Source organism: Amphibalanus amphitrite, unplaced genomic scaffold, assembly GCF_019059575.1.
Source record: "Amphibalanus amphitrite isolate SeventyFive unplaced genomic scaffold, NRLGWU_Aamphi_draft 000704F_arrow, whole genome shotgun sequence".
NCBI lineage: Eukaryota > Metazoa > Arthropoda > Thecostraca > Balanomorpha > Balanidae > Amphibalanus > Amphibalanus amphitrite.
This window is the reverse complement of record NW_024882198.1, coordinates 60001-339829: the sequence shown is the minus strand read 5'-3', so window position 1 is coordinate 339829 and position 279829 is coordinate 60001. Positions and strand designations below refer to the sequence as shown.

Sequence of the window (279829 nt, the reverse complement as noted above, 5' to 3'; positions counted from 1 at the left end):
AAGTTTAGTTTACCATATACAGCATACAGGCATCGGTAGGATTGTGATTGCAGGATTGCAAAATCCTGATTGCATTCCTTTTTGGTGGATTGCACCTGGATTTGAAATCCATTCCAAAAAACAGGATTTGATTGCGGATTGGATTGCATCATACTTCCAATTTTTGCAATCCAATCCGGATTATGTTTGATTACGATTAGTGCTTTGAAATGGTTTGTTGCGATTGAAAATTATGAGATCGGCTTCATCGGCTTAATGTACTTTGCTATCAAGGGCTTTACATCGAAACTTGAAATAATTTAAGCGCTTTTAATTTAAACGCTCAAAATAATATACGCTGATAAACTACATAGGAAGGGCAAAATTAAATATTTGAGGGCGAGTTTTAAAAATATAAAACACTGGTTGGGTAGAGGTTTAAATGTGGGGGTGTTTGAGGCAAAAAATATTTCCCATAAAATACCTGTGCCTTAGATAGGAATTACTCGCAAGACTATGTACTAGAAATGGGTGAATGATTTGGGGATGGAGGCACGGCCCTATGCCCCCTCCCTCCCCCAGATCCACTAGTGCACATAATAATACAACAGGATTGCAAAAAAGGATTGCGGATTTGATCACAATCCAAGTGAAAAAAGGGGATTGCGGGTAGGAATGCAATCCACTTTGGCACTAGGAATGTAGATTGGGAATGCAATCCTTTCAAAAAGGATTTTACCGATGCCTGACAGCATACGAGCTTGTTGACTTTATAACTCCCTGGCGCTGTTTTAGCCGTGAACTGGTGCCGGACTTAGCTCATAGCTGTGTTGCTCCTCGATTACCCAAACGTTATCCCTTCGAAGCCTCTTGTTACCCGCCCCGAACCCACCGATGCTATCACTGTATCGTGAGTTCGAGCACTGCCGAACATTGGAGGTCAGTTAAAGGCAGGAAGGAGCCGGTGGCTACTGGAGCTGGTACGGTCCTAGGTTATTTCCGGCTCTCCTGTCGATATTCCGGATACAGTTTTATCCAGTTCCATCGAAGCAATCTCAGTACATTGAAGGACGGACGCTGAACGATAGCCTCTACTGTTCAGGACAGAGACGGGACTGGCCGTCTGGAGAGAAGTTGTTTGTGTCGCTGCGGGGGCGTTGACCGGCGAGCGGCCCGGGGCCAGACGGTGAAGGGTGTTTGGGTGTAGGGTGCCGCCGGACCGACGCAGTCTCGGCTGTTTTTGTTGTCTTTGACCTCCTGTGATAGAGAGCAGAACCGGCGGCCGGCGAAAAATATTTATGGTTTGATAAAATATTTATGTTTCGGCAATCCTGTGTAATATTTATCCGCTCATGTTCGGTGTTCCAGTTAATCAGTTTGTGTCCTCGTATTGTAATCACATCTGCGCATGCATCTAGGTGTTCAACTCCATTATTCAAACTCTAAATTTGGAGGTCAAAGCTGCTAAACATGACCCAGAGTCCCTCAAAAACAGAACAAGACTTATGGCTGAGATGGCCTCGCTAACCAGCAATTTCAATTGGTTTATGAACTTCACTGTCTCGGCACGAACCCCATGAATATCCATTAGCCTGGACAAGGCTGATGGGGTCCATGATGCAACTCTTCCCTTGTGGAGCGAGCGCCCGCGGTGGCAGCTCTGGAGACTTATTTGGTGCGCCTCAGTCGTGGACGGGTGCTGTAACCGCCCTGTGAACTGGAGCCACTCCCATCCGTGCTACACCCGTTCGCTCCCACAGCTACGAAGGGATGATAAGCGCCGTCGCCCCGTCCTGCTGGCTGCTATCCGCTCTCACCTGCTGGGGCGGGGCGCGCCCGAGAGTCCGGCTGTATGGGTAGGGTCACCGTCCCTCGCCCGTTCTGTGACCCGTTCTCACCCATGCGACAGAACCGGGTGAGTGGGCCGTGTCTCTCGATGTCGACCATATCTGACCCTGTCCTCGGCGTATGTGTGCACTCTAACAAAGGCGTACATACAAAGAGACTAAGAAAATGCCATTGTTTGCGTTGGCACCAGGCTGGTTTGCAGCGCTCCAAACAGAGCGAAGCAGGATGGTGGACATTTTTGGCAGTCCATGCACCGGCAGCTGCTGCTGATCTTTCTGCAGCTAGGCCCAGGACAAAGCCAGACAGCGCGAACTCTGATGGCTGCTTCATTTATACAGCGCTTGATTCTCCTTCCTATCTCCCCTTGTTTCCGACGGAGCGGAGCATTGCCGGCAGTGCTGGCATCGTAACAATCCACGGCAATTCTCCCATGCTATGTTTCTCGTTCACAGCAGCGCCAACAGACCTACACACCTAGCAGCTCTGTCTAAGCTCGCCGGCTCTGCCCGTTTGAAAATATCGATCGCCCGTCCCTTGTCTCCCACGTGGCCGGCTGGCACAGGGCTGGCACATGTGTCCGTCTTTTGCTGCCGTGCCCTGTTATTCCTGCTGCACTAACCCACGTGTTTCTCAGAGTCCCCAAATGACATACTGTTTGGAAGGACTTCACGGAACGGCCCAGCAGAGCGTTCGTGTCGTGCCACTGTGTTTCGGTAGTCGTGTCGTTTACTGTTGGCCGGTCAAACACGATAAGTTGTCGCGGTCGGTGGCTGCCCCGCTCGACACGGAACTGCTCCTGTTTGTAGTGGTTTGTCAGAGTCCCCCACGGTTGTAGCGTGTTGCGGAACACGTGCACGGTGTCCCCGTCGGCCAGCTGTCTGGTGTATCTTGTGTGGCGCCTGGGACCGCTCGACGCTCGCCTGTGCCACGGCGGGCGGCGGTGGCCATGATTTCATCAGGCACCCCGGCCCGGTGAATGGGATAGAAAGCTGGTCGGCTCGGCGGCGCGGCGCTGTGCAGTATGGGGCTGGGGACGGTGTTCTGTCACTCAGCAGCGTCACATGGCCCGTGAGGTCATTGGGGACGGCTTCAGACGTCCTGAGAGGATCTCAGATCGGCGCCGGGCTACAGGTGGGGGTGGTGGGATTGGGGACGCACGAGGCGATTCATGGTCGGAGTTCGACCGCCCGGTTACGTAAACACGGACTTCTTCAGTGATTGCGTGCTGGCAGGGTGGTCAGGAGCCTAAAGCGTCGCTGACCTATTTGCGGTCTGTGTAACTGATGTAATGATGCATTTTTTATTCTGCCTGTGTCTGGGTTATAAACAATGTGACGAAATGGTATGGCGATCATGCAACCATCTTGATATCCTGTCGGACAACTATCTTATCTTAGATTATACGTGAACAAGTTTGTTGATTATAATGCTTCACTATCAATTTTAAATGTTCTCTCTTCAAATATGTAAAAGACTTGATCTCTTTATGACATTATCTTTCTGTAAACGGTTTTTGTCTGGTGGGCCTCAGCCTTTTCCAGTCGGTCGTTGGCGGCTAGTCCGGATCAAGCTGTCCCAAAAAGTGTCCAAAAAGCTGACGGTGTCACGACCGGTGACCGCTCCTGGTGAATATCCGTCGTCTGGCTGGTCGGTGATCAGCGCAGCGGTCGGGTGTCTGCCCCGCCGGCAGGGGCGGCGTCAGGCCGGTCAGAACGGGAGGACACTGAGGACGGACCCACCCCCAATCGTCGGCCGTCTCCTCCCGATCAGGATAGATACACCCCAGCCGTCGGAGCCGTCTCCGCCCGACGGGGGTGGTGACTGGACGGTGATGTGGTCCTATGGTGACCTCGGGTGCAGGGGCGCCCCGCTGTGAGAGCAGGGTCGCCGATCATCTCAGACCCTCTCGGCGGATGGAGGTCCGATCCCGGAACACGTGCCGCCTCTGGAGCAGGGAGAGGAAGCGCGTCCGGTGGACACTTTTTGTGGGTGGCTGTCTGGCGGAGAATGAGGTCCCTGACGTGCCAGGGCGACTGGGGTTTTAGTGGAGGCTTGTCGTGGGAGCGGCCATTTTGGGGCGTTGGTATTGTATGGCCCGCCCTTAGACCGATAGCACAAACAGAAAAAAAGATGGGGGGGGCAGGATGCTCAACGCCCTCACAAAATTATAAAAATCGTCCAAACCACAGACGTGTCCAGGATCTCAGAATCACAGCTAGTTTGATCCCTCCCCCACGCGAACAGATGGATGTCGATAGGTAATGTCCCCTTCAGACAAAGGAAATATGAGCCGCACTCAATCCCTTCAAAATTACGGTATACATAATATCACGTTTATCGGCTCTGACCTCCGGCAGTTTGTTGTTGTTGAGTCTGCCGTTAGCATTGACCTACTAAAACGTTGTTCGATCGCTCGTCACACAGCTTGTTCGGGAGTGATCCGGGTAGTTGTCATGTGGTCCAGGCGCGTCGGGGCAAAGTTGCCAGCTCTCTCGGTACTCCGGTACCATGTTGCCATTGTTTGTCTAAACATTTTTTTATAATCGTGGCTATGTGGCCATTGTGTGAAACACAAACAAGCTCAATGCTCCTCAAAACTACCGTTTACATTGGAGCATCAAAAATTCAATCCTTACTTTTCAAGCGAGCAATCTTAGTTTATACAACTGATAGTGCTTTGAGAAAGTGTGCCAGTTTAGTAAAGCCGGCTTAAACAAACCCATGCTTTTGTTTACTTGAACCTAGAACATGTTCTTCTAAAACTAAGTGGCGACTGGCGCGAGTAACATATCTCCATAATTTGCAGCGGGCATCACAAACCATGCAGGGTTGGCGGCTGCGAGCCGTCAGCGTCTCCCTAAAAACGTGCCGTGGTATCTGTGATCGAAGCAGCGTTCCCAGTGTACCGGCATGGCCGCATGGCTGCCTGGCATTTGCCGGCAGCATTGACGTCAACTGATTTGTAAACGAAGATGATTGATGATACGCTAGACCACGTCAGGGACCCACTGATCCGCCAGAACATGCGGTCACGAGAAATAAACGAGCCTTTCCACAGGCACTGCAAGCCGTACGCGGATGTTTTGCAGGATTATGTTGTCCAACTCGTTATACCGTTCTTATCTTGTTAATCTGACTGAATGCGCTGGTGGAAGGTTCTCCTCGTCGCGCCTCCTTCGCATTTAGCTAACGCGAGTCTCGGTGCGTCACAGAAGATTGAGTATCAGAAGTGGGAGTGGTTTTTCCTGTCGGCAATCGGTCGCAGCACGAAGCGTCTCGACTCAACTCGACTCATTTCTACTACGACGCGACTCTCCTCTCGAGACTCTGGAGGTCATTTCCATGTCCCTGAGAGCCCACCCACCCGGCAACGCCCGCCGCTGCACTCTGCACGTGCGACGTGCACGGAAGGGCGTACAGTGTGCACACTGCACGCAGTTGGTGCTCACAGTGACTGGCACGATTCAGTGGACACGTTTTGTTCACCTGTGACCACATGATTCCTTGACTGGATCATACTCGCACATAACTGCGAAGATCGCTGTCAGTAGACAGCTCAATTCTAATATCGATTGCATTTTCTGACAGTTTGATGGCCTCGCTGTCACGCTGCGCTGGCATGGTTGCGGTCACCTGTCAGCTGACAGGTTACAGCTCTATGCCCGTACTGCGCGGTAGGGACGGTGTCGTTCACAGGGGGTCACGGAGCAGCGCTGGCATGCATAACACTGCTACCGAAGCGGTGCGGTCTGCGGTAGCGTAGCGGCTGGTCAGTCAGTCATTACTACGTTCGGGAGGAACATTAGGGAAACTCCGGGACTGGTGTGAAATCATGAACACTGATCATGACTCCCGTTGAAGCAATGTCCTTAACTATCCTCATTATGAGAACAGGGCTGCATAGCTATTGACTTTGTCTGAATCTTACCGATGTGGGAACTTTTCCGAGTCCGACTGTAGTTTTGTAACTCGCGGTTGCAATGCCTCACCCCAGGCCCACCAAGCTGCGCAGTTGGGGTGGCTGGCTGTCACGGAGGGTGGGTGCCGTGATAGAAGTGTTTCACTGGGGAGATTGCTGCGTAGTTTTCAATCTGCGCTGTATGTGTGCGGGAGGGAGTGGTTGGTCGAGTGTCGCCCCCGGTCACTGCCTCCAGTGCTCGTACCGGTTGTGTGGCTGGCCGGTGGAACGGAACCTTCCAGTGCACCTGCTGTATCTCTCCAGCACCGTATCTCTGCCGCACCAGCAGTCTGGCTGTACTACAAGCAACATACGCCTGACCTATCAGTTCCCATCGTTTACTGGGCAATGGGCGAACCGCATACGCCGAGCCTGGGTGCCAGCACAGCACCAAAGCCGTGCAACTGCACCATGAGTCGCTGCACGGCACTCAGTGCACGACCGATACCATCAGACTGACGGTCACGACACACCCTATACTCCGTGTTCCAGCAGAGCGGGCGATGTGGGGTGTTCTGTGCTGCTTCAGTCCCAAACTCCAGCGCCAGTCTGCCTCCTGAAAGACATCGGCGCCCCACTCACGTCCGTCTCTTGAAATGCTCATGACTTTTGATGCGGCCTTTATTGAATAGAACGTCCATAAACATGAGATGGGTTAAATTAACAAACTCTTAACATGGTTGTAAATTGTTGGCAAACATCTGATTTGATAGTTACAACGTCCTTTGCAAACCGCTTGTTGAATATTAAACATATTACAATCGTCTTGTTGCTGGTAAAAGGCTGCGATATGTGCAGATGTTTTGATGCAGAACGATAGTCTGGCTCCATCTCTGTGGTCTAGCCGGGTCTGAACTGTGTCTGCGGTGGGGAAGACTCGGCCCCCGATCGTTGTGAGCTAACCATTGTTAACAGTAAGTCTTGTAACGGTTTCAAATCGCCTATCGTGAATAATGTTTTGCCGTGGAAAGAACTTTTTGTGGTCAACCTGGCTGGCGGCTACTAAGCAACGACTAATGAACTGTGTCCGCAGCTGTCATGTCTGATGGAAATCATGCGTGGCTGGGCTGTCATGAAAAAAGTTTCATAACACTGCAGGCAAAAACTCGAATCTCTGCAGTGATCAAGACCTGCCGCTGACGTGTCTGGCGAGCGGTGCGCTGTACCCAAACCACTGCACAGGCGCGGCTGATCGACATGGTCCGAACTGAACCGTCTGCAGTCGAACATCGACCGCGTTTGGTGACGGCGCCTACCAAATGGAGTGCAGAACATGCCAAATGGAGCTCCTTATCAGCTAGTTATGTAACTTGCTGCGGTCGCGGTGGGAGTTATTCGGCTCCGTCCGATGTTCAAGATATACAAGTCTGGCGAGTGTCGGTTCCTGGCGCCGCCTCTGTCGTCTATCCGACTCCCGATCAGATGTCATGCAATTTGGGAGGCGTGGCGCGCATACCAGCGCTCTGTGGGCTGCCCCGGCACGGTGCTACCCGGCCAGAGGCGTGGTCACTGAGCTCAGCTGTGAGCGGTGAGCACGGCTCGAGACGGCGGTGGTGGGAGCGACAGGCGGATCTTCCAGAGACCCCTCTACCGGCTCCTGGTGCCGGCACCGAGCCGCCGCTGTCTGCGGCAGCCGGGCTGGAAGCCGGTAACTGATGGCCGTCAGTCCCTGCAGAATGGTCGACCAACGGCGGGAGAACGGGATACCTGACTCAGGAGGGATGGTATCCGGGTGTTGCCTCCGAGTCACCAGTCTCCGTAGCGCGATGTTAACCTCGAATCGCTGAACTCCCTTGTCTGGCCTCTCCTGTTTTCGCTTCACCTGGCTTTGTTTTACCCTGGGGCGAGCTCCCGAGATGGGATCGTCATTTGAACCTCGTCCGCATGACTGAGCTCATCGAGAGCGCCGATAAAAACGTGGTGCTCGGGCGGACCTGATCAGGACGCTTCGTCGAGCTGTCCGAAGGATGACTGAGGATTGGATGACCTCGAACGGTCGACCGCACGACCGCTCCCGTCTCTCCGCTGGTGTGGGGTGCCCCATCAGCTCTCACCGTTTCACCTGCAACCTTCGAAGTGTTGTTGTTCATGACTCAGGTCACGGCGAGTTGTCCTGCGCGATGGTGTAAACGGCCGCGGCCTGCCAGTTGGCTTGGCTACAGCCTGCAGAAGCCGGTGCGGTGCAGCCGTGTCAGTCGGTCCAACCCCTGCCGTCCCCGCCCCCGCCCCCGTCGTCTGTGACCTTACTGGGCGGCAGGCTCAGCGGCTGAGCGATCGCCCGGCCCGGCGCGGCGGTGCGCCGCCCGCCGAGAGGCCATCTGCCGACCGCCGTCGCTGCTCTCTCAGAGGCGAGTTGCAGGTCACTGGCGGTACTCGACCCGAGGTCACTGGGAGTTCTCTACTCTGCCTACAGGAGAAATGACTGATCGGTACGGGCTCAGCCCCGGCGCACACTGGGCCGGGGGCCCGGAAAAGTGCTAGAAATTATCTGTGATTGAGTTGTTGATCTCAGTGACAAGCAAACATGCTAAAAACGACGTGGGGCTGCTTAACCCTCGCCGGACCTATTGTCGGACCCCCCTCCTCCCTCGGCCAGCCGAGGGGGGAGGGTTGGTACGACCCCTTTTCGGCGTTTCCCCCCTAATGGAGCTAGAGCCTCGCGGAAAAAAACAAGCGTGTGCGCCGTTTCAAGACGAAACGATTGATACCCGATTTTAAGGTCCCAGGTCAACCGGTAACCTCTGAGGTGAAGTCAAAAAGCCCAAGGTAGGGTTTAGTTTTTGGTAAATAATTTCGCAAAAAATGGCCGCAGAGCAGCGATTTTGGCACCATCGTGTTCGCCTGGCTCAGGCGCGTCGAATGGTATACTTTTTGTCCGGGTGAGGTCAACTTAAGGTGTTGACCTCGAGTCAAGGTCAGTTCAGAGCCCATCAGGCCACGAACTTAATCGAAGGAAGTCGTATTGCATATCATTCGATTCGGGAGGTCTTCCCGAGTCCATTGGTGGCTTTCCCGAGTCGCTGGCTCAATTTGATCATGAGTTATTGACGAGAAACTCCTATGACCGTAGTGACGTCATAAATGACGTCACGGAAGGTCAAAAATGCAAAAGTAAAGCATCGGATCTTGCAAGGAGTGCATGAAATCACGATTCCGAGTGCTTGAGATAGTTTGAGATCATTTCATGCGCAAAAACAACGGTTTCCTTATTTCCCCATTGACTTTTATTGGTGAGGTCACGTGACCTCGAAGAGTAGCAGGCATTAGCAAAAATTGCGAGTAGGGCATGACAGAAAGATGATTAGTGGTTTGTATGGCATGGTCATTTTTAGCGGCTCGAAATAACATTTCTCAAAAAGTCTGACTAAAGAGCAAGTTGTTGTTGATTATCACTGACTTGTGTTTGGGGGGTTAATAACGACTGAATTTTTTAGTTTGGGCCAAAATTTTTAACAGCATTGTGTGCGTTGATCAATTCTGAGCTCAGGGACATATATTCTATTCTGATTATACGCGTTTGTTTTTCAAAACTTCCAGCGCTTTAAAGAGCTCCGGGCCTTCAGTAGAGCGGCGAGGTGACAATTGCCCCTACATCATGTGGTTTACTTGCGCATATCTCGAAAAGTAGCAGGGAAAAGCAGCAAAGCACCTATATGGAACGAAAGATGAGTAATCAGAGGCTAGTATAAAATGTTCATTTTTAGCTGCTCGAAATCACATTTTTATAAAAGTCTAATTAAAAAATTAGATATGATTTTTAATTACGTCTTGCAGCTGCTTGCAAAAAGCTAGCTTATCTTGCAGAAAAGCTATGCAATATGTAAGAATGATGTTGGCACAGTGAACAACAGTGCCCTAAACTAGTCTGTGAGGAAATTTCGTTCAAAACGACGATTGGTCAGCTAATAAATTACCACTGAAGATCATCATGAAAATCGGTAAATGTGGTGGCCACTAGAGAGTCTAAATTGTCTTGTGTTTGGTGACAACTGACGACCTCAATTTTGACCTTAGGGAAAAACTGGCATCGGAATCGTATTCTTCGATCAATTTGGGATTAAATGATACCTATTTTGTTCATATTGCGGAGAGTCAGTTTGGGGGAATTTCTAGCGCTTTTTCGGGCTGCCGGCCTACAGTGCGGCGACTCACTAGGGTGCCTGCCCAGACCAATGTCTCCCCCTATATCCTATTATCCTCCCGGCTCTGAAATGGTCTGATTGGACCGAAAGGGCTTAACCCAACAAAACAAAACAAAGACTGATCGGTATGACTGCTGGACTGAGCGTCTGTTCTTAAGGTGTGGGATGATGGTGGATATGTTTGAGCCCGACTAATATGCAGTATTCTATTGACCGTCCTGTTGCGCTCTTGTAGCCTCTGACTGCTGTAGCGGTGGTCATGGTAGCTGACAACTCTACAGGGCCTCTGCGGGGTAGTAATGGCCGAAACGGCGTCTGGCATGGCATTTGTTTGGATAAACTCGTACTATATAAACAGCAATTAGTGCTTATGTAACTAAACATAAACCATCATTGCAGTAGGATTTACTCATGCCTCGCTGTTGCAAGATCTGATCTATGTAAGGCCTTGGTTGCCGAGCATGACAAGTTTTGTAGGAGAAACGTTCGAGCCAATCATGGCAGTCCAGAACATTGATGTATTTTTATCTATTGCCGGGTCAAGTAAAAGTACATATAATCAGTAAATCTACCTACCGAATTCTTGGATGTGTCCGATTCGAATGAAAACACCATTAATTTAAGATAATATATTCAGCAGACGGTACCCGAACCTGCATCGTATGCAGGTGGCGTGTTCCGCCTTTGGGTCTGTGACGTCAACGTAAGCGGCGCCGATGGCCGTCGGCCCACTGCCTCGGTAGGGCGGGCCAGGCGCCTGGCCGGCAGGCCGATACCGATCTGGCACGACCTTTCATGTCTGTCGCCCGTTGACAAACGCCCGGACGACGGCGGACGCTTCGCTCGCATCCGTAGGGTCGCGACGGCCCGACCTGCCTGGTTGATATCGGGTGAGTTCGACTGCCACTGGTGACTAGATTCCATTGGGGCTCAGCGCTGGGGACAGAAAACAGTGGCCTTGGGTGCGTCCGCAGCCGGCGGCTGGCGGGCACAGGCTTCTCACTTCCTGTAAGCGCAGTCATTGGTGTGTTGCTTCATAAAGCAGACAGTAATTACTAATTAGTAATTACATCTGCTCCAATACTAGTGTGACTTCAGTCATCGAGCAGCTATAATGCAGCGAACTTGATAAAACATATCCTTCATAGCACGGGAAAGCTGCTTGAGCAGTGTAATGAAAGTTACATTTGAAACACACTCAGTGTTGACTGTTAACGGGCCTTCATACCCTCACAGGTTAGCCTGTTCGGCGAGGAACGCCTTTATCTTCTGGAGCAGCTCCTTTTTGACCGAGTCGGGGACCAGCGCCCGTCCCCGGGGTGTGATCTCTGTCACCAGGTCGTCCACGGTGATGTTCTCGGCTCCCTTCTCCCTGATCACCTGGCGGCACTGGTCCTTGAGTCGGTCGTGCCAGTCGCTGTCTGCCAGCCGCTCCTTGAGCAGCGTCTTCAGCCGCTCCTTCTCCCCAGCCTCGATCAGCTTCTGGTTGATGGAATTCTTCATCTGGGTCTCGGTCTCCTCTGCCGGCATGGCTGCGGCTTTAGATAGAGTTCAAGAGGGACCTTTTTTATCGCTTATGGTGTGGGGAAGTGGGGAAGTCCTTGCAGCCCCAGAGTGTAGGATTGACTGCCTTCTTTTTCTGCGTTTGGTGCGACGTGATCTCAGACGAGGGTCGATTAGAGCGGACTCGACTGGGACTTGGCTGTAACCCTTCAGATATCACCACACGAAGCACAGAGCACAGTAGCACAGTCAATTCGGGACTCAACTGGGCACATCCGCTGTGCAGTAACAAATCCTGCCACCACCCTGTACCGCTCACTGTGCGTTGGACGCGTGCGTCGGGCCCACTGCGTTCGGCGGCGAGCCTGCTGCGTCGGCCCTGCACTGCGTTCGGCGCTGAGCCCAGCCCGGCCGGGGTCGCCACGGTCACCATACGCCAACACAGCCGTAGCCGGGCGACGCGGCCTGCCCGGCCGTGACCCGCACCGGTCGCGGGCATTGGGCGCGGCCGCGCTGACCGTGAGGGGGGGGGGGGGGCGCCGCGCTGCAGGCTGGCTGCGAAGGGGGACCGGGCCGTGTTTACGGCTGACAGTCGCACTGTGCGGACCTGTGTGGATCTGGCTGGCCTGTCCATATTGTGTCCATCCAGGCTCAGGCCCAGCGCCGCACTGGGGTAACCGCCGGGACCGATGTCCCACTCTGCACCCTACTGTCCCTAATCCGTATCATCCTTCCGGCTCTGAAATGGTCTGATTACACTGAATGGGACCGGGAGCAGAACACCGCGCCGGGTGGGGCTGAGGGAGCCCACATCAGAGCCCCGGAAGGGTTCTATGTATAGTGTCCCCCACCACCAGTCGAGTTGTGACGCACACCGCTACCTTGGTGTCAGTCAATTTACATAGAGTGGGCGCTGTTTGCATTTTAATAGCGGAGCTGTCAGAGGTAACTCATGCGAACGCTGCAGCCTGCCTCCGGCGTGGAACCGTCTGGGACGCAGCTCCGCGCGGCGCTGGTAGTAACGTGACCTCGTCTCTGAACGGGGTCACTGCGCCACGGCAGGTGTATCGTGACCTGACACCTGACCGCCTGCTGCTGGCGTCACGGCCATCCCGGGCTGCCGAGTTGTGGCGTCGTAGATCGACTGAGTTTCGGCAGCCGGCGGCTCCTCTTATTGCGCCAGTGACTGCTGATGTGAAGGTTTACGGATAACCTGTGTCATTTGGTCAGCGCGCGACCACAAGGTGCGATCGCTGCGACCACATGCCAACCTTCTATGGCGCATTGTTTTTGAACAACTGATCGGACAAACCCGGCGAGGCAATTTCTAGCTGAGGTGTCAGATGGGAAAATTAACCCTTAAAAAGAGGGGAGAGTACATATAAAAGGGCTGGTTATTTAGATGCACAGAGTGCAAACGGACCAATAGCATGTTTTTATTATAACGTATGGAATGTAGATTCCAAACCGAGCACACACACAACTGCTTTTTCTCGAAAAAAAAAACAAACCTTTCTTGGTTGGGAGTGGAAAATTGCTCCTCAAAATTGATGGTGAGAGTGGAAGATGAATTTTATTTGGATGTCATTTTCCATCCAAATTGACAATTTTTGGGACACTGCGGCGAGGTGAGAGTATCTGCCTGTCGACCTGCCGTCATTCGTGCTCTTCATCCCTGTCGCCGGCTCCATTAGCCGGGTCGCCGTCCTCTGCAATGAAATATGGATTTCACTGCATGGTTCTACGACGGACTGTGTCGTTTTAGCACCGCTAGGGCCGAAACTGTACCTGGGTTTCTGGTGTTGTAACTGTTTCGCTGTGCTGTTACCAAACAAACCCAACAATAGACATCGCTCTGGGAATATAACTTTTTGGACCACGGTGGAAAAGTAGATGGGAATAGCTCGCTGCACCGCCGGATCGTTGTCGGTACCGGACCTAAGCAAGGCCTCTGTTCGTCCGTCCTGCACGTCTCACACTATGTGCGGTCCTATAGATACATACAATAAAGGCGGCAGCGGCGCGCTCGCTGCAGATTAGATAGTTCGTAAACGGCGCCGGCCCAAGAACGGTTCATTGTGCAAAATGGATACTCTGGGAGCCTGCCGAGCAGCTGACACGTGCGGCCGGCAATGGGACGGCTCCGCAGAAGGAGAACTGCACCGTGTGACATTGACCCAGTTCGGCGGCACTCCAGATAGCCGAGGAGCCGTCAATATTAGCGGATGAATAATCTCAAAGCCACCGACAAGTGGCCAGTTGTACGTATGCATCACCGGCGGCTTTTATAAATCGTTTAAGTATTGCATCATTTTGTTTATCCAGTTTTTATCCCCTTGAGATGATGATCGGTTTTTACAAAGCACCACAAACATCGTGTTTCATAATTGGTGATACCGGTGGAGAGGCTATAATGTTTCGCTTATCTCTATCGACTATCATGCTCCATTACATATTCCTGATTGAATGAAACGTCATATAGAGTGTGTCCAATAATTGCGCTTCGCGCGCTGCTATAGGCAATAGCGTCCTTTTTCAGATTATTTCGGACAGGACATGAGCAGGGCTGCGGAGTCGGAGTCGGAGTCGGAGTTGGTCGGAGTCGACAGTTGTGACCGGAGTCGGAGTCGATTTTAGAAACCCGAGCCGGAGTCGGAGTCGGAGTCACCGAAAATCTGTCGACTCCGCAGCCCTGCTAGGTCTGCGGAGTCGGAGTCGGAGCTGGTTTTTGAAGGCCGGAGTCGGAGTCGGAGTCGGAGTCGCCGAAAATCCATCGACTCCGCAGCCCTGGACATGAGTCTCCACGTTTATTAGGTACCCTAAACCCTTCCCGTTATCGGAAGGCGTGTCTGTTATCTCTGTGTTAAACTGCTACCGCGCTGCAGCCAGCGAAGGCCGATGAGATAAGGATCCGCCTAGCTGAGAATTAACACCGCCGTAAAATTAACAGCCAACTCACTGACGTGCAGGTTTATGATTAAATCACAGCTGGATTATTTGAAGATGTCCATTTCTCAAACGCCGCTACTGAACTGAATGGGTGAGGTGAGGTGATGATTAATTATCACCCTTTATTTCATTCATTCACTCATTCATTATATTGACATGTTTTTATGGGCACCTACTGAGGAGGGACATTTTCCCCGATTGTCTTCCTTTTCAGGCGGCCGCTTCCTTCACAATAGTTTTTTCTTTAGCTATGTTGAATGGAGCTGGGACTGCGTTTACCGGAAAGTCTAGCAGTGACATGTTTGTTTTGATGTGTTTTTCTGTTTGGCACTGGTTCTCAATGCGCCAACTGGCAACGGCCTGTTTGGCCCATTTCAAAACACAATGACAAACTCGACTAATGCTCGCTAACACCGGGTACATGCTGTTGACATGCAGTGCCTTCGCGACACATTTTAATGGTCCATCACTGCGCCGCATACATTACGAACCGTGCTCCATCACCACCTTGCGTTAGGACTGCCACCTAGCAACTCGCTTGCTCTGACGCTCGAAGATTGACACACAGCTGTACGGAGGAGTTATCGACCCCCGCAGCGCACTCGACAGACATTGTTGTGTTTGGCAGCGACCACCAATCCACGCGCTGCAGCTGGGTGTTGTTTGGGTCGGGTCGGTACGGGCCAGTTCCCTATAACCCCGCGCGGCCGCCCTGGTATGCTGCATCTGGTCTCTGTTCTCTGTGGCGGGCGGCTCAGTTCGCTCGTCGGCCCGGTTGCTACGGTCGGCACGGACCGTCAGAGCTCTGACACCAGCCACAGGTGTGTCGAAGGCACAGCTGAAGACAGGACAGGACTATCAGTGCCGAGCCGGTGGGGTAGGAAAGAGGGGAGTGATTTTTATTGAGCTCCCGACGACCAACCCCAGTGCTGAATTGAAAGGTGACACAAATATTTGAGCCAGGAATCATTCATTGGCTCGGGCTCGAAAATCGTTTTGGATCACTTCAGATAAGCTCGACGTGGTGGATAGCCTTCGAGGGCCCACTCACTTTTTTTTCTTCGGTGCCCGACATTTGATTATCGCGCAGTCGCTGTGCCTAAAGCACGGTTACATCATTTCACAACGGCACAGGTCACGGCGCCGTACGTAGTGCTTCGTTCACTGGTCTGAGTCACGGGTGTTTGACATTTCCGTTTGAAACTCAGCGGTGACGAGGGCAAAGGGTTCGCGCTGGCTGTCGTGGATTAGTAACGACAACGAGGTTACAGCTCCCTTTCGTAACCAGATGACAGATTCATATGTTACGTCTGTCATATATCAACTGTCAGCCAGAGTGTGGTTTCAACACGGTCCGATACACGTGGCTTGACAATGGACTGACGGCGGTCTTGCGACTCAATAGTCTGACACGAGATTTAGCGAGTGTGAATATTGAATAAGCGCCGTAACACAGCGCCGCTTTTCTGCTATCCGTTCCTAAGATTTCTCGGATAAACACCACTGTGGTAAGCTTAACCTTTCCCAATTTCATACCCGTTATCGCCCACCTTCATATTCTACCTCGCCCAGTCGGGACGGATTGGACGGATTCCATCCGTCCGTTCCCCTCGCTGCTCGCCACACCGGATCTCGCGAGCTCGCAACAATAGCCGGCATTACGGGCTGCTGCTGCGGTGGGCCATCCTGCACCTGTGATTGTATCACTTGTCGCTCGACTGTGTTGTCGTCCCACCTGGTGTAGCACCGAATTGTTGCTATCCGCTCTGTGGGGAATGGTGCTGCTGTGGAGGCATGTCAGATGTTGAGGCCGTTCCTGTTGTTGATGTTTAGGTCGGATGTTGAGGTTAAGCCATTCAGCTTGAGCTGCCGTTCATAGTTATTTCGTATATTGTAAATCATCCATTACCCCGGGCTAAAAAAGTGTATAGGTATAGTAGGACCGTTTTGGGCTGGGTTGTAATCCGGCAGACACCAGCAATCAATGTAACAAGGAGTTCCTGCTCTGACCGTCTGAAGCCTGTCCGTCCCACGTGGCGCTTTAATTATCCTCACGGCCATTGCCGCGGACTGAAGCTATTCATTGCACGCGTGCGTTGATCCCTGAATGATAAACCGCTGCCGGTCCTGGCGTTTGGCAGCTCCAGGCATTGTTAGCGATCACATCACGATTGAGATGTCAAATCATTTCTGGATTTGTGGCATGTCGCCTGTCTGTCAAACATAGCCTTGGCTACCGGTCGTGCGCACTTTGCACCCCATAACTCCGGGTATGGACGCAGTCCCTCGCTACCGTCGCAGGCGCATACTGCAGCCTGCTGTAGCTGCCGGGCGGCGGTTTAACGAGGCCAGGGTCGGCATAATGGGACACTGTCGCTCCGGGCGGGCACGGACGTGTGCTCGGCTGCAGCCTGTCACACCGTTTACGCCTGTGTGACGGATGACCGCCTGTTACCGGCGGAGTCCTCTGCTCTTCGCGTCTGGCTTTGGTGACTGGTTCTCTCGCTGTGCGTGTCGGTTGCATCAGCCCGTAGTGCGTCGGTGTGTCCCCCCCCCCCCCCCCCCGGTGTAGATCGCTTGCCGATGTTGTCGGGATCGGTATGTGCAGGACCGTCGCCGCCGCCGCGGACGGCGAGGTGTTTTTCCATAGTGGGTGCTGTTTGGTAGGTAGACTGCGCGGCCTACACCGACTGAATGATGCAAGGAGCGGACGGGCGACACGGCTTGGCGCAGCTGTGTTTTGTGGGACCGTGGCGAGCGGGGTGGGTGGTACGACGATTTGGTGGCGTGGTGAAATGTCACGCTGCCCGGTCGTTGCACACAATGGTCTGTTTGAAGGCTGGGATGGTATTTGATCGAATCGTTTTTCCGTCAATGGCCCAGTTTGCAGGAAAATTGTCGCGGCAGCCGGCAGCGCTGCACGCTTGTTTGTTTGGGTTTTGTCGTGACTAATTCCCGGGATTAAACGGCCGTTTCACAAAGAAAATGCTGCCTCTCGGGGACCATGACTCGTCCAAAGTGGCCTGCCATCGCTCAATTCCCTCCGTTTCTGCATGTACATAATTTGGACGATTATCCGCGTTATAGCTAGAAAAAAAACGCTGGAGGTGATCGACTGATGGATACGACGGGGATTATCAGTCCGAACGGATACTAGGCAGGGTTCGGATCGGACCGAGTCGATCGGGCGGGTCAACTCCTGGACGGTCCACATCACATGGAGGTCATGTTGCATCAGCTGTGGTATGTATCTGCACGCACCGTCGGAACTTATCTGCCTGCAATGGCATAAATCAGTTCCGGTGATTTAGACGGCCACATTTCCTTCGGAGACTTGTTGCAAGTCATGGGAGGAAAAGGGACCGCCTAGGCGGCGGCGTATCGACCAGGCGGATTGTTGTTTTTGTTTGGCTGCTATTCCAAAGAACTGTTTTTAGTACCGAACATAGGATTAGGGATTTTATGATGAAACATGGCCTAGATGTGACTTTTAGTAGATTTCACTTTCCGGTGCTGTAAAAGGCCGTGCTGAGTGGAAACAAACGTCATTGCATACATTCGCTTATCTCCCTCATTAATTTTCTTGATGCTGCCTGGTGTTGAAAATGTCTGCTCAGCACTCGGATCTGCGCAGAGATCCGTTCACCCTCCGTATACGAACGGCACGCACCAACGCGTGGGTATATGACACGGCCGCTGCTGGATAATGGTCTGATTATTTTACCAGGATACCAGGCGTAGCGAAGCACATCATTATGGCGGTGTGCAAGTGTCCGTTATTGTGGCTTGGGCCAGGTCACATGCTTAGGACGCTTATCGCGCACTCTGCGCGTTCCCACCGGACTGGTTGTTACGCTGAACACCTGTTCCGATGCCCTGCAAGCTCCTGCCATCCCGAAAAAGCACACCCAGGTTCTGCCCGTGCATCTGCCGTTTCAGGTTACCTCTGCTCTGTCGTGCAGGCTTTTGACGGTCATGTTGCCCATCCGCTGTTTACCTCGGTGATAGTTTATATAAGACGTCAGTACAGCTGCTGCTCTCCGTCATCATTGGCGTCAGTGGCGCCGACAGATATTTTAATGGTTGGCCAATTACGTCAAACGGTCATTAGAGCGGTCGTCTGTTGGCGACTGGCGAGTTGCGCTTTGCCGTGCCACTCGAAGTTCGAATGGGATTGTTGTGCTTACGAGGGACAGTAAATATGTAGTATGCAGCGAACTTGTTTCAGTAGTAGGTCCCATGACTTCCTGAACGTTAGAGGACGAGTCCATCGTGCTAAAATGCGCGACCCGACCCGTCACAGGTCAGCTCAGAACAGCAGTGGTTGACCCAAACGCAAGCAGGACCCGGGGATTATGACCCGAGTCATATGACCCGATCACTATGTTTTATGAGCGAATGTGCCGGTCATTGGCCTCATCTACAAGTCCGAGTTATGCTAAGCCTCGCTTTCACATCGATGCTGGGCTGGACCATCGTACTGGTGCCGGACCACCTTTTTCGTGTGTCTGTGAAAGGTGAACGGATCCCATGGGTTGGTGTTTTTGTGTGTAAGAAGGCGAGGCTCTTTGTGTCTAGGCAGAATTTTATACGGCAGGGATGGAGAGGTTTAGTGCTTCTCTGATGCATTGTTTAGGTTTTACACTTCACAGCACCTCCCATCACTCGATCAGTACGGATCACATGACTCGATCACTCGACCCAGGCAATGTCCAGGTCCTGTGCACTTGGAAATCGGTCCCCTTCTGCCGGTTGCGGCGGACGCAAGAGAAGGATATTTCAGTTTCCCGCCTCCCCTATTGCGATTACGGTTGCCCCTGCTGTGTCGTAACTCGCAGGGCCCGATTCATATGCTTTATGTTATGGTGATTGCATGTTTTCAACGCTGGGGAAGACGTTTCTCCACCGGTTCGGTGGTTTCTCAATTCTGAGTTTCCCCACGACACGAGTCGATATGGTGACCTTTTAACCACTTCCTCGATAATTGGTGTTAGAAGCTGATTTCTTAACACAAATCTGCCGATTGTGAGCATGCCTTCCTTGGCTGGTGTTGTTCATCAGCTTTCCTCGCGAAACTAACCCGGGAACACACTGCTGCTTCCCCGGTCAGTTTGTTTCATAATCGGTTTTTATTGGGCTGCCCGAGCGTGCGTTGCGTCAGCCGACCTCTTATGGCCCGGACAGTCTGAGGCGGAAGCTTTGAGCCGTTTTGACCAATTGTGTCTCAAGGACAGCGATTAGCGGAAATGACAACCTACGCTCCTATCAAAGCTTTTACATACATAACGAAACATAATCGAGAGATCACAATGCCATTCAGTTGCCATTATGCATTGCTTGCTTATGTAGCGCTTAATCGAAAAAGTGCCGGCTCGCTGTGTATTAGAAATCGCGATAGATTTTAACGCTGAATTATTGTGTTGCATTGTCTGTGCCTGCCCAACTTCCCCATTGATAAATTAAGCGCCGATCTCCAGGATTAACGGCTCGTCTCTGCTTGTTTCAGATTTTCGAGATGATTGACACCAACGGAAACCGCATCATCTCGCCCCGCGAGTACAAGACCTTCTTCAGGGCCTACGGACTCTCAGACGAGGTACGCTTACGGGATATTTACGATTTGGATTTTCGATTTACTGTGCCTTGGCACCAGAAAGACTAAGACGCTAGCCTAGATCGGCCACATAGGACTATATTCTGCGGCCCTTTTCATTACAATGAATGATTGTTCTACGGTTTTGACATAACTTTAGTGACCGTATCGTCTGTGTGCTTTACCAAAATTTTCCAGTTTCGATCACACATGCACAAGTATTAATTCAGTCCTGTATGTAGTGATGCCAGCTCAGGTTTACGGTACCACAGAGCACCGTATGCCTCGTTTGTCCCGTGTCTCAGACTGGTGTGTGTTAATCGGTGTTTCTCCTGCCCGCCGACAGATGGCAGAGCGGTCGTTCCAAGCCATCGACCAGAACAACGACGGCTTCCTGAGCATCGACGAGTTCGTCAACGTCGCCATCGACTTCCTGTACTCTGAGGACGAGAACTCGATCGGGAAGGACTTTTTCGGCGTGCTCGTGGACGAGCTGCCGGAGACCGTGCGGACCATTGACCCGCAACAGGTGGTCTCTGGTTGAACGGTAGGGGTCTGTCTGGGTCTGGTCGTAACTGGCTGACCCGCCCGTCTGTTAGTGAGATGGTCCTGCGGCGGAGGTAGCTCCAGGCTCTGGAAGGAGTTTCTACTTGAGTCCTGGAGGGCCAACGCGCCACCAGCGAGATGATGGAAGGACCAATGGAAGGACGGACAGGCGAGCAGGTCTGACATGGCTCTGAGAGCTGTATTTGTGGCGCCAGTCTGCTGCGTGTCGGTGTCTGAAACTCTGGACTGCTCGGCGACTGTGGGGAGAATCCCCAGCTCCTCGACTGGCAAGCTGTGGTGAAGACTGAGGATTGAGGACCACACAGTCTCACGACAGGACGCCGCACGTCGACATGCAATACAGAGTCAGGGACAGAACTGGCGGCCAAGGGCTGGAGAGAGGCGACCCGCGGGAGGTGACGGCAGGACTCGGCTGTGCCGCCGTGTCAGAATCTGGAGACCGCACACAGCTGTGAGGGCGGTGCCGCGACAGACCAGTGAGCCGTCTGTCCTGCGGAGAGAGAGAGAGAGAGAGAGAGAGAGAGAGAGAGAGAGAGAGAGAGAGAGAGAGAGAGAGAGAGAGTCGCGGCTGCCGCAGCTCTGCTGTGTAGAACTGTGGTCAGCCGAGCCGCCAGGCTGTGTATCTGTTTCTGTACACCGATCTGTGGACTGACTGGGAGGGGCCGCGGGCCGCCGTCACCATCAGACGGGACGGAATGGCGAGCGGAGCCGCGACCCCGCGCTGTGATCTGTAGCCTCTGGGCGGGTGCTGTAGCCTCCTACTGTGACACAACTCTGTTTGATAAGTAAATCATGGACCACTGAACTGACATCCCAGGCGCGGGGCTGCTGTTTTTTTCTTGCTCTCCTCCGGACGTCTGTCAAGTGGACAGATTCCTGCAGGCATGGGCCCGTTTTTCTGTTCTAACCACCTGGACTGAAGCATCGTATTTATTTGATATTCTATGGATGTTGAAGTTTCTGGGTCGGTCTCGGGCTGCTTGAGACGGCTCAGCTCAAAGTTTGTGGGGCTCCCACGCAACCAGGTAACCACGCAACAATTTATTTACTTCTGCATATTATCATGGAATGGTCAATAATTATGGTAAAGGTAAATTCAACGGAACGATCTGTTATGTCTTCCACACGGTCATGGCGTTGACTTGTCGGCCCCTTGTATAAGACAGTACTAACGGAATTGGTTTTTAGCCCCGCAATTGGTGGTGTGGTCGTTGTGTTAATTACATTTTGTACATAGTGTAATGAATACTGGACTCTGCTGTGAATACTACTGTGCGTAATGGGATGATAATACAAATGTGATGAATTTATTGGCGTTTTTGCAACTGAGAAACACGTTGAATCATTCATCGAGTGGGGACTGAGGAATACCAGTGCGGTCCGGTCGAGCAGTGTGACCGGGAACCGGGCGCTGTGTGACCAGGACTGAGCCGATCGGAATGCGAACTGACACTGAGGGAAGAAGGGGTGTGATGGAGGGTAGAGTGGAACTGAACTGTGCACTGATGCGGAGAGGACTTCAACTTGTCAACTCGGGGAAACTGAAACTGGACGGAGGAGACGACGGGCTGGGGCTGGAGGACTGGACGGAGGGCCTGTACGAACTGAGACTGGTAACAGTGAATGGAGGTGAATGGCTGGGGTTGGACGGTGACAAACCACACCGCCTGCAGTGGACAGACGAGTTGCCTGCTCCGAAGGGTGGTTGTAGATGGCGTTGCTGTGGTGACTAGTCCACTATCCGCTCCGTACACAGGATACCTGGAGTCGTGTCTGATCTCCACTCCAGCTCAGGAGGGGAGGACGGGTGTTGTCTGCGGAACGTGGTCCAACCAACTCAGTGGCGGTACTGGGCAGACAGCTCAGTGCTCAGAGAACTGAGTGATGTTTGGTGTCAGGCTGCAGGACATTATTACACTGAATCTCTTTATTGCAAGATACTTGGCAGGCATAAGAAGACTACTCGTTTCACCGGCAGTTTAGTTCGCAAATCGTTCACCACCAGCATTTCTTTGAACACATCCATTTGAATGAGTAGTACTCAGGACTCACAACTAAGACGGTCCTCTTAAATTCACTACTTAAAAATAAAATACTAGCCCTTGCTGTCAATCGGTGATCACATGGACAAAAAACAAAACACGAACGCAATGAGCCTCAATGTTAATACTGAAAAACAATTACAGCAAAGCCTGGAATTTATCGACAACAATAGGAAAAACATTAGAAACGCAATGTCAATACAGTCGATCAAAGATTTTTCATTCTAAGACATGCATTGGTATAGGAAGATGTTCACTGTTCAGTCTCATCGAGTGAAAAATCTAACTAAATCATGATCATCACATCGAATTAGACTCATAGCACAGGCTTGAGTCTCTATTAGGTGCTCTCACAACTGTAAGCGTTACACAACTCGGGTGAATATGAGGGCGTAGTCCTTTAGCGTCGGCCTCTAAACGACCTTTGTGACGATATTATACATAACCACATAAATAGCAAGGCCACATTATATCACGAAGTTGAAACGTTCACAATGATACTAACCAAGTACAGCTAATCCAACACACACATCGATCTAACAAAACGCTTCATCCTACTCTTCCTCCCTCTCAACGATCCAGTCCACCTTACACTGTCTGGGCCTGGCCGGCGCCCCCGGAGAACTTCTTGCCTCCTCCCTCAGGGACCCAGGGTTCCCCTCCGCATGTGCATCCATAGTTAAAGCGCCCGTCAGGTGTCTCCCGGAATCCTCTCCGACGCTCCACCGCCACCCTATGGGAACTATAAACTCCCTCTCGCGGCCTAGGACGCTCCTGGCGACTCCAGACGCTCTCCAACGACTCCAGACGCTCTCCAACGACTCCAGGCCCTCTCCAACGACTCCGCACGCCCTCTGACGACTCCAAACGCTCTCTGATGACGACTCCGCACGCCCTCTTACGACTCTAGCTGCCCTCCGACGCCCCTAAGCGCAGGTGACTCTCATGGAGCGCGAGCTGCTGTCTCGGTAGGTGAAGTAGACCAGGGTGGCGAGGCGGCCGGCCAGCGATACACAGGCGGTGACCAGCGCCATCATCAGCATGGTGGGTGTGCTGCCCGTGGCGATATCGTAGTTCTTCTGGTAGACGGCGGACAGAGCCCACACCAGCACTGAGGGAGCAGGACGACAGACGGTTATATTTCACTCAGACGGTGTGATGTAGAGACTAGGGACAAACTGGGGTCAGAGATAAAGGACGAGGGAAATTTTTGGGAACAAACTGACACCCTCAGTCCTTCAGGTAAAGTTGAAATGATACCAAAGACGATATCGTGTTAAAGTGATCGTATATCGTGCACGTATTATCGTATATCGCATATGGATGGGCGAAAAGTGCGGGTATAGTATGTCGTAAACGAATTTTCCGTGCAGGGGGCTTAGTCCCATGATGCCGATATCCGAGGGCAAATCGACATACGAATGCCGGAAGCTGATAACGTCTTTCTTAGAGGGACACTCGACTCACCGAATCCGGGTGTGATGGTCCAGCGCGTGTACTTGTCCAATACGGTGATCTCGAGGAGAAGCCAGATGACGATGGAAGCGGCCAACACACCGGCGATGGCCGAGCTGGCTACCTCGTTAGAGCCCTGGGAAAGGCGGAGGGAAGAGATTTCAGAACACTATCTAAGGGTGAACTGGCTACCTCGTTAGAGCCCTGGAAAAGGCGGAGGGAGAGAATGTCAGAGGGGAAAGAGGCTGAACGATCATCTCCTTCCACGTGCCCACTGGGAGCGTGCTAACCAGGGGAGCGACACGACCTAATCAATAGACATGTATGATGGACTCAAGGGATCATTTGACGGCGCAGCAACGGACGGAGGGGGCCACGGGGCGGCGACAACCAGTATATTGTAGAATGGAGCCCGACACTCCCGGAAATTATTTTAACTTACGTCGTAGCACGAATGACGTAACACAACTTCACTTTTACGCATACCGTCTACTTTTCAGCTCTCGTCCCGAGCCCAGCGCTGTATGTAAATGACAGCATGACGGAAGTCGCCCGCCCCCCCCCCCCCCCAAAAAAATGACCGCCATGAGGGCTCACACTGTTCCGGTATCCCCGCCATCACCCAAGGTCGGCCTACATATATCGGTAACTATCAGCCACCGCTGGCAAACATGCGCTCCTATTTCCTCGGCCAGCGTGCGTTATCGGCCGGGTGGCGCTATCGTCCGGCCGGGCGGAGCCAACACAGAACGAAACGGAGCGCATCCGACGAGCAGAGAGCGTCAAATACCAGCAGGAGGCACGTCGAATAGTTGTATACTTTGAATACCGACGTAATGCAATGTTGTATTTGTAAATGTCATCCCAGGTGAAGGCATGGGAGTGATCTCGAGCGGGAGTACAGCTAAAATGCGAAAACATATTTCGATTTGGAGATGTTCAGAAACGTGAGAAGCTGCCAGCGAAATGAATGACGTTACGCATGTTTTAGGTATTGCCGGTGAATCATATACTGCCGGACGGAACTGCCGCCAGTGTGTGCTGAGTCAACAGCAGAGGCGGCGAAGTCGTGTAACACACAGTCTCTGAATGCGTGAGTCAACAAACCTCGACTCTAATATATCGAATCATATATCGACGGGGAACGAGTGTGCGCGACAGAATACCAATCAGTTAGTCAATAGCAGACACTCTGTCAATACGCATAATGGGCGTTGCATGAAACGTCAAAGGTCCACAGAACCCTAGACAGCGCTTGCTATCGGCAGTAGCAATTGCATGACAGAACGATTTTATACCGTACAATGAAAAGGCATCGTTCACAAAGTGCAAGCTATGCTTTGGATGGGTATGGTTTTTTAGTCTAACAATTAAAATACACAGTTAGAGTTATTACTGCCCACGCTTTCTCGCAACAAAGTCGATAGTACGGCGCCACCCGCAGTCACCCAAACCTCATTTTCCTCTGAACTCGGCGCCCGCACTCACTCACCTCCCCCACATAGACGATGACCACGTCGAGGTTGATGAGCGCCGCTATGATGGTCCAGGTGGTGTACAGGGCCAGACCGTTGTGGACGCACGTCTTGACGTACCAGTTCTCCCGCGGGGTGGGAGGCGGCTGGGCGAACTGGGCTCGGTAGTAGCTGAGGGGGACATACAAAAAGCAGTCAATAAAAGGACTTATGGGTCCAGTAGTAGTACTTGAATGGTACACAGCGGTCGGAGATGTTTGCTGACGGCAAAGCAGAATGCATGCTTAGCTACTGTTTTCGGTACTTGATCAGTGTAAAGGAATACTTAAACTAAACGTCAACATAACAGTAGAGTCTACAAGCAGCAGCTCCTGTTGCTACTACAGAGCAGGGAGAGCACCTTCTGCTACCATTACCCTGCGCTGTTTAATATCGTCAAACACCCGGGACTGCTGCAGCGGCCTGATTACCGAATGTGAAGGACGACCAGCGCGAGGACGTTGCAGAGCGCCAGCAGCAGCAGCAGCACGCAGGCCGCCGTCAACTCCTCGTAGCCCCAGGCGAACAGCCAGCCAACGTTAACGCAGAAGCTGGCGATGATGAGCAGCCAGAAGGACAGAGGGAGGGTGACCGGGGTCAGGTAGACGGGGCCGGCGTCCGTCCGCCGCCACAGCTGGCTCAGACCTGTGGGACGGGGGACGGGGGACACTGACAGTCAGTGACCGGGGTCAGGTAGACGGGGCCGGCGTCTGTCCGCCGCCACAGCTGGCTCAGACCTGTGGGACGGGGGACAGTCAGTGACCGGGGTCAGGTAGACGGGGCCGGCGTCCGTCCGCCGCCACAGCTGGCTCAGACCTGTGGGACGGGGGACAGGGGACGGGGGACAGTCAGTGACCGGGGTCAGGTAGACGGGGCCGGCGTCCGTCCGCCGCCACAGCTGGCTCAGACCTGTGGGGACAGGCCGGAGGGGTCTGTCAGTAACCTGCGGAGCGAGGAACCTGAGTCTCCACACCTGGGTAAGACGCATTGACAGGGCGGGGGCGTCAGCCAGACCTGTCAATGGTAACTGAAGCAGGGTTTCGGAGTCGGAGTCGGAGTCGGAGTCGGAGTCGCCTGGAGTCGTGGCAAGCAGCCAGGAGTCGGAGTCGGAGTCGGAGTCGGTCAAGCTGCCTCGATTCCGACTCCGGAAAATAACTAGAATCTGTGATATCACTTTTCAGTTTTTTTTTTTACCAGTTGCCCGCGGTAGAATTCGCTTCCGGGCGATAAAAATTGCACACATCTTGTTTTTGTTCTGAATGACAAACATTGGATCTTACAAGTTTCAAATTATATCATAATTTAGTAGCCACTAAACTTCCACTATCTGAAGTATTTGACGAGTCAAAGACTAAATGACAACTGTATTTTTACTTTCTTCGCCTATGCTCCGAAAAGCCTATCAACACATAGGAATGACCGACATGATGGCGATGCTCGACTCGTGTTCGTGATACGGCCGCCTCTCGCGCTTCTCGGCGGGTTTCCACGCTGGCCGCTGACCTCAATTGTGGATTCAGCTGCGTCCACGTGGGAGAAATGGTGACTGCATGAAGGAGACCGGAGAGTAGGAGCGGTCTCCCCGCGCACATAGACCTAGCACGTGGCGTCATATCACGCAAAATTTTGGCGGCCGTCATTGCCATTCGTATCAGACCCGGAGTCGGAGTCGGAGTCGGAGTCGGAGTCGGAGTCGGTCAGGAGCCCGGAGTCGGAGTCGGAGTCGGAGTCGGAACAGCGCTACCACGACTCCGAAACCCTGAACTGAAGTATACGGCACAGACGTGATCGCAGCTGTGCCAGATTTATCGAAGGGATGACACCCGTGGTGAGGTCAAGATATATACATTTTCTTTTTAGCTTGTCGACAGTCGACAGAACGCTGTAGCCATGGCCAGATAAGGTGGAACGTTTAATCGTGCCGCTATTTCATCTCTCCACAAATACCGATCTTTTATCGCGTATCTGACCGCGATAGCCGCGCTTACCGCAAAACCACTTACCACTAAAACGCACTGATGTTGCATAACGCCTAGACCATGTCCTATGAGAGGACGATTCTAATGTAATTTCGACCGGCAAAAAACTGCGTATCCCGTAATGTGCGCTTCACCGATATGAACACACAAGGCTCGGCTTTAATCGTCTGGCAGCCAGTCACAAATCACAATGCCTTCATACCAACACAGCACGGGCGGTCGAGGGGCGTACCACAGGGCAAACAGTCTTCCGTCGACAGCCCAGGAAGAGCCATCGACACATAAATGCATGAGTAAATACACTATCTTTCAGAAATAGACACAAACTAAGCCCTCACCGATCCAGGACATGCCCGCCGGCGCCAGTGCTCAGTGTGGCGGCGTGACTCGTGAGCCGTGAGGGATGTGACCAGCGGGCTCAGCGACTAACCATAGACGAGTCTACTCACCCGCCCTGGACAGCGACTCAGTGACTCGGCGACTCGGTACGACTCACCGTAGACGAGTCCGATGCCGAGCCAGGTGTAGATGATGCCCCAGATGGCGAAGGCCCAGCCGATGGGCGTGATGAATACCTCGTGTGTGTCCGACACGTCGGCGGCAGACTTGGGCACGATCCCTGAGGGGGAGAGGGGGGGGGGACGGTCAGAGGCCGGTCAAACAGGTCAGAGACAGGCTAGGTCAGTCAGCCGGCGCAGGGCATACACGGACTTGGAAACACCGACGGTGGACGGAGGCGGAGTTTCACAGAAAGGACAGCATCGGCGGCCACTTGACAGCACAACCTGCCTAAAGCGGCACTGGTGTATTGAAGCGATGTTGTGACACATACTCGAATACGCATAAGAATATCGACAAAAATAAAACTATTTGACAGCAGCCATGACAAAGTGGATGCGACGTCTGATCACCGCTCGCCCCACCCCTCGCGCCGTGCCCGTCTCTCCCGGAGTCCCCAGACCACTCACCAAGACTGGCGTTACTGGAGGCGTAGTTGAAGAACAGCGTCAGCGCGTACAACGGCAGCGCGATCACCGTGCACGCAAACTGCACCTTCTCCTTCGGCGGCAGCCCCATGGCGACGTTAGACGCTCCCCCGCTGCTGTCTACGGTCAGCCCTCAGTCTTCGCCCTCCCGTCCAGTCGCCGCTCTATCTCCGACTACGCTGGCTCGACCTCAGACTACCGCTCGCCGACACACGCGCCGCCTTGGCGCCGCCCACCCGCCGCCGACTGTTCCGCGCCCGGCCGCTGTGACCTTCAGTCTCCACCTGCGTCCGCTCCGCCGTCCACCGCTCCTCACCTCGGTCTGACGGTATATAGGGCCTTGGGTCTGACCCGGAAGAGGGCCGCACAGTGAGTCCTCTCTCCTCTCTCCCGATATGTATGGCGGGTAGGATGGGAGAGGATTATGTAACACAACCGCGTGATATCACGATTCGCCGCTAAACTGACGCTCACTTGACTACTGACGCCGCAGAGCTCACACCACAGCTCTTATATAACGCCCGTGACGTCACTCGTGCCTCGTGTGTGTGACGTCACGTGTTTGCGGTGTGGGCGGGGTCCGAGTGAGTCGATGGATAATTCAGCGATAACAAAGCGCGTGCGATGTACGACTGCGATCGATGGTAGCCAGTGAAATTGTCGAGCCAGCGCAGCTGGTGCGTTCCGTCTCCATAGCAACCAGGCCCGAGTCAATGGGAAACGTTAACAGTGGCAGTATGACGTCATATTCCAGAAATACGCCTCGCGTGCCCTCAAAACACCGTAGCGTACGACTGAAATAACTAAACAGCCCGCGATCCACACGACTGAAAAGCCTTGCATCTACGCGTCGGGCCAAATGCCTGCAAATTGTACATACAACGCACAAACTATCGACATCCGTGGAGGTTGAAGGCAAACAGCTCCTTTTATTTCGTTCAGAAGGGGTTCGTAGACTGCAGACGTGCTGGCACACTGCCCCCAACTTGTTTTAGAGCAATAGGACGTCTCAACTTCGTACAGGCAAACTCTCTAAACGCGTCAGACGCAAATGCAAATGTTCATAGGACAGCTCATAGGTGCCAGTCACCCTCCAGGCGTACGGTGACGTAATCTAAACAGCTGAGTGACGTCAGCAATCTCAATTGTTCCGTGAAACGGTCCCGAGAGTCGGCGGATGACAGCTCTGTGTGCACCGCAAATAGTGTGGGCGGGGATACGAGTATATGGGTTAATGATGGCTGGTCACACGGAAAGGTTTATCCTTCGATAGTACGCTTTACTCTTTCGAGACAGAAATGTCATGCGTTCGCTGTAAAATCACAGACTCAAGAAAGACGGAACAAACGAAGAAAATGTTACTGGCATCTAAATGTCACTACTGAACTCAATTTTTAATGGTCTGTGCCCTAAAGGACGAAATATTTTAGCTGTGAGCCGTCTGACAATGCAAAAAAAAAGAATTATGTAGCTATACTTGTATTTCTCGCCCCGCAGCGATACCAATGTCACAGCGACGCGGATATATATCTCACCATTTTCAGCGTATCTGGACCGCGACTGGAAGACTGACAGCTTAGCCAGGTACGAGTATAACCGTCACGACAATACACATCCGAAACACGCTATAGCAAAGATATCATGGGCATACGTAACGGTACCATGCCATATATCTAACTTCAGCACAAAAAGAGCCAAAACACAGAGTAGTGCTTTGCCTTAAATGCTAGTACCATTATCATTATGCGAACTTAACAAAATATTATGGATTACACCCAACACTAACAAATACCAAGGTGACGATACAATCCGTACTTACATCATGTAAAGTGGAAGCCCAGATCGGTAAAGTTCACCACCAAAAGGGCCACGTTCCGAGCTTACCAAGCGCACGCTGCCACTGCCGAGTCGAAATATCCAGCTCACAAGGCAAAGCACACACCAAAAGTCCTACCTGAGTTAACGGCACAAGCCAACATTATCATCCCGGGCGGACTGTCAAAAGAGCACAGGATAAACTTCTGAACATTTTAGTAATAGTTGTATCCCCGCAATGTTCTAGTCTATCAGATCTCACTCAGACCCAGGTTTAGTTATAGTAAATCCTTGTGTAAGGCCCACTGCAGTGCCGGAGGGCTGAGTCCCGACATTCCCCTCCCCCTTCCTTCTTCCCAGACTCGGCTCTTGTATCACAATCAAACGGAATTTATGCTGTTTTCACCAGTTCCCGCTCATGCTAATTCCTCTTAATGCTACTATTACCAGTTGGAGCAAGAAGCACAACTCTAATGCCCTAATTTTACCAATTCCCATTTCTCCCGGAGTGGGGCGTTGTGCCCACTTCCCTTACTGAGCCCTGTCCCAGCCCAGCACCCCTCCCCTGCCGCCCCACCCAGCCCCTTTATAACCCCCCGGGACACCCCGTCCTCCAGCGGCACTCGGTTGGTCCCACGAGTTACTCCGTCGGCAGTGTCCAGTCCTCAGACCGGGTCCGAGTCGGATCCGGGCGCCGCCGGCCGCTCGGACTCCGCCCGGCGCCCGGACTCCGGGACCGGCCGGGCCGCTGAGGCCCCCGGACCGGCCGCCGCCGCGCCGGTCTCTGTAACACGGGGGACGGGGCTCGTCAGGGCGGGTGACTGACCGCTGGCGTCCGAAACTTAACGAATTTATACACTACACAGGACGGTGATACGTTGACAGGCACAGCTCAAACAACCCGCTAAAGCAGACATCAAAGTGGTAGAAATTGTGTAAATAACTAGGCAAAGTAAGATTATGAAAAACCTCTGGAAAAAACGAGCGTGGTGTATGTGTATGGGACGTGGTCCTTACCAGTGGGCTCAGCCTGCGGCCGGACCAGCTGGCCGGGACGGTGTTTCGGCACGGCTCCGGTACGCGGCGCCACCGTCGCCCCAGCTGTGCCTCCCTCTCCGGAGGTCGCCATCGGAGCCTACAGACGAACAGACACGGAGAGTGGTCAGAAAAATAGGTGAACGCGAGTGTCCCGCTTCGATAACAGAGAAAACGGGATTTTGAAGTGTTCGAAAAGAAACAGAACGACAAACTACTTGGAAGATCCGGTAACAAGAAAAGCTAGAAATGCTACGATGAGGTAAGTTCATACATTAAAAGCAAACACTTCTCAAATATATTATCAGAGCAATATTTTAACGTAGTTTTATTGTTTAACAACCTCCATTGAAGCAGTTACTAATCAGCGGCACATTTCCAGTGCGCAGTGACGCGAAAACAACCAGTCATCGTCTATCGATTGACTCACCGCCTCCTCCACCAGTCTGACGTCATCGGCCGTGCGAATGACGTCACCGGGGGCCTCGAGGTCAGGAGCGGGAGTGCCGCAGGTGCCGGCGGCCGAGGCAGCGCGCTCCGGCTCCCGGCGCCACCGCGTCTGAGGCAGGGCACCCACAGAGGAGCGTTACATTATCGGACAGGTCAGCCTATCGTCTACCAAGACATAGCAAGGGCTAGCCCGTTGTTCTAGGCCGAGGCTAGTCTTTGATAGGTACAGAACATAAACTGATATACCTGTGGAGTGAATTATATATAAAAAAATGTCCTGCAGAACCATTCACCCTAAAGGATATCACTCACCTAAGCAAGAAACCGCTTGTAATACGAAACACAGCCGGCTTGGTCTTACCAATGATGGCACCCCATCCACGGCTAATGCTAACCACCCTCTCAGATCAGTTTAGCACTCGTACCCTCTTCTCCGGTTACTGCTCACCCGTCTCGGTCGTCGGCCGGACCGGGCTCGGCCGCTGGGACGGGCGCCGGCTGCGGCCGCCGCTGCAGGGAGGTTTTGAGCCTGGACACACACAGAAACACACACCGTCAGCCGATGTCGGGGGCGACAGCAGGCAGCCAGGCCGTACAGAAAGGCAGAGCATGACGGTGGCGACAGAACAACCGGAGATAGGATATCAATGATAAACGGTGGTGTTAGAACTACACTGACTGGTGCGTCTACTGTTTTTTGTGGCAATTTATCCGCTCAGAAACTGCCAGTTAAATCCCTCCTATGCAGCCTTCCTATCCATTCCTATCTCACGACGATGACCAATGCCACCTGGCGATACATAGTTTATGCGACGAAACCTTTGAAAAGCACAGGTTGAGCTACCGCGCACAAAAGATCCCCATACACTGGCGTCCTTTCCTGTACCAGGTGCATAATAGCCTCATTACCAACGCGCCACTTAGCCCCATCAAACACTTCCGTAAATTCCGTACGCACTGACCGTCAGGGTCGCTCCGTACGATCTCCGGGCGGGCGGCCTCTGGGAACGGTACACGGGCAGCAGCTGGTCGTCCTCAGACTCAGAGACGAGCACGGCCAGCGTGGCAGAGACCAGGCGCCGCTTACACACCGGGCAGACTCGCCGCGAGCGCAGCAGCCACGGGTCCACGCAGTGACAGTGGAACGCTGGGGAGGGGGGAGTCAGACAACAGTCACGGGTCCACGCAGTGACAGTGGAACGCTGGGGAGGGGGGAGTCAGACAACAGTCACGGGTCCACGCAGTGACAGTGGAACGCTGGGGAGGGGGAGGGTCAGACAGCACACAGAGATAGTGGAGCCCGGCTGGAGAGGGGAGAAGCCTGAGCCAGAAAGTACTAATGGAAGAGACTCCTCCACTTCAATGGCAAAAATCACCATTATTTCCCCCGGCCAAAATGCCACGTCTTTCCTGAGGCTAGGAAAACTACCTATCACGATAAACGACAACCCTGTGCTCAAAACCTCCCTCTATTCTCTCCTCTATATACAGGGTGATTCATAGCCGTGTGACCTAGGGTAGTGTGGGGTAATTTGAACATATTTTTACGTCTTCTCCGTTGTACCAAGTTCCAGCTCAACCCTGGATGTAGAAAAACTGCTTCAGTAGCACAAGTGTCACTTGCTTTCACCATGCAAGCCTCATTTTTGGACGAGCCGAGCATACCTTGAAAAGCATAGCCTCACTTCTCCATCAAGTCACGGTGTGTTCAAATTGCCCCACTGTGGGGTAATTTGAACATACTGCCTTTACCTGTCATAAAAACGATAGTCTCGCCAGCACCGATGTTGTTTGACCCATAAACAAATAGGCAGAACAATTCTAAACACACCTTCACTTGAAAAATCAACACAACAACAAAAATAACAGTTGCAGAGTATCAATATCTGCACGCTGCACACCGGTCAGTTGACAAAATTCGCCTCTCTTCAATTAACAGAACGTCTATCATTTTTGTTCGATAAAAACTCTCCCAACCTTGCTGCACCTGTTATAGTGGTGCCAATCGAAACCTGGACATTTTGAGTTCTGATTTTGTCCAATGTCCAATTTGGAACTGGTTGGACAAAGGTAGCAGACTGGACAACATTGGACGATGGCTTGCTACACTTCAGCGCTTTTTATAAAGTAACGTGCATAGCATTGATTGGCGAATGGAAAGCTTGTTAAGCTCTCAATATAATGAACACTTTTCGGCTGGTAAAATTACATTATAAGCAATTTAAATGACAGTTTTGAGTGTTGATTAATGCGTAATTTTCAGACATATTTGGACAAATGGCTGCCTTTAACATTTTTGAACGGAAATCAACGGAAATGCCGGACATTAGACGGATATTAGACGTAAATTTTATAAAACTGGCATCACGTATCTGCTACTGCTTTGGGTCGAAAATATTGGCAAAAAAAAAAAAGAACTGGGAGCGTTGTTTTTTCGGAGCTATCCCTGTCTTCACTGAAATTCTCAGACTATGTTCAAATTATCCCACGCTAAAAGTTATTTTGCCATATCTAAAAACAAGTTTGAAAAGCAAATTTCTTGGATTGAAGGCATTGATTAGGTCATTGTACAACAAAAGCCGTTGCGTATTAGACGCTAGCAATGCAAGATTTTGCGCTGCAATGAAGTTGCAATGACGTGATTTTAAGCGTTTTTACTTGCGAAATTGATTTTTTACAGTGTGCGTCAACATCTTCATTCCCTGAAACTTTAAACCCCGTTCATATGATAGCCCTTTTAGTTATGATAATTTCCCTCATTGGTCTTATTGTCATGCCACTTATGGATTTTCCGTAATTTTGTGTTTTTTTTTTACACTATGTTCAAATTGCCCCACATGTTCAAATTACCCCACCCTACCCTATTTAGTTGATCTCTCTTGAGAAGAGGATTGCATATTTTCGCGTGAAATTTCACGTGCTAGTGGCAAATTTTATGAAGTTTTGTTCGGTCTTGGTCTGGTCTCTGTATATCGCTCAAGATGTACACCGTGCAGCAAAATGTAGAAATGTGTAATTTGTATAATTTAACGGCTAACGTAGTCCGTTAAGCGGACACCAAGATAGTTCTGCACGTCTGAGGGCCTGCACCCTTGGGAAGCTCCAAAGAAGATAACAATTAATAGAATTGTTAATAAATTCAAAACAGAGGACACGGTTTAATGATAAATACGGCAGAAAAAAAATTGGTAAGCGAACCCCGGAAAGTTGATTTCAAATAGCGCTGAGGTTTCGTGGGCGCCACACTCGCCGGATCTCAACGTCGCATGCAATTCTTCCTCGGGGCTATGCAAAGTCCGAGATCTGTTAGGAGAGTCCCCAGGATATTATGCGACTGAAGGACGCCATTGCAAGCTTCTTTGGCTCCATTTCCTTAGACATGTGGTGCGCCCGCGCCATCGCCAACTTGAGGGCTCTGGTGCTGGAGTCATCCGTCGCCGAGGTGGCCATTTTGAGCATCTTGTCTAAAATGAGTGTGAGCTTCAAAGGAAAAGTGTATATGACTGATACAATACATGGATCAAAACTTCAGATTTGGCTCTTTCATATGGCGCTTCGCAATCGCATGTAACACGAAAGCATTTCCTGTAGTTTTCATTTATTTTCGGTCACATGGCTATGAATCACCCTGTAAATATTCCCCGGCCGAGAGGCCCAGGCTGGAGGGAGCCGGTCCGCATTCCACGTACCGTGTTTGCAGGGCAGCACCCGTAGCTGATCGCCCTCCAGGTAGTCCTCCAGACAGATGGCACACGTCTCCTGGCCGCTCGGGCCGCCACCAGAGGCCGTCGCCGCCGCGAACCGGCGTGTGGGGATCTGCGCCAGCATCCGCTTGGGCAGCAGCCGGCGGGCCGTGCGGCGGTACTCGGAGATACACCGGTACAGCTGTGTGTGGGTGTGTGGGGGGGGGATGGAGTACTGATACCACACGTGACGTACTCGAATATAACTACATTATACCTCGGTATAGCTGAGGAAGGGGAGGTGCAAGCGGTACGTTCGGTGATCTTGGCAGAGAAGATTAGGCACTGCTTTCCACCACTGTGTATATCTTTTGTTGAATGATTACATTGTTTTTTTAACACATCTGTTCTGTAAAATGTCCATTAACAAAACTTGCTACTTATACCAAAATCCGCTATCAGCTCTTCTAAGGAGCCATCCAGGCGTAGCCCATCTGAGTCAAACACTCACCATGATTGAGCTGAGAACCATCAGACAGAGGACGATGAGCAGCATCGCCGGGATGATGAACGCCAGAAACGTGTACGGAAAGTAGCCCGAGATGTAGATCGCGTAGCTGAAACATAGACAGGGGATTCAAATAGGTCAGAGGAGGCAGCTGTTCAAGGTAGTCATAAATGAAAGACAATGCCAGCCAGATTGTTCCAACCGGAAAGCGGAGATAAATCAATTCATTTCGTAAATATCCAATAAAAGCGGCCAGTTATCAATCGAGCACATTGCAGGAGCAGCAGTTTCAAAGCTCGTGTTTCAGTCTGTCGTGAGACAGAGTGTCACAAATTAAAATGTTCGCCGTGGAATCTTCTTGACAAAAAGAGTTCAGTTCGGCACCTCACTGTATTTCTTGACTCGAGACAGACGAGAGATAGAGAGATAGAGACAGTCTAGGAGAGTGACCGAGAGCAAGAGAGACTGGGTCACATAGCGAGTGACCGAGCGTGAATCGTCGGTGGGCTGCCGAGACTCGGCAGAGACTGACCAAGACTAAGACCGACCAAGACTGAGACCGAGACTGACCACCCGGCGGCGGCCGGCGCAGTCGACGACTCCGAGTAGGGGTCGCCTCGGTCGTACGTACAAGCTCTGACATATGGCCTACAGCGGCTGACAATGTTACACAGAGTCCGTTCGTCGTGTCCTACCCGGTGCCGTAGAGAAAGTTGGTCCTCAGCATGATGCCGTTGCTGAGTCCGATGTAGAAGGACGGAATTTTCACGTCCTCGTCGCTCTCCATCGGCGCTGCAATCGACAGGACGCTGCTAAGACAGAACAATTACGGAGAGCCGTACACCAGCGAAGGGGCGAGATAGAAGCACATTTGAATTCACGGTTTTACAATATCTCATAAATAAACGGAGCCTCATTTCTTGCAATATCGCCTCAGACGATTAACGAACAATCTGTATTGCACCTATCCTTCATTCATTCATTCTAAACAATCATTATTGCACCTATCCTGACGCATTCAGCCAACATAATATCTCATCCAGCAGGAGAACTCGTAAAAATACGTCCCAGTATGTAGGTCAACTCCAAGACACAGCGAAACTTCGAATACCCTCGGGGAACGGGACCCTCTCCTACCCCAGCCGATAATCAGCGATCCCCGTTCCACGTACAGAATCCGTCTCCGGTGGTGTTGAAGACCAGGGCGGCCACGTAGCCGGCCCGCTGGGCTCCCAGCACCTTCTGGCCGCTGGGACAGTTGCCGTCAGTCATCAGCAGGATCCAGTGGTGGCGGGCAGCGGTGGAGGGCGGCGGGGCCACCGGGCCGCAGCCGTCCGGTGGCTCGGACAGCACCAGGCAGCCCTGGGGATGGACGGAGGGCACAGAGGTCAGAGAGAACCAGGTACCCTGGTGAGTGGTGATACCGGTCAGAGGTCAGAGTGATACGGAACCAAATAGGTAATACTGGTGGGTTAAGTCACAGGTCACATGTTATAAGGGTCTGACATAGCAGGTTCCCCTTAGGGTACAGGTAACAGTTCACCAAGATAATACAGCATTATGTACTACTATAGACAACAATATAGTCGCACAGCAGGCCACATGTCATAGGAAGTCACACAGCGCCATCAAACAGGTGACACGCCAAGGCCAGACGCCACAGCTGTTTCAGGTCATATTTTCACTATCAGATCAGCTCAGGAAGTCGCACATATCCGCGCGGACTAGAATGTGAATAAACTTTCGTGGTGACCGCTGACGTGAGTCGGTAAGAGTCGAGTAGGATAAGAGGAAAGGAACCTGAGAGCACTTACTGTGAAAGGATAACTGGCGGGAGGAGTCCAAACTGAGAATAGCTGGGCGTACAGATCGCACCGCACCTACCCCGATCCCGTCATGGCGGCGCACGGGGACTGTCAGCGGAGTGTGGTGGGGTGCCCGCACTTACCCTGATGCCCGTCATGGCGGCGCACGGGGACTGTCAGCGGAGTGTGGTGGGGTGCCCGCACTTACCCCGATCCCGTCATGGCGACGCACGGGGGCTGTCAGCGGAGTGTGGTGGGGTGCCCGCACTTACCCTGATGCCCGTCATGGCGACGCGCGGCCCGAACTCAGACGGGCTGTCCTCGATCTGGTACTCGGCCGCGTCGGCGCGCTGCTCTATCACCAGTATGGTGGCGGCGGCCGCAGGGCAGAGCGCTGCTGCCACAGCCAGCAGCAGCAGCAGCGGCGGCGGCGGCCGCATCACGGCCCAACTGGCAGCCCCGCCGACACGGGACGGCAGCCGGCCGCGGCTGGCGCACCTGAGAAAACGGGCCGTCAGGGCGCCATCGGTTACCGGATACCGACCGCCCAGCGACATCTGGTGCACCACGCACCATTGATATAATCTGACCCTCGCCGGATCTATCGGATTTCTACATGCGCTCCGGTCGAGGGGCTCCCTCGCCGTCCCCCCCCCCCCCCTACAACTGAGCTTAGGCCTCACGGAAAAGGAGGGTGCGCGCCATTACAAGGCGCAGCCACCGCCACGGGTGCCCAATTTCAAGATCTTATTTGGACCAGTAACATCCCAGGTCAGGTCAAATCCTTTAAGTGGTCAGACCACCTTCTTCTCTGTCCTTATAAAGTGGCCAAAGAGGGTAGGCAACTGAGTAGTTGACTAAGTTAGATAGGTACTTAAATGATTCCACTGAACAAAAACAAGGAAGCTCAATGTAGAAGTGTAAAAAGCCAAAGTTTATTTTCCATTATTCCTGCATAAAAAAATAAACAGCGGTCCAGAGGATCTTGGATATGCTGTGAATTCGGACAGTCATAATCTACAAGACGTTGTCGTTGAAAATGGCTGAAATTGGCCACCCCTGAGTTTAAAGTTTAAAGGATGCTAGAGAAAGACAGCAATATTTTTTTAAGCCATCAATTCAGATAATCTCAGAAGAGGTTGACCAGCTGCATCCACTGGGGTGACAAACTTGCACCAGCCCAGTGCCCACGGCCCCACACCAAGCAGACAAAAAATTTGCACAAACCCAACCAAGATGTAACTTTTTTCTTTACACAAAATCAAAATGTCTGCAATCTGCATAATTGATGTAAATATATTGAATATCAACTATTCACTGGCTGGTTCCATTTTGTCTCAACCTGCTCATCATTTTCTCTGATGATGCACAGATGTTCTAACTGGTACGTACCTACCAAGTTAGGTACCAGTATAGCGCCTTTTGGGGCGACTAACGGAGCGAGCGAGGGGGTGAGTCTTGCACGTGCGAAATTTCGAGGGGGTACCTCCAACTGACTTGTGCACGGCACCCTACTGACCGGTTTCTAGCGATGTGCCAAATTTGAGCACAATCGGCCCAGCCGTTCTCGAGATCTGGGAGCGGCACCCTGCACGTGCGCACGTGCTAAATGGGTCCCAACTGACTTGTGCACGGCACCCTACTAACTGGTCCCTAACCGTGTACCAAATTTGAGCGCAATCGGTCCAGCCGTTCTCGAGATCTGGAAACGACCCCTGCACGTGCGCACGTGCAGCAGCACCCCAACTCTGGCACATGGATATGCAGTGCCTAGTGGGTGCCTACCTACATGCCAAGTTTCAGCGCAATCGGCCAAGTAGTTACCGAAATATTGCAACAATTACAAAACGGACACCTCTTCGTTTTGCACGTGGCACGTGCATAAGGGGTCACCCACATGCATCGGGAATAGTCCAATACTTGGTAGAAGGAATGAAGCTACCCTACAAAAATTACCGCGTGTAAATCGGTCAAGTGGTTGCTGAGATATAAGCCTCGCAAAAGCGTCCGCACGGCCGGCCGCTCATACTCAGAAATTTCAGGAAAGACTCCGCTCGCTTCGCTCGCTCCGTAACAACATTCTCCACAGAATTGACATCACCCCACACTGATCTTGGATGTGAGGTAATACAGCAATCAGTAGGACTGCAGCTGAGGTCCACACAGTTTCTGAAGGGTAAATTTTGCTCCTTTCCATGCTTTCAATGTCCTGAATAAAGATTGACAAAGCTCATGATAACCCATTGAGGGTAGGACGTAGGTTGCCCAGCCCAACCTTATCTGGCCCAATCCAGCCTGGACTTCTGCCAGAGGTAGGTGTGAGGTAGGTAGGTGTTAGGTTAGGTTAGGTAGGCTTAAGGTTCATCTTCATCTTCGTGTTATGGGGGCAAGAGACACAATGTCCTGTAGGGCCAGTTCTCGCCGATTTCCATAACTTCACTTAGTACTCAGTCTCAGTCTGTCTGTTAGGTTAATGTTAGATCAGGTCAGGTTAGGCTAAGATCATAAGAAGGGTTAGGTAAGGTTAGGTTGGGTTAGATTAGGCTGAGTGAAGTCAGATTAGGTAAGCCTGCTAAGGTGACCTCACTTCAATGAATTACCATTATGTTTGCTGCACTAATAAATATAATTTTTAGATTTGAATAGACATTGTAAACAAAAAAGTAGGCAGGTAGGTATGCATGGTGTGAACACTGGCTGAAACTAAAACATTATCATGAAATTATATTGGATATTGAAAATGTATTTGGCTGCTTGAAGCCAGGGCCTCCTCTAACATGTTAACTGGGGGGGCGCCCCCCCAGTGATGCCGCTGGCCCCCCCAGTGGAGCTGAAATCGCGTCACTGGGGGCCAAGCCATAGGCGTCGCCAGACATTTTCGGTTGGGGGGGGCAAAATCAAGTTTTGTGTTAAATCTTGCCTTTCCCCAGCCGTTACTCACTCGTTTTACATATCATTCGACGCGCAATGGTGCGAGGAATCCGATGGTGACAAAGTTTTCCTTCTAGCTATAGCATGTATTTTTTTTACAAAAAATCAAAATTTTGACATTTCTGGACAAAAACGACCGTTAGAATTACAGTGGCTGCGATTGCCGACGCACTGCAGAGGGCCCCTGTGCAGACTCTCGTCGCTCATGATCATTACCCAGTAGAAGGTGAAAAACGCTCCATTTGAATCGGATCACCTCGCTAAAACCTCCATTCACGCATGCATGCCGAGGTTTTACGTGAAATGCATAGGGCTTATCCCAGCCGCCGATTGTAGCTAAGAATTGGGCATTCGGCGGAGACTGAGAGAGAATGTCGGAAGTGTGAATCGAAAGTACATCATTCATCCTTGCTGCAGTGAGAAGAAGTGTTTTGTTCACTCGAGTGTGAACAAAAAGTTTCTGGTTTTTCGAGTGAAGGGAAGCGCTGCAAACGCGACCAAAAATATTTAACGGAACCAAAAGTTACGCACGGCATGGCGGCAAGAGAGATAGGATTGCGACTTCCAGGCCATTTCAGGCCACTCAGGGTCAGTGTGGACTCTCAGAAGCCTGCTTAGGATCCCGGAGATCGGCGTTGGTCACCCCAAATATTTACGTGTATGTGGTGCTTTAGGGCTTTCCGAGCCTAAGGTGGGCCCGGAAAGCCCTTTAGGGCACACGAGCTTTCAGAAGCCAGTGTGGGCGGCGGGCGCTAAGAGACTAGGCCCAGGCTGAGCCTGGAGCCCTCGAATAACAGTGTGAACCGTCGGGGTCTGTGTCGAATCCTTAAGGACCTTACGTTGGTAGGGACATAAGAAACATGTGTTGCGGCCCTCAGAGGGACACGTGAGTTGTGACCCCTCAGATGCCGGGTTGGGGTTAGTAAAGCCTGTCGCCTCAAAAGTTCGGCTGAACTATCATAGGCCAGTTGAGGTTTTCAGAAATTTTCGAAGGCATCCTCAAAGATTCGTGTGGCCCTTCAGAGGTCTACGTATGTATAATGTCCTCAAAGATCCCTGTATGGGCCCTCTAGAGAACATGGACACCAGTGGGACTCTCAGAGGCCGGTTTGGGCCCTCCGAAAGCTTCTTAGAGCTCAGTGGAGCTCCTTAGGAGCCTGTGTGAAAAGCAGGCTCATGAGCCCTGCGGCACTTGAACGGTACTTGTGCCTGTCGCAGACATTTGACGAGAGTTGAGAAAGGCCCCGAAGATTTCGTGTCACGCTTTGAACGTAAATTATGTGTCAGTCAGCACTCCAAAATTTATGAAAACCAGCTACAAAATGTAATAAAGAACCAACTAGGAACATGGCATGAATCATGGCATTGACATTTCCGAGTCGAGAGTCGGAGTCTTGAAGATTTTGGCGACTGCGACTCTGACTTTGGTTTGAACTGCACGCTCCAACAGAGTCTGACCTCACAGGCATTCTCAGAAAGGTACCCCCATTTTTCCCCGACTCCAAAATCTCATCGGATCTGTATCGATCTCAGGGGGTGCCCGGTCCGAGGTTGGGGGGGCAAGCTGCCCCGCTTGCCCCCCCCCCGTGGCGACGCTAATGGGCCAAGCGGTGAAGCAAATCAAGTCGAGGCTCCAAGTCAAGCATAATCACAATGGCAGGTACATATCAACCTAAATAGCTATAAGAGTCTTACTCTTACTATAGCTAGATTCGGCTACTGAATGTATCCGATTTCATAGAAATATGGGCGGTGTTTCACGGGCTGCTGCTACCAAGCTGCTATCAAATTGCGCAAGCTGACGTCACACTTGTGGTAGTGTTGGAGCAATGGGCCTGTTGATGTCTCCATGGAAACCCAATTTGACAAGTCGTAAAATCGGCGTGCTGCTATCACCGGTGAAACAGGGCCATGGCTTAAAAACGCCCAATTTTGACAATAGCCTCACAGAGAAGATTATTGCTTTTCCAGAGGGCTGTTCACGGGCCCTGTGTGCGGTCGGACCGCACACAGCCTCCAAGCTCCGCCCACTGCGTCCCTACGTCAGCCTTCCGTCACCGCACACAGCGACCGCTGTGGCCGGTCGGGACTGGCCACAGCGGACCGTCCACCGCACGCAGCCGTGACGTCAGAGCAGCCTACCCATCCCCTACCCCCACGCCTGCTGGACGCACCGCACACACCGCACGCAGCAGTGTGCGGTGCCCGTGAACACCCCTCTGCACTGGCGGATCCAGGGGGGGGGCATTAGGGGCATATGCCCCCCCCCGACAGGAGCCTGGGGAGGGCATTCAGTACAAGTATGCCCCCCCCCGTTCAGACTTACACTTCTTACGCCTATAACGAGGAACTAAATAAAAATGGTTTAGAAAGCCTTCCTAGTAACTACTTTTGTGATCAGAGTCGTTTTAGTCAGCGGCGCGAGAACTTCTTCCAGACTGGGGGGGCTGAACCATAATAGAGATCAACCTAGGGTACCCCCAAATCTAGTTTTCTCACCGGTTTTAGGCCACTTATTTTTCAGACTTTGGTCTTTTCAACAACAACAACAACAAAAAAACGAAAAATGCAAAAAGTGAGGCATTCCGTCTCAGCTGAGTGAAGAAACTACCGTTTTGGCAGCCTGGAGTAAAGGTTTTAATCTGTCAATTGAGTTGCCGAGCCAGTGAAAGAGGTGGATTTTTCACTTACATGCTTTCTTCCTATGTGACCCACAACCCCTAATTTGGGAAGGACAAGCTGCCCAACGGTTCCTGGCCTCATGAAAAGTTGTGTGGACCGCCCCCACGGCCGCAGAATTGTGGGGGCAAGCTTCCCCCACTGCCCCCTCCCCCGGTTCCCGCGCCTATGTATGAATCTATGAAATTGTGTTGGTAGATTTCCGATTTCGATTCCTCCAGCTGGAGGGGGGGGGGGCTCAAATACATTACGAGCCCCCCCAGCTTTTCGGCTGGGGGGCTCAGCCCCCGCTAGCCCCCCCCCTCCCGGTTCCCGCGCCACTGGTTTTAGTAACGTCAATTTAGTTGTCATTGCTTTATTTTGTCTAAAAATATGCTGCTTCTTAGTTCTAACCACAGGGGAGTCATGCCGCTTCAACCCTTCTGACCGTATTGTCTAACGATGGCACTCATATTGCGCAAATCATGCAGGAATCGGCCGCCGCCTATGCTTGGGAATGGGGATGGTTAGAATATGATTTACCTGTATGGCCGCAGCCAGTGCAGCGTAACCGGGGGGGGGGGGAGGGGCACAAGGGGCGCGTGCCGCCTCATTAGATGCATGGTGCCCTATGGGCCCGAGAGGCCCTGCAGTGCCAATTGGCCGCTCAGGGTCCAAGCGTGCCTTATTTCGACTGAGATAAGACCCGCAGGCCTCGTGAGGGCACCTCACAGAGTCACGGGCTCCTGAGTCACATCACACATCACATCACACATCACACATCTCCATAAGGGTCCCACTCCGGCTTCTAAGGGCCCTGTGCTGGCCTCTGAGTGACCTTGCTGACCTATTAAGCGTCAGCTCTAATTAGGGTCCTGGCCCATACCCGCATGGAACGCCTCCACAGTTCCACATCAGTGTCTCTGAGGGCCCATAACGGCGCCTGTGGGGGTCTTACACCGGCGCCTTTGAGGGCCCAACACCGCCAATCTGAGGGACTAACACCAATATTTCTTAAGGCCCTACATCGGCGGCGGCTCTGAGGGCCCCACACTGGCGCCTCTGAAGGTCTTTCACAGGCGCATCTGACGGCTACCTACCTGCACTCTGTGGGCCCCACACTGGTGAGTCTGAGGGCTCCCAGTGACGCCTGAGAGTACCACGCCGGTCTCCAGAATCCCGCAAGGCTCCTGAAACCCTCTGCTGGCCCTTGCTGGTCTCTTGAAGACCCCTTGCCCCCATGCATGTGTCTCTGAGTACTGAGGACTCCCACAACGATGCCTTTGAAAGTCTTCACCGGTGACTGTGAGGGCACCACACAGACGCGTCTGAGGGCCCTACACCGCCACCTCTGAGACACCAGTGTCTCCTGAGGCCCACATCGGCGACTCTCAGGGTCCCACACCGGCGCCTCTGGGGCCCCACACCAGTGCCTCTGGCAGCCAGCCACCGGTAACTCTGTAGGTCCTACACCGGTGACTCTGAGGGCCCCACCGGCGTCTGAGAGTACCATGCCGATCTCTAAGGATTCCACAGGGCTCCTGAAGACACTTGCCGGCCTGTGAAGGCCCATTGTTGGCATCATACGGCCTGTTACCGGCCTCTGAGGGCCCTTTGTCGGTCTCTGAGAGGTCCTACTGCGTTATTAAGCATTCGCATTTCGCACCAACAACTCCAAGGGCCCCACACACAGCCATCTGTGAATGGTGTGGGCTTAGCGCCACACCAGTGTCTGAGGCACCACAACGACGTCCATGTGAGGGCCTCACACCAGCACCTTAGAGGGCCCACACCGGCTCCTTTGTGGTTCCTGCACCAGTGCCTCTGAGGGCCCCACACCACTGCCTCTGGGGAACCCACACCGATACCTCTGATGGTCCCACGCTAGTACCTCTTAAGGTTCCACACCGGCGGCCCTGGGTCGGCTCTATACACCAGTCATTCTGAGGGGCTGAGGGCCCCAACGGCCCCACCAATTTTCGTCGATTTCTGGCGCTGCCCGTGTATTTGTCCCAAAAGCCTCCTCCTCCTCCTGGATCTGCCAGTGGGGGTCAGGTGTCCTACCATTTCTGTTTTTTTTTTTAAGAAAAAAAAAACTCGTGTCAGGGCTATGACGAAAAATAAGTGGCCTAAATCCGATGAGAAAACAGGATTTGGGGGTACCCTAGGTTTGGCTCCGTGATCTGGTATGCCCCCCCCGCGCTGAACCCCTGGATCCGCCAGTGCCCCTCTGTACCAGCAAGTCATGGAAGCTGAATAATATCAAACTAAACCTAGTCATTAACCTCAATGTTATGTTGAATTTTAGGTACATATTCAATTTAAAAGTTAAATATGTTTAACTTTTAAATTGATACCAATACCTCTCCTCCTCACCTCACGTATAGCGCGCCACAAATGCGCAACAAACACTCGCGCTTCCAAGGTTGGTGATATTCTATGGCGCTAGATAATTTCACTGTTATTTTATGGTTGACGTCATATAATTTATTTATCCAGCAGACCTCGGGGCTTGCCCCGTGGTCTCTCGTGCGACATGCCAGCACAGATTCTGTATTGATGTTTTTCCCCGAATAGAAGAACAAGGGAATTTGTCCCCCCCCCCCCACAGATATAAAGACGTCTCCCCTACATCCCTTCTTCCTTCCTGTTATGGGATGGTCTCAGACCTGAGAAGTGAGACCGAGGGTCTAAGTCTAACCTAAGGAGAGAACACAAGACTGCCTCGAGATCCCGAGCGTCAACGCATCAAGCGGCATACCGCACTCGCCTGCTATGAAAATCCTAGCATTATGACAAAAACATCTTGATCCAAAATGACATATATTCCAGTTAATGCTTCACACCCACATCATAAGCAAACCGGTCGCTTCACAGCTGTTCACGCTGATTCTATGTGCCTGAAGGCTGACGCCGAGGTGGTCAGAACCGTTAATAATTCAGCACGACCCGGTGGTCTGCCTCCATGCCCAGCTGGGTGTGCACCGTCAGCAGTCCTGTGGCCGGCTCGTACACCACGCCGTCGGCCGGCATCGGAACTCCGTCGGCGCTGACCGATGACGGCTCCGATGGCACTCCGTAGAAGGAGATCTCGGACAGCGTCGGGTCCGGCATCCACTGCGTGTCGTTGTAGGTCACCTGCGGATAAAACAGTACGGTAAGACACTGATCAGACAAGCAGCCACGTTCCGGACAACGTAAAAGTAGGTACAGGGCACTCTTACCGACTGTCGATAACTTGGGTGTTAAAAGTTGACCAATTTTATCAATGGGCTATGAACACTATAATTTCTACATTTATCTTGAAATGATTTACCAAACACTCGATGAAAATTATTTCACCTGGATGTCGAGCGTGTTGTCGCTGAAGTGGAAGAGGCAGTGGTAGAAGCTGCCGTCCTTGAACGTGTCCGTGGTCTCTCCGTCGTCCCAGAAGAGCATGCCGGTCGCCTGGGCGCCGAACACCGCCAGCGAAAACGGGTTGGCGCGGCTGGCGGCCGTCGTGGTGGCGTTGCGCTGCGTGGGCACGGCGGCGCCGCCTCGGCCGAACACGGGGATCATCTCGTCCAGCGCCACCTGGTAGAGCACGCCACCCGAGTGGTCGGCGTCGTAGGCCAGCGCGCCCGAGCGCAGGTCCCACCACTGGCCGGCCGGGAACGTGACGTTGACGGACGTCATGCTGGCCTCGTCCAGGATGGGCGCCACCATGACGGCGTCGCCCCACAGGAACTGGGTGTCGACGCCGCGCAGCGCAGGGTCCGAGGGGAACTGGAAGGCCAGCGGCCGCGTCACCGTCTCGCCCATCTCTGAGGCGCGCCAGAAGAGCGTGTACAGGTAGGGCAGCAGCCGGTAGCGGAGGCCGAGCGCGTCGCGCGCCGCCGCAGCCACCGACGGCCACATGGCCGGGTCCTGGGCGGCCGCTCCAATCGTGTTATGGTTACGACTGAAGGGATAGAACGCTCCAAGCTGCGTCCAGCGAAGACAGAGGTTCTCGTTGGTTTCGCCTCCGAAGCCACAGATATCTGCGCCGACGTGCGGGAAGCCGAACATGCTGAACTCCAGGATACCGACGACGGAGCGTTTCATGTCGCTCCATCTGGCGGTGTTGTCGCCCGTCCAGTGGGTGGCCCAGCGGCCCGCGCCGACGAACGTGCTCCGACTGACGATCAGACTGCGCCGGCCGGCCATGGTGGCGCGCACGGCGGCGCGCGTGGCGCGGCTCTCGCTCCAGCCGTACAGGCTATGCACGTCGTAGTGGTAGTACGAGGTGGCGGTGCCGTCCAGGTCGGCCGCGTGCACGCTCGCCATGCATATGGTGTGGTCGGCCACGGTGCCGCTCGGGTTGAAACCGGACCGGACGAAGCGGGTGGTGTACGGCGGGTAGTCGAGCGCCGTGTGCGAACACTGGAGAGCGCCCCGCAGAGAGTTGTGGCTCACCCGGCCGATGTTGGTGTCGAACGACGAGGGCTCGTTCATGTCGATCCAGAAACCATCCGGCTCGCCGGCCGCGGCGCGGAACCGCCGTATCTCGTCCGTCCACCACTGCACCGTTCGGTTGGCGAAGAAGTTGGGGTAGAGCGTCGGTCCATCTGGCCACACTTTGCCAGCGACATACTGTCCGCAGCCAGTACACTGGTTCTCAGGTATGAACGACGCATTGGGCCACTTGACGAAGACGTCCTGCTCGACGCCACGATCCGAGGTGGGGTAGGTGCCGAAGTCGGCGGCGATCGCCGGGTCGTAGATCAGCACGAAGCGAACGCCCTCCTCGCGGAGCTCTTGGATGAACGTCGGCAGGTCGGCGAAGTTGTTGGGGTCGATGGTGAAGTCTCGTTTGCCGTCCATGTAATCGATGTCGGAGTACTGGACGTCCTGAGGAATCTCTGCGGCCTTCATCCGCTCACGAACGTCCCTGATGTCCTGGACGCTCTTGTAGCCCCAGCGGCAGAGCTGGAAGCCGAGGCCCCAGTAGGGCGGCATCACGGGGAGCCCAATAGTGCGGTGGTACTGCTGCAGCACTTCCAGCGGCGAGTCACCAAAGAACAAGTACAGATCCAGGATGCCACCCGTGGTGCGGTACGTCAGGGCGGGAACGCCGTCCAGCAGGAACAGACGGTACTCCATCGCGTTGCTGTTGAGGATCAGTACGCCGAAACTGCTTCCGGAGTCGTCCTCAATTCCCAGGAAGAAGGGGTGAACCCCGTACAGATTCTCGACATCAAATCCAGGTCCATGGTCGTGGGCGAAGATGGGCCATGTGACGCCCGCCTCGAGGTCGTGTCGGAAGCTGTCGTGGTTGTTCTCGCCGAAGCCGTACAGGTCGCTGGCGCCCAGCAGGAAGGTGGCCTCGATGAACTGATCTCCGTAGATGAGCTCGGGCCGCGAGGTGATCACCGGCCGCTGGCGGTGCGTCACCTGGACGCCGAACGTCTGGCCGGCCTCGGTGGCCGTCAGCGTGATGGCGTAATGCGGATCGGACGGCGGCAGAGTGGGCAGCGGCGGCACGTCCAGCTCGACGGGCACCTCGTACCGGGCCGCGGCCGTGTCCCGGTACTGCCGACAGCGGGAACGGGCGGTGGTCAGCGGCCAGAGACGGACACCGACGCCTCAAGGGCTCGGGTCTTCGAGGGTAAGCAGTTTTTAGGGTTGACATGTTACCTGGGGTATCGTTTACAGAGCATAAGTGATCAGTAGTCCTTTACAAACAAAGCAATAGCAATGCCCACTTTTTATCTCGCCAGATAGCAAAAAGACCGCGTAAGTTTCGTGGGATAAGTTCAAGTACATTACCAGCATATGATCGGGATTAAGAGTTGAATGAACTGAAATTTACTGCCGTTTTCTGCTCGAGCCAGCCCTGTCTCTGCCCGCTCGTCCCTCTTACCGTCAGGGCCATCCTGTTGTCGTCGTACTCGACGGCAGTGACCGTCAGTCGCTCGACGTCGTCTCCGAACATGGTGATCTCGCTGTCCCGGCGGCCCAGCAGCAGCTCGTAGCCCGTATGGATGACGTGCGGTGGCTCCAGCAGCTGGTAGCCGACGCGGTCGGCCAGCCGGCAGCCGCCCTGCTCCCACACACAGGCCGAGTAGAGGCCGCAAGTGGCCTCGTCGGCCGAGTCGGGACCGTCCGGCAGCGGGCACTCGAGCGGCGCCGAGACGGCGGCGCCCAGCAGCGCCAGCAGCGTCCACAGACGGGCCATGACCGGTCACCGGGCAGAGGACGGACGGAGGGGCGCGGACCGGGACCGGGACGACCGTCCGCCGCCGCGCTGGGACGCTCACTGGTGGCCGACGGGACGGCCGGATGGACTACAACCGGGCGATAGGACCGTATCTGACGGCCGGGCCCGACTCACAGCGAGCAGCCGGTTTTTCAGCGGACTCTGTACCGCAAACATAAACTGCTTTTTACAGGTGGAGTGTGGAAGGTACAAAATAACCCGTTCCCTCAAGAAATAAGTCCCGTGACCGTGACCGTGACCGTTCCGAGCAAGTATCCCGTATCCCCGCAAGCGTCCTTTTATTCCATGGGCTGAGATAACGAATTATGTGTTCCCGTTCTGGCCAGCAGCCATGCACTGTCAGTTAAATCGTTTAACAGACGGGTAGAACTACTTGCAATTGCTAGGGTGTCATGGTAACTTGCCAGAATCAAGAATAGTCGATAAAAGTGTCAGGAAAAAAACAAAGAACGAGAAAACTCATCGACTAAACCACGAGAGTTCAATTTGATCAAGTCACATTTGACTGTTACGTAAAGTAAAGCGTGCCTCCTGAAACACCGTGGGATACCTACCTCATGCAATAGCATTTCACGGGCTTCTATTTTATCAGTTCATAGAAAATATACACGGAAACACGGTGGATATGGCTTCCGTATCTGATACTTGCTTGCCGAAGCTCTCAGAACTCAGTATCACCGTGTGACTATGGGCGTGCCTGACAGACGGGCGCGTCTCCTGTTATCTCTGTTCCATCTGGCCGGGTCCCACAGACCTCCAGGCACATGGGATGCGCCAACCGAGCGACGGTGCTCTCTCTCTCTCCCCCCCCCCCTCTCTCTCTCTCTCTCTCTCTCTCTCTCTCTCTTCCGGATATGGAAGACGAGGATTGATCAGTTCAAGCACCAGCGACAAGAGGCTATACCATACTATTTCTGTAACGAAGTTCACTCCCAGCCCCCTACCCTACTAACAATTTCCTTATATGGTCACTGTTCCTCGCCTTGACGCCTGTCCTGACCCGCTTCTGATTGGTGCTATGATATGACGTACATGTGTGCCGTACTTATGTTACGCGTGCCGAGCCGCAGCGTGGGCGCAGCCCTCGGCCGGGTGAGGGAGTTCTGGACTTCTGGGCTATCGGGCAAACACATTGGACTCGCGGGAGCCGCTCTCCCGTCGGCTACTTTTGACTTCACTTTCTGTTCTCGGACATTTTTGGCCACGTTGAAACTGCTGCCGTTTGACCAAGAGTAACAAATATACCTAGTAAGCAGTGAAACGGTGTATTTTGACTATCACGAACAATATAACAATTTCCTTTTGAGTGATCTCGATGAAACGTTGCAGCAATTCTTGCCAGCATGATCTCAGGCTTCCTGTCTTGCCATAGCTTTCTATCGGGTTTGCAAGCACGAACTGCAGATATAAAGCAGCAGGTGGAATATGCAGTGCCAGCTCACCATGCATCAGTGTAGTCGTTCCATGCGAAATTTAGATCAAAATCGAAGTCAAGTCGTTTGAGAAGCAGCCAGTAAGCACAAACACCTTGTGTTTTGATTTATCGGAGCCACCGATCGTCCCGTCACACAATCGGGCGCGCCGGGCCCGCCAGTGAGCGTCCCAGCGCGGCGGCGGACGGTCGTCCCGGTCCCGGTCCGCGCCCCTCCGTCCGTCCTCTGCCCGGTGACCGGTCATGGCCCGTCTGTGGACGCTGCTGGCGCTGCTGGGCGCCGCCGTCTCGGCGCCGCTCGAGTGCCCGCTGCCGGACGGTCCCGACTCGGCTGACGAGGCCACCTGCGGCCTCTACTCGGCCTGTGTGTGGGAGCAGGGCGGCTGCCAGCTGGCCGACCGGGTCGGCTACCAGCTGCTGGAGCCACCGCTCGTCATCCACACGCTCTACGAGCTGCTGCTGGGCCGCCGGGACAGCGAGATCACCATGTTCGGAGACGACGTCGAGCGGCTGACGGTCACTGCCGTCGAGTACGACGACAACAGGATGGCCCTGACGGTAAGAGGGACGAGCGGGCAGAGACAGGGCTGGCTCGAGCAGAAAACGTAGGGGAATCCTAGGGCAATCATTCCCAGACCCCGATCATATAACGGCTATACACTGGGACTTTGCTTGTGAAGGACTCTTCTGTTGAACGCTGTCGATCAGTTAACGATGCCTAGATGAAATGGAGATAAAGCTTCAACCCTGACGGCCTGTTTTCAAGCAGCCCATCCCCGACGCCACTCTCACTCGGTGTCCGTCTCACCCCTTTGACCACCACCCGTTCCGCTGTCGCCAGTACCGGGACACGGACGCGGCCCGGTACGAGGTGCCCGTCGAGCTGGACGTGCCGCCGCTGCCCACTCCGCCGCCGTCCGATCCGCAGTACGCCATCACACTGACGGCCACCGAGGCCGGCCAGACGTTCGGCGTCCAGGTGACGCACCGCCAGCGGCCCGTGATCACCTCGCGGCCCGAGCTCATCTACGGAGTCCGGAGATCAGTTCATCGAGGCCACCTTCCTGCTGGGCGCCGCCGACCTGTACGGCTTCGGCGAGAACAACCATGACAGCTTCCGACACGACCTCGAGGCGGGCGTCACATGGCCCATCTTCGCCAACGGTCATATGCCTGGCGATGAGATCGAAAACTCGTACGGAGTACACCCATTCTTCCTTGGAATCGAAGACGACCCCGGGAGCAGTTTCGGCGTGCTGATCCTCAACAGCAACGCAATGGAGTACCGTCTGTTCCTGCTGGACGGCGTTCCCGCCCTGACGTACCGCACCACGGGCGGCATCCTGGATCTATACCTGTTCTTTGGTGACTCGCCGCTGGAAGTGCTGCAGCAGTACCACCGCACCATTGGGCTCCCCGTGATGCCGCCCTACTGGGGCCTCGGCTTCCAGCTCTGCCGCTGGGGCTACAAGAGCGTCCAGGACATCAGGGACGTTCGCCAGCGGATGAAAGCAGCCCAGATCCCCCAGGACGTTCAGTGGGCAGACATTGACTACATGAATGGTAGTAGAGACTTTACAATTGACCCAGTCAACTTCAAAGATCTCCCAGATTTTATCAGTGAACTTCACGAAGAGGGCATCCGTTTCGTGCCCATCTACGATCCTACGATTGCCGCCGACTTCGGAATTTATGGACCCGCTGACCGTGGCGTCGAGCAAGACGTCTTCGTAGGGTGGCTGAACTCTTCACTGGTTCCCGAGAACCAGTGCGAGGGCTGCAAGGACTACATAGTCGCCAAGGAGCGGACCAGCGCGCCGGGCTTGTTCCCCAACTTCTTCGCGAACCGGACGCTGCAGTGGTGGATAGACGAAATCCGCCGGTTTATCGCCGTTGCCGGAGGACCAGACGGGTTCTGGATTGACGTGAACGAGCCCGCTGCGATCAACACGAACGCCAAGGGCGGTCTCCAGTGTCCGCATACGCCGCTCGACTACCCGCCGTACCCCACCCGGTTCGTCAGGTTCGCCTTTAACCCGAGCGGCACCGTGGCCGACCATACCATATGCATGGCGAGCGTGCACGAGGCCGACCTGGACGGCGCCACCACCTCGTACTACCACTACGACGTGCATAGCCTGTACGGCTGGAGCGAGAGCCGCGCCACGCGCGCCGCCGTGCGCGCCACCATGGCCGGCCGGCGCAGTCTGATCCTCAGTCGGAGCACGTTCGTCGGCGCGGGCCGCTGGGCCACCCACTGGACGGGCGACAACACCGCCAGATGGAGCGACATGAAACGGTCCGTCGTTGGTATCCTGGAGTTCAGCATGTTCGGCTTCCCGCACGTCGGCGCAGATATCTGTGGCTTTGGAGGTGACACCAGCGAACACCTCTGTCTGCGCTGGATGCAGCTAGGAGCGTTCTACCCATTCAGCCGCAACCACAACGCAATCGAGAACATTGACCAGGATCCGGCCGTGTGGCCGTCGGTGGCTGCGGCGGCGCGCGACGCGCTCGGCCTCCGCTACCGGCTGCTGCCCTACCTATACACGCTCTTCTGGCGCGCCTCAGAGATGGGCGAGACGGTGACGCGGCCGCTGGCCTTCCAGTTCCCCTCGGACCCGACGCTGCGCGGCGTCGACACCCAGTTCCTGTGGGGCGACGCCGTCATGGTGGCGCCCATCCTAGACGAGGCCAGCATGACGTTCGTCCACGTCACGTTCCCGGCCGGCCAGTGGTGGGACCTGCGCTCGGGCGCGCTGGCCTACGACGCCGACCACTCGGGCGGCGTGCTCTACCAGGTGGCGTTGGACGAGATGATCCCCGTGTTCGGCCGAGGCGGCGCCGCCGTGCCCACGCAGCGCAACGCCACCACGACGGCCGCCAGCCGCGCCAACCCGTTCTCGCTGGCGGTGTTCGGCTCCCAGGCGACCGGCATGCTCTTCTGGGACGACGGAGAGACCACGGACACGTTCAAGGACGGCAGCTTCTACCACTGCCTCTTCCACTTCAGCGACAACACGCTCGACATCCAGGTAAGAATCGATGGTGCTTGAGGACTTCTATGGCCATTTTACGAAATCGTAAATATAAAACTGGATCATTAAAGTTTCTGAAAGCGGAAAGCTTTTCTGTGGGCAGGCTTGTGATGCAAAATTAGCTAGAAATAACACAAACCTTTTTAACTGGCTGACTGCCATACCGTAACCGCCTTATTCCACAGGTGACGCACAACGACACGCAGTGGATGCCGGACCCGACGCTGTCCGAGATCTCCTTCTACGGAGTGCCATCGGAGCCGTCATCGGTCAGCGCCGACGGAGTTCCGCTGCCGGCCGACAGCGTGGTGTACGAGCCGGCCACGGGACTGCTGACGGTGCACACCCAGCTGGGCATGGAGGCAGACCACCGGGTCGTGCTGAATTATTGACGAGACATAATCTCGTATGTTATGGACTTTGTAGAGGAGATTATGTATGTAGGTAATCTTGTATGTAGTAAGATTATGTATGTAGGTGATGCCTACGCCTAATCAGGGGATGTAAAAAAGAAAATGGTCACTCCAAAGCCTTATAAACTTAAATTACGTTTTAATTAAGGCATAAATGATTGCATAAAGCTGTTAGATATTGCTGTCATGCCTAACCAGGTATCAATTTGTCATGCAGAATTTAGTTTCCTGAACATCGCGTGTTAGAATGAGCATCGCGCAAACAACACATTGTTATTTTTAGCGCTGTATTTTGTCGCAACACATGTCAGCATGAATGGACAAGATGATAGACGAGTGTCAGCAAATGCATCGGACAAGGCGATTTACATGCCGTTTTAAAATCGGGGGCATAAGTATAACCATGTAGCATACCACCATCGCACAAGTTCCGACGCACGACGCAATCACGACACGGTGGACCCCGCGGCGATGAGTTTTTGACGCATCGCGTATATTTTCTTCACCCACATGTCCGTTTTCTTCTGCACACCCTCGGACAGTTTCGGGTGAACGATGTCCTCGTCCTTCATCTCCGTTTTAGTGTCAGTGCTCTCGGCCAGGCTGGCCAGCTTTTCCTGTTCGTCCGTGGTCAGACCCTGCTCGGCGACAGGCCGAGATTTACCAGAGATGAACGAGCGCTGCACAAAATCGTCCTCCTCGACAGCTGCGATGGCGGCGGCGCGGCCCGCCGGGTCGTCCGACAGCAGCGACACCGCCGGCGCGGGCGCCGGAGCCGGGCTAGGCCGCGCCGGAGACGCCGCCTTCGACGCCGTGCGCGAGCGACGCGCCGAGCGGCCTGACGATGACGAGGAAGAGCGGCGGCGGCGACGGCGGCGCTCTCCGCTCGAGGAGCGCGAGCGGCGTCTGTCGCGGCGCCGCTCGCCGCTGGAGGACCGCGACCGTCTCCGGTCCCGCCGCCGGTCGCGCTCACCGCTGGAGGAGCGCGAGCGGCGCCGGTCGCGGCGGCGGCGGCGCTCCCGGCTGCCCGAGCGCCGCCGCCGATGACGCGTCCTCGAGTCGCTGCGGGAGCGGTGGGCGCGCCTCTTGTGTCGCCGATCGGGCGAGCGGCGTTCCCGACGGCGGCGCACGCGGTCGTCGTCTGAATCACTCGAGCTGCGGCCCATGGCCATAGGGTGCTGCAATGCAAAGCAGCATTATCTTTAAAAGGAAGGTAGGTAATAACAATTTTATTTTTGGCACCCTAATTATTTTCCTAAGCTTTGTTTATGGTTATAAAATAAAAAGCAAATGTTACAAAACATTATAAACTTCCTGAAAGAGAGCATTGCCAAATCAGAGCTTACTTATTTTATAATTGAGTTCAGTGGGTATAAGGGTGAGAAACATGTTAAATTTGGATCAGCCAGATAAAAGGCACATTTGAATAGCAATTGGAATGACTACTGACTAGACAGACTAGTGATGGCCAAATGGGAATGGAAAATGTATAAATATGAAATCTGAAATGCAAAGATATATGCAGACACAATCGATGCCATTCCACTACACCAACAGTTCCCAATTATGGCAAGATTCCATAATCCAATTGTCATGAATTTCACCAATGTACCTAACAAATCAAAGGTACGCTTGTCAGTTGTCAAGATGAAAGTTGAAACTGGTCCAATTATTCAGCCGTTACATGGGTACAATAACTGGATATACACTCAAAAAGGACATCAAAGTGTACTAGCCAAAAGCATTGACATTAGTAACAACCCTAACGGAACAGAGCAAGAGCAATACAGTGCATCATCAGGTCTAAAACATGTTAGCGCTGGCCAATAATGGTGAAGCCAGCTCCAATATCTTAGCTTACCTGTCAGGATATTGTGACAGTATTTATGAGATGCAGGAAAGACATAAAAAGATTCAAATGTCTTAACCCGGCGGCCGCTGGGCCTCCGCGCCACCCGCCGGCCGCTGGGGGGGGGGGCATAAAGTTGCCCCCCCTTTACTTCTGCGACGATATCGTCGCAACGCGAAGAGATAGAGAAGCGAAACTTTGCACACATCTTCCTGAATACCTAGCCAAGGTTGTGTCCAAATTTGGTGTCGATCCCATTTGCAATGACGTCACAGTGACGTCATAAGTGAAATTATAGATTTACGACTCTCATATTCCTCACGATGCATCACATATATGGGACCGAATATAAAGGGCCGATTATTGGTCAGAAACTAGATGGAAGTGTAGTAAGATGTTTTAGGATGCCAGCAGGTGCTGTCTAGTTCATTTACAGTCGAGTTTCATGCTCAGCGTCATCAGAAACGGTCCATATCGGAAAACGAAAAAACTTTATGACGTCACTGTGACGTCATCTTAGGTGCTACAACCACCAAACTTTCCTCAAACATTGCCTAGGTATTCATTTGAAGCTATGCCAAGTTTCACGCTCGTAGCTCATCAGGTTTCGGAGATATTTCACAAAACGTAAAGGGGGGGCAACTTTATGCCCCCCCCCCCAGCGGCTCGTGGGTTAATCATCCATAAGCCTAATGAATTCAAATCAAAATGGGGCAAGGAAATGCAATGCAAAATAAGGGAACAAACTGAAATGTCTTGCCGTGTTTAGCACTTTAAGACTATTGTTCCTCACATTGCTTCCTCAAGTTTCGTGTTAACTCCGGATAACACCGATCATACATCATTTATCAATTATTTATCAATTCAAATAGTCCAACAATCAACACGCGCCATGCAAGTGTTTGAGACGGATACGGCGCATGAGCGACATTAATTAGTAAGCATCCATATGCTGAAGGTTTCCCTTCAAAATAACAAAAGTTTTTTGTCTACTGCGTCTCTGAATACGGCGAGTTCGCCCGAGTCTGAGCTGGGAGGGACCCCTCAAATAGAGCACCGGTCTCGAAATTACAACAGACATTCCATGGAAAGCATGAGATAGTCTTGGACTCGCGAGAGCTGGGGTCCGCTAGACTATCATCGTAAACTGAGGTACCACATGTTTGGTTCGATTTAGCGTCTACCAAACAGCTCGCATGTTCGGACGCACAACCATATTTATTGACATTAACGAATACATAGTACAGTTTTCAGACAGAAATGTACCCCTAAAATCTCAGTAATAGCGTTTCTATATATATGATAAAAATAACTTTGTAACAAAAACATCATTGCAGGATTGGTATTGCGGCAGGTGATCACTGATCAGCGATCCAATCGCCTATATATCAGACAACAATCTGTCAACATAAACTTCGTTTCGTTGCTCGGAAAAATCTCTCGATTCGTCAAGCGCTAAAACAACATCTACCATCGCCCATCCTATTCAACAACTATCGTGTCAGCATCGTCCTACCAACACTCCTCCCCGGGCCTGACACCGTTCCGTCGTCGGTTTCCCGGTAATTCGGGACGTGTCCACAGCTGCACTTGTCCCGTCCCGTCGCGCTCTGTTGATAAGGTTCCTCCCCACACTTCTCAGCTGATGGGACCCTCAGCGGCTCTCAGTTGGTGAGACCCCTGTCCCCTGACAGCTCTCAGCTGATGAGACTCCTGACGGTTCTCAGCTGACGAGGCCCCTGACGGCGCGGCGCGCGGCGCTGGCGTACATTCTCCGATAGACATCCTCGAGCTCGTCATAGAACCGGTGTCTTTGAGTGCGCTGCTGCGGCGAGGCGCGCACAATGTCCTGCCACTCCTGCGCCAGGTGGCCGCTAGGGGGGAGGGGGGGGGGAGAACGTTAGACGACAGGATGATCAGGATTCCGGCCACTAGCTCTTTGAAATACAATATGCAAGACTCGAAACTTCCGAAGAGCGTTTGTATGCCAACCTCGTCAAGTTTTAGTCGCAATGCCGAGAGCTTGAACTACAAAAGTATAGTAATGTTGTCAGTCAGTCAGTGGCATGCGCTACCGAGAATCAGTAGCGGATTCGTGCTAACGGTACCTACCCTAGTCAAAACGTGCATTCATTATCGATCCGATAAATTGCCTCTCAGTCCTATCCGCTTACCATCAGCTCACCCAAGCACACCCATCACCCATTATCGGAGACCCATCGGTCCATCAGTCCAGTGCCAGCTATCGCCGCCCGTTCAGCCGGGTATTCAGCCGACCCACCTGTCCTGAGACATGACCTCGGAGTCTGTGCCGTCGCTGCCGCCCGGCCGCGGCTTTCCGCACACATGGCGCACGCCGTCAGTAGTCACCTGGTAAAATGGACGGCACCGGTCACGGGCTGCACGGGTCAGGGGGTGTAGCGGTCGAGTGTAAGTGTGTGAGGGATGGCACGGCCAGCTGGTGTAACAGTGATGTCACGGGCCGAGTATATCAAATGACACGGCTCAGGTATGAGGCTCATATTTTGTGACGGACCGCGCGGGTAAGCGTAATGGACAAAGGACTTCAATTCGTCGGCAAGGACAACAATGCTGACACTTGCAACGTACAGAAACAATGTGATTCGTGTCATCGCCGTAACCAACCAATCTTGAGTTCGCCCATGGTAGCCCTACTGTCGTTGTAGGGAGGAGGGTAGCCCTACTGGCGTTAAAGGGAGAGGATTTGTCCCGGGTACCCTTCTGTCGATATAAGGAGTTAATCTCACCGGACAGCGGCAGTCGCAGCAGTCGTGGTGGTAGTGTCCCGGGTAGCCTTCTGTCGATATGAGGAGTTAATCTCACCGGACAGCGGCAGTCGCAGCAGTCGTGGTGGTAGTGGCCCGGGTAGCCGCGTCCGAAGTACCGCTGGTACGCCTCGCACACCGAACAGTGGTGGATGATGTGGTGGGTCTGGCAGTGCGCGCACCAGCCTGTGCAGAGAAACGCAGGTTCAAGCTCAGCCATCAACCCAACATGGACGAGCATCTGATAGGGAATACGGACAGTGCCGAGTAAATGAGCATCCGAATATTTGTTGAATGATGTAGTAGTAAACTGGTAAACTGTTCCGAAAACCGCAAACCGTAACTCACTATATTCTAAACATTTGAGACGGAATCATGTCCATCGTAAAATTAAAACGAGACTAATTTTCTAGCGTTTATGTTTGACCTCGTGACATTCCCAGCCTTAAGACGGCACCGCTGTGTTTATATACGTCTCGTGACGTACCGGCGCGTGGCGGCGCTCCCTCGTCCACCTGGACGGGCAGCGGCTCCACGGAGCGGGAGCGGACCGCCCGGCCGCCAGAGGAGCTCGGCGGGGCCCGCTCGGCACTGCTGGTGCTCCGCGCCGGCCGGGCCGCCGCCGCCGGCTGACCGGAGCACGAGCAGTGACAGTGGCGGCCGCGGCCGGCGCCCGCCGGCGGGTCGCTGCGGCTGCGGCGGCGGCGGCGCGTCGGCGGCGGCGGGTCGCCGATCTCACGGCCGATCAGAGCCGTCTCCGGGCGCCGCCAGCGGAACGGCGGCCGGTCGCCGGCCGGACGGCCGCGCAACACCTGCGGGTGGACAGACCGGGCGCAGAGGCGGATAGCGAGAAACATTGCCATGGCTGACGACTGTTTGGTTCGAACCAGAACACAATACTTTTTGCTGACGTCGTCGGAGCTTTCGCATTTCTGTCAGCCACAATGACCACAAACGCAGACTTCGAACAGGTAGTTGCTTCTTGCTAGTATCATTTGTCCAAAATTCCGTGCTTACATACATACACCACCCAAAACAAGTGCCCCACCCACTTTCTCCCCAAACGACGACCTACCTTGGGCACAGCTACGGCGGCAGCTTGGCCGGCGGTGGCGGCGCGAGCAGCGGCGGTCCCGGTGCGGCCACCCAGTCTCGGCGGCAGGCTGGTACGGACCTCCCTGACGGTGGTCTTTGTGGCCACCTCTAAACGTGGGGCCACCGAGCCCTGGAGGCAGGGAAACATGCGTCAGAGCCAGAGGTAGGGGAAGATACCATTTGGGGCGGTGAAGAAAGGGAACTGCTTATAACGCCGAGCGGTACGTCTGGTTAGCTTACGACCTCTCTTCTATGGACAAAGGAGGATGACGAACCCTAGAATGTTTGGAACACGATTACTTTAAACGTGAAAGTGAAGTGAATGCGAGGTGACAAGTATTATCTCGACATCTCTGTTCCGCGCAGTCCAGTAGCCCATGCAGTATTCCGAACGCACCACGAAGTGCGCCGTCGGCTCCATGATGAGGTCAAGGTCGGCGTGGGCCCGTGCCGGCCGGTCGGCTGCCGCCGCCCGCGGAAACAGCAGCTCACGGGCGGACGTCTCGAACGAGGCCAGCACGGTGTCCGGTCCCGCCGGTGGCCGCTGGATCAGCTCCAGGTACACCACCTCGGCGTCCAGCATATCGTCCAGGTCGGCCAGCCGGAACACGTGACCAAACACCTGCAGAGAGCACGGGGACACGTGACGAAGCGTTTGGACAGGGGACAGAGACACGTGAGGCCGCGTTCGTCTGCGTTCGCCTACGACAGGGCGACAAAATTATTTGCTGTCCGGACTCGGACACTGAAATGCCGATCGAAGTGGTAACGTTTTAGACGCTCGAGCTACACTGGTCATCAACGCCACGGTCAAGATTATTTTTTCGTACCTTTTCGACGACGAACGTTTCGTTGAAGTTGATGGGGAAGATGGGCGCCTTGTCCTTGGTGCGGATGTACTGTCCCAGCAGGCAGATGCTGAGGTAGATGGCTCCATTACAGGGTACCCAGGCGTCCGGACTCCGCACCTGCCGAGCACGGGGCAGTCAATTGTCTCGCGTGCAGTCATTAGCCGTCAAACACAATTTTATCCACCATGAGGTGTGCAATATCATGTTCGGCAATAGGCATGCAAAACCAATAAAACGTACATCCAGCGCTGCAGTAGATATGGATACTTACGCTTTGAATGTCCAGAAGAATTTCCACCTTCTGCGATCTTCGTTTCATGCCGGCTTTGCACATGGTTGATGTGGAGTCAGAGTCGCTCGGTTCGTATTATTGTCCGTTGTCACCTACCGCACCGCATTTTTTCGACGATCATTCGCTACACCTCGGGAAAAATGCAAGACACAACCGCCCCCATACACGCATTCGCTCGCTACGAAAAACAGAACTGGCTCGTCGTTGGTTTGCTTTGTCGTGTGGGATGGGATTTCGCGCTTCCCCAACTCGTCGTAGCGGCTTTATCGATGCTGGTTGCTAGGCAACGGATGGCCGCGATGGGTTCCACCCCCACGAAGACCCTTCAGTTGTTTCCGATGCCTAATTGATAGTCAATGTCTGATGCAGTCGGTTCCGAAACAACTATCACTCGCTAAAACTTCATTTGGATGGCATCCATTTGACCACATAAAATGTAAGTAAGTGTGCTATAACTTACCGCAATATACCCCAGTGTAACTAAGAGCGAGCGAAAGTTATGACAAACCTGAGCCATTTTGCGCACACATGATGGTGACGAAATAACTCGTATACAGCTATTGGCTAGGGGTGTTATAAAATGAAATAAACGAAATAATATCGACCATTCCGGATTAATTGCCTTCTAGTGGATATGCAACAATGACTTGGTGAAGTTGAAACTTCAAAAGCAGATATTTCTCAAACATTATATTTCCAACTTTTAAATTCTAACAGGCAGCCCGAGCATGCATTCTTCCCTGAACAGCGCATATCGATTACCTCTGGGAGGTTAACGCGAAATCCAAACAACCGCACAGCCGAAAACCAGCCAAGCAACGCCAACAATTTGAGGCAACTACAACCGAGTTGAACGCCCACAATAAACTGTCTTTAACAGCCCTTATTGAGTTAGTTGACCTAACGAGTTTAAACTAGGATGTCTTACTGGCGATTGTGTCAGTCAGACTACTGAGTACTACAGATTGCACCAGAGGTAGGGGCCGGCAGTGCTGCCCGGCAGGGGGGGGGGGGGGGGGAGAGGGAGCACTCAGAGCAGTGTGCTGACCCGGGGAGGGGAGGGGAGGGGGCACTAAGCCGACCCAGTGAGGGGAGGTGGATTTGGCAGATCACGTGATGACGGTCGGCTCGCTGCGGCCCGTGTACTCCTTCAGTTTGCTGACGGTAATCGCGATATCCACCAGCGGAGCCAGCGCCGCCTAACGGAAAAAGAGCAACTGTTACATACGGCGCATACGGCGGCGGATGAAGACATGAAGAGAAACGTTCATTACGGGAATAGTTACATCGTCGAGCCAAATATTGTTTTTTAGTGTAGTAGTTCAAACATCGCATACCTATCCCACAATGCTTTTTCGACTCTTCATGTCGAAAATAGAATTAACTGTAGCAGCTAAGCTGCTAGGCTGCAACATCAGTTTTAACGCCGAACCCGTTGTCCGTTTTACCCAGACCGGGGAGTGGGACCAGCGTCTGTGTTTCTGACTCACCTGCGCGTCCATCCTGGTGTTGTCCTTCTCGTAACTCTCCACGTACATTCGCACGGTGGCGCCGCTGCTACCGGTGCCACTCAGCCGGAACACGACCCGGGAGCCGTCAGAAAATATCAGACGGATGCCCTGAGGAACGTGGGTCGTGTAAGGAGCGGTTCAGAGGAGTCTGAATGGTGAAATGTCATGACATGACCTGCTATTACAACACAGTGGACGATGAGTTGGGAGTTAAGGACGGTCAGGCTGCGGTGGTCATCGGCGTCCAATGTCCATCAGTCGAGGTCCCTCGCTTGATATGTTTGCCAACAAGTAAACCTAATTTATCCTGTTGCTGAGCAATAATTGAAAGTTGCTGTATAAGCGAAACGTTCACGGATTATCATACCCAACAAGAGGCCTTCACCAAAAATAAATATCCTTCGACCACCAAAGCACACACTCATTTCATCCCATTAGCTATTATCCTGATGACGTCTGTCCATCTTTCGTTGTCTCCATTCCCTCCGTCCCACGCGCGCCGCTGCTCACCTGGTTTTTGGTGACGCTGTTGTCGACGGGGTCGGTGTAGCAGAAGTTGTCCGCCTTGCTGACCGTATAGCTCTTCCCGCCGCTGGAGTACGTCTTCCCGACGGTGGACGGGTCGGCCACCAGCTGGTTCAGCTCCGACATCATCTTCTCGCAGGGCGCCGACTCGCAGTTCTCGTAGTCGTACCTGGTCGGAGCCGGCCGGGAGACGGGGTGGGTGAGTACAGAGTACGCGAGTGAGAGCGAGTGGAATAAAGGTAAGCTATTGGGGAACGAATACGTTAAAAAATAAACGTTTTTTCCAAATGGAGGATGGCGAACCATCTTAGTGTTCTTTTCACACCAGCAGCAGGACAATAAGTACACTTTTTTAAGAATACTTAACAAGCCACAAAACAGAGGATATGGGGACAAGACACAACGAATCAATAAACGACGTCAATCTCTATTGCCGCAGTAGCCTCCACCGAATCCATTCAGCCGCGTCTCACCGTGTGAAGAAGTTCCTGCCGTACTGGTCCCAGTGCGCCTCCAGGATCTGCTGGACGCTCTGCTGGCGCTGCGCGATCACCGACAGCCAGGCCAGCGCCGCCCAGATACCGTCCTTCTCGCGGACATGGTCCGACCCGGTGCCGAAGCTCTCCTCGCCGCAGAGCGACAGCCGACCGGCGTCCATCAGGTTACCGAAAAACTTCCAGCCGGTGGGCACCTCGAAACACTCGAGCTTCTTGGCGGCCGCCACCCTGGAGATGAACGGAGGAGAGTCAGACAGGGGACAGATGGCACGGAGGGGTATCGGAGCGTATGACGGCAGCAGCTGTTCATGCGTGCCGTGGTACGGTTACCACATCTGACTGGACACCGGTGTATGATACAATATGACCAGAAACACAGTAAAATATCCAGCAACAAGTCATGTATTCTGCAAATGAATTCCATTTAATCCAACATTTCCGTTCATCTTCTGCAATAATCGCGCCTCGAATCGCAGTCACACTTCCCGTAGTTTTTGGCTTCCAACTACCAACGTCCAACGCCTTCAAGACACTCTAATTGTCAAGGGACGGTACCGGGTCCTCGACGAGTGTCGCACCGGTGTGGCATTCCGTATTCTGTAAGCCTCTTAAGCCCATTGATAACTCCCATACCCCTATTGTCGAGCTATCGGCCACAGCATTGCCTATATAGATCTCACCTGTCCAGAGCACACCCTGTCGGCATGCTGCGCGCCAGGCCGCGCACTCTAACCTTCCCCATTCCCACAGCAGCTCACCTGTCCAGAGCACACCCTGTCGGCATGCTGCGCGCCAGGCCGCGCACTCCCAGCCGACGGAAGTACGGAATACAGTCCAGGTTGTTGGCCAGAACTGCCAGAGAGTCGGACGGGTTCACGAAGAACGCGCCCTCGCCAATTATCATGTTGCGGTCCTGTGGAGTGGACACGAAAAAAGATCAGACATTTGCAAGAGTGGGTGGAGTAAACATCATTGCATCATTGAATGAATAATAAACGTTTTTTTTCAATTAATACAAAATAACGAATATTCTTAAATTTTTAAATAAATACTTGTAAGCATGAGCAGCAAGCAGCAGACCTCCTGACCATTTCGAGTCAATACAACAATTCCTTCCGCCGCGGCGATCTTGCACTCACCCCGTCTCCGTCGAAGGCGGCTCCGAAGCCCTGCCCGCCCTGTTTGACGGCCTCCACCAGCGGTTTGGCGTAGGTCAGGTTCGGATCGGGGTGGAGGCCGCCGAAATCGGCCAGAGGCTGGCTGTGGACCACCGCGTCCGCCGGCGCGCCGAGCTCCTCGCAGAACACGCGCCGCGCGTACGGGCCCGTCACTGTCAGCGAGAGGAACAAGAGGAGTTAACAACCAGAATAAACAGTATGACGAAACACGCTACAAATACATTTCCGTTACCGGCACCAGAGTGGCACAGGCAAATCAATGATCAGTAAAATAATTACCTTTAACGGTGACCTGTGAGATTATACCGGAAAGCTGATAGCAATTGCCTCACAAAGCTGTCTTTGCCACGGTTTGGATACACACGGGAAATCAGACAGGAAGCCCGGGGCTGGGCAGTCAGCATCGGCACCGCTCGGCTGGTGCCCGTTAGATGAAGCAGTGGAAGTAGTCGAAGTTTACGAAGCATTACGTGGGGTATAACCCGTCCCATATCCACCTATCGTCGACTCAACCGACCTCCGTTGAGACAGTCGACCCGGATTCGGAGCGGCTCGTTGCCGTCCGACCCCGTCAGCAGCTGTCGAATGGCGTCAAAGTCGAAAATCTGCCGCATCAGGTGGACGTAGTCGTCCACAGAGTCCACCACGTCCACAATGAACAGACGACCGTCCACCTGGGGAGGGAGCACGGGGACAGAGCCGTCAGCCGGGACAGCGGCGGCTGGCACCACGCTCAGGGCGGGGGGCTGCGGTTGGGGATAAAATCATATAACAGATATCATCAGTTACAATGGATAACTCAAACCAATGTGAGTTTGGATAACTGAGTTCATCAGAAGGCCATTGATATTTATGCAACAAAACTATTTATAATTCATAAATCATATTTACATCAATTATGTGACCGGCGGACCGGCGGAACTCGATAACGCAGAGCAAGTGTACGTAACTAAGATCCCCTGACGCGACTCTGTCACGCACCGAGTAGGACGAGCTGCCGATGGCGTCGATGTCGCAGCTGATGTCGGCGATGCTGTACGAGCTGATCTTGGTGGAGATCTGGTAGATCTCCGACGTGACCGCTTCCGGAGCCGGACCTGGACATCCGTGCGCACATTACTGATAATGGAAATGACAGCCTACTCGGACAAATAAGCTTATGGCTAAACACACATCATATTAAAAAAACGTTATAATCGGATCTGGGGCTGTTAATCGACACAAAATATGCTTGCGATGTGCATTTACCATTCCGGTATCTTTTACCGTCTCCCCGGTAAAAGATAGCGAGCCGAGACAACATCGCTGTTTTAACGGTAAGCGGATATGTACCATACACTGATCTGTAGATTACAGAAATACCTTATCTTACATTTCTACTTTCTCTGAGCATTTAATAACAAGCTACAACAAAAAGGCATCCCGTCCATCATCAGGACCCAGCGCCCCATCCATCTCTCTATCTGCATCAGGAGAGCCGCGTCCGCCCACCTCCGTTGGCGCAGTTGAACTTGATGCCAAAGTCGCCGTCGGGGCCACCGGGGTTGTGGCTGGCTGTCAGAATGATGCCGCCCATGGTCTGGTGCTTGCGGATCAGGCAGGACACTGCAGGAGTCGAGAGCACACCATGCTGGCCCACAATCAGACGCTTCACCTGCACACAGACGGACACGGCGCTGTGTTAGAGCCAACTCCAGCACTTGACACAGCGCAGCACATGCCAATTTACACATGACCTTAATTGAAAAAATGCTTTGCAATTTGACATTTCAGGTTTGCCTTGGATTCAGATTGCACATGTCATAAACTCCACTGAACAAAATAGCAGCATTCCATTCAATGAAACCAGCTTGCCACTCACTCCATTGGCAGCTGCCATTTTGATGATGATGGCCACAGCTTCCTTGGTGAAGAAGCGGCCATCACCTCCGACAACCAGTGTGCAGCCATCAATCTTGTCTCCTAGAGCTGAGAGCGTGCTTTGCACAAAGTTCTCAGTGTAATGGGGCTTCTGGAACTCTGTGACCTTCTTGCGGAGGCCACTGGTGCCTGGCTTTTGGCCCTCAAATGGTGTCGTGCTCACCTTACTTGAGAGAACACGACTCATTGTGACAGTGATCTGCCAATAGAAACACAAGTATAATGATCCAACTACCAAAAATTGGGTGTTTGTTTAGCACAACAGTTGTATCATTAAGATATAGAGGGAGCATGGGTGTCAATTTCTGCAGAGTTAGGGATGCCTGAGCTCTTCGAATTCCACGCTGGTTCGGCCGGCTTGGCTTTGGAGCCGCAACAGACAGCTCAGGTCAAAGTAACTGCTAGGGCGGCCGCGGATTTGCTGCGCCCGGGCACCCCCAACTCGGCGGAAATCGACACCCATTGGTGGGAGTCATGATTTGAACTTTTATTCCTCACATTATTTGCATTGCCTGCTGAAGACTTTAAAATCACATCACAGTCAATGAATTTTAAAGCTGAATCAACTTTAGAGGGCGCAAAAGGTAGTTATAGCCGATATATTAAAAAACTAGATGTATTTACTGATATTTTTTTAGAAATAATTCAATCAAAAGGATCCTATCAAGCTTTCAAGAACTCTGCTCAAGCTAGAGAGCAGAGTTTGCCAATGTATTGTAAAGACAATCAATCCACACTGATGGCCTTCTTTCTTAAATCCCTACCCTATTCCAGCAGTGATGGAAAATGGAAAATAACTCAGAGAAATGCCGACCCGGCCCAGTGAAGCACCACGTGAACGAAAAGGGGGCGGTAACGACCTTTGAGTCGACCTTCAGGGAGCAAATGTCAACATGTCGCAAGCGCGCAAGAAATGTAGCTTGCGCATTGACCTTGATCAAGGACGAATATTTACATTGAGCGTTTTGCCAAGGGAGGATGAGAGGTGCCTTTCAAAATTGATTTTAGATAAGGCTAATTAGATAAACTGTTGTGCGTATTATCCAGTCAAAGTTACCACCAGCGCGCTCGCCTATCCGCAGGCCCTTGCCTTCACCTTGGGCTGCGATGCGTACCGTCCGTACGTCAGGTTGCGGCCGATCGCGAGACCCCTCGAACTTTGCTGCTTTTTTCAGCTTCAGTTGGATTACTCGCGTCAAAAACCATTGCGTGAGTCCTTTATTTATTTCTGACAAGTTTGAGGTCATCTCATCACCGCCACGGTGACTATAAATAATCACCGCCAGGTTTAGGTCAAGGCCCTAAATACAGCCCGGTCAAGGTCATCAAAAGTCGAGTTTTTAATGGTAGAGAAATCGGTATGTTGCTTCGGGCTCACGGATCGTACACTGATATGACGTCATTGGTGGCATGGGATAATGTCGCAAGATTATTGTTGTAGTTGTTGTACCTTTATTCCTTTACGGCACGTTCTCCCTGTATTTAGGGCCTTGGTTCTCCCCTTATGTTCTGTCCAACCGTTATGCTAACGTCTTCCTTTTCTACCGTCTACGTTTAGTCCCTTCTGAGTTCTGACATCGGTATGTTTTCGTCGCATTACCATGCTGAACCAATCTGTTTGTATTTACAGCTGCGTGGTATCAGTGTTGGTGAATCATGCGCGTGAGGCGTGAGGCTCATAGATCGGCTCACTTGATGCAGCCCAAGATGCTGCCGTACGGCCACGGCGTCGTTACACAGCTGAGCTCGGTGAGTACCGGCTCCGGTATCCCCCCGATCCCCATCGGCGGGGATAGGGTGTCATGTCGACGCCGCGACCGTTGGGTCTGCTGCAGCGTCATGCCTTGGTTCGGAAAGGCGGTTTACGTGGCACCGTTCTCAGCACAGTGGCCTATGACCTAGCTGCGCAACTGACGGCGGCGGCGGATACGGCACGGGGGTCTGAGCACAGCCCTATACGACCACCGCGCCGGGTGGCTCGTGGCCGGGTTATGATAGATCTGTTGACCGGGGTCGACCTCCAGCTCTCGGACGGAACTCCGGGGATGTACTTTCCATGTCTGCATATTCGAAGTATTCCACTCTAAAACTGCTGTACCTACATTGCTTCCGCTAGAGCTCAAAGTTTGTGCTGTTCGTATGATCGTCGGATGGCGAGTTACAATACGTCGGCGGTCCCGTCGCGCGGTATCCTCTTTCGTTCGTAGGTCGTACTGTGTTCGAGGCCCTAGCAGTGCGAAACTCAAGGTTATTTGGCGACGTTGGCTGGTCTCGGTAACGGACTAAACCGGTAAATTAGTCGCCGTTTAAATCAATCCTCGCTAAATAAAACATTCCCAGCGTAGCCGATCGTTGGGCTGAGGATGTGTTCAGACCCGCCTCAGGGCTGCGGAGTCGATGAATTTTAGGGTGACTCCGACTCCGACTTCGGACGGTTCTATTAAAATCCATATCATGATATTGAAGTTCATAATGGAGGTATTTTCATCTTGCCGAAACGCTTTGCAAATATTAAAAATAACGTACAGAATTAAAAGCTGGGTCTAGGGAATCCACCGTCTTCTGCTTCTTTCGCTGAAAGTGTTCGTCTAAAACGGCAAAATGGTTTTTTTTTAACAAAATCTAATTTCGAGCGCAGTATCGTCAATCAAACAGGTGCAGTGCATGACGTTGAGCCACGCAGCGTTAACTCCGACTCCGGAGTCGGAGTCGGCAAGATTTTGACGACTCCGACTCCGACTCCGATTCCGGGCAGAACTGTCGACTCCGACCGACTCCAACTTCTACTCCGACTCCGCAGCCCTGGTTCAGACCTTGTTAATGTTGCATGAAAATGCGTTACAAAAACGGCAACGGCCGCAGATACCAGCAAGTAGGTATTAGCGCAAAAGTCAACCGCTGGGCCGTTTCAGTGATGGCGACTGAGGGTAATGCCCATCGTGTATGGTAATCGCTCTTCTTGTTGCTTGGGTACCCCATAAATCAATGTTGTGTATAGAGTAAACGCGGAAATAATAGATATATACATTTATTACACGTATAATGGTCGCCAGCGTCCATGGTACACTCCCCTCCCACCCCTCCCTTACCGACACGGGCTTGGCAGACTGAAGCACACGACTGAAGCACACGACCTCAGTCTCTGCTCAGACCGGAACACCCGACCCCAGTCTGTGCTCCGACTGGAACACCCGACCCCAGTCTGTGCTCAGACCGGAACACCCAGCCCCAGTCTGTGCTCCGACTGGAACACCCGACCCCAGTCTGTGCAGTGGCTGAATGGTGGCGGTTACTGCTGCAGCCCCGTTATCCATTCACACCCATTGCAGGCAGTCCCGTTAGCCTGAGCTCCTTTACGTTGGCTCATCAAACACTCGTCCATTTACACGCACACCGCAACACATTCACTTGGATAACAAGGAAATCAAACAACAACAACATCCTAAAGGCACAACAAGCAAACAGCCTCAGGATTCACCGAAACTCTGCAGTTGAGCAGACACCCGGCTATAGAAATAGTGCCTGCAGATACACAACACAAAACAAAGAAACACTATACGCGCAACAACAAACGACAAACACGGAACCGGACCTCAAAGCTGGCGTTGGCCCGGTCGCTCGCTTCCCACACGCTCACATATCACGGACACTGGTGGCTGGCTCAGAGAGCCCGCCCACTACCTGCTCCCTGCAGTTCCCCGTCACCCGCCCTGACCTCGGCTGGTCGGCGCGCCACGCTGACCCGTGACCCGGCCCCGGAGTGGTGACGGTCGCCCTGACCGTACGTCAGGTCACTGGCGGTGTGTCGTGACGGTAGAAGTACGGGTCAGTTCTGGGCCTCGTGGCCTAGCCGCATGGCCTGTGGTCGTGACCAGATCTCAGGCATTCCTGGCAGTCAGATAGACAGGCACCCGACCCTCTCAGGAAAGAGACGCTCGCCGGGGGCTAGCTGTAGATAGACCAGACCAACTGGACGGCGCGGTGGTCGGCCGCCCCTCAGAGGCTGTTGGCCGCGCTGTGGTCAGGGCATCTGACGTGTCCGTGTCGGTCCCCATCGGACCGACGTCGCTGCGTCCTACCCGCGTTCCCAGAAAGGCACCTGAATCATCGTTGAGCCGGAGGTGCCAGCCTCTCAGGTGGGTACCGTTCCTTTCGGCGCCGCCAGAGCTCGGGCCTCTCCAGGCGACACCGGGCCCAGGCGCCGGACCCGCAGTGCACACTCACTCACCCGAACGGCAAGACGCTCGGCTCTGCACCCGGCGCTCAGAACTGGCCGCTCTTCTTCTGCAGGAAGATGGGGTTCTCGAACGAGGAGAGCATGGCGGCGCGGTCGCCGCTGAAGCCCCGGTACCGCAGACAGAGGAAGGCCGACAGAAGTGACGAGATGACCAGGATCGCCAGCAGGACGATCAGCGTGGCCGCGAAGCCCGGCGTCGACATGCAGATCTGGTGCTCGCTGCCCTCCACGGGCACCACCACCGTCTGCGTGTCGTTGCCGGCGGGCGTCTCGAGCGCGAACGCCAGGTCGCGCGTCGACACCACCTGGATGATGCGGTCGATGCCGACGTCGCGCGCCTCGTCGGCCGATCGTCGCTGGCGGTGCGGCGCGTCGTATCCACCCTTGTCCTGCTGGCCGCACTGCTCCGAGCACTGGTAGCGGCAGATCTGGATCGTGCACTGGAAGTGAACCTCCATCGAGTCGGGGAACTTGAACGCCTGGAAGTGAGCGTACGACAGCACCGACGCCGACGCGCCGAAGTTCTTGATCTTGGTGAACTTGGACATCAGCTTCGGCCGGGTGATGCAGCCCGCCTGGTCGACCAGCTGGATCGGAGCACGCTTGCCGTCGTGAGCCACGCAGTTGCGGACGAGCATGTCGAACTTGTTATCGTCGTCCTTGATGGCCAGCACCATGGTCATGGTCTGTCCGATCTTCACCAGACCGCTGACCTCCGCCGCCCACGGGCCCTTGCCGACCTGGATCTGCATCCAGCAGCCCACGTTATCCCCGGCGAAGTCGGCGCGCACCACGTCCAGCATGTCGACGGGGAAGGGCCGGAAGGTGACGGCCTTCTCGTACTGGTTGTGCCAGGTGCAGCGCAGCTTGCGCGCCTGGTCCCAGACCTCCTGCACCTGCGGGTCGTACTGGATGATTATGGTGTTCTCGAAGAAGGTGCCCGTGTCGGCGCCGTAGCCGCCGTGGCCGCTGTCCGAGTTGCCCGTGGTGCCACACGAGTTGATGCTGACGTCGAACTGGGCGTGCGCGCTGTTGGAGCCCGCCTGCAGGTGCACGCAGTCGTAGTTGCTGTAGTGACCCTTGCTGAAGATGATGCCAGAGAACGGCTTGTCAAAGTGCACCGAGACACGCATCAGCGCCTTGTCGCACTGCACGTCCAGTGAAACGATCCGGGGCATGTCGGCGGCCGGCACGGGCCACACCTCGGCGCCGCCGCCGTATCCGCCGGCCTGGGGCGCCGCCGGGGCGCCGTAGTTGTCCTGGGGCGCCGCCGGGGCGCCGTAGCCGTCCTGGGGCGCCGGCTGGTACTGGCCGGCCGGGGCACCGTACTCTTCAGCGGGCTGCTCGGGCGTCTGGTAACTGACCTGGGCCTGAGCCTCCGGAGCGCCGTACTGCTCGGCCACCTGGTGGGACGGCGGCGCGTCGTAGGTCTGCTCCGGGTGCGCCGGCGCTTCGTAACTCTGCTGAGGGGCGTCGTACGTCTGCTGAGGGGCGTCATAGGTCTGTTGAGGGGCATCATATGTCTCCTGAGGAGCGTCGTAAGTCTGTTCGGGAGCGTCATAGGTCTGCTGGGGCTCCGAGTAGCTCTGCTGCGGCTCCGAGTAGCTCTGCTGCGGCTGGACCTGAGCGGCGTAGGACGGCTGCGGCGCCGAGTAGTCGTCCGCCGGAGCGCTGTAAGACTCCCCACCACCGTGGCCGGCATTATGGCCGCCTCCGTGACCGGCATCGTGGCCGCCATCTTCGTACTGCTGCGGCGGCGGGGCCACGTAGGCGCCAGACGCTACCGTGCCAGAGGAGTGAGAGTCGCCGTGTCCTCCGGAGCTGTGTCCTCCAGAGCTGTGTCCGCCAGAGCTGTGTCCTCCCGAGCTGTGTCCGCCAGAGCTGTGTCCTCCAGAGCTGTGTCCTCCAGAGCTGTGTCCTCCCGAGCTGTGTCCTCCAGCAGCGTGTCCTCCAGCTGCGTGTCCTCCGGTAGCGTGTCCTCCGGCAGCGTGTCCTCCGCTGGGAGCGCCGTATTCAGCACTGGGCTTAGGAGGCGGGCCGTAGCTGGGCTGAGGCGGACCGTAGACGGGACGGGGCTTGTGGGGACGAGGGCGGGGCCGGGGGCGGTAGCGGGGAGGGCCGTGGGCCGGCTTGGGCTTGTAGACGGGCCGCGGCCGGCCGTGTCCTCCTCCGACAGCCACCCCGTGTCCGGCTCCGTGTCCGCCGCCGACGGCAGCTCCGTGACCCCCGCCGTGTCCGCCGCCGAACGCGCCGGCCGGCGCCTTGGGCAGCACCACCGTGCCGGGCCTGACGGGCACCGCGAACGGCACGGGGATCGGTCCGGGCACCGGCGGGCTGCCCTTGGGCGGCCGCGGCGGGCCGTAGTCGTCGTGGCCGCCCGAGCTGTAGCCGCCGGAGGGGGGCGCGTGCACGGCGTGACCGCCCGAGTCGCGCTCCTCTAGCTGAGAGGCCAGCGCCAGCTGGTCCTCCTCCGGGGCGTCGTCGGAACGCGCCTGAGCCTCCAGGGGCGCCTCGGCGGGCGCCGGGTCGGCGGGCTCGGCGCCCGGCTCGGCCACGGCCACTCCCTGGACGACCTGAGTGGCCTCCTCCTCAGCGCCGGCCGCCTGAAAGAGAAACACGGGACTCTGGTCAGATGGAGGGCAGTCGTATGAGATACATTGATTACTGTTTTTGTTTGGGTAGATGATAGTCTCGTGTCAGGTGGTCATTTTATGCTAGCACACATCGAGATCGAGAACAGGCAGTGGGAAAATATAACAAAACACACGGATGTCTCCCCATCAGTCAAACCCGAGAAAGTCGCGTCACGGTGCGTTTAACATGCCGGCGGTTCGGATCTGTCGCCCGCTGACCGGTGGAATTTCAGACAGCTGTCATTAGGGCTGGTCCGGAGCGGCCGGACGGCGGCTGTTTCGCACCCTGGCGGCGTAAGCCGGCCGTGGGAGCGCCAGTGGCGGCCGGTGGCCGACATTCGGCCGGCCGGCGCACGTGCCGGCGGCGGCTGCGGCCGCTCTGTGTCCTCCTGACCGGCCGGTTCCGATGGGAACCCAGCACCGCGTGATTCGGACGGTGCTCAATTGGTAACGGTGGCGCGCGGAGCCGTGATGGTCCGTCCAACGGACCGCCCGCGGCCAGCCCCGCCGGGCACCGCCGGCGCCGCTATTTCGCCCAACGGTCGCAGATGTGCGCCGCGCCCGGACGAAGGATTGTGGCCGGCGTGCAGTTCCAACTGTCGGATTCACGCTGTCGCTGACTGTCGGCGTCCCGTTACCATAAACGTATTCTGGGGGTCGGTAAAACCGAGTCTATTTCTCGCTCCCCCTACCACCGTTTGCCAATGAGCTCCGTATACGTAATCCACAGTTCGGCCAATGCAGATCAGTCCTATATAACCGCTAGCCATTCCGGCTAATGCAGATTTGCCCTGTATATCTACTGGGAAGTCCATGCAGATTCGCTCTCCGCGCGCCGTGTGGCCGGCCGGTGACGTGCCGACTCCTCGGGCTCCGGCCGGACGTGTCTGACCCCGTTTATCGACTAACCCACTCATCCCGAATACGTAAATGGAGCGCCGCTCCGACCCCCGCCGAGCTACCTGGCAGCGCACAGCGCCGCTGACGCAACGGAGACGCGCGGAACGAGGGAGAGCGGCCCAGTTAGGAAGGAGACATACCACACGGACACAAACAACAGCACGTATACGCAGACAACAGCACATGGACGTAAACAGAACATCACACTGACGTAAACAGAACATCACACTGACGTAAACAGAGCATCGCATTGACGCAAACAATAGTACATGGATGCAAACAGAAATTCACCTGGACATAGGGGAAGGTGGGGTAAGACGGCCCAGCGGGGCAAGACGGACCACCAGCCCTCCCGGCTGAACCGCTGCTGGTATCTACTGCTTTATGCACTCACTATGTTTGTTTTCCTTCGTAACAATGGCCACCTTGGGCTCATGCTGCTAGGATGCATAGCTTTTGAGTTATTGAGAAAAATGTTGTTTTTCGTCAAACCGATCTAATATAAGAGGTCTACGGGTGATTCAATTACGGCGCCTTTCTTGCATGATTAGTTTCTATTTTGCACTTAACTGTGAAGAACAAAGTTATAAACTTAGTTATAATCACAATTTAGGAAAGGCAAGGTTTTGCAATGTTGGGCTAACTATTTGACATATACGTCATGATAATGACATAATTTAGATTTGGGGCAAGACGGACCACTGTGGTCCATCTTACCCTTTGCTGGTCCATTGTACCCTGCATATGGAAACTTTTTTTTCCAAAACATTGACACAAGTTTAAGTAAACTAATTTTTCAGGAACGAGTCTTTGTTGCATGTGAGCCATGCATGCAAGTGCTCAGTTAGCATGCATTCATGCCAAACGACAATCAACACACATGTTCCCAGCTTTTAGCTGCACTTCCATCACACATGAGTAAAGAATAAAGGCTCATTTTGTTATTTTACCATTCTGGTTACTTTTTCTTACAAGAGTACAGAGCAGAAGTGTAACACACATGAACGGATAGCAGGGACTGCTGGGTGGTCCGTCTTACCCCACGTTTTTTCTTGTCCGAGTTTTTGACATGTCCCTCTTTAAGAGCATCCACCACCTAGATGTCTTTAATTTGAAATTTAGTCTTTACACATATCAACAGAGGAAGGATTCAGCATTCCGAAGACTATAAATAATATGAATTACGAGAGCAGTGTAGCAAGATATGCGGCCTCAAACCTTAGCTGGTCCGTCTTACCCCACCTTCCCCTACACAGAACATGGCACGGGCGTAAACAAGGTGTAAAGCGGACGGCAAATGGGTGACCCGTGTATAATAATTGTTCAGCATTTAGTTACAGCCTTAAGAATAATCACGAGTGTTTCAAACGTTTTCTTTCTTCAGATGCCGAACTCCTGAGATGAACATCGTGTCACCACTTGCCAGCCAAAGATTCCCGCTCAAGTTGGATGTTTCGTTTGGAGCTGCATGCACGTCACAGGTAAGTCGCTGACCACGGCAGCGCTGTCGCTCCTGTGACCTGGGATGTGGGTCAGATAGGTGTGGCTCTCGCTGTCGGGAGTTGCCGCGGGCTGTCCCCATTCCTACCGGGCGCGGACATGATACGCCCGGGAGAAGCCGGGGCGGGCCGAGCGGGCGAGCCGGCACTCCGCACGACAGGCCGCCTCCGCGTGATACGGTCACGCGACGTGTCGCTGCGCGCACGCCGGCTCTCGTCTCCACTACATTATATCCTGAGCCTGTTTTTCCATCGGTCGATTCATACCACTTATAATCAGCTTTTCGTCAGCTTTGTTCATCCAAGATTACAGTTTTGGCTTCCACCGTTTTTGCCGAATCTTTGTCAAAGTTGCAGCCACTTTGTTCTGGTTTCCTCGGCTGTTTTGACCCATCCAATGTCGTGCCGCGTTACTAATATCGTCACGTCACCCACATATACCGCACATGACATAGAGGTCAGCGCTGACCACCTATTCCCGCCCCGGAGGCACGGAGGACCGCCGCGTCAATAACAGTGGTCACCAATCTTCCGTAGGTAGCACCGCCCATTTCCACACTGGCGGCGCCAATTGCCAGCTGGCGGTATAGAGTTTGTAATAGGCGCGGAAATATATTATCTCATTATAACTGTACGGCCGCGCTGGCGAACTGGCGGCGCGGCGTCGGCGGCCCTACTGAACCTGTGACCCGCTGTGGTCCCGAGGAGTCCAAACGACCCGCTGGAACGCGACGGGTGTGTGCTCGGCCGGCCCAGTAATTGGGACTACGGTGTATTGACGGCGTAATTGGGGCACTCCAGAGAGGATGACACGGCAGAGGAGACGGTACACGGCAGACTTGGGTCAGGAGAGCTGTATCTGCAATGGATCTAACAATCTCAAATGCCGGTGCTGAAACGCAGTCCGTTATTCTACCGTTACTGGAATCAGGCATGCCAGGAGCGACGCAATGTTACTGATACAGGAGACGTGTCGCGATCATTTGTGGCATATTTCTGACGCAAGATCGTGACGCTGATCCTCCCGTTGCTCCGATGAACCCCGCCGCGCCGTGCTGAAATGCCAGCCATGCGCGGCGGTCGTGGTGCCATTTCGCCGCCGCTGCGGAACGTTTGAGCACCGAAGGGCACTGGGTCAGCCGGGCGACCGGCGCTGACCCCAGCGGTGACCCCGAGCGGCGACCCCTGACCTTCCGGGGCGGGCCGCGGTCGGCCGCCGCGCCGCCTCCCACCCACTCGGCGTCTGGCGCCGCTCCTTCCGCCCTCAGTCAGGAGCGGTTACCGCACCGTTCACACCTGGTGAACGGGGCCCGCTTCCGTCCGGCCGGCCGGCGAGAAAGGGCTGCTGGCGGCGCCCGGTCGGACAGCCACTTCCGCGTTTCAACTATTTAGAAATGTTATTCTTTTTTCTCCACCAGAGACCGCCACACCTCTGGCCATTGCACAATTCTGTGAGCGATTTGGTGCTATCTTTGTGTGGCGCGCTGCGGTCTCCGATATCTTCGTGTCCGACGCTGCAGTCTCCAGTGCTACTGCGCTGTGCTAAAATGCAGTCTCCCGTTGGAAGAGTGACAGTTTCGCTCTCGATGCCGTTAGTGCTATTACTTTCTGGAGAGATGGTTACGTGTTTATGTTATGACGCAGTTTGAGCCGCTTTATACGGGTTAGTGTTGTATTGGGAAACCAAACTTTGCTGTTATCATGTTCCTGAAAATTACTTTTCGTTTGTTATTCGCAATATATGCACTGAGTTGTAAATTATGACACGATTGCAGCATTGAAGTGCCGTTCAAATTTCGCCTCAGTTGCTTTTAGTGTTGAGCTGAATTGTTGACATTACGAAAGCTCCACTTCATTTCAAGATAATTTCGCATCCAATTACATTTGGAAGCACACTATGTGAAACGTTTCACGTACACTGAGTTGTAACTCAGGGATGCCTGGTTACTGTGCCGTGACGCTCGTCCTAGAACGTAGGAGCACGGCACGACATTCCCACTGGAAGATCCCGCCCATTCTGTGATTTGCATGTGTGAAGCGGGTCTCTCGTCACGCATTCCTCCGAGCCACAGCTTTCATTTCGTCCGAACGGCCACGGCGGGCGCCGCCTGCCGCCGCGGCTGTGCGTTTCTCGATTCCCACATTGATTCCGGTTGACGGGGCGCCCCTCGCGCGTGGCGTGTCTGTCTGTCTCTGCATTTCAGGATAGGGTCAGGTCGGTCAGCGTCAGAAGGCTAGTGCAGGAAATATCTTGTAGGGCACGGCAGACCAGTGAATGATTATCATGATTATCACATCCTCAAGCTTTAACTAGGGCTTTGAACGGAGGCCAGGGCTCGTTCAATGTTACCACCGAGCCAGATCGGTGAGAATCAGCGGAGTTGAATCAGCGGAGTTGAGTCAGCGGAGCTGACCAGGGACACGGCATGCCTTCACAGCGAGGTCGGCCGCCCCTAGATCATTATCACCGCCCTGGCCGCGCCTGTCTGTGCCCCATCCCTACGAGATGGTGCGAGACGGCGCGATGAGGGCGGTCCGGACCTCGCCCGACCGCCCGCGGCCCACCCTCTCATTAAGGTCGTTAACGGGACGATGGCACGCGGCCCCAAACAACAGAATGCCGAACAATTTGGAGCCGAGAACGCCTGGACAGCCTGCGGATACAGGGGGCGAGTATCCTCTGGAGAGAAGCCGAGACAAGTGAAAAACAAGGCATTTGTGGACCTACGTCACCGCTCGCTTTTGCAGCGCGTTAGATTGCGATTCATGTGATGATTCGCTCGCGGCCTGTCATAAATGGGTTATCACAGGCATTAATGATTCAACATAAATAGAGGGGTTATATGACCAGATATTTACAGGCACTTAAAGTCCATCGGCATGAATAATTAAGTTATGACGACCATATGCTTCACTGCATCGCTGCACCAGGCTGCAGACTATCCTGTCGGTGCGCTCCTCCTCAATATCCCGTTCCACATGAGTAACTCCGCTAAGACGTCATCATCGCGGCATCCGATACATCTGGGTCAGTGTGTCTGGTGCCTGGGCTCCGTATCGGCTGCGTCACACAGCGCGTAAGGTGGTCCGCTGGGGACTGAACGCCCGGTCAGTGGGGCCGCGGGAGTTACACGGCCGAGCGCTCACCGCCGCGCCTCGCTGACCGTGCCGCTCGAGCTGCCGTTCATATCCGCGTGGGGATGTGGAGGAAGGGAGAGTGGCGGCTCATGGGGCTGGTGGAGCTGAAATGTCATGAATGCTTTTCTGCCGAGCTGGCAGAGATGAAATAAGAACGATACAGCAATGCTGTAGGAGCTATCTCAGCAGGATTCGATCTTTTGAGAACAGGGCAAACGTGGCAAACGGCGGACTTCTGCCAACTATGCCATCGCTTACAAACACGTGGTCATTGGTAGTTTATGGAATGTATCGTATACGCCAACATGTAAGTTGGCAGCAGCACGCCGGTTTCCATCCCTCTCATTCGTCTCTGTCCGTCCCATCCGGGCGGTCCCTTCGGGCCTCCATCCCACTCATCCGTCCCGTCGCGTCCCGGCACGGCGCGGCGCGACGACCCACTTGGGTCGCCGACTGACACGGTTTTCGGCGGATCTGCTCTCGGCGCTCTGCCCGCTCTGCTCGGCAGCTGCTCGTCGCCCGGGGGCACGGACAGGCTCGGCGGAGACCAGCAGAGGAGGGAGGCTGCCGTGCCGTCTCCCAGCGAGCCAGGAGCGGCGTCAATGGCACGCCGTGCCCAGCTGTCGCGGCAGTCAGCGTGGCGCGGTGCTGTGACCTTTGGTGCCGCGGCTGACGGCGGGCTCAGACGTGACCCGGGTGACCCGGGCTCCGGCGCGGCAGACGCTACCTCTGAAGATCACTCGCGACCGCCGCCGCTGGGCCGCCGACCTCTGAGAGCCTCGTCGTGACCGACTGACGGCCCTTCTGTCCTGTTGGACGTCGTTCTGTGAGTTGTGACGGCTCTGACACATCGTGTCGACTCTCTGGGCGGCGTGACGCGCCGTTCCGGAGCTCCTCGCGCTGACCCAGTTCCGCGGAAACCGATCGGAGCCGCGCGGCACGGGCGCGCGCGCCGGCCGGTGTGGCGGCGGCGCCCGCGGCGGCCGCCGGCCCGATTGGCACCGGCGCGACCGAGTAGCGGTCGGCGCGAACCGCGTGCCGCCGCGCCGCGTGCTGGGCCAGTTAGCCACCGCGGCCGCGCGCAAGGACGCCCCAGGGCTGCCGGAACGGCGCCCGAGTGCGCCGGCGCCGCCCCGGGCACAACGAGCGGTGTCTTTGTGCGGTCCGCTGAGGCGGAGTGCCGCGGGCGGGGCTGTTGCCGAGCTGTCGTGCAGTGGACAACGGCACGGTGGTCGGTGTGACGTTTTAATCCCTCATATGAGTTTTCGGGAGAGCTGTCATGAGTTCTTTCCCTCACTGCATGATGATCCATGTTGTGAAAACTGAAAGATCGGCTAGTAGATATGTTGCCCATTGTATTTTGTACTGCTTTGGACTGTGGTAAATGGGAAGCTCACCACGGGCAGAACAGCACAGCTCTCAGCATGTCGGAGTGTGTTCGTTAGAAGACGGCTCTGTCGGACCAACACTGCATACCTGACTGGAAAGCCGAGATGAATAACAAGCATCATCTCTCCTCAGTCGGCCCGTTGTCGCTATCCAAACACGGAACGCCTCCCGTCTCCTATTGAAATGTGACGCCCATGGATCATTCTCACCGCCGGCCAATGTTGTGTCACAACAGCCAGTAATGGCCAGCTTGTTTACTGAAGCGTATGATTTACGCATTCAGCCGGAGCAGCTGGAGCGGAACGAAAACTCTCGACTCCCAACACCAGCTGGGACCGGCGGCAGTGGCTGCGGTCCGTGTTTGGGGAGGGTGGGCGGACATTGTGTGTGCGTTTTTTAGAGTTTCGGTCAGGGAATAACAGAGAGAAGCTCGGGAAAGTGGTGCAGTGAACGGCTCGGACAATCGGCGCCGAGAAAGCTCAATCGGTTGGCCGAACAGATGCTACCAAAACCATGACGCTGTAAACGGTTTTCGTGAAGCGTAGGTCCGAAAGTGGTGAAACTTCACAGCGACTGTCGCGCTTGAGGCGGCTTTGACTAATGATACACCGGCCTTTCGTTACGGGATAGGATTCCCCATATCTACCTTCGTACATAATCTCTGAATGTCGTTATTCTTATTCCTATCACATATCCGATTCTCTTGAGATTATTTATCTGTGAACTCTGCATGCATATGTGATGATGGTGACAGTTTTGCCTGTCATTGTCACCACTTCATTCGTTCCCACCACCGGGACCGACAGAAACAACTTCAATTTAGCCGATGGTAGACCGTTAGCCATATTTGTCCGTTTATAGCCCATGAAATGGAGGGTGTCTCACTATGAATAAGTGATAACTATAAACCATACATTATGTTGTAATATTCGTGGCATTTGCACAGTTTTGGAAGTCATGGTTGAGTCACCAAGTACAGCCAAAAACACCACTGTTCTTTGACGCATGTTGAAGCTGCTCACGGGCGTGTAAGGACCAATCACACTGTGTCGGGACTCGGGTACTCACCAGGGCGAGCAGCGCGCACAGAAGAACGTTCCGCAGCAGCATGGCGATCCTTCACGGCTCTGAAACGAACACAGAAACCATGCGTCAGTAGCATGTAGTGACAGCGGAGAATGGAATCCGGAAATCAGTCGCAGTTATCTAAGGTAAGGTGGTAAGATAATATCACTTAGGTACAGGTGCCAATAACAACGATGGGTAATAGCTCATACGTCCAAGGTAGATTTTTCACACCACATTCTTGTACTCCAAGTGAGCAATTAGCAACCCTTACTTTAAACGGTGTTCATTGAAGTCGCCTCTGCTCTCCTACTTCCTGATAAGTGGCATTGTATCAAATCAAGCCGTCCTTCCAAATCTTTGGTAATTATCAGCCCTATCAGTGTTCTACAGAGCTCGATAGCCATCAGTTGTAATGTGGGCTACTTCACGGCGCCCCGCGCTCTGGACAGGCTCGGCCCGTGCCCCCGGTGACCACCGTCCCGTCCCACTGCCTCCGACAGTCACCAGAGCGTTACCGACCCGCCACTGGAGCGGCCACCAGCCCCACCACCGGAACCGGCGCGGCCTGGCGCTTCCGAGCGGGCCCGGCACGTGTCTGCGGTCATCCCTACCCCCGGGTCCCCACGGCCGACAGCCCGGGGGTGTGCCCTCGCTGGGATCAGGGGCGCCGAGCCGTGGACCTGACAGCTGGCTGCGAGCACCGGGTCACCGGTTACACCGGTCGACCTGCAGAGGTCACCGCAGGTCGGCAGGGGTCGGAGGTCACCCGGTGTGTGGGGATTGCCGGGTCACCGGTGCACCGGCACCTTGCGCCGACCCGCGCTGTGCACCGGTGGGCTCCCGGCACCCATGGTGGGCCGGTGACGACCTCCACTGACGGTATTCGCTGCGTCAGAGTCCGTGTGCGAAATTACAGTGACACAACGGCACATAGTGGGTTATAATGGCAGCAGGGTGCTACTCATGGCGATCAGATCTGAGAACTGGTTCACTGCCTGTTTGGAAACCAGCTTTAAGCGATGGGTTTGTTTGGGGGTGGTCGCATCGCTGATAGGGCCAAATATGTATGGAATGAAGCTGATATGGTGTTATTCTGTTTGAGCATCATAATGACGCATTTTGTGCCATTTTGTAGACGACCGTAATTTCATCACCGGTCTAAAAAATTTGTGTGGATTGCCGATTGTCACTATACCTATTTCTTCGATCTGCAAGGTATTCTTATTACCATGTATGTCCAGGCTATGAATTGGTCGATAACGTATTTAATCGTCCCAGTTCATTGGACCTATGATGATATTCGTTCAAGAGCCTACATTCCCAAAAATGCGAAGCATTTCATGGTCGGGTATTTTAGAATACAAAGAGCATGATTACTTTTTTTTATACAAGTATGACTTATGCAAGCTTCGGTCTTCGGTCGGCGGAGGTCGCTGGCCGGTCGACCATTGGTGCTGGCTGCCGACCGGCTCTCTTTTATTGGATCCTCAGGAAACTTATTAATTTAGCCTACCATGGCGGTAAAGTTGATTCGCAGTCCCATTTCAACAGATGTATTCGATCCATAAAACAAGTAGGCGGATTGCTAAAGAACGGATCGGGGTTACACTCCGTGGTAAGTTTTCTGATTGCCCGCTCGCGTCTTCAACGTTTCCGAGCTGTCTTTGCCACTGTCTCTGCTGCACACTTGTCGCCACTCACCTCCTCTCCCCCAAGTCCCCGTCGGTCACCTCACCTGTTGCCTCTACGAGCCGCCGACAGTGCACCGTTCGCCGCCGCTGCTCCTCCGTCTCTCCGCTGCGCTCCTGCAGTCCGAGTCCGCACACAGCCGCCGTACTGTCCGTCCGCTCCGGGTGGCACACAGAGTCAGAGTCCGGGACTGAGAGCAGTCGGTCACCACTGCGACCGGCCGCCGCTGGAGCTGCGTCTCGACTGCGCCAGGCTCGCCGCCGGCCGGCCGCCTCACTCCACAGACCTAGATCGGTGCCGGCCGACGCGCCGACCGCAAGCTTTCGACGGCCGCGGGCGCCCGAGGGCAGACCCGGGCCGGAAACGGACGGTGGCGGGACGCCTCCTCCTCTCACATCCTGACTTCTTCTCGGCTCTGACGGAGATCGGTGGTCCGAGGAGTATCTCAGTGTAGTGCAGGCTGCCTGCAATAGTTGGACGCTGACGCTGGCAGTCTGCTGAACAGGAGTCCGTTGAACTAGCCCGACCCTGGGCCCATGGTCAATGATGGACGGAATGTCGTCGCTCATTTTATTCAAAATGGGACCACTTAAAGAGGTGACCGAGATGATAGTGTAGTGATGATCTACCGACTTCATGGGAGGAGCCTGCACTATCATTCATCAAAGAACTTGTCCAACCTGAGCCCAATGGGGGAAATAAATCGGTGAATTTTTATAGCAGGAGCTAAACAAAATGTGTCAACCTGAAACCAACCGGCAACACAAAGCTATTAAGCAATGAAATCGAATGGGGCAGCTATTTCCAGAGCCTTTTCCAGAACTCACGTCTGATGTCTAACCGATCGTCACAATAAACTGCAATTTTAGCGTTGCTAATATCTTCAGATGTTATGCGACGACATGCGGAATATGTCAACTCAGCCTTTAGTACCTACAGTCTACACCCTGGTATATAGAAATATAAACACGTTAGCATGTTGTTTTGCTCCTATGAAACATCTTTTGGATTACCCAACCTCTTGAAAGAGACGTCAATGCTGTGTCTGCGCAACTTTTCTCTTCACATGGATGGCGAAAATGTAATATGGATGCACTCATGCCCTAAACTAACCGAGTTTCCACTGGCGCACTTTGCGAAATCGTCACTCTGCATGTCACAATAAACAGCGCCGAATTCCGGCTTTCTGTCAGACTGGAATGGTTCGGCCATGCGTTCCACCCGTTTTGGAGAAAGAGTGTGATTATGACATCACGAATTAGTGCCTGCAGCGCAGCGAAGGCGGGTTTTTCCGAGGCATTGTGACTACTGACTGCCACCGGAGCTTTCACGCTCAGTTATTGTGGCGAACATATAGAGTGGAACCGAACGATATTGGCACTCTGACTGTTTGGATGGCTCCATTGAAGGTGCCAGTCGTTGCTGAACGGCTGTTCCATGCCTGATTGTTGAGGTCTCTCTGCTGTTTGGCTTGAACAGCGCTTGTGAACCGGATCCGGGTGCGTACTTAGGCTCATAATTGATCCGCTCTGCTTTTCTACCAATTATTGAGTGCGCGGCAGCTATTGGATCTCACCATTGAGTTTCGATGAACTGCTCCTACCGAATTATCCCAACGGACGCAGTCCCAGAATAGCACGGGGAACGCAGTAAAAATGACGATGGGCTCTCGGCTTCCACAGAGGGGTAACGGTGTCGGCCTTATAGACCTGTCAGGAGCGCGAGATGTGACCGGACCAGCTTCAATTGGCCGTGGAGAGCGGTCCGCAGTAATTAATGTAGCCAGGACACGACACGGGGCTAGTTGAAGCGCCCACCCGGGCGCAACAGCACGGTGTTTCAGGAGTTTGCTGCCGTGGAACAAAGTGTACGACGCTCTATTTATATCATTTGCGCTTGGTCATTAATGCTGTTTCCATCTAAAGGTATATTCTAATTTCGTGTTTATTGTTCGTCGGGGTACTTGAACATTTCACTTGCCCACTGTGCCATCAATATCCAGCCCAACCGTCAATGCGAATCTGCACACTCGTCCACTAGATTGATCGACTGAGAATGAGGATGCTTGGCAGCACATGAATCAGAATTCCATCCAGCTCGTTGCCGGCTGACAAACCTTTGCCACGTAGTTATTTGGTGCACTACCAGGAGCTCTCATAAATCAGTTTCATCGAGCAACACTGAAATCATCTAATCATGTAGTTTGTCCTTTGATGGTTTTAGAAGTAGAATAAACTTTAGTAAAAGACATAAAACCGCGTTCATGAGGTTGTGATCATTATTCAAGTCAGACCGGTTTCGTTCCACAGTGAGAACATCTTCAGTGACAATATAAACAGATATGTAAGTTACATGTTTTGATGGGATGATTACCCTGACACGATATCGAAATTATTTGCACACACATATGCACACATGCAAAACTCAGTAAGTACACTTCTTCCAGGTGGAGAATTGTTCTACTTAATGATGACGACGCGCGACGGTGATCATCATCCCATCATCGACGGTAATCATCCCATCAAAACATGTAACTTACATATCTGTTTATATTGTCACTGAAGATGTTCTCACTGTGGAACGAAACCGGTCTGACTTGAATAATGATCACAACCTCATGAACGCGGTTTTATGTCTTTTATTGAAATCATCTATTGTAACATTGGAAGCTCCAAGATAGTTTCGCTTTAATATTCGATAAACTGATGAGGGTACTGTTCCTAAACTAGTTTGTGGAACGAGGAAATCAATGTGCCGATAGAAGTGGTGTTATCATTTATGGCGCTCAGAAACAATGCGGTAGGTATCGTGCACGGCAACCTTTGCACAGTCAATGCACATGACTGTCTTGTCTCGAATTTCGACGGATTTTTTTTTTTTACTCTTTGACTCATGGCTGAAAAGACATAGAGATTAAGGACAAATAACGCTGTTTGGTACCGTAACTATGCGTATGATAAAAAACTGACACCACATGAAATCTTTTGAGTTGTTGCTTGTAAAGTGTAAACCCTTGTTACTTGTTTTGCCTCGCGCCCAAGCTACGAGTGTCTATAAACATAACTGTCATGATTTAATTTGCCCATGACCGGGGTACGTGACTGCAGAAACTCAGTGCCATATTCAACTTCCATCATGTAGCCTGCACGCTCTTCTCATTCTTCCCTCCCGTAGCGCACCAAGTCGTGCCAATGTTAACGAACCGTCAACTGAGTTACTGCCGATTACGCGGAGAACTGACGGACTTTGATGATCCATGGCCGGTCCATCGTCCTGTTAACCTCAGTTTTATCGCTCGAGTGCAACTTAGCCTATTCATGGGGTGTGCGCTGTCGGTGTTTATTGCCGTTTTTGCCGCGGCTCTCTGGGCGGTATGGGGTGCCGACATGCCGCCGGTCTTGAGCGCTGGGCAGTGCGAGAGACTGACTGACTGACTGAGCATTGTGTAGCGCCGCTTGAAGCGTTTCCACGGGACCAATAGATAGCTGGATCGGCAAAGTGGCAGTCGGCAGACTGATAAACCGAATAGACTAACGGAGAGACAGACCGACGAACCGACAGACTGACGAGCCTGGCACACAGACCAACAAGCCGACAAGTCGACAGTAAGACTGACATGACGTACTGACAGATCGACTTGCCGACGTTATACCGGCATAGCGTCGTCATCGCTGCCGTACTCGTATATCGAGGTCAGCGGGCGGCGCCGTTCGCTGTTCGTCCGTTCGCGGTTCGTCCTTTCGCGGTTCGTCCGTTCGCGGTTCGTCCGGGGCGCCGGGCGGTGCTATTCGCTCGTCCGGGGCGGCGCCGTTGCTACTCGCTCGTCTGGGGCGGTGCCGCGCGGCACTGACCACCAGGAATGTGGTTAGTGCCGGAACACCGCTAACGGTATCGGTACCGTCACTGCACATTGACGGGCTGACACTGTGTCACTGTCGTCACTGCAAACGGGCGGGCTGACACTGTGTTACACTGTCGTCACTGCAAACAGACACACTGACACGGTGTCAGCAAGGCTGAGACGGTGTCAGGGGTGTCACTGCGGATGAGGGGACACTTGTGTCCTCGAAGGACGCATTATTGAGCCTGAAACATCATCTAGTCTTCATAGTTTTATTTCTTCTCCCGATTTACCATTTCAATGCCTGATTTTTTTTCACATTGGTAGGAGCAGTTTTCTGCCCTACCTTCGTACCCTGATTCTGGCAGTAATGACGGTTTGATTATCTACCCTTTGCAATTATAAAGATATTCCAATATCATGTGTGTAGAGCCATGCATCACTTTTGATTGTGGTCTACGAAGTTTTCTCCCATCGATTTCCATTGTAGTCAAAATGCTGAATAGTCTCACCCTTAAATAGAGAACAAAGGAAGCACTTACGAAGAAAACGGCTAATGCTCCCGTAATGGGCTCCCGGAGCCGTGTTTCTCCCTCCCGTTCGCGGCTCGCACGTCGAAGGATCATTGACGGTGTTCAATCACGTGCCAACCGCTGAATCGGCGACTTCCCGATGACGGCTCCGACATTTCGCAATTTTAACCGGAGCGCCCGTTTCACTCGATCAGCACTGTGGTCGGGTTTCGCTGCCGTGGTCACAGCCTGGTTTGACCTGGACTGACCTCGGCTGAGGTTATGATCGCCGCAGATCGTTCCGGAAGTGTTCCGGGGTGCTCGCAGGCGACCGCGAATTATCCCGAGAATGTATGTAAGTGTCGTTGAGTGGGATCTCCGGATTTTCAAAGCAATCTTCTCATCGACACTTCTTTCATAACCTTTTTGTGCTGCGCATGTACTTACATAAGGAATTGATCCCGCTCTTTATTGTTATCTTTCCTCCCTTCTTTCCTCTCTCTACCTTCTCTCCCTCCCTCTTGCCTCTCTCTCCCTCTCTCTCTCTCTCTCTCTCTCTCTCTCTCTCTCTCTCTCTCTCTCTCTCTCTCTCTCTCTCTCTCTCTCTCTCTCTCCTTCCCTTCCTCCCATCTTCGTGTCTGGCCACCACAGGCACACCGACCGCATCACATCGTACCGCATGGCTCCGTCACCTCTCGTTTCAGAGAAAGGTGGCGACTTTTGCACTCGTGCGGCCGCGACGGGGAACACCGAGAGTGCATCTTTCCGCGGTCGGGGCGGCCGCCACACTCAGACGAAGGTGAAAGGAGAGGGGTGCCCGTGCTCTCTCCCTCCGTGGCCGGGGAGGTGCTGCGGCTGCATCCTGTCACGGTGTCAGACAGGTGTGCTATGCCCCGCCGGCACGGGAGAGAGGCCAATTAACTGACCGCACGGTCAGGGGAGAGGTAGCGGCTGTAGTAGTTACTCGGAACAGCTGACAGCGCTGAGCTCGAGTGGATGCTGTTTGGTAGAATGACGAGAAGAACTGCAACTGGTGATCGTGCATTGAGGGTGGCTTCCTTGGTCTCCATTGAAGTATGATATCGGAGCTGCACGAAACATCTGATCATCAAACTCTGATAGAATATCATCCCTGTTGATGCCAATAGATCACTTCAGTGAGTTATTTTATCACTTACAGCATCAGCACATTTACGAGATTAATCTCTGTATGTGTATCAGGAGGCCGTATGTAGCACAGTCGTCCGACAAGTCTCCATATATCCTGTCGCCATCGGCACCGATGGCCTGATATGGTCGCGAGACGCGAAGGTGAGCCTCGAGCGGTAAAACGCCACCAGCTAACGGAAACCGTAAAAGGTTTACTAGTTCAGCCGTTTTCGGACGGCCGTCACTAATCGAGCCGGGCAAATCGCTCTGGTTTTCCAGCTCCGAGTGGAGTCGAGTGTCGGGTTTGTGGAACGAAGTCTGCCGGCGGCACAGGTGATGAATTGGTGACTGTGGCCGGTCTCAGGCAGGAGCGGCTAGGTCCGCCGGCGCTGACGGCATGGTCGGAACTGTCACACACATTGGCATGGCAGATTGACACGCTTCTGTAACTAGTCTGTGTGTAGAACTATTCATATAGTTGTCATTCATTCATGAATATGCATTGTGCAGTAATGCTACGACGCTGGGTAGGTAAGAAGTGTCGGCTACCTTGAATTGTGCCACCAATTCGATACCTTTTTGTCCCTTACTCGACTTTTCTTTATGGCAGGTGCTTGTCGCCAAATGTAAAATGCAAGTTCGGCATTGCCCACGCCTTCGCAGCTACGTTCCATGTCGTGGAAAGAATGACCAGTGACCTGGAATCCTGAGCATTGCTCCCTGCTGAGTCGTCACGCTTTTCTTATTTCAGTGCCGCTTTTCGTGTGGAATTCGATCGCTACTTTTAGCAGCTCGAATTAGCCCATTTTGATGGTAATTCGTTTCGTTGATTGATTGAAATTAGTTTGCTCTAGATGTCTGGATGTATTTAATTAGCATGCAGCCCTCAGCCCACTGTTCAGGAAGTTTGGAATGTGCACAAGTGTGCTAGCTGCTCCAATAATTCAGTTCGTACTGTATGTTCTCTATTTTCCACGAATATTAAACGTACATACATATGTAAGTCCTGGAAGCCTAAAAGGGTATGTAAAGGCCTTTTTGGCTTCCCGTCTTCCAGAATGCGTAGAAATCTTCAGCGGCCAGGGATCTTCTTTTGATTTCTCAAATGAGTGAAATGATTTTTTTTTTGTCTCCACCGAAGGACAAGCCACGAGGAGTTTTGAACTGTCTCTTTCCTCAGTAGTTCTGCCTTTCTGCCTAAGACAGGACTCCGGCCGGTCCCAGTCGATTCCCGTCCTTTGGCCTGTGGACCGCTATGACCCTGTAGGGGTCGGCGGGCCAGGCCGGATCGGAGGTCGGCCCTGTCCCCGTCCCAGAACAGTCTGTGGTCTTGAGGACCGCTCAGAGACCCTGTGGGGGTCGTCCTGGTCCGGGTCGGGTCGGAGGCCGGCCCGGCTGACCCGCTGACCCGGTCCGTCCCGGTCTGTCGGCCAGGCCATCTGTCATCGAAGCTGTCAGCCGACGCCGCCTCCCACGCCAGTCTCCCGCCGACACCGCCGAGCACGGGGAGAAACGAACACCGCGCTCCGAGCACGGAGAGAATCGAACACATCGGTCCGAGCACGGGGAGAAACGAACACCGTGCTCCGAGCACGTGGCTGAGTCGGGACATTAGGGGAGAAAATATCCTTCCCGGCAATGTGTAATATTTTTCTTGTACATATACCCATGTTGCGTCTTTTTAGACTTCTGGACATGTTTAGTGTCTTTAATTGAATTTGCATCTGCTTATAAGGCCTGAATTAATGCAAAACAACCGTTATGCAAATGGCTACAGTGGGATGATTCGTCTTTCGTTAATTTCACTCAAGCTTTGCCATCAATTTTAGACAGACACCATTTTAATTTCCGGCGAATCGAGTGAGAACCCACCTTCCTTTTTTAACCACGGAGATATTGTACCACTCCCGGCAGCCGGTACGTTGGGAGGGTCGTTTGCCGGCACTCTCAGTCGGGATTCCCATCAGGTCCATCCATCTATCACCTCTCTCTCTCTCTCTCTCTCTCTCTCTCTCTCTCTCTCTCTCTCTCTCTCTCTCTCTCTCTCTCTCTCTCTCTCTCTCTCTCTCTCTCTCTCTCTCTCCGCCGATCGGCATCGGCCCGGCCCGGGCTCTCCCGATATATTCTGTCGGTACCCGGGCCCGGCGTGCCGCGGACGGCCGCACCATGAAAATACGGCCCTGGAGACACGGAGCGTCCGTCTCCCCGGCGCCGAGAGGGCTAATTGTGCGCCATCGGGACCGTGTGTCGAGCCGCGCCGAGATGGTCGCCAGGGCCGAATACCATGAATATTTCCGCTGGGACTCGCCTTACCGGCGCGTGTGACCCACATGCTTTACGAGGGCTTTGTCCTAAAATCAGCGACTCTCGAGACTAAAACTGATGAAGCATGCTGCGATTTCTAATAGGGCTCGAGACTTTTTGCATAGTCGGCTAAGTTGCTCGTCATTCATTTGGGCTCCACGATGTCTCCTGTTCGTAGCGCAGAACAAAGAAACAAACTTACGCTCATGAATCATGATTGAAAAAAGACATTTATTTATTTGGCTATAACACTTTATTTGCTTGAGCGTAAACGGGCCATTGTTACTCGTTAGGGCTGGTATTAATAAGGTATTCAAGCTCACACCGACATCCACACATCTTTGTTAGTGTGGATTACCAGCCCCTATCGATCAAATAACTCATGTGTTACCTGATCCCCCAGACAGCAGACACCCGATCCCTCGTCGACCGTCGATTGTTCGTCGGGGTCGCAGGTCGCCGTGCCCGGAATCTCCCGTACGAGTCTCAGATTCCTCAGTATCAATTTACCGCGCGCCACGTGTCTGTGTCGTCTCCGGTATCGACAGGTGCCGAAGGTGGCCTCTCAGTCATTCTGGCCTGACTGTAACACAATGTCGGCGCCTTTCAGAGCCATAATGTCGGCTCTGAGTGGGGCAGTGTGTCCCGCTCCGGCGTGGGGAGGTGGGAATCCCTATTCCCTTGGGCCTGCTGTGTCCAGTCTGACACCTGGACGACAGCGGAAGGACGGCGCCGGGTTTATGGTCGTGTCCTGTTGGCCCCAATGGAGCTCCGGCGGGCGGCGCGCCGGCCTCCTTCTTAGACAGGACTGGGCCAAGAGAGGTGGATCAGACAGGACAGGGCCGAGAGAGATGAGCTAGACAGGACATAGTAGGGGAGAGTGGGGCAAAGCGGCCACCCTAACGTTTCTAACGATGCCGACGCTTGATTTTTAAACTTGGAAAGATTCTTTCTATACCAATGTGATCCCTATTAAATTGTCTTTTATTCCAACTGCGTTTCATTTCCAAAGGCGTTCACATATGGGAGATATTGACAAAACTTTAAACCTATAGCATATTGGCCACTTTGCCCCATCCCTGAGGCAAAGCGGCCACTGGCGACTTCTCAAGTCCCGACATGAGAAACAGAATAGTTGCCTCATGCACGACTAGGGTATTTGATGGTGACAAGGTTTAAGGGAAGATGGCTGTTTACTTTGTTATCTTCCCACCTATTGCTAAACAAAGAAAGAATTTTCTTGGAAAAACATTTAATTGCATAATTTGGTAACTCATGTAACCGAAAAGTGGCCAAGATGAATGCATGACGACACATTTGAATATAAATAATGTTTTTATCCAGATGGAAACAACTTATGGCCAATTGGGGGCTGGCCACTTTGCCCCGGCCGCTTTGCCCCGCGCTACCGTCCGAGACAAAAATATTCCAGCTCAGCTATTAGTGGGGTAAAAAGCATTAAAATTGGTAGAAGGCATGTACGATAACCACGCAATGCATGGACAAAAACGCTTATAAAAGTTCCAAACGGTTATGGAATAAAATAACATTTAAAAATTGTAAACATAATTGGTAACCTGGCAAGAAATGCTTTTCCGTGTTTCACAGAACAATGGCGATGGGCCTGAAACCCCGGTCTGGCTCATTCGAACGACCGCAAAGAGAAGTATAATTGGAAATCATAAATTGGAACTGACGCCAGCTGTGAAGGGCTAAAACGATGGATGGCCGCTTTGCCCCGGGTGGCCGCTTTGCCCCACTCTCCCCTACTTACAGTCGGACAGGATAGCGGAGTGAATGACAAGATGGTGGACAGATATTGTAGTAGGGATAGAATAGGCAATGTGTTGCTGAAGACACACAGAAATTCGACAAGAGATACTGATAAGACAGCCTGACCGCCGACGAGGACAGAGGTTAGTGGCTCATGGTCTACTTCAGTCAGCGCTGTAACGCTACACCTTTCGCACCTTTCTTGAGGTTTATGACGATGACAACGCTTCGCTGAATGCCGGCGTCCTTGTTTTGTTATGTGAGATGGAGGTCGAACTTATTTCAAGTATGCCAGATATCTGATTCAAAGATGCTACACATTTTCTTTCGGGTTGCCAGTAGGAGTTCGCCAATCCTTCGCCACAGTAACGGTAATTTGCAGCTTCGCTGAAGCGCATCTTTTTAACGGCGCCACTTTCTCTCGATTTTCTGGCATCTCTCTAGCGTAACCTGTGCGCAGCAGTTATCTCGTGTTTTCCTCGAATTGCATCCAACTATTTCTTGCCGGCTTACGCTTCATGGTTACCTACCTCCGCCTCTCAATTAAAACATTCACTTAAATCTTATCTTGATCTGCCATCCCAACACGTTCTTTAACGCCCTCAATCGCATCCCTTGTTCATTTGCATACGCACATGCAAATGTGCCAACACGTCGGTGCGTCTGAATGAATAATTGGCACTCGTTGGCTCTCCGTTCCGGCCGGTCCGGCCGTCCCGGCGCACCTGTGGAGGCCCCGGCCGGCCGGCCGGCGCGCCTGCCCGACCCGGGGTAGTCACAAGGTCAGACAGTACCGCTACACCTCAGTGGGTCAGCGGTGAGACGGCGGTCAGAAGCGGCGGTCAGGAGCGGCGGCGGCCGAGTCAACAGGCATGACACGACCGGCGCCCTGCCGACCGCCGCCGACACGCCCGGTCGTCGGCGGGGCTGTCGGCTGTCGGTGAGATTTAATAACATTAAACAATCCGCAAATGTAACTGCCATATCTGAACACAATCTTATTTGTCTTTTTCAACCACCAACTCGTGTAACCACACCGGTTTGCAAACCACTTGGGTATGTTGAATAACATAAAAACGTTCTGCATGCGCAGGATGCTTTGATTAACATCCGTTAATCGCTAGATAAATTCAGGCCCTGCCGGATGGCAGGGTGAGCATGTCAGCCACCTGGGAGCCGAGGTGGGCGTAATTTGATTTCTCCTGTTCGTCGGCGCCTCCCGCTTTGGCCGGTGTGAGCGATGGGCTGCGGCGCGCGACCGACGCGGCCGACGACGCAGCGGGACACCCGACTCCGGAACCTGGTGACCTCGCGAACTCCAGAACTCCAGGACTTCAGAGCTCCAGAGCTCTAGTACTCCAGTGCTTCAGAGCCAGGTGGCCTACCTTATGGACTGTGAAATCTGAAAGGAGGAACTCAAAGGCCATCATCTGTGGCCGGGCCGTTATTTGATTTGCTGCTGGTCATGCATAATGAATTAAACGATAAGTGACTTAAAACATAGCAGATCGTATTTCAAATTTCTTGCAGTACCATATTTGAATCAGCCAATAAGCATAATGAAGTGCGGACTTGAGGCATCGATGAACACTCATTAACCCAAAATAAGCTATCTTATATCTCCAGCATGCCCACGGCACACTTCGACCATAACACCAACACGCCCAAACTCACCATCCCAGAACCGCCGCCGTCAGTTACGTTTCCCAATCTGCACCGTGTCGCAGTGTGTTCCCGCGGGCCCATTTACGTGTGCCGGTGCCATTGTGTGGACTGATGAAGAGCCTCTGCGTCTCTCGCCGACCGCGCTGCGTCTCTCGCCGGTCCCGCTGTGTCTCTGTTCCCGTGTCACCATAGCGGCGTCTCAGGAGTGCTCTCTGTCATACTGTGTCCACACAGACACACACAGAGCTGGCGGACTGCCGGGTTCCCAGGACGCCGGCCGCCCACTGCGGGAGGGAGGGGGTGAACGTGGGGGTGGCGAGGACCGCGTGCCCCGGTAGACAGTAAATGATTCTATACGAAGGTGGATTGTGTACGGTGGATTGCGGACGGTTGACGGTTGGCGTCATCGTGGATGCTGAACTCCGTTTGGTGAACGTAGGATGAGAGCCAGTAAAGATTAGCGATGCACAGTCTGTCAGCAGTAGATTTGGCTGCCCGACAGGCAGACGGCTCGCTCTCAGGTGGCCGCTATTGTCCGGGGTCGTTGAATATGGCACGTGTTCGTGTTCCCCCTGGCGGCTCGCCCCGTTCCGGCGCGTGTCCGCTCTGCGCCGTGACCTTCCGTGAGAAGGCGGCGGGCGGGCCGGCGGCGGCGCTGGCCTGGTTCGCCGAGCTCCGACACCGCACACGGCCGGCGGCGGGCGCCAACGGTCCGCGGCGCCGACAGCGACGGACGCGTGGAGAACGACGGAGACGGAGGCGTGGAGAACGACGGAGACGGAGATGGAGGAGAGAGGAGAGGGGAGGCAAGGATAGAACTGGAGAGGAGAGGAAGTGAACTGATTTGAGAGGAGAGGAGATTAGAGGCAAGTGTAGGAAGGAAGAAAAGAGGAGACTGGAGGCAAGGAAAAGAGAGGATATTTACTGATAGAAAGAGGAGAGGAACTGAAGAGAGGAGAGGAGAGGAGAGAAACTGAGAGGAGGGAAGATGACAGGAGAGCAACTAAGAAGAGATAGGGAGAAGACAGAATATATCATGGGAAAAGGAAAAGAGGAGATAGTAGAATAGAGCAGAGCAGAGCAGAGCAGAGCAGAGCAGAGAATAAATAGATAAGGGAGGAAGATCGATGGTATAAGAGCTCCCCTCGGAGCATGGGGAAGGGGTTGAGCGGCGCCGCGCCGGTCCGGGACGGTCCGTGCCGCTGCCGGAACATTAGTCCGCCGCCCGCCGATGACGGCCGAGTTAGCGGGCAAATCAGACCGGCACGGCCCGGACGTGGGCAGCCCGACCCGGTCGGAGCTCTGGGTCGCTGGAAGGACAGAGCCTTCGGTGTTCAGGGCTCAGAGCAGTCTCTGCTCTGGCGACCTGAAGAAGACGACTGCTCTTTTCTGGCGACCGATAGAGAACGGCAAGGGACGTCAAACTGCGGTTTCGGTGCGACTTGATATCCTTTGGTTTCATTTGACTCGTTCATTTTTATTCCTGATTACTCTGCCGTTGGCCTCTGGTTGTTTCGCTGCACTTTTTTTTTTGGTTGCTTTACCATTCTTCCAGTTGCGCTTCCTCCTCACGGGGTTTTGCGCCATTCCTCGATTCCCTCCACGCGTTCCTCCCCACCGGGTGTGTCCGCGGCGCCCGCTGAACTCCCGCCGAGCGGTGCCGCTGCGTGGGACCGGCCCGACTGCTCCAGTTCCCGCGCCAGGGCCGCTGCGGGCCGCCGGCGGCGTCAGTTCCGGTGCCGGACATAGCAGTCGCCCTCGGTCAGTATGTGTGTCTGTGTGTCCGCTGTCGGTCTGTCCGTTAGTCGAATGCTCAGCCGCGGGAGGTGGCTGGTGGCTATTCCTGTCTGTCGTCCTGTGCGCTCCTGGCGCTGTTTCAGTGGGTGTCGCCCGCTGCGAGCAGCGAGCTGTCCACAGGCTGAGGACGGCGTCCGGCCCTTCGCTCAGCGGGGATGTCGCCAATGACGTCATATCCGACGGCACGGCACACGGCTTTGACACGTGCTGCTGACACAGTTTTACGGATGGCCAGGCAGTGCCGTGAAACAGTGCAATTTATCAGCCGCGCAGCCGGCTGAGCTACTTTGCAGTCGGGCTGATAGGTGCCAGGTGTGAGACCGGACCGGTGACTGCAGCACAACACACGGCAGTAGCACCACATAGCGGAGACTGCAGAAACACATAGAAATGTAGCACCAAAAATTGCGAACAAGCATTGAATCTTTTGGAGACTGCAGCTACTTATAAAATCGCAACGAAATCACAAACAGCATCCAATTAAGACTGCAGAGCTCCTATCTCCAGCCAGGCCATTAGGATACGTTTGTTGCAATGTTTTAGCGCAGCTGTGACCAGCGACAGTAGCCACTTTGTCACCGTCGTGGCAAGATATTACCCGCAAACATCGCCGTGAAATTGATGCACGGCTGGTGGGATGACCGTCTAAAGCGATCAACAGCCATCCTAACAATGGCAGAATGGCGGGGAGAGTGGCTCTATTAGATGACAGTGCTCGATTTCATCTCAGAGAGCGAATCGATAGCCGCTCCTTACAACAGCGCCGCTGTCAACTCGCTGGCTGTAAGCGCTGCAGTTTGTCACGTACGGTGGGAGGGAGGGAGGGAGGGAGAGAGGGAGAGAGAGAGAGAGGGGGAGGGGAGAGAGAGCTGCACGAGGTGACGACATTACCGCTCCACCACCACCGTTTTGCGCTCCCCTCTCCCTTCCCACACCGGGGGTCGCCGCCGCCAATTTCCTGACCCGGGGGACGCCAGGAACCCGACCACAGACGTAAGGAGCCGCGCTGGGTAATCGTCACGAGCGCGCCGCGTTCGCCACTCTCGCCTTTCACCGTCACCTGATGGCCGACCGCGCTGCGGCGTGATGAGCCGGGTTTTACAGACGTTCTGCGTGTGCCGGGCTGAGCTAACAGCGCCGCGGTTTGACCAGGACGGTTTGGGTTCGATTTGTAAGCGGAGAAAGTTGTGAGGCGGTGGTCAGAGAAGGGTGAGGTGATGGTTTCGGTTTGCGCTGATAGTAAAAAGCGGAACATGAACAGCATCTTGTGTTTTGGCTCTTGCGTAACGTGCTTTTACAGGCTACTTGCTGTGGATGGGCAAAAGTCAATCGGAAGAAACTTTGTTGTAAGTATGATCAGTGTTAGATTGAGATGAGGTTTGAGTATGAATTAAGCGATGAGGGAATGCAGTTACAACATGTTCAGTTTGTATCGAAGTCTGCCGTCTGGTCGTTGTGGCGCCATGGCCGGGCACAGCTGCCATCTGATCCAGTTGTTGTAGGACATCCAGCGGTGAGGCGGGTTCCCACCGCGCCGTCACAGTTTGAGCCGCGCCCGGCCGATTGGTCCCGATTCGGTCCGTCTGGAACCGAATCGGTCCGCCCGCGGCGGCTTTATAGCCATTCCCAGTAAACCGATGTCGGACATTTTTTAGTCGACTTTCCTTCGTTCTGGAAAATAAATGTGCCGATCCAGACCGAGATGGTTCAAATGATCCGAGGAGACGTTTTTCGACGGTATATTGAGAGTCAACAGTGTTTTGTCGCAATAGTTTCCTAATGGTGATCAATCGCTCAAAAAAGCATACTCAATGCTCACAAGGTGTACCGAATAAACCAAACAAAAACGCATTTGATGTTGGTGTCCACATGTTTTGCCAAGAAATGCATTTTCTAAGCCATGTGACATGGCATGAGGAGAGTAGATAGCATGTGATAAGGGGCAGCCACGCCTTTTGTGACTTTCATATTTTGCTGATGTTCTGCTAATGCTCTAACGATTTAGCCCGGCCTGTGATATATGAGCAGTAAATCGCGCGGTTGCCACAAACGACTGACTGGCGTGTCAGTGCCTCATAGCCGGCACACAGTGACACGGTCACGGCGTGGCCACTGACACGGTGACACGGTACGTCACGCGGCCCCGTGGAACCGCTCACCGCCGCCCGGGCACCCTGGGAGGCCAGCTGGCCTAAATGTGACTGCGGCTCACAGCCGGCACGGATGGACGGCAGACTGCATGGACTGCAAAGTGGCCGCAATGGGGCCAGCCGGACGGCCGAGCGGCGCTCGCGTGCCCCGCGTCGGAGCGGCTGTACAGTCGGACCTCCCTCATACAATGGGAACTGTCAGATCTGGCACTCAGAATGCATTCAGTCTTCTGTACTTACATGTTGCTCTGAGGAAATGGTATGGTTTGTGTAGGAGTGCATGGGTTGAGCTGGAACTGACGAGACCATGCTGCCGTGGTTTGATGGGAAATAAGGATGCCTTATTAGTGTCGCACTGTCGGTAAGTGCTTAGTACCGTAGCAGTGTATTTGATTTATTACCAGTAAAACGCCTTTTGGGCGAAGAACGAGCGAGCGAGATAGTGAGCCCTGCACGTGCAGAAGGGCGAGAGGGCACTTCCAACGGGCTTGTGCAAAGCACCCTTCTAACCGGTCGCTAGCGGTGTACCAAATTTGAACGCAATCGGCCCAGCCGTTCCTGAGATCTGGAAGGGACATTCTGCACGTGCGCACGTGCAAACGGGGTCCAAAATGACTTTTGCACGGCACCCTACTAACCGGTCCCCAACCGTGTACCAAATTTGAGTGCAATCGGCCCAGCCGTTCTCGAGATCTGGAAACGCCCCCTGCACGTGCGCACGTGCGCACGTGCAGTAGCACCCTAACCGCAACACATGGGAATACATTGCCTGGTGGGTGCCTACCTGTATGCCAAGTTTCAGCGAAATCGCCCCAGTAATTACCGAGTTACTGAAATGGGAACAAATTTGGCACCTCTTATTGTTGTATTTTGCACGTGCAGTGGGGGTCACTCACAAAGATGAAGAGTATCCGACCATTGGTAGAAGGGATGCAGCTACCCTATAAAAATGACCGCAAGACAATCTCTCAAGCCGCTGCTGAGATATGGGCCTCTCAAAATCATTACTTTTGCAAAACTGCTTGAACGGCCTTGACTTTTCACGTGGCACGTGCCACGGCGGTCACTGAGATGTATCAAAAGTAGTCCATTACGGGGTAGAAGGGATGGGGCTACCCAGCAAAAAAGACCGCAGGCCAATCGGTTCAGCGGTTGCTGAGGTATAAGCCTCTCAAAAGCGTTACAGGCCGGGCCGAGCCGGGCCGCTCATACTGAGATTTTTCCGTTATATTGAAAAGACTCACTTCGCTCGCTGCGCTCGCTCGCTCGTAATAAGTTTTTTTTTTGTAATGTTCCCGTACTTGCTTTTTTATTGAGCGCTTAAACGCTGTTTATGTTGCCAGCAATCTAGGCATAAGGAAAGCTTTCGTCCTGATAATTCCAGGTTATTTTTGCGATCAATAGACAATCTGTTGAATAATAAAGGATTAATCAACAATACATTAACGATGAAAGAAAGCGCGGTTTTAAGGCTCATGATTATATATATAAATGCAATGAAAACCGTGTCGTTTAAAAAACTATGAAATGATTGTTTACTTCAGACCTGACGATGTGCTATGCACGAAACAGTTGTCTCATTTTCTTGGCCCTATTTTGAATACAATTACTAGCATGAGGCTTAGGGTTTTCATTGCATTTATATATATAATACATTAACGCTTTAAACATGGGTTTGTCGCGAGCAAAAACCGACACAGGCAAAATTATGCTAATTATTTGTTGGCTTGCCGGTCGTCTTTCATTAAATCGGCATTCTTTCAGATCAATCACCTACATCAGCGTTATTTTGGAGTTTATTTTTTAAATTATTTTGTACGCCGGTCTTTAAAAACTGCGATTTCGTGGCAGCCCATAATCGGTTCGGTTTCCCATGTAACATTCATATGCCCCAGAACTGGTGGGAATATTCACAGGATGAAACTCCGAAGCCTGATGCTACTCTATAATCTTGTTATCATCACATTCAGTTCAATGACCGAGAAAAATCGGCCACTAGCGCGCGTGTGCGGAAGGGTCCTTTAAATGCCCACCGCATGGTCAGGTGTGTGAATGTAGAAACACGGACACGACAGCGAAAGTGTTTGCGTTTCCCGGAGCAGTTTTTGGTGTCTGACAAAAACGCTGGCTGTGAGGCGACCGACAGAAAAAGGCGGCGCCTCGCTCCGGACATAAACGGTGTATGTAGTGCACGTACTACGGGACGGGACGCGCACGGGCGCGTACTCTTCACATAGATCGGTGTGCCAAGATAAGGCTGAAACCGTCATCTGACATCTGCCCAGATTCACTCGACAGAACAGAGGCAATTGTCCGACGGGTCACGGGATATGAGGTGACATCTTCTCTATTCCATTCATTAGACCAGACTCTTTTCCTCGTGATAACCATGTTTCACGTCAGTTAGCCTTGCATTACGCCAACTCATATCTCTTGATTAACCACCCACTCACGCGTGTGTCGACCTAAGTACAGTGCTGGTTTCAGTCCGAAATATGGCCCCATAACCGCCCTGTCAGCGACTGCACCCACCGATGACCAGTCCTAACTCCACCCACCCACAGTGCAGCTGGCGCATCCCACACATCCAAATAACCCAATAGACAGTCGGTCAGTGAGTGCCTGAGCTCAGCCCGTGTCAATCCGTACACACAGACTGGCACACGTTTTTAATGTTGAAGGTCAGTTGAGTGGCCAGACTCAGCGAGTGCCCATAAACCTCCTCCAGTGTCGAAAAGCCCATCCCGCGTCAGTGCGGTAGCCTGACTCACTACCGAGTACACACGCCACGGGTCTGCAGTGTTGCCAGCCGGACTGACCCACAGAGGCGGCGCCCCCGGCGGTGGAGCTGCTCTCAATCTCTCCTGCAGAGTCCGTCCGTCCCGGACAGGTCGGGTCGGCCGCCGACCTTCCCCGGCCACTGACCGACAAGGTCACATTCCGACCAGAGAAACCGGCCCGTGACCGCGCCGGGCCGGCCTGTATACGGACGGAGCTCGGAACCCGTGGAAAGGGGACGGCCCGGCATACGGACGGACCTCGTGGAGCCCGTGGAAAGGAGACGACCGGAGCTCGTGGAAAAGGGACATCTCTACATTACATACGGACGGACCTCGTGGAAAACAGACGCCCCTACATACGGATAGAACTCGTGGAGCCCGTGGAAAGGGGACGGTCGTGCAATCTGCATACGGCCAGAGCTCGTGGATAGGGGACGGTCCTCTCGGAGAGCGTCGGTTCGATTCGTAACGCCTACGGTGGTATCGGGCCTCGTGGAAAGAGAATGTCACCGTCGCTGAGTTGGGCTGGTTCATACCTTTGTATGGATGCTATTCTGTCCCCAGTAAATGGGGCTAACTGCATGAACAATTAATCTTACCGATGGCATGGGAACAGCTAGATTTGCTGTATTGTCATACTGCCGACCCCTACACCGATCCACAGACATGGATCACTCAGGCCACGTACTAACAGTCGCCTCTCTTGCCGTTGCAGAGCACCTGAACTGAGCAGTGAGCTGCAGACCATCCGGCCACCATGTGACCCCGACGAGGCGTGTCCGGGATGAACGGATCAAATGCCGGTCGTATCCCGAACATCAAAAGCCGTCCGTACCCGCTCTCCAGCACCTCTACCACCTCGCTTTAGACGTGAGTACCATTTGGCTCGGTGCGGCCCGGCGCCGTGATATACCGCCGCCGTGAACCGGTGTCCGTCCCGCCCAGATGAGTTGTGGGCGGTACCGCGCCGCCGCCCGGAGCACCGACACTCCTCCGAGCCGTGAGATCGGCCGGCGATCACCAGATAGCGGTGTAATAACCCCACACCAGCGGCTGAGCGAGGGCCTGCGAGGCACCCTGCAGTTAGGTGACGCAGGTGTTTGCAGGTGGATTTGTCAATCGGCAAGCCTGGAGTAAATAAGAGCATACGGATTTATCGTCCAGTAATATGAAGGCGTCATCACAAGCTTCATGATTATGCAAGTCGGACATCGAAAAAGCGGCTTTCTTATCCCGGATCTGTCTCCTCCATGGAATATGGGACATTCTTCTGAGAACGAGGACACAAAGCAAGTGGCACCTCCTCGCAGACGGCCCGCTTAGGGGGATCAGTTTACGGTCCGACACCCGGCTGGAATGTACGTACGCCGCCGTGTGTGACCTGGTCCAATTTGTCGGCGGTACCTTCGCTGGGAGACGTTCTAAAGGCGACATAAACGCCGGAGAAATGCGCGTCTCTCTGCCGGCACTCGGCCGAAATGGAGCGTGTCAGTGCCATTGAGAGTTTGACAAATCCCCGCGCCGTACGGCGGTAGGGAGTGTGACAGGCCCGGGACGCTGGGTCTTTAAGATGCTAGCCAAGCGTTATCTTTTAACCTGCAGTTCGTGGAATTGCCATTATCACACCCTGACCTATCCCGGAGTTTCAGTGGAGATGTGTAACTTTCCCTGAAAACTGATTATCCGCACCCCACTAGTGCCGGCGGCAACTGCAACATTGCCGGCAGTTACTGGCGCTTGCAGTTGCAGCTACCTGAACCGTGGCAATCACCGTTAGGAACGAAATGCTGCCAAAAGTCGATAAACACTGCATCAAATGCAGCTTGGGATGAATATTAAAATTTGAAGGCGTTGACGAATTAAATGAAGGGATATATAATTACTTCAGATTTATGATGAGCCGTTTTCGCAAATTAATCACCGCCCATCAGAATATTCGAAAACACATCCGCCATTCGCGGACCATTTCTCATCAGCCGGCCGTCGTATTTCATCAGCTAACCAGCCGCTGTCAGCGGGCCGTCAGCGCTCCGCTGATCAACGAGTGTCCTGGCGGCGGTCAGCGCTGAGCGTCAGCGCCGCCCCGCTGACCTGAATCGGCCGTCAGCTGACGGAGTCGCGCGCCGCACGCCGTCCCGCGCGCGCCACTTTTGCACGCCGTCATGCGTGACGCCGGGAGAGGAGAGGAGAGGAGAGGAGAGGATGGTGGGGGCCGGCGGTGGGGACCGGAGAGTCCAGTGTCCACTGCTGTGGTTGGACAATTTTATCGTCTGCAGGTCGTGTTTTTTTAGTGCGCTTACGCATCGGTAATAGGGCGTATCTTGGATACGACAATGAATGTTGGCGCCTTCAATGTTTTTTTTTTTTCCAGTAACTGGCGATATCCATTGGACGATACTCGTATTGCAGGGTAAGTCACATAAAGATATGACTTACTGCGTTTAAGGTTGTCCATGTCGAATGACAAGCTACCCAGGAATAATTATATTGGCGCCCGTTGTCCACCGAACCGGACACCGAACTACCTGTAGTTGGAGGTGACCGATGAAATATTTGACGAAAAACGTTTTGTATAAAAAGGTTTTCTTTATTGAGTCAACTATAGCAAAACCATCGTCAGTCACTTCGTTCGTATTCATAAGTTATAAAAAGCCAACGACCTGCGAATGGCTTGATGCAAACCACCCGTCTCAACTCCTAAAAAAAGACGCGTGAAACATTTAAAACAACACTTGCTAAAACCTAAAACCCTCGATTCATTGGAACCTATCGGCGGCGGTTGTAACTCGTAGTACCCGGCTCAGACGGCAGATGTCGCTGCTGCGGCGGCGGTGGGCAGCGGTCCCGGCGGCTCTGTGATTGTGTCGTAGACCCCCTCGTCGACATCGTCTAGGGTGTCCTGTGAGTCCCGTCTGGCCACGGGAGGTGGGTGTTTGTCGGGCTCGGCGGCGGGCGGCGCCGGCGGCTGATCCACACAGCCCCGCGTGATGAACTCCGAGAGCTGTCAGGGAAAGGGGAGACGGGTCAGTGGAGGGACCGGCACCTATCCGTGCTTCTATCCTCAGGATACTGAAATCCTTCTCCTCCACGCCGCAACCCCCCTCCGGGCTGGACAGGCAACTTTATCTCATGCGGGCTGCTCCCTTGGAGCGGCACCGCTGCTCCCGAGGGAGCGCACCCCGTAGCCGGGTGCAGTGAGTGCCTTGGGGCTGGGTGGCCTGTCTTCTGGACGGGCTCAGCCCCGGCGACTCACTAGGGTGCCTGCCCAGACCAATGTCTCCCCCTAATTCCTATCATCCTTCCGGCTCTGCAATGGTCTTGTCGACCGAAAGGGCCTAACCCAACAAAACAAACAAACAATGGAGGGACCGGGAAGGCGGGCTGACAACCGGCGGCCATGGACACTGCACATAACATGAAAACGAACAACAGGTCAAGAGTTCCTCCAATAGCTGAGCTACAAAAGACAGAATGATTTCATAGCACAATTTCCGCGTCTCCTCCAGCCTCACCCCCTGAAGGGTGAGCCAGCCGACCATGTTCTCCCCTTCCCATCCTCCCTCTCTTCTCCCCCCCCCCCTGGACTCACCCTCTGCAGGGTCAGACAGCCGACCAGCCGGCGCCGGTCCATCACGTACATCCGGTTGGCGCACAGCATGGCGAACATCTTGTGTATCTGCACCAGTGGCGTGTCCACGTTGACGGCCAGCGGGAACGGGTCGATCTCGATCACCTCGCGCAGCTCGACCTCGCGGTTCAGCTGGCGGCGCCGCCAGGCCCGCCGCAGGCGCACCTCGGTCTCACTGGGCTCCTATTGAGGAGGGGTAGGTCAGGGGGACGGGACCCGCCGCAGGCGCACCTCGGTCTCACTGGGCTCCTATTGAGGAGGGGAGGGGGAGGAGTCAGGGGGACGGGACCCGCCGCAGACGCACCTCGGTCTCACTGGGCTCCTATTGAGGAGGGGAGGGGTAGGGAGGTCAGGGGGACAGTGACCGCCGCAGACGCACCTCGGTCTCACTGGGCTCCTGAGCGGGGGAGGGGGGGGGGGGTCAGGGGGACGGGACCCGCCGCAGACGCACCTCGGTCTCACTGGGCTCCTATTGAGGAGGGGAGGGGTAGGGAGGTCAGGGGGACAGTGACCGCCGCAGACGCACCTCGGTCTCACTGGGCTCCTGACCGAAGGAGGGCGATGGGGCATGAGGACCCGCCGCCTTTTTAAGGACGATATCTGCCTTTGTGTGACACTTCTAACCCCTAATTACAAGCAATGAAACCAGTTCAACATCTGGTACCTTTCAAAAGTAAGATATTTCATGAGTTGCGTATAAGTTGAATCATAAGCATTCTTCTTTTAGCGCCTTCATCATATAATAAAGCACAAGCCAGAAGTCAAGTCCAAAATGCAATTCAGTCTTACCGTGCCCTTCATACCGCTGAAGATGTTGGACGTCCTGTCCAGGGTTCGTTGGAAGAACTGCGTCATGTTCATAGTGTCGCCCTCTCTGTAAAAAAAAAAACAAAACAAACAGAAACGTCAAAACACAGCGAGGGCAATGCAGTCAAAAGGGTATGTGGTATAACCGAAATGGTAGGCATTTGGAAAAATGCTGAGCTGTGAAAGCTGGAACGGCCTTGCCGACATCGGTTTCGACATTTGACAAAAACGTCTTTGATTTGCATTCAACTGACTATATAAATTGGTCGCCTTGAATCAATGCAGGCAGGGGCTGCTTGTTAGGAGCCGGTCAGTCCCCGTCACAAGACTCGGTGCCGAGCGGCAGTGCAGGGCACGGCAGACAATCAACAACTCCCGTCATGGCGAGTGGCACGAATGTCATTCCAGTGGGACACCACGTTAGTCACTTAAACGGTGGGGTGTGTTCGGATTCACCGCAAAAAAAAACACTGCTAAATGCACTATAAAGATCTCGCCGTACCTGAAACACCTGGTGTAAGGAAGGGAACTTTAGAAAATGCGGCGGCCATAGGTGAGGAACTGTGTGTGGTGCTCCCAAAGGGGAGATACGAAGAGGATACAGGACCGATGGCGTCAAAATTAGAGCATCCATTCAGATACGGGCATCACCAAACCAGACAAACCAGATCGCCTTACGAGCGATGCGAGCGATAACCACTGCAGACCAACCACGCCGTGCCACGCACACAAAAACTCTACAAATGCACACGGGTTAGAAGGTAAGGGTCCGCAGGCGGCGACATAAGTCCCGACCGAACTGGCCGGGACGTTCCGGTCACAAGTCACACCAAACAAATACAAAACCAAAACAAAATAATATCTCCGCCGGTAATGCTCCGGGGATGTTAGTGTCGTGCTCCGTTCCCTGTCACTGAAGGACGGTGGCTCAGTGTAAAGGTGCTCCCGAGTGCACACTCTCCTCAGGGCCTCACAGCTGACCTGACGTGGTGGTCAGGGTCACCGCGCAGTCGCAGTGACCTCCATTGTCGCCTCAGGGCGACGCGCCGACCGGCCGTTAGAGCCGGGGGGTCGGCGGGGGCGCTGGGGTTCCTGGATCGCCATATAGGTGTGAGGTGTGCGTCGAGCTAATTGCGAAGATCTGAACATGTATCTGAATGAATCCATCTGAACATCAAATCATATCAGCAGCAACTGTTTGCAACACGTTACAAGAAAGCAAAGAGTCAGGTGCACGCGATGTCTCGTTGCATCTCTTGTTTCTTGCATGTTCCGGTTATCGGCATCACTCAGCTGTCCAACGGTCATGTAGGGTACTCCAACTGTCACGTAAGGTACTATGTCACCCAACACCCTCTCCAGCGCAATGACTCACCCCTGGTGCAGGTCGGACAGGCTGAACTGGCGGTTCAGCCGCTGCTGCGCGTTCTGCTTCCGCTCCTCCAGGTTTAGGTTTCCGGAGCGTTTGGGCAGCATCTTGGCGATGCCGTCCCTCAGCCGGCTGGCCCGCGAGCAGTTGGAGACCAGCGAGTCGTACACGTCGTTTGGGTCGCTGGCCTTGCGCCGCGGCGTACCGTCTGGGTGGGTGCTGCTCTGGAGGAGCGCGTCCGAGGCCGAGCGACGGTGGCCCCTGCTGCCATCTGACGGTGTCGCCGTCGTCACATCGCCGCTGGAGATGGCGCTGTCGTCTGCGTCCACGGCTGAGCCGTTACATTTCTGAGAAGCGCATTTTTGGTCAAGTCAACATACGCCAGATCGGCGCAAAATAATAACCGTTTCTTGACCAGTCGATTCCAAACATAAAAGACTGCACTTTTTAAAGATAAAGATGAGCCTTCAACGTTGACTAGCTGTAATCAATCGTTTCGCAATTGCACTGCCTCCGATATGTTGACATCAATCCTAAAGCCACCGTCTTTCCTCTGCACTGACCTGCCCCTCTCCCGCTCCGTTGACGTGTATCTCTGGCGCCATCAGCGGCTCCCTCTCCGCCTCTGCGGCGGCGGCGCTCTCCTCCACCCGCCTGATGACGAACCGCGACCGGCGGCCGGCCGCCGCCGCCGCCGGCGCCGGCTCGTGCGGCGTCTCCTGAACGGTCGTCAGCGGGCCCGACGGCGCCTCGGGACCGGCCCGCTGGCCGCGCACGTTGATGGGCCGACGGGGGACGATCAGGTGAGCGGGTCCGCGCTTCCGGGCCATCAGACGCGCCTGCCGAGGAAGGTCACCCGGGGTTATCACATCGGAAGAGAAATGAAAACACCTCAACACAAATGGTGTCAGAGGTTTGAGATCTCTACCATAAATCCAACAAAAAATACTGAAACGGTACCTACGCAAAACACGAACTAACACCAGTCTAAAAGTCATCAGTTTGGGTCGCATACAGCGCAACAGAAAGTGGTGCTGACCTGCCCCAACTCTAGCCTCACCAAGTTCCGTCCCGCCCTACCTTTACTCCGTCCATGAGCCCTGTGTTGACGGTGCAGTAGGTCTCCGGGTGGCTGTCCTCGAAGGCCAGCTGGCCCGCAGAGTTGCGTCTCGGCACGGTCGGAGAGGCGGTGTCACCGGCCGGTGAGCCGGGACGGGGAGACGTGGAGCCCGGCCGGTCAATCTCCAGGCCTAACTGGCCCACTGCCGGCGCGTTACGGACGCGGTCCCAGTCCAGCGCCCTGACGAGTTGGAGGGACGGATGGTTACTAATAGGCAGAAGAAGAATATTTCGGCGGGCAGGGACTCTGACGGGCTGGTATGTTCACTGGGATGACGTACTTTGACGCCAAATTGACTGCATGTACACAACTTCCTAGGAATCAATTATTCTTGTAAATGGCAAACATTTCTATTAAAAAGTCCTAAGCAGCAAGCAAGCTGGAAGAGAAAATTCAAATGCTTTGGTAGACCTCCTCCGTAGCTTTAATAAAGGGAGGTCCAACTCAAAGAAAATCCTTTCACCAACACCATATCACTAGCCGCCCCAAAGCACACCTCATGATGCCATCACCCGACCAAACCAACATGCATAATGTAAATGTTCGTGAACTTCAATTCAAACGGCACCCGAGCAGTCCAGATAACACAATTTCAATTCACATACCTACTTACTGGCTGGTGCATCGCAATCTGGCAACAGTTACACATGCTGAATCTTTTAACGAAGGTCACATGTTCGCGAAAACGAGCATTATAATATTTTAGCATCTTGTAATAGTTATCCTCGACTCTAACGGATAAACTATCATTACTGTTGTCAGTTGTACCATTACTGTTACCTGTTCCGAGCCAGCTAATGTCTACTGGGCCCGCCCGGTGCAGTAGGGGATTTGTAGCTCACGTACAATTACAGGACCGGTCCTGTAATTGTACAGGACCGGTCCGCTGCAGTGGGGAGTTCTAACTCACTTGAAGGCGTTCATGGTGAGATAGACGCGCGGTTTGTCCCTGTTCCAGGCCAGCTGTCCGAGCTCCTCGCGGAGGAGGCGGCGCACCCGGCGGACGTGCACCAGCCCGAGCGGCTCCATACTCACTGCCGGAACGGAACAGACAGCACTGACAACTCCGGAACGAACAACAGTGGACACAGCAGACCCAGCGGCTCCATACTCACTGCCGGACGGAGAAGTACAGAGGTAAGCGCCAAAAGGGGTGGCGCAACCCTCACTGCTACATTATTCAACAAACAACATAAAATCGGGCTTATTCTCATTTCGGCTGTCCATGGCCGTAACACAAACTATTTCATTGCATGATAATAGCATCTTGAAATTGAAGTGTTTTTGAATTTGATTCATACCTAAAAAGAAGTGAAGAATTACGTTCACGAGACGGAGGAAAGTCGCTCACACATGCATTATTGGCTCCTCTACTCTTACCGCACCACTAAGCACCCTCAAACCATTGCCCCACCCTCTTTCCGCCAATTCATGTTCCCTCGATACGCTCTATCCCCCCCCCCCACCCTTCCTCCATACCTTCGTCGTCGACGAGCGGCAGCACCTTGGCCGGGTCGTGCACGTAGCGCACCATCTTCCTGAGGCTGTTCAGGGTGGCCCGCTGTGTGAACACGCGGAACTCGGTGGACATCAGATCCTGGGCGCGGATATTGGCGTAACCTGCGGGGGAAGGGGGTCACACATACATGAACTCGGTAAAGGCGTAACCTGGGCCCAATCTTATAAACGCCGTGAAATGGATATTGCAGAGATGCTACCTGAGCGGTACTTAGGTAAATGGGGCACGTGCTAATTACTGAACAGTGCTAATTAGTTTAGGTGCCATCCTATTGTTACTAACGGGCATTTAAGATGATTTGGTCATCGTTCTAATACATGTTTCACGAACGAGGAGTTTCTTCATGACCAAATCATCTTAAAATGTAAACTTTTAGTAAAAGCCGGCTATTGATTCTTATGAGACAAAATGGTGATCGTGACCTGCTCAGTGCCGTCATGCGAATTTCGTAGTGACGATGTATCGGAAGCCCTAGCCATCGCCATCCTCACCAATCATGGCCTAGCTCACCAATCCAGATCGGAGACTGCTCGCGCGCCCGTCAGACAAGGACCAAAGCTCGAGCGCCCGAGAGTGGATGTTGGCGTCACCACCGAAGAATGGAACGTGTTTGTTCGGCGGTGGGATGTCTTCCGGACAGGGTCTGGGATAGATGACGCATCAGCGCCATCGCAACTCTTCCAATGTGCCAGTACCGAGCTTGGCGACAGCATGCTGAAAGCAAATGCTTCAGTCGTGAATGGGTCGCTGTCCGATGTGCTCGAGTGCATGCGGTGTCTAGCAGTGATCCCTGTCGCTCTTGGAGTCTTGCGCTCAGAACTGCTGCAACTGCGACAGGAGCGCGACGAACCTTTCAGATCGTTCGCTGCGAAGGTACGCGGTAAGGCTGAAACGTGTAACTTCAAGGCTGACTGCAAATGCGAGCGTCAGGTGGACTATACCGATCACGTGATCCGGGACGTCCTTCTGAACGGAATATCGGACTGCGACATTCGGCGCGAGGTGATAGGCGATCGCACAATTCACTCAATGGCCGTAAATGACGTCATCGCGCTGGTGGAAACCAAAGAAATGGCCCGCAACGCTCTTCCCCCGTCGATGTCAGCGGTATCGACCCTCCGACGGCAGCGCAGTGCCCCAGGGCCTCAGGTGTCGACACCTGTCCCATCTGCTGCAGATCGGACGAGACAGGTCAACTGTCCAGACTGCAACAAACGCTATTGCGTGTTCACTGAAGGCCCTCGTGGGTGGAACGCAAAACCTCACCCTCGTTGTCTGGATTGTTTCCGTGCAAAACGTCGAGATAAACGCTCACCGACGGCCCAGCCTCAGACTGAGCTTGCCGCACAGACGGTAGAGACCGACACGGTCTCTCAGATGACCACTGAAGAAGCCTGCTCAGTGGGCCGGGAAGCACAAAAAACAGGACGGAAGAAACCTTCACACCGGAAGAACACTGTCAATAGCGTCGTCCTGGACCACCATATCTTTAACAAAGGAGAATGGAAGAAAGCACGTTTCCGTGACCACCCCCGGGTCAACATAACGATCTCTGCTGACATGTCCGCCAAGCACCGACCTCGGGCTCCCCCGGATCCATCGGTCCGGGCTCAGGTATCTGCAGTAGCAGACACAGGTGCGCAGTCTGACTTGTGGTCTCTTAAAGAGTACTTGGCCCACGGGTTCTCTCGGGACAGTCTGTTCCGTGTCAAGCTCGGCATGTCCGCGGCCAACAGATCGCCTATCCCGATAGAGGGTGCGTTCTTCGCAAGGATAACTAGCCACACCTCTGGGGGAGAAGTCACCACCTGCCGCTCGATGATTTACGTCAGCAACGCTGTACATTCAATGTATCTCTCATATGAGACCATGCTAGAGCTTGGCATGCTGTCGGCGGACTTTCCTGCCGGGGGTGCTAAGTCAAAAGCCAGTTCAGAAAGAGGGACACTGGGCACTGAAAAGCAGGGCCTAGCCGCGCCGGACAGAGAGGACGGCATCTCAACTCCATCCCCCAGCACATTACGCTCGGTCAATGGTGGATGCAACGTGACAGAGACGGTCGGAGAAGCGCCCTGCTCGTGCCCACTACGTACGTCAGTACCGCCCCGACCAACCTCCCTACCGTTCGATTGCACACCAGACAACAACGAGCGGATGGCGGCCTGGTTACTGGATCGGTATAGCGCGTCCACTTTCAACACCTGTCCCCATCAGCCCATGCCATGCATGGAGGGCCCACCGCTAGAAATCCACATGGACCCAAACGCCACTCCACGGACGTGTCATACCGCGGCTAACATACCTCTGCACTGGCAGAAACAGGTCCATGAAGATCTACTCAGGGATGAAGCACTGGGTGTCATCGAACGTGTCCCCTACGGCGAACCAGTGTCATGGTGTCATCGGATGGTCATTACTCGGAAGCATGACGGATCTCCGCGACGAACGGTGGACTTGTCACCTCTGAACAAGTTCTGTCGTCGAGAAACGTTCTCTGCAGAGTCTCCGTTCCACCTAGCCAGGCGTGTCCCCGGTAACACGTGGAAGACAGTGACAGACGCATGGAATGGCTATCATAGCGTCCCACTTCGAGAGACCGATCGCCACCTCACCACGTTCATAACGCCGTTCGGCAGGTGGCGCTACACCCGTGCACCTCAGGGTTTCCTCTCGTCTGGAGATGGATACAACCGCCGTTTCGATGCAGTGTTGTCAACGTTCCAACGGAAGGAACGATGTGTCGATGACACCATCCACTACGATTCCAACCTGGAGGAGCACTGGTGGAGAACGATCGACTTCCTCACTCGTGTGGGAAAAGCTGGCATAGTCCTCAACCCAGAGAAGTTTCAGTTCGCCAAGCGGTCAGCTGACTTTGCAGGCTTCCACATCTCTGAAACGGACATCGAACCGCTACCAAAGTACCTCGATGCTATCCGGGACTTCCCAACGCCAACGTCAACCACTGATGTAAGAAGCTGGTTTGGTCTCGTGAACCAGGTAGCCAACTATGCGCAGCTGCGCGATGCCCTTGCATTGTTCAAGCCATTCCTCAGCCCACGCCACAAGTTTGTGTGGTCTCCGGAACTGGAAGAGGCGTTCCAAAAATCAAAAACAGTCATAGTTGATGCGATCAGACACGGCGTCAAGATCTTCGACGTGACAAAGAAGACGTGCCTGCGTCCTGATTGGTCCTGCCGAGGGATTGGGTACTTTCTCCTCCAGCAGCACTGCAGTTGTCGGTCAGACTCGCCCGACTGCTGTCCGAATGGCTGGAGAATCACCCTGGCTGGCTCCAGATTTCTGACGTCCGCCGAGCAGCGGTACGCACCCGTCGAAGGGGAAGCACTCGCCGTCGCTTGGGGTTTGGAACAAAGCAGGTTCTTCACCCAAGGCTGCGATGACTTAGTCGTCGCTACAGATCATAAGCCCCTGATCAAAATCTTCGGAGACAGGACCCTTGACGAGATCACGAACAGCCGACTGTTTCGGTTGAAACAGCGCACTCTGCCATGGCGATTTAAGATCATGCACCTGCCAGGAAAATCAAATCATGCTGCCGACGCTGCCTCCAGGAACCCAACTGCGTCTCAATCTACGAGTGGCTCAGAACTCAGCGCACAGGATCTGGTGGAAGTCGCATTGACTGAAGCAATTCGTCACGAAGCTCGCGACATGGCGCTCCCCTGGTCGCTCATCGCAGAAGAGACGACCAAGGACGCTTCCTGGCGTCATCTCCTCGACATGATCGAGAGCGGACATTGGATCGACCGTGTACAAGATCCCACAGTAGCCCAGCTCCATCATCTCTTCGACTCCCTCTACGTGGAAGACGGCGTCATCCTCTACCAGGACCGAGTTGTCGTCCCCCCAGCTCTGCGCCATCGTGTATTGGCCAACCTCCATTCTGCTCACCAGGGCATATCAATGATGGAGCAGCGTGCGCGCACCATTGTATATTGGCCAGGCATGTGCAAAGATATCCGGGAGACCCGCGATCGCTGCACCGACTGCAACCGTAACTCACCGTCGCGGGCTGACACGCCACCCATCCCATCACCGCCACCATCGACACCATTCGAGGCTGTCTTCGCTGATTTCTTCGACCATGGTGGTCGTCATTACTTGGTCGTGGGCGACCGTCTTTCTGGATGGGTAGAAGTATTCGGGTCGACCTCGGGAACTGTCATGGCAGGCGCTTCTGGCCTCATCAGCCACCTCCGAGCCTTCTTCAGGACGTTCGGTGTACCGGAAGAGATCTCTACGGACGGTGGCCCAGAATTCACGGCAAGCTCAACCAAGGAGTTTTTCAGCACCTGGGGTGTTCGGCATCGTGTTTCGTCGGCCTACTTCCCCGTATCAAACGGCAGAGCTGAAGTCGCGGTCAAGACGGCAAAACGCCTTCTCATGTCAAATACTGGTCCCAACGGCTCTCTCAACCAGGACAGTTTTCTCCGTGCAATGCTGCAGCTGAGAAATACCCCTGACCCGGACTGCAACGTCTCGCCGGCACAAATAGTCTTTGGTCGGCCCCTGCGTGATGCTTTCTCATTCGTCAATCGACTTGAGAAGTTCTCCAACCCGAACATCCGCCCCATCTGGCGAGATGCTTGGGCAGCAAAGGAGGACGCACTGCGAGCACGCATGACACGCACAACCGAAGAGATGACCAAGGGATCCCGCCCGCTCCGTCCTCTCTTAGTCGGCGAACATGTCTTCATTCAAAATCAGCATGGCTCCCACCCAAACAAATGGGATCGCTCAGGCGTCGTCATGGAAGTCCTGGGGCATGACCAGTACTGCGTGAAGGTGGACGGCACGGGTCGCATCACGAACAGAAATCGTCGATTCCTAAGGGCATTCCAACCGGCGACACTCAGTATCGGACCTCGTGCCCCGGTGACTGGACGCAGACTGGAGGCGCCCAGCAGCCTGTCGACGCCAGTCATCCACCCTCCCGACTCACCCGAGACACGAAGGGTACAGTCTGAGCCAGAACGTCACACCCAGGACACGCAACTGGCTCCGACTTTGAGCCCATGCTCAGGTCCAGTGGTAACGGATGCACAGCGTCCACCAGGGAATGCTGAACTCCCACCAGCTGACACCGTTCGGATCCCACCGGGACCACGGCGCTCCGCACGCAAGTTCAAGCCCGCGAAGTTCTACGAGCCTGAGACAGGATGCTGGAGGGAGCGCACCGGGTAGCTGCTACCTTGGGAGCTGCTACAGTTTGGTTAAATCGTTCAGGCTGTTAAGTTCGTTCATTACCAAGCCACTTTTGACTTGACACTAACGAACTGGGGGGGATGCAGAGATGCTACCTGAGCGGTACTTAGGTAAATGGGGCACGTGCTAATTACTGAACAGTGCTAATTAGTTTAGGTGCCATCCTATTGTTACTAACGGGCATTTAAGATGATTTGGTCATCGTTCTAATACATGTTTCACGAACGAGGAGTTTCTTCAGATATGGCAGCACTCTAAGGCTGGATATATAGTACGCAATCTTATAAAACTCTGTAAAATCGAAAACACAGCACGCTCCCTACAGCATTGGTAGCCGCCGGTTTTGAGGATGCCATAGCATGCTTTTAACCGTGAGCAGCTGTGCACATCTCAAAACACCGACAATCATCAGCTGTTTGCGGTTTCAGCGGCGTCCATTTCACGCCAGAATTTGTGGCGTACTTTGACGAGTTTCTCAGACAGTTTAATTCATTTAAGATAAATTCAATGTTTTTATGATATAGGTATGCAATATTTAACATGATGATATTTTTAAGATTAAAACCTCCTCCACATATTAACTCATGATTTATTATAATGATGCTTATTATACAGACAACGATCAATTGCAAAATATGTATTTCCAGAAACTAAATGCACACTAAAACACCTAAAAACGAGTGTTTATCGTTATATGGCTTTATTTTTCAAATTAAAAGGGGATTTTTAAGAGGATTTTAGCACCAGTAACCGTCTTAGATTTTCGGCAGCCACTGCACATTGTAGAATCGGTATGGGTCTTTAGCCTATTCTCACGTCTCACGTATGACACAAATAACGGACACTTCATAGCTTCTGATTAGATATTTAGATAAATGATATACCTTAGTTTGTCAAAAATTGTAAATGCCTACTCACTATTCGTATTTCCTTACTTTCTGTCTGGCACAGTTACGGATCAATCTGTTGTTTCTCCTCCTGCATCTCGATCTGACTTCTGAACCGAGTATTTTTCTTGATGTAGCTTTGCTATGTAGACGGTTCTTCAATCTTTTGAGGAATTGCTTTTTAGCTTTAGGTTAGGTAATAGGTACCTATGCTTGAATAAGAAGGAAAATATGCTGTAACTTCACCTAATTCAGTTCATGTACGTAATCTTCGAATTTTAGTAGTTTATCTTCATGAAGGAAAATGTCAAGAGCTTATGACAAGAAGGAAAATAAGCGGTAAAAGTATACATAAGGTCCGAGTGCCTGTTAAAAGATAAAGTTTTCACATTCTTACATTATTTGACATCCTGAATCCAAAAATGATGCTTACATGTCCTGGAGACGTGGAAAAAACACCAAATCACCAACCGCACCAACCCATTACACCACAATACCACCCGGCGGCAAAAAACCACGCGACGAATGAAAGCATGGATGAAGTATTCCTGGATAGGACACTCCCTATTCCCCAACACTAGCGCCGGCGACCAAGCGGCCGCCCTGGTGGCGGAGCTCCGAAACATCGGCGGCGAGTGCGCCGGCGGCCGCCGCACCGGCTTGCGTGCTAAAAACGCGGTAATGGAGGGCGAAATTAGCGAACTTTAGCTCATAAGACACAATTTCAGACACTTAAAACATAATTTTTAGTCCTTTCTTATAATTATTATGGCTCCATTTAGTCACTATCACATACGGAATCATTACCTGATGCCCATAAACTGAGCCGGTATTCTTGACTTGCCGATGCAATTTATCATCAAATATCATCGTTCCTCGGCAGTCAAACAAGTTCCTATTGATGATTTAATACAACTATCAACTTATTTTCATGTTATCGCATAAAACTTAACTTTATTCCAACTTTGGCTCTTCGGCTGTAATCACGAACCCTCACTTGTCAGCAGAATTTAAGCAACTTCTTAAATCAAAACTGGGAAAAGAATATTTCCATGACATTCCTCAATTCCTGTTCTACCTGGTTCACAAAAATTTTCATCAAAATCGGTTATAGGTAAGTAATAAACGACAAAAGTATACAAAAATACACGCTCCGCCCATAGCCCGCAATGCTAAAATGACGCCAGCGCCCTCGCCGTCGGGAAATCCGCCGCCGCCGCCGGGTGGTCGGTAGGGCTGATAATCCCGGGATCGGGATCCCGGGATCCCGGGATTGTATTAATCCCGAATCCCGGGATTAGAAGCATCGGGATTTCGGGATCCCGATATTTTCCGTACAGAAACATCGTTCATAAAGTGTAGCTGATAGTAGGTATGTAAAAAAAGGTAAGTGAGTAACAACGCATTACAGTGCAGTTTTATGTCCAAAGATCTTACTTACGCCGTGCAAAGTCGTTATGCACAAGTATTGGTTACATATATACCTAATTGACATTGTTTCACACCGTCTCAGCCTTCACAATGTGGCGAGAGACGAGCTCTCTCTCGGCTCATCTCTCGCTCCCCGCGACGTCCCTCGCGTACTCGGTTTAACAGATCATTTTGCACGATGACATACTATGCCGACTATCGAATTCGAGTCCATCGAGTGGGAGGAGGTCGGCCGTCTTCTCTGTGTGACTGTGGGAGCACGTCTGGTGGCTCAGTTACTGACACTGTCAGTGCCCCGTGGCTGGACGATCCATGAGGCTGGCCGGGCGCCCTGGGCATGGTTACCGTTAGTGAATAATTATTAATTACGTGCCTTTATGATAAGCTATAGCTAACTTTGCCAAAATGTCGGATTTTGCTGAATTTAAAGGCAGTGCGGTGTGGGAACATTATCTAAGAAGTCAAGATGGCCACACAGCAAAGTGTCGTCTTTGTAAAAAGGTACTGAAAATATCTGGAGGTTCCACCAAAGGACTTCACGTCCACCTCAGGAGCAAGCATGGTGGTATGAGTGTTGCTGGACCATCCCGATCCGGAGAGACGCCGCAAAACGTGTCCGGCGAAGGATTGCATGTAAACTGTCTGATGCGTTGAAACAGCGCATCCGACAGAGACGGTCACGTGCGGCTAAAGTCCTACAATCGCTCCATAACAAAATGTCGGCAGACAGAGACTGGAAAGATATTTTTCCTAGTGCCTCTCGCAAGGAAGCACAGGACTTAGTTGTTCACATGATGGAAAGATTGGGAGAACAGATGCATGATACCGAAGTAGGTGTAGATACAGAAGTGATGGACGCTGATGATCCTGAATCAGCGCCGTCTCTTCAGTCGATGCTTCAACAAGCTCTACATAGATGAGGTTAGAGCTCCAGAGCAAGGCACCAGTTCATGCCCGTCTGGGATTAACTTTTCGCAATCTTCTCTGATGATGACGAAGGCCATAGAATTGGAAAATTTACCTATCTCAGGAAGGACAGGCATGGTAGCGCTGTCCTACAACTGGCTGAAGGGCATAGTTCCTACGAGCGTTGAATCGGAACGAGTGTTTTCCACTGTCGGGAATATCGTCACAAAAGTGCGGTCGAGTCTCGGCGACGAAGTCGTTGATGCACTTTGCTTCCTCAAGTGCTACTACCGTAACAAGTGAATGTGACCAGGACATGCTGCTGGTCAGACGACCACAATCCGTAGGCACGTCTACTGTATCCTGACTCGAAATATAAACAAGAAATACAATGATCAATGTCATTCATGCTCTTATATTTGTTCGGGGTGAAGGTGTATGCCTGGTATTGTGTTTATGATGGTAAGGATGCGCCATATACATACGATATTGCAAGAAAATTCTGCTTTGTAGACAGGTTAAAATAAAAACTGCTCAATCCCGGGATCCCGGGATATCCCGGGATTGCATTTCTAAAATCCCGGGATCCCGGGATTGCCAAAAAGTCCCGGGATTATCAGCCCTAGTGGTCGGAAAATCGGCGGAGTGTCCGATCCAGGAATACCTAATCCATGATGAAAGCGTGGGCGTTTCTAGCGCTGCCATATTTGGATTGCTGCCATTTCAGGGGAAATTTTGGGAACCGGGGTTTTTGGGTGGGGAAAAAGAAAACGATACAAATGGTGTTATGAAAGTGACGTAATAATAACAAAAAACAAGAACCTAACCTAACCTAACCTAACCTAACCTAACCTAACCTAACCTAACCTACTGATGTTTGCCTACCGGAGATAAGGAAAAAGTTACTTGCAGGAATAGATTGCAGGCAAGAGTAAATCAAATATTTTTAGGTTAAGTGGTCATGCATCAGGCTTCAGGCCTTCGGCCTGAAGCCAGATACATAACCACTTAACCTAAAAATATTTGATTTACTCTTGCCTGTAATCTCTCCTAAGGCATTGCCTTCGGCACTGCGCTGCTTCGCCGCGAGAAATATTATGACGTCATTATTCACAGTTGAATAGCAACTGTTATATATATCATCCTTGATTTACTCGACCTTGGCCAGCTTTGCGTAAAGGCCGCCGTCCACTGCGACGGAATTCCGTCCGGAGTCCGTCCGGAATGTCGCCGCATCCGGTCCGGATGCGGTCCGGATGCGGTCCGGATGCGGAGAGCTAATAAATGTTTCCTATCACTTATTACCAAATAAAATATTGCAAGTAACCAGCAGCGAATACTCTTGCCATTCTAAGGAAATAATTTTTACTTACTTCATGATGATCGAGTTCCAATTATTCGTACAATTCACAATGTTTGCCTCCGATACGGCCCCAAACCACGTCTGTTCCGGACGTTCCGGATGCGTTTTCCGCAGAAAAGTTCAACGCGTCGGACATCACTCTTCCGTCTCCGTAGCAACCGCATCCGAAACGCATGCGGAGAGCTGACGGAAAATCAACAGCTGATTGCCGTTCGGATGCGGTCCGGACGGAGCGCACACGATTTCCGTACGGACCGGATGCGCCCATAGGGTTCTGTGTTAAATTCCGTACGGACCGCACGCGTTCCGCACAGTGGACGGCGGCCTTAAGTAATCGCCGTCCGGCACATTGCGCTAGCGTGGAGTGCGGTAGCGGTTTGCGGTAATTGTAAGTATTCCATAGTTGCTTTGATACTTGGTTCCAGAATAAATAACTATCAGATATGAAATCAGGAGGTCAAAATACATCGTATAGTGTGCTTTTCATAATCGGTTCGCCACTCGGACCTCACGTATACTAATACCAAATAAGCTATATCTTGAATTGATCCAATTGATGTACGTACCTATATCTTAATGCTCAAATTGTAGCAGCTTCATTGTCAATGGCATTACTTCAATTACTGAAACAGTAGCCGAGCTATGATTAAATCATTATTTAAATAATTCTTTAACAAATTTATTTCAATGCCTTAACAGCAAATAAATGCAAATGATAAGTAGAAGAAACACTTTATTCACTCGAATTTCTGAGCGCGAGAATGCCCTCGCTGAAATTTATTTGGTCGGCAATCCACTTTTCAGGAGAATTCTTCAAGCATGTTTGTGTTTTCCATAGTTTGCTATCACGTTTTCCATAAATAACTTATTCATTACACATATGTGTGTCTCTAAAAGAAATAAATGCCCCATAAAAATTAAAACACATAACTTTTGCTGTTCGCAAACAGTACGCATAATTTCCAATAGCGACGGCGACAAGACATTGACCAATCACGTTGCGTGTTTCCTGCTGGCGTTGATTTGTAGGTACTGTGGGCAAAATGGCGTGAATAGAATTACCATACTACCGTAAACCGGGGTGAGTTGATATGGATTTTGAGGTTATTCTAGATTTCGTTAAAAGCCACATTCATTTACGGAATTCTTTTTGTGCCAGTTTCATGGCACATGCCTTGGGGAGGCAATCAGCAAAAATGAATAAAAAATGTATATATTAAGCCCCTTTTTTAAAACGCCAAAGTTCATATCAACTCACCACCCCACAGGGGGTGAGTTGATATGATTTTGGATTTTTCAAAATTTCTCGGCTAAAGAAGCTCAGAGGTGAGTTGATAAAATGCCAGTGTTTAAAAAAAGGATGAGAGAACACATCCTGAAAGAAACCATTAGAAAAATGCTAGTAGTTTGGCAGCAGACCTCACATTCATGAAAACGCAATCATGTCCAACACAGCGCGATCAAAATGGCTTGATTTTAGCAGCATCATTTTTTCGCTTTATGATACTTAGTTTTACTTAGAACATTCTGAACTTGGCTAGTCACGTGTCCTCAAGCCAACGGTATCAAAACTGGCAATATATTTTGGAATTACAAGTGTATTTTCTTGTAATTAAAACACATTGTCAGTTGCGGGTCAAGGTTGATATGCCTCTGACAGAAATAATGCATTGAAATGAAAGAATACATATACTTCTGAGCTTTTGTTGACTGGTAGTCAACAAAATATTAATGAAGTGAAGTGAAGCGAATCTAATTCGGACTGTATTCTAAGCGACATAAAACAGAATTCGGCATCAAAAGCCAAAATTAACCCTCGCACTTATAGGCGGGCGAACGGACCACCTCGGCTTTTCGCACATAACTCGCGCAAAAAGCGGCCGATCACGACGAAACTTTCAGTACCTCTCGAGTTTATCAATTTTACACATGTTCTAAAGATTTCATGACTCTGACTCAAATGGTTTTTGACTTGTGACCTGATTCTCGAGACCATGCTTGGCCGGAATCGCGATTTGGCGTAGTCGGCTCACATTATCCGCGCATTTCCAGTCTTTTTGTGATTGTAACGTCCAAACATGTAAATGATGTTGGTCCCACGCAGTATTTTGGGTGTCAACTGTCAAGGTCACCTGAAGGTCAGGTCAGGTCATTGACCTTTGGTGACCTCGGTTCACTTTTTGGAGTTTTACATGTTTCTAGGGTATTTTTTTTCGGGCCGATTTCGAATTTAACATGCATTTGATCATTTATGAAGTAGTTTTAGTGCCTTCGTAACATGTTACGACACCGTCAGTGGTAGCTGACACTTGACACTCCCTATGGATAGCCGGCAGGACACCTACTGGTTGACCTGACCTGACCTGACCTGGCCTAAATGTACGAAGACATCTGTGAGCAAAACTAACATGACATTCGCGATCAGCAACAGCCAAAAAATAATAAACTCGCTTTACGAACTTCAAATAACCCCCTATTTTCCCGACTTCTGGGTAATTGACCTGGCCTGGAAGGTTAACCAATGACCAAGTTGGTTATCATCGGCTTCCTCGCGTCTCGGGCAACACGCTCATTTTTTCCGCGAAGCTCTAGCTCCACCAGGGGCCAAACGACGATGGGATTCCAACGGACCCCCCCCCCCCCCCATACGTTAAACGCTGGCAAAACACGAATACGGGCGAGGGCTAAACACCAGTCAATTTCTTTATATTGTTTGTTCCATTTCATTTTGCCTCTCATTCTCGGTTGGCAACTGCCAAGCAGGAAAACTAATCAGTTTCACGAGATCAGAATTCCCGCGCTGTTAGCCATACAGAAATGACAGTTCTGTCATTTTCGAAACTACGAATAAATATAACAGTTTTTTTAATCTGTATGTAATATAGGTGTTCTATAGTGTTCCTTTGTAGCTTGTAGGGAGCCATCTTGAGACTTGACAGGGAGCTGTGCTGTGCCTTTTGCATGTTAGGTATGTCCACAGAAAAAAAAACTTTGGGGTTACTGATGTTAGTTGTCGGACCTTCGTCCCCGTCTTGAGTTGAGATTCAGTTTCATAACGTTTCGGCCAGTTACTCTCCGGCCGTCGTCACTCGTCAGGTGTTCTTTGACCCTCAAGGACCTGGATGTTGGTGGCGTTGCGCCGTACGCGTCAAACAGTTCGAAAGCTCCTGTAGTCAGCGGGAACCGAACTCGGGTTTCCCCGGTGATGGTCCACGGTTGTAACCACTCCACTATCGAGGCAGGCTTGACTACGGCCGGAGAAGCTACTGGCTGAAACGTTGTGAAACTAACATCTCAACTCAAGACGGGGACGAAAGTCCGACAACTAACATCAGTGATACTAACAGGCCTCGTCTCAAGCATTCAGAAAAAAAACTAAAGCTTTTGGGGTTGATGGAATGATGTGGGGAAAGAAAAGGAGAAGAGTTGGTCTAATTGACTTTGTCTTACCTGCAGACCCATATTTCATGCTAATTTGCATGCCTACCAGCCTGGTATCAGCTTTTATCATGCATATCAACTCACCACCTGATGGCATATCAACTCACCACCTGTCACTTTTCTTAAAATTATAAAAAAGCGTTGTTATAGGTGAAACCCAAAACTACCTGGGATCAACAGTAAATTGATGGTAGTTTCTTTCCCAGTGCATGTTGTTTCATGAATATCCACCGTCTTTGCTGTAGGGTGGGGACTTTTCCTTAGTTTCAAAATCAGAAGAAAAAAAGGACTTTGAAAAAAGTAATGTGTTAAGAAGGCACTGCACCACATGCATGCCTTTCTCAGCTATATGCATCACTTATTGGTTGCTTCACTTCACAGAAAAATAAAACTAAAAATTGGTTTACAAATGGATGAGCAGCACACATTTTAACATTTTTCGAGCAATTTATATCAACTCACCACCCCATATCAACTCACCCCGGTTTACGGTATTCTCTTTATAAGATTGCGTGAATAGGGTGCCGTAAATAGAGTGGGGTGGAATGATAGTACGCCATTTGGTAGCACAACCTTTATAAGATTGGGCCCTGGGGGTCACACAGACACAGGGGTGGAGAAATATGCCGAGTTGGGGTTGCACGGGCGCAGCAAATCCGCCGCCGCCCTGGCGGTGACCTTGACCTCCGCTGTCTGTCGCGGCTCCAAAGCCAAGCCGGCGCAGCCAGCGTGGAATTGGGAAGACTCGTGCTACCCCAACTCGGCACATTTGTCCACCCCTGCACAGACATTAACTCGGTGGACATCAGGTCCTGGGCGCGGATATTGGCGTAACCTGCGGGGGAAGGGGGTCACACATACATGAACTCGGTAAAGGCGTAACCTGGGGGTCACACAGACATTAACTCGGTGGACATCAGGTCCTGGGCGCGGATATTGGCGGAGCCTGGCGGTCGAAATCACGTTAAGAAATGGAAAGCGAGGTGGTTTGGTTTGGTACCATGAAACCGTATCATGGGCGCAAAGTAAGCTTAGCGGTAAAACCGCCCTTTAAATCTAAGTAGCACTAGCAAAGAAATACCGATGAGGTTATAAGGAGTTTAAAATATCATTCCCATGGGAACATTGCTGAAAATCGATATCTACACAAGCCAACAAGAAAACTGATGATTGGTCCGAAGACAGTATACATACCCGATAGGCGGCTGTCGCCCAATCACTCGGGAATTTCTTCAAATCACAGATGTACGGAGCCAATCTATCTGGCCTATCGAGTGTTCCACTCACCTCCCGGGATTTTGGAGAGCACCATTTTGGGCAGGACGGTGATCTTTTTGGACTTGATGACGCTGTCGAAGAAGGAGGGCTGCAGGTGGCGGGCCAGCGCGTTGGCCACCAGCACCGAGATCAGAATGGGCAGCACGTAGGTGATCTGGCCGGTCAGCTCGAACACGATCACCGAAATGGAGATGGAGTGGGTGATGGCGCCAGTCAGAGCCGCGCCGCACATACACGCGAACCCGCCTGCGAGGGACGAGGGAAGGGAGGAAGGTCAGAGGGCACAGAACGGCGCACATACAGGCGAACCCGCCTGAAAGAGACGAGAGAGGAACTTCAAGAGCGGCGCACAGAGACGAGGGAGAAAGTTCAAGAGCGGCGCACATACAGGCAAACTCCCTCTGGAGTCGAACAGAGGTTACAAGTCCCATATAACAGGCCACGCAGGTCGTCTCTGCACGTATAGGCAAAACAAGGTACATCAGCAAAACATCAGATCGGAGTATATAAAAAATGAGATTCTCAGCGTAACGGAGCAACAGAAGAGCGTAGTAACGACACGAGTCGGTACATAATGCATCAGCTACAGAACGCTTGCAACATTCTTAAAACGCTTGAAATAACACAAACGTGGATCAAGATGACAGTAAAACGCTCCTTATGAATACTGATCACCAATTTATAAGACAAAAACAGCCGGACAAAGTAAACCGACACGGTGTGCGTCCCGACATTCACTCGCTGGCGAGGTTAGGAAGAGGAAGAAGTAGCAACTCACTGATGACGGCCGGGTTGGGCAGGCAGACCGACATGCGGTACGTGCAGTAAAACTCCCCCAGCAGCCGACCGATGGCCACGCCGACCTTGAAGCTGGGTATGAGCGCGCCAGTCGGGAGCGTCACACTGGCACACAGTAGCGTGCCGAACGCCTGGGGAGCGGGTGGGACGGAGAGGAAGATGACAATGAGCGAATGGCGTATCCGATGCACAGCTCCAGTCAGTTTAAGGCACAACAATGACGGTACCTGTGTCCGAGAAAACAAAACTCAGCTCATTCATTCCAAGGCTTCGTGTTTTGAACAGTAAACAGGCGATATAGATTTCAACATCAGTTCAAATAAAATGAGGGTATCTTATGATGATAAAAGTTTAGCCCTTGTGATACCAAATGTCTGCCTAAAAATGCCTCCTCACAATGACACAACATTCAAGTACCTAAGATCGGAAAAAAAAATTGAGGCTGTTCATCGAAACAGCCTTCATTGACCAGAGAACTCACATAGAAGAGCGCATACAGCACGAGCACGGCTCGGTAGTCGAGCGCGAAGTCGTCGGTCCATCGTGCGGCAATCTCCTCCGTCCGGTCCCTGGTGGCCTTCTGGTGGTCGGTGAGCTCCGGGGGGTCCTCGCAGTCCTCCGGGTCGTCCTCCTCCGCGGCGGGGCACGGCAGGCCGGCCGTGCAGTTCGGCCGGTCACCCTCTTCCGAGGATACACAGGAGGGTGGCGGCAGCGGCGGCAGCTTCCAGGAGATGTTGGCCATCAGATCCGTCATCTGAAAGAACGGGAAATAGACGGTGGCGTCAGCAAGATACATATTACACAGCGTCAGCTATGCTACGGGCTTTTTTAAGGAATTATGGGACAATGTTCACCCGCTGTGATTGAACTCGCTGTAACTGAACTCTGACCTGTTGTCTGCCGGAGATGTGGGACATCAGAGGCGAGTATCCGTCCCTCCACGGCCGTAACTAGCTCCCCTGCCGTAACTGACTCACCTGCTGTCTGCCGGAGATGTGTGACATTAGAGGCGAGTATCCGTCCCTCCACGGCAGCACGGCCGTAACTAACTCACCTGCTGTAACTATCTCACCTGTTGTCTGCCGGAGATGTGGGACATCAGGGGCGAGTACCCGTCCCTCCACGGCAGCACGGCCGTAACTAACTCACCTGCTGTCTGCCGGAGATGTGGGACATCAGGGGCGAGTACCCGTCCCTCCACGGCAGCACGGCCGTAACTATCTCACCTGTTGTCTGCCGGAGATGTGGGACATCAGGGGCGAGTATCCGTCCCGCCACGGCAGCACGGCGGCCGCGATCACCAGGCAGATGCCGATGTTGTAGAGACAGCGGAACACCGTCACCGGGTGCGTCTTCACTCTGTGGTCGCAGAACGGAGGGAGGTCAGACGGCACAGAAGAGTTGGAACGCCGCCGGAGGGGTCGACCGCATGTGACCGTGTCCGATAGACTCCAGCAAAGGAGGCAAACTTCCGCGTTTGCGTCCGTCATTAACAGCTTAGATAAAAAAAAGCATCAAGCATCCCGCATATATCATCACCATCGTCTCTTGCAAGCAAACGTTGACCAAAGTATCGGACTGGTGAGTACTGATGGAGGATTGATTCGCTTCAACTAGCGTCCCTGACCCAGTCTGACCTGGTCTGACCCTAGCTGACCTTTACTCATGCTACTCTATGAGACCCTATTCGGTTGATCTCCCAACGTACCCGAGGCTGCAGGAGCGCTTCTTCTTCTGCTGTTTCTGCTCCGCCTGTCCGCCGGCCTTCTCATCCTTGGCCGGTTTTGGAGCGGTGCAGCAGCAGCGGCAGACGGGTGACATCGAGTTCAGCTTCTGCAGAAGGTAGCCCAGGTGCCGGTGGAGCCACACCCAGCCGGGGCCGAGCAGACCGCACAGGAGGCTGATGGAAAGTCAGACACAAACAGTCAGAGACTGAGACAGACCCAGCCGGGACCGAGCAGACCGCACAGGAGGCTGACAGAACACCAGACACGGTCAGCAGATTCAGACAGGCCGATCAAGCCAGGCCCCACCAGTTCACACAGCAGGCTGACCGAGAATAAAATACAGAGAGACTGAGCCAGACTCTCCTGGCCCCCAGACCCTTCCAGCCAGACCGAGAGCCCGGGCACCTTACAGTCAGCCTGAGACACAACAGGCTAACGAACAAGGCACACAGACGAAATCAGTCTGAGGGCGGTTACGACTGAAGCGGGCACAGTCGACACAGTCTAGGACACAAATACATGCTGACGCAAATGACACTGATAGAATGAACTATGCTCATTGTTAAAATGGTCATTACCCATTATGATTGTTGGATGGTAACTACAAGAAAACTGGAGGCGGAAAACATTTAAGTCTTTGTAGTGCTATGGTCGCAAATGACCATATCATTACGTCTACGTCTACGCTTCTATGCATCCTTAAATCCTCATTATATTTGTTCTTTTTTTAGACACGTTATTAAACCCCCAAAAATATTTTCTGACATGCTACTGCGATCCCAAACGCCGCTCGCCACACACAAGTCTAACGGCCCACACGGTGATCGTCGACTGCTGGGTGCAGGGCACTAAAGAGTCGCTGGGTGTATTACCCGATGGCTATGGAGATGCCCAGAAACTCGAAGTTGAACGGCAGCGGCTCCGTGTAAGTCTCTTTGTACATCGGCAAAATGTCTGCAAAAAGCCAGTCGCACAACAATCAGCTCAGATTCCAAACAAGTGGAGCGGTGTAAAAGCGCATGCGCTATATAAAGATCGAAGAAGGGGTTAGAAACGTGCAGCGGCAAAACGACTGTTAACGGCCAGATCATCTCAGCTCAGAACTACCTGGTGCAGATGTATGCATTCTACGAAAATAAAAAGTAAGCGTTTTCATGGCCTATGACGACAGAAAATGTTTTTGTTGAGCTAACTTATTTTAAGACAGATTTATTTATTGATGCAAAATAAAATATTTAGCAATTAATAACAACCAAGCACACCACAACACTTGCCCAGCCGCATAAAATCGGCCTAAAATATTTCCGACAGCAACAACATAAACATAGCCATCTATGCCAGCCCGGTGCCAAATGTATGTACCACCCAGTGCACCCTCAGTTACCCCAGTCGTACCCTGTCTCCCGCCGCGGGGGCCGCCTCACCCACCTATTCCTAGGTACATCTGGGAGAGGCCCTTGTAGAACACGGTGCCACACACGGCAGCGAAGAAGCCGCGCCAGTAGTTACGGACGGCGAAATAGGTCCGCGTCGCCTCGATGCTGAACAGAACTCCTGGCCGGTCGGGAGAGATAGAACGGAGTCAATACCGCGGGATACGCTTCTCCAGGTAGGCAAGTATCGATGCAATCAGAAACTATCGCAACAAATAAAATCATGCATAAGTGATGGAGAAAACAAATACTCAAGGAAGGTAACACGGGAAAGCCAATATTAACTGCACAGTGCACACCAAGCTAACATCACAGGTTTTTCCGAAGCTCTAGTACGCTACAGTTTGTTGCGTTTGTACGGGCCACACCACCCACAAAACTTAGACATTCTATTTTAGTCATCGTTACCACACAGCCATCCGCTCTGCGTCACCGTTCTCCCCTTGTCCACTGACCTCCTACTGGCGCTCCGTAGGTGACGGCCACACCGATGGTGCACGCGGCAGCCACCAATTCATTTCCAGTGTGTCGCTCCAGCTCCTCCACAGAAATGTCCTTGAAGATCTTGGTGATGAACAGCGCGAAAATGGCTGCTACATGAGTCATGGGACCCTACGGGCACGGGCCAGGTCGCTAAAGGTCAGGCGGGCATCTGGGGACACTGATTGAAACATGTCAATCACTTCAAATCATGACGGATCGCATCAGGACAACACAGTAGCCTGAAGTCAATCTGAGGTCGACTCAAAGCACTGCCGAGTGACATGTTACAAGGTCCTAGTTGCATGGTGCGAGTTCGTTCGATGAGGTCACCGCCATTGAAAAGCCATCCGGCCATCGAAACTCAACACAGGAAAACAAACAGGGTGGCCGTGCGACCAAAGCTCGGCCTGGGAGAACAAAACAAACACAGGTCTGCAGCAGACAGTGTGTTTGTAATTCTCACCGAGACCGTCCAGAGGCAAAGCACAGCGATCTTGAGCCCATTGCATCGGTCACAGAGACCCGACAGAAGACAGAGGACGGAAGAAGACAGAGCGGGGACTCACTCACCTCTCGTCCCAGCGGCAGCGCCGAGCTGAGAATTATCGGCAAAAACACCAGTTTGCCCATACAGGTGAACGGCGAGAAGGCGTTCTCCATCTTGACTCCCTGCAGGTAGGCCTTGAGCTCGGGAAAACCGGAACCTGGCGGAGAGGACAGTAAGAGAACAGAGTGAGGGAACAGTGAGAACGGAGAACAGTGAGTGTGAACGTATCTACAGAGACGGTGTGGCAGAACATTGAGACGGGTTCTTCCTTGACTTTTGTTGTAAGACGATCAAGACGATTAAATAAGTGGTTCATATTTTTATTGTTTATACATCAGGCGGTAACATTCGGTCTAGACCGCATCAAGCACTTCTTAATTACTACCGGTCATATCATTTTGATCACGATTAACGGAATGGTCCAGACTTTACCACATGCACCCGGGAAAGCCCTACGTCTGTCTGGTCTGGCACCGAGACTAAGCTCCGTTTTACCCTCTACGCAGTAACAAAGGCCCCGGGACAGTGATGGGATGTTCCCGTGACTGAACCACATGTTCAGGAACTCCCGACAGATGACTGACAGGATAATGGTGAACTGTCAAATGCCGTGACATGTGCTGTAACACGGGCGAGCCACTTTTCCTCTGGTCTGTCGTCTAATCCCGGTACCATTTAGGAGATTCCCTTGACTTGCATGGAACTGATAACAATATAGGAATGTGGTACCGTTGTTATGAAGCCTGACTAAAGCTTGCATGGTGTGGTTTAACAAGAGTTCATCTGGTGTTAAAACTTCCCAAATTGGCCTGCCGACGTAGTTATGAATAATGAAACTTCAAACTTGTTTTCAGCTCCCTAGTATTAGGTACGACACTTGGCTTTAATAGCCTTTATCCGCGCCACGTCCTCCCATCAGCCCAGGACAGTCTGCTCGGAACAGAGCCGCCCTAGCCTCAGTGTCAGAGCATGGTCCGACCCTCAGCCGACCTATTTAGACCGCGCCGTGTGTGTGGCCGGGACGTTTTCGGCGCACAATAGCGAGGTCACGGACGTAGAGCAGAATCCACGCTCCACGGCCCCAGTCTGGCGGCCAAGAGCTGTCACCGCGTGTGGAGTTTGCTGGCAAGCACATTGGGCAGGGGCTGAGCCAAGTCAAAAAACGGCCGATTGATTAACATTTTTGTGCTGTTTTGCCTATAACGGAAGACAAGAGCGGCATGCCATAAATCCTGGGCTGTCCAACCTTGGTCTAACCGTCCCGCGCTCGGCGCACGTCGGCCGCTATCCGGTTTTATCCGGTAGCGGGCCCGGCCTCTACGGCCGTTTACCTGCTCTGTCAGTATATGACGGAACGGTCACGGGCCATACAGCACCTATTTTATGGAGAATTCCCTCAGCGTACCCAACAAAATGTAGTCCGCACCACTGCACACACGCAGGCATACGCAGCAGACAAACGGTTGCCTACCGAGAATGATCAATCGAAAGATAGCATCTACTACGTGACTGCACTCAACATGTGGTTGTATGACGTAGGAGAACGTCATAGCCGTCGGACAACCCAACTCAAAGCCGGTAGATAAAGCTGAAGTTTTCGACGCCGAGACTGTTTCCAACCTCTCGTTGCCTTTCACGGCCCATTAAACCGCCACCACGACGAGCCTGAGCTTGACTGTCGCTAAGCACGAATCGACTTCCCAGTCCACTTCCGGCCGACAACAGTAGCGGACACGTGAAGCATAGCGCGTGAGACCGTGACGGTGCACTGGGATCGACGACACCTCCCCGACATTGGCAGCCGCGCCTCACCAGCCCATAATTCACGGTCTCCACGAACGGCGCGGTCACCGCCCGCCTCCTGTCTGTCACCCGGCGCTGAGCCGGCCCGGGCGGGGAGGGAGGTCTGCTATTACCGAGTGTGGTCGGCCACACGGGAACAGGTGGAAATCGGTCCGGCGCGGCCAACAATAGACTGCAGGCGTGGTAACAACCGGGCCCTGTTCCTAGAACTGACCGCCGTGGTTTGGGGTAGTTCGTTGAATCAGTGCAAGGGAAGGGTGGCTGTGGTTGTCGGGGCGGGGGTGGAGGAACCACAACATCCGGTGAGGGCGGTCATCGGGAGCTTTAAAGGTAATAAATTATGTTTTGTATGTCCGTGGTAGACGGCTGAGGGCACGCTAACAGCAGCCGTCTCGCTGGCTTCTCTGATGTTGTTTCTAGCTACACCCTCAGGTTAAATCAACTAAGCTGCCAGGTGTTATGCGTATCTTGGCAGAAGGTTATTCATATTGGCAGCCCACGGAGAGACAGATTTCTATCCTACCAACACCGTTTCAACGTCCTGGCGACAGTCGGAATGACTTAGGCTTCGTCTGGCTTAGACCTGCCGCTGAATGATGGCATTGGCAACATCGCCGAGGAGCAATCATGAAATGTCAGAGACTGTGAACTGTGTGCGATAGACAGATAACTGTGTGTGAGTCAGTTGAGCCTCTCACTGGCGTTCTTTTATCACCCCTGCGTGTCGCTGGTATCGAGAGCGTGAGAAGTGAGATCACGCACCTCACAAAAACCCGTCACCGGGCCAGAGGAAAACGGGCAGGCATATTGCCACAAAAAGCCCGAGCTCGAACAGCAATTGGAACAAACCACTGGAGTGGTGCTGATAGTGGCGATAATCCGGCAACAAAAACGCACAGGCGATTACAATTAACTCAAGCACGGAACCTCGGAACAGCAATAAACGACTACCAAATACCGAACGAACGCCATTCGCCTTGAGCCGGCGTAATCAAGGGTTGTTTCGGCTCCACCAAGAAGGGTATCGCCAGGAAACAATGCTGCTCAACAGTGCTCATTTCATGGATAGGTGCCTACGCCAGTTGCATAACGGTGAAGGTCACTACGACTCGTTTGTCTACCGGTATCCCGATAGGTACTGGGGTGATGAGTTATGACCCGTTAACGATGTTATAAAACTTCCAAGTAACTCACCTGCCGCCGTGGGTATGAACCAGGATAGCGTCAGGGCCACGATGATAGCAATGCCCGCCGTCAATATGAACCAGGTGACGATCTGAGCCGCCAGTCCCTGGGCAGCCATGAATGCCGCCAACCGATCTGCAAAACGAGACGTCACACTAGGTCAGGTCAAGTGGATGGGGTCAGGGGCTATATATAATTGGGCGCGCGAGGCTGCTAAGTCGCCAAGCAGCAAGACAAGAAGGAGTCTGACCGATTTGGTAAATGAGAGGTGGTGCAAAACCACTACGTGCTCACCACACCACTGACCACGGTCAAATATGAGAAAAACTGACACATTAACCCAACTAGCAACACTATAGGCTATTACTCCATAGGCTCCATTGGAAAGTACACATTTAACTAGGATCATCTTTGAGCAAATTGCTGTCTGTAGGTCACAGCTGAACTCACGGCATTCCAACACCACGTCATAGCTGCTTCGCTGCGTCGTTGAATTGTTTCTTCTGTGACACAACACGTGGCGCGTAATCAGCACACAGCTGGACTTAATTTCGTGCATAAAACGCCTGACGGTCAGTGACCCGGTCAGAGAGGCCGTGCCAGCCTGGCTGCAGTACCACCAGCTAGGCTTGCCAGCCGGGCGTTCAGCCAAACGCCGTGACAGGGCAGGTATATGAGCTACCACCGCCCCCAGTCCATCCCCCCCCCCCCCGGCAGACAGCAGGCGCAGGTGCCAGGTGTCTGCAGGCCTAATGGCATCCCCATCCCATCCCGATCCCCACGGCCCCCGTCAGCCTGTTGACTGCAGCATATTGAGCGACCCCCGCTCGTCGCCGGCAGCCAATCTCAGAGCCTCCCCCCCCCCCCTCCGCCCTGGTGCAGGTGCTGGTTGAATCGCGGTCGACAAGTGACCCCGGCCGACAGTGATGTGGGTCCTACTTCATAGTGGTGTTTCAAACGGGAGCAATGTCACATAGCCATGGGATGCAGGGAGGAGCAGGGGTGCATTGTGGGCATATTCTACTGGGGACTGCAGGGGACATGGAACGGGTATACGGGTACCACCATGCGACGGACGGCACGGGCTGACTGGTGACACCTGTGCCGTGGCAGGCCAGCACCTGCACACAGTCACTGTAGACAGGCCTGCCTGTGATAATGGCTGAGTTAGTTCTCTGTCAACTGAGCTTGGCGGAGTAAGAGTGGGACTAGCAGACTGAGATAGACAGTCGGATCGCTGTAAATTTACCTAAAATGCTTGATACACGGCTCGATTGCCTAACATCCAGTCTCAACTCTCAACAGACGCTTGGTCATGAGTCGGTGAAGGAAAGCCTGTTATATCCGGTTGTAGTAGAGGATATCACGATATCATGACAGTGCGACACGAGCCCAGAAAACCTGATACAATGACGATGTAAGAGTCCCGGGCTCGTATGACCGAGTCGTTTTCTCAAAAACAGCAATGACGTCGCATACAGGTATACCAGTGGATTCGTTTGTGGCCTTTGTCTATAAAAGTTCATTTTTGTTGTACATACTTGCCACAGCAAGCAGTCTGACCAGACGCGAGCCAACTGGTGTAAAGAACAGGTACTAGTTGTGCACACGAGAAAACCGCTCCAAACTGGATAACTCATGCAATATAGCATGGTGTATGCTGTACGTCATCGGTATGAAAAGAGTCTAGGGGAATTTCCGATATAACAACGGAAAAAAATGACGCCGGACACCCCACTCAGAAACAGGCTAATGTGGCTACGTCATTGTAGAATCTGCAGACAGTTGGGCTATAATTGCATCGTGACGGCATATGGTAAAGTGAAAACGGATCGGCGACTGCCCCCGGCTCTGTAGAATCACGATGGGCAGTCTGAGGGGAGTCACGGGCGGGATAAGGAAATGGTACGGTCAGAGAGGCGAGAGAAAGGCAGAGAGGTGTGCCAGGTGGGCTGTGACACATCACGAAGATGAGCGGGGAGGAGAGGAGGAGAGTTGGCGGAGAGCGTTTCGCGCCCTTGGAACTCCCTTGTATCAGCTGGCTGGTTTTATCGAGACATGGAAAAGCGTGAAGAAGAACAGGGAGGATAAAGGAAAAGAAAGTGAACAGAAAGGGAGAAGGAAATGAGGCAAGATAAATGCAGACACTCGGCAGAGCTGACAGGACAACTTCCCTTCCCTTCTCCCTAGACTCTTTTGATGGTGAGACCGGGAACACCCAGCTGTTCCTAGAGTAGCGAGTCATGGCTACTAACCCATCTGATTTCCCAGAAACGTGACTCCGAGCCCAGCTGATTCCACTTCCAGTTTTATCCCGGTAGGTCATTGCTCAAAGCTATCCACTCTGCAGTCTGCATTATTTCTACATGAGTCATGACCTGAGTCTGAGTTTCTACACTCTCGTCTAACACCATGAGCCGTCTTGCAGTCTCTCTAGGAGTCAATGAGTCCAGGTAAACCAGTCCGACCCCGTGACTTCACCATCACCTGTTCTTAGTCCCCACTGAAAGCCACGAATGACCGTCCCGCATGGGTGACCACCGTCTCCATTGTCCGACGTGATTCACCAACCACTGCAGTGTCCAGCGGTGCGAGTGAGCCGCAGGCCAGCCACCTACACCAGCCAGCCACCAGGGAGGGGACCGACCGACCGACCCCGCTGGCCGACCGGCCATTCCGGCCGACCGCCCACCATCCGGCCCGCTGTCTCCGACCTGCCGGCCGGTCCGTTCATCGCATTGGGCGCGTGATGGAGCGCTCGGCACGCGACCGGTTGAAGCGTCATGGGACCGCTGGCCAGCGGTCACGTAGTCTTGATAATGGTGACGCATGATTCGTGTCACAGATCGGATTCGAGGTTTTACTTAAATCACAGCTGAACATGCGTGCCACGTACCGAGTCGATTTGGTGTTGTCAGATGCAAATACTCGAACGGTACTCACAGCGCTGCATGGAGCTGACGAAGAGGTCGATGCCGAACGAGTAGAGACCCATCAGACTGCCGAGCAGGAACAGAAACAGCCAGTCCTCGTACCGGCCGCGGGTGATTTGACGCAGCCACTTGAGCACCGACGACGAGCCTGCCCGGTGGGGACGGGCGGGGGTCAGCTATACTCAACTGCGAGTCGAGAAAACTAGCTTATGATTTAAACGTGTGTGGAGGGCAACCTAAAAAACAATTCTTAATGCACTACCATGAGAATTATCTGGAAAAATTACTTCTCCTCTGGGCACCCCATGCCCCTCCTCAGTGTGTTATTAACAACCTATACTTAGCAATGTTTGTAAAGAATATCTGGTCCATTTAAGACCCACTTGTATGGCAGTATTATTACGTCATATAGGGGACAGGTGGTCAGAAATATGCCTATAAATAATCTTAACTTCCGCCACGTCATCAGCCTCGTAAACATTCAGCGATCATTGGTTATTGGTGTGACTAGAGGGTATGTTGACATTGCTGATGATCACCAGCTGTGCTTTATACCGACAGAGACGTGCCACATGGAGAGGAGAGCGCAATGTAAACACCTACTCAGTGCCCCCTCATGTCCTCCTCCTCAGTATACATTTACATTAGGTGTCATGGGTATTGGGCAATGGACCTGTTTGTCACAACATACAAGTCATTATACCCGATAACATGTTCAAAATGACATCATTGTTGGGCGATTCCCTGCCGTACCATCTACCCTCAATTCTCCACAACCCATCCACCAGTCCCATCCCGCCCCATGCCATTCCATCCTATGCCATCCCATCGCCGATTCCATTATATACCTCTCTCATCCTACCCCGCCCCGTCCCATCACCGATAGTCACTAGTCCCGCTGTCTGTTCACGGATCCTCCCATCACGGTCTGTCCACAGGTCCCCACTCACGGTCTGTGGCCCTGTCGAGCCAGTTCCTCCTGCCGGTCCCCAGTGTGGGGTACCCGAGGTCCTCATTGAGCTCGTCCTCCACAGTGTCCTCATCTCGGGAGCTGAGACGCTCCAGGAGCGGCGCCTGGTGCGGAGAGATGGGCCCCTGGGGAGACAGGCGGGGAACGTCAGCAGGGGGTGGCACTGAGGTACTGAAGAAGGTCAGCAGAATGGGACTGAGGTGTACTCGGCGACTCCATTCTGCATGCATGCCTCAGCTCATCGATGACGTGAAGGCTTTAGGCTAACCAGGACAGGAGAATGATAATATAAGCCCAGACAGAATGAGCATGGGCAATGGGCATCCTGCAGCCATATGACAGTCGTGCTCCACGACTTCGTGTTTTGCGCAGTTACGGGTAAGCCCGCTCACAATCATGTCTCTTAGTCCATGGATCGCATGTATTAGTGGTCATACAGGTTGTAGTTCCCAAATCATGCCTGCTGTCTTCCACAGCCGCCCAAGGTGACCTACGGTGCATGACTGGCAGCTGTGTTCGTATCCAATGACGGTGGGCAGTGGGCACCAAGAAGACTGAAAAGACACGACGGTCGACATCCACCCACAGCTGAAACCTCGGCACGGTTCTCAGCACCCCCCGTTCTCCGCAGTTCCCTCCCGGTTTGCGGTTTCTTCTATTTCCTTTTCTTTGTATCACTTCCTTCCTCTTTCCCGTTATACATTGCTCAATTTGCCATCATGAATGAGGAAAACGGACAGCTTCCAGTAACAGCACTGCGTCGTGGGCTTTGTTGGTACCAAATCCCAGAACGCCGAGAGCGGTCAGTCTTCCGCAACTGAGCTCTATATCCACCGTCGCCATATCTCCCAGTCATGCAGTAATGCATTCGGCGAATGGCGATTACTTCCTCTTTACCGGTACGAAAGGCGTGGGACTTTGCGGATTAACCATGACTCCCGCTTTCGTGAGCCGTGAGGTTGACTAAAAGCTCCCGAAAGTGTCCCGCTCGCGTCTCCAGCTTGGATCACGCCCGTTACCATTAGTCCATCGTGATCGTTACGTCACGACTTTGGCTGCTACGTGTCGTGACGACCGTGAGTGGTTCGTGACACCTCTCCGTGACTCGTGGTTCATGACGCTCCTCCGTGACGCTCATCCGTGACGCGTGGTTCGTTACGTGACGACGCGTCTTTTGACCCCGCCTTGCATGCCCACCTGTCGGACAGCTCCTGTGGCCCTGCCGGACTGCCAGCTGGCCGGTCCTTGAGGAGGGGGGAGGGGGGGGGCCTGGTCCGGTCCGGTCTGGTCCGGTCAGTGACAGGCTATTACGTCATCACGAGACATCGACTCGTATCAGTCCGCCTCGGTACGTACTGAGCGGACGGAGACCCGGAGACCGGACTGGGACTAGAAACACACACAGCAACCAAGGACGACCGGACGTCCGGGGAGGAGACGGCTGATGACCCCGTGGGCAGCTACACTCGGAGGGAGAGGTACGGCGCTGACTACCTGTGATTTGTAACATGCATTGAATGGTGTAAATAATATAATGTAGTCGAACACCGACAACACAGACAACGCTTCGCCCAGAGACGGGGAAAGATATGATGAGGCACTACAATAAAGGATCTTGGACGAATTTGACTCAGGTTGTTTGGCTGAAACGTTCGTCCTGTGGCAGCCAGTAACAATAGCAGCATTAGGTATCTCATTCAATGGCCCCATCGCCCTTAGACCTTGTAATCCACGATCATGAATTAACGCGTCAATCATCAAAGAAATCGAAGGAAATGCGCAAGTCACACATACATAATTAGTCCCATGTATTAGTCCGTAACCGCAGGTTGTTTGAAAAGACAAACACTATTCATTAGAATTGTGTTTTTCTATTGAAAAACAACCGGAACAGCCCTTCACCGAGCTATGTTTTCCATAAGCTGGTGCAATTACCGGGATGGCCGGGAATGATATGTAAGTGGTCGGCAATCAGCATGTTTTTACCTTCCTTTGTCAAAACACAAAATAAAAATGTCCCTCAAAAATGTTTACCCGACTGAATAATTTTGATCGACCCATTTGACAGGCACGCCATTCGCCAAGTTTGGCAAGACACACATGAGCTGCACAACACACACGTGAGACTCACGTGTGCAGTGCACAACCGACGAGTGGCGTAGTAACACCGTACCACACCGTATCACGCCGTATCAAATCGCCTATCTGGGTCGGCAACGGTCAACATCAGGCCGTATCGGACCAGCTCGGCAAATGCCAGCAGGAGATTGCCGGTCGTGGTCGAGCTACGCCTACATGCAGTTAATGTTATGTGGGTGCGGATCGTCCATGGACAGTGGAAGACCGTCCTTTGGCGCCGGGCTACGGACTTTACTCAACGTTGTTCCGATTCACACGTCCCTGGTTCGCCGTTATTGACTCTGATGCTGATGCTGATGATGTGGTCGGGCTGTCACCGGTTGCATCGGTAGCCCTATAAACGCGCGTCGGGTGGTGGGAGGTTTCTGGGATATGGTTAGGATGTAACCTGGACAGAATTAGACAAGTCAGCTTCTGTCCGCTCCAGTCCTCTGCTCACCATCCGTCACGGTCACCAGTTTCCTCTTCCTCAGTCTCCAGAGCTTGTAGAGTCCCTCCTTGTTCTTCTCCATCTCTTCCGTGCTTTCATTGAAGAGGAATGTCTTCAGGACTTCTAGTTGGTCTTCTTGGTGTGGGCGTTGGAGTGAAGTCATCTTGAGCCGTTCTTCTGCGAGTTTGGTGCACTCAAGCAGGAAGTGGTGCTGGTCTTCCTCCCCATCTCCACACAGGAGACACGTGGTTTCTTCGCCAGTGTGTCTCTTCCTAGTCTCCAGCGGAAGCGTGTTGGATCTGGCCTGGAAGAGTATGATTGACGATGCTGTGTTATCGTAGATCGGATCTTCTTTAATGGCTGTTTTGGCAGATCGGTATACCATTATACTGGACTTGGCCTCGAGCTCTTCTTTCCACTGTTTGTCATCCCACTCTTTCAGGCGTTTCTTCAAGGTAGACTTGTTCATCCTCTCCAGTTCTGCAGCATTTAATCCCACAGCTTCCAGGTACCGTTTCGTTGTCTTCGCCCATGTACTTTTCCGCACTTCTAGTTCTGCTCTGGCGATCCTTCTGATGAGGTCGTTGCTTCCTTGCATCGCGCCTCTCAGGAACTGCAAGTGCCCTTCCATGATCCTGGTCTTCATCAGGGAGGTTCCCACCTCACCTCTGAGCGTACAGATCGGCGTGTATCTCGGTGCTCCCAGAATTTGTCTGAACACTCCATTCTCACATACTTGGAGCTTCTTGATGTCTGCGTCCGTAAGGCTCAGGATGCTCGCCCCATGAAGAAACGAAGGGAGCGACAGACATTTCCAATAGCACTTGCCAATCATCAGCTTGTTGCAGCATTTTTGCGTTATTCCATAGGTCATGTTGGCCAGCTTTTGGGACTTCTGATGCATTACGTTGATGTGTTCCTTGAAGAGCCTTTTCTTGTTTGTGACACAAACTCCCAGGTACTTGATCTGTTGAACCACAGGGATGTCTGCGATGACCTTGGGTTGCTCCTGACAATTGTAGATGATGACCGCGCTCTTGTCTTTGTTTATCTTCAAACCGAACTTGCCACTGATGTCCGCCAGCGTTGTCACTAGGTGCTCTGTCTCCTGTAAAGTCTCAGTTAGGACGAGTCCGTCGTCAGCAAAGAACAACACTGGGATTCGGACAATATCATTTTTGAAGCCCAGTCCCGTATCTGTCAGAGCTTTGGCGATAAGGTATGTTACAATCTTGAAGCTTGTCGTTGACCCATTGCATCCTTGTCGTATTCCTGATGTGACGTCGATGACTGCTTCAGTCCTGTCATTGAGCTTGATTTTCGTTGAGTCTCCCTGGTAGATTTGCGTCGTAGCATCAATGATTTTGGAGTCGATCTTGTAGAACTTCAGGGCTTCTACCATTTCAGCTCTATTAACCGAATCGAAGGCCTTCGAATAGTCAATGGCTGTCACAAACAATGGCTTTTTCCTGCGAAAGCTGTCTTCAACGCAGTAACGCAATAGGAATAAATTGTCTTCAACCTTCCCCCCACTAGTGAAACCTGCCTGTATCTCTAGCATTTCATCATTATACTTTAAGTGACTCTCAATTTTATCCTTCAGAATACTCATGAACAGCTTGTATGATATGTTTGTCAACGCTATGGGACGCAAGTCTTTTGCAGTGGGTTTCTTGATCTTGGGGATCATTTTAGTCTTCGACGTCTTCCACGAATCTGGCTTCGAGTCGGCATCCAGTTGCTGTTGTAGACAGCTTGTTAGGGTATCTAGGCCTTCCTTCGTCATTACGAGTGCTTTGTATAGTTGCGGTTTGAGCAAGTCTGGTCCTGGTGCAGTTTTGTTCTTCAGTCCGGATACTGCTTTTTTCACATCTTCTACTTCAATCTGTGTGGGGTTCATCTGTGATATTTCCTGTCTCACAGGGAGAGCCATATCCATCAACTCTCTCATGTGTCTCGGGAAGTGGGGTCCCTCGTGCACAGTTCTCCTCATACCTTCTTCATATTCCTTCTTCACATCACTGTTCCATATTTTACTGATCTCGTTTGAGTGCTGCTGGTACACAGTTTTCCAGAATTTCACCAACTCCTCTTCTTCCACTTCTGGTTCCAGTTTCTTGCCTTCATTGTCATACAGTTGGATGTCTTCTTGGTTTCTCTCCTTCTTCCTTAGTTTGTCAATGTTTTCAAACATTGACTTGCTCTTGTTAGCACTGTTCCTGATTTCTTCAGTTGTCTTCTTTTCTGATTTTGTCACAGCCTCTTTCACCATTTCCTGGACCTTCTTTTTCTGTATTTTATACTGTTCATTGAGCAGCTTCTCTTGATCTTTGTCTTTGGTGTTTCGTTTTTCCCGGTTTATGGCCCTGCGTTTCTTGATAGCTTCCCTGATTTCATCTGTGACCCATGGCTTTTCTTTCACCTGTTGCCCTATCAGGCTTTTCTTGCGGTATGTTGCTTTTAACTTGCTGTTGGCCACTTCTGTCATCAGGCCATTGAGCTCCTCTATGTTTGTTATGTTCTCATTTCGGAGCCTTCTCTGCATCTCTTCTCCGAAGAGTTCCAATGAGCCAGCATCTACCTTCCAGAATTCTCTGACACTTGTCGTTCCCTTATTAAAGCTTTGGTTTCTTGTGGGTATTTCCATTCTGACCGAGATCATATGGTGATCTGAGAGGTCAAAAAGCTCCCTCTCTTCATCAATTGTCATGCTCTCAATACGCTGATAGCACCTCCTATTTGCGAGGACATAATCGATTGCACTATTTTGGTCCTGCCTTGACCATGTATATGTACCTTGGCAAAATTCTTCTAGGTTTAGCAGTATCAGTGATGATTTATTTGTCCAGTCTAAGACAATTCTCCCATTTTCATCTTCTCTTTGATAGCCAAGCTGTCCAATGTGTCCGTTCATGTCTCCGAGCAACAATAGAGCCTCATCTTTTGCCATAATTGTTTCAATTATGTTATCAATTTCAGCTTTCATGTTTTTATTCCTCTCACAGTCTTCAGCAGATTTCCTTACAGACAGATATACAAGGATGATGTGCAACTTAAAACACCCTAATTCCATGACTGCATGCAAAATGTCTGTGCTACACGTTCTTTGTTTTGCAACACTTGTCCCTTGCTTAGTTTGGAACATTATCCGGAGTCCCCCTCCCTTCTTATCCCTCATCTCTCTCATACTCTCAATCATTGTAACACCTACAGAAACTTCATACTTTTCAAATTTTTGTTGTGTTTCTGTAAGACACAGTATATCACAGTTTGTTTTCAAAAGTTCTTCAAGCTCAAGAAGTTTATTTCTTGTGAGGCCCTGCACATTCACCATGTTGACTGTAACAGTTTTACTCTTTATCAGCTGATTTCCCCTTTTCTTCTTTCTTGGTAGTTCATTGGTTTCTGATGACCCTTCCTCGAAAGATCCTGTGTGTAGCAGTCCCCTTTTCCTCGAGTTCCTTTTTCAGCTCATGGAACTTCTTCCTCTCTTCTGGCGTTCTATCCAGGGATATGTATTTATTTTCTATATTTACCTCTCTCATCCTCATGCGGTTCTTGTAGATTTCTTCTGCCTCTTCCCTGCTGGACAGTCTCACCAGCATTAGCCTGTTCTTCTTTGTCGTCTCATCTTTCTTTCCGAGCCTGATGATTTTTTCTGTCTTGAAGCTCCTGTTTTCTCCCATAAGCTTTTTCATCATTTCCTTGAATTGTTGTTCATCATGGTCTTTTCTTTCTTCAACATTGGCAGACTTTGACTCGTCTATGTTGTGGAAGATCAGGTTTTGTGCTCTATTCTCCTTCTCTTTCAATCTCACGACTTTCTCTATGTTGGTTGTGTTACTCTCCAGGACTTGACTTTGTTGGGCCATCTGCCTCACCACACTTTCTTCCATCCCTTTGAGTTTATCACTCTGCTCTTCACTTTTCTGTTTGATAACATTGACTGCTTCAGACATTTCCGCTGTTCCCTTCATCGCAGACTGCAGTTTGCCAACTTGATCTTCTATCTTCTTTGCAGCTTCAGCATATGTTTTTGCTGGTTGTGTTTCTTTGATGCTTGTGATGATCACTTTCTCTTGCTGCTTCATGGCTGCCAGGATTTCTTGTTTTTGGGCCTTGATGGCAGAGATTATTGCCTGGTTGTCTTCCTGCACATTTTCTTTCTTGTCAGCCTTTGGTTGTGATTCCTCCTTCTCTTCTCCCATTGTGATGGCCCTTCTTGCAAGCTCTGGGAGGATAGCACGGCACTCCGAACATAACCAGAACACTCCCTTTGTCTCCTGGAGGGCTTTGTAGGTTTCCGACTGCACCTTCTGGCAATCCAGATGGAACCAGAACTTGCATCCATCACAACATACTCCATCTTGATTGTCTTCAACCTTGAGTCCACACTTCTTCTTGCTTCCTTTTCTTCTTCCTGGTCCTCCCCGGCAGATGTCGTGAGACGGCTGGCTCGTACCCGACGATGAGCGACTTCCAAATGGTTTATAAACATTAGAGTCTAGCCGCTTTACTCTACTTCCACCTTGTCCTTCCACATCCTGGTCATCATCGTCAGAGTCGAGTTCTTGAGTTTCGTTGAGCGCCTGTCCCACATTGTCAGTTCTTGTCTCTGTTTGAGCCTTAGCTCTATTTAGTTCTCCGTTTTTAGAAGTATCGGCCTGTGATTTATCCTTCTCCTCTACACTGGGTGACCCTGGTGGGGTTCTTTCAAGCGTATTTGATGGTTTAAATACGTCTCGATTCATGCCAGGCTGAGACGCCATATTGGGTTTAGATCATGCCCATGCCAGCATGCACGAGCAGGAACAGGAGGGTCAAACAGAAAAGTATGTGCAAAAACAGAATAACAAAACAATAATTCAGGCAGAATAATGCAACAAAAAAGAGTATAATATGCTGAAAACCAAAAATAAATATAGGACAAACGGGACACCCGACCTACCACGCGCCTCTCCTCCAATTCCTGACTCGGTGTGGAATTGACTCTGGCCCTCCGTAATCATGCTCGGTGTCAATCTGGCTTGTTGCTCTTACTGGCTCTGAATTTGAATCCAGCTCACACTTGATGCTGAGGAGAGCAAGTTGACATGTGGCCGATAGCGATCCCCTCTCAGCCGCCGGGTACCGCGGGGACGCGGTATCACCCGACAGAAGTACCCAGCCGGCCCCTGCTTACACGTGCTACCCGTCACATCCGTCACAACGGCGTCACGAGATCGTCACGGTAGCGTCACATGGGTCGTGACGAGGCCGGCAGCTATCCAGACCGGCCGGGCGGTAACAAGCAGCGGTGATGTATGTCGCTAAATGCATATAAACAATGAATCACAGTCAGTGTAATCGATATGACCTGAGAGGTGATGACTAAATGTGCATTACACAGCCAGCTGGGTGGGATTGTGTATCAAGTAGGTACTGCATTTCGGGCTGTTGCTACCGGCGGGGTGTCCCAGCTGGCAACTGCAACCTGCACAGATGTCTCGATGTGTTGAGCTGACGCGACCTAGCACGTCATGAACGACAGGAGTACGTATAAGCTGACCACTGTTGGCTGTTACTGGAGAGATAACGTCACTATCCCTGGGTTATGGAGGATTACAACAGGGCAACAAAGTTCCACACTGCACAGCACACAGTCCATCGGACCGGCTGTGTGGCCAGCCGTGGACTCAAACCTCCACAGCTCCTTGAAACCCAGTGCTGTGCTGTGTGGGCACTGGGCAGCTTGCTCGTCCAGGGTTCGGGGGTGGATTTCTTAGAGCCTCGGCGCCCGTCGATATGCGAGTTTAGTCGACCCTGCCCCGTGGCACGCCCATGGGAATGAAGAACTGGACTCTGTGCCAAAATGTTCTGCCGCGGGTCTGTCTTTCCTCCTAGCAGCCAGCAGCTGGCCATGTGTGCTCCTCCCACATTCATGCCGCCAGGCCCCAGCCCGTTGACACTGCAACACATGGCTCGCACCACGCGGGGCGCAGCCAGGCCAAGGTCATTGTTACCAAAACAGTGCCGTGGGAGGGAGGGGGTCAGGGACCGGACCGGTGACCTTGAAATGGGCCACTGGCCTCCATTGGTCTCGAGCGTAGCCGGATATATCCGGTTCACGCTATCTATGGGTGAGACAAGGCTGCATGAACATCACAGGCGGAAACACTGCAGCTGAAACAACCGGGCGGCTGACCACTGGCAGAGCAGACAGGAAGCGAGCCCATCCGGGGCTGGGGATATGATAGTAAAGTGATGCAAGCAGCAAGGCTGGAACACATGGGACCCCGGGTCCCGCACTGGCCGTATGTCTCAAATCGAATGGATTTGAGTTTGAGCGCAAAACAGGCTTCAGTCGGGATCAGTAAAGCTGCACTTGTTTCAAAAAACAGCGTCTGTTGCACATCTCCCAGTGCACCGGTAACAATATGGAAGCAACTCCCCCCCCCCTTCCCCTCGCTCAGTGCTCGTCGTCGCCGGTAGGTAAATCCGCCTTTCAGCGTCCTCTCCGATGACCGATCACCGACCGGTTTTGCTCCGTCTGTGGCGGCGGTCCCGGGCAAGTCCAGGGTGGCTCCGTCGTTCTCCCCCACACTCTTCCCCTTTCCCGTGATTGCTTTTGATTTTGCAAAGAGATTGAGTCTATATAAAAGACTGTTGAGCCAGGAATTTGGATGCATGACTTCCGAATGTGCGATTGGGTTGGGAACTAGGAGTTTGGCCCGTCGTTGGCTGTTGGTTTGGGAAAAGTGACATGTTGAACTTCAAACAATGCTGAGTATCCATTATCCATCAACATGGTACGTGCCCATTACAATTAGTCTCACACCACTAACTACCCCGTCACTGGGACAATCCATTAACCAGCGCGGCACAAATCACAGCAGAATCTGCCGGCTGCCCTCACCTCTTTGCCGTCTCCCCGAGCCATGGCTGTCGGCATGGGAACGCTCCGCTCTGTCACCAACACCAGTTGTTGCACACGTGCATCAGAAACGCTCACACGGACAGCGACAGAACCACTGCGTCCCACACTCGCGCCACAACTGACGGAGCGCGCGCGCGTCGACTCGCGCCAGCTGTGCGCTACGAACGCGCGCGGCGGCTACTTTGGGCTGACGGGTGCTGCGGCACAGCATTTGCCCCTGCCGACCAGCTGAGCGCCGGCATTGTGCACCCGATCAGAGCCGATACTGGAACTAAAATCAATGTTTTTTCTCAGCAGAAATATATTGTATGTACGTACCAATGTTTCTTTTTCACAGTTCTTACTGCAAGAATGCTAAATAAATCAGAGAAGTGTTCAAATGGAATTGAGGTTCAAGTGCACAATACCAGTGTTCATGGAAAAGCACAAAGCGGTCCGTCCCATTGCTGGTGACGGGACGGTGGGTCGTGGGACAATAATTTACGGCCGGCCTCAGACGCCAGGGGTAGGAGGGAGTGAACCCCTGATTTTCCCTGGAGGGAGAGATCTTTGTTAGCTTAGGACAAGGCTACAGGAACGTGGACCGGACAGCCAATGGATGTTTTTACGAGCACTTACGGAACGGGCAACGGTTCGTCGGACCACTGCACAGTGTGGCCGTACACCAGTTTAGCGCGAATTTAATCCCAGCGCCGCTCGGATCCACTGAAAATGGTTCTCTGGTTCCAAAACTGACACTTACCCCTCGCCGGACTTATTGGTTTTCAAAATACGCGCCGGCCGAAGGGGGGGGGGGGGTTGGTACGACTCCCATCGCTGTTTCGCCCCTGATGGAGCTAGAGCCTCGCGGAAAAAAACGAGCGTGTGCGCCGTTACGAGACGCAGCGACTGGTATCCGATTTTAAGGTCTCAGGCCAACCTGTGACCTCTGAGGTCAGATCAAGTGACCCAGGCGCGGATTCATTTTTTTATTAATAACTTCGCGAAAAAATGCCGCAGAGCCGCAATTTTGGTATCATCATGTTCGCCTCACTCAGGCGCGTCGAATGGTATACTTTTTGTTCGGCTGAAGTTAACTTAAGGTGTTGACCGTGGGTCAAGGTCAGGTTAGAGTCCTCCAGATCACGAAGTTGGTTGAAGGATGTCATGTTGCATATCATTCGATTCGGCAAGTCTTCCTGAGTCCATTGGTGGCTTTCTCGACTCGCTAGCTCAATTTAATCGGGAGTTATTGACGAAAAACTCTTATTACCCTAGTGACGTCATAAATGACGTCACGTAAGACCAACAATGCATAAGTGAAGCATCGGACCTTGCAAGGAGTGCATGAAATCACGATTTCGTGTGCTTGAGATAGTTTATTAGGCTGGAGCCTGTCCGGCCGCGCCGCCCCCGACCTTGGTCAGGTCACATAGGGCGGCCGACTAGACATGTTCAAAGCTGAGTTGACGGAAAATAGGCAAAAACTGGCAGCTGGAACTTGCTCGCTTATGTTCAGAAAGGTGCGGAGAGTTCAGCCATGCCCTATTCGTCATATCCATTTTTATCCATTTTGACATTTTTCAACTTGTTTATTAAAGGAAGACTGCCACCTTCAAAAAGTTTTCTCAGATCGGCCTATGATTTATTCCCTGGACAAAACAAAATTTTAGAATTCACCTGACAAAGTATCATCACGTGAATCGCGAAAAAAATTGTCGATTATCATACAATTATCAATCGGTTAATGTCTAGCGACAATGTTTACACATCACTAGACTTCAAGGTCATAAGATTATTACATTTTATTTGAAAAAGTAAGGTATTTTATGATTTACTAATATATGATTTCATAAGAAATTGGCCATGTTTAATTTATTTTGCATTTAAGTTCGTAAAACATTTAAAAATAATGGCTCATTTGGAATGGGTCTGGCCCATGTTAAACCCCATTTCCCACACTTTTTTGGAAAAAATGAACTACTGAATATATAAGTTTAACTTTTATTTTGACACTCCAAAATTCTTCTCTGATCTCGAAACAATCAAAGTTTTGACATATATTTACCAAAAGATAAGAAAATTCATGTTTCAAAGTTATCGATAAACAGTAGAGATGTCGGTTTTCTTGGACTAAAAAAATGGCATCAAACTGAACTTTGGTCTCCGCTTTCTCGCAAACGGGTTCGAATTTCGGAAAACCGACTTCAGTCTGGGACATAGGTGGCTCAGCTCTAGTGAAAACCGTTTTGTGGAAAAAAGGTGGCAGTCTACCTTTAAATACTATCGTGAGAACGATACACATGCAGGGCTCTTGTTCTAACTCATTAAACTAAAAAACCATCCATTGAAAAGCTACCATGATAGCAGAAACAGCTTCATCATGAATTGTGCTATCCGGTGATATGCTATTTTCTCATATATCTTCTCGAAACTTCCGTAAAATTTACGTTGAAAACTGGACATATTTATCAGTACCATAGCCCGATTTTAGGACCCGGAGCGTGGGTCTACTTTCGGCAGGGATATAAGTCCTGAAATGGTAAAGTGGCTTAAAAATAAGGTTCTATCCGATAACTTCAGACAATTTCCTACCCACTGATAGGTATCAATAACAGTTTATCGAAAGTCGGGTTTTTGATTAAATTCGCGCTAATCTGGTATTCGGCAAGACCGTGCACTGCACTGACGAGCTCGGACGACTTGAAGGGGTCGGGGAACGAACGTCGAACGTCATTTGGTTTAGAAAGCCGCTTATTTTATACGATAGCTGGATGATATGCAACCGAATAGAGCGAGACCTCGAACATGGAAGGTGATCACCGTCCTCGAAGATTTCTCTGGAGGGACGGCTCAAAGCACGAGCTTCGAAAGTAACAACTAACAGTAAGATGACAACGCGGACTAATGACTATCAAAGCACCTTTAGCCATGCCTACAACAATTTTCCTTTATGGCAGCACAGGCACTAACGTACCTAGTGTCCGACGAATTACAAATCGGACATAACATCCCGGTAGGTACCGCTCCCCCCCCCCGTCCCCCATCCGCCGTCTCTGCAAGGGAAAAGTTCGTTTGTTTTGTTCGCATTGAATGACCGTCAACTTTCAATGCACCCTCAAATTTCACCTCTACGCCCCGCTTCAGGCGCGTCTTAGAGCACCAATCACTGAGCTGGGACCTGACCCCGTGACTGGGCGGGACGACGCGGTGCCACGTGATTGGCTGACCCCTGACCTCTGACCCCGGCCGCGGCGACCGCTCTGGGTCGAGGAGGCCGCTGCGCCGGTCGGGTCGGGTCAGTCGGGTCACGGGGTCACAGGGGTGGGGGCCCGGCGAAGGGGCGGTGTGCTTCGGCTGTGTAGGGAACGGGAGGGCCCCCGAGGATTCCTGGATAGGCGAGCAGCCAACCACCAGGTAAGAAATTGTGGTAGATTACATAAATGGAGGGAGGCAGTAGCGGCGGAACACTGTTCTGCCGCTCTTCAATTAAGGGGGGAGGGGCACTGCTCACTTTTGGTCCCATTCTTTCCATGCAACGCCCATAAGGCTAGATGCCAAAATCAAAGGAGGGTATGGTGTCCCGGTGCCCTCCCCGTTCCGAGGCCTATGGTCAGGGAGGGTCATGACAAGACGATACGGCCTTTGTGGCCAATTTAACACTTTTCTGCCTTCTTTTTATCTTTTATATTCGAAGTTTAAGTAGAAAAGCAGTTATTCGTGGCAGCGGGACTCCCGCTACATTTTTCTACGTTTCCTGGTAGCTTAGTAATAGAGATAACAGCAGGTTGTTTTGAAAATCGGACAAACACTTCGTTAGTAACGAAAGGAAAAGAGATAAAACTGCAAATACTTCATGGATATCAGATATGGTCCTTGTCCCCTGACAGTGCATGATGCAATCGAATACTGAACACTGAACAGTAACCATATATTTCCCCTTTCGGCTGTCCCTCTGGCAGAGGTCAAGGTATCAACAGCCTCACGGACACGGTCACCACTGCACCTGCCAGCAGCCATGGCCCCCGTGCCGTCGTCGCAGCTAGGCGCGCAGCCCGCAGCGCCGTCTGCCCAGCCCGCAGCGCCGCCCTCACAGCCCGGGGAGGCTCCCGCCCAGCCCGGAGCGGCTCCCGCCCAGCCCGGGGCAGCGTCCGCGATGTTCCCAGAGGGCGAGTGTGACCTGCAGAGTGCGGTCCGACCCTCTGATCGGTTCGTCGTCACCGTCCATACAGGAGACCGGCAGGTGGGCACGAATTGACACAAGCGGCACGATAGAAATACAGGTGTTTATAAGGATTGCATTTTATGCCAAACGAGTTAAAATCGTGATTATGAGTTGAGAATTTAGGCGTTAAATCTAAAGCTAAGCGTTGACGTGTTATGTATGATTCTGCAATTTAAAGCCTGAATGCACTAAAACCTATTGAACAAGATGCGTTAAAGAAAGTAATTAAAAGCATATTGCGAACAACGATTTAGAAGAAAAGTTTCGAATAGTTTGCCGGCAAGAAACACAAATTTCGCCAATAAATATTCAATATTCCCCGTTTGTTTCCCTACAGAAGGCCTGGTCGGGCGGTGCCAGCGAGTCGCACGTGTTCGCCCAGTTCCGGGACGCGGCCGGCCGGGACAGCCCGTTCTTCAGCCTGCCCTACCTGTCCAGCACTCGGCCGGGCAGCGTCGACTTCTACATCCTGCCTCACGTGAGCGGTCTGGGGGCGATCGCCACCCTGCTGCTGCGGCGCCGCGGCCGGCAGGACGGCGACGCCTGGCTGGTGGACGCCGTGGGCGTGACCGACCGCCGGCTGCGGCGGCGACACGTGTTCCCCGTGCACCGCTGGCTGGAGGCCGGCTTCCAGATGCGGCTGGACGAGTTCGACTGCCGCCTGCCGCAGGACGTGCTGGACAGGGAGATGGTCACCCAGCGCGCCAGGGAACTGGTCGACCGGCGGGCCCTCTACGAGTACGCCCAGATCTTCAAGGAGGGGCCTGTGCAGCTCTATTATGAGGTGCGGCCTGCGAGATTTAGTGTTTGGAAATGTTGCGAGTTATGCACAGTGATAGCGGCCGTTTTATGTTTCGCTAAATGATTCCGCTTCGTGACCGTTTCGAAACAAGTGAATATTCCGGCATTTCCTGGTCAGGTGGTCGTGAGAAGCTGTCTCTTCGTAGACAGATGACCTAGCTATTTGTTTTGTTTCAGGATGATGATCTACCGTTCGAAGAGTGTCCATCTTTCATTGAACTGGTACGTATTCCGCACTTAACTCATAAATCTTACGCTGCAATGCGTCGCACTACCACTGTATGTACTTCGTTTGGCCAAGACTATGAAGCTTATCTTATGGAAAAATTCTTTAAATGATTTTGGAAATGACAACTTCTTCAGTACAAGATGTTGGCTTAACCCGCGCCCTGCTGGGGGGGGGGGGGGGGGGGGGTGTTTGAACACCCCCTTGTGGTTTTTCGCGAATATCTCAAAAACGGCGGCGATACACCTTATCATACATCAATTTTACACATGTTGTGAAAATTTCAGACCAAGGTCATTCAAGGTCAGGTCACCAGGTCACTTGAAGTGACCTCACCTCATAAAAAGTTTCAATGTCTGTCATAGCTACACCGAGTGACCGATCGCTTTGAAACTTTCAGCGATTACTAAGAGCAACAGCATGTACAAAATGTATATCTCAGAATTTTGATATCGATGACCTAAGGTCAGGTCAATTTTGCGACCTCCCCATTATAAGTCAACGGGAGAAAATTGAAATGCGCCTCTTTTGGACGAAATACATTATAAATACTCCCAAACACTGAATTACAATTGGTTTAGACACACTGAACATGAAAATGGTGTCCGTGACCCTTGTTTATGCCCTGAGGTCATCTTAGGTCACGAATGGTATCTAACAGTTTTTCGCAAATAACTTTTGATAGAGGCATGCTAGAGCAATGAAAACGCCTTAGATGTGTTCAGCTCGACGACACGGATCGACTGATATGCAACATGACCCTTTCCGGTCAGGTCATGACCTTGACCTGAGGTCAAATTTTCAAGTTGACCTTTCAAGGTCAAGTTATAATTCATTCGATGCGTCTTGACGAGAGGAACACGATGCCGGTAAAAGTAAGCTCGTACAAGGCTTGGGTCAAAAGTTGTTGCAGAAAAACTGTTTCCGAAAAAAATCGGCTATTTTTGCAGTTTTTGCCCCCTGCAGGCAAAACCGCTGACGTTAGGTCAAATCTGAGAAAATTGCTCAGAAAGGGCGTTAATAGGGCTATCGAATGCGCTTTTCCGCGGCGCTGTAGCTCTATTGGTTCCCGAGTTATGCGTTGGCTTCTTGGAAATTGTCGACATTCGACCTGGAAATCAGCGAAATTTTGCCTTCAATGACCTCTGGTGACCTAACCTTTGACCTGACCAAAAAAATGACCGAAGTGATTTCCTCATTATTTTTGACGCTCTTTCCAACGCCGCATTCCGCGTATCGCTACGTGGCCCAGGAGCCGAGTTAGAAGGGGGGGGGGGTGTTCAAACACCCCCCCCCCCAGCAGGGCGTGGAGATCCAGGACCCCCAGCCGGGCGCGGGTTAAACTGGTCAATATTTGACTATATTACCTCGTCTTATGTGCTGTTAGCCGGCAATCCTATTGCTGCGTTTCAGGATGAGCTGACCGATGAAATCAACGAGATGATGGTGCTACAAAGCCCGACATTCTGCACACACGAAAAGTGGTCCAGTTTCCTCGAACTGCAGAAGGCGTGCGCCAACACCCTTGGACTGCCAACGGTAAGCATAAACGGCACATATGAAATTGATAACCAAGGAAAAAACTGCTTGCCTAGTCGGTAATATAACGAATATCATATATTTTTAACTGTAACACCGTCTTTATAGTTCATCCGAAAAGTTGAACTACCAAGGAGAGTCTCGTCTGCATTTCATGAGTCTCTACTCTGACTGTGGTGTCCTGTTTGACCAGGCGGCCCTGCACTGGACCACGGATATATGGTTCGGTCTGCAGCGGGTGCAGGGGGTCAACGCCAAGCTCATCACCCTCTGCACCACCATTCCGAGAAAGTGAGGAGTTGGGACTGTGATTTTTTAAAGCTCATCTTCCTTCACTTATATTTCGAAGAATCATGAACAATCAAATATGATTTTGCTTCAGTTATCTTGATTTAATGACCTTTTTATTTAATGGGAAGCCGTTAAATTCTACATAAAAGCAGAAAATTAAAAAAGGTGTGAAATACGTTAGATATTTAATCATCGAAAGTGTTTTACGCATTACTATGAGTATAACGGACAACTCTTATGGTGAAACGTATCGTGTAATATCCGTGCATGGCTCATCAAGCAGATACGAATTACCGCATGTACGTATTTCAGTTTCGGCGTCTCGGCGAGCATGGTGAACCCGTTCCTGGAAGGACTTACCCTGGGCGAGGCGCTCGCCGCCAACAGAATCTTCATCGTGGACCTGCACATTCTGGAGGGGATTCTGCCCGAGGAGCGAGTCCGGCCCACCGACTATCTCAAACAGGTAAATATCAGCATGTCGTGTAAGGTCATATTGTTGAAATAGTTGGAGTGGAAGCATCAGTGCACCATTGCCGACTAAAAAACACGAGTAAACAGAACATGTGGAGTTAGAACGTAAGCTTATTGTTTTATGTTCACATAAATATGAAGCTTTAATTACCATTGCGAGACGTACATGTGACTTTTCATAACCATCTGCTAAATATGCATACGAATGCGAATATAGTACGATAAAGCCCATTGCTCTACCCGTGGCTCTACCGTTCGCAAGATCTTTACGTTTCGCACCAGTAAGTAAGACGTATAAGTGTTTAGTAACTCTGATCTCACTTCACCGTTTCAGCTGTGCGCCCCGATCGCCCTGTTCTACCTGAACAAGCATAATGTTCTGCTGCCCATCGCCATTCAGCTGTACCAGTATTCCGGGAAACGGAACCCCGTGAGTGCTGGGTCGAAAATACGCCGTTTAAATTCGAATATTTAACGTGGGCCTGTATTTCTCATAATGGAAAATGTTCTTGTTATCGAAAGAAAAAAGGAGGAATATTTATTCGACGTCAGTGTAAATGTTTGCGATGTCTTCCTGGCTTCTTGTTATTACGCTAATTTTCTACATTAGCTACATTAGCAGTTTGCTATTCCGCTAATTATTCCGTATAATCTTGTTGGGTCCTTTGGTCACTCTCCCACCCCGCTCCGTGTTTGACAGGTATTCCTTCCGAGCGACCCTGCCAACCTGTGGCTGCTGGCCAAGATGTACTTCAACTGCTCGGAGGCGCAGCACCACACCGTGCTCACCCACATGGGTCTGGGCCGGCTGCTAATGGAGGGGGTGGCCGTGTGCACCCAGCGGAACCTCTCCCCCTCGCACCCGCTGCACCGGCTGCTGGCGCCCCACTTCCGACACCTGATGATCACCAACGCCGTCACGGTGGAGGAGCTGCTCGAGCCCGGCATGTGGATGTACGAGTTCATGATGCTGAAGGGCGCCGGAGTCCAGGAGCTCATGAGACGAGGGTGAGTCGGGCTGAACAGAGCCGGATAGGAGTAATCACTATTTCCTGGTGCCATGATGCTGTCTGTGGGATCTCTAATAGTCAGCCGTCTATAAATTGACGCTTTACTTTGCAAGATGTGTTGAGCAAGAATGTAGTTTGCTAGCGAAGCATACGCCGTGGGGTTTATCGTTCGATGGTCACAAAGAAATCATTACCACATCTACGCCTAGCAAATTTACTTGTCCGTACGTTCTAGGAAGGCGAGCTGGCGTCTGGACCTGGACGGGGTGGTGCCGCGCCAGGTGGCGGCCCGCGGCGTGTCCGAGCCGTCCGTGCTGCCCCACTACCCGTACCGGGACGACGCCACCGCCCTGCACGCCGCCATTGAGCGCTACGTGCGCGCCTGTCTGGAGCCGTACTACACGGACGAGACGCGGGTGGCCGGCGACTGGGAGCTGCTCCAGTGGAGGAGAGAGCTGGTCCGGCCCGCGCAGAAGGGAGGACTCGGCCTGCGCGGCGTGCCGGGAGACATGGTGGCAGGTAACGGGGTAAACGGGGACCAAGGCGCTGAACAGGGCTTCACAGTCGCTGACAAGGAGACAGAAGAAACATGGCTAGTGAGATCTTTCATGGATAACATTCTGTCATCTGCATATGATTGCATTGGTTTGGTTGCAACACGCAACAGCACTGCCCACGTTCTGCCGAGCTGATCCCGTTCGGTGTAAGAGTCGTGCGGCACAGCATAACTTCAGGCGTTTTTACTCCTGCCATCTAGCGGGAATGATGTAATCTTAACATCGTCAATGGCCGCTAGTAGTTTTTTTCAAAGCTGCTTCCCATTTGTATAATAGCTCGCTAGTCGCTGTTAACCGTGCCAGGTACCATTAACTTTGCTTCTGAAGCCTGATGTCCGAAACCGGGTTCACACACTGCACGCTCACGACCCCCGCCTCCCCCCGTTCGGTGTAACAGTCTGACGGCACAGCATAACTTCAGGCGTTTTTACTACTGCCATCTAGCGGGAGTGATGTAACCATAATGTCATCGGTCGCTAGGTTTTTTTTTTAAATAAAAATGTCGTCTTCTTTTGAATGACATCAGAGGCCTGTTTCACTAACAAATAAAACTTGTATTTACAAAGAAAAAGCTTGAGATTACAAGAAATAATTACCAACATTTGAGATTTGGATTTCACGAAACCTTTGAACATGAATTTTGAGTTTAAAATTTGCAAACTTTTTTACAAGAAAAAGTTTGCTAGAAAACATGGGAATCGCAAACTTTCTGTTTCACGAAGACCAGAAACTTGAAAAAGAAAACATCGTAATTACAAACCTGAAATTCCAGTGGTCCTGACGTTCGGAATTTTGATACTTTTTGTGCAATGATGCAAAACAGTCATATATTTAGAACAACTATGCTTTGTTGAGTCGTTTCATGCTCAATTTTTACTTAGCACACACCCTAAGAAGCAAAATAATCGGTATTAAAATATCGTCAAGTTTTGTCATTCGAAGCAAAATAATCGGTATTAAAGGGACCCTCCCACCTTAACATTAGTTTTGAGTTGAGATAGCCAAATTGGTGGCCATGGCCTGCAAATACCGGTTTGGGCACTCACAACATCGAGAAATGCTTTAATTCGAAGATATGGAATTTCAAACTTGCAGTTTTCGGATTCTAAGGGGCTAATGCATTGGTATGCCCCCTTAGAATTTGTGACGTCAGCGGAGATCTAACGATTTTTAAATCTTAGACTAAAACCATCGTTAACACGTGGTGGTATACGCTGCTTTGCGCGCAACGTCTGCCGCACTTTAAGGCTGCCAAATTATTGCTTCCAAATAAAGTCGCTAGTAACAGGGAGATCCCAAAAAGTAAACAAAAGTAAAAGCCTAATATCTTGAAAACCAGTGAATATTTTTCGGTGAAATTTGGTAGATATTCGTTTTCGCTCTTTCTGAACCAAGGGACATCACATTCATGCCAATTCATTAACTTTTTTGAAGGTGGGAGGGTCCCTTTAAAATATCGTCAAGTTTTGTCATTCGCGCGCCATAATTGCATTCAACAGTCTTCTGCTGTCAAATGTTTTGCCTGTTATTTTCTTACAATAATAGGACAATAGTTATCATTTATATCTTTTTCCAACAGCATCATTAAATATAATTTGATTAGGCAGCTTTTGACATGAATACTAGACAATATTTGATACAAAGAAGCAATATCTTTAACATGCTATAGTTCTTGATTAAAAACATTTTTACTGATTTTTACTGTTTACAAGTTTATTTGCAAACATTTTCTTATCGGAGGTGACACTGGCGATGAGGCTTAGTGAAATCGGTTTTTACGTAGTTGGTAAAAATACTTATGAATTGTAAACTACAAACGCTTGTAAATACAAGTTTTTAGTGAAAAAGGCCTCTGAAGCGAATCAGGCTCAATGCATTTTAATAGTGTGAAGCAGGTTTTTCGGCGACGTTTTAATTATTCGTGCAAAAATCATACCTTTACAACGAAAAACGCACACGAACACGAGCTGCACATCTCACGACCCCCGCCCACCTCCCACCCCCGCTGAGACCCGTCCCCGTGCGGTCGGCAGGGTTCACCACGCTGGATCACGTGGTGGAGACGGCCACCGCCTTCATCTCGACAGTGACCGTCGGCCACGCGGCGGCCACGCTCGGCCTGTACGAGGAGGCCGGCTTCGTGCCCGGCTACCCACTGATGCTGCATGGCCTGCCGCCGCGCTCCAAGGAGCAGACGCCCAGCACGGCGGAGCTGCTGGAGCGCCTGCCCGGCCGCTGCCACACCTGGTTCATCATGCTGCTGTGGAAGCTGTTCAGCAGCCCGCGCGCGCCGCGGCTGGCCGACCCGCGCCACCGCTGGCTGCTGGACCCCGCCAGCACCGAGGCGGCCGCCCGGCTACGGAAGGAGTTGGAAGAACTCTCTCGGAAAATCGCCCGCAGGAACGCTACTGTACCGTTCCCGTACCAGTGGCTGGACCCGCGGCTGTCGCTGCCCAACTGTGTGCCCAGGGCTGTCGTCTCCAAAAAGGCCGACTACTGAGACAACCTCCAAACACCGGGACAGCCGAGAAGGCGCGACAGGTGTCACGACCTATGACGCGAGAGCGAACTCGGCTAAAAGATCTGCGCTACTGCCGACTGACGAGCGAGGTGTGTGCTGTGAATAAGTCTGGTGTGAAGAGAGGTCTGTGAGCTGTGACTTGGAGTGGCTGTGAGAAGGCAGACCAAAGCGGAATACCCAGCGCTCATGTTACGGCGATTCCCGGTCCAATGACTCATCACGAACTACATCATGGCTGAAAGGGGTGCCGGTGTCGTGACGATGGTATGGAGGCACTGACGTGACCCCTATGCGCCCTCATCATGCTTTAATTGAGATCGCCGTCATCGCTCATCTTCCCTTCGTGGATTTTTAATACACCCCTCAGCCAGACATTTTGATTGCTTTGGGTTTGACGGACAGAAATTATCCTCTTCGCCTATGGGCGGCTCGCGACCGTTCATATTCACCAGCAACAAACGTTCTGAAAGCTCTGGTGTCCGATGTATTCATGATTTCGCCAGCAAGTCCAAATACAGGCGAATGATGCAGTGCGAGGCATGTATGGACACATCAATCGTAAAAACCCTCAACTATTCTTGCGTACTAAATTCACTCCACGGAACGCGTATCGGCATCGTCATTTGGCAGATCGGTAGCTGGCAGAGGAAAAACTTCCTCTTCATCAGCTAGAAAGACGTCGGCTGATGAAACGCGTACAAATCACATACTCTTACCCAGTGATATTCGGCTTCGGCAGAGTCGATAAAACAGGTGAAACCACCTTCCTGACGCCAATCAAGGCTAGTCGCCGACCGAATGGTCTGAGCAGTCGTACTCTGATGAGCACTGATTGAGCGGTCACGAAGTCGACACATAACCCGTATGCAAACGAGATCTTAGTTAGTCTTTCCATCATCTCTCCAAACTAATCTTCTAACAACACTCCCCTGAGTACCTATCTCACCGGACGCGGCATAATTGCAGCGTGGGTCACGGTCACAGTCCTCCTCTATCAAGAACTGGCGCTCCTGAACTTCTTCGCTAGTCCTTCAGTGTTCGCTGAAGCTCCCTCCTCACGCAGAGTCCAGTCCACTGAGACCCTCCAGCACTAGCGACCTTCGTAGCTCTCCGCCGTTCGAAGCATTTCAAGAGCCCCTTCACAGCCTGCCGCCCAACAGTGGTTTGTCATCTAGGACCACATCCCCTCGTACATGATCTCGTCGCAGCTGGCCGTCAGACAGCGGTACGGGAACCTGGCCTCGGCGTTCCTCTTGTCGCCCTCCTCCGCCACTCTCTTCATCTCCTCCCACATCTCCTCCTCGGCCTCCACGGCCGCCGGCAGCCACAGGTGCCGCGAGGAGTACTCGCGCACCACGTTCGGCGACATGCTGGTCAGCAGGCGCGCCAGGGCGGCCGTCTCTCGCGCAGCGCGTGGCCCAGACATCAGAGCTACCATGTCGGACAGCATGTCTGGGAGGAGCTCCTTGGAGCGCGGCGGACGGCCCAGCAGACGCAGAGGGTAGTTGGCAGGCAGGCTGTACTGAGCGAACGCCGACCGGCTGGCGGCGGCGTGACCCACAGAGCAGGTGGAGATGATGGCTGTGACCACATCCACCACCTCGTCCAGCCGGTAGAACCCTGCGGAGTGGAACGGAAACGGTCAAAGTGAGAACGCTGGGACGCCGACATTGACCCAATCTTCTGAGAATTGTTTGAAGCTAATAACACAAGCGCCGAAACACGTAATATCAAAAGATTAGAAGAATTAGAAAAGATTAGAAAAGACCTATTGCAGCCAATATTTCGATATATGCCCTCCTTATACCATATCAAATACCGAATGCTCATGCAGGTCTGCTACTCTAGCTGGCCACCACTAAGAGAGCCTTCTACCATCGACTACCACTTCTCCCCACTGACCTACTATGCAGTCTCCGCGCACGCCGTTGATCCGGCAGCCGCCGGCCTGCTCTGTGTTCCCCAGCTCCCGGCGCCACTGGAACAGCTCCCAGTCACCGTCCAGTCGGCGCTCGTCGTCGTACACCGCCCGCAGTGAGGCGCGCACGTAGCGCTCAATGGCGGCGTGCAGGGCGGTGGCGTCGTCCCGGTACGGGTAGTGGGGCAGCACGGACGGCTCGGCCACGCCGCGCGCCGCCACCTGGCGCGGCACCACCCCGTCTCGGTCCAGACGCCAGCGCTCCAGGATGCGGGCGATGAGCTGTCGCCGGCTGTCTGGGGTGAGCTGGCCGCAGCGGTCCAGCCAGCCGGCGGCGGTGAGCAGGTGGCGGCGCGCCAGGTTGGCCCCCTCCAGCCGCCGGTGCAGGTAGGGGGCGAGCAGCCGGAACACGGGGTGGGAGGGAGAGAGGGCCCGGTGCACGGCGACGGTGAGCGACTCGAGCAGCAGCAGCGGCACCGCCAGCAGCCACAGGTGGTGGTGCTGCGCCTCCGAGCAGTTGTAGAACATCTTGGCCGTCACCCATAGGCACACGTCGTCGCTCGGCAGAAATACCTGTTAAAGGAAGGGAGAGCTCCGGTCAGCGGATGATGCTGAAATCGGACATGTTTATAGCTTAGATCTGAGTCATTTGTGATACATGAAACCAAAGAATTGAAACGTCAAGAACAGAAAACTGGGTTTCCAACATTATCGCCCACCCCGAATGGAATCAAAATTGATCAAAAAAATAAAATAATAAAATATCTCGGAAATCCCGCTGCCAACAAGGCAACAACGGCAGACATCCAGCCTCACTGTATGGCGTTACTGACCGGGTTGTCAGGTCCCTTGTTCTGGTGCAGCTGGATGGCCACAGGCACCAGATCGCCAGAGCCGTTCAGGAAGAACAGGGCCACCGGAGCACAAATCTGCAGCAAGACGGACATGTCGAGTCAGCACACCGGTACGACAGAGTAGCATACTTTCAACGATATTCCACAGGCGTATATTCAGAACCTCGGGAACCGATTTAAATGGCCGAACGAACTAAAAGGCACGCTAAGAATTGGATAGATGCTAACACTGCAGTCCAAGGAAGCAGCATGTAAATCGACTGCACATTCTCAGTGATACCCGCCAACTATAGGTCGTTCCAAGAGCACACGTTAGCAGCATGAGGTCACAAAGCTGCCCTTACCTCGCTCCCCGGAATGGCCTGCAGTCCATCGAGAATCTCCAGATCGACGATGAACATCCGGCGCCTCTGGAGGGCCTCGTTCAGTGTCAGACCGCACAGAAACGGACGGAGCATGGCGTCATCCACACCCAGTCTGAAAGGACGGCCGGGCGGGGTCAGGTTAGGACGGTGAGGGAGCGGCACACTTGGTAAACTTAACACTTAACAGTCGTTTGATAATGATACAGGTGTGAATCGTGATTATGTGTAACTGCACTTTATAACTCAGTGTGTTGTTGGAAAAATTGTATCCAGTCATCTTTTCTACCGGTGAAACAGATAAGAACGTCTTCAGGTCGCAATGTGAAGTAGGGCGATACTTCAATTGATAAATAAGAAATGACAATTCTTTCTCATATTCTATCAATTATCACATCAACTATCGCCTTTCGCTGTTCCTCTCAGTCCAACGACCAACACTGACTTACTTGTCGGGAATCTTTGTACACAGCGTGATGAGGAAGCTGTCCGGCCCGGCCAGCCGCTGGTTGCCGAACCACTCGTCTGTGGCCCACACATTCGCTATCTGAAAGGAACAAAAACACAGGATTGCAGCTGGGCTATCGGAGGTGCAATGTTTCCAGTGAACAAAACAAACACTTACACCTCACTAACACGCTGAAAAGACCTCCAGTTTTAAGTTCACCGACAGCTAGTTTTCACTCAATACGGTAAATAAAGAAACCTCTCTAGCTCCCATAGTCGTCCCGTCTCGTTGGTCTACTCACGTTGGTCTCGAGGGCGGAGGGTCGGAAGGTGCGCTCCATCTCTGAGAAGCAGGTCCACTTGTCCTCCGAGTCGGCGAAGTCGGACCACATCTCCACCACGCCCTCCCGGGCCGTGTGGAATGCCTGTGGACGGGCGGGCGCAGACGGTGGTTATTTTAGCTGCTGTTCTCACATAGTTCATCACAGATACAAGCCGACACACGACCCAAACGACCACAGCACAATAATTGTATATATGGTAATGATTGCCATATACAATATCAGTATATGGCAATAATTGCCATATACCTACTGATATAAAATGCTAGTTAAAATAAAAATCCCAATGACGAAAAAATCATACCTGTGTAGATAAAATATACTAATTTGTTGCAAGAAGGTAACTTATGGGTAGATAGATGTTCAGGTTACATGCCCGTCGTCCTCACCTCGTGCATGTTGTAAAACTTCTCCTCGTCTGGAATGTCAGGCACCTGAAAAAAGTCACCAAAATTCAGAACCGGCGATCTACAGCAGTCAGCACAGTGGCGGAGACTTCGATAGACGTTCGAGCGCCGTCTGTGTGTGTTAGGGAGGATACTGTGCCGGATAGCACCCTGGGAGGGTAGGCTGTACCGCACAACACGCTTTCGGAGGAAACTTCAGATGCTGAGTGTACTCACATGCTTGCGTGCGTTATGCAAGGGGTTCAGGTTGACGTAAACCTTTGTAGCTATATAAAAAGGTGACAAAAGAGCTCTCGCAAATGAAATGCGTTGAATATTTTTAGAACGGCCCAAACCATTCTAGCTTCCACTCTACAATAAGAAATGAGGACGAGCAGTGGCGGATCCAGGGGGGGGGGGGCAAATGGGCATTTGCCCCTCCCAAACGACATAATTTTAATATTACGCCTATGGACGAGGCATGGAAAGAATCGATAAATTGTTATGGCTTCCCCCCCAAAAAAAAACGAGCTGGATCCGCCTCTGAGAACGAGCAGAGTTGAATCAGATGCTGACAAAATTAAATGCCCGCCGCACTATTTCCATCCGTTCTCCGTACCTCGATCGGGGCTCCGTCGAAGCGCAGCGGCCGGTATCCGTACGTATCGGCCTTGTAGAGCAGCTCGGCCTGTCGGAGGGTCACCTGAGAGGGGTCCTCCACCTCCTGCGGGAGGCTGCAGTCGAGCGGACTGAGCCGGTACACCGGGCCGCGCAGCCACCGGTCAACCGGGAACCGGACGGGCGGCCGCTGGGCGCCGCGCAGCCGGCGGTCGTAGACCAGCACCTCGATCACGTACACGGCCAGCGGCCGGCCCGACCAGCGCACCATCTCCAGCCGGCGCCGGCGGCGCTCCCGGCGCTCGGCCGGCGGCGGCGGCGCGCGGCGCCGCTCCGGGTCGCCGCCCCGGTACAGCCGCTGGTGGTGCGCGCCCAGAGCACCCATCAGAGGCACCCGCCAGGCCGGCTGCTCGGCGCCACTGCCGCTCGAGCTGCGGTGGCGGTCCCGGCCCGGCTCCGGCATATCGGCCTCGGCTGCGTTCTGGTCATCGTTGGCGTCATTCCCAAGCTCATCATAATCCATCGCCTCCGGCTCCGGCTCCTGCTCCAGATCCGCCTCCATCTCCGGCTGCGGCTCCGGCTGCAGCTCCGGTTCTCCCTCCGGCTGCGGCTGCGGCTCCTCCTCCCGTTCCGGCTCCTCTTCCGGCTCCGGCTCTGGCTCCCGTCCCGGATCGACTCCGGGGCCGTCGCTGACTAGCTTCCACGCCAGGTTGATGACGCCGACCTCTCCGAGCGGTATCTCTGTCTGGTCGTGCACGAGGACGAACACGTTTTGCACGAGGCCCCTGCCGATCGGCACCAGCACGGGCCGGGTGAGGACGTTATCGTAGTCCTCCAGCTGCAGTCTCAGCTGGACCTTCTCGCCGGCCATCTGCCGCCGCGCCAGCGTCACCGACACCCTGAACCGGGCCGTGCCGTCGTCGGCCGGGTCGCTGTCCTCACCGTCGGCCCCGGCGGAGCAGGACAGACGGCCGGTGCAGGGCCGCGCCGGGGGCGAGCCGCAGCTGCTGATGGTGGCGGCGCCGCTGTCGACCCGCGCCCGCAGACCCCCGGCGGCGGCGGCCGGCCGGGCGGCGCCGGCGGCCGCGCCGGCCGGCTCGGCCACCAGCGGGCCCACGGGCGCCGGGACGGCGAGCGCCCCCATCAGTCCCGGGTCGTCCCCGCCGGACACCCCGGCACCCGCCGAGACTGGCATCGTCCAGCCGCGGACAGACGATAATTTAAAATTATATGGCGATTTTCAGGTGTTCAATCTGAAACCAAACAAGTAAGCCCTGTTTGAGTAAGGGAACCGGAGGTAGCCAACAAAAAACTCATTCAATAAAATGTACCTCATAAATAATAAATATCCATGCATGCATGCATGATATAAATACCTTCGTAGAAAAAGTGGGAAACAAGAAACTCAGTAACTTGTGTCAGTCACGCTCAGACGAACCTTTTTTAAACAGACGTCGGCCAGTCCGCTGCTGCAGACGCCGTCTGTCTGTCGGTCCACCGGTAAAAACTGTCGCGGCTCCGCGTCGGCCGTCCACTGGGTGACACGCACTGCACGCGAAGCCTCCTCAAACCAAACTGCGCGGCGCGCGCGCCAAACATTAGAGGATCGGGCGGCGAAGCAGGGGTGGCGCCACGATCGGCCTCAGCCCGGGGGCATGGGCCCGCCCGACCGGCCGACTCACCGCGACAGGGCAACCCGACCGGCCGACCCACCCCGACCCGACCTGCCGACCCACCCCGACCCGACCGGCCGACCCACCCCGGCCCGACCGGCCGACCCATCCCGATCCCCCGTTGCGGTATCAAAAAGGCACCGCATACGATCACTGGTCATAAGGTAAAGCGCGGAACAAGAAAACACATAGTTACCAATTACCATATTGTCGTTTTCGCTCGTTTTCTCACAATACCGCCTCTACTAGCCTGTTACAAATCGCCTGTAAAGACGGCGGAATGAGAGCTGTGCTTACCAGCCCGCTAACATATTCATTTGTATTTTGTTTGGGCCACGCAGCTCTGGCTATTCAAAGCTGGACCAAAGTCCACCAGAGCTGGACTTAAAGTCCATCAGAGCTGGGCCTATAGCCCATCTGAGCAGAGAGCTGCACCGTTGTCATTTGGCGGCTGGAGTCTGGACCGTCATCTGAGTCACGGAATTGGACGACGGACGTGGATGCACTGGCGGCCGGCGTTGGTGCTCCCTCTCGGGCGTCTCCACCCCCTCCCCGTCCGTTTCAGGCCTCTCCTCCACGCCTCAATTCCACAGCGACCCAGGGTGGTCCGGCCGAGACGCGGCTAGGCGCTCCGGCATTTAACCTGCGCCTAACGGGGAGAAGGGGGCTTTCGGCGCCCCTTTCCCTAAGCGTCGAGCCGTCCGACCTGGCCCGACTCAGCGCACCGCGGCGCGCAAAGACATTAATCCGACCGCTCCATCACCCGTCCCGTCTGTGCCCTGACTCGTCTCCACGCTGCCTCCGCTCAGACCAGACAGGTGACCGGCCGTGTCCCTTGGCCTCCCCAGTTCCCACATTACTGAGCGGCGGCTGGTGGCGTCCCAGGGAGCGCGCACAGGGCGTGATGAGGTCGGGTCGGGTCGGGGGCCGCTAATGGGAGGAGGGAGGTAACACACATCAATCAGGATTTAGATAACGGAGGACTTCTGCCGAGATAATGAAGTATGAACCTGGGATACCTGCCTTCTAATTCTAACCCACCGTTCTCATCAATGTCCTATGCTCGCGAGTCCGAATCACGAATCTCAGGAACACTGCACGCCAAACTGTTCTTCCTTCCCGATGGAATTTATTAACAGCCAGAGGCGGATCCAGCTCAGAGTTTTTTTGGGGGCGGATCCAGGGGGGGGGGCAAACCATAGCAGTTTATCGATTCTTTCCATGCATCGTCCATAGGCGTAATGTTAAAATTATGCTGTTCGGGGGGGGGGGGGGCAAATGCCCATTTTGCCCCCCCCCCTGGATCCGCCACTGTTAACAGCCAAACTGATTTAACATTTGTAAACATTTCTACGTTTGCCGAGTCTGCGAAAGGCGCCGGCCGTCCGCCACAGACTTCAGAAATATGACCACATTCAGACATCTGACTTCTGAGTTGATCGCAGGCTTGAGGCGCTTAGGCCTATGTCAGCATAAAAGCAGAAGCTGAAAATATTGTTTTCTGTACTCACCATTCAGTCCTCAGTTCAGCCGAAATGCCCTTCACCTCCGTCCCGTATCGCCGCGGTTTTGATACGGTCTCTCCGTTCAGTTTCGTCAATGAAAGCTCCACGTACCCATAGTGCCCCTCCCCGCCCCCATTGAAAACAGCCATCACCGTCTCGATAACCACAACCAACAATAGCCACTTTTCTCACCAACTCACGTAAAACGCAGCCGCCCACCGCGGGACATCAGTCCGCGTCTTCCCGTTTCCCGCGCTGTTCCCACGGTTCCCACGCTTCTGACACGCCCACATCCGGCATCCGTCCAATCAGCGAGCAGCAGATCAGCTGTGGCACTATCGCCGCCGACGGCTCGATGGTAGGCCGCGGGGGAGGGGAGGGGGGAGTAGGAGGGGTAGGAGGTAGAGGTGTCAATTTCAGAGATTTCTTGTCCGATGTCCGTCCAATGTCCAAAATCCTAGCTCACTTTTGTCCGAAAAATGTCCAAAGCATGGATTTGTCCGAAAAATGTCCGAAAGCTGGATATGGAAAGAGAGGATGGTAGAATTGATCTATATTAGGTACATGTTTGTATGTACCACATGATAACTAGAATAACAGATATCCGCCACCTGGTTTTGAGTGCAAAATATTGCAAACTAAAAATGTTGAAGCAATATCATATGCAATAGGGAATGGGCATTTGGGCAATAGGCCTAATCTGACATACAACACAAACAGCATATTGAGACAAGCCTATTCTGCTTCAAAATGTGCTACAGCCTACAACTGAAGCTGAGTAAGCAAAGAATAATGCAAAACATTGCATTATCCCTCAAATTTGCGTTATCAAAAAGGTATTGACTTCTTGCCACACCCCTTTGACACTAAACCACCTGATGATGAATAATACAGCAATAATGCAAGAAGCTAGTCACTTAAAATAATGATGCATATCTTCATCTTATATCACACTGGCTGAGATGTAAAGTTTGAGCTTCTTGCAAAAGCAAAATTGAAATAGTTAATGTGAGAAGAACATGTGAGATAGGTACATCTGGAAGAAACGTGCTCTTCACTGAGCCACACATATCTAAATCCAAAAGAATAAGCGATCACAAAAAATAAAATTACTTGCTATGATTTAACACAAATTCACTAAAATTCACAAGCAAAAAGAAGTTGTAATCATTCTTGGTAGAATGAAAACACATTTCATGCTACCATTCTCGGTAGCGTGGAACATGGTATCCGGCCTTGAGTCGATGATGTGAAAGTAAATCAATATGACGTCATCATCATTTCATTTGTCCTATTGAAGTGCATTTACCATTTGTTGTTTGATTAAAATTCAATATGTATTGCAAAGTAATATAATTTTTTTGAAAATTATTCAATTGTGAAGCGAAATGACTGTATTTATTGTTAAAGACGTCATTTTTTTGTCTCCTCTGATTCTCATCGCGGGGCCATCTTTCCTTAAGTGACATTTATGACGCTTTCGCCGCATTTTATCATCTTTTGGTAATCTGTTTATTGATAGGCTGTCTGCATATTATGTAGCGTTTTATTCGATATTTCGGCACGGAGTTTTTTTTTGGGGGGGGGGAAGAGGTAGAAGGGGATGACTTTATGATAGGAGGTTCTAGGTAGGACTCTTTTGCTACTTAGCACACCTTGATATTTGCAGTTTTCTTCAGTCTCTTTTCTGTTAACTTTCGAGTGAGGCAAATCTATTTTTGGATTCCCTACTTTATTGCTTTGGTGTCTAGTGCTTCCCACACGTCTATGATTGTACATCATAGGTATTCATAACTGTGTTATCTCATGATGGGCTTGCTGACAATAATGTCATCTATTGGCAATTGCCATTTGTAAACACATTTTCAAATTTAGAGTTAAAAGTTGGCACAGTATAGGTAGGTATGTACCTTATTTGACTCACAGCTACCCGCTACATGCAATCACGTTAATGTTCATCTTGCACTATAATTATGAATGATGTATAAAACACCTATCACCTGCCAATTTTGGTGACATGTTTTGCAATTTGCATATTGATGATGGAAATAAGTTTGAACTTAAACTTTTTTTAAGAAATTTGTAAATTTCAACTAGTTTTCCGAATATGTCCAATGTGTTTGTCACTTGTCCGTCTGATTTCCGAATCGGAATTCGGAAATTTTCGGAATTCCAAAATTTTCGGTTCCGATTGACACCTCTAGTAGGAGGGGAGCTTGTCGAATGTCGAGGATCAGCGCACATTTTTGTCGCCAACAAGACGGCGGCGCCGGCGCAATCCGAGACGGATCAGCTCGTGGCACCCAGCCGCAGCGCTAACAAATTGACACCCGACACCACGAACTGGGTAACGTTAGTCGCTGCCGCTAGTCGCTAATTGGCTGCTGCACGATAAAGCCATTAGCCAGGAGCTCTGTTGCGATTATGGAGCTTGGGAAGTAGGTGGTGGTGGTGACGGTGGTGGTGCAGGGGGTATGGGGGATAGGTACCAGGTAGGTAGGTATTAGAAGGTACCGTAGACTAGGTAGTACCTATTAGTATGGGTGGCAGTTGGCATTAGGTATATCTGCCATCTGGTGGCACTGGTTTCCTTTGTGAGTGGCCGGAGCCGGAAGCGGCCAGTGGGCCAGGCTGTCAGGTGCGAGTGCGTGTGAGAGCGGATGAGAAGACAGCATTTTATTACCTGTAGTAACGCAACCAGTAGGTACCGATAACCAGGCACCAGCAATCAGCATCATGATAAGAAGTCGGATGCCGGGTCCAGCCCGGTCCAGCGTGGTGATGGGTGGAAAAGCGCGGGACAGTTTGTGGGGAGGGTCAGATGCTCTTCAAATACGATGAAATAAAGCACAGTTCGTCATCTCAATATACCAAAAAGTACACCCAGTTAAGTTTGTGCCACTGAGCACACAAAAATATAACGATATATAATAGTTAAAAAGATTTTGCAGTGTTTTATGATTGCTTGCCATTACTCCGAAATAAACAAATCCTTGAATCATTTGAGCTTCGACAGAAATGGCGCAGTAAGGTAGTGTGGTAACCAAGTGTGTCGCCGGCCGGCACGGGAGTTCCCGGCGCAGACCGATTCGCGCGCCGACTTGTGACGTCGCTACCCCGCCCCGGCGCTGGGGGGCGGCCCAGGACGTGTCTGTTCGTGAACTTTGTCCCATCACGATGCGACCGCGTGTCTGCGGCCTGCGCTGCCGCAGTGCGTCGGCCAGTGACCAATCCGCGCTCCGATCCGCAGCCACGTGGTGTCCGAGTGCTTCTGCGCATGTCCGGGGCCGGCCCGCTGCGTCGGACCGCGCGCCCCCGCCATTCTAGGCCGAGCTCTTGACCCGAGCAGACGCGTCACGTCTGGCTCCGCGATTTGGCCCGTTCTGTCCGGGATTTATAACTTAGATTAGGCAGGGCATATTTGGCAAGCTTGGATTTCATTCTCGTCTCTTCTCCGCTCCATTGTCTGATTCGCTGTTTTGGTTTTTGACTTCGTTTTGGTAATTTTAAATATAACAACCCGCTCTTAAATTAATTCTTTTACTTGGGGCCGTTTGGATCGAACTGATTGAATTTTTGGAACACGCACCAGGCTGATATTTTCCATTTCTGATAACGTAAAATCCAGTCACTGATATGTGGTGAACTGCCCCACTGCACCACATATTGGTGAGCCCGACGTGATTCTTGTTCGATTTTTCCATACTTCCGGGTTGTCGCCTCCGCTCATTCCCGAATCAATTATATTCTATTATTCCCCCACATGGATTGCTATTCCGTCGCTCCACAGTGGCTTCTGCGCCACTTTTCCATGATGGTTTCTGTGCCATCTCTCCGCCGTGTGATTAGTTAGGCATTTATCTTCTCGGTGATTTTATTTCGGCGTTCCATTGGCTCTTTCGGATTTTGCACCAGGTGTTTTAATCTTTAATTGTTCAGTGCATTGCAAACACCGGCTATACTTTTAACGATCATGACGAACGAGGGCACGATGGAACCCGCTCATGCTGAGCCGGTCCATCATGTGTCGATCAAGCCGCCGGTTTTTATGGACACCGCGGTTGACGGCTGGTTTGCTATTATGGACGCCCAATTTAACATTGCCAAAATCACCAACTCGCAGACCAAATTCTACCACGTTCTCTCTGCCCTGCCTCCGGAAACCATCTCGCACATTCCGCGTGCTGTCTTGAGCAACAAAAATTTCTCTGAGCTACAGACAGCCGTCACTGACATGTACGAAAAGACAAAGCCAGAGATGTTTGAGAAACTGATCAGCAAAACGCGTCTGACGGGCCGACCCTCACTCTTTCTAAGCGAGCTCAGAGAGGTGGCCGACAAGGTCGGTGTCGGAGACGATCTCGTTCGGCACAAATTTATCCAGTCGCTACCTACAGGCATTGCAACGGCCCTGGCTTCTCAGCGCGAGCTCTCACTGTCGCAGTTGGGCAAACTCGCGGACGAGCTGATCCCTCTTGTGCAAAATTCAGCTGCTAACATGGTTCACTGTCAGGATCAGGACCCACAGTCTGACTCACAGGCGTTCCTTGTGGCTCAGCAGCACCCAAGGTACCACAGGGCCACTCAGCCGCAGAGCCGAGCCGCCACACACTCCCCTGCTCGTGATGCTCGTGATTCAAGAGCGTCTCTCGGTCTCACGCCGTTCCATCCTGACCAGAAGCCGAAAGTATGCCGTGCTCACCTGTTTTTCGGCAGCAGAGCACGCACTTGCAAGCCATGGTGTCACTGGCCCGACAAAGCTGCTGATCTGACCGTGCAGCCGTCCTCACGAGCTGCATCTCCCTCCCGTGCAGCCTCAGAGTCGGGAAACGAGAGGAGCAGGCCGTAAACGCAGCCCTCGGCCTGCCGCTCCTTAGGGTCACAGCCAAGGTGAATGATCAGCCCCTGAAATTCATCGTGGATACTGGCGCTGGTGTATCCCTGGTTCCGCCCTCCTATGTGAACGGAACTATAATCCACCCGTCCGCTGTTTCGATCACGACTGCCAGCGGGCAGCCACTGCGCGTGCATGGCGAGGCCACTCTCGATATTGTCCTCCCCACACTCAGACGCAGTTACACATGGACATTTGTAGTGGCTGAAGTGACAGAGCCACTACTCGGTAACGATTTTCTCGCTCACAACTCGTTGGTTGTCGATTGTGGTTCCCAAGTTCTCCGCGACTCCACCACTCTGCTCTCTGCTCCCGGTGTACCGACGACCGGGGAGTCTGTTCATTTGGTGATAAATGATCTCGCTCATGTGCCTGAGGCAGTGCGGCCCATCCTAGAGGATCACCCCGCTGTTCTCAGCCCTAACCAGCCGGATTACACAGACTCGCCAATCAAAACCACTCACTTCATCGACACCGGCAGCGCTCCACCCACTTTCGCCAGCCCACGCAAGCTGCCGCCCGACAAACTAACTGCAGCAAAGCAAGCACTCGATGTGCTGCTCAAAACAGGAGTGATTCGTCCGTCTAGGTCCCCGTGGGCCTCACCCATCCACATGGTTCCGAAGAGTACCCCTGGTGAGTGGCGTGTCACCGGTGATTACCGCGCACTCAACGCCGTAACCAAACCGGATCGCTACCCACTGCCGCACATTCAGAGCCTCTCAACCAAGCTCCACAACGCTCAGTGGTTCAGCAAAATTGATCTGCTCCGTGCATATCACCAGGTGCCTATGAACCCCGCTGACTCAGAGAAGACGGCCGTCACCACGCCCTTCGGCTTGTACGAATACGCCTTCATTCCAATGGGGCTTCGCAACGCAGGTGCCACATTCCAGAGGGTCATGGACGGCATCTTCCGAGACGTGCCGTGCGTATTCGTCTATCTTGACGATATTCTGGTATTTTCCGAGAACCAGGAGCAGCATGAGAAAGATTTGCGCCTCGTGTTCAGCAAGCTGGCTGAGCACAAGCTTCGCATCTCACTGGAGAAATGCGAGTTCATGAAGAAGTCGCTCATTTTCCTCGGTCATGACGTCACCAGCACAGGTGTCACACCTCCCAACGCCAGAGTGAAGGAGATTCTGGACCTCCCTCTACCGCATGACTCAGAGTCACTGCGTCGCTATCTGGGACTCATCGGCTTCTACCGGCGTATGATTCCGCGATTCGCCGATGTCACGTTCCACCTGACAGAACTGATTCGACTCAACCCAAAAAGCAAAGAACTGACGTGGACAGAGGAACAGACTCAGGCGTTCAGTGACAGTAAAGCAGCGCTGGCTGGCGCCTGCACTCTGCCACACCCAGTGCCACACTGCGAGCAGTACGAGCTCGTTACTGACGCATCACAAGTCGCGGTGGGTGCCGCGCTCCATCAGATTGTGGACGGAATACCCGTCCCCATTGGTTTCTTCTCACGGAAGCTCAGTCAGGCCCAACAGAAGTACGCCGCGTATGACAGAGAGCTACTCGCGGCTTATCTGGCCACACTCCATTTTCGTGACATGATCGAAGGCCGCCACGTTACCCTCCGAACAGACCACAAGCCACTCGTGCGCGCTTTTCACAGCCCGCACACGGCTAAGTCTGACCGCCAACAGCGCCACTGGTGTGTCGTCACGGAATACATCACGGAGGTCTCGTACATTCGTGGCAGTGACAACGTGGTGGCGGACTGTCTCAGTCGCCCGGTAAATGCAGTGTCCCTCGATGCATGTGACCTCCATTTTATCGCGGCGGCTCAGAAGCAGGAAAAGGAGAGAGACGCCGGCAGTGCCGATTCAGAGCTCCAGGATTCCGAGTCAGGTCCAGGATCGCGCTCAAATCCACAGGACACCTCCCGATTGGAGCCAGTGACACTGTCTGGCGACATCACAGTCCTGTGTGAAAACACTGGACCACATCCACGCCCGTACGTACCAGAGGCATGCAGGCGCGCCGTGTTTGATCGTTTCCACGGCCTGTCACACCCGGGTAGGAAAGGCACCACCCGTCTCATCAGCTCTCGCTATTTCTGGCATGATATGCGCCGTGACATTGCGCGATGGGTGAAGGAGTGTGAAGCATGCCAGGAAGCCAAGGTGCACAGGCACACTCGTTCTCCGCCCGGTCGGTTTGACGTGCCCTCACAGCGGTTCGAAACTGTACATATAGACATAGTCGGGCCGCTGCCCCCGTCAGTCTCAGTACCCCACGGGCACCCCTTCACCGCGCCATTTCGTTATTTGTTGACATGCATCGATCGCGCCACGCGGTGGGTCGAGGCCGTGCCGTTGGTCTCGATCACCGCGGAAAGTGTAGCCTCTGCTTTCCTCGACACTTGGGTGTCCCGGTTCGGAGTGCCACTGCATGTAGTCACGGACCGCGGTTCCCAATTCGAATCAGAACTGTTTTCACACTTGTCTTCAATGATAGGTTTCCATCGCCTCCGAACCACTGCTTATCATCCGACGTGCAATGGAATGGTGGAACGGGTCCACCGAACGCTCAAAGCCGCGATCAGGGCGCGCCGGCAAGAGTGGCTGCGCGCGCTACCAGTAGTTTTGTTAGGTATAAGAGCTATGCCAGCAGAGTCGGGTTTTTCGGCATTCACTGCTGTCACAGGCGCGCAGGTGCTGTTTCCCCGCTGCGCCGTCGACAAGATCCCCGTCGGCACAAAGTACGTCCAAGAACTGGCAAAGCGTATGTCAGAAATCGATTTTGTCACACTCTCACAGGGCTCGAACCATGCCCGCACACCACCGACACACGTGCCACCCGATCTCATGACATGCACACACGTGTGGGTACGCGTTGACCGCGTGCGGCACTCTCTGGAGTCCCCGTACCGCGGCCCCATGCGAGTCATCAGACGCAGCCCTAAAGTGTTCACGTTGGAGCTGCCGACTGGCGCCCACGACACTGTAAGCGTCGACAGACTCAAACCGGCACACATGCCGCCACCTGCGGACACGCTTGGTCCGAACAGTACCGAGCCTACGGCTCCGGAGCAGCAGCTGTCACCGTCGACCTCGCTCGGGCCCCTCGCCACTGGGGCGCCCGACGAGCCGACACAGACGCCGACGACTACAAGACCGTCCAGCAAGAGGACTTCAAGACCTGGAGTGACGTCTTCCGCATCGCCGGACGAGGACGACAAGCCGTCCGCGGCTGCGCCGGTGCACACCCGCAGCGGCCGCCGCGTGCAGTTCCGGCCGCAACCGGACTTCCGATACTTTTAAGTGCGCCCGCGTACGTGCGTTCGAGGACGATCCTGATCGCGTGGCGTCGACAGTGAAGTGATAACTGCGTCGCGCGGTGTAGTGATTCTTGCGTCGCGCAGGACCGTGCAGTGACAATTGCGTTGCGCCGTACCGTGTAGTGATTATTGCGTCGCGCAGTGAAGTGTCGATCGCGTCGCGCACCGAGTGATGTGAAAAGTGATTGTTTTGGCTTATCGTGTATGCGCTCCGCGCTGAGGCGGTGAGTACTGTGGTAACCAAGTGTGTCGCCGGCCGGCACGGGAGTTCCCGGCGCAGACCGATTCGCGCGCCGACTTGTGACGTCGCTACCCCGCCCCGGCGCTGGGGGGCGGCCCAGGACGTGTCTGTTCGTGAACTTTGTCCCATCACGATGCGACCGCGTCTGCGGCCTGCGCTGCCGCAGTGCGTCGGCCAGTGACCAATCCGCGCTCCGATCCGCAGCCACGTGGTGTCCGAGTGCTTCTGCGCATGTCCGGGGCCGGCCCGCTGCGTCGGACCGCGCGCCCCCGCCATTCTAGGCCGAGCTCTTGACCCGAGCAGACGCGTCACGTCTGGCTCCGCGATTTGGCCCGTTCTGTCCGGGATTTATAACTTAGATTAGGCAGGGCATATTTGGCAAGCTTGGATTTCATTCTCGTCTCTTCTCCGCTCCATTGTCTGATTCGCTGTTTTGGTTTTTGACTTCGTTTTGGTAATTTTAAATATAACAACCCGCTCTTAAATTAATTCTTTTACTTGGGGCCGTTTGGATCGAACTGATTGAATTTTTGGAACACGCACCAGGCTGATATTTTCCATTTCTGATAACGTAAAATCCAGTCACTGATATGTGGTGAACTGCCCCACTGCACCACAGTAGGACGATTTAATATCTTTTTTCTCTCTTATATCGCTAGTTTGTTATTACGTTGCGTTCACTTATGTCACATCTTTTTACGCATAAGTTTTTCTCTCGATTTATATCCATATGTCACATAAACTCTCTAACTTACTCTCTCTAATAATGTATTGGTCTATGACCGGTTCTTACTTCTTACTGTACTGTGCTTTGGCCTTTTTTGACATGTTAGGATTCATATGGCTTTTCCTGGCAATCATTGCACATCACTTTTCAGTTACAAAAGTAGATTTTGTGTTGAATTATTGATTTGATATGAATTACCTATCTGGCTATCTGTTTGACATTTCATTGACAAAGATTGTTACCTGCGTAATGTTACTGCTTTGACCTTTAATTATTTTATGGATGTTTGTAATAATGATGTGATTTTATGTTGAGAAATGCCATCCTCTCAATACACTCTACATAGTACATGCTGTGTTAAAAAAAATAATTGGATTACTTGTCATTTGTCAATGTCATTTTTCATCCCAATACACCATGTTTTGAAATATTTATTTGATAAATTTATGAGGTAGGTACATACTATATTGGCAAAAAAGTAATAAGGATCTGCATCATGCTGCAGCAAAAGCTGTGTTAAGTGAAGTTACTGACATTAATTCCCAGAATAACACTATCAATAAAAAGATATGTAAGTCAATAATGTTATGCCCCTCAACCACTCATTGATGTCTCATGCTTCCCTGAAAGTTTTTTTTTTAGAAACTTCCACACTTAAAATTAATCCAAACAAGCTTTGAAGGAATCAAGCTGTGGACATAACTTAATAACAGCAGAGCAACCTAGCTGCACCAAGTACTGATGACTAGGTAGCATGGAAAATGGAAAATCTGTACCAGCTTACTGACAACACCAACCAGGCATGAACTCTGCACCAGCCTGGCACAATCATGACTCAACAAATGTGTATGCTGAACAGTGAACAATGCCTAAGATTATTATGAACAAGTTTGTTGATATGGCTCGTGTGATGAGGAGCACTACATCTGTAATGATGCATAGGGCAATTAAAGAAATATATCAATTTTAACATGGGGTTTTGAACTGGAATAGCACTTAGCAGTAAAGGAATAAGGATCTGAGCTGAGACTAGCACAAATCAGGAGCTGTTACGCCCAGGCAATCACCCTAGGCAGAGATATTCCATTTCTTGTTCTGAATAGAGTGCCTTGTAGAGGAATGTGTCCCTTGTAGAAGAATGCTAGTGTCACGGTGGTATCATTTATTGCACTGATCTGGTTTTGCCTGCTTGTATGTATTCCTTCTCGCACTGTCCTTTATCTATGTTCGCGCTAACATGTCCGCTGCACAACCGCATGTCATGCCTGCTGTCTTACCCCCTTGTGCATACATGCTTCCCCAACGCTCACATATGCTCGTCCGCATGACCGCATGCGCACTGCCCCTCGCTGGGAGCTGCATGTATTTCCGTCCTGACTGTCATTGGCTGTTTGTCTGTTTGCAGGTGCATGTTGCTTAGTTCTTGTTTCTCGACAATATACTCAGTCTGAGCACTCGGGACTGTTGGTGCCTCTAGAAGTGCGATCAGCTGAAGGCTGATGGAACGTCACATAAACAAGAACTAGCTTATTAAACATGGACAACAGAATGAAGAAGGAGGCTGATGGGGGACAGGGAACTACGGCAGCCATTGACCAGGTGGTTATGAATCTGCCTATCCCAGCGCTGCAACCTGAGGAGAGGATAGAAGACTGGAAACCTCTCTTCAAAGCAGGAGTCAGCACCCTGCTGGCTAGAGGTCCTGAGGGGGAAGCACTCGCCATCGGCCTGCTGCCAGCATACATCAACCGTCGCACTGCAGAGCGTGAACTAGTGAGAGAAGTGTTGAGTGACTGCGATACGCTTGATGCGGCTTTTGATGTTCTGGTCAGTACGCTAGACCCACCGGTTGATAAGTATCAGTACATGCAGGAGATGTGTCGCCTAGACTGGGTACCAGGTGTACAGGTTGATGATTTTTTCTTTCAACTGAAACGTTTGGGTGTGAAAGCTGCTGCTGATCTTGGTTTTGTGTGTTCACTGTTTGTGTCTCAGCTTCCGAAAGAAGTACAGTCAAAAGCAAAGACTTGGCTGGCAGATTGCCAACAACTCAGTGACTCATCGTTACGGGCATTCATCAAAGATGTCAAGACCTGGCTGGTGGAAAGAGGATTGCCGCTAGATAGGGGGTCGAGACAGTTTGTAGGAGCAGTCAGGCTTTGCGAAACCACAGAGGCGGGGGCAGGCGCGCCAGTTCCTGAGCAGAGTGCTCAGGTGATGTGTGACCTTCGCACGGTAACAGATGCTGATGACGGTGCTGGGAAGTCTCCTAAGGTCTATGCTGTACAGGGAAGGGAAAGGAAGAAAGGGAAAGGGGCATTGTGCTACCTATGTAACTCACCTGACCATCTCATGTTCAAATGTCCGTCACGACACTGTGCCAAATGTGGCAAAAAGGGACACAGTGCCAAGGATTGTAGATCAGGGCATAAGGTATATCGCGTGGAGGGCAGTGACAGAGAAGGGGATGAACATGCCGTGACACTGAACGTGAGTTTTGATGGCGCGCGCGTCGCTGCACTCCTCGATTCTGGTGCATCTATGTCAGTGATCGATGAGCGTTCTGTGCGAGATGCCCGGCTGGGAGGCAAGGTTGAGTATAGCAATGATCTAGATTCTGTGTCAGGAGTAGGGGGAAAAGTCACGGTTCTAGGAACTATCTCTGTGAACATCGATGTTGGCGATGGTCAAATGGTGCGTCACTCTCTGAAAGTGCTCAGCGGGGATGAATCGGTCGTCATCCTTGGTCGAGATTTCCTCTCCCGATTCCCCTCTACCGAGTTCGATTGGCGGAAGGGTCGCATCCGGCTCGGGAGTGTATGGAAGACGCCTGACGTCATGCTGAGCGGAGGTCGACAGGACGGTCGAGCTGCAGTCGCAGTGCTGGAGGGAATGGTGTCTCCGTCTGCGTCAGAACTGCGGTCCCGGATCAACCCAGCTCTCGAACCAGGAGTGAAAGAGAGGGTCTTCAATGTTCTCTGGGAATCACGAAGTGTCTTCGCCGTTAACCCCAAGAAGCCTACTCAGACGACATTGGCTGAACACGACATAGAGACTGGGGATGCAAGGCCTGTGAAACAGAAATCGTCGCGGATGTCACCAGAGATGGAAGATGAAGTCAACAAACAGCTGAAAGAGATGCTGGACAACGGCATCTGTCGACCCTCAAACTCGCCGTGGAGTAGCCGTGTCATCCTGGTGAGGAAGAAAGACTCTTCGTACCGATTTGTAGTAGACTACAGGGATCTGAACAAGGCGACCAAAAAGGATGCCTATCCAGCAGCGAACTGGCAAGACATCCTAGACAAGATGGCTGGAAGTCGGGTGTTCTCGTTCCTGGACGGAGCAAGTGCGTACTGGTCGGTCCCGATTCGCGAGGAAGACAAAGAAAAGACTGCGTTTGCTGTCCCGAAAGGGCAATTCGAGATGAATGTCATGGCTTTTGGCTTGTGCAACAGCCAAAGCACATATCAACGCGTCATCGACCAGGTGCTGTCTGGAATTCCGCAAGTAGAATCATACATTGACGACGCCTGCGTTCATACACGAGATGTGGAGGACCACGTGACCTACCTCAAGAAGACACTGGATGCCTACAAGATGGCAAACATGCAACTACGGCTAGACAAGTGCCGCTTCGCCTATGAGAAGGGAGAGTTTGTGGGCCACGAAGTTAGTGGTGAAGGTTACCGCCCTCTGAAGTCTCACGTGACAACGATCCAGAGCTACCCAAGACCCAGCTCCAAGAAAGAAGTGCAGAGATTTCTAGGCCTCGTGAATTTCTACCGTCACTTCATACCGAAGATGGGCTACATTGCAGCTCCGCTCTACCAGTTGACACACCAGGACTCCAAGTGGCTGTGGACAAAAGAGTGTGACATCAGTTTTGAGTCGCTCAGAACCGCTCTGGTGACAGCGCCGGTTCTGGCGTTCCCAAGGTGGGACAGACCGTTCTGGGTCGAAGTGGACGCGAGCAGTGTGAGTGTTGGTGGGATTTTGTCGCAAGAAACAGAAGACGGCGTACGAAGGCCGCTAGCCTACTTCTCATCAGGTCTAACAAGTGCTCAGCGTAACTACTCTGCGAGCGAGCTGGAGTGTTGGGCGCTAGTAGCGGCAGTGCGGAAATGGAGAACCTACCTGCAGGCCGCTACAAAAATCGTGATGGTCACGGACCACAACCCGCTAGTCTGGCTCCGGAGGCAGAAGGATCCCAGGCACAAGTTTGCAAGGTGGCTAATGGAGCTGGAATCCTACAACTATCAAATCGTGTATCGGAAAGGCACCGAAAATGCTGGAGCGGACTGTCTCAGCAGGATTAACCAACCCGTGGACCCACAGTTGAACGATGAAAGTGAGCACTTTGAGAGACACGTCTACAGGCTTACGAACACCGATTTGTTGAGCAGAGTGACAGTCTCGCAGAGAGAAGATCCAGTGACGGTGTTCGCAGCGTCACAGATGATTGCCAATGGCCAGATCACCAAAGGACGATATCGGCACTACCGAGACATGACGATGAGACATGGCGTCTTGATGAAAGGTCAGCGAGTGGTCGTACCCGGGAGCATCCAACGAGAAGTGGTGGAAGCGGTGCACAAGGCGGAACACCTGGGCGTGGAGAGGACTCTACAGAGAGTGAAGAGCCAGTTCTTCTCACTTGGGCTGCCAGCTTGTGTGCGTGCTGTGTGCGCTCAGTGTGCCGTATGTAGTGCCAATAAGAGGTCCTACCAGTCAGAGGTAGAGTTGCAGTCTTATGAAGTCGGGGATCTAGCTCCACGGAAGACGGTGGCCATGGACGTTGGCACCCTACCCTGGAGCGCATCGGGCTACCGGTATTTCTTGGTGGTGGTGGATCTTTTCTCAAGATACGCAGAATTCATACCCATGAAAGACCAGATGGCTGACACGGTGCTGCAGTCCCTGATGACGGGATGGGTATACAGTCATGGACTGCCTGAAATACTGGTCACTGATCAGGCAAGAAACATGGATGGTGAGGCAGTCAGGCGTTTCTGTTCAGATTACAATATCAAGAAACGTCGCTCGAGTCCTTACCATCCGGAGGGCAACGGACTGGCAGAGAGATGCGTCCAATCTGCAAAGCAACTGCTCCGTTGCCTCCTCGCCGAAAGGAAGATGCAGACCACAGAGTGGCCACAAGTTATGAAAGAAGTCACGTTCATCTTCAACTCGGCGAAGAATGCGTCTACCCAAGTGTCTCCGCACGAAGTCATGTACGGCGTTACCCTGAGACCACCGCAGAGTGTGTTGCACTCTGAGCCCGCGGCGTACGTCAGCCCCGAAGATCATGTGGATGAGCTGCAGGCTACTCGTCCCGACTCGTATCGCCGCGTATGGGAAAACAGCAAAAGGGCGAAGAACAGAACCAAGCAGTACTACGATCGGACTAGAGTATCGCCGCCTGAACGTGGAATACGGACAGGAGATAAAGTCATGGTCCGTATAGAAGAGCGTTGTGGGCTGGATCCTATGTACAGCGGTCCATACCTGGTGACAAGAATTGTCGACAGCAACGTTTTCGTGCTCATAGGGAGCTCAGAGAAGTGTGTGCACATGAACCGCGTCAAATCCGTGCCAGCAGCATTCGGTGGCGACGCTCATGTGACTGTACCGGACTGCTGCCCTCCGTCTCACGGCACCACTGGAGATCAGCCCGGACCATCTGAAGTTGCAGACGACACTGCCGCCCACACACCTGCGGACGGAGATGCGAGTGCCGTGCCTTATGATGCACAGGGTGCAGCCGAGGTCAGCCAGCGACCAAGCATCGAACCCGCTCCTGTTCCTGTCGCACAGATCCCGGACTCTGCGGATGATCCGTTGAACTTCCTCCCCGCTGTGTCTCGATCAGGCAGAGAGATACGGCGCAACCCACGGTATGGTCCGTGATGTTATACCACACTTTCCCTCAGCGTCTGTATCACCGGTTCGTGAGTCCGTTTTTTTTTTCGGGAAGGTGATGTCACGGTGGTATCATTTATTGCACTGATCTGGTTTTGCCTGCTTGTATGTATTCCTTCTCGCACTGTCCTTTATCTATGTTCGCGCTAACATGTCCGCTGCACAACCGCATGTCATGCCTGCTGTCTTACCCCCTTGTGCATACATGCTTCCCCAACGCTCACATATGCTCGTCCGCATGACCGCATGCGCACTGCCCCTCGCTGGGAGCTGCATGTATTTCCGTCCTGACTGTCATTGGCTGTTTGTCTGTTTGCAGGTGCATGTTGCTTAGTTCTTGTTTCTCGACAATATACTCAGTCTGAGCACTCGGGACTGTTGGTGCCTCTAGAAGTGCGATCAGCTGAAGGCTGATGGAACGTCACACTAGGAATGCAGCCACCTGTCACAGAGGCTAAACTTTCAGCCAATCAGCTTACAGTTAGGTTGTATCATATCAAATGCACTGTTTTGTCTACAACTTTGTGCGAGGCTAGCAATGTCTATGTAGATTTAACTTGATTGGCCAATGCATTGATACCTTCTGCTGCAAATAGTATGTGGCCTCTACTAAAAATAAGAAATAGTACTTCCTATATTGAAATATAGAAAATGATTAATGATCCTTTCTATAAAAAAATAATTTTGTTTTCTGTGGAGCATAACAAATTGACATCCATTGCAAAAAAAAAAAAACAATTTCAGGAAAGTGAACTATTCCCTTTAATTCATTGACCATGTTGTCTGCCTACAGTGTGTTGGTAAATAGCATTGATGCTGCGTGGATGAACTGACGACCGACTCCCGGTTCGGGTCTGCTTTTGCCCATTGCTCTCTCCTTTGTATCCTGTCGGTCTACCTCGGGGTCGTGTTCTGGTTCCCCGAACGGAACTTCAAATAAACACATAACGGCGCGGACGTCACATGTTGGCACAGAGCTGTCGGTCGGCACTCGGTACCGACTGCTCGCAGGGAGCCGAAATCGCGGCTCAAAGTTCGCAGTGGAGTGGCGGAAGCATTTGTTTACTTTTCACAGTCTGTGGGGATAGTGTTATTGAAACACCCAAAAGAGTGTGAAAAGGTATGGTCGGGGCACAGTGTAATGAATAGGTATTATTTATTACACTATGATCGAGGATAAATTGGTGATGCCCTGCCGGTCACGCACTCAGATTGTTCGAGATCAGCCCACAAAGAATGAAGCTACAGGGTGCGCAAAAAGTTCTGGCCCATGTCTGTACTTCGATAAACGAATGCAATCGGAGTGAATATTATCAACGCTAACACCAAATATTGGTTTGCATTATCAAACCAGATACGTTCACTCACCTCATGCGCGATATAACCCCCTTATCGGCAATGACCTTCTCCACACGTAGGCGGAAAGACTTGCATGTCTTGGACTCTTGATGATGTAGGTGGGGTCCTTAGTCTCCCACATCTTCACGATGTGTGCCTTTAGGGCCTCCAAATTGGGATGGGACACTCCCTGGACCTCATCCTGCAAAACGCTTTAGATGCTTTAGTCAAGGGGTTCAGGTCGGGTGACTGAGGGGGCAATATGTCATTAAGCCAACAATGGGCTTCTCCCCGAACTCCTCCGTTTGCTTGTGCTGGATGGAACTTGCGTTGTTTGCGGGTGTAGTATCCTGCTGGAAAACTAAATCGACTTTTGGATGCGTCTTCAGGATCCATGGGATGACGTCACTGTCAAGCAGACGCTCATACATCGTCCCATTTATCTTCTAATTGGCGTTAATGAACACGGTTGGGCACTTTTTGCCGCCCGAGCCGTGGGCTGTCCTGGATGGCCTGAGACACGGCAGTCACATTCTCAGGGATTTGATTGACTGGACGTGACCGGTCTGACCTGGGGGCATATTCCAGGATCTCCCCTATTGGTATTTGGCTTTGATACGCGTAATTGTTCGCAGGGGGCTCCAAATTTCATCGCAACCTGCTCAACAGTCATGCCCAATTCGGCCGCGCCGCGCGCGGGTATCCAACGGCAATGTGACGTTTAGCCTGCCGCCATGACTGGCCGTTAATGGTCTGCTTTGTTCGACATCTGGCTGTGTAGCAGGATCATTGAAGATATTGCGTGCGGCTATTGGCTTCCCGAAAAGCAACCGCAGCACGCGTAGGAGCGCTTACTGTAAGAGGGCCAGAACTTTTTGCGCACCCTGTATTTCGAACAATGTGCCCCTTCTACCCAAGAATTGCCACATAGTTTACATGTCTTTCAGCTATCAGCTGTGATCGGTTACACCATTCACAACTCTCGTACACCAGTCATAAACAGTAAACATTGTATGATTGTCCAATGTCCGGTAGCCGGTCGCTCTGCACCGCTGGGCCCCGGTTCGGCCGCTCGCTCACTGCGTCACTCCGTCCCTGTCCACAGTGTGCCGGCTGAGCTCCCAGCCCTGCCGTCCGTACAGTGAGCGCCGCCCCGCCGCGCCGGCCGGCCCACTCAGAGCGGCCCCGGGTGCGGGCGTGCCATGGCCGACCCCACCGCATCGTACGTGTTCCCGCCGGTGGACCCGAGTCCGGCCGAGCAGCGGAGACGGGCATCCGAGCGTTCTACCTCTTCAGGTGAGATTAAGACTGTGGTGAGCGATTTATTTACCTCCTCAGGGGGTAGGCATTGAAAGTCCTATAGGCGAGTGCTTCACGTCTCAGGTGAGACAGATCGTCGTGAAGGTGAATCTCCACGCCGTCTAGTGAGATCTAGTAAGACGGTGCTCGTTTTACAACTGAGAGCGAGCTTTGTCCTTTCATCTTGGCTCTTGCAACATAAAACGTGTTCCTAGAAATCAGTCACACGTCTTTTTCACTTTCAGAGGAGAAGCAGTCGCGCTCGAGCTGGCGGGAGAGTCTGACGGGCACAGATCTGGCAACCCGAGGCAGCGGCAGCAAACCACCCACAATCAGCGACGATGTCGGTAAGTACAGGCAACCGTATGAAAATACGGATGCCGTCTTACAGGCCTTGTATTTTTTTCTTTCTGTACGAAGCTTTAGAGCTCGGTTGATAGCTTTTTGAAGCACGCCACAGTTTGATTCATTGACGCTTGAGGTGTTCAGATAAATACATAGCTAACATCGCCTCCTCTCCCGTTCTGTCTAGCGGACGGTGACGTGTTTCTGGGCGAGCCGCTCGAGCTGCAGTCCCCGGAGCCGTCCGGACCGTGTCACCGCTGCGCGCGGCCGCTGCTGCGCTCCAGCTACGCGCCGCCGGCGGGCGCGGCGCTGTGGCGGCGCGCCCTGTATGGCTGCACGTGCCCGCCCTGGGGCTGGCTGGAGGGCCTGCTCTCGGCGGCGGCCGTCACTCTGTCCGTCTGGGGACTGGCGCTGGCTCTGACCGGGCCGCACGCCCTGCCCGGCGGACAGATATTCGGGTCAGTCGGAGGGGAGGGGAGGGGGACGGGAGGGATGTGTCATTGTGTTGGGGACGGGGCTGGTGTGACTGAGGGATAGGAAATGGGAGGGACTAGGGAGCAATGTGTAAATTCACTGGTGAAAACATTTCAAATGCTGGTCACTCAAGAAAGTCGACAGGTCATTGAATTGTCATAGAAATTGTAATTTAGTTGTTGATTCGACACTTTGTTGATTGTTCTTTTTCTGTGTCTGCAATATTCTGTGCTTCTTGTTACTCTGCCTGGCCGTCGGCTGGCTGTAATATCCCTGTGTATCTCTGTGTGTCCGCAGCATTCTGTGTCTACTGGTGCTGTGCCTGGCCGCCGGCTGGCTGTAATATCCCTGTGTATCTCTGTGTGTCCGCAGCATTCTGTGTCTACTGGTGCTGTGCCTGGCCGCCGGCTGGCTGTAATATCCCTGTGTATCTCTGCGTGTCCGCAGCATTCTGTGCCTTCTGGTGCTGTGCCTGGCCGCCGGCTGGGTGGCCGCCCTGGTCCGTCTGCCGCCGCTGCTCGGTATGCTCATCATGGGACTGTGTCTGGCCAACGTGCCCGGTCTGCGGTCCGTGGCCTCCTCCATTCCGGAGGGCACCTCGTCACTGCTCAGGTGAGATTGAGTGACGTGAGAGATACCTCCATTCCGGAGGGCACCTCGTCACTGCTCAGGTGAGGGAACTGGGGAAAGTGGTACCTCCTTAGCTAAGACTATGCATGACACACATCACGTGAATGGTCACATATTCCACCCGATTCGGTGATGAGTGCAGATGCCGCCAGATCCCTACCGGTGTACCCCCTGGCCTAGTCAGACCTCGTCCGACTTTTTTACCTGCTGATCTCTGCTGATTGTGCTAACCTCTGATGACCCCTGCTGACCTGTAGTGACCCCCCTCTGCCCCCCTCCACAGGAACATGGCGCTGATGGTAATTCTGACGCGGGCCGGCCTGGGTCTGGACGCGGCCGCGCTGCGCCGCCTCAGTCTGGTGGTGCTCCGGCTGGCGTTCACACCCTGTCTGTGTGAGACGCTGACGGTCGGCGTGGCCGCCCACCTGCTGCTCGGCTTCCCCTGGATCTGGGCCTTCATGCTCGGGTAAGTTCCGGGCTCCCGGCCCGTTAGGTCTGCCTCTGGGCCTTCATGCTCGGGTAGGTGGCGACTGGCGGGGCAGCGAGTGAAGTTGAGGTGGGGTGTTGAGGTGTTATTTGAGCTGTGAGGAGGCTGGTTATTTTCGCTGGCCTGGTAGTCAGGTGAGCGATTGCTGCCCTCAGTTTATGATGTCATTGATGTGTTTGCTTTGGATTTTATTGGAATGAGTTGCATGATCTTGCCTAATATATTTGTGTCTAAACATTTCGCTGTGTGTCTGGCATCCCCCAGGTTTGTACTGGCCGCTGTCTCGCCCGCGGTGGTGGTGCCCTGCCTGACACTGATTGTCTGACCCCATCTGACCCTGTATGGGCTCCCCCAGGTTTGTACTGGCCGCCGTGTCTCCGGCGGTGGTGGTGCCCTGCCTGCTCTCCCTCCAGCAGCAGGGATACGGCGTGGAGAAGGGCGTGCCCACGCTGGTCATTGCCGCCGCCAGCGTGGACGATGTGCTGGCCATCTCCGGCTTTGGAGTGCTGCTCGGAGTCAACTTCTCACAGGGTCAGTCATTTCTGGCGACAAATGCACGCCGGTCGTGTGTGTTAATACGGAGCTCACGAACCGCACAGGGACTCAAAATTTTGTTTTGTTAGAATAAAGTCGATTTTTAGCTCTTTTTTATTATACCAGCTTTGTGAATCTTGGCTTTGGGGCCTTGCTTGCCTGCTTACTGTTTTTCGAACTTACTCGTTTTATTATTTATGCCGCTATTTTCCAGACTGCGCCCACCACTCCCCCTTCCTCTCTCGTCTTTCATTCCCCTCCCCTATCACTCACCTCCCCCTCTCCCCTTTTAGGCACCCTGACGGAGAAGCTGCTCTCTCTCTCTCTCTCTCTCTCTCTCTCTCTCTCTCTCTCTCTCTCTCTCTCTCTCTCTCTCTCTCTCTCTCTCTCTCTCTCTCTCCCTCTCTCACGCCTCCCCTCTCCCCTGTAGGCGCCCTGACGGAGAAGTTGCTCTCGGGTCCGCTGGAGGTGGTGATGGGTCTGGGGTACGGCGTGGTGGGCGGCGTGCTACTCTGGTATCTGCCGGGCGCCTCCAACAGTCGACTGGCGCTGCTGCGACTGCTGCTCCTCACCTGCACCGGCCTGCTGGCCCTGTTTGGCAGTCAGAAGGTGAGCGGGGACGGGGAGGGTAGGTGGGGCCGCCAGGGTGACTGGGTGAGGGTGGGGAGGGGCGGATGGGGTCACCGGGGGAGGGCTGGGGGTGGGAGTGGGAAGGGTTAGAGTGCGGCGAAGAAGTGGGTAGCAAATTCAAAAACATGTAGGCTGGATGGAGTATCGGAAGACGGCCCATTGTTGGGTGGCGCTTTAATGTCCATTCAGGTAAATGCTATCTGTAGAGTGTACCTAGATATGAGGATTGCATGGTCTTCAGGCGAGGTTTGCTGATGTTTCCGTTCTATTTTAGGTGGGGTATGCCGGCGCGGGCGCGCTGGCCGCCCTCACCCTGGCGTTTGTGGCCGGACATGGCTGGAGAAGGAGCGGGTGGACCGGAGACACGGTGAGTAAAGGGGAGGGCACGTTACGGGGGGTGCTTGGCTGTTAGGTTCTGAGTGGTACTAGTTGATGGACAACCTCAAGACATCAGTAACGTGAACATTCGTTTACGTCTTCCTTGTATGTGTCGCTAACACGATCAGAAGGACGTAGATAACCAGGACATTCTCTAACGAACAACTCTAATTGCTCTCTGCAATTTGTGGCAGATTGTTCCGGCGTTTCATATAACCCACGTCAATGTGTGCATAGCTGCATCTCTAACCTCTGTGTATCCAATGTGCCCGCCAGAACCCCGTGAGCGATGCCTACTCGGTGCTCTGGTTCGTCTTCCAACCACTGCTGTTCGGAGCTGCAGTTCCAACTCTGTCACTATATGTCCGTTGTGTCCCACAGAACCCAGTGAGCGATGCCTACTCGGTGCTCTGGTTCGTCTTCCAACCGCTGCTGTTCGGTCTGATCGGCGCCGAGATCCAAGTGAACGCGCTCCGGGCAGACACCGTCGGACTGGGGCTGCTCGTGCTGTTTATAGGTGAGAGGGAGGGAGAGAAGATGGGAGGGAGGGAGGACGAGGGAGGGGTCCGGGCAGACACCGTTGGACTCGGCCTCGGGCTACTCGTGCTGTTCATCGGTGAGAGGAAAGGAGGGAGGTGAGGAGGGAATGCCAGAGAGGGCGTTTGAAGCTTGTCCTTCAGCCATTTGTCTCCTTAGAAACTGAACGTCCTGGACAGTGTGAAAAGAGCGTTTGTATGGATCGCCGTCTGTCTGTCCCAGCAGCCGTCACTACCGCCTCTCCGGAATCAGTATCCCGTCAAGGCTGTGCTGTATTGAGAGTGATGTTCCAACTGACACTGACACTGACGAAGACTAACTAGTGACTATGACACTGACTGACGTTGAGCCTTTCCATCTCCAGGCCTGACGGTGCGGATGGCGGTGACGTTTTTCGTCGTGCTCGGCGGCGGGCTGACCGTCAAGGAGCGACTCTTTGTCACTCTGGCCTGGCTGCCAAAGGCCACAGTGCAGGTCAGTAATTCACGGCGACGACGGCTGTTCAAGCTTACCATTTAGGTATAATAATGTCGTCCGATTCTTGGTGACCCGTAGATGTGTCGACCTCTGTACGTCGTTTGAGTACGTTTACCTGCACCGTCGTCGCTCGCCGTTTTCCGCCGCCACTGCATTTCCACTCCCATTTACTCACCCTACCTCCCCCGCAGGCCGCCATCGGTCCGGTGGCGCTCGACTTTGCCCGCCAGTACGCCCCCACGCCCGAGAACATCAGCCTCGGCGAGCAGGTCAGTCTGTGGCGGGGATGGGGAGCCGGGAGAGCCGCGACTACTGAGTGGTGCTCAGCGATGGACATGGACATTGAACAAGGCATTGATACTTGGATGTGTTTCACACGGCATCTAGCCCGAGCAGTCCATATCCGTCGGAAAATATAAGTGTCTTGGGAGTCAAGCGCCGAGCACATGAATTATAGCCCTTCTCGATTGTTTTACTGGGGCGAGACCGTGATCACAAAGTAGTGTTCACTGATCAATATCCATGTCCCTATGTTCCAATGTTATTGCCTGCATTCTTTTCTCACCAGTAATTATTTTATCACTTTGCCCTAGCTCACGTTGGTGTCTGCGTTTCACCAGGTGGTGGCTATCGCTGTGCTGGTGATCCTGGTGACGGCTCCGCTGGGCGCGGCGGCCATCATGCTCTCTGCTCCGCGCCTCCTCTCCAAGGCCTCCCAGGTGGGGCCTGACGACAAGGAAGTGCAGAAAGTGGCCAACGGGGACAACACCGCCTGAGGGACCCGCTCCCCTCCCTCACCCTCGCTGCTCTAGTCTAGCTGTAGTCTGTACGGGTCCAACGCGCTCCCCAAACCCCGCTATACCACCGATATCACGTGCCATGCGCGGGGTGGCGCGCGCGCGCTCTCTCTCTCTCCTCTGTGCAATATGTGTGGCATTTTGGCGCTCCGTTGTGGCGCGCCGCCCGCTCGCTGTGCCCTCCCCCCGGGAGGTCTCTGGCTGTGGCAGATCACTGAGCTGAAGGTCACGTGCGTCGGATAACGGTTCATCGACGACCGGTCGACGGAGAAGGAACTCACGGGTCCTGCGGCCGATAACTGTTGTTTGTTGTTCGATATGCTCGTTCTAAATATATCTGGGAGTTTTTGGCGGGTGTTCAGGCGGAAGAAATGGGGCAAATACCAGCAGAATACCAAACCCGCAGTATTTGGGCATTTCACAAGTTTATTATTCAGTCACATTTGTTATAAATACGGGCCAAAAACAGCCCTCATACACTCACAATTCGCAGTAAAAAGTCTGGCGCCCCTGGCGCTCCCCAGTCCACCCGGGCCGGCGGGCTCCCCCCGCCCGCTACCCCCAACAATAGTACAACGTGCAGACGACGCAGCCCAGTGAATAGCGCCGCGGTGTTAGGTGAATAAGAGACGACACTGCCGGGGGGCAATGAAGGGTGATTGTGATACCGCAAACATAACAACGCAACGAGTTAGACATCAAGCTCCGCGGCGGCACATACCAGTGGCGGTTACTCTGTGAGTGTGCGATGGCGCGAGGACAGGTAATTATACTCAGACAACAGGGACCTGCGCGGTCCCCTGCTATTGTGCGACATTCTGGAATGTTAGCGGTATATCGGCGACAACCACCGCTAGTAAACTGTAAGCGGCAGATAATATATGGGTTCCTTTGGTTGTCGTGCACAGCTCTCTCTCAGAAGCGGTGAACGACCAACATCAGTCTACCCCGTGTACAAGGCATCGCAGTGGGGCCCACGTCAGCCGTAACTTACACACACTGTGCGAAATCCCAGCGCAACTGCGCGCCACTGCAACTCTGGACGGATTCACAAGGGCCCGTACTCGTAAATGGACGGATTAACACTGTTCTCGCTCATATCTGGACGGATTAATACAGTCAGAGCTCATGTCTGGACGGATGAATACAGTAGCTCATATCTGGACGGATTCACTCTGCCACCGTCTTGCCGCCGTCCCCTCGGGACGGCCTGCGGCGTCTTTACGCCACAAACCCGTTAGCTGTCCAACAGACCTCGGTCAAACGACCATCAGACCTTAGTCGACTGTCAACCAGATCGCAGACTGTTACATTCAGTCAGCAGACCGAGCTCAGTCTGTCACATTCAGTCACCAGACCATCCTCTCGCCTTTCACCACAGTAGTGTCTTTCACAGCGGGCGGGTGATAGCGGCCAACTAGCGAATCACACGACGCCAGCGCCCCCTATCCACCCATCGCCAGCGCCGCCTACCGGCCGGCGGCCAAAACTAGCGTTGCGACGAGCAGTGACGGCCACTGAAGGGAGATGGTACCGGCGGCGTCCGGATCTCCGGTCTGCTGACCAGACGTCTCGGACTCCTGGGCGCACTGGACCGGGTCGCAGTCGTCGCCCTCGCAGATGTCACAGAGGGTCGCCTGGATCGGCAGGTAGAACTGACGAGCCATCCGGGCTGTGGGGCGGAGACCAGAGTGAGTTTGACTGGGCAGGTGAGACGCGACGTGGACAATACCAGAAGCCCTGTGGCGACCAAAGTATAACATGAAATCATACCTTGGACGAATATAAAAGCGCTCAACCTAGATGACCTCGCATGACAAAAAGTCGCGATGCGCTAAATCGATGCTTATGCTTCCATCATCAGAGCCAACACAAAATGCTGGTATGTCGATCAGGACTTCCCCACCCCGGGGCTCGTCCGGTCCGGCACATCCGTCACTTACTCGGGTCGTAGTAGTCGTAGACGGTGACTGCCGACCTCTTCTGGCGGGCCACCTTGGCCGTGTAGTAGCCGAGGACCGTGGGGCACGTCTCGTACTGGGAAATCTGTAACAAGGATGGATACACACTGTACTGGGAGGTCTAAAGCAAAGTCTCAGTAATCTAATACCTCACTGTGCAACCACCAAACAATATCGATTTTTTGTTCACAATTTACAAAGCTCATTCATCACGACCCTACATCCCTCACTAAGCAGTCAGACCAGCTCTCCCACCAGACCTCCTCTGGACCCTATGTCCGCCCCAGACCGCGTCCCTCCCGGTCAAACTAGATGAGCTCGTCCCTGACCTCGTCGAAGTATATGACGACCTTGGTATCTCCGTCGGCGGTCTCGACGCGTTTGACGCTGCGGTACTTGTACAGCCCGGGGATGGACTGTTCGTCCACGGTGAAGCCGGACGGTAGCTCGATCTCCATCACGGCCATGTTACTCGAGTCGCCCTCGCCCTCCCACCTGCAGAGGGTAGAGGGGAACGTCAGACTGATTACAGAGGGAGGGCAGCTCGATCTCCACACCGCAATGTTAACTACTCGAGTCGCCCTCGCCCTCCCACCTGCAGAGGGTAGAGGGGAACGTCAGACAGATTGGACAGCACTGTTCCTTTGTCAAAGTTCAGAAAAAAACAGTGAATCGCGCTTCATTGAACGTGTAACTTACTCTTGCAGCAGATAATCATCAATAATATCAACATCTCAACTGCCCTGACACGCTTTCACAAAGGAATTTCTATTTCTTTTTGCCTCAACAACAGCACAAACGGAAGAGAGCCTAGACATTCGTCTCCTTCGCTCGGTGTAAGCGTCCTATCACCACCCACGCCCACTGATCGGTACTCCCCCTCCCCCTCTGCCCGCCGTCTTACTGACCCCGTGCAGGCGCTGACTTTGATGTGCCGCTTGTTGCTGAGTCCGTCCATCCGGGGGCTGAGGAAGAAGCTCGGGTCGGGCCCAGTGACGTCCACGTGGTAGCGGTGTGTGACCTGGACGACGGCCAGTCCGGAGCCGGTGGCACCCACCTCGACCGTGTCCACCTCCGGGTCCGGCAGCTGCAGACGGGGGGCAGAGCGGGGTCAGATAGGGGTCAGACGCGGTCAGACGGGGTCAGACGGGGGCAGACTGGGGTCAGAGCTGCGGTCAGACGGGGGCAGAGCGGGGTCAGAGAGGGGTCAGAACCGCGGTCAGAAGGGGTCAGAGCTGCGGTCAGGAGCCGGGCCATACTGGACACACAGGAGGGTCAGACAGGTCGGAACAGAGGTCTGATGTGGGGTCAGAGCGGGTTCAGAGCGCGTTAGATACGGGACAGGAGGGGCTAGATGAGCTTGACCAGGGGTAAGATGGGTTAGTACTGAAAACATCAGATATGGTCATGTGGGTTCAGAATTTAGTGGTGTCAATCGGTTACCAATATTTCGGTATACCGATACCGAACCAATACCGATTCGGTATTCGGTATTATATACTAAAAGCATTTGGTATTTTGTCGGTATCATGAAAATCAACTACTGTCATAAAATATTTGAAAAGCATTTTTTATATACCTTCTGAACTCAAATTTGATTTTGCTAAATGACACTGGATGAAGAAAAATGGCAATCATGACCCATTTCTCCCAAATACATGATGTCCTAACAAATGGGCAAACACATCAACTGTAATATCAAATACATCAGTCTACCAATGTTAAATGGCAACTTATCAGTGTTAGCAAATTCCAATACCATGAGGATAATTATCCTACAAAGAAAGCCATTGTGCAAGACATTAACATGAATTAATGTTTAACTCACTGTATGCTGGAAAACATACTTTAACCACCTTTCTCAAAATTTCCAAAGCATTTATTAGCAACAAATTTGAATTTGTTTTGAGGAGTCTGTGATTGATCCTTGACCTTGTCTTCCTTTCCATTTTACTGCAATGCAATTACATTATCCAAAACCCTGTTAAATACAGCACTAGCTTCACCATTATCATTTAATATTTTAGGCAGCATTTGTCACTTCATCATCACCCGCATCACCCCACAAATCTTCAACTTTGACTTCGCTCAACTTCAAAAAGCCTTGTAGTGAGCGATGCTGTCATGATCCTGTGGATAATTTATTTTCTTCAATTAGTGTTCTCTTTTCTGCTCTCTCAACAGATACAGATCGCTAGCAATTTAATCATAAGCTTCATAAAATATAATTGGCTTTTGGCTTGACTCGCACACAGCAGTTTCAAAACTGAACACATCTAAAACATTTCAATGCCGCAGCTGCGCCAGGTTGAGGAACCGATATAGCTCCTTTTTCTGGTACTTCATTTTTCAGCGAAAGCGGCCTACAACTTTCTTGAATTAATTTTAAGATGTCAAAATTTATACAAGAAATTTTGATTCAAGTGGACTATAAGCAAAAAAGAAAAGAAAACTTTATTTTATACAGTTTAATCATTAATGCAAATGGCCGCCGCCTGTAAGGCCGCCATTATGGAAGAGATGACACGTGACGTGTGTCAATTCCTCCGTAAAATTATGGACATTTTACTAAGATTTCATCGCGATATCATTACAGTGGTGTCTGCTATCTATCAGTGTGCCTCGTAAGTAATTATTTATCAAGTTTTGTTGTGTTACACATTTGTGGATGAAGAAAAATTGGCTGCGTCAGTATCGTCACCAATCACCATGCTACTTGGGCTGAACTGTAGGTATCATGGGCTTTGTTTACATTAATGGTGTAGCACAAGGTGTAGCCCATCATTGTCAATTGGGTCACCACTTTTGGATCATGATAATACACTTAACCCTGTCTTGACCGGACTCGAAATGAATGACTTGAATTGAAAGAAGGTTTGATGGTTCAGGCATGGACAAGATTCAGGGTTCAAGTTATTTTCCTAACACCTCATGCAGTTGACTTGAATCCACATTCCAGTAAAATAACTGACCTGAATATTTGTTGATAGTTACAAAATAAGTTATAAATGTATTTTTTGCAATGCAAATAATCAAGAAATTGCCTGATTTGTTTTTGTAACCTTATTTCAAAGTATTAGGTACCTTTCAAGGCTTATCATACCTATGTCTTGAGAAAGTTTGAAGCATTTGTTTGATAATACCCTGATTTCGGTATCTAGTCGGTATTTCCCCCTATTTCTGAAAATCGGTTCGGTTTTGGTATACTCTCAGTGGTTTTGGTTGGTATCGGTTTGGTATTGGTTTCCAAAATTTCTGAAATTGACATCACTAGTTCAGATAGATAAGGTCAAATGGGCATCAGATAGGTTAGAACGAGCCAAATAAGAGAATAAGTGGTCAAAGGCCAGGCGATATTGAAGGTAAGAACAGAACCAAGTTATCAAATAACGGAGGTCATGTTAAATGGCATACGATATGCGAAGCCTCCCCCCGTCCCGCGCACACCGCACGGTCCGTACCTCGTATTTCTGCACGGTGAGCGCGTTGGATCGTGTGACGCGCATGTTCTTGCCGCGCGGCCCGAAGATGAACCGGACCGAGACGTCTGTGTCGGCAGACTGGAGAGCGTCGGCGGCCTCTGCCAGCGCAGTCATCCCCACCACCGTGTCCTGAGGGGGAGGCAGATGGGCGTGAGGGCAGGCGGCGAAACCGGGTGGGGATACAGGCTACAGGGTGTCATTTGATCCAATGCACATACATATTTGCGATTCATACCAGAAGGGTTGATACTTGTCAGGCTACTATTGACTGTGAAGTGTAAGAATGGCCACAGACAGTGAGGTCGCCGAAACTTTCTGTAACTTTGTTGAAGTCACCATACGGAGAAATTTAACTAAAATGCATATGTGTCGGTTGTGAGTGAAAGTAGTCCTAAATAAGAGCTGACAAGTCGCCTCACATCTCAGTCACCTGTGGTGATGTAGAACAAAAACACTCTCTGTAATAAATATCTTCTTTCCCCTCGAAATCTCTGCACGGTAAGTGCATCGGAGCGCGTAACTTGTAAAAAGCGTAATTTCCACCCAACTCTCACCTGTGTGCTCTGGAAGCCTCCCATGTCGTTTCGCTGCCTCATGAGCCAGCGGAGGATGGGCAGCGCCTCCTCTCTTTCCCCCCGCTCCAGATAAGTGAGCAGCGCGTAGGACGTCATCTCAATGTCCAGCGGGCGCGGCCGGCCGTACCAGAAGGACGTGTTCTTCAGAGACTCCAGAGGCTTCTCCCACCAACGCATGTCGTCTGACAGAGAACAAAACTCAGAACACGCAATGTAAACAGAACTTGGAACACGCCAGCAATGACGGGATTGAGCCGAGAACAGGCGACAATGACGGAGCAACACGAAACAGCGGGATAGGAACGGTATTTGATATGAATTAATTTGCCTCTGTCGTTGAATCTTTGCTCTTGCTTCAGTCGCGATGACATGAACAAAACAAAACATCAAATCATACCCGTGTGACAAAATCAGTTTAACAGTGAAGCGCCAATGATTCTGCGGTCATGATACCACCGATGTTCCCAGCACAGCGGCCCTCCGTCTCACCTTCCTCGGAGGCCATCCGGCTGAGGCGGGCCAGCGCGCCGGGCGCCCCCGGGTGTCCGGCCTTGGCCAGCGCGTAGGCCACCACGGACAGCTCGTACGGGTCGGTGGGGATGTTCCTGACCAGGTAGTCGATGGCGTTGTTCTTGGCGTTGCTGAACTGGCTGCCCTCCTCCGAGTCGAGGAAGGCGAGCAGCGTGAAGGCGGTGAGCGGGACGCCGCGCGCCGAGCCGCCCTGCATCGGCTGGTGGCTGACGCGGCCCACCTGAGGGGAGGGGGAGGGGAGGAGGACCAGGGTCAGACTCTTAGCGTATGGGGAAGCAGACGGGGATCAGGCAGCGATCAGACATGTAACATACACCGGGGTGGGTTGAGTGAGGTTAACAGCAGCATTGAGACCGGCAGTTCAAGACGGACAGAAGCTCCGTGGGTCAAAACGCCCAGCCTCTGGGATGTTAATTGCCAGGTCCCGTAACGTTAAAGCAATGCAGACAAAACAGTAAATTCTATTTGTTTCCCGTTTTTTTTTTTTTTGTTTGCTTGTTTGTTTTGTTGGGTTAGGCCCTTTCGGTCGACAAGACCATTGTTTCCCGTTCGCCGAAATCGGCACAAATAGCAGCGCCGCTAGGTCTACACTGTCCGAGTTGTGCGGCGGCCACTGACCTCTGGGAAGGATCCGTTGGAGGCCTGGTTATCAGCGAGGAACTTGAGACCCAGCTCCATGACGCTGCCGTCAATCTCGATGTACTCGCGAGCCATGGCGAACGAGCGAATTACAAACGCCGTCAGCCTGCGAGAGACAGGGTCAGAGGTCAGGGTCCAGAGGAGTTAGAGGTCAGGGGTCAAAGGTCAGAAGTTCAGCCAGAGGTCCAGTCAGGTCAGCTGTTGGAACATGAGCAAAATGGTCATGCCCTCCAAGTGGGGTCCGATAAAAAATGATCAAACGTCTTCCAGCGCATACTGATAATTCACTTTGTCGCATTTACCTAAGCACTCAAGACATAAGTGGCAGTCTGCATATGCAATGAATGCAAATCCACACATATCCCAAGAAGGCAGTCCACTCCCGTCCCCTCTCACCATGTGGATCCGGCGTCATCCCTGTCCCCGAACGCCGAGAAGCTGCCGTCCTCCCTGCGGTAGCTCAGCTCGCGCTGGTATCCTGTGCGCATGTTTCCGACGGCCCGCGCCTGCAGACCGGCCGTGATCTGACCCGAGCCGGTCAGGTAGTCCAGAGCCACAATGTTGGGCACGAAGCGCAGCATGTTTTGTTCGCCGCAGCCGTACGGCAGCTGGATGAGACTCTCCAGGTTACCGACGCTGCCGCCCAGAATGTCACCTGCGACAGGAGGAAATGACAGTCAGAGAGTGGTGACGATAAGGTGAAACGGACTTACTTCACCGCACTGTTTAGTATTAATTTTCTTTGTAACCGATAGATAAGCCTTCCCATGACGTTGAGAGGTAGGCTGTACCGCAAAACAAGTTGGTTTACATTTATCCTTATAGATGTCGCTAGTAGTAAGCGCCTGAAGTTATACTGTGCCGCAGGACTCGAAAACGAGATTTTCTCAATAGAACAGCAGAAGCGGAACCATTAAAGGTCAACATCACATCGCGCAATGCTTAAAATTGTCATATAATCCGTCCACACTTTCCAGCGGACTATACAGCCTCACGCCCGCCGTACAGTCCCGGAACACCCACCGATGACGGAGACCTCGACCGAGTTGGATCCATTGACGAAGCTGCGCGGTAGTTTGATGGGCACGGAGCTGTTGAACCGGTCCGTGTTCCGCAGGTCGACCAGCATGGCCGTGTTAATCACCTGGGGCACTCCCTCCGGCTGGGAACAGAGGACGGTATATACAGTCAGTCGGTGCAGTCAGAAGGGTGAGGTTAATGCCTGAGTTGATCAAGTCAGACATGGAGCTGAAAAGCTATTAGGTACATGAATCATGTTTGCTGTGAAAGTCCATTGAAATTTAACGAATGGTCATGTGTAAACTCGTATTCTAGAGTATTCCCAACGGAAAAGGTAGCACCTTATCAGTCTATTCCACCTTCAATACCACAGACAGAGCGGCCATCCTTTCTCTCACGTCCTTCACCCACCCACCTTGACGAGCAGCTTCCTCTGCACGGAGTCTCCGGCGACGCTGGTGCGCGCCGTGACCTTGATGTCCACGTGGCCGAGCGTCTGGGGTATGACCATGAAGGTGACGCTAGCGCCGTCGTTCTTAGGCACCAGTACCTGCTTCTTGATAAACAGCTCCAGAGTGGGCGCTGTGAGGGGGAGAGCGGGGGGGGGGGGGGTGAGTTGTTTGATGTTCAGGGAGGGGCTCATGAGAAGACAGGAGAAGTGGGAGAGTTGTTTGATTATTCACCGAAGGGCTGATGAGAAGATGGGGGCGGTAAGAGCTAACACCTTTGAGAGGCCATGAATTCTGTACATGAACTCATAATAAACATCAGAGATTCATTGAGTTAGGCTTTAAAATATCATGAAATAAATTATCTAAAAACTTTCTGAATTTCAGTAGCAGAAAATAGCTTTACGCTAAATAATCCGATATTGATTCGTCCTTATTCTGTTGCATTCTAACATCATCATTGACAGTATCGATACAGAACTATCCCGTGAAGCCCCATCTTTCTCACCTTTCTTCTCCTCGCCCTCCACCTCATTATCGGCCTCGTCGCTGAAGCTGGTGAACTGCAGGTCTCCCTGGTGTTCGAGCGTCACCTCGGCAATCAGGTCCGCCTGGTGGTAGTTGAAGACGACGCACTGGATGCCCACCACCTCTCCGCGCTTCACGGCGTACGGCAGGTTCAGCGACACGAAGAACGGGCGGAACACCTGCAGCTGTGGGAGGGGGGGGGGGGGGCGTCAGGGCGGCTGTGGAGGCGCCGCAACTGTGGTATTGAGCTATAATACAGGCCACTTATGGACCATCATGGACATGAGTCACTTACAGTTCAGATAACACGAAGCTAGCATACCCGTTGTCCAGTTTATTAGCTCACTCGGTCTGCACGGTTAGCTCTGTCATCGGCTGGTGCTATCTCTCTACTGTGTGTTGCAGTCTCCATATACTGGTGCTATCTCTCTACTGTGTGTTGCAGTCTCCATATATGTTGATGTTTTCTCTCTACTGTGTGTTGTAGTCTCCATATAATGGTGTTATCTCTCTACTGTGTGTTGCAGTCTCCACTGGTGTTATCTCTGCACCGTTCGTTGCAGGCTTTATTAACTAATGCTATCTCTACTGTGCGTTGCAGTCTTCATGTACTGGTGATATCTCTCTGCTGTGTGTTGCAGTCTCCGTGTCTTAGTAACACCTCTCTACTGTGAGTTGCAGTTTCTTTATGTCGATAGTATCTTCCTGAACATACCTTCGACGGCCGCTCGGAGACGCCGAGGCCGTACAGGTTGTCCACGGAGAAGGCGGAGATCATCCACGAGGTGATGGTGTCGGGCGCCGTTTCACGCAGACGCACCTCGCCCAGCGTTCTGGGGCGGGTCAGGTCAGGTCAGGCAGAGTGTTGAGGGGACACATATCCGGAGATATCGGCGAAATGATACATGGTTATCGATTGAATTGAAAATAGTGTCGATAAGAATTTCAAGACGGTATTTTCAAATCGTAATTGTGAATACAAATAGCTTACGTTAAAGTTAGCGTTTTGTACAAATGAATATACATTATTTTCAAAAAAATATATGACAAAGTGGTACACGGGTTAGTGACCCGAATGTGAGTACACGATTGTTACACCAACACGGAAAGCGGGCACAGTTAGCAGTTTCTGAACCAGTGGCAAGCGAAGCATTAGCGTCCGGACCAGGCTAACAGGGTAGTCGAGTATACCTTACCGACAAGATGCACCTCCCATCCTACCGAGATCAGCCCTCCGTGCACCCCAGGGGTTATCAGAGGGAGAGGGCCTTACAACAGGTCGGGCCTCCGTGCACCTCAGGGTTATCAGAGCGAGAGGACCTCTCAGGGACGAGTGACGGGTGAGAGTTGCAGAAGTGAGGCAGATCGACCGAAATGGGAAGACGGTATAAATGTTTTTATTAGGAATGTTCATGGACTTTTGACGCAAGCGCAACGCAGAAGTTGTGTAATATTTCGCAAGAAACGGTTTGTGTTGATGATAAATAGACACTTACGATTGAAAAGACACAAACAGATCGCAAATCAGGCCAAGGAACCATATGGTTTTGGGTGGACATGCTGGCTAAACATTCGCCGACAATAAATGAGGGTACAAAGAGACGTTGATTCAGTCGACTGTCATGAAAAAAGGAAAGGGCTGGTAGGTGAGGATTTAGGGTACAGAGAGTGAAACCGGACAGGCAAACAACCAGTATTAATGTGGATTTATTTTATTTCGGACCTTTATGATGGTTAGACAAGGGGGATTATGTATAGATAATAGCCCTGTTTGCACGGCATTTCAACCATCCAGCATGCACAATGCAGACTTCTTTATTGGATTTTCAATCAAACTAGTTACTGAGCTGACGTGCACGGAACTTTTAGAATGGATCATGCCGATGCTCTCAGAATAAAAACCAGCACTACTGTGTTTGGAACATCTAAAATTTCGGGTGTGCCAATCAGCCATTGCAAATAATAGTCGCAAATTGTCTGTGGCAGTGGAAGTAAACCTCCGAGAGTGTATAATTTTGTTAGTTGACGAATGTGAGTCCCGTTAGCCATTCTACCAATGGCGGCAAAGGTCTGTGGCGCATGCTAGATGCAAGTCTAGCCCATCTCTCGCCAGCGCGTGCTCAGAAGACCTCTCTATTTCCCTCAGAGGTCTGTGAAATATCCACCGCAGATCCACCAGAGATCCAGTTCGGGTCCACAGCGGAGCCTCCACAATTCAGCCAGAGCTCCCTAGAAATGAGCCATAGATCCAGCCATAGATCCAGCCATAGATCCGCTCGCGATCCGCCCGCGATCCAGTCAGGTTTACCCTGAGTTGGTATCGTTGAAGATCCACACTCGCGGGGTATATCCACGGGGACGGAACGCGAAGTCTTGCGGTGGTGGCGGAGGGGGCCGCGGCCGTTTTAGAGGTGGCCGGATTATCGTTTTGCCCGGGGTGGCCATTAGCGGCACGGTGTCTGCAAGCAGTCACGGGGATTCAGTCGCCAGGCGGGACACTGGCGATCAGACAACAGACGGAGAGGTTCCTCAGCCCCTGTCTGGGTATTTGAACAGAGAAACGTTCATTTAGAGAAAGGAGCTTTCTGAGATTGCTAGTTAAGGGGAGAGCCAAGAGGAGAAAAGCGTAGAATTAGCGCGTTAGGAGAGATGTTTGGTGAGCGGTGAGATTTCCGACGGAGGTTTAGCGGCGCTGGTTAACTCTGGCGGTGTCAGCGGTTGGTGAGATCTCGGTGAGAGGTGAGACGACCGGCGCTGACGAGAGGTGAGAGCCGCGGACCTGGCCGGCCTCTGCACACCATGCTCCCGCCGCCCGCGTTAGCAGCGTCCCACCTCCGGCGGACCGCGCTGGCCGCCCGCGTCAGCAGCGCGCACCTCCTGCCGCTGGCGGCGGGCCTTACCCGGCCGTCGGCACGTCGGCGAAGATCCACGTGTTGGGCGGGTCCCTGACCACATTGACCCGCCGGTGATGGTAGAACGGCGGCGGGATCGTGAAAAACGCGAACGGCCCGGCCAGCGGCGGCCGGGTGACGGGCCGGTACTCGATGCCCGGCCCGCGGTCCGGACGCAGCTCCGTGCTCTCGTTCCGATAGACCAGAGGGCGGATGGGCCGCGAGCTGGGACGCTTACCAATCTCGGCGCCCTCCTCGCCGTCAGCTGCCGACGGACACGGCCGAAAACACAGACGCAGAGGTCACCGATAGGCGGCAGCACCGGCGCCGCGGCCCGGCCGGGATGGGAGACGGAATCAGCGGGTCGGATTGTAGCTGAGTGTGTCAGCAAGTCTTGTCGGGGTACTGCAGCGTCTGGTGGTGTCTGCCGGTCATCTCAGCTCCCCAGTTCCACTCCGTCGCCTTTCGTCAGCCCACCGTCCGTCTCTCTCGTCCTTTTCGTCTCCGTCTATCGTTTCCGTCTTTCCGTCTGTCGCAGTCATCTCGTATCGAGAAGTTCCTTGATTCCGTCATTCCGTCCATCGTCATAGTCTCTCCATCTGTCCTCGGTCGCTTTCCCTCCCATTAGCAGCGGTTAGAGCGGCGCGCGCAGCGTTATATGTACCCGGCAGCCGTGTTTGTCCAGAGCCACGTCTCGGGAAAGTTAGTTCGCAGCCGGCCACCAGAGGCGCTGCTGTCGCTGGGAGCCTCGCCGAAAGCAGCCAGGTACTGGGGCGGTCCCTGCTGCGGGCGGGGTCCCGCGCCGGCGCCGGCCGACCTGTAGTAGGCTGCACAGAGCGCGGAGAGTTAGCGGCGGGCCGGGAGAGTTACAGGAGGGTATGATCGGCCGTCCGGGCGTGTGGTGTCTGTGTGTTAGGTCGGGTCATCCCGTGAGACCAAAACCGGCCGACAGACTCCCAGACAAGCAGACGCAGTCTCAGAGAGCGGTCAGTGAAGGCAGCAGAAGGAACCGCAGACACCACGGACAATGCGCCCGGCACGGGGCCGGGGTAGGTGGGGGTGTCAAACAGACGGGGGGACAGACGGGGGGGGGGGGGCATGCGTCGGTGCCCGTCCCGGTGTGTGCGTCAGACTCGTGACCCCCCTCCGGACGTACCCCGCGGTCACGTTCGTCCACAGCCAGGTCTCTACAAAGTTGGAGCGCACGCGGGTGTCGGCGCCGTCGGCCGGCGGCCCGGTCGGACCCACCGAGCCGGGCTCGCTGGCCATGGGTACCAGGTCGTCTTCGCTGAGCGTGCGGTACCACACTGCCGCGGGCGGCCGTCATACAGAGATACAGACACACACAAACACAGACAGACATACAGACTGAGTGTGCGGTACCACACTGCCGCGGGCGGCCGTCATACAGACATCCATATAGACAGACACTGACATATAAACTGAGTGGGACTACACGACAAATTGACACAGTGGATAGTCAAAATGAACTTTGAACGGGAATGTGAATTCACCGGGCAAAGATACAAACACAGCAGACTGGTACGACAAGTAACAAACGGATAATCATGGTGAGCTATTGAGTTATTGAGGACACTACGGTAAACATGATAAAAACAATGATATCTCACTTGCCAATTTTCGACATCGTTTTGACGATAGCAGCCGAAGTTTTTAAAAAAGTCGCGAAAAATATCACAGGTAATGGCCTCTTTTTAGCTGAATAAGTGAAACTGACACGAAATAGAATGACGTGATGAATTTCCAGCATGATAGATATTTTACTAGGCACAGTCGTGGGCTAATTAACATTAATGCCGGTCATAACTTACACCTAAAAAACACGACAGAACGACTCTCGGACTCGATTGCATGACACTAATAAGGGACTTTCGGTAACTGACTCGCTAATCATACGCCTATAGGGTGCTCGTTGAGAAAGGTACTCACTCAGATGAAAGCTCTCGTGCACATACGCGTTTGTCAGCATGACAACGCCCGAATCCTGGAATAATAAAAACACCATTTTAAATTCAACGACAGTCATTCGTCGGTCAAAAATATGCTCAGTCACGTAAGCTCCACGTCTCCGCATGACACATCCAAAACAACTAGCTTATCATCTAATGATCGATCCCTAAGTCATCGCAGCATCGATGTTTTATTTCAAAAAGCGGCGTGTCAGATCAGCTGAGGTATTCAGGTTCTAGCACTGAATCTAACCCTAACCTAACCTATATTGCTGGCGTTCGAACTCACCTAGAAATAGTCATTACAATACCTGGCGAACACAAGAGTTCACTTCTGTATTAGTAGATCACCTGAGTGACGCTAAACCCCGAGTGAAACTCACCTCGAACACCTGACTGGCGGTGGAGGTGCCCGGCCAGAAGAACAGCGACCGTTTCTGCCTCTCCAGGTAGGGCAGACCGTCCGGCCGGCGGCCCGAGTCGTAGCTCTCCATCTCCTCATAGACGTCCGCCTGGGTAATGTCGTTACCCGACCTGATAGAGCGGTAACACAGATAGAGGTACGGGTTAGACATTGTAACGTCCGCCTGGGTAATGTCGTTACCTGACCTGACAGTGGTAACACAGATAGAGGTACGGGTTAGACATTGTAACGTCCGCCTGGGTAATGTCGTTACCCGACCTGATAGAGCGGTAACACACAGAGAGTTAGACATTGTAATGTCCGCCTGGGTAATGTCGTTACCCGACCTGATAGAGCGGTAACACAGATAGAGGTACGGGTTAGACATTGTAACGTCCGCCTGGGTAATGTCGTTACCCGACCTGATAGAGAGGTAACACAGAGAGTTAGACATTGTAACGTCCGCCTGGGTAATGTCGTTACCCGACCTGATAGAGCGGTAACACAGAGAGAGGTACGTATTAGTGACACATTATAACGTCCAAACATGGGTGATAGTGTTACCCGACCTGAGAAAACGGTAACACAAAACCGCATCAATAAGATACTCTCATTACCCACACACAACTGTAACACAGCAGTTCCTAGCGTGATCACGCAGCTAGCGTGGAATGTTTGGTAGTTTCATGGCACAGAATCAGACATGTGTTCCGCCTCTGTGACGGCGCCTGATCTCACTTGAGCACGGTGACGGCCTGGTCGATTCCCAGCACACAGACGTAGGAGTCGGGTCGCGTCTTGATCTTGATGTCCACCTCCTGACCGGGCTCGACCTTGTTGGCGCCCAGCTCAATATCCACCTAAAACATATACATGGAGAAACATCGATTAATTATCGGGCGTGATACAAATAAAAACAAACATCAAACAAACAAATACTCACTAGCGCTTTTAGATCGACATGTAAAAATATTTGAAATAATCAAAAACCTTCCGTGCAGTTCGTCAAAATAGAAAACAGCCAGGTCACAGCTATCTCCCCCTCCCCGACAAGCGTTTCTGGCTCACCGTGTTCTGGAATGTTCCCATGACGTCAAAGTCGAGCGCGTCGGCGACCACCTCTCCGTCCGGCAGGATGTGGTAGACGACCACTCGCGTGCGGGGCACCATGTCCTTCCGGATGGTGAACCTGGCGACGAAGGACGTATCGTCAGTGGGACGGTCCGAGTCTGTCATAGCTGCACCGCCGCACCTTGCTACATGTGTTAAAATTTAGTTTTTCTATTAAATCGTTAAATATTACGCGTTTTAATCTCGCTTGCCCGGCTTTCTTTACCCTTCATGCCAAGGTCGCTTCTCTCCCATCCTCTCTCCTTTTTTTTTCTCTCTCTCTCTCTCTCTCTCTCTCTCTCTCTCTCTCTCTCTCTCTCCCTCCCTCTCTCTCCCCCTCACCTGAACTGGTGTGTGGTCGCTCCTCCTGCGTTCATGGTCTCGGCGAACTGCAGCTGGCCCAGTCCGAGCACCTCGTATACGTACTGGTTCACCGGCCGGGTCGAGTTGATCCTCACAGTGACCGGCTGGCCCACCCGCGGCTCCTCCGTCTCCAGCGTGGCCTGGATGTACGAGTTGGACGGAGACAGCGCCTTGTTGACGGTCGAGAACCACTGGTTCACGCCCTTGTACTCAGCCTGTGGGGAGAGATGAGATTGAGGGGGTTAGAGACTTGTGGAAATGAGCTGGTGGGATGGGTTAGGGCGGAAGTGAGGGAGTATATCACGAAAGCCAATAATGAATGAAACAGCTCCAGAACGACGAACTAATGCTCTCATGCTGCCGTAACGCTGTGGCTCATTTTCGGGAGCGTACGTGTCGTTACAGTCGAAATTCCGACTGACTATAATGCCACCTTGATTCCGAGCGCAGACATACCTCTATGCCCAGCACGTGTGTGTCGTTATGTTCGTACCTCTGCCCAGCGCGTGCGTGTTGTTATTAGCGTTACTGTCGTACCTCGATCCCCAGCGAGTTCGTGTCGTTAGTATCGTACCTCAATTCCGAGCGCGTGCGTGTCGTTGTCGGCCGGCGGGAAGAAGGTGAGCTCGAGAAGGCCGTTGGACGGCACGTCGTACTCGGTGACCGTGTAGTTCTCGTGGTTGTACGTGTAGCCGTACTTGACGGTCACCTTGTCCCGGCCGCCCCGCACCGGCATGTCGTCCTGGGTGGCGAGCTTCAGCTGTGGGGCGCCGACATTATAGGTTATACTACGGAATGAGTTTACAGTGGGATTGATGGCGTATATTAGGGCTATTAAATGAATGCTGAGCTTTGGGCATTTATCTAAGTTGAGTCGTTTAAACAAAATTTCAGACTTCTAGGAAATAAAGATGGAAAATTATTTGAATATAAAACATCAGCTTCACACCGGAGCTTCATATATAAAACGACAATTTCATATCGGAAGTTTCACTGTATCTCAAAACGAAAACTTTTAAAAGACGATGGGTACAATTGCAGTGAGGCTTATCCACTTACGAACGCGGTGTACTTGAGTCCGGGTTTGAAGTTCTCGGCGGTTTTCACCAGCTGCAGGGTGTATTTGTGACGGTGGATGGTGGTGACGGCCGAGGCGTTCTGCGCGCGGCCCGTCAGCTCCTCCGTCACTATGACGTCAAACACCAGCTCCCGCTCGTAGTCCTCGTTGGTCAGACTGGGGTAAACGGGGGATATGACGTCAGGGAAAAGAGGGAGGTAGTGTTGCACAAACATGATACTGAAAAATTCATGTATCTAATTGATGAAAATTGAAAACTAAAACAATATTAAACTTGAGCTATTCAAGAACAAAAATTCAGCATTCGATTCGACACATCTGACGGTCACGTGTCCCTGTAATATGTTTACTCGCTAGTTACGCACTCTCATTGTCCTCTGAGGCCGTGCCTCTGCATACCAAATACCTATCCACCTCCATACCGGCACCTGAACGCCCCTGTTACTTTATTGTGCGACCCCTCCCCCCCACACACACGGGGTCAACATCAATTGTGTTCAGCGCACCTGACTCCATTTCCTCCCCTCCTTTCCTCTCCACCGCTGTTTGTGTGCAAACTAGCACTGCCCTTGAACCAGCAACCGCCATAACACCGCTCTCACAACCCCAACCCTGCACACTACCCCGTAATACTGCTCACACCGCTCCGACAGAGCTCACTGCTGCCTTTCTCACACCGCTCTAACTTCTAACCCTTCTCAAACCTCTCTGACCTACCCGAGCTCGTCCTTCAGGTTGAAGGTGACGTCGGCGGTGCCGTCAATGGGTGCCGACTTCCGCACAGGGTCCTGGAAGATGGGCTGTAGGTAGGTGGACTTGAGCTCCGGGTGGGCACGGACCATCACCTCGCCTCGCACCGCCTTGCCGTACGTGTACCTGGGGAGGGGTGAGCGGTGACTGTGGGGAGAGGGGAGTATGAGGAGATGGGGAGTGAGACTTCTAGCATCGTCGTAACAAGGAACAGTAGCCTGCAGCAGAACACGTATTAAATACAAAGTGAGAACCTCATTAGATTAAAACTGTCAGTCGTCTACCAACTCAGCTCACTGTTTCTCACTGCTACAGTGAACCTGCAAGTCCCGTCTATTCCCTCACCATATCATTCCCTTCTAACCTCCCAGTCTGCAGCTCCAGTCTACTGTAAAACTCCCGAGCCTGTGTCCCTCTCCCCCACTCACTTGGCGTGTACGGTGGCGGTGACGCTGGTGTCGTCAAAGGTGGCGTACGGCGGCAGGTCGATGGTCACCTCGAACCGCGGCAGCACGTACTCGGCCACCTCAAACACCTTGCTCGTCCGCTGGCCCAGCACGTCAATCTGCGAGTGAGCGATGTAGACGAAAGGGGTCAGAACGGAGACTGGAGAGGGACATATAGGGAGGCGATCAGTTTTCGCGAGTTATTCGTTGCGGCAGAGTCTAATGACGACTCCGGGAATCAGCGAGAATTTAAAGTTGAAATGATGTTTTCCATACATCAGCAATGAACGTTAAGTTGCCATAAGTTTAAAACCAATCGCGTGACGAAAAAAAAAAGTGGTATAAAAGGTATGTTCGAAACACAATTCAGTCGTCTTACCGTGAGGCTCCAGCAGCCTTTACAGTGATATTCCAGCCGTCTTTCCGTAAGCTTATAGCCGTTTTACTGTAAGTTTCCGGCTATTTTATCGTGAGGTCCCAGCCGTCCTACAACCTTAACGTGAGGTTTCCGCCGCCCTATCGTCTTACCGTGCGGTTCCAGCCGTCCTACCGCCTTACCGTGCGGTTCCAGCCGTCCTACCGCCTTACCGTGAGGTTCCAGTAGTCCTACCGCCGGCCTTACCGCAAGGTTCCAGTCGTTTGATCATCTTACCGTGAGGTTCTAGCCGTCCTACCGCCTTACCGCACGGTTCCAGTCGACCTACAACCTTTCCGTGAGTTTCCAGCCATCCTACCGCCTTACCGTGAGGTCCCAGCCGTCCTACCGTCTTACCGTGAGGTTCCAGTCGCCGAGGACGGGCTGGTCAGACAGTTGGATGGAGTTGGTGAACACGCCGTTAGTGGTAAACTGACGGTCCCACTGCTGGATCCGGTTCCCCTTTCCGTCCTGCAGACAGACACACAAACAGACAACAGTCAGCGACTCTCGAGACACACCCACATACACACAGACAACAGTCAGCGACTTACAAAACACCATCCCCATTCAACATACATACACACAGATAGCGGTCAGCGGCTTTCCAAAGACGAGGCGAGGGATGGCATGGATTGGGGTCGACGGAAAGCGAAATGTAGGTAATTAATACGACATAATGAGCACGGAATAATTAACGCGGCTTATCACGCTTTCAATTTGGCTAAGGAGTTGCGTTTGGAGCCTAGCTAATAATTGTTGCGAGGCGAGAGCAGGATACACTGCTAAATTGGAGCGAAATCTCGTTATCTGAGGGCTCAATTATCACGAGTTCATATCCAGTTTAGGTCATGATTTAGCCATCAGCTTTGTTGCGACTGCAGTATGACGATACAAAGGGAAAGTTGATTACCACAACGGGGATAGAACTAGCGATGAACGCTGGAAATGTTGACCATATGGCTGCAAAAGTGGGCGATTACGGCGGCACCCATTTGAATTACTGCTGTCCAGTTATGAACCTCGCATTGTAAACCGGCAGAACATGCCGCATCGGGCTGGCAGTGACAGTGCCGATGCAGTCTTTTTTCATAAAATCACACTCAAATACTTAACCCTATTCCTGGCGGGCTCCGCCGGGACAAGAAACTGGCGGGGGGGGGGGCCGATTCGGCCCCCCCTGAGATCTCGAGAACGAAGCAAGATAGCGACAAACGGTAAACGGCATCGGATACGCACGGTCAAGATCTACAATTTTTACTAAGGTCATTTTCAGGTCAGGTCAAAGATGACGTCACAGGGGTCGAAAAAGTCAAAATGGCGGCGCTAGATATGGAGTTTTTCTCGAATAACTTTCGAATTAGTCAAGATAGGAACAAACTAAGGGCATCATCGTGATCCTCTCGTCAATCCGCATCGAATGATATATATGTTGACCTCGCAAGGTCAAGGTCAAAGGTTGACCTCAGGTCACGTGACCTCGAGGTCATCATGTATATCATTCGATGCGTCTTGACGAGCTGAACACAATGAGACCATCCACGCGTCTGTATCTTGTTCCTGTACGGAGTTATTGGCCAAAAACCTTTGGTGACCTTTGATGACGTCACATGACCTCACAGCTGCCCAACAGCAAAACAGACCTCAAGGTAGTGAAGGTTGATCGTATATGAAGTCATGTATGGTATATGGGGCCATTCCGACCCGTTTTAGTGGTAAAAACAGGGAGTTGATTTTTCCCCCATTGACTTATAATGGGGAGGTCGCGAAACTGACCTGACCTTAGGTCACCGATATCAAAATTCCGAGATATACAAATTGCACATACTGGTACCCTAACTAAAGCCTGAAGAGAAGAAATTGATCGGTCAAAAACTCTAGCTCTGGCGTGATTGCAAACTTTTCTGAGGTAGGGTCACCAAACCGCCTCTGGTGACCTGACCTGAGGTCAGATCAACTCAAAATTTTCAGACATGTTGCGTAGAAGCCTTTTAGGAAAAGTCAGAAAATTTGAGCTTCCTAGCTCAACGCGTTTGGGAGAAATAACCAAAAAACCTCAGGGGGGGGGGGGCTCCTGAGGCCCCCCCGCCAGGAATAGGGTTAAGATATTGCGAATTACTTTAATTGAGTGTCGAGTTGATTCACGGTATTCTATATGAATTCTGAAGTCAAGCGACTTCATTTCTAATCCGTCCCACTAACGAAACGTGATTCACTCAGCTAACAGGACTCGCCGGAACGAGGGGATCTATTCATGACCTCCCTCATGTTTTATTCGCCTCTCTGCTTTTCCGGTTATATTGTTGCACCCATGACAATCCACATGTCGCGCATTATTATGCAACAAAAACAAGATCCGGTCCGCACTGCAGTCTGATTCACTGAGAGAGTCATGCAAACTGCGCCATTCAAACAGCGTCACAAGTCGGGTCCGCTGAACAGGATCCGTGCATGGTGACCTGACCTACCATGCTTGGCTACGGAGTTTAACTAGCGGTTTGCATTCTTCTGAGAACAATGTCTAAGGTACAGGCGGGTGCAGTACAGTACTCGGTACGGGAACAATACTCAGTAGGTACTCACGGTGACCCAGGCGTTGAGGTTTCCGGCGGTGTGCGGTCGCAGGCTGGGGTTCAGGACGACCGCCCGGAACCGCACCAGGTCGCCAGGCTTGTAGATGGCCTTGTCCGTCTGAATGAACACAGAGTACGACTTGTGCACGTACTCCAGAGCCGTGGTGTTCTGGAAGCTGAGCCCGCCCTGGCCGGCGGCCGTCAGGTTGTACCGGCCCGGGCCAAGGTCACCGATCTGCGGGCACAGGTCACAGGTCAACGATATGGGGGCAGAGGTCAGAGGTCACCGATCTGCCGGCAGAGGTCACAGGTCAACGATATGGGGACAGAGGTCAGAGGTCACCGATCTGCCGGCAGAGGTCACAGGTCAACGATATGGGGGCAGAGGTCAGGGATCACCGATCTGCGGGCAGAGGTCAGAGGTCACCTGTTTAAAGACAAGGGTCACAGGTCGCTGATTGGTAACAGTTCACCAGATCAACGGTTACATAAAAATATGAAGCGGTGTTCGCGAGTTGCGACCGCGCTGCAATGAGCATGGCCGCAGCGGGCAAGGAAAACAAGACCCGTGTAAGGCACACTTTTCCCCCGGCATAACTCTCAGACTCGAGTTCTTGAACTACATACCTACCAGGAATTGCACATACGTGTTCGACAACACACCTTTTCAAAAATGGATATAAACAATACAGGAAACGCGCCCTTACAAGGCTTACATAATTCCTGGTACCGTAAAGATAGGCAATGGACTATTTGGATTGGAACCCCTGGCAACAGTTTAATCCAATCAGGAGCACGCTCGACCGCCTTTTTTAGATGTTATGTAATAAGTGGCTACCTTGACTGCTTGCAAACAATAAAACTCAATTACATTCTCTCAAAATGCACAGTAACCATAACCAGTCCGACCACCCCCACCCCTCCTTTCCCCTTAAAGCCTCACCGAGCCCAGTGCTCCCCTCCATCCCCTCCCCTTCCCCTGCCCTCCCCGCCCCCCCCCCCCGCCCGAGCGCGACACTGACGTTGAAGGTGGTGAAGGTGGTGACGCCCGGCTGCACCACCACCTCCTTGGTCTTGAGTTCGTTGCCTCCCGAGTCGGGCCTACCGCCGACCTGCACCGTGACCCGCGTCGGCGCCGTCGTGTCCAAAATGGTGATCGCCACGTTGAACGGCAGGTTCGGACGCAGAACACGCGGCGCCACGATCGTGTAGGTTCTGTGGGAGAGGGGAGCACGGGGTTACATAAATGGAAAGGATGATTATGCCTTTTTTGCGGGGGAGTTAACAAATTAACAATGAACACAAACTCGAAAAATATTCGTATATATTGTCGGTATTAGTGATGCCGTTTATGCAACTACAAACAAAATATACAGCGTTCAATCGAGCTATTGCTTGCGAAAAAAGCTGACGGATCACGGCAGCGCAGCTAAGAAGCTTCTCTTACGCTCCGGAACCGGTTAGTTCATTATTCACGTCACGTATGTTTTTCTCCAGCGCGGTTTGCCGGCCCGGCGGTTCTGAATCCCGCGCAGTTCGGCCTATATCCGGCACCTCCCACGCGGCTGGTCAGTTCTCCCCGGCGCGTGTTTTCCGTGTAAATGCCGGCGGGTTTCCTGTGTTCGGCTGTTCGGCAGGGCGCTGCTCGGCTCGGTGGCCAGCCTTCCTCAGCCCGCCGCGGCTGACCACCCGCCCGCCGTGGGCGGAGGAACCGGCCCGCAGCGCCAAACGAGGACTGCAGCACGGGTCCGCTCCTCCGGGCGGCTGCTCAAGGTCCGGGCTCGCAACGGCCCGGCGGCAACGGCCCGGCGGCGGCTGCGGCGGCCCGCAGCGGGTCCCGGTGGGCGCCCGGACTGCTCGGCAGACTGCCAGGTATGAGGGCGACCCTCAGGGCCAGTTCTCCCCCGTCACAGCGGAGGGTATGAGGGCGGTCCTGACGAGGTCAGAGCTTCCGTAGGCAGCTGGCAGACAGAGGGGCAGGTCTGGTCTGACAAGATCAGAGACTCCCCCATCGGGCTACCAGACATAAGTTAACACCTGCTGGAGGTAGAGCTCCTTTCGAATGTTCCCGACAAATAAGACGGCCCCGCAGCACAGGGCCTGGGAAGACAAACCTGCACAGATAGCAGGTCTGCAGTGGTAGGCCATCCTGTCAATACATCGCTCTAATCTGGGCGTCTCGGCCGACACGGGCTCACAGCCAAGGCCGCTCGGCCCACGGTGCATAAATGGATGGTGGGCGGGTCAGACGTGACGTAAGCTCTGCACCAGGAAAATATCGGCCAGGATGTCCCAAATTGGGAGCACCGTGACAGACACGGTAGCCGAAGTTCAATCAGTGTGGCACGGGGCCACCACGAGTGCCGTCTAAAGCCTTGGAGCTAAAAGCTGGCTAATTACAAGCAGAACAAACCTTGCAAACCAAACCATCGGATGTTATTTCCAAGAAATTATCAACCCCTATTGAGAGGCAAGACGATTAAGGCAAAAAAGAAAGAGACAAGAAATGAATAGAGAAGATAGTGAATGGGAGAGCACAGAAGGAAGAGAGAGAGAGGGAGGGAGAGAAAATGAGGATACTTAAGGACAGAGAGAGAGAGAGAGAGAGAGAGAGAGAGAGAGAGAGAGAGAGAGAGAGAGAGAGAGAGAGAGAGGGGGAGGGAGAGAGGGAGGAAAGAAAGCCGCTCCACCCAGACCTAGATACATATCCGCAATCTCAGTCGCCGTCTACGACACGCCCCTGAGCCACCGGTCAGTCAAAGCACCAGCTGACACCGAACTGCAGCTGTCGGAGCACCAGCTGACAGCAGCTGCAGCTCTGAAAACAGCTGACAGCCGTCTGACGGCAGCTGCAGTTAATTCCAACCGACAGCTGTGGGCCGTGTGACACCATTACGCCCGAGTGACACCATCTGACGCCCCCTGCAGGTGTCACTTCTGACAACATCTGGGTGACACCTCGGTCGCCAACGCCCTGCCCAGCCGGGCAGCTTTCTCGTTCCCTTCGACTGGTCGGAATAGATGGCAAGGAATAATGCAGGAGAAAGAAACAACGAGCGAAACGTCCGGGGGAGAAACCACAGCGACAACGTGAGACATGCAGGTTTCCGCGTCGCAGAACAAATGCGTTTCACGCTTTGTTTTCGTTTGAGGAAGATGCATTAATCTTCATAAAGACACCGTTTCAAAGCCTTGAAGTCCAAACGTTGTCGGTTGCTAGAAACACTCAGTAGGATGTTGATTTTTTATGTTTCCAGAATCCACATGACAATAATAAAGACGCTCAATGGAATGTGTCGTTTTGATTATTTTCATCAAATATCCGTAATATCTCTTTACCAAAGACGTTTTCATAGCTTCAAAACATTTACGCAAACAGACCATAAACAAAGTCACAAATGCAGCTCAGGTCACCGACCCATCAGACTGCTGAGTCTTCACACACGGGCGTTCCAGTGCCGTCCCCGGACAGCCAGCCGCAAAATGTGGCGCAACTGAACAGATGACGCTCGCGCCGCGCGCAAATTTCTCCTTCCGGCGCGCGTGACGCGGCCGCAGCGGGCGGGGCGCCGGGCTGACTCAGCACGACTCAGAGTCAACCTGCTAGCTCACTCGGAACGGAGTCATTGGCCTACCGAGATCAGCGGATAGTCAACGATGCACCGCCGTCTGAAGAGTCGTCCGAAATCGATAAGGCTGAGGGAAGTGAACCGGGCATCGTAAACGGCGCGCTCATTATAATTCGTTGGCGACTCGTCCCGTCTATTTCACAGTTGTGAGTTTTGGGAATGTTTGAAGATTTATATCACAAAATGAATGACGCCTGTGTTATGCAATATCCATAAATGTAACCCATTTACTGCTTCAAGTCACATACACGCCATTTCAACTATACCCAACCCCTCCCTGGGAGAGAGAGAGAGAGAGAGCGGACCGCTGGGAACGGCAGGAGAAAACGTGGGAGAGCGAGAGGCAGAACGCTCGGGAGCCCTCCCGCAGCAGACGGCGTGGTTCGGCAGGCAGCGAGCGGCGCACCAGAGGCGTAGGTGACGCACCAGAGGCGAGGAGTGACGCACCGGGGAGGCAGCAGTGACGCACCAGTCTCGTCACGCGGCACGTGGGTGACCCACTGACTCCAGCTGCGTCACCGCTATCAATACGACAGGGCGAGACTCAGAACACGAACCAGTAATCGAGAGAAGACCATCCGATGTTTAGACGGGACGTGTTGGCGGTAGATTGATGGTTTGAAACCCGATCGATCGATTGATGACCCATGACCGCACGATTCACTAGTTTTTTTTTCTTCAAATAATTATTTATGATTCGAGGTAAAAAATAACGGATCTGCCAATGGAACGAAGATTCAAACATAGGTAAAAATCATTTTTATTAATTTATACACGAGGGATGAATTTATAGAGAGATCAGGTAAGAAGCCAGATAGGACGATCAATTGAATGAGGGTTTTATTTTAAACATTGATGCTTACACAATCCCCCAGCCACTTATGTGAGATATCATCTTGGTACTCATTCCAGAGAGGCGCCGTAACAGCCAGAGATGTCTCCGTGGGTGACGTCACTTTCAGACAGGATGACGTCACCGTCAAACGTCATCAACTCGCGGAACAGCCTCTCCCCGATCAGTCCCACCGCTCGAGACTGGCACTAGGCTGGCCGAGCAAAAAAAAAAAACAAAAAAAAAACGGGAGGCCACGCGGAGTCGGCACCGGCAGGATGCAATGATTCAGAGTTCAGAATGAACTTAGACCAGAAGCTTACTCACAAGCGATTGTCGATCGCAGGGGCGTAACTTTGTATACTTTTGGGGAGGCAGGTGCCCCCCCAACTTGAAATTCTGCCACCCCAACATTCCGTTTGCCCCCCCCCAACCTTGGTGGGCGCCCCCAGGCCCGAAAGGCGCCCTCACGGGCCAGCGGCGTCATAGGAGCGCGTGCGCCATCTTTCAAGGGGGCGCCATCGCCTATATGGAAATGGGATGCGTGAGAGGGGAACCTCTGAGGCCGTGGGGGCGCCTGTATGCGAAAGAGGGGCGCCCATGAAGTCCTCAGGGGCGCCTCAATGCAAAACACGGGCGCCTGAGATGGCCACAGGGGCGCCTGCATGCGAAAGAGGGGCACCTTATTGGCCTCTGAGGCCCTTCGGGGTGCCTCTGAGGTCTATAGTATAGGGGGCGCCCACATGAAAAAGGGGCGCCCATTAAGGCCATAATGGCGCCCCAATACGAAAGGGGGGAGACTGCATGCCAAATGGGGGCGCCTCCGAGGCCCATAGAAAGAGGAGCTCCAGTTGAAGCCCAAAGGGGCGCCTCAATGGGAATTAGAGACGCCTGTGAGGTCTACAGGGGCACCTCTGATGCCCATGTCGAGAGAGTCGTCAGTCGTTTGTGTAACGTTCCTCAGGGATGGTGCGCCGCTTGCGGCAAGTAAAAACTTAGCTAAATAGCGTGCCCCATTGGTTAAAAAGCGCCCCTCGAGCCAAAGTGGTGCCCCTCTGACAACACGCACGTCTTATGTCATCTGTTTTGCTAATAACTAATGCCCCCGCATGCAGAGCGGCGCCCCATCCGTTTATCAATGTGACCCTTCAGGTGGATGAAGCGCCCCTCTGGCCAATACCTTATCATCATTGTTGCTAGAACAGCGCCCCCAGTCCGTAGACTGCCCCATTGGCTCCTGAAGGCGCCCCTCGTGCCCGTTTTGGCGCCCCTCTGCACTGAGTAATGAAATGTATGTGGCCTACCAATTCTTAAGGGCGCTCCTTGAGTCATAATCATCGCTACTCGGGGAGGGGGGGGGAGGCTAGAGGGCCTAGATACCATAGCACGCTATAGTGTGTTATGGCATCCCTGCTGCTAAAACGGCACACTTTTTTTTTTTATTCAGGCCTCCCTCCAACGGGCACTTGTGGCCCAATTACAGGAGGGCTCCTCCTCCTTCTGGCCCTTGTTCCCCCACCCCCCAGGCTACGGCTGAAGTGGGAGCCTACCCCACACCTGGTGACACAGCCGGGGACGACGCCCGCGGAACGGGCGGAACCGGGAATCGAACCCGAAACCCGGCACCGCCCGCACCGCGGGTCGACGCCTTAACCGACTGCGCCACCAGGGCCGCTAGGTTAGCCACTTAGCTAGGTTAGCGCCTCAACGGTTCATACAAGCGCCCCTCGAGCCGAAGTTCGCGCTCCTCTGACTTACATAATTTCCTTGCTAAGTACGACGCCCCTCGCTGGGCATGGGGTGGCGCCCCACCAGTTTACCAACGCGCCCCTTTAGCTACATGAAGCGCTCCTCTGGTCAATGCGGTCAATACCTTATTTCATCACTGCAGCTAGAGCGGCGCCCCTATTTCGGTGGCTGTTCCATCGGTTCCTGAAGGCACCCCTCGAGACAGTTTGGAGGCCATCTGCAGTGAGTATTAAAATTGATGTGGTTAAGAATGGCGCCCTCTGCACGGTGTCGCACCGATTCTAAAGGGCGCCCCTTGAGTCAATGTAATCGTCCCACAGGGCCTTGTGTGTTATGGTATCCCTGCTGTTAAAGCGCCACTCTTGCTTGGCGTAGCGTCCCAACGGTTCATAGCACCCATCGAGCCAATGTTAGCGCTCCTCTGACTATACTGGTATCCTACATCATCTTTTTTGTTCAAAGGGTGGCAAAATGTGGACCCGAGGACCCGGTCAAAAGAACCGGTCTGGACCCATATGGGTCCGGACCGGTTCCTGGAAATTTTCTGGCGGGTCCAACCGGGTCCTACCATAAACCATACATAGTGGACACTACATATGATTGCAAAATATGAAGTGAATGGAAAGAAAACATTTGCTCATGTATGTTCCTTTGCACACTGTAGCTCATAAGTAGGTATTATCAGTGGGAAAAGGGCTGTTTTACACGATGCAATTAATGATTTCTACAAACGGTTTGTATTAATTGACTTTTGGGGAACGGGTCCAACTGGTTCCGATTCCAACTTAGACCGGGTCCGACTGGTTCCAGAAATGTCCAGCCGGGTCTGGTTCGAGTCTGGTTCCCAAAATTTTCACGTTTTGACACCTCTAGATCAAAGCAGGAGTAATTTGTATCATTTCGTGATAACTTGATATCACCTGGTGAGCCACAGACTTCTGCATGTCTCGGTATACAGAGGTATATGGGTGACCTAAGCTTGAACGCTCTCAGCCTGGGATTAACCCGCGCCGGGCTGGTGCTCCGCGACTTCCGCGCCGGGCGGTGAGGGGGGTGTCTGGTCTAACTCGGCTCCTGGGCCACGTAGCGACACGCAGTAAGCAGCATTCGAAAGAGCGTCAAAAATAATGACGGAAACACTTCGGTCATTTTTTGGGTCAGGTCAAAGGTCAGGTCGCCTGAGGTCATCAAAGGTCAAATGTAGGCCATTTCAACAATTTTGGAAACTGCAACGGCTAACTCGGGATCAATAGAGCTACAGCGCCGCGGAAAAGCGCATTCGATAGCCCTTTTACAGACCTTTCTGACCATTGTTCTCAGATTTGACCTAAGGTCAACGGTTTAGCCTCCAAAGGGCAAAAACTGTAAAATAGCAGTTTTCACGAAAACTGTTTTTCGGCAATAACTTTTGACTCAAGAGTGCCACGACATTACGTTTGGCAGCATCATGTTCCTCTCGTCGAGACGCGTCGAATGAACTATTTTTTGACCTTGAAAGGTCATTTTTAAAACTTGACCTCAGGTCAAGGTCATAACCTGACCGAAAAGGGTCATGTTGCATATCAGTCGATCCGTATCGTCGAGTTGAATACATCTGAAGTGTTTTCATCGCTCTAGCACGCCTTTATCAAAAGTTACAGCCAAAAAACTGGTGGTGACCGTCTATGACCTGAGATGACCTCAAGGGCACACAGAGGGGTCACAGGTGCATTTTTCCGATTCAGTGTATCATGTTCACCTATGAAACGATGTTTGAGAGGGTTCTAAATACCATTCGTCCAAAAAAGGCTCATTTCAATTTTCTCCCATTGACTTATAATGGAGAGGTCGCAAAATTGACCTGACCATAGGTCACTGATATCAAAATTCCGAGATAAACATTTTAGACATACTGTTACTCTTATCAATCGCTGAAAGTTTCAAGGCGATCGTTCGGTTGGTGTAGCTATGACGAGGATTGCAACTTTTTTCTGAGGTGAGGTCTTTTGACGTGACCTGGTGACCTGACCTCGAGAGCTCTGGGTCTGAAATTTGCACATGTGTAAAAAAAGATGCATGAACAGGTGTGCCAAAAACGGCGGCGCGGAGTTTTGAGATATCTGCGAAAAACCGCAGGGGAGGTGTTCACTCCCCCCCGGCCCGGCGCGGGCGGGGGGGGGGGCAATTTTTTATTTTTTTTCGATGAGGGCAAATTTTTGCCACTGGTTTGCTTCTAGAACACGTGCGGAAAAGATGCAGTATGAAGTGTGTTCTTAACTTAAAAGGGGAGGCGTAAAAACGTCCCTTGCTTCTGCGTGGGGTGAAGTTCTACAGATTTGTTTCTTTAAAGGTAGTGTGCCACCTTTGAAAGATTTCCCATTTTATTTTTCCTAGGATAAGAAGCTTCTGTTTTTACATAATATCGCAAAAAAAAAATCAAAAATGGGCCTGGAATAGTGCCTTTTTCGCCTAAAAGTTTTTCGGTTTTTAGATATGTATAACAACTGTAGTGGGCTCACCTGCAAACAGGCGTAGGGCAACAATCGCGAATGCGGCGCACTTGTGACAATAAGCAAAGGTCATTATAGTGTTACGACCATACGACGTACGGGAATGAGTTATCAGCTGTCTAATCGTAGACAACACAATGTCGAGCCTTAAACTGTAAGCCCGTATTGGTATTGTTTCTTTTATTTGGCTGTCGAACATTATTTATGGTTTGAAATATGATTTTATGTAAAATAATTGATATGAAAAAGCCGTCTTATAAGTAATGACCCCATTTCACCACACGCAAGTGGCAGAAATGACAATGATCAGCTGACGCATTTTTCTTGGCCGAAGTCAGAGCGCGCGGCCCGACGCACCACGCGTATTTGGAAATTCCGACCTCGACGAGCATCAGAAGCCACCTAACAGGCCCGTGTTCGAAACCGCAGGAGATGATGATGAACGGGTTTATCGAAACTTGATTGGATGAGCATATCGGTAATAGCGATTTCAGTGTGTGCATTTATTGTTCATAGTGGTGTGAAATGTGGTTGGGGTACGACCGACAACCCGTCGGGGCGAATTTCGCACTGGGGTACTCAAAATTTGAAGAATTTAAGACGTTTCCATGAGTTTTGAAGGTATGGATAAGTTCTAAAAATCCGGTTCTCCTTATCTGGGCCATTAACTCCATACGGTCCAAGAAAGCTGGCACACTACCTTTAATCTCGCCTTTTTATCAGTTGTTTTTTCTTTTCTTTTTGTCAATTCATCAGTTCGTCTCGTTTCTTTAGAAGAACTACCATATGCGTTGTTTAATAAGGCGTCACTACCCTGGTCCTCAATTCCACTACCCGCCCCCGGTCTCTGGTCCCCAAATTGCTTTCAAAATGTATTTGGTTACAAAATAATTCCGCGCTTTTGGCGCGCTATTTCAGAAAAAAAACTGCAACATAACGTGCCAAAACACGACGGCACAAAAACAACGTGCTATGGTAAAAAGAAAATGTTGCCGGAAACTGAAATAAGACTTATTTCTAGACAGTCACGGGGAGGCGCCCCCATGCCCTTAAAAAGGCGCCCCTGACAGCGTTGCCCCCCCAACGAAAACCAAAAAGTTACGCCCCTGGTCGATCGTGCTTGTTCACATCAGTGTCATTCTCTACTACATGCTTCTTCCTACAAAGAAGACCCAGCAAACGGTCAATAAATCCACATAAGATGAAGGCATATCTATCTACGTCGGGTCGGATTTGATCATGCTCTGATGTTTCTGATCGTTGACAAGCTTGACGATATAATCCACCAGCACTGTGCCAACACATTACACCACCGCGCGTGTGCGCTTACAGCGGTGTTCAGCTGACAGCAGCCGGCGGACGGCCGTGACTTGTGTACGGCTCGCGGCGTGCTGCGGTCGCAGGCGACACGCGCCGCCGATAGAGCAAAACGAACTCACGAATCAGTTCACCGTGACCGGGAGTCGGCGGGCGCCGGTGGAGACGGGCGACGAGCAGCACCGCCAGACGGCGGCGGGAACACAATTCAGGTAGCTAATCCTCTGCAAAAACCCGTCACACCGCTCAAATGTACAGCCCATGGCGTCAGCTCATAATGCCGAAACCAAGTGTGGACGTGAGCCATGGATTATTTTGGACTTATTCTGGTTCGTTTCACTGAATCCTCTCAATCTTGTTGAGTTTGTGGTAGATAAGAAGGTATCAACACCTTCTTTTCACCTCTGAGCCCGCTGTGTTTTCCTTATCGCTCGGCTGATTTAGTGTGGTGGGCGCGGGCTGAGGCTGCTGTGTTTAGGCTGTCAGAGGTCGGACGGCCCAGACAGGCCGGGGTCGAACAGTCTAGACGGGCAGAGGCGGGGCGGGGTGGGGAGGGCCGCTCGACACCTGTTCCGCCGGCCGCCTCCCTGGGAAGCGCCGCCGTCAGCAGCGGCTGCCATCGTTCACGGTCTCACCGTGGCTCCGCCGTCCACTGGGAAGACTCCAGCCGACCGAGGCCCGCGACCTGAGCCGTCTCACCGTCAGGAGGCCGCTCGAGACGGCCCGGCGCGGGCGGCGGGCGGCGGGCGGGCGGCAGGCGGCGGGCGGCGGGCGGCGGGCGGGCGACTTTGAGGTCAGTGAGTCGCCGTCGAGCGGGCCAATGACCCGGCACACGGCACCACTGGCCCACCTGGCCAGCAGGCCGCCAGCAAGCTGCCGCACCAGACAGTAAACGGACAGCGAATCGACAGCAAATGACCGCACCGGACAGCACCGGACACCGAACCGACGGCGAACTGACACATGAGATTTAGAACCGAACAGCGAGTCGACAGCGAACCGACCGTCACATCGAACAGCGAACCACCGCATCGGACAGGACGCGTCGCACCAGACATTCTCCGGGGAGATAATGTCTGGGAAACTTTTTATTTCCCTCCGAGGCTGTATTCCGCCAACAGCACGTACATATTCAGCGCACAGTTATTGCATAACGGCGGCGCTGCGGTTCACAACCAGCCGGCCCGTTAGGCAAACCGCGTGAAAGGTAAAGGAAGCGTGCTGTCTGCACTCAGCCTCCCACTGGAATGCTGTGATATTCCATGGCAAAACACCGTTGCGCTGAATTATACATAAAACTTCTCAGTTCCGCAAAACAGAATTAGTTGAACGGTTAGGCATGCGAGCATGTTATGCACCGTGATTTCATAAAATTCAAAACGACGAAGCTCTAAGAAGGCTCGACTGCGATAAGCAGCAACTCACAATCCTAGCGATTTATGATAAAGACGTTTAGCACTAGCAGTTCGTGTAAAATACCAATCGATAACTGCATGTTCAACAATATAGATGGACGCAAGACTTCTTCACCCTCCATGCCTTTGAAGGAAAAAAAAAAAACGCAATAGCCAGAAGACTGCAACTCTGGCCAGAGCTGTACCACCAATGCAAGAAGCCATTGGAGACTGCAGCTCCTCATAAGACACAAGCACCGAAGACTGCATCTTATCACAAAAACCTAACACCAGGAGACTGCGACGCGCAGAAAACGACCGCGGCGCCAGCTAATTATCCTACCATTCGCTCCGACACCATCAGAGCGTGCAGCGTTCTGGGTACTCACGCCCTGGCGGTGACGCAGGCGGTCAGCTGCAGCAGCAGCAGCGCCACAGCGACGCCGGAGAGGACGCTGCCGGCCATGGTGGCCGTGTGGGCGGCCGGCCGCTGAGGTCACACCCCTGAAACAGAGGTCACCGGTCAGGCATTGTTCACACGCCGGGCAGCCGAGTGCCGCAACAGGGTTACAGCACAGATGGCGTCAGAGATGTCGTTAAGGACTCGGCAAGGCAGAACGGTCACAGAGGTGATACGACAGTGGTACTAGTGTGTCAGGGACACCTCATGATGGCTCATGTGATGCAGAAAACACAGCATTGTTCTCACTCTGATGTGTGGCTTTGTTACGAAATAAGACTATGTAAAACAGAATAGCGTGTCATGATGAACTTCATTAACACAAAAACCTTATTTAGCACATTCTGTTGTGAGGACGAGCGCTGGTGATATAAGTAATTCGGAGATGTTCTTCAGCGGGGGATTACCCCCGACACTACACTGCGACCTGCGTACTTGTGTAAGGGGTACTGCGCGAGTAGGGCACTGCGATGACTGTCCATCAGATGGTTTCTCATGTTTTTTTTTCTCACTTTTCTCATGGATGTAGACTGTGGCATAACGGTCATTACAGTTGGTGTGACGCATTGGAGAGACATGGCAACAGAGCTGCACTCACGTATACATGTAGCACATCTGTTATCACTCACATGCAGCTACCATCACGTTTGTTCCCTATCAATCTCTCCCGTATGTGACATAACACCAGAGCTGCCTTCACGTGTCCAGTGATGGCAAACTGGGTCAGTCAGGTCACCGACAGGTACCTAAACGCCCCGCCCCACCCACCGGACCCCAGTCATCGTCCCGGGGTCCTCAAACCGGCGCCGTGTGCACTGTGACTGGCGCCGGTGGCTCTCAAACCGCCAGTGCAGGCGTGGTGAACGGTCGCGGACCGCAGTCTGCCCCGGGGCGGTCCCGGCAGCGTGGTCCCAGTCCCGGTCCGCTCCCCAAGCGAGACCGCAACGTGTCGCAACGTGGCCGGCGGCGCGACACGGACGGTGCGCCGCCGGGGGAGAGGGAAGCGACCCAACGGCCAACACCTCGAATTGACCCCCAACGGCTAACAGGTCTCCGACAGAGCTCAACGTTACAGAGCAGCGCCGCGCTTCATCGAACAGTAAATGAGATAATTTCAACAGGGTATTTGTCGGCTTAATGTGTTCCCGTTTTCTTACTGTCACAGATTGCAAGAAAAGAAACCCTTAGTAATTTGTAAACCCTACCTCGTAATTTGACTTACTTCACTTCCGACATTGGATCAATTAATAATCAAAACGGACTTTAAAATAAAATAAAAAACTTTTAAGAGTAGCTAATGTTCCCTGAGTGGTCGATGAAATCAGTGCAACAATCCAGCAGCAAGGCCAAATTTAGCCGAGGGAACAAAAAAGCGCAATCACGCGGTTTTCTCAAAAGACTGACACACAGAGGCAGAGATTTCACGCCACGAGCTCGCCAATTAGTCCCTGTGAGTCTATTTCAGCAGTTAGTACCCGCGCAAGGCATTACGCAAATTGGTACACTGTCAGGGACAGCAGCACAATGCGACTCGGCCCGCTTTTGTCCGAAACCACAGGGCGTCTCATACCGCTTCCGGGCTGCGAAAAATGAAAGTGCGGACGTTCTGGGTCACCCATCCCTGCCAACCCTGCTGGTATGCGTCAGTGTGGACACTAACAGAAGCACGGCCCGTCATGGGACCCGCAGCTGCACGGTAGCACAGCGGGTTAGGGCGGGTCAGAACAGGTCACGGGAGGTCACATGAGGTCACAGAGACACAGCCGGTCACAGTGGCTCGGCAGCAACAGGCACAGATCATAGTAGCTCACAGTGACACGGCGGGTTGCACGGTGCTCAGAAATATGACGTGTGAGGCGCGGCAGCTTCTGCTTTACTACCGTGACGAAAACAAGTACCCGACACCGCGTGGGTTCCTTCTGTCTGGCAGATGTATTTTATGGCTAGTGAGTGTGGCTGCTTGTTTGTGTGCTATAAAAACGTTCTACAGCACCACCAGTGGCGGCGGCGGCAGACTCAGACATATTTAGACAGTGCAGAGTATACGGTGTTCTCCCCTCGGACGACACCAGAATTACATAGTCGTTAGTCCAGCCTTCGGCTGTAGCGCTGATTATTACTGAGCGACGCACAATCACTCGATTCCATTTCTGAGAAGTCGCAAAGTTATCTTGGTGCATCAGCTCACATAGTCGTAGGTTCTATCTGCAATACAGTGGTCATTGGCCATGTTCATACTACAACCACTATTACTTCCTCTTTCATCTGACATCTTTGACTTCTTATAACTTCTACCGAAGACAAACAAACATGTCTCCCCATTTAGCGCACAAGCCAGATCAGATCACCGGGCGAACTGAGACGTGCTTTGGCCATCAACATGTCGCAATAATTCGGCTTAATATCGGCTCACAATACCAGTCATGGCCTAAATGCTTCACATAGCACTTCTTAGCAAATTCTTTGAACGTGACTGTCGACTGATCGCAGACATGTGTACCGTGCAAGGCTAAACACAGTTTATGTAAGTGGAGTCAGGAACGACACTCGCACCGCTTGCTATTTGCTACTACGTGATCCTACAGCGTGCTAGACGGGGGGGGGGGGGGCGTGAAACCCACAACACCTGGTTGTTATCGCTCGTCAATGACCCGCGACAGCACGCACGTCCCGACTTTCGCTTCCCCAGGTCAATGTTCGCGGAGTGCGGCACGTTTCAAACGTCTGCAGTCGCCCGCAGACGGATCGGTCAGGCCCGAAGTCGGCGACTTTCTTCCGCGGTCACTGTGCGAAACGCTCCGGCACGGGACAGCCCTCATACCTAGTCGGTTCAGCCCTCATACCTCCCTCATACCTAGGCGCCGCACGCCATCCCCTCAGCCCGCCGCCAGCCGTGTACCGAGGAGACGGGTTGTCTGGCCTTGGGCGGCAGCCGCCCGCCCACGCCGCCACACAAACAAACGAACGGGGCGCGCTGCGGGCCGGCAGCTTTCACCGGGGGCCCGCCGGGGGCCGCGGGACGCCCCCCAGCGGGGACTGGGTGGGAGATGGGGGAGATGGGGCAGGTGGAGTGTGGACTGGAGTGTGGAGCTTTCTTCCACATTCCACATCTGGACGTAAGGTCGCCAGCTGTGCGGTACTCGTATATGTACACCAGCCGGACGGCCTACCGCCGTGCCGGCTGTCGCACTTTCTACACACGTTTCTACGGCGCGAGACGGCACGCACTGTCCTACACTCCGTGCACAGGAAGCTCACTAGAGCGGAGAGGGCCAATCGAGCCATCGCCCTGCTGATGTTAGCGGCCCGCCGAGTTTGGCGCGTCGCAGTCTCTGCTGTCAGCTGGGTGACAGATGGCGAACCCGGCGGCGGCGGAGCGGTATCCGTCATCCGCCCGTCACGCGCTCGGTTGGCGCCGTCATAGACCGGTCACTCGGGGTGGACGGTGACCGTACGGAGGTCGCGGGTCATGGGTCACAATGCACAGACCGCGACCCGTTGCTCTGATCTACCGAGCCGGGCTAGGGAGGGCGTGCAGCGCCACTGACAGCCAGCAGGAGTAACAAATCAAAACCCACTTGGCTCCTAGATCACATTCACCTGTTGACAGCCTGGGATTTATGGGAAGACAGCTTTTGGAACTACTCGGAGGACTTTACCTACACCTAAATAGGTTCAGCACTCAGCAGTCTACAGTCGACAATGGCTCAGCCCCACGGCTTTCATCGGGGCCACCTGTTATCGCCTGTGCTATCGACTCAGCTCACTCAGGGTGGGCCTGTGGTCCCCAATTATAAACGAACACAGCGGGACCCGTACACTGAAGCCCTCCTACAAACCCACCACGTGAGCTCCATGAGTCACTGTTGTCGCGACCCCGGCCGACGCCGACAATGACCAGCGAGCGAGCGGCGCTCGATTGATCCAGCCGACATCGACCACGCCGTCGGGCTGCTAGTAGCGTCAAAGGGCAAACGAACGGCTTGTTAGGGCAATGGACGGTCAATGGAACAGCAGGCTGTCACCGTGAGCCGGGCCGGCCAGAAAACACTCGGAAAGGTGTAAAGGTTAGAAATGACAATCGAATACCAACGTTTTGGTATACCGATACCAAACCGATACCAACTTGGTACTTGGTATTTCAATCGTAATGTGTTTGGTATTTTGTTGGTATCATGAACCCCCACTAATGTATAAGAGGCCAAGAAATAGGTAAAAAGTTGGTATTTCCCTCATTTTCCCAAGTTGGTTTGGTTTCGGTATTTTCCCGGGATTTTCGTTGGTATTTGTTTAGGTATCGGTATTCTGATTTTCTGTAATTGACATCACTAATAAAGGTGAGGGTGGAGTTGCATCGCTGGAATATACAATTCTTAAAGCGGCAAAGTTGATGTCTTATGGCCGGTAAAAGTCAGGCGACACCTTAATTACACTGTGTCTGTTTCGGGTGGCTAGAGGGAATATTTAATTCAAACCGACCGCCTTCCTTGGAACTATAATGCACCTCCATGGTGCAGCGGTTGCACTATCACTGATAACAATGCGGATTGCTAGAACGGTACAAAACATTTAACAGCACCTTCCAGGACCCAAGTAATGCATGGCGATCTATAATTTCTCGCAACTCTGACTCGCTATAGCAGCCAGCACCATCAACTGCAGGTAACGCATTCCCGCATGTTGCAAGGCAAAGGGCCATTACGTGGAATAAGTGCCTTCCGCTGCCACCGTCGAAATTCCTAAAGTGCAGTCGAGCTCACAGGGCCGTGTGCCGGACGCCGACACACGAGAGGCGCCCGCTGCCCATATATGGCGGAGTGCGGAGCGATCTAATCGCCGCCTGACCCCGCTGACTCCGGACGTGACTCTGGTCCCGTGACGTGACGGTCGGCGCGTCACAGTGTGCCGCAGGAAGTGACGCTGCCCCGCTGTGACCCCACCGGACGCACCTGGCAGCCCCGGTCCGCTGCCCCTCCCCTCCCCTCCCAGCCTGCCCCGGGGTGCACACTGGGTGTCCGGGCTGCCCCTGTCACTGTCATGGGGCAGAGTGGAGGGTCTCGCGACCGCTCCGTCTCCCCCTCATGATCCCTCTTTCTCTCAATGTCACGCAGTCCTGCCCTGAATCCACCCCTCCTGGCGGTCCCGTGCCGGGCGTATCCCCGCCGCGCTGCTCCGGTGGCCGCCCACCAGTCGCGGTAGGAGTATGAAGCCGCCTTTCACCACCTGCTGCATCGCTCGACACCGATTCCACGCGCCGCACCACGGGGCCCCACGAAAACAACCGCCGAGGCACGTTTGGAGATGGGCGTAAACCAACGACAGACGTGTTTTTGGTTTGGTTAGCGTAACACAGAGAGGTGTGAGAAATGAGAAGCATGTGTGGTGAGCAAGGTGAGCAAACGTCAGCCACCTGTGAGATTTCAACAGGACAGCCATTGCACCAGAACTCACCTTTTTTGTTTGTCGGCCGTTCAGCAATCAGCAGACGAGGGACGCCAATAATTAGAGACGTGTCGATACTTCAGTCACAGCTCCGGTCACTTCACAGTGTCTGTCGAGATTCCTACGCCCGCTCTCACACTCCCAGCTCCTCGGCGCCGAAACTGGAACGCGCCGCGGCGCGAGCGCCCTCGGAACGGGCCGGCGTGACGTCACATAACGGTGAGAGGCCGCCAGGACAGCGTCTGCCATCTAGCGGGGAAGTACAAACTTTGAGTTACAATTTCGCCGCCAGGCTGCAGATTGCAAAACCAAGCAAAACCAGAGCGGCCAATCCAAGATACCTATAAGAAACCAATCCGCGGCCAATCCGTCCCTCAGCGCGATCACATGGTCGCTCAATCTGGGGAACGAGCCACTCGCGATCATCTGAGCACGAACTATCGAGAAACAGTGTGCATGTGTTCGAGGGTGTTTGGCAATCGACCATGGCAATACCGAGCGGCTGCTACCCTTTTTCTTTGAAAAACAGGTTGAACCAAAGGCTTGCTCGGAAAGGACAGACGTTGAATCATGGAATACACCTCCCTGTCACACATTTGGATACATCCTCCGTTCCATCGCTTCCATCCTCAGCACACAGAAATCCTTCTCCTCCACGCCGCAACCCCCACTCCGGGCTGGACAGGCAACTTTATCTCATGCGGGCTGCTTGGAGCGGCACCGCTGCTCCAGAGGGAGCGCACCCCGTAGCCGGGTGCAGAGAGTGCTTAGGGGCTGATCGGCCTGTCCTTTTGGACGGGCTCAGCCCTGGCTTCTCTCTAGGGTGTCTGCCCAGACCAATGTCTCCCCCTAATTCCTAGCATCCTTCCGGCCCTGAAAGGGTCTCGTCAGACCGAAAGCGCCCACCACCCTTGTGGCGCAGTTGGCAAGTGCGTTCACGTTTGGTGTGGGAGGTCCTTGGATCAAAGCTGACCTCTGGCAGCGTTTTCCTCGGCCGGCTCCTACCCAGGAGATGGCAGTAACTGGGGAGTGTTCGCTCGTTCGTCGGGATTACCGCTGTGCCAGCCAGCGCCCCCGACCGCAGGTATATACGTACACGGGCCTGATCCGCCTTTAAACAGATCCTTCGGTCCGGTGACATGTCCCGAGGGCACGGCCTCGCTTCATGTCCCGGAGCAGCCCTCTGACCTGCCGGGCCCGAGAAATCGGGATAGCCCCAGCGTGCGCACCAGTTCGGTGCCACCTGGGGTGCGTGACAGGAAGCGTGCGGTCAAGGCTGTCCCGCGTAGCGGGTGCCGAAAACGATTCGTACCACTGCCGTGTATATAGTGTACTAACCCAGTATGAATGTGTGCTACTAACGACAAAAGCCCGGGTCGGGCACCAAAAATATTAAAAAAAAAAAGACCGAAAGGGCCTAGCCCAACAAATAAATAAATTTGGATACATGTAAAAAAACATGTAGAAATCGCACCAATGCACAATGTCATATAGCTAGGGCTGGTATAAACATCGAAACAAATCGCCCCATTCTCATCTTTGATTCTGCAAACAAAAATTGAGTTTTTATTATATATTATAAAATAACATAGCACTACAATACAAAAACAGAGGTGACTTGCAATCAGCAAAGAGCTCCAAGGTGCCTTATTGGTGGAATATTGGAAGCAACTGAATGCTAAGAGTGCTTGGCTGCCAGACATCAGAAAACGAGATGGGACCAAGGATCTCTTGGACATTTAACGAGAAAAACGTGCATCTCGCCAAGTAACGAAGTTTTGGTTCAGCCATGCAACTGCACGTCTCGCCGCTGCCCGCGGCCTATCTGGACTCGAGAGTCCCAATCCTGGCCGGCACGCACTGCGCAACGTCAGTGAAAACAGTCACCACACTCGGCCATCCGAGCACATCGTCAGGTCGTCTTGGCAGTCATTCACGACACTCAAGGTCACTTCAGGCCGGCGCAGGCGTCGGCGTGCTTCGGACCGCCCGCTCGAGTGATACGATAGCCAATCGCTCCCCAGTCAGCACGGGTTAAGTCCTCAGATAACACCGGCATATCTTGGTCCGGTAAGCCAACACGATACGATCACCTCAATGCAAGATTATCAAACGTGCATTGCATGTCTGAAATCTCTTCTCAAATAACCCACCAGCGTCCTTTGTGCCCCATCACTTCTTCACCCGTCCCTCCCATCCTAGCCAGATCCTCCGCCTAGTCGACCACCATCTTCTCTTCGTTGGGCTGGCCGCCCATGGCGATGATCTCCTCTCTGAGCCGGCGCTTGTGAGCCTCCAGGTCAGCCGACACGGGCGCCGCCGCCGACACCACAACGCGCATGCGCGACTCGTCGTTGTAGGACTCCATCTTGGCCCGCAGCTTCATGTTGAACTGTTTGAAGGTGGCCCGGTTGAAGACGGCCTGGAATCGCTCCGGATCTGAGTCGCGCATCCTGCCGAGCTCGTCGGCAGAGATTCCGAGCACCGCCTCGGCGGTCTCCTGAGAAAGGGAAAGGGGGATCAACACATATTCTGCCGCCTTCTCAGGGCATGGGGGGGGGGGCTGGGGGACGACTAGCAACAATACAGTGACCACAACAGGCATACGAATTAAAGGCTGGTCCGACTCAGCTAGGTATATGACTGGCAGGAATGTCTTTTTATATTTCATTCTGTTTAGAACGACAAAATATCTGCAAATGATTGTGGCTGCATCGATAATAGTCGCCAATGCTGGAGCGATACTCTGAACGCAACTAAAAATGCTACAAAGAGCCTGCGAGCTTTGAGCGAGCTAACAGCAAGAAGGTACAAGAAGGTGTAGTGTCGCTTCACTATTGACAAAACGCATTACCAGCGGTCAAAATGAACATTCCACATTGCAGCAATGATCTGTGCAGTGTGCATCCCTCAGAGGATAAATCGTAGATGTCGGTCTCACATAGAAGGTGAACTGTTTGGGTTTGAAGGTGTCTCAACAGTAGGCTCATTATGTGCCTACTGGAAGGCAGTGCCCAATCAATAGCGTATTTGTGATGAAGGCGTGTGATGTGAGCCTATGGTGGACCGACTGGCTGTGTCTGTGGCGTGTGTGTGTGTGTGGGAGGGGGGGGGGGGATATAAGCGCCGATCGTCTCACCTGGAAGGCAGTGACCCACTGGTTGTGTGTCTGTGTGTCTGTGTGTGTATGTGTGTGTGTGGGGGGGGGGAGGGGGGTAATAAGCGCCGATCGTCTCACCTGGAAGGCAGTGACCCACTGGTTGTGTGTCTGTGTGTATGTATGTGGGGGGAGGGGGGTAATAAGCGCCGATCGTCTCACCTGGAAGGCAGTGACCCACTGGTTGTGTGTCTGTGTGTCTGTGTGTCTGTGTGTGTGTATGTGTGTGTATGTGGGGGGGGGGGGGAGGGGGGTAATAAGCGCCGATCGTCTCACCTGGAAGGCAGTGACCCACTGGTTGTCAGTCATATCGGCCACGTTCATCTGCATCAGCGCCCGCCACCGGAACTCCGAGAACTGCTCGTTACACTTCTCGCAGCGGAACGTGCCGTTCTGCTGGTCGATCACCTTCTTCTTGCAGTCGCCGTTAGGACACGACTGGTAGAGGCAGTTCTCGCTGCGCAACTGCAGGATGGTGGCACACACGCTGTAGTACCCCGGCTCGCCAGTACCGCCGATGTTCTCGTGTTTGGCCTGGGCGAACGTCTTGAAGTTGTCCGGCCGGGCGGCTCGCGTCGAGATGGATTTGGACTCCATGTTGACGCCCTCGTTCTCGTACCAGCCCTTGAGTTTGTAGGTCTGGTCGATGTCGGGGTTCAGCTGCAGCTTGCTGTTGCCGCCCGAGCTGAGGCTGCAGCCGTTGAAGTCGGAGAGGCGCGCGCCCTTGATGGCCACCACCGGGTTGCCGGCGGCGTCGAAGCTCTCGGCCTGCGAGCCCCACAGCGTCAGTGTGACCTCCGTGTTGCTCTGGTCGACCAGCTTCAGGTCCCGCTTGGTGAGCTCCTTGCTGAGCTTGCGGGACATGATGCGGTCCAGGTCGCCGGCCTCCTTGCAGACGCCGATCACATCCACCAGGCCGGTCTTCTCCATGGTCTGCAGGTCAGAGATGGGCACAAAGTTGAACTGCATCCCCGGGATGGAGGAGTCGTCCATGCACGGCTCGATAATCGAGTTGTGGTTGAGCGTCAGCTCAAAGTCGTGCTGGATCGTGCCGCAGAACTGCTTGTTGGCCGGCTTCAGGAAGGCCTGACTCAGGTAGTAGACCTTGTTCGGCTCTAGGAAGTCGTAGAACTTGTCGCACTGTTCCTTGAACGCCGTGCAGCGAATCTCTCCGCTCTCGTCGAGCAGCTCGAACGAGAACAGCTTCCCCTCGCCGCGAGCGTTACTCCACGTGCGGATGTCGCTCTTGCTGGTGACGCGCGCCTTGATGGTCCACTTGTTGGCGTAGGGCGTCAGGTGCGCGATGGGCATCACGTTCTGCGCGGACAGCTGGCCAGTGGCGGCCGGCGGCGCGGCGACCGGGCGCGCCGCCATCGCTCCGTTGCTGGTCGAGTTTTTGAAGGCCGGCGCGGGAGCCGGAGCCGCCGGGGCGGGGGCCGCAGCGGCCGGGGCCGGAGTGCTGCCCGCCGCGTAGGCCTGCGGGTTGCCGATCTTGCCGGTCTGCGCGCCGGGGACTAGGACCGTGATGTCCAGCAGGATGATGATCTTCTTGGTGCCGTTGACGGTGTTGGAGACGTAGCGGTTGAGTCTGAACACGGTGTTGGGCGCCAGCTGGTTCTCGTGAATCATGTAGACCAGCTGGGTGCCCAGCATGGCGAAGCTGTTCATGTGCTGTCCGTCCGAGATGAGCAGCCGGTACCGCTCCGTGTCACCTGCAGCAGGCGGGGTCACACGAGGCGGGGTCATGGCAGGCGGGGTCACACGAGGCGGGGTCATGGCAGGCGGGTCACACGAGGCGGGGTCATGGCAGGTGGGGTCACAAGAGGCGGGGTCACACGGTCAAAGTAGGTGCATGTTTGAAAAAGGTGACAGCTATTCTCGCGAAACCTTTTTTTTGGTCGAAAACGGCAGAACATGACGTCACTCTGACGTCATTTGCGGCCAACTTATAGCTTTTGGAAAAATGTTTGGTAATAATATGTAAAATTGATGCCCGGGAGGGTTCTGAAAGTTTGCTGACGATCAGCGCAGCGGTTCTGGAGATTTATCGAACAGTCTGGAGGGGGGGGGGGGAATAGCCCTCCCCCAGCAGGGCGCAGGTTAAAAGTGCTGCCCTTTTTTGCCCTTCTTATTGTATGAAGGTTGTATAGTGTTTTTCATACAATTATCACTCTTTTCAGTGGAACATTGCTTTTGACAACAGACAACTGCATTTAACCCTCGCCGGCACAGGTGGGGGGGGGGGGTGATGCAACGGCCCCCCTAAGGTTTTTCGCGAATAACTCGCGTAAAAAGCGGCCGATCCCAAATGGAGCCCAAACGACCCGCCCCGCCCCGCCCACCAGACCCCAGTCATCGTCCCGGGGGTCCTCAAACCGGCGCCGTGTGCACTGTGACCGGCGCCGGTGGCTCTCAAACCGCCAGTGCAGGCGTGGTGAACGGTCGCGGACCGCAGTCTGCCCCGGGGCGGTCCCGGCAGCGTGGTCCCGGACCCCGGTCCCGGTCCGCTCCCCAAGCGAGACCGCAACGTGTCGCAACGTGGCCGGCGGCGCGGCACGGACGGTGCACCGCCGGCGGCACTGCCGGGGGAGGGAGGGGACCGACCCCAGCGGTCCTCTCCCTCCCCTCGCGTAATAATCCCCCCCCGGTTTTTCGCGAATAACTCGCGTAAAAAGCGGCCGATCGCGACGAAACGTTCAGTACCCTTGCATTGATCAATTTTACACCTACCCTGAAAATTTCATGACCCGACCCAAAGTCCCTTTGACCTGTGACCTAGGCGGTGTTTCACGGGACGCTGCTACCACGCTGCTATCAAATTGCGCGAGCTGACGTCACACGTGTGGTAGTGTTGGAGCAATGGGCCTGTTGATGTCTCCATGGAAACCCAATTTGACACGTGTAAAAGCAGCGTGCTGCTATCACCGGTGAAACAGGGCCCTACTTTCTGAAACCATGTTTGCGTTTCGGCGTAGGTATGTCGGCTCGCATTTGCCGCGCGTTTGCATGCTTTTCGTGGTTTCAAACGTTCAAACATGTGATTTGATGTTGCTCCCATGCATAAGGGTGGATGTCAAGATCACCTGAACGTCAGGTCAGGTCATTGACCTTTGGTGACCTCAGTTCACTGTTCCGAGTTTTACATTTTACTAAGCTACTTTTTGAAGCTGAATTCAAATTTAACAACCATTTGAGCATTTAAGCTCTGGCTCGATCAGGGTCCAAATACGAGGGGGTAACTACGCAAAATGGCCTGTGCCGGCAAGGTTTTTTTTTTAAAACGAAAACCACCATTCCACCTGCACCACAGATTTCCTGCACTGCAGAAATGCCAAACGTGGTCGGCCCCACCGTACAATGAGTGGGTGGAGCCAGGCAGCTGATGTCATCACCCAAGTATGACGCACACAGCACAGATCTATGCATGGGCCCGAACAGCCCTCTGGGCTCCGGTCATTTCCTCTGATAGTCACAACCAGACTGAGACCAACACAGCACCAGTTGCACAACATTTAAACGAGGTTAGCTGCAAACACTGTTTGTCAAGACTTATAATATATCATTGGTATGGTATATGGCTTAAGTCCAGTGCTAAATCACAAAAGAAAACAGCTGAAAACGACTTACCTACGACCCTTTTGTGAGATATGACTTGGAGAACTGCATTATCAACCTTTTCTCCATTGAGCATTTTCACAATAGCACCTGTTGTTAGTTGATGATCCATGATAGATCAATACGGGAGGATTCCGATGAAAGAAATAAGGATACAAAACTGACACAACAACTCATAAAATTACGAAATTTGACAGAAATTACACCCCAGCGTTTCAGCGCCGTGTCAAAACAAAACAAGTTCTGGCGCGAAGAAGTACTTTTCTTGCAGTGTTCAGTTCGATAGAAGTGTGTGAATTGACCTTCTTTCATTGGTTATGTTGTTTCAAAGAGCCGAAACACTGCAATTCCATTGGCCTAAATCTGCTGGTGCTGCTCGCGCAATCTCAAAGCAACATGCCTTTTTATTTGGCGCGAGCTGTTTCAGAATATTTGAGGAAAATTTTCATCCTAAATTAACTTGAGGTTAATCGGAGGCAAATTAAAGGGGAAAGAATATTCATAAAATATTTGAATGACAAAATAAAAATCGTTCATGCAAAAAAAAAATATTTTTCGAAATGTTTACAGCAGCGCTGTCAGCCTGTCTTTCGTGGTTCCGCTTTAGCCGGGCAAGGTGCGTCGATTATGTATTTTCATTATAATGAAGAGCAATAACTCATTTAACATTGTTATATGTCGTTTCCCATTAGCAATAACTCCAGCTTTTTAATTCCTGCAACTCTTCGGTATATCGCAAACTTCCTGAGTACCTACCTCATGAACGAATGGTCCGTGTGTTCTGTCGATTTGCGGTTTTGTCAATTGTAGTCATCGGTTTGTTTTCCTTCGACGTGCTAATTAGGAGGACCATCTGTGCTAGAGCATTAGAGTTTGTGTGTTTGATAGGCCTGTTGCAGTTTTGGTTCTGATACCTATTATTCATGGTTGACTTGTGGTAGTTAGTTAGATAAGTAGTTAAGTAGTTAGTTAGATAAGGCTTTCATTGTTATGTTTTGTTTTGCCTTCTTTCAGCCTTGACATGCCAATGGTAACAATTTCTGCACATTATATGTTTCTTGCCGTTTGTGGGACTGCATTTGCCTCGAGTATTACCAGGTGTTTACATATTTTTCATCTGTTTCACTACCTTATGAGGAATGCTATATGAATCAAAGCAAAAAAACTGCTTTTTCTGGCCACATGCTAATGTGCTAATCTCGTTTGGTGTTCACAGATGGCACTGGCAACAAAGATTGTCAAGAAGGCCGGCGACAAGCCGACAGACTTTGAGAACTCGATTGGCCAGGCTTTGCTGGAGCTGGAGGCCAACACTGACCTGAAGCAGCAGCTCAAGGAGCTCCACATCACTGCCGCCAAGGAGGTCGATGCCGGAGACAAGAAGGTGGGCCAGTACTGAAATTTTTGCCCCTCTATATGTGGAAGGCTTGTGATGTTAATGCATGTATGTATTTTTAGGGTTGGCTGCTGTGTTTTGGCTGGGCTTGATAATTGCATACTTTTCTTTGACATGAATGAAAATTTAATTAATTGATCATTGATGGAGATCCAAGAGACTTGATTGCTTTCACCAGTTCAAGTTGTGAGGAGAAATTTGCCCTGACCAAGCAAGAAATCCGGATAAGGCCACATCACAACAGGAGAACAATTAGAATTTCAAGTTCACACTTTAATTTGGCAGGAAATTTAATTTGGCAGGAAATTGCACTGGTGCCGTCCACTGACAGTATCAGCGGAGTTCAGCTTTCTTGCAGTCCCTGCTAGTGCTGAGTCCCCATTGTGTTATTATTTACCTCAAGTATTTACCTTTAGTATTTACCTTAAGTAAAGGTCAATAGTACCCTCTCAAGTAATCAGGCCCTTTACTCAAGAGATGCCTCCTCGTCTAATGAAGACGAGTTGGCTGCCATGCGCAGTAGGGACATAAACTCATGGCCAATGATGATCATTAGTATGAGAACTTGTAGTTGAACTTTTCAGAGTGGTCCTTCCATTCCTCCCCCAATCTGTACTTTGAGACGTCAGCATTTAGAGCATCGATGGTGTGGTTTGACAGCTTGTTCCATGTCTGAGGTACTCATACCGCAAGGATTGCTTTTCTAGGTCCTAACTTACGCTGAACTTGAAGCTTTTGATCGTGACCTCGGTTGACACGGCTGAGAGAGTTCTTGAACATGCTGTTTTGACAACACGGGCATTCTCTTTGGTAGTCCATCTTGTCGAGGCTTTTCAAAATTTTGAAAGTCTCGATGATATCCGACCGCTTCCGTCCGAATTCCTGAGTAGGTAAATTGAGGTTCCTGAGGCGATCTGAGAACAAAAGGTGAGACAGTCTATTCACCAGCTTTACCCTAAGTTTTTACCTTAAGTAGGTAACAGTCATTAGTTAATTACCAGTATAACGCCTTTTGGGGCGACTAACGGAGCGAGCGAGAGGGTGGGCCTTGCACGTACGAAATTTCGAGGGGGTACCTCCAACTGAATTGAGCACGGCACCCTACTAACCGGTCTCTAGCAATATGCCAAATTTGAGCACAATCGGCCCAGCCGTTCTCGAGATCTGGAAGCGGCACCCTGCACGTGCGCACGTGCAAAATGGGTCCCAACTGAGTTGTGCACGGCACCCTACTAACTGGTCCCTAACCGTGTACCAAATTTGAGCGCCATCGGTCCAGCCGTTCTCGAGATCTGGAAACGACCCCTGAACGTGCGCACGTGCTGCAGCACCCCAACTCTGGCACATGGATATGCAGTGCCTAGTGGGTGCCTACCTACATGCCAACTTTCAGCGCAATCGGCCAAGTAGTTACCGAGATATTGCAACAATTACAAAACGGACACCTCTTCGTTTCGCACGTGGCACGTGCATAAGGGGTCACCCACATGCATCGGGAATAGTCCAATACTTGGTAGAAGGAATGAAGCTACCCTACAAAAATTACCGCGTGTAAATCGGTCAAGTGGTTGCTGAGATATAAGCCTCGCAAAAGCGTCCGCACGGCCGGCCGGCCGGCCGCTCATACTCAGAAATTTCCGTTAATCTAAGGAAAGACTACGCTCGCTTCGCTCGCTCCGTAATTAGTTATTACCAGTATAACGCCTTTTGGGGCGACTAACTGAGCGAGCGAGAGGGTGAGCCTTGCACGTGCGAAATTTCGAGGGGGTACCTCGAACTGACTTGTGCACGGCACCCTACTAACCGGTCTCTTGCGATGTGCCAAATTTGAGCACAATCGGCCCAGCCGTTCTCGAGATCTGGAAGCGGCACCCTGCACGTGCGCACGTGCAAAATGGGTCCCAACTGACTTGTGCACGACACCCTACTAGCTGGTCCCTAGCCGTGTACCAAATTTGAGCGCCATCGGTCCAGCCGTTCTCGAGATCTGGAAACGACCCCTGAACGTGCGCACGTGCAGCAGCACCCCAACTCTGGCACGTGGATATGCAGTGCCTAGTGGGTGCCTACCTACATGCCAACTTTCAGCGCAATCGGCCAAGTAGTTACCGAGATATTGCAACAATTACGAAACTGACACCTCTTCGTTTTGCACGTGGCACGTGCCTAAGGGGTCACCCACATGTATCGGGAATAGTCCAATACTTGGTAGAAGGAATGAAGCTACCCTACAAAAATTACCGCGTGTAAATCGGTCAAGTGGTTGCTGAGATATGAGCCTCGCAAAAGCGTCCGCACGGCCGGCCGGCCGCTCATACTCAGAAATTTCTTAAATCAGAAATTTAGATTCTGTTAATCTAAGGAAAGACTACGCTCGCTCCGTAATTATCGTGGATTGTGCTGTTCCAGCGCCATTTTTTTAGCACGTTGCCCTGGTTTTGCCCTCACCACCGAATTGAAAATTCACACCACACCACACTATATTAAAAATGGTGGCTGGCTTCCGGCCAGACAACAATGTCATCCTGAAACTGAAGGAGTGCTGCGAGCGTTATGTGACCTGGGGCCATATTATTAAAGTCATTAAACAGATTTGAGGAAATTGACCAGTGACCTATCCATGAGCTGTGATACGTGACGTTGATTAATTTCGCATCTATTGTTAAGTTGGAATTTTTATCTTTTTTATTTACAAAGCAGAGTTGCTTCATAATTTATTGCTCGGACTTTAATCGATTTTTTTAGTTCTCTGGCTCCTTGCAACTTTGCTGCGTCGGGCGAGACATTCACATTCTTGATGGAACAGCAATGTCATCATTTTTTTTTTATTTTTTCCTGTCACCACAGTCCACCCTGTGTATGACTGTATGACCTCCCCCGCTGACTGTATGACCTCTCCCCGCAGGCGATCGTAGTGTTCGTACCGGTGCCCCAGATGCGCGCCTACCAGAAGATCCAGACCCGCCTGGTGCGCGAGCTGGAGAAAAAGTTCAGCGGCCGTCAGGTGGTGTTCATCGCTCAGCGCCGCATCCTGCCCAAGCCCACCCGCAAGATGAACAACAAGAGCAAGCAGAAGCGGCCCATGAGGTGCGGGAGGCCGAGTGGTAGCCGTTTGGGGTCTGGGGCACACGGGAAGAGCATCATCTGCACACAACGCTAGACTTATTCTTTATTTTAGCGGATTGTACGGACCGACATTGTGGTTTTCTTAGTTGCAGTTTAAAAGGGTGTAACAGAAGTTCGAAGTAGTTCACCAGCACGATATTATGATCACTTTCCCCTTCCCCCGAGTGTGCGACGGTGCGCTGACCTCCGACCCCCCCCCCCCCTCGCCCGCAGCCGGACGCTGACGCACGTCCACGAGATGATCCTCGAGGACCTCGTCTACCCCGCCGAGATCGTCGGCAAGCGCATCCGGATAAAGCTGGACGGCTCGCGGCTGATCAAGGTGCACCTGGACAAGGCGCAGCAGACCAACATCGAACACAAGGTGGGTCCACGGACGGCCCGGCCGACGGAGCTCGGCACTCGGTAGCCGTACTGTGTGTTGGGTGGGAGGGAGGTGATCTGGCCCTGGGTAGGTGTGCTTGGGAGAATGGTTTCAGTGGTAGCAATGAAGTGGGGAATGCTTCTATTCTGAGCGCGTTCTACGTTGGTCGTTGTCAATAGCGAAGAGAAGTCGACATTGGTTGGTTTGGCTCGGAGACTTCTTGTGAAATCTCTAACATCTATATTACTATTTGAGGAGGGTGCGTCTGTCCGTTACCGAGGTCCCGACTTGGTGCTGCTTTGCGTGGACTACAGGCCAGACCGTTGCACCTAGCGCGGTGAAATTTGCACAACTCATAGATCAAGGATGCGCGACGTGCCTTTGAGGGGTCTGGGCTCCATCGGATTGATAGGGAGCGCGTGGTGCGTGCCCAAAAAGTGCAAATTCGCGTCATAGACTTTACATGTATAAATCGGCGTGCGAAATCGGGCGAAAACGGCTAATTTTGACCGACACGGCTCCGGTCCCGGTGCAATATCTTGGTGACCAGGGATCCGACCGGCACGGGGAAAACAGCATCGTGTAGAGAATCGAACGGGCTATCGAATGGTGTGCGATGCAGAGGATAACACGCGCCACGTGCACCGGGGAGGACACTTTTATTAGGAAAATTGACTTTTTGGATGGATTTGGGAATTTATATTATTTTCAGGTGACCGTTAGACGGAGCGAGTTGGAACAACGCCTATTAGCAATACAAATGTACCGCCTCTCATGTGGAAATTGTGAATAGCGAATTAATCGACGCCAAGGTGGTACAAATCGCTGGAGAAAATGGTGTTTGTCGATGATGTACAACTTTATTAATTACACGGGTTTTGCTGGATGATCTGATATCTCTGGCAATTAAAAATGGCACCGTTGGAAAGAGCATTCAATTCTGTCCAAGGTTCAGTCTTCATTTTTGCATGATGAGCAACAGTATTCTTAAAAATGTAAATGTTTCAAACCATAACATTGTCATTTTTAGCGAAATTCATCGATGGCCCTCAAAAGACTTCACGCCAGTTTTCGAATCATTCTTAAGTAGAACGCATGATAATACGACACGGGCGCCTCGATGCGATGTATCTTTTTTGTTTCATTACAATTTGCTCGGCCGTCAAAAAGCAATCAAACGAAATGGATACCAACCAAATCGACACAGACCAAACCAATACCCAAGGGTAAAAATAACCCTTCTTCGCGTTGCGGAGCACGCGGGTAACCCTAGTTATATTCTACCGAGCATAACATACCGAGGTGGCATATGTTTTAGTTGCTTAACCCGCGCCCTGCTGGGGGGGTGTTTGAACACCCCCCCTTGTGGTTTTTCGCGAATATCTCAAAAACGGCGGCGCGGAGCGCCGCCGTTTTTGGTACACCTTATCATACATCAATTCTACACATGTTGTGAAAATTTCAGACCAAGGTCATTCAAGGTCAGGTCACCAGGTCACTTGAAGTGACCTCACCTCATAAAAACTTTCAATGTCTGCCATAGCTACACCGAGTGACCGATCGCTTTGAAACTTTCAGCGATTGCTAAGGGCAATAGCATGTACAAAATGTATATCTCAGAATTTTGATATCGATGACCTAAGGTCAGGTCAATTTTGCGACCTCGCCATTATAAGTCAATGGGAGAAAATTGAAATGCGCCTCTTTTGGATGCAAGACATTATAAACACTCCCAAACACCGAATTACCAGTGGTTTAGACACACTGAACATGAAAATGGTGTCCGTGACCCTTGTTTATGCCCTGAGGTCATCTTAGGTCACGAATGGTATCTAACAGTTTTTCGCAAATAACTTTTGATAGAAGCATGCTAGAGCAATGAAAACGCCTTACATGTGTTCAGCTCGACGATACGGATCGACTGATATGCAACATGACCCTTTCCGGTCAGGTCATGACCTTGACCTGAGGTCAAATTTTCAAGTTGACCTTTCAAGGTCAAGTTATAGTTCATTCGATGCGTCTTGACGAGAGGAACACGATGCCGGTAAAAGTAAGCTCGTACAAGGCTTGGGTCAAAAGTTATTGCAGAAAAACTGTTTTCGAAAAAATCGGCTATTTTTGCAGTTTTTGCCCCCTGCAGGCAAAACCGTTGACGTTAGGTCAAATCTGAGAGAATTATTCAGAAAGGGCGTTAATAGGGCTATCGAATGCGCTTTTCCGCGGCGCTGTAGCTCTATTGGTTCCCGAGTTATGCGTTGGCTTCTTGGAAATTTTCGACATTCGACCTGGAAATCGGCGAAATTTTGCCTTCAATGACCTCTGGTGACCTGACCTTTGACCTGACCAAAAAATTGACCGAAGTGATTTCGTCATTATTTTTGACGCTCTTTCGAACGCCGCCTTCCGCGTATCGCTACGTGGCCCAGGAGCCGAGTTACAAGGGGGGGGGGTGTTCAAACACCCCCCCCCCCCCAGCAGGGCGTGGAAATCCAGGACCCCCAGCCGGGCGCGGGTTAACGGGGGGTAAGACCTTGTGGGTTGGAACCCTCAGCAAGGGATTAAGTCAACTCTTCTTTTGAAATCTCTGACGTATTTATGATACTCAGCCCTCGGAATCTCCGCGTCATTTGAGCCGTGTGTTACCGGAACGTTTCCGCGTCCTTTTTCCGTCCGCTGTGGCGTTTTAGGGTCTTATTCCAGGCTGGTTTATTTTTCACCCAATGGAAGGCCTTACACCTTGCCCATCGACCGTCACTATGCACTTGGCTTCTGGGGTTGACTTTCATTTTCCTAGATGTGTTGCTGTGTCGGCTTACCAGCGGTTTCCTTTCTCCACTCTTTCTCGAATCGCTCGATGTCCGTCGAGACTCCGTTATCCTTCATCAATCGCCGATATATTTTGTTAGCTGTCGTCCCTAGTTTCCGCTCTCTCTAGTCTCGGGCATTCCTCTGACGCCGTCTCTCTGTTCGTGTGTTCGCAGACCGACACATTCGGCGCCGTTTACAAAAAGCTGACCGGCAAGGACGTCACTTTCGAGTTCCCCGAGCCATACCTGTAACGTGTGACGACTCACCAATACACCGGCGATGCGGTACTGGCAGTGTTTCTCTCGGGCTGGGTTCGACGGAGTTGGAGAGGACAGCTTGGTCGCTTTTCACAATCTGACACGGGTTGCTTCCGACCGCTGGGTCCTGAGTATCGAGGACCGAGGATGGTCGTTTTTCTCGGTCTATCAGGGTTAATTGGCTCCGATGGTTGGGGAGGGGTTATCGTGTCAAGGACAGGAGGGAGAAGACTATGGTTGTTGAGGGTGGAGGTTTGGTGAGGATTCTGAACGGATCTGAGAGTACGCCGACAGGTGGCGGATGGGAGGGTGACTGGAGCTCGACAGGACGGCAGATGTCGGTCCGGCAGGATTTGAAACACGTAACATGACGTGAGGATGTGAGGTCGTGCTGCACACTCCAACCACAGGAACATTGTTCTATTGGCAGCATTATCAGCGCGCGAACACAAAACAATTCACATGACATTGGGTTTCAATTGAACGTTACACCGTTAATCATGGTGAAGATGAGAATGGAGCGATTTCCCCTTCCTGCAACATGGATTCGCAGTGGATTAGAGGGAGAATTTCTCTCGAAACAGCTGACATTAGCTGATAGCAAAAACGCACTTTTCAGCACTTCATGCAACGCTGCCGCGGCTGAAGAGGCTATGAGTAAAGTAATCTTGGAAGAGCTGATTTTCCATTCCTGAAACTTCTGACCGCAGAACGCCTAGTGGTCTTTTTCGAAAGCTGTGCTCTAGGTGGCGCTTTGGTCAAATGTCTTTCGCGGAATCAGTCGCTCGTTTCGGGCGCTTTTTGTCACTTCGAGGTTAGCATGACTTTCATTCTGATGATGACGCCCATACGCAGAACTCCGCAGCGCCCCTAAAGCGTATCATTGTTTCATTATCTAACTCGTTAAGAGGATTAATGGCCGACGAGTGGCGCTATCTCCGGTTCCGGCGGCTGTGCCGGTGCGCGCTGCGCGTTTTGTGCGTATCACACGCCGACCTCGCAGCCCCGTGTCCCGACTCCGCCCTCTTTTCCTCCCCGCTCTTTGGAAAGTTCGCGTCCCGTGCGTCTACTCAACTCGATCGGATGTCACCTCGATCCAGCCGATATCTGGCACCGAACACCGCACCACTGACACCGGGCCCTGCGGCATTGACAAACAGTTCGAGCGGCTGATTGTCATGGTAATTAGGCGTTTGATTCAGACAGGTTCCGCTGTGAGTGTCAGGTCGTGCCCTTTCCCGCAGTGTCAGAGAGTGAGTGTAGAGCAAGGCATTTAGAGCGTATGCCGTCGCACGGACGGGTTTTCCCGGCTGACTGATCGGAATACGCCGCTCCGTGTCGGAACAATAGTCACACCACGCCGCGAATACCGTACCGTACCCCAACTGACGGTGTGATCTGGGTCCGGAGTTGAGCGTGGCTGTGGGTTTACCGGAGCCCCAGGTGGTATTTGTTGTCCCCGTCGCGTCGGCTCGGCCCTGGACGGTCGGCGGTCGGTGCCCAGTGGTTACCGGACCAAGATTGGGGCTGGTGGATGCGCTGATAGTAGGACCACGCCGCACCACGCCGTGTGGATACCGGTGCCCCGGGCTAGGAAGCCACATCCTGGTGCTGTACTCAACAGCGACATGTTGGCCAATGTTCTGTATTGTCGATGGTAAGGCCGCTTCCACTAGTAATGCGGTTTTCATATCGGGCGGACGAGGTAACCTATCGGTTATGTGTGTGGTCTGTTATCGGTGTTATTGTTTGTTTATGATAATGTGCGGAAGAGGCTCATTTTGTATTTTTAGGAGAGCTAGAAAAAGGCGGCCGCGTAACTTTTTCTATACCTACCTTTCGCGGTTACTACTGTCCAGTGTCGCCTTAGTCCAGCAACACAACACCTATTAGCAATGGGAAGCAATTTCCCTTGCAATCTGCACAGGAATGAAAGTAAACAAAAAGGGAACGAGGCTATGCGAAAACATTCAATGAAACCAGATATTTTTCAGTGCTACCAAAACGAAGGCTCACAATTGCAATGACACCTCGTCAATCATTTTTCCACAATGTTCTGAAAAAAACTTAACCTTGGGTCTAGCTGTTTAGCTCAGTCACGCACACATTAGGCGATCCTGCATAGTGCATATTAACCGATTGGCGCTGATAAGACGGACGCGATCGGCGATCGCAGCGTTGTCTATGTTTTATGCAGGAGAATAATAACGGCCCGTTGCTGCGGGTATTTTTCCGGGCGATTTCATAATAATCCAATCAGGCTAATTGCCCAGCGCAAAAACAGCATACGATACTTAAAACCATTCCTGCCAGCAAGCCCCTTGGAAGACGACATTTACTAAGCGCTCACTCGGCCTGGAACAAAGTTAAAAGCTCCTTGAGCACTTGAGCAGTTCCCGTATCAAATTGATGGTATCGCGAAACAACAAGCGTTACCACTTGCACCATATGATTGCTACGCTAAGCAAGCGCTCACGCTGCTAGCTTCAATGAGTGTTTTGCTGCTTTGATCGCTTTGCGCTGTACCTACGTGCGCGGTACGAGTTTCCCTTGCCTTAAGTTGCCTACGTACGAGTTTCAGCTTTGTGGCAAAGTTTGGCGTGTGCTGAACGTCGGCTCTGCTAAGGACTGTTTGCCTCGACGGAGTTCTATAGCTCAGCCTCGCCACTGTCGATCAGAACCGAGTATCGAACTATTACGCTGAAACATCGGTGGCTGATAAAGGGCTAAATGAAATCCGGTACAGGAGCCCTTTGTCAAGTGAAAGTGCGATTGAATGAATGTCAGTGGCGCAGCCAGAACTCTGGCGACGGGGGTGAGAGACGTTCGCGATGGGCCCCCCAGCAAAGTGGGCCCCCTCAACCTAATGGGGGCCCCTTACCAACAACGAAAGGACAGATCATTGTCCTGATAATAACCAGCCAAATCGGGGGAAAGGACAAATATCTCTTGATCTGAAGAGGCACGTAAAAAACAACAGCATATTTACAGAAACACGACCATTCTGCCCATATTTGATGGACAGCGTGCAATTCATGGCCAGCGGCCACTCAAATGGTCGGGCTAGGTCAAAAAGCTTTTAAAAAAGCTCAACATCAGTTTTTCGACTATTTCTTTTGATATAGGAGACGAGGTAGAGTAATGAAATTGTCTTGAAGGTGTTAATCATTCATTCGGATCAGTTGATGACCATCATGAACTTCTCAAGTAAGGGCTTGACCTTGATCTGCGGTCACATTTTGAAGTTGAACTTTTTAATGGAAATTATAGGTGTTAACATTCGATGTATGTTAACGAGAGAATGATGACAAAGTAAATGTCTCATAATTTTTTCACCAAAGTTCTTGGAAAAATTCTTAGCAATTAGCAAAACTATTTTGGTAAAATGCGACTATTTAGATGGTTTCGCCCTCTGCTCTGTTGCCAAACTTGACATGAGGCATTGAGGTCAAATCTTAAAAGCGAAAGCGTTTTGAAAGGCCTATCGAATGAGTTGTTCCGCGAAGCTCTAGCTCTTTGGTTTACGAGTTATACGGTAACGGTTATTTGTGAAAATATAAAAACAGGAATTTTTTCGTCGTAATCTTGTCTTTGTGTTTATCATAATTTTATCATATTTTCATCTTTAATGACCTCAGCGATGACCTAATCGAAAAATGACCTCTACGATTCTGAAGCATCCTACAGCGATCTGTTGCTTTTCTCGTCTTTCTAGCCTTCTTAAAATATGATCGGGTTTGGCCGATACGCCCCCCCCCCCCCCCGCCCATGGCTGATTGCACGCGTTAGAGAGCTATCGAACCCACTTTCAGCGCGCTATAGCTTTATATGTCCTCGAGTGTCGAAATAGGCGAAACTTTTCCTTCAATGAACATGATGACGTGGGCTTTGGTCTGAACTGCAACATAACTGAAGTAATTTCTCCATGATTTTCGACGCTCTTTAGAAAGCTGCCTACCACCGCACTTGTCGCTACGTGACCCTGGAGTCGGGTTAGAAGGGAATATTCAAACACCCCTCAGGGGCGTAAAACTGGAAAGCCTGGGGCCCTGCTCTGCGGGGCGCGGTCGAGCTAGGCTAGAGCCAGTTCGGGATGTTTACAAGCCCACGTAAAGCCCTCAAAAATCTGCATAGAGCACAGGCCTTCCAAGACTTGGGGGTTTAGATATCAACAATCGACATGGTCTTTTGAGACCTGCGTGGTGGCTATCAGAGGTCGGTGGGCCCCTCAAAAGCCGGTGCAGGAGCCTCGGGTGTCAGTTTGGAGCCATCATGGACCGGTGTGAAGTCCTGATGAATACCTAGGCGTCAAACCCCTAGACGTCAGGGTGGGGCCGGGCGGTGAGGCAGGCACAGACCTGAAGAGAAGAGGAATTTTCAGATGTCGGCTTGGCATCTTAACACCGCTTGGTTCTCCTGCTCAGTGACCCGACCTGACCCCTCCCCAGACACCCACCGTGTGGTGGGGCCCTGCATGGCTTTCTCAGAGGCTGACATATCGTACTGCGGGACCTCCATGAGCCTCAAAAACATAGGCGTCGCCAGAGATTTTCGGTTGGGGGGGGGGGGCAAAATCAACTTTTGTGTTAAAACTTAAAACTTGCCTTTCCCCAGTCTTTACTCACTCGTTTTACATATCATTCGACGCGCAATGGTGCGAGGAATCCGATGTTGACAAAGGTTTTCTTCTAGCTATGACATGTAATTTTTTTACAGAAAAATTCGAAATTTTTAAATGTTATGACAAAAACGACTGGTAGAATTATAGTATACGAGTATGTATAGTGGCTGCGATTGCCGACGCACTGCAGAGGGCCCCTGTGTAGACGCTCGACGCTCATGATCATTACCCAGAAAAAGGTGAAAAACGCTCCATTTAATCGGATCACCCTGCTAAAACCACCATTCACGCATGCATGCAGAGGTTTTACGTGAAATGCATAGGACTTATCCCAGCCACCGATCGTAGCTAAGTTGGGCATTCGGCGGAGAGTGAATGTCGGAAGTGTGAATCGGAAGTAATTCATCTTTGCTCAAGTGAGAGGAAGTGTTTTGTTCACTCGAGTGTGAACAAAAGTTTCTCGTTTTTCGTGTGAAGGGAAGCGCTGCAAACGCGAACAAATACTGTTATACGGAACCAAAAGTTACGCACGGCATAGCGGCAAGGGATCCCTTAGAGATAGGTTTGGGACTTCCAGGCCATTTCAGGCCACTCAGGGTCAGTGCTGACTCTCAGAAGCATGCTTAGGATCCCGGAGATCGGCGTGGGTCACCTCAAATATTTACGTGTACGTGGTGCTTTAGGGCTTTCCGAGCCCAAGGTGGGGCCCTCAGAAGCCAGTGTGGGCGGCGGGCGCTAAGAAACTAGGCCCAGGGTGAGCCTGGAGCCCTCGGATAACAGTGTGAACCCTCGGGGTCTGTGTCGAATCCCTAAGGACCTTACGCAGGGACATAATAAACATGTGTTGCGGACCTCAACACATGTGAGGGACACGTGAGCTGCGACCCCTCAGATGCCGGCTTGGGGTTAGCAAAGTCTGTCGCCTCAAAAGTTTGGCTGAACTATCAGAGGCCAGTTAAGGTTCTCAGAAATGTTCGAAGGCTCAAAGATCCCTGTATGGGCCCTCAGAGAACATGGACACCAGTGGGACTTTCAGAGGCCCGTTTGGGCCCTCTGAAAGCTTCTTTAGGGCTCAGTGGAGCTCCTTAGGAGGCTTTGTTTAAAGCAAGCTCATGAGCCCTGCGACACTTGCACGGTAATTGAGCCTGTCGCAGACATTTGGCGAGAGTTGAGAAAGGCCCCGAAGATTTCGTTTCACGCTTTGAACGAAAATTGTGTCAGCACTCCAAAACTTATGAAAATCAGCTGTAAAATGTAATAAAGAACGAACTAGGAACATGGAATGAATCACAGCATTGACATTTCCGAGTCTGGACTCGGAGTCTTGAAGATTTTGGCGACTGCGAGTCAGACTCTGGTTTAAACTGCACGCTCCAACCGAGTCTGACCTCACGGACATTCTCAGAAAGGTACCCCCATTTTTTTCCCCGACTCCAAAATCTCATCGGATCTGTATCGATCTCAGGGGGTGCCCGGTCCGAGGTTGGGGGGGGGGGCAAGCTGCCCCGCTTGCCCCCCCCCGTGGCGACGCTAATGCTCAAAAACCTCTATGGGCCCCCTCACGCTTGGGGTAGGCTTCCTGAAGCATAAAATATCTGAGTCTTGAGATGGGCCCATTAGACATGAACTGGGCCATCAATATACATGTGGTGAGTTGACCTATATCAAACATGATATCGGCTCAATCAGGATTGGGATAGGCCCTCTCAGACCCAGACCAGGCACGGAGTACGGACCCTCCCACACATAGGATGATCCTTTCATTCCTGGGATGAGTCTTTTCAGGCCTGAAATGGGCCCCTCTCAGGCCTGAAGTGGACCCTCTCAGGCCTCAAATAGGTCCTCTAGGGCCTGAAATGGGCCCTCTCAGGCCTGACATTAGCCCTCTCAGACCTGAAATGGGCCCTCAGACCTGAAATGGGCCCCCTCAGCCCGTAAATGGTCCCTATCATGTCGAAAAAGGGCCCCCTGGCCCCTCATACCGTAACTGGGCCCTCTCAGGTCTGAAATGGTGCCTCTTATGCCTGAAATGGGCCCTCTCTGGCCTCAAACGGGCCCTCTCTGGCCTAAAACGGGCCCTCTCTGGCCTCAAACAGGCCCTCTAGGGCATGAAATGAGCCCTCTCAAGCTTGAAATGGCCCCCTCAGGCCAAAAATGGGCCCCTCTCAGGCCTGAAATGGGCCCCTCTCAGGCCTGAAATGGGCCCCTCTCAGGCCTGAAATGGGCCCTATCAGGCCTCAAGCATGCCATCTAGGGCCTGAAATGGACCCCTTCAGGCCTGAAATGGGCCCTCTCAGGCCTGAAATGGCCCCTCTCAAGCCTCAAACAGGCCCTCTAGGGACTGAATTGGGCCCTCTCAAGCTTCAACTGGGCCCCTTCAGGCCTGAAATGGGCCCTCACATACCTGAAATGGACCCTCTTAGGCCTGAAATGGCCCTTTCATGCCATGGAACGGGCCCTCCTAGGCCTTGGATTAGTTCAATCGGGCCTTGGATCACCCCTTAAAACATAAAATGGGACTATATATCCTAAGGGGGGGGGGGGGCTATCAGGCCTGAAGACTGTTTTTCAGTCCTATGGCGGACCTTGACATTAGTGATAAAAAGATTGTCAGGCTGCATAACGTTACAGTTCGAATCGACGGTGGGCCCCTAGGATAAGAGACGGGGGTGAGATCTCACCCCTTTCACCCCCCCCCCCCCTGGCTGCGCCACTGATGAATGTAATGAAACAGTAACGGATGCTGCACAATGGGCCGTAATCTGTCCTCTAAGCAAATGAAAAATGATGCCGTTTGGTCTATTTGCGAAACAAGTAGGAATCGTTTCAATCTGAGGGATCATCGGAATCAACGAGAATCTATCCTTCTCTCGTAAACTTAGTGTGGAATGGTACTTGCCTCTGCGTCCAAACGTGCTCTCTCCCAGACATCCCACCAGCTGCTTGGCTCCGGGTCTGGTCAGCGGTGGGTGTGCCTGCCGTGGTGAGCCCTGATGGGTGGCAATCCGCGCTATCACCGCTGTCGTCGTCCCCCGGTGCCTCAGTGCAGCGGCCAGCGGGGCTGCCATCGCTACCACTGCAGAAACCAGCGGGTGCCTCACTCCCGACCTCTCAACCGGGCAGGACGTGGCCCGCTACCCTTTATAGTTATACGGTCCATAGATGCAACAGAAAATGTAGGTAATTAGTGGGTCGTCACGTCCTCTTTTCTGAAGCGTGTCTCTCACCCGTTTCCTTGTAACCGCTGTGTCTTCGGCGGTGCCCATTGCCTGACGCTATGAATGGTCACATCGACCGCTGTGCCGCCGCGCCCCCTCCCCCCCTCCCCGGTGGGGGTCGCCGACAGCCGTTTTTACCGCACCACCTCCTAACAACCGCCTGAATGCACCGACCATCGAGCTGTTTGTGGTGACGTCATAAGAGCGGCCGGTCGGGTCTGACCGGGCAGGGCTCGGTCGGGTCGATCGGGGGTCCCACGGGGTCGCGGTAGTGCCACTGCCACGGCCGCTGCCATTGGCACTGGCGCGGTGCGAACGACCCACAGGAGGTGTAGGGTCAACGGCACGGCGCTGGGCGCGGCATGGACCATGCACGCGTGGGGTCGATAGGGGGAGCGGTGCCGACCCCATATGGTGAATGGTGAGACCTGCTGGCCTGACTGTCTGGCTGCTCATACCGGCTAGTAACTGAGCTGTTCTCTGCTTACAACAGAGCGTCCACGATTATCAATTCATTGGTCTATTTGCTGGAAATGGCCAGACAGTGACATTGGCACAGTCGACTCACGGTGAATTTTAAACGTCATGGGATATGTTATTCAGCATCCACTCGAAGCCGGCCCGGCGACCGTTTTCCACTCGTCGATATTTGATACGCCGATGATCGTTCTGTTGCTGGTCACGCCGCTTCGGTCCAGTCGCAGTTCTGAGAACTGTTTGGACCGAACCCGTTCCCAGAGGCTCTGTAGACATAAACCACGACAATTACTGCAGACACACAGATACCGACATACCTGCGCGGTTTCATAAACTTTTACGGGGAAATACCCTGACCACCGCTGTTTATTACAGGAACGTCCTAAGCGTGGAGCGTATGCCTGCGTAGTTTTTTTTTTTTTCATTTCGCGGTACGGTGACTGTGGCCGATTTCATATCGTGTTCTACAGACCTCTACGTGACAGTGATTGGTCTGACCTGACCGGGGCTGATCTCGGTTAGACTAGGGCTAGACAAGCTTCGGGGAAGGCCCTTCTCGATTCCTCCGGTGCATAAACTGTCTGCAGAACAATGGAAAATGACGACATCTCGGCCAGCGAATCCGTGACATCGCAGTTAGTAAATTACTAGAGTGGATGGGTGCTGGTATGTACTATGTACCCACCCTCCGGGAAGGAGGACGATGAGTACCGGTCCTCACTCACTCACTCATTAATTCATTAATTCATTCATACATTCATTCATTCACTCGTTCACTCATTCATTCATTAATTCACTCACTCACTCACACTCACTCACTCACTCACTCACTCTCACTCTCACTCTCACTCTCACTCTCTCTCTTTCTCTCTCTCTCTCTCTCTCTCTCTCTCTCTCTCTCTCTCTCTCTCTCTCTCTCTCTCTCTCTCTCTCTCTCTCTCTCTCTCTCTCTCTCTCTCTCTCCAAACCAAGCTGTTTCTTTTCAGCGGACAGGGTACACAATGCTCGTGCTTTTGTTTTTCATATTCACTTCACGGTGACGGTCAATTTTAAGCATAATTGTCCTTTTGCATGAAGGTTCCTTATGCATGAGACATGTTTTGTAGTAACTGACACTAAATATATTTGGTGAATCGACATAACAACAAACGTCATCATTTTAACACGTCAGGTTAACGTAATAATAAGTAAAAGTACGCATATGTATGCCTTTACACCAGAAGCAGTATACAAGCTGAAATGGCATCAGTCTGTCTATTTGCTTAGTATGTACAAACGATGCGATAGCCGTACTTATAGCTGCAATCAGTATAAACAAAGTATGTATATTGTATAATGTTTAATTATTTCAGGTGGGCATGACTCAGGCGACTGGGCCACAAACCTCGCACCCGACGTTAACCGCACGCTGTCCGCACGCATTGTATTTTAGTGTTTTGCATCAATAGGAAGGGTATCAATACAACACAGCAAGGCACCGTGTCCGCTGCCACGTTATGTGGGTGTACTTTACACATCGGCACAAACAACACTGGACGTCCGACGGTGAGGCACTTGGCTATCACAGAGCTGTGCGACTATATAAGGCATACATAACAGGTTCAATCAGTCTGTGCTGATTGCTCCCCTTCCCTGGCCATCTAGCTGAACCGATAAGGACGTTTGAGGAGTGCCTCCATCGCTTGAAATAAATAACATAAAATTCCAGAGCAAAACTGTTCCCAGCATACTTATACAGAACATGAAATGAAACACAAGTTACGGAAACTCAAGGCCCACCAAGCACTGCCGTAACACACCGACCAAGTGCGTGGGCTAACCCCGTTGTATGAATAATGACACCGCGCCGTTCTGCTTTGCGAACAACTTGCCCTAATCATTATGTACCCCAGTGATATCCAGACCGACTCCTTCAGACCTTGACACGGCCGTCCTGGGACTCCCGGATCCTGACCACCGATCGGTTGGGATCTGACCGTCCCGGTCTGACCCTGACCCCGACCCGGGGCGGCTCAGTCCCCGGCGCGCCATCCTCCGCCCCGGGCGCGTGCTTTCCGAGTGGTCCGTCGCTGCCGGCGGCCCGCGGCTGTGCTGACCTATAGCCGGGGGATACTAGCGGAAAACACGCCGGTAACATCATCTCGGTGACCACAGCAGGAGGTGTCAGAACCCATCGAAGGTCACATGGACACGCACTGTCCCTCAGGTGGTGATGGGTGAAACCTGTAGCGCCTGAACCGTTGAAATTTGTGGTCAGTAGCTCATCCTGTCGAGGACTGACGGTTGTTCTCTGCAGTAGCTGCTTCTGAACGGATCACGGGGGGTATGCGTCTGTCCGGCCGGTCGCGGGCTGCTGATACATTCGGCCGGCGCTGGTACCGAGGTAGCTGTGGCGGCGGTAGCAGTGTCACCCACATACAGCCTTCTCAGAGCTGCCTCGCTGCCAGGACTGCCAGCAGCGGCAGCAGCAGGCTGCTGTGTCACCCACATACAGCCGTCTCAGAGCTGCCTCGCTGCCAGAACTGCCAGCAGCGGCGGCAGCAGGCTGGCGAGCACCTCAGACGGCCGTGTGAGTCCCGCCGAGCCGCCGTACCGCGGCTGCGTGTCGCCCTCGCCGTACCCTATAACTGGGCACAACGGCATAACGTCAGGGGCCGAGTATGGAGGACGAAACAGCGGCACTTCCTGTACCCTATAACTGGGCACAGCGGCATGGTGTCAGGGGACGGGTATAGACAGAACAGCGGCACTTCCTGTACCCTATAACTGGGCACAACGGCATAACGTCAGGGGCCGAGTATGGAGGACGAAACAGCGGCAGTCGGCACTTCCTGTGCCCTATAACTGGGCGGCACAGGTCAGGGTAATGGGAACAATTATGCATACAGAAGACACGGGACAGTAGGTGAACTTTATGTAATATCACTGTCTATCCGGAACGGAATATAACAGCACATCGGGAAGACGAGAACGGCCATTAACCCGCGCCCTGGTGGGGTCCGTTTATAACGCGACCTGGTGGGGGGGGGGGGGGGCTATTTTTTGCCCCCCCTCGTATCTCCGAAACTACTGGACGGATCCGCAAAATTCAAACGGCGTTCGATAGCCCTGTCAAATTTGTTGAGGGAAACCAAATTTTATTGACCTCGGGGTCACCGATGACGTCACAGGTCAGGTCAAAGATAAAATGTTTCACCGTTCACGGGGTTTCTAGGGAAAGCGCTATAACACCGAGTAAAACGCATTTTGTCGAAAATCAGCGATAAGACGTCAGTTGTCTAGTACATATGTTGCTATTAGAGGTCACTGGTCATACCAGGTCAGGTCACAGGTCAGGTCACCAAAGGTCACCAAGGGTCACCACATGAACCCAACTTTACTAAGGTTGTGCGATGCATGTTTTATGGCCAGTTTTTCATTTCCAACCCAATGGTGTTGGTTATAAGACCATCAGGTACGGTTTAGGTCACTTTCTGGTGGACGTCAGGTCAAGGTCAGGTCAAAAAAGGTCAAATTTCAAAGTTGATATTTTTGCATAAAATGGGTATCAATTCGATGCAGCTCGTCACGGGGAGTCTAATGGTGGTCTTTGTTTTGCACTACGAGGTCTAGAATTGCTAAAAATTGAGTTTGAAAATTTGACGTCATCAATTTTGAACAGTTTTTTCGCTATAACTTCGCCAAAAAAAGAGGTATCAATCTAAAATTTGGTATGTGGATGGAAGGTGGTAAGGACTATCACATATATTCCGGTTTTTGCGAAATTCAAAAAACTTTTTGGATTTTTTGACTATTATATCCGAAAAATCTATTTTTTGATTTTTGGGGGTCAAAATAAAAAAAAATTCAAAAATCCGAGATAGCAGTTTTGTAGCCCTGTCAATTCTACAGCTTTTATATCCTAAACATTTTTCTGTATTTGCAAAGCTATAGGCCTGACAGCTCTTCCCGCGAAACCCTTTTTTGGGTCGAAAACGGCAGAACATGACGTCACTCTGACGTCATTTCCGGCCAACCTATCATAGCTTTTGGAAAATTTTTGGTCACAATGTGTAAAATTGATGTCCGGGAGGGTACTGAAAGTTTGGTGACGATCGGCGCAGCGGTTCTGGAGATATATTGAAAAGTCTGGAGGGGGGGCAAAAAATAGCCCCCCCCCCCACCAGGTCGCGGGTTAAGTGTGGAAGGCCCTGAGTTATGGCAGCTCACAGGATGGCTCAGAACCGAGCGGTTGTTTGCAGTTGGCAGGACAACGTAATTTGTGAGTACCCTGCAAGGCACGAGGTTGTTGTGGGCCATACAGTAAATATCATGCAAATGCAGCTTCTCATTAGCAATGGAAAGTCATAAAAACTGGCTCATATAAGCTAAACTAACGTTGCTGAGCGTGAACCGACAACATGCGAGAAAATAAGAACAAAAGTAAACGTAACTTACGTGCAACAAACGTAACTCAAGTCGTTATGTGGCTTGAAAAATAAATGGAGGCGACTCTGTCTGAAAAACAAAACAAAAATGGCATGCGCTTATCAAACACACAAATTTCGCCGACTAGAGTATCAACAGAAAGCTTCAAAACACAAGGAACCATTGCAGTACAATGGCGATGGTCCAACACAAAAGATCATTACAGAGGCCTTCAGGTAGTCGATATTTCATAAACATGCACCGTTCAACATTGCAGGACATCGCCCATGCCATTCACTGAATAGCGACCGCTTGGCAGAGTTTCCAATCCGCACTCCGAAAGACCGCTAGTTGCTGATCCATAAACTTCACCCATTTACCCTGAGAGCTGCGACAGTCTTCTACAAAGCGTAAAGCTTCCCGTCATGCTTGGTAAAACCATCGCGTCGGCCACTGCCAGTGCCTAATGTAGGCATGTGCATATGAAAGATCACCTCTCCTTATTTCTAATCTCTACTGCCAGGAGCGCCGCACCTCTCCGACTCTCGGCGGCGTGGCGCGGCGCGTTTGTTGTGATAGCGCCCCTGTTTGACGCAGTCGGGTAAACGTGGCCGCTGCGCCGAATACGTCCCGGACTCTGGGTCACGATCGCAGGGCCCTCGACAGAGACACAATCAGCCTCTGTGTGATTCTGGCACGGGATGGTATTAGAGCACGCTGTTCGGTGGTAGGCCTGTACTTAAAGAGGCCCTTGCCTATTGGAGTGGATGCGGTACGCACATGGAGGTATGTGGACTTGGGTGACCCCTGCCAGATGGATTGAGTGATGACTGAAATGATGAAAGGCGTGCAATGAAATGGTCTAAAGTGGCCAGGCATTGCTGGTTCCAGTCATTATATGACGTTAATATTTGAAAAATAACGTTATGGGATCCGAGTTCTGTCATCGTTGGCTGTCATTTTAAAGGGACCCTCCCACCTTCAAAAAAGTTAATGAATTGGCATAAAAGTGATGTCGCTCGGTTCAGAAAGAGCAAAAACGAATATCTACCAAATTTCATTGAAAAATATTCACCGGTTTTCAAGATATTATACTTTTACTTTTGTTTACTTTTTGGGATCTCCGCTGTTCCTAGCGACTTTATTTGAAAGTGCGGCATTTGTTGCGCGCAAAGCAGCATATACCTACCACCGCGTGCTACAAAACGTTTTAGTCAAACATATAAAAATCGTTAGATATCTGCGATGACGTCACACATTCAGAGGGGTATTCCTATGCATTAGCCCCTCTGAATCAAAATGCTGCAATTTTGAAATTCAATATTTCCGATTTAAGGCATTTCTCGATGTTGTGAGTGCCGAAACCGGTAATTGTGAGCCAGGGACCCCATTTTGGCTATCTCAACTCAAATCTAATGTTAAGGTGGGAGGGTCCCTTTAAGACGTTCCTCGTTTATTTCCAGCTTATTTTGTGTTTATCGCTCTCAACTTGCAAATGACTTCTATTATTAATGTTTTATTTGAGTAACGTCATGTAACCAATTTGAGCTTTCGGCAGGTGACCGTTAATCATATTGCATGGTCGTTACATCAGTGACAGTCCTGTAACCGCGTCAAAGTGATGCCGCGCTATCGCTGCGTGACAGCTGTCGGCGTGACGCAGCAGGTTCCGTTACATCCGTCACACAGGGCCGGGAGCACCGAACTGGAACGGACCCCGTGCAGGGCACTCTGCTCATCGGGGAATGGAGCCATTTGTGCGGAATGTTGCCCGAGCTAGTGAAACGGGAGGGGAGCAGAATAGAGGGCTATACGCCCATTCAAACTACAGAAACGTTAGGGTACGCGGAAATTACGCCGGCTAAAGAGCAGCACTGCCCTGTTATCGTTTCGATTTGAACGGTTTTCTGTGAGCGAACTTTACTGACTCAAACTGTCTTGATTTGTGACAGATATTTGGATCCATACAATCAACGAATAGGGCACGTACCTTGCAAGCCAGGCCGGGAACCGGAACTCTGTTCACCAATATTTCATTCAGCGTTATGTGCGTACATTTGCTTACATACATTTATTTACACTGAGCGATGCCCATAGTTGGCCGCGGCCGTGTGGACCGTGAGGAGTTGCGTGCCGGTGTTACATTTGACCTGTAACACCTGCACTGTCCGGCGGGCCCTGCAGCACCGTCCTCGACCTGAATCGGCCGACATGGGGGGGGGGGTCGACACTGGGCCGCCGACGGCTGGACTGTTACCCTTTGTTGGGGCGGTAGTCATAGCAAGGGCTGACGTCACTCAGCGTCCCGCTCCGGTCGCCGACGGACCCACCTCCGGTCCCACAGGTCCCACCGCCAGTCCCACAGCTGTCATATCTGTCCCACAGCTGTCCCAACGCCGGTCCCACAGGAACCACCATCTGTCCCACAGCTCTCCCACCATCTGTCCCACAGGTCCTACCGCCAGTCTCACAGGTCCCATCTGTCCCACAGCTGTCCCACCGTCTGTCCTACAGGTCCCATCTGTCCCACAGCTGTCCAACCGCCAGTCCCACAGGTCCCACCGCCAGTTCCACAGGTCCCACCACGAGTCCCACAGGACCCACCATCTGTCCCACAGCTGTCCCATCTGTCCCACATCTGTCCCATCTGTCCCACAGCTGTCCCATCTGTCCCACAGCTGTCCCATCTGTCCCACAGCTGTCCCATCGCCAGTCCCACAGGTCTCACCGCCAGTCCCACAGGTCCCACCATCTGTCCCACAGGACCCACCGCCAGTCCCACAGGTCCCACCGCCAGTCCCACAGGTCCCACCACGAGTCCCACAGGACCCACCATCTGTCCCACCGCCAGTCCCACAGGGCCCACCATCTGTCCCACAGGACCCACCATCTGTCCCACCGCCAGTCCCACAGGACCCACCATCTGTCCCACCGCCAGTCCCACAGGACCCACCATATGTCCCACAGGACCCACCATCTGTCCCACGCTGCACGCCCCTACTCGGTGCTCTGCAAATCGTACTTTTTTATCTTCCTGACTCATCAGCTTTGCAAAGAAAAATCAAAGAAGCCTGGAAAAGCTGCTATGCTAGACTCCATACTCTGCTTTAGAAGTCGATTGTTTACTGTGGGGGTAAGAGTAAAAAAGGTTATACATACAGCCTGCTGGACGTTTGCCGAGCTATGTGAATTTCCAGACGTTTCTGGTTGGATGTTGCTCCTGTCAAGCCTTAGCCTCTCGCCGGTGCATGCCGGTTATGTAAGTGATGACGATGTAGAGGCTAGAGCCAGGAGTTTGTTTGCTAAAAATTCCCATACAATTTTGCATTTGCTGCCGTGTCTGAACAGAGTAACATAAGTGTGGATTTATATTTAAATTAGTTTTTACCTACACATAATCATCCTGCTACATTATTCATATGAAGGGATAGTTTCCCAATAGGACAATAGCAGTTGTTTTGCAGGTAAGTGTTGGTCCCTGCCTTCTGCAGCACTCGGTAAATACAGTTTCATTTCTGAGGCCATGGTCGGTAACAGCATTGAGCCCACTGGATGGCCGCATTGATTTTCCCCAGTACCTCACGGGTACGACTCATGCCATTTCGGCACGGATGTCTGCCATCGATTCCCAGGTGCTAGTGTCGGGCACATGGTGGAGACCAATAACTTATACAGATATGTCGGACTGGGATTTAATTATGACTGACGCCTCAAAAGGGCAGGGAATTTAAAAGATAAGCGGTCATGGCAATTAATAGACTGTAGCAAATCCACAGGGCACAGGCCAAAACTACCAGACTGGCATGCAGTTCTAATAGGGACGTGCAATGCATTATTCGTCGATTCAGCAATTTAATTAAGCGGGTTCACGGATTCCATAAAACAATTTTCTTGTACTGTCTTACTTATTTTCTTGCCTTGTCTTGTCGTAACCTTCATGCTACATAAGGGTCAGTTTGAATAACTGACGAAATTATGCTCAGACATGCAGTTTGGGTGACCCATGCATTTTTCAGCACAAGTTCCGAGCTGCGCAAATGGAGCCATTTTCAAAGCAGTCTCGCTACACTATTGTGTGATCGGTGCTTAGAGATTTTTTTTCGTGTGAAAGCGGACCTAAATACTCACTTTCCATGCCGTTTTGCCGATAAACCACATTTCTTGTCGTGCTATTGATAGCATAACATGAGCTTGCGGTGCAATACATAGATTCAACTAAAATTAGGCTAGTCAGGACGAGCTGTCATCAAGCGTACATTGGCAGTGTTGTTTAGCGTGCACTGTGCAGCCATTGTGTCGGCATATCGCTACCTCATGCTTTATCTCTTCAGCAGTGACCACCGCCTGTCGATTGTCTCACCTGTGTCTCGGTATGTCTCAGTATGTCTCACCTGTGTCTCGGTATGTCTCACCTGTGTCTCAATGTGTTTCGGTATGCCTCACCTGTGTCTTGGTATGTCTCAGTATAGCCCAGTATGTCTCGGTGTCTCTGTGTGTCTCACCTGTGTCTCGGTATGTCTCATTATGTCTCACCTGTGTGTAGGTATGTCTCAGTATGTCTCACCTGTGTCTCGGTATGTCTCTGTGTGTCTCACCTGTGTCTCGGTATGTCTCGTCGGCCGAAATGTCTCCCCGCTGCTGGCTGGCGGCCGGCTGCTGCTGGTGGATGGACCCCTGGTTGTCCGGACAGCCGAACCACCACTCACCCGTATTGCGAGGGTACCCCCCGGTCAGCTGCGAACCGATAGAGAGGGGTGGTGAGAGGGGTGCACTGAGGGGACAGGGAGCCGTCAGAGGGGTGCACTGAGGTACATACACTGAGGGGACAGGAAGCCGTCAGAGGGGTGCGCTGAGGGACAGGGAGCCGTCAGAGGGGTGCACTGAGGGGACAGGAAGCCGTCAGAGGGGTGCACTGAGGGGACAGGAAGCCGTCAGAGGGGTGCGCTGAGGGGACAGGAAGCCGTCAGAGGGGTGCACTGAGGGGACAGGAAGCCGTCAGATGGGTGCACTGAGGGGACAGGAAGCCGTCAGAGGGGTGCACTGAGGGGACAGGAAGCCGTCAGAGGGGTGCACTGAGGGGACAGGAAGCCGTCAGAGGGGTGCACTGAGGGGACAGGAAGCCGTCAGAGGGGTGCACTGAGGGGACAGGAAGCCGTCAGAGGGGTTCACTGAGGGGATATGGAATCGTCAGCTGAACCACCACTCGCCCGGTTCACGGTGAACGCTGGTCAGCTGCGAACCGACAGAGAACGAGAAAAATTAACGCTGATTTTAATTGGAACTTAGTGCGAAGTGAGGTAAAAGAGCTTTATCGCTAAGTGATGTTGCTTCTCTTTTTTTAATTACGCTTCAACTTTTCAAAAGTGAAATATGCGACTGAAATTATATTTTTTAGGATATCTAGCACCTCACTCACTGCTTTATTGATAAATGGTTACTGAGAATACTGAGTGACATTTTTTAGGTGGATGAATAAAGAAAACAATGCGTCATCTGGTTTAAACAAAACGTCATCTGGTAGACCCCCACTCACCCTCAGAGGTCGGTCTCGTATTTTGTAGTAGGACCCCCCTTTGAAGAAGTAGGTCCTGCCGTTTTTCCACGTGTTCACAGTGTCCAGGTTGCCCGGTAGTCCTCTCCACACGCGAATATTCTGCGGGTATTTATCGCTAACACCCTGGCCACCAGATTTGGCAGCCTCGTAGTCAAACCGCCAGTACTGGTCACCCTTGAAGAAGTAGATCTTTTTGTTTCGCTTCCACGTGAACGCTGCGTCGATGTCGTTCGGGATGCCCTGGAACTCCTCCGAGATGGGTTTTGGGTATCCCTCGTCCACCGTGGGCAGGTTGGTCATCCGCCACACCTCGTCTCCCTGTAGAGGGATGAAAGAGAAATGTCAACCGTGCTTAGCATGTTAGGGAGATAGTTTGATTGATAATCGTCATGTCAACCGATTATCAAATTTTCATACACAACTGGCCGATTTTACTAATATCCTCCTGTCAGTTGCTATGTTTCCCTAATAATGTTAACTCTGATAATGCTGAGGCAAAGAAGCGCCATTCTCCACTAAAACTCGCTGTACCTACCTTGAAGAAGAAGACCAGCTCCTTGGAGTTCCGTCTAGGGGTGTACACCATGGCGTCGTCAAGGTCGTCCGGCAGGCCGCCCCAGCGGTCGGCGATCCTCTGCGGGTAGCCCTCGGCCACGGCGATGTCCGTCAGCCGCCAGTAGTCGCCGCCCTTGAAGACGTACGTCTCGCGGCTGGTCTTCACCGACACGGTGATTATGGCGTCCACGGAGCTGTCCTCGCAGAGCGCGGCGTTCTCGGACTCCCGGGCGTCCACCTCGCCCCCGCCGCCGTCCTCGCCGTCCGTCTCGTCACCGCCGCCCCCGTCACCGCCCCCGCCCGAATCTGTGTCCGGGGGTCCGTCCGTGTCCGGCGCCGGAGCAGGCTGCTCCTCGGGCGGACCGTACATACTCTGTGGACAGAGGAAGTGGAGGCGTGGCGTGCGCAGGATACACGCGTATCGCGGATTGGAGCTCTCATTACAGAATTCACGACGAATGTGGGATCTGTTGGCCAGAGAAGATGCGTCCCTTTGGTCCTTGTCAAGACTCAATGTCGTATGGCCTGTTATGTCAACAATTAGCGGAAGTGGGCCATCGTTCATTCACCGCCTAACACTTTATTTCTGTTGGATATTACACTACGGCGACTGTCGATCGTGATATTCCTGTGACTTTAAACGACATTTTCATTGTTTCTGTCAAGCACTGTTCTGAAACTCGCACACACATCGCCACTCACTCACACACGCACATCTCACCTGAATGCCTTTGATGTCGTCCTGTTTGATGATGTCCCGGTTGACCCCGGGCGGACGGTAGAAGGGCGCCATCAGCGCGTCGTTCACCTCGCTGTGCGCCAGACCCAGGCTGTGACCGAACTCGTGCGCCGCCACCGTGAACAGGTCCACGCCGTTCCGGCCGCCGGGCGTCACGATGAAGCTCTCACTCTTGTCAAAGTGCGCGTCGCCGCCGTAGATGGGGAAGAAGGCGTGTGCCAGCGTGCCGCCCGGGCCGTCGAAGGCGTCGCCGTCGCCGTGATCGCCGTACTCAAATCTGAGAAGCGTGAATGAAGTGCATATAAAGACCGTGCTCCAAGAACCCATTTTGTCCGAAGCGACTACTGCGTTGATTCAGCGGCGAATGCTACAGCAAGTGGTGACTGGCAACTGATACCTGTATTGGTAGCTGGGATGTTCTGTAATATAATCGTCGGATCTGCAAGCGAGACACGCTGAAGTCGATGAAGTCAGTCTCACCTGACGTCGATGTTTGCCTTGCTGTTGGTGGACGCGGCGATCTCCGTGAAGGTCAGCGCCGAGACGTCCGCCCATGCCTGGAAGGCGTCACTGATGGCCTTCCTGGTCAGCTCGCGGTCCCTGTTCTTGGGCCAGTTGACGATCTTGTAGGTCAGGGCCTTGTTCCTCCATCTGGACCCTGTGGTCATGGAAACGCACCGGGGCGATATGTATGATTCAAACAAGCATGCTGTCGTACTCGCTAAAAAGGAACAAACATTGGCATATAGGTCAAGGCTGCAAATTATGAATATCCATTAGTATTTTGACTGGTGTAGTGTTGACCAATTCACTTGAACTTATAATCAATATCCTCACGTACCGTGACCTGGGTGGTCGTGCTATTCAATCGTCGTCCTCACCTTGAAGGGCGTACCGTTTCCTGCGACGTTGCCGTTTGGGCGGGGCCGCCTTATCGGGAACTCCACAGCGGGGCTGCTGCATCTTAGCCACCGTGGCGTCATCCATGACCCCTGTGTGCAGGTCAGATCAGGTCACCCTGAGGTCTGCAGCGGCTCCATGTAACATCGCCTAGCGGTCCCATCAGAGTGAGTGTGCGTAGCGCAATTCCGTAACATTCAGTGATACGGTAGCGCTGATAGCACTGTTCTTGTGTCACCTCCAGTGGGCGTTATCATGAGACGAAACTTTGTGACGATAAAAAGACAACTGCCGCATTGCCCAAGCATCAACATGCCTTAGTAAGGTATGGTCTGCACACCACTCACTGACCGGTGACGGGCAGACCGGCGAACTGTTGAAACTCGGCCAGTTTGGAGGAGAGCGACTGCAGCGACCCGAACCGGCTCTCTGTCGGGCTCACCCAGCCAAACTTGGCCAGGTACGCCTGTCGGATGCATCGGTGGGATGGGGAGCCTGATTTAATGCCCTATTTTCATTCCTTTATCTATCCTCTATCTATAGATTCATTCATTAATTCATTCATTCATTCGACTTTATCAGTTCATTTGTTCAAACCTCAGCCTCATTCATTCACTTATCATCTTCCATTAATTCAATCAATAAATCAATCAATCAGCATTCTTCATTCATTCATTCATTCATACCTGCTACCCCTGCTAGGCCTCTGGTGCCCCTGACAGACCCATGGTGCCCCTGCGAGGCCGGTGGTGCCCCTGGCAGGTCTCTGGTGTCCCTGACAGACCTGGGGTGCCCCTGACAAGCCTGCGGGGCCCCTCACAGGCCCGTGGTGCCCTTGCTAGGCCTGTGGTGCCCCTGGCGGGCTGGTGGTGCCCGGTGCCCCTGCTAGGTCGGTGGTGCCCCTGACAGGCCTGTGGTGCCCCCGGGCACCAAGGGGGTCATGACTCATGTGGCCCCCCTTGGATCTGCCACTGATACGTTATGGCTTATGCAATATGCAATTGCAGGCACTTGGTATCCCTCACTTATCCCTTATTGGGGGCTCTGGCGGGCTCCTGAGGGCCCACGTCTATCTCCGGGAGCCCTAGACGGGCTCCTTTGGGTCCTTTCAGTCCACTAGAGCATAAGAGGTCTCCACTCGAGTCCTATACATCTGAGGGCGTACCCTGACGTCTGAGGTACCCAACTGCAGCTCCAATGGTCTCTTACACTGGCGGATCCAGGGAGGGGGCATTGAGGGTCATGCCCCCTTCCCAGAGGCCTAAAGTGGCCCGTTTGCCCCCTCCCCCAAACGATAATGAAACATAGTTCAATCAGTGCGTGGCCCAGGAGCCGAGTTAGACAGGGGGTGTTTTACCACCTCCCGGCCCGCAAAGGGACCCAAGCACTGACTCGAAGCGGGTTAACTGGTCGACAAAAGCAATGGTAAGTGTTTACAAAGTAATATAAAGGCATGGGTCGGGTGGGCTACCATTTATATATTTTTATTTTTAGTAAAAAAAAAAATATTCATAGTGTCAGGGCTGTGACGAAAAATAAGTGGCCTAAATCCGATGAGAAAACAGGATTTGGGGGTACCCTAGGTTTGGCTCCTGCATGAGTTGGCCCCCCCCCAAAACGCAAGCCTGGATCCGCCAGTGAGAGAGAGAGAGAGAGAGAGAGAGAGAGAGAGAGAGAGAGAGAGAGAGAGAGAGAGAGAGAGAGAGAGAGAAAGAGAAAGAGAGAGAGAGAGAGAGAGAGAGAGACCTGCACGTGCGGAAGGGCGAGAGGGTTCTTCCAACTGGCCTGTGCACGGCACCCTACTAACCGGTCACTAGCGGTGTGCCAAACTTGAAGGCAATCGACCCAGCCGTTCTCGAGATCTGAAGGCGGCATCCTACACGTGCAAACTGGGTCCAAAGTGGCTTTTGCGCGGTACCCTACCAACCGGTCCCTAATTGCGTACCAAATTTGAGCACAGTCGGCCCAGTCGTTCTCGAGATCTAGAACCGTCGCCAACAAAAAAGACGCAGATCAATCGGCCCAGCGGTTGCTGAGTTGTATGCCTCTCAAAAGCGCAACAGGCTGGGTCGGGCCGGGCCGGATTGGGCCGCTCATACTGAGATTTTTCCATGACATTGAGAAGACGCGCTTCGCCCCACCCGTTCCGTCGTATCTATCCTCATAATACTGAAATCCTTGTCATCCACGCAGTGACGCCGCAACCCCGTTCAAGGGTGGACAGACAGGTCAGGCAATTTATCCCATGCGGGCTGCTCCCTTGGAGCGCATCGCAGTCCCTGAGGGAGTCACTTGTAGCCGGGTGCAGGGAGTGCTTGGAGGCTGTGTGGCCTGTCCTTACGGACGGGCTCAGCCCCGGCGACTTAACCTGGTGCCTGCCCAGACCATTGGCTCCCCCGAATTCCAATCGTCCTTCTGGCTCCGAAATGATCTCATTGGACCGAAAGGGCCTAACAAAAGAAAAAAGAGTACGAGCGCACTTTGCGCTGGCTCGTAATCGTGCCGTCATAATTTTCCGGTCAGCATCTACCTGATCATATCGTTAACAAATTCTCCTAATTCCAAGCCGTTTACTAAGAAAATCCTCATGCCATTCGGATGGATATCCACCTACACCCTCATACATTCAAGACGTTCGTATGGCCGTCACCCACCTGTCCTTGGACGAGTCTCTCCTGGGGCTGCTGCTGCAGCTGCTCCAGACGGGCCGGCGAGGGCAGGCCGTCAGCCGGCAGCACGGCGAGCACGGCCGGCAGCACGGCGAGCACGGCCCGTGCTGGGCGCTTCATCACCGGCGCGGGGAGCGGGCGCCGCTGCCGACGACCGACTGGCGGCTCCGACCCCGCCGGCGGGCCGGCAGCGCCCACCGACGACGGCCGACCGGGCGGCACGCCCCCGCCCGGCGCGTGCCACGGCGCGTGGCGGGCTTATTGAGTGATAGTGCGGATACCGCGGCAGGTAGACCTCATCTGCCGCGCTCCACAGTATTGCTGATTAAAAAAAAAACTCCGGTGGTTGCGCTTGACTCTCAGAGATTTGCAGAAGTGTCCCGTATAATTCGGAAATGATCCACTAAGCAAGCTTCATCTTAGATTTGGTTAGGTCCGTTTTATCCATACACTCTGCACCAAAGCTGAAAAGCCGATCTACCGTCAACATATTCGAGTCTCCGCTACTGATCGCTAATCTTATACCGTATACCCGTAACAGACGCTGCACACATCAGCTTTTTATATTTGCACATCTGAGCAGCAGTCATTTCACTCATTTCCAACCACAACCCTGTTGCGTCACTATGACTGGCCTGCATCACTACAATGATCAATGAGGTATGTGAGTACGTTTCATGGTTTCCCTTTCCTAAGCGCTAGACGACGCAATGCCGTCCACGGCTCTGGCTGGTGGGCCAATGGTCAGTAGCGTACCCCTGAGGTGGTCGTCTCTTCTGTCGAGTCCTCGGTGCCTGGACATCCGAACCAGTCGGGCCCGGTCCGGCGGGGGTAGTCCGGGTACACCTGAAACAAACGCACAGAGGAAGCCATGAGATGGAGCGCGGTGGACGTTTGGGTACCTATTCATGCTGGCCCGGAACACTTTCAGACCTGCAATTGAAAATATAACTCGCCGTAACACGCCGATCTGCGGGGACTTTTGACGCAAGTCCGGCTGGAGTGATTTTTTATTTGATGAGCGTAGAAGTCTTGTCTTACGGTTCGTACTTTGATTTGAACATGTTGATCGCTAAGCTACTGACCTGAATGTTGGCATCACTGATTTTGTAGTAGTCGTCTCCTTTGAAAAAGTACGTTCGTCCGTCCTTCCACGTGTTGACGGCGTCGATATCGTCTGGCATTCCACCCCAAGTGTCAATGCTCTTTGGGTACACGTCTCTCACACCTCGAATGCCGGCCTTTGCCAGTTCGTAGTCGAACATCCAGTACTGGGACCCCTTGAAGAAGTAGATTTTGTGGTTCTTTCGCCAGGTGAAGGCGGCGTCGATTTTGTTCGGGATGCCGTTGAACTCTTCCGAGATGCGTTTTGGATAGCCCGTGTCGACGATTGGCATTTCGGTCATTCGCCACACTTGGCTACCCTGCAGGGGTAAACAAAGAAGGATATTTTAGGGAAGCTGACTTGACGTGTCGCAAATAATGACAGGGCAAAGGCCTGGAGTAAAAAAAAAAAAATGGCACAATAACATACATAAATTTAGTCCCCTGACAACCGAGCAAGAAGTGTCAGTTGGAAACGCAATTAGCTGATGCAGAAAATATCCCTAACACATGAACTGATTAAACCGTAAGAGAATCCATGAGCTCTGGTAAAAACTCAATGAATTATCGATGGAGTGGCTCCCATTTACCTACAGCTCATCCAGCATCCAGTCCCGATAATAAAGCACACCCGCGCTACCTTGAAGAAGAACAGGGTGTCCGCAGCAGCCGGCCGAGGGCTGTACACCAGAACGGCGTCCAGATAGGCGGGCACGCCTCCCCACCTATCGGCGATGTCCCGCGGGTAGCCGGCCATGACGCCGTCGTCCGCCAGCCGCCAGTAGGACGCTCCTCTGAACAGGTAGGTCCGCGACCGGCCTCGGACCGTCACCGTGAACAGCGCGTCCAAGGAGCCCTCCCGGCAGAGCGCCGGGTCCGCCTCTCCCCCCTGATGGTCGTCAGCCGCTCTGTCTCTGTCGTCACCGAGCCTGTCCGGGTTCTTTCCGTACAGCTCCTGGTGGAAAAGGAGGATATGCAGTAATCATGTCAAGCTCGTTATCGTGTGAAGCTCCAAATAGGGATGAGCAATTACACGCATGCAACAGCGTGCTTCATGGGCGAAGCATTTCATCTTAGCTTAGCCTGGCGAAGCTCATTGGTTTGATGCATCAATGCGTTGGGCCACTTTTGTCATCAGTCCAGCTTCAGCATGCTCCATTTCATATTTCGCTGTATTTTGTGCGTTTGACAATGTTCCTATTACCTGGGTGGCCTATACATATGTCGTCCTATGTCGTCCATGTTACCTGAATGGTCTCTGTGTCGTCCCAGTTACCTGGATGGCCTATATGTCGTCCTGTGTCCCGCTTATCTGGATGGCCATTGACCTTTATGTCGTCCCGGTTACCTAGACGTCCTGTATGTCGTTCATGTTACCTGTATGGCTTCTATGTGGTCCATATTACCTGGATGGCCTCAATGTCGTCCCAGTTACCTGGATGGCCTCTATGTCGTCCTGTGTGACGATGTCCCGGTCGAGGCTGGGCGGCTGGTAGAAGGGCGCCATCAGTGCCGTGGTCTCGTTACTGTGAGCCAGCCCCAGACTGTGACCGAACTCGTGAGTGGCCACGGTGAACAGGTCGAACCCCTCGCCGGTGGTCGGACCGATCACCCACGGCTCGCTCTTGTCAAAGTGCGCGTCGCCGCCGTAGATCGGGAAGAAGGCGTGCGCCAGCGTGCCGCCGGGGCCGTCGAACGGTTCGCCGTCACCGTGGTCGCTGTATTCGAACCTGCAGGGGTTAGATCGGAGTCAGCTTGATTAGTGATATCATTAGCACCTAATTTTGAAGATTAGCTAGGTGGATTGTTAACAAATCGTTAATGTCGACCCATCACTGTCGTCTGTTTTCAAAATACGTATTTCCGGCAACATACACGCATGCATCATTATAACACAAGTTCAATTTAGTCCTCGGCATCAAACATTTGGCATTACGCCCCCGTACCGACCCGATGGTGATGTCGGCCTTGACGTCGGAGCTGGCGTCCACCTCGGTGAAGGTCATGGCCGAGACGTCGCGCCAGGCGCGGAAGGCCTGCCGCAGCTCCTGCCGGGTGCGCTGGTGGTCCCGCTCGCTGGGCCAGCTGACGATCTTGTACTTGATCTCCCTCTTCCTCCACCGGGAGCCTGCCGAGGGTGGGCGGGGAGAGAGCGTCAGGCGAGCGGGAGCAATAGTTTAACTCGTTTGTGCACTCTAGATAACATCTGCCGGTAAAGTCCTCGGCTCGACTGCATCGCTGTCCTGTTGTAGAGCCGTCCGGTGTCCCGCCCCTGATGTATGGTCCCCTCCCACCGCGCAGTGTGGACTGTGGTGAGTCCCCACCAGCGCCCCGCCCCGAATCCGATAGAGCCGACTCGGTACCCGGGCCACTGCGGTCGCGGTATGCGCGATATGTGAGCTCTGTCAGCTGATACCGCGGTGCTGTCGCTACGTCAGACAGACAGGGCACCCGACAGTCCCCGCGCGCAGTGGGAGGGAGGGGGGGGGGGGGTGTTCGACACCTCCCCTCTCCTCTCCACCACCAGGACTCGCTGTGGGGAGCTGCTCGCCATTCAGGGTGAGGAGATGCGAGCTCTTGGAGTGGCCTGGTGGATCTTTCCGTTCCCGTGCTGTTTGTGCACTTTTAGGTGGGGAGAGAATGATGTTCCACGCCTTACGGGCCAGCACCTGACTGGAATGTTAGGCTGTGCCGCTCAACACGCAGTTTAGCATGTCTGGTGGGTGTGAGAGCATATGGAACAGGATGTGTCACTTGAATGTGCGTGATAAGCGACATACTCCAGTCTACAATCCAGTCTGCTGACAGCCTGTAAGAAGAGGTAATGTAGTCATCTGAGCTCATGCCCCCGGCGCGGCACACTGACCCTGCAGGTTGTGTCGTTTCCTGCGTCGGTGTCGTCGCCTCGAGACGGGGTGGTCGGGTGTCCCACAGCGCGGCTGGCGCATCTTGGCCACCGTGGTGTCGTCCATTAGCCCTGTACGGAGTGGAACAGGGGTCAGACCACCCTGTACGGAGTGGAACAGGGGTCAGACCACCCTGTACGGTGTGGAACAGGGGTCAGACCATGCCACTGTCGGCTGGAGGAAGTCGGTACTCTCAAGGGCATCATGTCCGCCGTTACTCCAGAGGGTGGTATGTCACAACGTGTGTCAAATGAGAGTCTATATATTTTAGCCCACATGCATCCTGGATTCGCAAAGTGTCCAGCATGCAACCTTTATAAATAGAACGGAGCTACACGCTCGTTATGTTGAATGATAAGCTTTCCGTGATTTGACAGCGTCGAGATAGCTGAACAATGCCCGACATGACAAAACAACCAGCAACTGACATAACTCACTCAGTAACTCACTCTCACTCTCACTGACCAGTGACGGGCAGACCGGCGAACTGTTGAAACTCGGCCAGTTTGGAGGAGAGCGACTGCAGCGACCCGAACCGGCTCTCTGTCGTGCTCACCCAGCCAAACTTGGCTAGGTACGCCTGTCGGGAATAGGTGGAGGAGGCGAGGGAAGGTCAGCTTCGCCGGTCAACACAACAACCTACCCACTGGCTTAATATACCTGCGGGCGGCTGCCGTTACTGACCCGTCCCTGAAGTAGTCTCACCTGTCCCTGGACGAGTCACTCACCTGTCCCTGAACGAGTCTCTCACCTGTCCCTGAACGAGTCTCTCACCTGTACCTGGACGAGTCTCTCACCTGTCCCTGGACGAGTCTCTCACCTGCCCCTGGACGAGTCTCTCCTGGGGCTGCTGCTGCAGCTGCTCCAGACGGGCCGGCGAGGGCAGGCTGGCAGCCGGCAGCACGGCGAGCACGGCCGGCAGCACGGCGAGCACGGCCCGTGCTGGGCGCGTCATCACCGGCGCGGGGAGCGGGCGCCGCTGCCGACGACCGACTGGCGGCTCCGACCCCGCCGTGTTGAACAGGCGCGCCGTCGGCCGGCGCTGGCACAGGGTCACGGGCGGGGTGACGCCGGCGGACCGTTACCGCTGACATTGACACCGCCCGCCGACGGGCATGGCACAGTGCAGCTGCTCTGATGGGGCGCGCTGCCTGCAGTGCAGGACTCTATTATGTGTTCAATGCCACCAGAACTGCTCTGTAACGTCCGTAACAGCCTGGCCTGTCCTGCGTTTTACCGGTGCCCTTGGTCAGCTGGTGTGGGTGACGTATGCGGTCATTGCGTCTCATTAATTGCTAATTACGGAATGCCTATTTATGTAGTTATGGGTGTGCGGCGGGTATTTTGATCCGACCGCGGTGCTCATCGGTTCTGAATTAATACATTCACCTTTCAGCCCCGAAAATAAAGATTACGGAAGAACGCGATGTCATTTATTAGTAGGTAACTGCATACATTGGTTGAGAAAGCATACTCGTACATCCATACATGCATACATCGTTCTGCATTTCGTAATTCAAGGTCATTTGCTCTAAGCGATGCTTTTGCTGTAGATAAATGTACCGAACTCCAAAGTGCGACTATGTTTGCCTTCTAACCTACTAACCTACAACTGATTTCAGTTTGTGTAAGGTCAAATGCCAACATTTTTCTTTGTAAACGCTGTGCTGTTTATGCATTAAAATATATACCGGGTGGCCCAGAAAAAACGTTCCGAACTTTGGAGGCCTATATATCAAATTCGAGTGCAAATAACGAGACAAATTTTTCAGCAAGTTTGCGTCATTTCTTTGCGCATTGGTATGCTAAATTATAACACTATACCATCATTTTCAAGCTGGCAATCTTGAGTTGAATTAAGCAAGACGTTTTTGCTTTTTTTGCCGATGTCAAACGATAGTGATGATTGGGTTAGACGCCCCATGTTATAAAAAAGAATAGAAAAATAGAGCATGTGAATGAAACCAACACGTATGTTCTTATTTTAAATATTTGTGTCTCACTTATGTGCCAAATATTCAAATACTGAGCCAAAATGGTGCTCATGGATGCCATTCGTTTTAACACCAAATCATGATTCGTGGCACGGTGCATGGATTACTGCTGATTACCCTCCTTTCAGTAGATCAAACAGTAAATCGACCGGATAAGGAAAACAAACTAAAACAGACTAGTTCCTGTGCCAGAAGACCACATAACATTTTATGAAAAACAACATTGCCAGCAGATGACAAAAAAAGAAAACTGGTTGAAAAGCTACCTTTTCCCAGGAATGTCAGCCAGGAAAGCATTTGAGCCACAAGATGGTTAGAAAACTGGAAACTTCTTCCGATGCCACTGGCACAGAGCCATCGTGGTTGCCTGATGGAATGTGTCATCCTGAGACCCGAACCATCAATGAGACTAGCTGCCAGTAGCAGCCAATGGCTCTAGGCCGTGGTGCCGAGGGGTGAAAGTGACCTGTTCACTCACATTTTTGAGTAAACATCGGAGCAAAAAAGTAATTTTTACATGGCATGCTTGAAACACGAACCGTTTAAAAAGTAATTTACCGAACACCATGAAAATCACACCATTTGCTGAAAATGTGTGCCGCATTGACTATTCGAAGTTTCAATGTTGTATCTTTATCACTTTCTGAGAAATATTGATTTAAAGTTGGGAACGTTTTTTCTGGGCCACCCGGTATAATATGCCTCTCGTGGGGGCTAACTGTATGTCATTCTTTCTTGATCACCCTGTATATGTTAGCACTGCCTACCACGTGTATAATTCAATATTCCAAGGTATGCATATAGACACATTGAGAAGCATACCTATTATTGAAAGCATATTGAAAAGCACACATATTCCTAGACCTCAGCTTATGGTTGCGACAGCAAAAATGGCCCCGAGGGCAATAGAAACGCAGCACCGGAGAGCTTAGAGCACTTCTCTGCCTTATCAGCAACAAGGGTGATACTGAGCAAGCAGCATTATATATAATTTGTAAAAAGTCTTAAATGAAAATAAGCTTCATGTTCGAAAACCAAGCCATGATATCTCCACTTCCCTTGGTGTGCCACGGTTCTGGTTATCTGGTTCAGTGGTCAGCAGCAGCGCTGCGGTTCGCTGGAAGTTTGTTGTCGGCATTGTCCAGTCGCTTCAGGATCTCCTGGGACAGCTCGCCCAGGTGGTTTGTCAGCTTCTTTGTCTCCTCCAGCTGCTGGGCCAGTGCCTCCTGCAGTTCCAGCGTCTTTCTCAGGTGATCAGACGGCGTCTGTAGAGCACCTGGCCGCGGCGGGTCGGAGAGGGGCCGGCGCTCGGTCAGGGTCTGGGCCGCCTCGGCGGTTTCTCGCTCCTGGACAATGCTGTTCAGGTCGCACCACAGACTGCGGTGCACGGAGTAGCGCCTTTTGCTGCCGTAGACGGTAACACGCGCTCTGCTGTCATTATCCTCTGCAGGACACACCACGAGGGTAACAGTGGAGGAGCCGTCATCGAACTGGCGTGGCAGCACACTGCGCCACTTGACGCAGAGTAGGACGGATGCCAGGCAGCCGAGGCGGCTGGGCATCCTATCCTGGAGCGTCTGCACATAGTGGAAGAGTGAGAAGACGGCGCGCTGGCTGACGGCCGTCAGGCTGGCCGTGTGGCGCAGGTACTCCGAGCTGCCCCTGGACAGGAACTGGTTCGAGTCGCTGATGGTCAGTGCCAGCAACATGTTCATCATTACCACCGGCACTGCCAGCAAAAAGAACAGGAAGATGGCGATACGAACCACGTATTCGGCCGGGCTCCACAGCCAGGCTTCATACTCGCTCCCCTCGGAGTAGGTGACTTGCTCGACATCGACTGCTCCAATGAACATTGCAGCGATCGTCATAATCATCAGATCTCCGCGAAAAACGCTGCCTCTTTGAATATGCTTGGCGTCCTTTTTCAGCAGCACAAAGAAGGCTAGCCCGAATCCGATCAGGATGGGCAGATAGAGCAGCAGATAGCGGACCATCTTACCCATCACATAGAGCAGAGCCGAGATGGCCCGGCACACCCGCCACGGGATGTGCTCGATGGCCAGCGCCAGCTCCAGGAAACCGAACAAGATGGCCACGGAGTGGCACAGCCGTGCGATCTCCCTGTGGGTGATGTAGATCACCAGGAACGTGGCCACGGTGGTCGTCGTCTCCAGCCAGAGGCGAGGTTTGAGAAACAACTCGGGGCCCATGAGTCCAATCTTCACCAGAAAAATCGTCACTCGCAGGATGTTGAACACCAGAAGCACGGAGCCGAGCGCGGAGCTGGCTTGCTCCAGCACCCGGTACGCGTCAAAGAACACCTTGGTGCAGAGAACGGCCAGGAAGATGGACATCAGGACCACGGTGAAGACGGCCAGGCAGACGGTGTCGTGCCGGGTGACTTCCAACAGCAGCTGCACGCTCGGGTGCCCGAACAGCTGACAGTGGCTGCTGCTCTGCAGGCGCTGCATCAGCTCCGTCTCAAACGGGCAGTCGGTGCCGATGTTACGCAGAGTCCGGAAGGAGACGCGCAGCGCGCCATCCCCGTCTGGCTGCACGGTCAGATCGAGCAGCTGGCGCAGCACCTCTGGCCGCGAGCGCAGCACGCCGTGCAGGTCGGCCGCGCTCAGCGCCGCGTCCGCCGACACCAGCTGGCGCACACACTCTGCGGAGCGCGCCTCCGCGAGCGGCGTGCGTCCGTCGGCGTCCCGGAGCAGCGCCGAGGCGCCGCGCTGCACCAGCAGCCGGACGGTGCGCGCACAGCCGCTCCGAGCGGCCGCGTGCAGCGCGCTCCAGCCGCGGCCGTCGGTGACGCCGGGGTCGGCGCCGCACAGCAGCAGCTGCTCTGTGCGCGCGCAGTCGCCGACCCCTGCCGCCACCAGCAGTGGTGACTGTCCGCAGAAGCCGCGCACGTCGGCTGCCAGCGGACTGTCGGCGCCGGTCGGTTCGACCTCCGCTGGGCGCTGGGATCCCTCTTCGCGCTCCGCCGGGCGCTGGGAGCCCTCTTCGCGCTCCACCGGGCAACGCGAGTGCTCTTCGCGCTCTACCAGGCGCTGGGTGCCCTCCTGGCGCTCTACCACGCGCTGGGTGCCCTCCTCGCGCTCTACCAGGCGCTGGGTGCCCTCTTCCTGCTCCGCCGGGCGCTGGGTGCCGTCCTCATGCTCCGCGGGGCGCTGGGATCCCTCGTCGTTCTCTGCGGGGCCAGACGTGAGTGTTGTGGCGCAGGACGACGAGGAAGGCTCCGGCGACCCTGAGGGGCGCATTTGCCCCAGCTCTGCCGGTCAAACCCATCAGATTAAACATATCTGAGCCGGCTCGGGCTTAGGGGAAAGTGGGGTAAGGCGGCCAGGGTAGGTAAAACGGCCACCCTTCTGCAGGCCAAACCAATAGCGCTACGATCGAAAAAAAAAAATGAGGGCCAGAGTCGCCTTCCCCACCATATGTATATCACCATTGAAGCCTGATGAATTTGTGTTCTGCCAATACTTTATTTCCGTTTCTTTAAAAACACTCATTTCATTCGAAACATCAATAGTCAGGGGCGGATCCAAGGTGGGGGGGGGGGTCACATGGGTCATGGCCCCCCCCCCTTGAGGCCCGGGGGCCCAAAGACCTGCCAGGGGCACCACCGGCCTATCAGGGGTATCACAGTCCTGACAGGGGCACCACAGGACCGCCAGGGGCACCACAGGCCTAACAGGGACACCACGGGCCTGGTGCCCCTGGGCCCTGACAGGACTGTAACGCCCCTGACAAGCCTGAAGTGTCCCCGGCAGGCACGTGGTGCCCCTGACAGGCCTGAGGCGCCCCTGCAAGGCCGGTGGTGCCCCTGGCAGGCCTGTGGTGTCCATGGCAGGCCTGTGGTGCCCTTGCTAGGCCTCTGGTGCCCCTGACAGGCTTGTAATGCCCCTGGAAGGACTGTGGTGCCCCTGGGCCCTGACAAGCCTGAGGTGCCCCTGACAGGCCAGTGGTGCCCTTGCTAGGCCTGTGGTGCCCCTGGCAGGCCTCTGGTGCCCCTGACAGGCTTGCGGTGCCCTTGGAAGGACTGTGGTGTCCCTGGGACCTGACAAGCCTGAGGTGCCCCTGACAGGCCCGTGGTGCCCTTGTTAGGCCTGTGGTGCCCCTGGCAGGCCTCTGGTGCCCCTAACAGGCCTCTGGTGCCATTGCGCCCGGAGAGGACTGGTGCCCCTGAAAAGTCTGAAGTGCCCCTCGGCAGGCCCGTGGTGCCCCTGACAGGCCCAAGGTGCCCCTGCGAGGCCGGTGGTGCCCCTGGCAGACCTCTGGTGCCCCTGGCAGGTCTGTGGTGCCCCTGGCAGGTCTGTGGCGCCCCTGGCAGACCTGTGTTGACTGGTGCCCCTGCTAGGTCGCTGGTGCCCCTCACAGACCTGTGGTGCCCCTGGGCCTTGACAAGCCTGAGATGCCTGGCTATGACAGGCTCGTGGTGCCCCTGATAGACCAGTGGTGCCCTTGCTAGGCCTGTAGTGCCCCTGGCAGGCCTCTGGTGCCCCTGCTACCCCTGCGCCCGGAGAGGACTATGGTGCCCCTGAAAAGCCTGAAGTGCCTCTCGACAAGCCCGTGGTGCCCCTGGGCCCTGACAGGCCCATGTTACCCCTGCGAGGTCGGTGGTGCTCCTGGCAGGCCTCTGGTGCCCCTGGCAGGTCTGTGGTGCCCCTGGCAGGCCTGTGTTGACTGGTGCCCCTGCTAGGCCGCTGGTGCCCCTCACAGGCCTGCGGTGCCCCTGGAAGGACTGTGGTGCCCCTGCCCCTAGGGGTGCTCATGGGCCCAACAGGCCCGTTGTGCCCCTGACAGGCCTGTCGTGTATACTTGCTAGACCTGTGGTGCCCCTGCTTCCTGGCAGGCCTGTGGTGCCCCTGGCGGGCCTGTGGCGCCCCTACAAGGCCGTAGGTGCCCCTGACAGGTTTGTGGTGTCCCTGGAAGGACTTTGGTGCCCCTGCCCCCTGACAAGCCTGAAGTGTCAAGGACAGACCCTTTAGACGCCAGGGTCAAGTTCGTCGGACTGACAACGATTTGCTTACCTGATAACGTTCCTAGTAAGTACTCACTACTCAGCGTCCACAGCATATATACACATAGCACATTCATATATACTTGCTTACAATTGGTAAATAAGGTTGTGGCTAAGAGCTAAGATACTGACTAAAAATAAAAAAAGAAAAAAAAACTGAAAATGGGGGCACCACCAAAATGAAGTGGACGAAATCCGTTGAGTTTTTAATTTTGGGTATAGGTAGGGGCACCACTTCGATTCATGACCCTCCCCTTGGAGTTTTCCTGGATCCGCCCCTGTCAATAGTATATTGTGTAAAGCTTTTGTGTGCAGCACCATGGAGTTAAAAAACATCGTTATCACTTGTGATTCACGCATATGCCACCAGTGTTCATTTACCGCGGAATTGCTCCGCCTGTATCAAAAAGTCCTCAGAGAAAAATCGTGCTGAAGCTCTGACATTGAGTTTGGGTTGAGACGGCCAAGTATGGATCCAATGGGTCTCAAACTGGTAAAAATATTTATGTTGCTGTATAGAAAAAGAAGCATTTCTGTCGAAAATAGGTATGTTTTGAGTTAGCTACACACAGACACATTAGCAATATTCCTTAGGTACGATTTCTTCTAGAATATTAAACGCGGAAGACGCCTTTACAAGGCTTTCGAACTATGGCCTATATACGAACATACGCATTCTGCACAAATTTCGTATACTTTCTTTTCCGAAGCACTTGAGACCAACGAGAGACGTCTGTATCAATGCCGCTAATATCGGGCATTAATTACCAGCTGTGGTGGTCGGTGAAAGAAGTTGGCTGTACTACCCAACCCATGTGGCCGTTTCACCCCATGGGGTGGGGTAAGACGTTTTTGGCAAGGTTTTGCGAAACGAGCTGCAATTTATTTATGCATGTATCATCAGCTAAAAGCTGCATCTTCTGGCAAATGGGAGTAAATTGTTGGCCGCCCCACATCGGACCTCGCATGCGGGTTGCGAGTTTGCGGGTTTTGAGTTTACGGGCATAATACCTACTCATTCATAGAGTGATTAGACCGTTCCCATATGGTAACTTCATCAATGCAGTGAAGCCGGTACACCTTCAGAAAATTACATATAGTCGCAAAACCAGCACAACGAACCTAAATTCGACTTCAACGAAAAACCCGCAAACCTCGCAGAACTCGCAGACCTCGCAGCGAGGAAAATCGAAAGCTGACTCAAAATCAACTTTTGTAATGCGATGCAAGGTGGCTCGCAAGCTAAAAACATGCAGATTCGCTTGTTCGATGGTGGTGTGGGTCACTCAGCATGTATTGTGCTATATAATTTTGAAGAAACCCGAAAACCCAAAAACTCGCAACCCGCATGCGAGGTCCGGTGTGGGGCGGCCTAAAGAAGATTTCCACTCAGTTTCGCGCCTCTGTGTTATTTCTAGCTGGCTGAAAAATGGCTCAAAAGTAAGGGTGGCCGTCTTACCCCACTTTTGCCTACTATCAAAGAGGTGCTCACGGAAACAAAAGCAGTATTTGGTGGTCGCGATATCAAAGCTTAGATATTTTTCATGCATGTCCAAATTTTCTTTTTTGGAGGCAGGCACGGCTTTTGTCTTGGCGAACATCACAATAACTATTTTCACACGTATAATATATACCTACTCAAAGGAATAACGGACACAGTCACCGGTCGTGCGTTATGTATCTTAGCAGACCCATGTCTCGGATGAAGTTTCGCCACGGGCTCTGCTTACCTGAGAGATGTTGATCCGTTTCGATGCTGCCCGCCATGCCCGTACAGGGCGTGAATTAACGATAAGCCCCTGCTGAGCCGGCGCCGGCTCGACTCGATATGAGTCGCCGCCCGGGGCCCTGGTTCAGCGGGGTTTAACTCAGGAAACCAGCGTCCGCAAGAACCCCGGGTCCGACAGGAGTCTCCTCATATCGCCCACACTCGTTATCCTTCCCCCTTGTCCTTTTCCGCTGTCCATAGATTTATTTAGCATGCATAGGTACAGACATACATACTATGTATATTCATGCAACACGCTCAAACGTACACATAACTTGATGATCATAAGAATTGTCGAAAAGTCTGGCAAATGCATGTGCTCCAGTATGTACAGGGTGTTGCAGATAAATTGGGACTAAGTTCATGACCTTACAAAAAATGTGCTATGCGGAGGAACGTCATGGAAATTTGACACAATATAATTTCAACAATTGTTTTTCATTTGATATTGAAATTTTAATCCTAACATATCGCGCAGTCATGGAGCAGCGTCGGGGGGAAACGATTGGTGAGTTAGTTCGCGCCGGACAGAGCGCGAAGGACATAATAAGTTTAACTGGGTACTAAAAGTCTACCGTGTACCGAACTATCGCGACTGTAGGAGCTGGAGGGGATGTCGCTCGACGTTCTCACACATCTCGCAGTGACCGAAAACGGACACCAACATTCCTGAGCAGCTTGAAACGCTCGATACAGGCCAAACCGAGGACCTCGATGAACAAGCTCGCGCGTGCCCGTCACGTGAGCAAGAGCACCATCAGCAGAGCCGTGAGAGAGGACCTCGGGATGAAGTCGTTTACCAGAAAACGACGAAGCCTCCTGACCGAACCAGCGAGGGCGATACGAAGGGAGCGGGCACCGAAGGTCCTCCAGCTCCTCAAGCACCTCGGGAGTGACGTCATAGTATTTGTCGATGAGAAAAAGTTCATCGTAGAAGAGGTCGCCAACCGCCGGAACTCGCTGGCTATCGCCTACAGCCCTGATGAAGTGGCTCCCGTGATGAAAGGCAAAAATCCGGCATCAGTGATGGTGTTCGGGGCCGTCGCAAGTGATGGCCGCATAATGCCGCCCCATTTCATACCTGCTCGTGTGATGATCGACACTGACGCGTATTTGACCATCCTGAAGGAGTCTCTCATCCCCTGGATGATGAAATACTATGACCTGAGCCAAGTCATGCTGGTGCAAGACTCCGCCCCAGCACATGCTTCCCAGAGGGTGCAAGATTTCCTGAGCCAGAGGATCCCCCTATATGTACCCAAGGACATATGGCCCTCCAACTCGGCTGACTTGAATCCATGCGACTTCTGGATGTGGGGCGTGGTAGAACAAAAGTCCAACTCGACCACTCCTGCCAACGTTTCTGACCTGAAGAAGGCCATCAGGAAGGCAGTCAGCACCATTGACCAGGACGAGGCCCGGCGCGCGTGCTCCGCTTTCCGGCGCCGTCTCGAGAGGGTGCGGGACGCCGACGGCGGTCACATCGAGTGACAAGGCTGTGCGTACACGACACAATACACGTGCGAAGTTTCAACTTTATGTGTTTTCATTCACCGTATTAATAGCATGTTGAAATTAGGTCTGAAAATTCCCAATTTACCTGCAACACCCTGTATGCTTATTACCTACGCGTGGCGTGATAACCGATATAAGCATTGTTGTAAAACACTAACCCCGCGTTCGATGTCTCTCGGACGACAAAGATTCTACGTCGTCCGGCCAATCCCGTTCAAGGTCAGAGGGGGCTCGGCTGTGGTTATGGAACGTGATTGGCCGGACGGCGTAGAATCTTCGCCGTCCGAGAGACATCGAACGCGGGGTAAGTAACACAACACTTGACCGCTGTTGGTACAGACATGTCAGCAGGCTAGTTCTCATTGAGGCATTGAAGCAGAGTCGATACTCGAAAGGTTCTTCTCAGCAATTATTCCTGGACGTTGGCTAGCAGCCGAACCAATTTTTCCCAGTATTTGCCGGCCCTTTATCCACCTGAGGAAAATGTCGCATGTTTACGAGCGAGCGAGCGCAGCGAGCGAA

At 52.5% G+C, this 279829-nt stretch overlaps 19 protein-coding genes and 1 long non-coding RNA gene across 43 annotated transcripts in view; 6 read left to right on the top strand and 14 right to left on the bottom strand.

Annotated features, from left to right (window-relative positions):
* The window catches only part of LOC122364880 (sarcoplasmic calcium-binding protein-like), a 31263-nt gene extending 9414 nt beyond the window's left edge, over positions 1-21849 (top strand). The window contains exons 4-5 of the mRNA XM_043335684.1: positions 19886-19975; positions 20319-21849. Coding sequence (XP_043191619.1) covers positions 19886-19975; positions 20319-20516 — 288 coding nt within the window. The 3' untranslated portion in view covers positions 20517-21849. The remainder of the gene's footprint in view (positions 1-19885; positions 19976-20318) is intronic.
* On the bottom strand, positions 11024-11459 carry LOC122364881 (transcription and mRNA export factor ENY2-like). Its single transcript, XM_043335686.1, has one exon. The coding sequence runs from the start codon at positions 11455-11457 to the stop codon at positions 11158-11160; it is 300 nt and encodes a 99-aa protein (XP_043191621.1). The 5' UTR covers positions 11458-11459; the 3' UTR covers positions 11024-11157.
* Positions 21850-22532: 683 nt separating the features above from the next.
* On the bottom strand, positions 22533-29129 carry LOC122364883. Of its 2 annotated transcripts, XM_043335688.1 has the most exons (7): positions 28498-28711; positions 28026-28148; positions 25982-26195; positions 25529-25682; positions 24049-24172; positions 23477-23692; positions 23213-23433 (listed from the first exon to the last, which is right to left on the bottom strand). In XM_043335688.1, the coding sequence occupies exons 1-6, from the start codon at positions 28604-28606 to the stop codon at positions 23508-23510; spliced, it is 909 nt and encodes a 302-aa protein (XP_043191623.1). In that variant the 5' UTR covers positions 28607-28711; the 3' UTR covers positions 23213-23433; positions 23477-23507. The 2 variants fall into 2 exon arrangements, with proteins under 2 accessions (XP_043191624.1, XP_043191623.1); XM_043335689.1 differs by having other exon boundaries at positions 22533-23692; positions 28498-29129.
* Positions 29130-29978: 849 nt separating this feature from the next.
* Positions 29979-38306, bottom strand: LOC122364882 (E3 ubiquitin-protein ligase RNF167-like). Its single transcript, XM_043335687.1, has 10 exons — positions 38084-38306; positions 37179-37368; positions 36702-36798; positions 36010-36115; positions 35505-35700; positions 32778-32962; positions 32264-32344; positions 31796-31924; positions 31348-31465; positions 29979-31114 (listed from the first exon to the last, which is right to left on the bottom strand). Exons 1-10 carry the CDS (start codon positions 38249-38251, stop codon positions 30996-30998), a joined length of 1389 nt encoding a protein of 462 aa, XP_043191622.1. The 5' UTR covers positions 38252-38306; the 3' UTR covers positions 29979-30995.
* A 7900-nt stretch (positions 38307-46206) lies between these two features.
* LOC122364869 (sucrase-isomaltase, intestinal-like) lies at positions 46207-50390 on the bottom strand. The gene is made up of 3 exons (XM_043335653.1): positions 49285-50390; positions 46743-48953; positions 46207-46538 (listed from the first exon to the last, which is right to left on the bottom strand). The coding sequence occupies exons 1-3, from the start codon at positions 49597-49599 to the stop codon at positions 46332-46334; spliced, it is 2733 nt and encodes a 910-aa protein (XP_043191588.1). The 5' UTR covers positions 49600-50390; the 3' UTR covers positions 46207-46331.
* A 926-nt stretch (positions 50391-51316) lies between these two features.
* On the top strand, positions 51317-54806 carry LOC122364866 (sucrase-isomaltase, intestinal-like). Its single transcript, XM_043335649.1, has 4 exons — positions 51317-51631; positions 51915-52052; positions 52108-54108; positions 54297-54806. The coding sequence occupies exons 1-4, from the start codon at positions 51317-51319 to the stop codon at positions 54501-54503; spliced, it is 2661 nt and encodes an 886-aa protein (XP_043191584.1). The 3' UTR covers positions 54504-54806.
* LOC122364868 (probable splicing factor, arginine/serine-rich 7) lies at positions 54690-56690 on the bottom strand. The gene is made up of 2 exons (XM_043335651.1): positions 56386-56690; positions 54690-55702 (listed from the first exon to the last, which is right to left on the bottom strand). The coding sequence occupies exon 2, from the start codon at positions 55694-55696 to the stop codon at positions 54971-54973; it is 726 nt and encodes a 241-aa protein (XP_043191586.1). The 5' UTR covers positions 55697-55702; positions 56386-56690; the 3' UTR covers positions 54690-54970.
* Positions 56691-57570: 880 nt separating this feature from the next.
* On the bottom strand, positions 57571-61620 carry LOC122364870. The gene is made up of 8 exons (XM_043335654.1): positions 61377-61620; positions 61085-61222; positions 60652-60876; positions 60235-60384; positions 59647-59971; positions 59142-59345; positions 58655-58743; positions 57571-58247 (listed from the first exon to the last, which is right to left on the bottom strand). Exons 1-7 carry the CDS (start codon positions 61437-61439, stop codon positions 58733-58735), a joined length of 1116 nt encoding a protein of 371 aa, XP_043191589.1. The 5' UTR covers positions 61440-61620; the 3' UTR covers positions 57571-58247; positions 58655-58732.
* A 454-nt stretch (positions 61621-62074) lies between these two features.
* LOC122364876 (phosphoglucomutase-like) lies at positions 62075-68376 on the bottom strand. Of its 12 annotated transcripts, none has more exons than XM_043335682.1 (11): positions 68125-68376; positions 66970-67227; positions 66600-66762; positions 66090-66205; positions 65626-65782; positions 65070-65260; positions 64689-64843; positions 63907-64158; positions 63419-63602; positions 62888-63016; positions 62075-62596 (listed from the first exon to the last, which is right to left on the bottom strand). In XM_043335682.1, the coding sequence occupies exons 2-11, from the start codon at positions 67213-67215 to the stop codon at positions 62507-62509; spliced, it is 1683 nt and encodes a 560-aa protein (XP_043191617.1). In that variant the 5' UTR covers positions 67216-67227; positions 68125-68376; the 3' UTR covers positions 62075-62506. The 12 variants fall into 12 exon arrangements, with proteins under 12 accessions (XP_043191617.1, XP_043191614.1, XP_043191613.1 ...); XM_043335679.1 differs by having other exon boundaries at positions 68338-68356; XM_043335678.1 differs by having other exon boundaries at positions 68089-68134.
* LOC122364878 lies at positions 67973-76279 on the top strand. 2 transcript variants are annotated; one of them, XR_006253644.1, is made up of 3 exons: positions 67973-68013; positions 68659-68777; positions 76183-76279. It is a non-coding gene; the product is annotated as an uncharacterized LOC122364878 (long non-coding RNA). The 2 variants fall into 2 exon arrangements; XR_006253645.1 differs by lacking the exon at positions 67973-68013 and adding an exon at positions 68213-68237.
* LOC122364875 (AT-rich interactive domain-containing protein 1A-like) lies at positions 70041-83838 on the bottom strand. Of its 2 annotated transcripts, XM_043335669.1 has the most exons (4): positions 83628-83838; positions 81893-81951; positions 73259-73868; positions 70041-73213 (listed from the first exon to the last, which is right to left on the bottom strand). In XM_043335669.1, the coding sequence occupies exons 2-4, from the start codon at positions 81932-81934 to the stop codon at positions 71292-71294; spliced, it is 2574 nt and encodes an 857-aa protein (XP_043191604.1). In that variant the 5' UTR covers positions 81935-81951; positions 83628-83838; the 3' UTR covers positions 70041-71291. The 2 variants fall into 2 exon arrangements, with proteins under 2 accessions (XP_043191604.1, XP_043191603.1); XM_043335668.1 differs by having other exon boundaries at positions 70041-73868.
* Positions 83839-104118: 20280 nt separating this feature from the next.
* Positions 104119-146043, bottom strand: LOC122364874. The gene is made up of 21 exons (XM_043335667.1): positions 145874-146043; positions 136390-136534; positions 135450-135587; positions 132516-132641; positions 129542-129675; positions 128944-129100; positions 128484-128609; positions 127928-128009; positions 127037-127228; positions 126555-126687; positions 125810-126082; positions 125309-125459; positions 124540-124776; positions 109956-110096; positions 109387-109510; positions 108437-108656; positions 107920-108195; positions 107363-107703; positions 105970-106054; positions 105142-105363; positions 104119-104553 (listed from the first exon to the last, which is right to left on the bottom strand). Exons 1-21 carry the CDS (start codon positions 145907-145909, stop codon positions 104353-104355), a joined length of 3540 nt encoding a protein of 1179 aa, XP_043191602.1. The 5' UTR covers positions 145910-146043; the 3' UTR covers positions 104119-104352.
* A 3081-nt stretch (positions 146044-149124) lies between these two features.
* On the top strand, positions 149125-157891 carry LOC122364873 (polyunsaturated fatty acid 5-lipoxygenase-like). Of its 5 annotated transcripts, none has more exons than XM_043335664.1 (12): positions 149133-149290; positions 149836-150116; positions 150436-150608; positions 150678-150882; positions 151077-151121; positions 152539-152664; positions 152858-152955; positions 153268-153421; positions 153764-153859; positions 154130-154437; positions 154675-154958; positions 157030-157891. In XM_043335664.1, the coding sequence occupies exons 2-12, from the start codon at positions 149892-149894 to the stop codon at positions 157494-157496; spliced, it is 2181 nt and encodes a 726-aa protein (XP_043191599.1). In that variant the 5' UTR covers positions 149133-149290; positions 149836-149891; the 3' UTR covers positions 157497-157891. The 5 variants fall into 5 exon arrangements, with proteins under 5 accessions (XP_043191595.1, XP_043191599.1, XP_043191598.1 ...); XM_043335666.1 differs by having other exon boundaries at positions 149165-149290; positions 150439-150608; XM_043335665.1 differs by having other exon boundaries at positions 149165-149290; positions 150436-150605.
* A 90-nt stretch (positions 157892-157981) lies between these two features.
* LOC122364865 (polyunsaturated fatty acid lipoxygenase ALOX8-like) lies at positions 157982-171374 on the bottom strand. Its single transcript, XM_043335648.1, has 9 exons — positions 171322-171374; positions 162445-163468; positions 161829-161873; positions 161401-161523; positions 161101-161198; positions 160634-160766; positions 160269-160364; positions 159420-160008; positions 157982-159137 (listed from the first exon to the last, which is right to left on the bottom strand). The coding sequence occupies exons 1-9, from the start codon at positions 171372-171374 to the stop codon at positions 158689-158691; spliced, it is 2610 nt and encodes an 869-aa protein (XP_043191583.1). The 3' UTR covers positions 157982-158688.
* An 11755-nt stretch (positions 171375-183129) lies between these two features.
* On the top strand, positions 183130-188977 carry LOC122364872 (sodium/hydrogen exchanger 9B2-like). Of its 2 annotated transcripts, XM_043335659.1 has the most exons (13): positions 183130-183337; positions 183586-183687; positions 183873-184143; positions 184607-184771; positions 185073-185255; positions 185632-185807; positions 186241-186419; positions 186715-186807; positions 187095-187140; positions 187246-187335; positions 187720-187829; positions 188024-188101; positions 188453-188977. In XM_043335659.1, exons 1-13 carry the CDS (start codon positions 183244-183246, stop codon positions 188606-188608), a joined length of 1743 nt encoding a protein of 580 aa, XP_043191594.1. In that variant the 5' UTR covers positions 183130-183243; the 3' UTR covers positions 188609-188977. The 2 variants fall into 2 exon arrangements, with proteins under 2 accessions (XP_043191594.1, XP_043191593.1); XM_043335658.1 differs by lacking the exon at positions 187095-187140 and having other exon boundaries at positions 183131-183337; positions 187200-187335.
* Positions 188978-189037: 60 nt separating this feature from the next.
* Positions 189038-227320, bottom strand: LOC122364871 (CD109 antigen-like). 3 transcript variants are annotated; one of them, XM_043335657.1, is made up of 28 exons: positions 227135-227320; positions 221613-221727; positions 210836-211028; positions 209824-210048; positions 207598-207711; positions 206808-206944; positions 206347-206505; positions 205611-205785; positions 205126-205311; positions 204531-204766; positions 204147-204267; positions 203817-203938; positions 203059-203209; positions 202656-202710; positions 201862-202012; positions 198530-198647; positions 197795-197999; positions 197253-197419; positions 196841-196979; positions 196214-196472; positions 195797-195923; positions 195137-195398; positions 194627-194829; positions 194052-194201; positions 191499-191677; positions 190920-191085; positions 190573-190675; positions 189038-190301 (listed from the first exon to the last, which is right to left on the bottom strand). In XM_043335657.1, the coding sequence occupies exons 2-28, from the start codon at positions 221687-221689 to the stop codon at positions 190099-190101; spliced, it is 4383 nt and encodes a 1460-aa protein (XP_043191592.1). In that variant the 5' UTR covers positions 221690-221727; positions 227135-227320; the 3' UTR covers positions 189038-190098. The 3 variants fall into 3 exon arrangements, with proteins under 3 accessions (XP_043191592.1, XP_043191591.1, XP_043191590.1); XM_043335656.1 differs by lacking the exon at positions 201862-202012 and adding an exon at positions 201370-201532; XM_043335655.1 differs by lacking the exon at positions 201862-202012 and adding an exon at positions 200715-200970.
* Positions 227321-228683: 1363 nt separating this feature from the next.
* On the bottom strand, positions 228684-234290 carry LOC122364863 (replication protein A 70 kDa DNA-binding subunit-like). Its single transcript, XM_043335645.1, has 3 exons — positions 233910-234290; positions 230559-231994; positions 228684-229625 (listed from the first exon to the last, which is right to left on the bottom strand). Exons 1-3 carry the CDS (start codon positions 234007-234009, stop codon positions 229341-229343), a joined length of 1821 nt encoding a protein of 606 aa, XP_043191580.1. The 5' UTR covers positions 234010-234290; the 3' UTR covers positions 228684-229340.
* A 38-nt stretch (positions 234291-234328) lies between these two features.
* On the top strand, positions 234329-241881 carry LOC122364862 (40S ribosomal protein S7-like). Of its 3 annotated transcripts, none has more exons than XM_043335643.1 (5): positions 234329-234513; positions 235114-235281; positions 238199-238380; positions 238633-238783; positions 241768-241881. In XM_043335643.1, exons 2-5 carry the CDS (start codon positions 235114-235116, stop codon positions 241843-241845), a joined length of 579 nt encoding a protein of 192 aa, XP_043191578.1. In that variant the 5' UTR covers positions 234329-234513; the 3' UTR covers positions 241846-241881. The 3 variants fall into 3 exon arrangements, with proteins under 3 accessions (XP_043191578.1, XP_043191579.1, XP_043191577.1); XM_043335644.1 differs by lacking the exon at positions 234329-234513 and adding an exon at positions 234521-234667; XM_043335642.1 differs by lacking the exon at positions 234329-234513 and adding an exon at positions 234526-234625.
* A 10633-nt stretch (positions 241882-252514) lies between these two features.
* LOC122364864 (matrix metalloproteinase-24-like) lies at positions 252515-265045 on the bottom strand. Its single transcript, XM_043335647.1, has 9 exons — positions 264977-265045; positions 262674-262788; positions 262304-262414; positions 261903-262080; positions 261405-261699; positions 260655-261056; positions 260108-260446; positions 259170-259308; positions 252515-252794 (listed from the first exon to the last, which is right to left on the bottom strand). Exons 3-9 carry the CDS (start codon positions 262407-262409, stop codon positions 252667-252669), a joined length of 1587 nt encoding a protein of 528 aa, XP_043191582.1. The 5' UTR covers positions 262410-262414; positions 262674-262788; positions 264977-265045; the 3' UTR covers positions 252515-252666.
* Positions 265046-265539: 494 nt separating this feature from the next.
* LOC122364861 (matrix metalloproteinase-24-like) lies at positions 265540-270691 on the bottom strand. Its single transcript, XM_043335641.1, has 6 exons — positions 268962-270691; positions 268046-268223; positions 267531-267825; positions 266736-267050; positions 266077-266415; positions 265540-265837 (listed from the first exon to the last, which is right to left on the bottom strand). The coding sequence occupies exons 1-6, from the start codon at positions 269065-269067 to the stop codon at positions 265736-265738; spliced, it is 1335 nt and encodes a 444-aa protein (XP_043191576.1). The 5' UTR covers positions 269068-270691; the 3' UTR covers positions 265540-265735.
* Between the last annotated feature and the right edge of the window lie 9138 nt (positions 270692-279829).

Coding starts and splice junctions, on each gene's coding strand:
- LOC122364881 (XM_043335686.1), bottom strand. CDS start 11,457: ATGCCGGCAGAGGAGACCGAGACCCAGATGAAGAATTCCATCAACCAG.
- LOC122364883 (XM_043335689.1), bottom strand. CDS start 28,606: ATGGGGCTGCCGCCGAAGGAGAAGGTGCAGTTTGCGTGCACGGTGATC. Junction 26,196..28,025: donor CGGCATCGGACTCGTCTACG/GTGAGTCGTACC, acceptor CCCGTCCCACAG/GTCTGAGCCAGCTGTGGCGG. Junction 23,693..24,048: donor GACCATCACACCCGGATTCG/GTGAGTCGAGTG, acceptor CTGCTCCCTCAG/TGCTGGTGTGGGCTCTGTCC.
- LOC122364882 (XM_043335687.1), bottom strand. CDS start 38,251: ATGCGGCCGCCGCCGCCGCTGCTGCTGCTGCTGGCTGTGGCAGCAGCG. Junction 32,963..35,504: donor GGTGCTGCCCTGCAAACACG/GTACGTGGAATG, acceptor CCCCCTCCCCAG/CGTTCCACTGTCACTGCGTG. Junction 31,115..31,347: donor GCCGCAGGCTGAGCCCACTG/GTAAGGACCACG, acceptor CCCGTGTTACAG/AGACCGGCGCGGCGGCGGCC.
- LOC122364869 (XM_043335653.1), bottom strand. CDS start 49,599: ATGGCCCGTCTGTGGACGCTGCTGGCGCTGCTGGGCGCCGCCGTCTCG. Junction 48,954..49,284: donor ACAACAGGATGGCCCTGACG/GTAAGAGGGACG, acceptor CGCTGTCGGCAG/TACCGGGACACGGCCGCGGC. Junction 46,539..46,742: donor ACAACACGCTCGACATCCAG/GTGAAATAATTT, acceptor TTTTATCCGCAG/GTGACCTACAACGACACGCA.
- LOC122364866 (XM_043335649.1), top strand. CDS start 51,317: ATGGCCCGTCTGTGGACGCTGCTGGCGCTGCTGGGCGCCGCCGTCTCG. Junction 52,053..52,107: donor GCCAGACGTTCGGCGTCCAG/GTGACGCACCGC, acceptor TCATCTACGGAG/TCCGGAGATCAGTTCATCGA. Junction 54,109..54,296: donor ACAACACGCTCGACATCCAG/GTAAGAATCGAT, acceptor CTTATTCCACAG/GTGACGCACAACGACACGCA.
- LOC122364868 (XM_043335651.1), bottom strand. CDS start 55,696: ATGGCCATGGGCCGCAGCTCGAGTGATTCAGACGACGACCGCGTGCGC.
- LOC122364870 (XM_043335654.1), bottom strand. CDS start 61,439: ATGTGCAAAGCCGGCATGAAACGAAGATCGCAGAAGGTGGAAATTCTT. Junction 61,223..61,376: donor TTCTTCTGGACATTCAAAGC/GTAAGTATCCAT, acceptor CGTGCTCGGCAG/GTGCGGAGTCCGGACGCCTG. Junction 60,877..61,084: donor AAACGTTCGTCGTCGAAAAG/GTACGAAAAAAT, acceptor TGCTCTCTGCAG/GTGTTTGGTCACGTGTTCCG.
- LOC122364876 (XM_043335682.1), bottom strand. CDS start 67,215: ATGAGTCGTGTTCTCTCAAGTAAGGTGAGCACGACACCATTTGAGGGC. Junction 66,763..66,969: donor AAATGGCAGCTGCCAATGGA/GTGAGTGGCAAG, acceptor GTCTGTGTGCAG/GTGAAGCGTCTGATTGTGGG. Junction 64,844..65,069: donor CCGCCTTCGACGGAGACGGG/GTGAGTGCAAGA, acceptor TCCACTCCACAG/GACCGCAACATGATAATTGG.
- LOC122364875 (XM_043335668.1), bottom strand. CDS start 81,934: ATGCTGCTGCGGAACGTTCTTCTGTGCGCGCTGCTCGCCCTG. Junction 73,869..81,892: donor TGTGCGCGCTGCTCGCCCTG/GTGAGTACCCGA, acceptor TTTCTCTTTCAG/GCGGCCGGCGCTGAGGAGGA.
- LOC122364874 (XM_043335667.1), bottom strand. CDS start 145,909: ATGCCGACAGCCATGGCTCGGGGAGACGGCAAAGAG. Junction 136,535..145,873: donor CTCGGGGAGACGGCAAAGAG/GTGAGGGCAGCC, acceptor CTGTCTCCCCAG/GGGCCCATCTCTCCGCACCA. Junction 104,554..105,141: donor GCTGTCTGACCCTGCAGAGG/GTGAGTCCAGGG, acceptor TTTCCCTGACAG/CTCTCGGAGTTCATCACGCG.
- LOC122364873 (XM_043335660.1), top strand. CDS start 149,892: ATGGCCCCCGTGCCGTCGTCGCAGCTAGGCGCGCAGCCCGCAGCGCCG. Junction 150,883..151,076: donor CTGTGCAGCTCTATTATGAG/GTGCGGCCTGCG, acceptor GTTTTGTTTCAG/GATGATGATCTACCGTTCGA. Junction 154,959..157,029: donor GCCGGGAGACATGGTGGCAG/GTAACGGGGTAA, acceptor TGCGGTCGGCAG/GGTTCACCACGCTGGATCAC.
- LOC122364865 (XM_043335648.1), bottom strand. CDS start 171,374: ATGAAGGCGTATTCGTACAAGCCGAAGGGCGTGGTGACGGCCGTCTTC. Junction 161,874..162,444: donor TCGACGGAGCCCCGATCGAG/GTACGGAGAACG, acceptor GACTTTTTTCAG/GTGCCTGACATTCCAGACGA. Junction 160,365..160,633: donor AGGCCATTCCGGGGAGCGAG/GTAAGGGCAGCT, acceptor GTCTTGCTGCAG/ATTTGTGCTCCGGTGGCCCT.
- LOC122364872 (XM_043335659.1), top strand. CDS start 183,244: ATGGCCGACCCCACCGCATCGTACGTGTTCCCGCCGGTGGACCCGAGT. Junction 185,256..185,631: donor ATCTGGGCCTTCATGCTCGG/GTAAGTTCCGGG, acceptor GGGCTCCCCCAG/GTTTGTACTGGCCGCCGTGT. Junction 186,808..187,094: donor GCGGGTGGACCGGAGACACG/GTGAGTAAAGGG, acceptor TGTGCCCGCCAG/AACCCCGTGAGCGATGCCTA.
- LOC122364871 (XM_043335655.1), bottom strand. CDS start 221,689: ATGGCCGGCAGCGTCCTCTCCGGCGTCGCTGTGGCGCTGCTGCTGCTG. Junction 207,712..209,823: donor ACCTCAACGCCTGGGTCACC/GTGAGTACCTAC, acceptor GTCTGTCTGCAG/GACGGAAAGGGGAACCGGAT. Junction 198,000..198,529: donor TCTCCGAGCGGCCGTCGAAG/GTATGTTCAGGA, acceptor CCCCTCCCACAG/CTGCAGGTGTTCCGCCCGTT.
- LOC122364863 (XM_043335645.1), bottom strand. CDS start 234,009: ATGGATCATCAACTAACAACAGGTGCTATTGTGAAAATGCTCAATGGA. Junction 231,995..233,909: donor ATCTCACAAAAGGGTCGTAG/GTAAGTCGTTTT, acceptor CGCCTGCTGCAG/GTGACACGGAGCGGTACCGG. Junction 229,626..230,558: donor AGTGGGTCACTGCCTTCCAG/GTGAGACGATCG, acceptor TCCCTTTCTCAG/GAGACCGCCGAGGCGGTGCT.
- LOC122364862 (XM_043335644.1), top strand. Junction 235,282..238,198: donor TCGATGCCGGAGACAAGAAG/GTGGGCCAGTAC, acceptor CTCTCCCCGCAG/GCGATCGTAGTGTTCGTACC. Junction 238,381..238,632: donor AAGCAGAAGCGGCCCATGAG/GTGCGGGAGGCC, acceptor CCTCGCCCGCAG/CCGGACGCTGACGCACGTCC.
- LOC122364864 (XM_043335647.1), bottom strand. CDS start 262,409: ATGGATGACGCCACGGTGGCTAAGATGCAGCAGCCCCGCTGTGGAGTT. Junction 262,081..262,303: donor GAAACGGTACGCCCTTCAAG/GTGAGGACGACG, acceptor CCATGACCACAG/GGTCCAGATGGAGGAACAAG. Junction 261,700..261,902: donor AAGGCAAACATCGACGTCAG/GTGAGACTGACT, acceptor CACGCTTCTCAG/ATTTGAGTACGGCGATCACG.
- LOC122364861 (XM_043335641.1), bottom strand. CDS start 269,067: ATGGACGACACCACGGTGGCCAAGATGCGCCAGCCGCGCTGTGGGACA. Junction 268,224..268,961: donor GAAACGACACAACCTGCAGG/GTCAGTGTGCCG, acceptor CACCCTCGGCAG/GCTCCCGGTGGAGGAAGAGG. Junction 265,838..266,076: donor TCAGTGATGCCAACATTCAG/GTCAGTAGCTTA, acceptor CGTTTGTTTCAG/GTGTACCCGGACTACCCCCG.